The sequence below is a fragment of the Cricetulus griseus genome, chromosome 3 (genome assembly GCF_003668045.3).
Source record: "Cricetulus griseus strain 17A/GY chromosome 3, alternate assembly CriGri-PICRH-1.0, whole genome shotgun sequence".
In the NCBI taxonomy this organism is placed as follows: domain Eukaryota; kingdom Metazoa; phylum Chordata; class Mammalia; order Rodentia; family Cricetidae; genus Cricetulus; species Cricetulus griseus.
Window position 1 is genome coordinate 70,192,854 of NC_048596.1, and position 254,678 is coordinate 70,447,531.

At 41.1% G+C, this 254,678-nt stretch overlaps 3 protein-coding genes and 1 pseudogene across 13 annotated transcripts in view; 2 read left to right on the forward strand and 2 right to left on the reverse strand.

Annotated features, from left to right (window-relative positions):
* The window catches only part of LOC100754572 (transforming acidic coiled-coil-containing protein 2), a 139,800-nt gene extending 131,921 nt beyond the window's left edge, over positions 1-7,879 (reverse strand). Inside the window, exon 1 of the mRNA XM_035441612.1 lies at positions 3,060-7,879. Within this exon, the coding sequence (XP_035297503.1) occupies positions 3,060-7,879 (4,820 nt within the window). The remainder of the gene's footprint in view (positions 1-3,059) is intronic.
* Positions 7,880-87,396: 79,517 nt separating this feature from the next.
* On the forward strand, positions 87,397-103,741 carry Nsmce4a (NSE4 homolog A, SMC5-SMC6 complex component). 2 transcript variants are annotated; one of them, XM_027404416.2, is made up of 11 exons: positions 87,397-87,763; positions 88,719-88,796; positions 91,724-91,854; positions 94,218-94,369; positions 95,975-96,074; positions 96,976-97,066; positions 98,638-98,732; positions 100,309-100,357; positions 101,351-101,442; positions 101,531-101,617; positions 103,592-103,741. In XM_027404416.2, exons 1-10 carry the CDS (start codon positions 87,481-87,483, stop codon positions 101,603-101,605), a joined length of 1,146 nt encoding a protein of 381 aa, XP_027260217.1. In that variant the 5' UTR covers positions 87,397-87,480; the 3' UTR covers positions 101,606-101,617; positions 103,592-103,741. The 2 variants fall into 2 exon arrangements, with proteins under 2 accessions (XP_027260217.1, XP_027260216.1); XM_027404415.2 differs by lacking the exon at positions 103,592-103,741 and adding an exon at positions 102,482-102,649.
* A 19,397-nt stretch (positions 103,742-123,138) lies between these two features.
* Positions 123,139-240,571, forward strand: Ate1 (arginyltransferase 1). Of its 10 annotated transcripts, none has more exons than XM_027404418.2 (13): positions 123,139-123,292; positions 127,168-127,231; positions 129,771-129,833; positions 135,131-135,234; positions 136,948-137,199; positions 140,218-140,444; positions 142,717-142,845; positions 143,661-143,789; positions 156,870-156,902; positions 174,621-174,802; positions 178,188-178,287; positions 217,871-217,991; positions 239,549-240,571. In XM_027404418.2, the coding sequence occupies exons 1-13, from the start codon at positions 123,208-123,210 to the stop codon at positions 239,728-239,730; spliced, it is 1,671 nt and encodes a 556-aa protein (XP_027260219.1). In that variant the 5' UTR covers positions 123,139-123,207; the 3' UTR covers positions 239,731-240,571. The 10 variants fall into 10 exon arrangements, with proteins under 10 accessions (XP_027260219.1, XP_027260224.1, XP_027260223.1 ...); XM_027404417.2 differs by lacking the exon at positions 123,139-123,292 and adding an exon at positions 123,621-123,801; XM_027404423.2 differs by lacking the exon at positions 143,661-143,789.
* On the reverse strand, positions 132,013-132,367 carry LOC100774631 (annotated as a pseudogene).
* Positions 240,572-254,678: the final 14,107 nt, after the last annotated feature.

The window sequence follows — 254,678 nt, forward strand, 5'->3', positions numbered from 1 at the left end:
TGTGATTATAATCTTTTTTTCTTTTTTTAAAAAATGTATTCATTCTGAAAAAATAAAATAAAAAAATTAAAGATGGAAAAAAATTTATTCATTATGTTTACAGTGTTCTGCCTGCACACCAGAAAAGGGCATCAGATCTCATTATAGATGGTTGTGAGCCACCACCATGTGATTGTTGGAAATTGGACTGAGGACCTGTGGAAGAGGAGCCAGTGATCTTAACCCCTGAGCCATCACTCCAGCTCTCAGTCTCTCTCTCTCTGTCTCTGTCTCTGTCTCTGTCTCTCTCTCTCTGGCTTATTGAAACAGGACCTCCCTGTGTAGCCTTGGCTGTTCTGGAACTCACTCTGTAGATCAGGCTGGCCTCAAACTCACAGAGCTTTGCCTGCCTCTGCCTCCTGAGTGCTGGGATTCAAGTCATGAGCTACCACTGCCCATCAATTGTATTTTTTTTAAGATTTATTGTTACTTTCAAGTGTGTGTGTGTGTGTGTGTGTGTGTGTGTGTGGTATGAATGTTGGTGTGGGTATGTGGGTGTGTGTATGTGAGTGCAGGTACCCTTAGAGGCCAGAAGGAGTCAGAGCTCTTAGAGCTGGAGTTACAGGTAGTTGTGAGCCATCCCTCCCCTACCTCCAGGTGGTGTTCTGGGAACAGAACTCAGGTCCTATGTATGGGCTCCTAACTAGGGAGCCACTTCTCCAGCTCTTTCTTTTCTTTTTAGATTTCCTATACTTCACAAATGTTGCAGTAAAAAGCAAAACCCCTTCATTTGTAATGTTTACTTAGAAAATATAATTTTAAATTCTTAAGTGATTAAAACAATGAGCCATGAACTATTTATGGGACTACTCTGTGTCTGGTCCCGAGCTTCCCCAGGAAGATGATCCCATTCCTGTGAATGCTGAGAAGGAAGATGTTGATACAGTCTTTCATGGAACAGAAGAGATTTCCTGGCTACACAGATATTTTTCCTATACCTAAAGTTGGAATGCAAGTGATACATGCCAGTTAGTGCTGCAGGCATATGTTCACATAAGATCTGTTTGGACAGCCTGGGCCACATGTGCTGGCCCAGTCATGGGAGCTGTCCTTGTGGGGCAGCAGAGGCAGCTGGGAGCTGGGGGAAGTGTTGAGACTCGAAAAACAGGTGACCATGCATTCTTTCAGCATGTGAAAATATGAATCAAATAATTTGCAAAACACCCACAGCTGTTGGTAGGAGGAATGGCACAGGTACTAATTTAGACTCTTAAGGCACATTCTCTCTCTCTCTCTCTCTCTCTCTCTCTCTCTCTCTCTCTCTCTCTCTGTGTGTGTGTGTGTGTGTGTATGTGTGTGAGACACACACACACATACACACACAGCACTTCAATAACCAAAGGTCTAGTTTATTCAGCAATGTTTTTGCACCAAGTCATGTCCACAATGCCTCCCTACCCACTAAGGATGAATTTAAACAGTAGTTTCTGTAAGACCACAGGCAACATTCACTTGGTGTAGAGCAAGGGGTAAGGACTGAGTGACAGGGTTCAATTTGCTGTCCACCTTCCTTATCTGAAGATCTCAGCTTCTGCTGTGATGAGCTACTCTTGCAGTGTTGACCAGTGTTGTCATCCAAAGGCATCAAACTAGATTAGTGGGTGCCTATGCTAAGGACAGAGGGGACTAAGGTGTGATACCTAGGGGCTATAGGGCTTATTTGGAGTGTGTGTGTGTGTGTGTGTGTGTGTGTGTGTGTGTGTGTGTGTGTGTGTGTGTGACAGAGCTCTGAAATTGATTATAGCCTTCACCATAGAACTCTAAACATACTAAGACTTGTGTGTGTGTGTGTGTGTGTGTGTGTGTGTGTGTGTGTATCTTGTGTCTGTGTATGGGCATGTGCATCTAGACTTAAAATGAGTGAATTATATGCTGTGCGAATTGTAGCTTAGTGGAGTTGTTTTGTTTTTCAAGGTAAAAAGCTCAGACATGAAAGCAAACATCCCTTTGGCAGCAATGCTACTTTGAGTCATTGCAGGCACTACTGAAGTGCACATGGTACCTCCCCCCACACACTTGAGACAAGATCTCAAATGAAGCTCAGACCCAACTCATGATTCTCCTGCCTCAGCTTCCTATATGTTGGCACCACCAGTGTGTCTCACCATTCCCAGCTGCCTCTCCTATACAACAGCTCATACAGGAAACTGCTCTCAGCCTAAGTGTGGTGGTGTATGTCTAACAACCCCAGCGTTTGGGAAGCAGGGAGAGAGGGTTAGGAATTCAAAGTCATCCTCAACTTCTTACTGAATTTAAGGCTAGCATGGATTCCTTGAGACACTCTCAAATAGACAAGCACTGCTATCCTTCGTGAACTCAACAATGTATCTAAGGAAGGTGCCACAGGCTCCCAAAGCCTCTGTGTCACTGACCTTTCTGGTCCTCCTGACTCTTTGGCCTCTGGTGGAAAGACTTGAGGAGCATATGTCTCAGGAACTGAAGATAAGGTGGCTGAGCCAGGCCCTGGGCTCTTTCTGAGATGAGGAAAGAAATAGATTGCTAGGATCAGATAGTTGGAAAGTGCTACCTCTTCCCTAAACCCTATTTTCAAAAGCACATTTCCCAGTAAAGATTAAGTGGCCACTATACCAGCATCCCCAGGAAGAAGAGATCTTTAGGCAGCAACGGGCTTGGAGCTGTTTTGAATCACATAGGGTCCCTTCCCCTAAACAATTCCACATTTGAAAGCAGCTGTGACTGCACCCCAGAGAACATGACCTCCTGAAGCCTATCACCCAATCACACACAGCCAGCCAAGGTTTCCCCCCTTTCCAGCGCTTTTAGATAAGCTTAAGCACACAAGGAAAGGAACAAGACATGTCAACTAAATAGTTCCCATACCTCCAGTCAACCCTCTCACACTTTTCAGAATCCTAGCATATCCAGACAGAGTAAGTGGGACCACTTAACCCTTTAGATACAGGAAATCTAGCCTCCTGAGCATCACACACTGATTCACTAACGTTAGGGTAGGGATCATATTAGATCTGAAGCTATGGGCATTGCACCTAACTAAGTACCTGTCAGTGTGGAGTTCTTCTGGAGCCAAGAGGTGCAGCTTCATGACTTTGCTTCCATCAGGCTCTGGAGCTGAAGAGACACTCGTCTTCCCACACCCTGCTGGAGCAGGGAGCTGAGGCCCCAACTGTTCCTTGGCCTGATGGTATCCGGCCTGGCTGTCCCCTTGAAGGGTGGCTGTGTCTTCCATTGTCTCAGCCCTGTTGGAGCATCCTGGGTCCTGATAGCTCCCAGGCAGTGCTGAGTCACCTGCCACAGCAGGAAGCATCCTTGTAGTACCTGTTTCAAGGAGGTCACCAGACACACATGCACACATCTCAGCTGTGCTTGGTGTGATGTCACCTGCTGCTGCCTCAGTAGCTCTCACCATTTTGCTGGGCCCCAGAGGAGTAGCCAACACTTCTCCAGCCAGCGGTTCGGGGGTATCCTGGTAGCCCAGCACATTTTGCATTTCTGCAGGACTGACAGCAACTTCCGGCCTTCTTCCACCGCCAAGTGTGGCAGAGATCTGTGGATCACTGTTAGATTCAGGCACAGTCAAAAGACTTTCGTGAGAAGAGCCCTCCGGGGCACAGGTGGGTCCTGGTAGATTACTTGAGCCCTTGGTGTGAGCGAGGTCCCAGGTACCATCTCCTCTGTGTTGACTGTTGCTGGCCAGTGTTTCTAGGTGCTCTTTTCTAGAAGGTTCTTCTGTGTGGCTGTGGGGAACCACAGGAAACCTGGGAGCTCTTTCTGCTGGTACCATCTCAACAGCTAGAGAGGAGGGAAGACCCAATGCTGATTCCTGCCTGCTTTTTCCCTGCTGTGAACGAGCCTGAGCTCCCTGGTCAGGCTCCCCAGTCCCCTCTAGCCTCTCACTTGCCACCATCAATGGGTCACAGGTCACCTCAGCCACAATACTGGCACCTGGAAGGTTCTCCTCCAAGGCTGTCTTGGCCAGACCCACCAGCTTCTCTGGTGCTGGATCCTGGGGAACCAGATGAGAAATCTCAGCCTCAACAATCAACTCTTGCTTCTTCTCTACCTGGAGTCCAGCAGGAAGTACAGGGAGATAGGCAGCAGCCACTCCTTGAGCCCCATCTAGAAGCTTCTCTGGGTTTAGTGATATCCCTGGGCCCTCAACCAGAAAATTCCTTGAAGCTCCTGCCTTTTCACCAGATATACTCTGGGGCCGATTGGCAACCAGGGCTCCAAGCACAGACTGCTCAAAGATCTTGGTGATGTGCTCTCTGAAGTCAGGAAGCCCCGTAATTATGCTGGTCTGCTTGGAACTTGCACCCTCACTACCTGACACACCAGCCTTCAGATCTGGGGTGAGTTCTACTGTCCTCTTCCTGCTGCCCCCTGTCTCTCCTGCTGCATCCCCACTGACAGGGGATGCTGCAACCTCAGAGGGCCTGGCATTTGTTTCTGGAGCTGCAACTCCATGCATCTCTCTTGTCATCTGCTCATTTTTGTCCAGGTAAGTCATCCTGTCCAGGTAGGGCATGAGATTCACAGGTCCCTCAGTGGTTCCAGCTTGAGGTCTACCACTACCAGCCCCGGCTGCAGAGATTTTCCCACCTGAAGTTCCCGGTTGCAAGAGTGTGGTGAAGGAGACATCTGATACCTTTCCAGGAGTGTCATTTTCCAAAACAGGTGGGAGCTCCTTTATGGGGCAGGGACTTTCATGAGGTGCTCTGGGGCCCTCAGAGGAAACGGTGCTCATGCTACCATCTCCTGCGACCTCCCTGGCAGTGCTGTTGATATGTAGGTAAGGGGCATCAGGCAGAGTCTCTTTAGGTGGTCCAGCCGGCAGCAGCCTCGGTGGGTCTGAAACAGTGCCGGGTGCCAGAATGTCCTTTGTACTTCCAGGAATCCTATCTGATTCTCCAGCTGGCAGCAAGGCATCCCGGCAGCTGGGCTCAAGCTGTTCAAGCTGGCACAGCTCAGTCAGGGTGGAGGTGTAAGCTTCTTTCCCAGACATGAGGCACTGCTCCGCCTGAAAGAAGCCACCATGTAGAGCAGCTTGTGGTCCCTCTGAAGCCTGCTGCATCCCAGGGTCTCCTTGGCTGGTGTCAACATTCACCTCCGCAGATCCACCATCTTGCTCCTCTGCACTCGGAAAACTTCCAAGAGGTCCCTGTGCTTCTGCACCTAAGGTGGCCGGCTGCTCCATTTCCAGCTGTGGGCACGACTCTTCCTGGCTTTCATCACAGGCCTCACTCTCTAGTGCACCCCGGGTGGGTGTGACTCTGGGGCTGGTAGGCACTGGGGCTGGAGAACAGTGTGCTGTATCCAGGAGAGCTACTGAGTCAGGTGGACAAGGCGGAGCCTCCACTATGTCTCTACTTGCCCCCTCTGTCTTACCCAAGCCTTGAGGCAGGGGCGGTATATCACCTGCTTCAGAAACGCCTGAGTCCCCACAACATGCTTCTTCACGCTGGCTGCCTGCTTTCAAAGCATCAGCCAGTTCCTGTTGGGACTTGCTCAGCCCCTGCCGGATGCAGCAACTGTCCTTTCCATCCAAGTTTCCTGTAAGAGAGGTGTTTTCTGCAGGATGCAGGATCTCTGATGGCTGACTGCCACCGCCTGTGCCTTCTTGTTCATTTACCCCTAGTGCAGGCAACGTCTGTCCCAGTGAGGTTGATGGGTCTGACTCCTCTGATGGTGCCTTTCCGAGATCTGTATCCCTGGGTGATGAATTTGGAGTACTGCACGGGCTGCCTTGGGGTGGAAGTTCTGAAGCCTGTTCCTTTCCTCTAGGAGTGGGCAAGCTCACACCTACCCAAGGCTCCCCTTCCATGGGCACTAGAATTGGGGAAGGATTTGCACCCTGCTTCTTCAGACCTGGGCCACTTGGACAAGGCCCTTGCCCATTTGTAGATGATTGGGCCTTCTCATGGAGAATAGCAAAGGTGGATGCTCCCGGGTCCAGTTGGGATGGCTGGAGCGGGTTCTCAGAAGGTGGTGAGAGGCTGTTCTCTGGGCAGGACAGCTTTTCCTGACAATCTTGTTCTAGACTGAGCATCACAAGGCCGTGGCCCATTGTTGAGCTCCTCCCACTGCTGAAAGGTAACACATCAGTATGGACTTCTTGTCCAGGTTCAACCTTCTCCAGCCCACAAGGTTGGCCTGGGCACACCAGCAAGCCTTCCCCATCACAGCTGTAGGGCCTCTGCAAGGGCGAGTGGCTCTTCTTTATTTCCAATATATTCTCCACCTCCCCAGCTCTGGACACCTCCTCCACTGCTGGAGCAGACAGGAAATCTGATTTCTCAGAGTCTAAAGCAGGAAGTGACTCTGTTGTTCCCAATTCTCCCCTGTCCTGAAGCATGCTGGGGCTTTTGGTCTGAGATTCTGAACTTTCCCAGATGGCTTCTTGGAGAGGAAAGTGCTCACCGGTTCCGTCTGATACTGAGGACAGGATGGGGCCCTCCTCAGAGAGTTTGTGCAGTGAGGTGCATGCGTCAGATATGTGGGATTCAGCAACCACCCGCCCCACCGCCTCTGCTGACCCAGTGTGGAGCCCATCCTCGTGGTCAGCAACTGCCTGTCTAGGTGGCTGTGCTGAGTCTGATTTGGGAGAGCCACTATGTGGCTTTGAGTCATCTTTGTCAGACTCCAGATGGAACTTGCTGTGAAAGGCCTGGGACCTCTCTTCCTCACCGTTCACAGACTGGGTTTCATCAAGGGCTCTGGTGGCTTCTTGCTGCCTCTGAGGGTTGTTTCCAGGTGATCTGCTTTTCTTGACAACCACAACTCTATTTTCAGTATTCTTGGGGGCCTTACGACCATCAGTTGGTCCTACTGACTGTCTAGAACTTTCATTTGAAACCCCATGAGACAAAGTTGGCGGCAACAGCCCTTCTAGGACTGTATCATTTTGCCCCTGCAAGAAAGGGGCAGGGACCCCTTGGAGACTACCTTCTGGTTGTTGTTGTGTTCTTCCCAGATCTGATGCAGGCTTCAGCCCCACCACCCCCATATCTACCTGTCCTGTGGCCAGATCTGCAGAAACTGGCATCTTAGCCTCACAACCTGACTCGTTGGCCAAGCTGGCTTCTTCTGAGGTGACAGAATTCCAAGCCGCCGGGTGTACAGTGGGACTCGAAGCTGTATGTGTTTCCTTTGTTCTAGCGAATGGAGGGGCCTCAGCGCTCCCAAGCAAGCTCCTGTCTGGTTGGCTGCCTGATGCCACACAGACAACTTGCTGGGGCTCAGTTCCTGATGGCCCTGTCTGTGGTTGACTCTGAAAATTGCTGGTGTCTTGTTGAGTCTCCTTCCAGGAATCACTGTCTCCTGGTGCTGTGACAAAACCTAGTGGGGCTAAGGGCAGTTCTGCCTGTGGCAGATGCATTTCTACTTTCTGCTGGCAGTGTTCCTGGGAGCCAGTGTTTGTCCCAGCTCCAGGCTTAGTCCCCGAGTTGCTTTTAGAAGGATGGCCACCTCCAAGAAATTCCAGGTTCTTGGCTGAATATGTAGGTAGCACCTCCACTCTACTTCCTTCTTTGTCAGATGATTTTAGGCCTGGATCTTGTGGGACCATGGCCTCAAGTTTTGGGGGCGACTCTTCTAGGACATCTGAGCTTTCCATTGCCAGTTGGGTGGCAGCAGGGGCCTTAGTGGCAGACTCTGGGGGCAAGTAGTCATTTACATCCTCTTTCTCTTGGGACTCAAAACCACCAGGCCAGTCACCTTCACCACATAGCTGCTCTGTCCTTGACTCCCGGGGAGGCACTAGGGAAATTTCTGGCAATTGGCCAGTGCAACTGGAAGATGAGTTCTGTCCTTCTTTCTTCAGTTCTTCATTTTCTTCACCACTAGGGGCTGTGGCAACCATTGTGTGCTTTGTGAAGCCATCCCCTTCAAGAGTAGATGTTGCTAAGGCATCCCCTTGGATACTGGGGGAGGCTTCCCTTCTAGGGTGATGAGTAAGGGTACCATCTTCAGGTGTTGCTTCTGAGCTTGCCAAGCAGCCTTCTGGGGGACACTCAGTGAAGGGCATGGAGGCTGAGGAGCACGCCTGTTCCCAGGGCAGTGATGAGCTGGGCAGTGGAGAACCTTCTGGCACCCTGGATCCCTGAGGGTGCTTCCCTGGCTCAGTCACCTCTGGGGACACAGTACATGGATCCAGACTGGCAGTACTCTCAGAAGCAGAGCAGGAGCCTCCTAGGCCAGTGCTGCCAACAATGAAAACATGGATTGCTTCATTGCTTCTCACAGATGCCAAAGACAGAGCCACATACAGGCAGAATGACCCCAACCTGACCCCTACAAAAGGCTACTGGGAGCCTCCACCAAAAACAAATTGACCCCAATGGGAGCCCCCAGCTCCCTCCTCCCATAATAATTATACATGCCCTTGTTTCTTAAAAAAAAAAAAAAAAAAAAAAAAAACAATGCAGGAAGTCTTAACACTCAGGTGTGGGGCTCTCCATGCAGGTCAGTAGTGAGCAGGGAAATATGGAAACTCATTGAAAATAATAAAAAAGGCAGGAAACCCAGGAAAGCATGCGCGCTCACACACACACATGTAGGTACACATGCACACCAGAGGACAACCTTCAGTGTTGGTCCAGAATCTTTTAGCTGTTTTTCTCCTGTGTACTCCAGGGGGAGTCTCCTGTCTTTGCTTTCCATCTTCCCTTTTATTTGCATGGACTTACAGATGATTGTACTACGTTTCTGGCTTTTGTGGGGGTTGCTGGGGTTTGAACTCAGGTCCTCATGCTTGCCCAGCAGGTACTTTTATCTGTTGAACCATCTCTCCAGCCCCAGTGCCTCATTTTTCTGAGACAGAATTTCACAGGCCTGGAGCTTGCTGAGCAAGCAGGCTAGGCTGGCCGGCCATTGAGCCCCAGGGATGGGTCTCTCTCTCTGGGTCCCCATTACTTGTATTATAAGCATACCTCATAATCCTGCGTTTTTTAAAATGTGGATTCTGGGGATTTAACTCAGGCCCTCATTCTTGACAGGCAAACACTTGTCTCAGTTTTACAGGAAGGCTTTAATACATTAAACAAACAAATAAGTATGTAGAGTGGGTCGGGGTGAACAAGTTCTGGATAATTACAAGATGTCCCAAGCATTTCTGGGATCATTCTGTATTTGGGGAAAAGGCATAAGTTAGAAAAACTGTGATTTTTTAGAAACTCACAACTACCTGCAACTCCAGCTTCAAAATATCCAACACAGTTTAGAAAACTGTGAGGGTCATTCTTTTGTTTGTTTGATTTTTAAGACAGCTCTGGCTGTCCTGGAACTCACTATGTAGACCAAGCTGGCCCTGAACTTGCAGAGACCAGACTCCCTTTGCCTCCCCAGTGTTGTGACTAAAGGCATGTGTCACCATACCCTTGAAAATCTTCTTGAATATAGTTGATTCTTCAATTTTTAGTACAATGAGAGGAATTTCTCCACTGATCAGCATATATCACCTGAGAGCTGAAATACCTTCATACCCATGTTTGTCCTAACTTGAATATGCTTACCTAGGCAATGTGTGAGGGAAAAAAGTTATTATGACACACACTCAGAGAACTGGGAGGAACTTGGCTCAGAATTAGGACACTGCCATCACTTATCAACCCTCCAGTTATTGTAACACAGGTCACTGCATGCTATATTTGCATATGTTGCTCAGTTCTCTATTGTTTTAAGTGAATATTGTTTTATTTTATTTTTATGGTTTGAGACAGGGTCTCATGTAGTCTAGCTAGGTTGGAACTCGTATCTTAAGGCTGACCTTACATTTTTGATTCTCTTGCCTCCACCTCGCAAATACTGGGATTACAGGTGTGTACCACCATACCAAGCTGCATTTTAATCTTATAAACAATGTATGACTGACGCAAAATTGTGAAAACATGCTTGTGTGCTTACTGCTTGCAATGGTCTAGTCACCTCCCTTTCTGGTTTCCTATACTGTTTCTTGGGATGCGGTTTTGTCATTTATATCACTGTGATTCTATGTATTTTCTATGATTATATATTTTCTGGTAGCAAGAGAAGTTACTTAAGTCAAAGTTAACAGTTTTTCTAAAGCTATAAATTTTTATTTTAAATATTTTATTTTTAATTATGTGTATGTGTGGGTGGGTGGGTAGGTATGTGTATGTACACAGTGCCCATGGAGGCCAGAAGAGGTTGTGAGCCATCTGTCATGGGTGTAGGGAATGGAAGTCAGGTCTTCTATAAGAGCTGTATCCACATTTAATTGCTGAGCTATCTTCCCAGCTCCATCTAGGATTTTAAAAAGTCATTTTCTTTAAAGTTATTTTAAGGAAAATATAGCAAAGAAAGCTTATAGAACCTTCGATGACTATTACATGCTCACACCTATAGACCCTCTGTATTCAGAGGGAGGTTTCTATTCTCCACACCCAATAAAACATTTCCCACACTGGGCAACACACATGCTCTCATACATGCAGGATGCATAGGATGGAAAAGTGGCATGCATTCCTATTACAAATTACAAGGTCAGAGCTGGGGCAATGGCTCAGTGGAGAGCTTGTTTGCTAAGCAAGCAAGAGTTTGGATCCCCAGCACCCACGTGGAGCCAGGCATTGTAATGCAACCCAGCACTGGAAGGAGTGAGAATCTTGTAGATCTCAGGGGCTCACTGGCCAACCAGTCTAACCGAAACAGCAGTTCCAAGTCCAGTGAGAGACCCCCAAAATAAGGTGGAAAATTGTCTGGAAGAAAGCTAGGAATGCAAGGGTTTGTTTGTTTGTTTGTTTGTTTGTTTTGGCTTTGGTTTTGTTTTGGTTTTTGGTTTTTTGAGACAGGATTTCTCTGTGTAACTTTGGATCCTGTCCTGGAACTCACTCTGTAGACCAGGCTGGCCTCAAACTCACAGAAATCTGCTTGCCTCTGCCTCCTGAATGCTGGAATTAAAGGCTTGCTTGCACCACCACTGCTTTTGTAATGATTTAGAGTGTTGGTTTTGTTTTTATTGTGTCTGATAAGATAGGTACAGATATCTAATTTTTCTTCAATTATTTTAATAAAATAAAATAAATTAAAAAAATAAAGTGGAAAGCAATAGAAGACTATCAATGCCAAACTTACCCTCCAAACTCACACATCCATGTGCACACACACATGTTAAATACACATGTACACACACATCCGTGTGTTCACACATGGCATACACAATCCATGTGCACACACATAACATGCACCCTACCCACCAACTCCACCAATTTATAAATATGTGCTCTAGACTGATCCGTATGTCGCCCCCTCCCCCAAATCTGTGTTGATGCCCTAGGCTCCAATATAACTATTTGAAGATTAGGAGGAAAAGTTAAATGAGATCATGGGGTGGATGCCTAATCCAACAGGACTGGTGTCCTTATGTAGAGAGACAGAGACAGCAGGGGTGTACACACACAAAGGAGAGCCACATGAGGACAGAGTGAGAAGATTAATTCTGCAAGCCAGGAAGAGAAACTTCACCAGAAACCAGCCCTACAGCACCTTGCCCTGGACTTTCAGCAGCCAGCACTGTGAGAAAAATAGTCCGTTGTTTAAGCTGGCAGTCTGTGGTAGCCTCCCATGGCAGCCCAAGTAGACGAATAAAACAAGCATATGAGCACTATTGTATGGGAATCTATTGTCTTTTCTTTTCAGTGTTTTTGAGGTTTCAGTCTTTCCCACATAACAAGTTGAGAAACAGGAATGGATGGAATGGTGTCAGTGCTTGGCATAGACTATCTCATTAAACCCAGTAAGCAGTAGACACAATGGGTGTTACCACCGCTATTTGCAGATGAGAACACAGAACAGGGAGGCTGAGCTTGAATCTTGGTTGGACATCTTCCTACTCTTTTGGCACACTGCCTGAAAGAACAAAACCTTCCAGGGAGAGAGGAGACTCTGTACCTCACCCATTGCAGCCTCTCTGCCAAGCCAGTCACCTTGGCGTGGGACATTATCTATAGCCTTCCTGGAGGTATGTACATCCCATTACCATGGCAGCCATCCTTGCCTAAATGCCAATTCCTGCATATAAGACGAGGGATGGGTACCTAAGGACCCACGAGGGAGCAGGCTACAGTTTTAAGTGACTCACCATTTTCTCACACAAAAGCAATGCCGGCAAAGAGTAGAGAAAAAGGAGGGTAAGAGACATACATCACTCCAGTGTATATGTGGTCACCCTGATGGCCATGGAGACAGCTGGACCAGCCCTGGGAAGATGTGCAAAACTGCCTAGAGTTTGAGTAAATCATGTGGACTTGGCCTTCTAGAGAGTACTCATCAGGGAGTCAAAACTTATCAGCTAGATGGACTGTTCCCATCACTGCTGTGGCCCCACCTGGAGGCTCCTCCTTTTAGCAGGGATTTTACATTTCAGTATGATCTATCCATGAATGGGGCCAAACAGTTTAGCAGAGGATGAGACTAATAGAATGTTCCTGTATATGTTGGCTATAAGCTTGAGAACTGCAGGAGCAGGCCCTTCAAACTCCCTCTATCCCACTGGAAATGACACAAAGCCATTTCCATGGCTGGCTGCCTTCCAGCAGGAACTGCCAGTGAAGGGGAGCCCATGGCTTCCCTTCAGGCTGATTGAAGTCATTACCATTTGAGAAAGGCTGATAAAAGCACCATTTTGGCATTCTATAAACATACTCGTTCTTATCAGAGAGCAACCAGGAATGAATCTCCCACTAACACACAGCAACTCCCTCTGAATAAGAGACCAGAGGTGGTCTGTTTAGCAGAAGGCTAGGACCAGGGATCTCTTTGATTACCCATCAGAAGCAATTCTTAATGTCAGATTAAAGCCGCTCACCAGAAGCAGATTTGCCTAAGGGCAGGAGAAATTCTAAGAACTGCTGAGGGCTCTACATTAATTAAGCTGATGCAAGTCCTGTTATGCTTCAAGATTGAGTAGAAATGTGTGGGACAAGGCTGTGCTCACAATCAGTTGGGGCAGCAAGTGTCTTTAGTGGAAGCCTTTCAGCTCTGGGGGTGAGGTCTGCAAGGACAAAGGACCACAGCTTCTTTTGGGGCAAACTCTACCTACAGCACCCTAAAAGAGCAACCTAAGGGTGTTGGCCCGAGTAGCAGCAATTTGCTAAGCAAGTATTGGGGGGCACAGAAAAGGTGCACCCCACTACCTTGATACAAACAAACATATCTGAGTAGGCTCCTAAATACACAGGTCTGAAGACACACAGAGATGCGTATCTAGAAGGAGGCTAAGCAGAGAATATGGATGCTGCATCCCTGGCTAGGCAGGCAGTGGTGGCGCACACCTTTAATCCCAGCACTTGGGAGGCAGAGGCAGATGGATCTCTGTGAGTTCGAAGCCAGCCTGGTCTACAAAGCGAGTTTCAGTACAGAGAGGGCTGTTACACAGAGAAACCCTGTCTTGGGGGGCAGGGGGCAACAAGCTGCAAAGCAAAATAGCCATGGGGGGAAAGCTGCCATGTACTGAGAATTTACTTTGGCCAAGCCTATGCTAAGCACTCCGAGTTACAATTTCATTTAACCCTCACAGCAGCTTGGCAGAAGGGATGGCTCCCATGGTAGACATGAACAATTGTTCCCAGAAAGGGTCTATCCCAGAAGGAGGGGAAGTACTGCGGATGCAAAGCAAGATCAGGGCCTGGCCTTGCCTGGCCCCAGAGCTATTTTCTTTGTGTGCCATCCACACCAGCCTCTCACCTGGACAGGTGCAGCTCCTCCATGCACCCTAACCCCCTTCTTTTTGAACTCCAGGAGGCAGGCAGAGCAGTGGCTTAGGAATGTCATCTGTGTGGGTTTTTCTGACATCTGTGGCCTGACCTTTGTCTCCTGCCCCATCCTATCCAGGGCTACTTGGAACCTGGAGCCTTTCTGCCCCTCCCCAGAAATCTCAGTGAAGTCGTTCTGGCCTTGGCTCCCAAATTACAGCTTTTTTCACAGAGTCACCTAGTACTAGGCACAGTGACCATGGGATTGAGCACAATTTCCCTCCCTGGAAGCTAGCCCCTTGCACTTTCAACACTGAACTCATAAGGCCTGGCATATGGCAATACTCCAAAGATAATACTGTGAAATAGATGAGTGGATGGATGGATATAGATAATGGGTAGATGGACAGATGGATATACATATAGATGGATAAATGGGTAGATAGATGGATAAGTGGATAAATGGTAAGATGGATGGATACGAGTGAACTTGAACCAAGGACAGTAAATATTTAGTAATGTTCTCAAATCAGATTAGGGAAGTGCTTTTCTCCCCTAGATCGGTAGCATTTCCATAACCTACAAGAGGCTATAGTCTGAGCCTCTTGTTTCACAGATGGGGAAGGCACAAAGGCAAACTATTTTTAAAATGCTTCTTGGAAAAGTCCTGGTAAGGCAGTATACCGGAGCCCCAGCCCCTGTGTCTGCTGGCAGGCTCCATCAGTTAACGGTATATAGTGAGTAACTTATTACCAACTATAAGCACAGATGTCTATGAATGGCTTCTATTCATAGACAAATCTAATTGGGAAGATTAAAAGATTTCCTCATATAACATCATTACCATTACTCATGGCATTCCAATGCTCTTTCTGGAAAAGAAAAGCCAGGGGCAGAGTAGAAGCAAGTGAGTTAGAACAGACATGAGAGTTACCAACCCTGATTTTTTTTCCCCAGAGACTGGGCACCATAGCAAGGTAGGGATAAGGAGTGTTGCTCAGGTCCCCACATTCCTGCATTGGTTATCAAACTAGAGACCATCCCTTATCAGTTCTTTCTTACAAAGTCTCACTGTGTAGCTCAGGTTGGCCTCGAACTTTCAATCCTTCTGCTTAGTCTTCCTAGTTCTTGGATCATGGGTGAGTATGACCATTTATATCAAAGTGAACTTTTATATCATTTCAAGAACAAGGTGTCATTCAACTCATCCATTATCTATCAAAGTGCCATTTAACTCACCATCATCTAGCTTAATCTCTCACATATTGTCCTTCACATGTATCTAGATTCAGACTTTTTTTCTTTTTTTTATTAGTTCAAATTAGGAACAAGCTTATTTCACATGTCGATCCCTTCTTCCTCTCCCTCCCCTCACCCCATCCTTCTTCCCCCACCCTGACCAACCCCCACCCCTAGATCCAGACTTTTAATAATCGAATTAAGAAATAAACCACCCCCTTAGAGAAGCTGTCTGTTTTGGGTTACAAGCCTTGGCCTTCTGCAGCCCACAGTATCCATTTTTATTCATGTCAAAGAAAAGCCTTGAAGGTCTGATAACCCAAATCAAGGAATGTGGCAGAATGTTCATCCAAATATGAACATGTCATTCATTCAAAGTTAAACCCAGTCATTCCTATAAGAGTGTGTTTTGCTTATAGAACTGGATTTCTTTTATCTTGTTACCACAAACGTAGAAACTGTGGTAAGTGTGCTATTGCTCTATGCCTTGTGATAGGACTTTCAGGGTGTGTTGAAATAACTTTATGCTGCAGGAAATGCAGTACAAAATAGGGAACATAACAGAAGCATCTCTCAATGACTGGAAATCTTAAGTGTGTGCATATGTGTGCTTATGTGTGTATGGTTACAAATGAGGACATCCATGTGTGTACAGGTTTGTGTGGAGCCCAGAGGTAACCACGGGTATTTTCTTCAGGTGCCTAACCATGTTGTTTTGGCTTGGGGTTTGGTTTGGTTTCCTTGAATAGAGTTGTTTGTTTGTTACAGTTGTTGTTTTGAAATAGGTTCTCTCACCGGCCTGGAACTCACCAAGCAGGCTGGGCTGGCTTGCCGGTGACTCCCAGAGATGCTCTTGTCTCCAAACTGGAATTAAAAGCATGTACCACCCCACCCAGCTTTTTCCAATGTGTGTTCTGGGTTAGAACTTAGTTTTTCATGCTTGCATGTTAAATTATTTGCCAAGTGTGCTCTCTCTCCGGCCCTGAAATTCTTTTTGTTTGTTTGCTTTTATAGTGCTTGGGATCAAACCCAGGTGAGTGCTCTTCTGAGGACTGGTCAGAGAATTTGATGCATTCTCTGAATGAGATGCCATTTGTGTACTTGTTTACCGAGCTCAAAATGTGACTAAGGGATTCCTTTTAGACTAGACCTCAGTCCCCATGTATTTTATTTGTCTCCTTGTAAGACATTGACCTATAACCTTTGTGGTGGGAGAATGAGAGGCCATGGTCCACATTACTGGGAACCAAACTTCTTTGATATCAAAGTCATAAAGACATCCCAGCCTCCTTCCGTGCTGCCACAGCTGTGGGCCTGATCTTGGAAAGATTAACTGCTGTCAGAGTTGGCATCCGAGACCATAAACAGACCCAGGGGACTGCATCTGCCTGTGATACAAGGAGCTTTTAGAGAGAAGAGAGAGACAACTTTTGCCCACCAAATCCACCCATATTCTATTTTTTTCCCTAGAAGGACCTCCTCACTCTTTCCAGAGTAAGTGCCAGTGTTTTACTGCATCTCTAGTTAAAAACCAAGTTTCTTTCTTTCTTAGAAACTGGATAGGCTGTTTCAATGTTTTCAGAGTGCCTGGGCTGCAAAATGGCATAGCAAGAATTACTAATTAGAAAAGAGTTCTCAGTTACTTAAATGACTGCTAAAGGTGAGAGGGGGAGAGAGATGGCAACCCCTGCAGATAAGGAAAAACTGCCCTGATGTCCCCAGCCTAGGGCTGGAGAAGGTGACATGGAGGCTAGGGGGGGATGAAGACTGACAGTCCCCTTACCTTGAGAAGATAGAGGTAGGTGTCTAGGGAGACCAAGACAGCTATAATTCCCAGGCCAAAGTGAGTATTAGAGAGGAGAAGGCCGAACAGAGAGAAAGTTCTAGAAATAGGAGAGGTTACAAGTGGCATGTGCCCATCCATACAGAGGTCATCTGAGACTAGATACACGCCAGCTGAATAACTGAGGAACAAACCTAGAGTCACACAGAGATGGGAATGGTTCTGGTTCCCACCAGCCAGAGTAGAAAATGTTCATAGTTCACAGGGCATCTGTCAGGGGACCAAGAAGGGCTTGGTCTCCATGGTGGGAAATGAACCCTCACATAAACATGGCAGCGGCGCCTCCTTCCAAAGCAAAATTCAAAAAGATCGAACTGTTCCAAATAACTGTCCCACAGGCAAGTTCAAGAATATTTATAGAAATATAAAAATATCTACTCCCCAAAAGCTTAAAGCTCACAATGCCTGGCATGCAAAGAAGCAGGGATAGATGAGCCATGATGAAAAGAAAACGCAACTCGTCAAAACCGACCCAGGGTTCACAAAAGGTGTCACAGTGCTAGGGGCACAGCCCAGTAGAAGAGTGCTTGCTCAGCATGCACAGGACCTGGGATTAATTCTCAGCTGCACAAAAATAAGATAACTATATTTGATATGTCCATTGTGTTAGAGGAAAGTCTGAGCCTTTCAAACACAGAAATATATATCCAGATCTGATTTTGATTTTCAGGGGCGAAAGCAGCCATGTGAAGTGAAGAACACACTGGTTGAGAACAGTAGATTCGACCCTGCAGAGAGAAAGGCCAGTGAACATGAAGGTGCTGCAACTGAGGACAGACACTAACGGAGAAGCACAGAATTTCTAGTGAGGTGTGAGGCAGCTGCCAGTGAGTGAACACTTGTGTAACTGGAGTCCTCAGAAGAAGACAGTAAATAAAAGACATTTTTTAGGAAATAAAGGCCGAAAGGTTGCAGAATTCACTTTAAACTGTAAACCTATGTCATAGACAAGAGTATCTGTTAGACATGCAAGAAACAGCAAAAAAAACTGCCCCAAGGTAAATGGCCATCAAATTGCTTAATGCTAGTGAGAAATAAAATAGTAAACGGCTAGAGAAAAAAAGGAATAAAGTTAAGGATGCTAGAAAATTTGTTATCAGAAATAATGGAAGCTGAAATATAGTGAGGGTAATATTTGATAGAGAAACAACAATAAAACCTGTCCACTGAGAATTCTTTGCTCAGAGACATATCTTTCTGAAATACAAGAGAGATAAAGATACTTTTTAGACAAGTTAAAGCTAAAAGAATTAACCAGTCAGGTGTGGTGGCACAATGTTTTTAATTCCACCGCTCAGGAGACAGAAGCAGGTAGATCTCTGTGAATTCCAGGCTAGCCAGGGCTACATAGTGAGATCCTGTCTCAAAAAGAAAGAAAGAAAGAAAGAAAGAAAGAAAGAAAGAAAAAGAAAGAAAGGAAGGAAGGAAGGAAGGAAGGAAGAGAAAAGAAAAAGAACCAGCCTAGTCTACAAGAGCTAGTTCCAGGACAGCCTCCCAAACCATAGTGAAACCCTGTCTCAAAAAAACAGAACAAAACAAAACAAAAAAAGAAAGAAAGAAAGAAAGAAAGAAAGGAAAAAGAATTAAAGAAAAGAAAAACATGAAGCACCAATACATTTACTGTTGTTTTTTGTTGTTGTTCTTTGAGATAGGGTCTGACTGTGTAGCCCTGACTGAACTGGAGCTCAGAGATCCGCCTGCCTCTGCCTCCTGAGTGCTGGGGTTAAAGGTGTGCACCACCACCCCATGCCAGATTTATCTTTCAAGAAACATTAAAGAAGCCCATCAGTGGTGGTGCACACCTTTAATCCCAGCACTCGGGAGGCAGAGGTAGGTGAATCTCTGTGAGTTTGAGGCCAGACTGGTCTACATAGTGAGTTCCAGAAAAGGCTCCAAAGCTACATAGAGAAACCTTGTCTTAAAAAAACAAACAAACAAAATGTTAAAGGAAGCCCTTCACTAGGAGGGAAAGAATGCCAGATGATGATGAGATCCCACAGCAAAGAACAACAGGCACTGTGCACATAGCTTACCCCCACCCCCACCCCTTATATACTAAATCTCATTCAAAAGATAACTAGTTGCCTGAAGCAAAGGAATCTATTGTCATATTTGTAATTTACAGAGAAATGAAATGTGCAACAGCAATAGAAGAAAGACCAAAAGGGATGAAATGGGAGTTAGCTCTTTTCTCTTTTATAAGACTTATTTTCATGTTGGGTGTGAGTATTCCTGCACCTTTGTCTGTGTGCCATGTGCATGCAGTGCCCATGGAGGCCAGAAGAGGGCATCAGATTGCCCTGAAACTGGAGCTACAGGCAGTTGTGAGTTGCTGTGTGGGTGCTGGGAACCAATCCTGGGTCCTCTGTGAGAGCTAAGTTCTCTTAAGCACTGAGCTGTGTCTCCAAGCCCTGGAAGCTTACTCTTGCAAGATGCCCTTAATGTACATGAAATGCTATCTCATCACTTCAAAGCAGATTATGATATATTAACAATACATGTGACAGTTCCTAAAGCAGCCACAAAAATCAAATATTTGTAGTCACTCAGTCAAAAGGAAATACAAAGAATCATAAAGATAATAAAACAAAAGAGATTCGTTAATAGAAAGCAATTCTAGATTATTTATTGTAGACTATGGAATCAAGCCAACCATTTAATAATCGTGTTAAATACTATTAAGCCTCTAATTAAAAGGCTTAGAATTTTAAATTAAAGTGGATTAATGACCTAAGACCCAGCTATATCTTGCCTACATACAATAGTGACACTTAACAACTTATTTTTTAAGTACCAATAAGTTAAAAGAAAGGATGGGGAGGCTGGATGTGGTGGTACATGCCTTTAGTCCCAGTACTTAGAAGACAGAGGCAAGCAGGTCTCTGTGAGCTTGATGCCAGCCTGTTCTATATAGTGAGCTCCAGACCAGCAAGGGCTACATAACGAGACTCTGTCTCAAAAAGGAGGAAGAAGTGGAGAAGGTGTATGAGATACAAACACTAAAAAAGAAAGAAATCTTTGTTTATCTTATATCAGACAAAGTCGATCTTTGTGTAAAGAATATCATAAGCATAAAGGTCACTTCATAATAAAAATGGTTCAATTCATCAAGAAGATATTAAATTTTTATAAAACTCTATGTACCCAATAACAGTAGAGTTTCAAAATAAAAAAATCAAAATTTGACAGAATAGAAAGGAGAATGGAGTACCAGAGCAATGGCTTAGTGGTTAAGAGCCCTTACTGCTCCTGCAGAAGACCCGAGTTTGGTTCCCAACACCCACTTCAAGCAGCTTACCAACACCTGTAACTCCAGATCCAGGGTATCTGGCCTCTTCTTCTGGTCTCTGTGGGTACCCACATACCCAAACACTCATACACACATGCATACACACACACACACACACACACACACACACACACACACACATAAGATAAATGGAGAGAGAGAGAGAGAGAGAGAGAGAGAGAGAGAGAGAGAGAGAGAGAGAGAGAGCGCTGCTGTGGCAGTTGAGTCACCTAGAATGCCAGCACTTGGGAGGTGAAGTAGGAAGATCTGGAGTTCATGTTCATTCTTGGCTGCGCATTGAACTCAAAACCAGCCTAGGCTACTTGAGACCCTGTCTCAAAAACAAAAAAACAAGTGGGCATACAAAAAACAGAGTAGGATGATGGAGAAATAGACAAAGCTGCATTGTAGCCAGATATTTCTTCTATGCTCACTTTCTCAATAATCGAGTGACTCGGTAGGCAGAAAATAATTCTGCATATTTAAGCCCTGACAACAGCATCATCATGCCTGACCCAATCAGCACTGATTAAATACAGCACCTGCTTTTTTTTTTTTTTATTTGTGTGTGGGTGTGTTTGCCAGAGGACAATTCGAAGGAGTCAGTTCCCTCCAGCATGTGGGTTCTGAGGATTCAACTCAGATTATCAAGCTTGGCAGTAAGAGACTTTACCATCCAAGGCATTGTTCTGGCCCAGAGGTAACCCAGGCATTGAATTTGTGATCCTCTTGTCTCTGTCTCTTCAGCATATCCTAGGGCATGTGATACTACAATGGCTTAAAAAGTATCTTGTTGCTGGAGTTTTCTTGACCCGCCAGGTCCCACTGCCCTTCTCAGCCCCAAATAAGCATTTATATTAATTATTAAACTGTTGGCTGATGACTAAGGCTTCTTACTGGCTATCTCTCTCTTAATTATTAACCCATTTCTACTCATCTATGTACTTCCACATGGTCTTGACTTACCGGAGAATGCCCATACCCGTTACTCCTCTGCCGGCTACATGGCGTCCCATTCTGGCACTTCCCTGCCTACCTTTCCCAGAATTCTCCTCGTCTCCTATTCCCACCCATCTTCCTGCCTCTATTGGCCAAACAGCGTTTTATTCATCAACCAATAAGAGAAACACATATACAGAAGGATATCCCCCAACCATAAGACTGACACACCTGGGTTTTAGAATATTTCAATTTAATCATCTCAGCTTCTATCTTAAAACAGAAACAGGATTGGCTGCACTAGAAAGTGCTCCTAACATCACAGCAGAAGACTAGAAATGACTGAGGTGGACCAGGATGAGATGGCTCAGTAGTTAAAGGCGCCTCTACCAGCCCAGACAACTGAAGTTCATTTTCCAGAGCCTACAGTGTGAGAAGGTGATAACTGACTCCCAAAAGTTATCCTCTGACACACACACTCTCTCTTTCCCTCTCTCTCTCTCATACACACACTCTCTCTCTCTCTCTCTCTCTCTCTCTCTCTCTCTCTCTCTCACACACACACACACACACACACACACACATTTTTGAAAATAGAAATTATTGGGATGGTAAATTTTATGCCCTGTATTTTTACTATGATGAAATAATATTTGAAAAATAATTAACAAATAGCAGAGTATAAAAATCAAGTACCAACCCCAAAAGCACACCATTTAATCCTTAAATAGTTAAGAATTAGCAAAACCATAGCTAGGCATTGGTGGCACATGTCCTTAATTCTAGCACTTCGGAGGCAGAGGCAGGTGGATCTCTGTGAGTTCGAGGCCAGCTTGTTAACAAAGTGAGTTCCACAACAACCAGAGCTACACAGAAAAACCATGTCTCAGAAAAAAAAGAAGAAAGAAAAAAGAAAAGAATTAGCAAAACCAATGAGTAATGACAGAAGTCAAGAGAGCTGTCACTCTTGAGCAGGAAATTAACTGGGGATGAGAGAGAGAACATTCGGGTGAGGAGAAGATCTCAATCTAGGTTTGGATGTGATTATATAGGTATGGAGAGGTGTACATGTTCACCAAATTCTCTGGGTTAGATATCTGCCAGTATGCATTTTATAACAACAACAAAAAAAATTGAGACAGGGTTTCACTGTTCAGTCCTAGCTTGCTGGCCTGGATCTCACTATGTAGACCCAAGCTGGTCTTGAACTCACAGAGAACCACCAATCTCTAAGTCCTGGAATTAAAGGTGTGCCCAACCACACCTGGCTACCGATTTTAAAAATAATACAGAAGAAACTATAGGGATTCCTGGAAGAGGATCTGTAATTGCCAGGGTCTGGAATGGGGGCGGGGCAGTAAAGAGAGGAAGAGAGAGATGACTAGGTGTAGCCCAGGGGATTTTCAAGGTAGGAAACTACTCTGTATGATATCACATGACACAACAGGTCTGACAAACCCATAGCAAGTGCATCACAGTGAGCCTTAGTGTATATGCTGGACTGTAGGGAATAATAATGCCCCAGCACTGGCTCAATGATGGGAACTGTGAAAGTTGAAACCTGCCTTTTTAATTACACAAAAAGAGGGAAATGCTGTGGGATAGCCCCTCTGTACACTGTGAATATGTTTTACACTCATTGGTTAATAATAAAAAAAAAGCTGTTTGGCCTATAGCAAGGCAGAATAAAGTTAGGTGGGACCATCAAACTGAGGACTGGGATGAAGAAGGGTGGAGTGGAAAGAGATGCCAGCCAGCCGATAGGGAGCAAGATGCCACAGGACAAGTAAAGCCACCAGTCATGTAGTAATGCACAGATTAATAGAAATGGGTTAATTTAAATGTAAGAGCTAGTTAATAATAATAAGCCTGAGCTGTTGGCCCAGCATTTGTAATTAATATAAGCCTCTGAGTGGTTACTTGGGAACTGGAGGGCAGAAGAAAAATGTCTGTTTACAACGAACAATCATATCATTTAATCCAAGATATTCACAAAAGCAGAAACCATATAGGGGAGGGAGAGAAAGGCTCCTGGGGACTTTCTATACTGTCTTCTCCTCTTCTTCCTCCTCCTCTTCTTCTTCATGTTTTAAAAGCCAGACACTGTGGCCCATGCCTTTGATTATTTTTTAAAATTATGTGTGTGTATATGTATGTGTGTGTGTGTGTATGTGTGTGTGTGGGGGGGTATATGTGAATGCAGTGTACCAAACTCAAGTCCGTTGCTCTTAACTACTGATTCATCTCTCCAGCCCTTATGTTATCTTCAATATATTTCTGTACATCTAAAACTATTTTTTAAATAGCTTATTATTTTAAATATATATATATGTGTGTGTGTGTGTGTGAAATGTTTATATCTACATATATACACACAAATAGATATGCAAAAAAATGTAGCTTTCTCACAGTTGAGAAAAGAACTAGACAGCAAACCCAGAAAAGCACGAGAGAAACTAGCATTTTGAGTGTAGTTATCCATATAGGAAAAGGAGGAGAGGTTTTCTTCTTTCTACTCTCCTCTATGTTCCCAGCTGTCCCAATGAATGGGTATTGTCTCAATACGGAAAAATACTCCCTTTCCTCTTTTTAAAGCTTAAAATGGTCTGTGTCCCAGATGGGCAGAGGGCAGACCCAAAGCTCCTTTCCAGCCAGCAGTTAAGACCCACTTAGGTTGGGTCACTTCCAGCCAGCAGTTAAGGTACCTGCGGGTTACAAGCCTCCCTTCCATTCCCCGCCCAGGGTTCCTTCTGGCCAGAGGTAAACAATGAGTCAGAAAAAGGGCAAAGGCAAGCTTATTCTTCCCAGTAGGCAGAAGCCAGGAGAGCTGGGAGGTTGCAAAAGGAGGTTGGCAAGACAGCTCAGCCGGGCGGGTGCTGGGACCTAAAGAACTGATCCCACAGAGGCTCACAGCTCAGTTCAAATCTCTTGGTCTCTTTCTAAGACCTGACTGTTCGTTCACAGGAAAATTAGACACGGAGGACTGACTGGGTCTTTTGTTGTAATTATGAGACCATAACACACTTTCAGGCCCCTCTGAGAGCAAGTCTGTGGTTACAGGTCTGGGTTTGGGGTGGCATCGACCATGTAGTGTCCCATCCTGTCTGTGTGAGGCTGGGTAGGTTGTCTAGTTTCTGTGCGCCTCGTTTTACTCCCAGGGTTCCCTCAGTTGTCTACACGCACGTATACAGAACTGCTTTGCTCAGGGATGTGTTCAGCCTTGGACCCCGTGTCTAGCACACAGCCGTCAAGAAGGACACACCATTGCCTTCCAGCGGAGCCCTTTAATTTTTTTTTTTTTTTTTAACCCCCCTGGCTACCTATTCCCTACACTGCTTTTAGTCAAACAGGAAGGATTTTTGCTCTTAGCAGGAGGCTGTCTTAGGAAAAGCGGCTAGGAAAGGGATGGTTTATCCAGTGTCCATGTGATTCTGCCCTGCTCAGAGGAAGAGCCCATGTGCTGATGCTGCAGGACTGGCAGGGGCATGGGCGTTGCAACATTTATTCAGCACACAGGTAAATCTTGTATTCAGGAAGCCTGGGAACTACTGCGGCTCCCCACCCCCGGTGTTAACATTCAGGCACCTGCACTGGCCTGTCCCTGAGGACCTGGTAGGATATGCGCATGCCAGTGCTTGGGGCCCTGCCTATTTGGTCTCTGTGAGCTATGACCCCCTTTAAGAGACAAGCTCCGCCCTTCTCTCTCTGTCTCTTCCTCCCTTCCTCTCCCCTCCTCTCCCCTCCCCTCCCCTCCCTCCCTCCCTCCTGCTCTCCTCTCTCTCTCCTCTCTCTCTCTCTCTCTCTCTCTCTCTCTCTCTCTCTCTCTCTCTCTCTCTCTCTCTCTCTCTCTCTCTCTCTCTCTCTCCCCTCTCCCCTCTCCCATTTCCCCAATAAAGAAACTGTCCACGTGACCCCTGAGCCCTGTTGTGATTCTTCCTGACATTTTTTAAACCGTAACACCGTGAGTGCATTTACCAGGGTCCATCCCAGCCCTGCTCCGTTCCTCTGCTCTACAATATGATTTAAAGTCACTGAAATAAGAATGCTGGGATGAACTGGCCTATCTGGGAATAGCTATATAAATTATAGAAACCACGGCAAGGACCTCCTAGGATTTGGGGCGATAATCACCCCATTAAATTGTCACTCTTCCCTACTGCCAGGGGCCTGCTTAAATGAAGGTCAGACTGGGAGCCTTTCCAGCGAGTGTCTCCTTTCGTTTTCCCTTCGCCATGTCTATGCTGGTCGGTTTCTGCGCACTTGCTTGAAAGCGGACTGCCAGGATTCATTGGGGGTTCTTGGTCCCAAACCTTAGCATCTTCCAGTTACCATTTTCCCCCACCCCCAGGGAACACTATGAGATCATAGGGTTGTTTCTCAGATACATTGGACAGGATTAGACTGGCCTAGAACTTATATCACAGACCAGGCTGGCTTCAGACCCACAGAGGTCCAGAGTCTCTCCTGATGGCATTAAAGGCAAGTGCCACCATACCCAGCAATAATCTTTTTTGTTTTTAAACAGAGATTTCAAATGAGAATGTAAAACTAGCAATCAGCCATGCTTGAGGCCTAAGCACAGGTGACTTTTGAGAGTCATGGTACTCTTGCCAGCTGTAAACAGTAATTTGTTAAGATTATGAACCTTGTTTACAGTCAAAACAAATGCCTTAACTTCCTCATGACCTTCTTTCAGTAAGGAGTCCTTTGACCTTTTGACTTAATATTTTTTTTAACCAGACCATAATCCTGTCCATTGTATCTGAGAAACTACCCTATGATCTCATTCCCATTAAAGTAGAAAATAAAAGTTCCTTATGAATGCTATGAATAGAGCCAGCAAGGTGATATAGTAGGTAAAGGCACTTGCCACCAAGCCCGATGAGAATAGTGAGTTTGATCCCTGAGAACCATATGGTCAGAGAGAAGCAGTTCCCACAAGTTGTTCTTTGACCTTCCTAAGTGTACCATGGCACATCTACACCCCTATAAATAAGGAAATTATAAAAGACACTCCATGAACAATGAGTTCAGAAGCCACCAATATCTACCGATGTAACTAGTGTTAAGATGGTCACATATGCACCTGTCCCTCCAGAGAATCCTGTCTCTGTGTCTTGAATGTGCACTGTTTCTCTCATGAGCATCTTTCTTCTCTATAACACACATGCTTAAATCTAGTTTATTTAATCTTTAAAAAGATTTATTTTTACTTATGTGTGTGTGTATGTGTGTATATGTATGTGGATGCTTGTATCAGCAGAAGACAGACCTGAGTGCTGGCTACCTTGGAGCTGGAGTTACAGGCAGTTGTGAGCCTCCTGATATTGGTGCTGGAACCTGAGCTCTGGTCCTCTGCAAAAGCAGTAAACACACTTAACTGCTGAGCCATCTCTTCAGACCCTTGAATCTATTTTAAAATCTTTTTCTCACTAAACTCTAACTTTGCTTCATATTGAATCCTGAACTCTGTTCTGTGGCATAGTCAAAGATCCTGGCTTCACCTGAGTGGAAGTTTCTCCAAAGAAGTCCTGGGACTTCTGCCCTTCCTCCTCCACTGCAGCTGCATTGTTCTGCTGTTCTATGAAGGTTATGTGGCAAGATCAGCTGCATTTTGTAGGGTTAGCATTCTTAGTTGTTGGTACCTAAGGAGAGAAAGGCCCCAGGAAGTGATGGGCCTGGAACCAGTCCAGATGCAGACATCTAGGCCAGCTGTGTTGGATAGACATGTGGAGCAGGCAGGGGTGTCACCTGGATTAAGCTAGCTCAAGCTAGCTCACTCTTGGGGAGGCAGGGGGCACAGGACTGACTTCCCTCAGGAACCCAAGTCCAGGCAGGGATGGATACATACTGAGTTTGGACTATGCAAGGTCAAGTTCTAACAGTGACACCATGTGGCAATCAGGAAGCAAGGCAGTTGGACAAATGTCTAAGTAAGGAACCTACCCCTGGGGGGCCATATAAGGCCCTGGTTCTACTTCCATTCAAAGAGGGGGATGGTTCTTAAGGCAAACAGTGGACTCTCTACCGCTAATGAAGATCAGGCAGTGCTCGAAGTCTGTGTCCTTGTTTGTGGTGTGCAGATAAGGCCTGGGCTGAGAACCTCTTTGGTGATATTAATTTGTGGCTTTTCTTCTATATGTTCTCTCTCCATATCTGCTGAGAACTGGCTCTAGGGCTCCCCCAAATCAAAGATTACTCAAAGCCCCACTACTCAGATCCACAGTGTATTCTCCCAAATACTTTAAATCATATCGATTCCTTTTTAAATCTGTCTGGTTTTTGCTTTTGGACAGTGTCTGGCTGTACACTCTATTGTGGCCCATACGTCCTCAACCTCAACATGATGCTTCTGCCTTTGCTCCAAGTGCTGGGTTCCAAGTGGGCACCTCTCCACTATGATTCAATAGACTGCTTTTCTCTAACAGAATGAAAATAGATGTCCCACTATACTGTTTAGGGAATAGTTTTTTTTTTTAATCTGTGTATAAAACTGTTTTCTTCCCACACCTCAGCTGCTGCAGACATTCCTGCATTTCTCATCTCTGGAGCCTTTGCAACTAGAAAACAACAACAGTCTGAAGTCCATGGCTATTCCTAGCTTCCGAAAAAGCCTGTATCCTTTCAGAGTGGATAGTCATTGTACAATTAGGCCACCAGAGAAGGCAAATGAATTTAAAGATGAGAGAGCAGAAAAAAGTCCTGGATGGGGGTAAGGGTGGAGGTGGGGGTGGGGTGGGATAGGTGGGCAGGTATGTGTGTGGGGGGGGGACATGGGGAGAATGCCCCCTTGGCTTTCTGACTATGTTATGGAGCTCAGAAGTGTGTTGTGGTACGTCATCTGCACCACGACTAAGCCTAATGGAACCTCCACTCATGGTGTCCGAGCCACAGCCAAGTCCAAGTATCAGGCAAAAGCCTGGAGATTTAATTAAAACCTGAGCAGTCCGGTAGCTTGTGCTAAGAGAATGTGTGTCCATCTGTGTTTTTGTTGTTGTTGGTGGTGGTGGTTTTTTTTTTTTTTTTTTTTTTTGCAGGAAGGAGGCAGCCTTATATAAGACTTCTGGCACAGTGGAAAAACCCCAGGTGTAAGAGCTTGTGTTTTGATGCCAGTGGGGTACAGCAAGGATGCACCTATGATTATTGTCTGACAAGCAACTCACAGAGACCCCTTGGGGGCTGGAGCCCAACATCTCTCCCAACATTGTGGGATATTTGTACACTGTGTGGAGATGTTTTGCTGTGATTGATGTAATAAAGAGCTGAATGGCCAATAGCTAAGCAGAAGAGGATAGGCAGGAGCTCTGGGGAGAGAGAGGAAGAGGAGGAGGCATCTAGGCACGAAGATTTCATCAGCAGACTCTGAACAAGTTGGACACGCCATATTGAGGAGAGGTAACTGAGCCATGTGGCAGAAAGTAGATTCAAAATATGGGTTAATTCGTTATAAGAGCTAGTTGAAAACATGCCTAAGCTTTCATAATTAATAATAAGTCTCCGTGTCATTATTTGGGAGCTGGTGATTCAAAGATAGTCCGACAAGAGGTGGATGAGCATTGAGGAAGCAGCCCCAAAGGAATGGTCATGTGTCAAAGGTTACAGGGAGACAGTATAGTCATGTGGTCAGTGGATAATGTGGCTGGACCAATGGGTATCTTAGTGGTGGTATGGGGGAGTAGAGGTCAGATGACAACCTCACCACACCAGATTTTAGAGACAGAACATCAGGCAGGGTGTGGTGGTAGCACACACCTTTAATCCCAACACTCAGGAGGCTAGGCAAATCTCTGTGAATTCGAGGCCAGCCTAGTCGAGGACAACCAGGTCTATGTAGAGAGAGGCCTTAGCTCAAAAAAAAAAATTGAAAATTAAAAAGTGCCCCAAGGACAGTGGTTGTGGGAATTCCTGCCAGCTGGCAGAGTTAAGGATTCAGAATCAGAGCTGAATTGGTTCAAAGAAAGCAAATTTTCCTTTTCTAGCCATAGCTCATTTGGCATGTTGTCTGGCACCCATATTCAAGTAAGTATTATACTGTTATCCTTCTGAGTGATGCCAAGGCTGTTGTGACTTACACAGGAGCCTTGCCCCATCTTGCCTCCTACAAACATTCTGAGTGCATGAAGGATACAGGTGGCAGGGTAGCTGTGGGATGAGTTCTGGCTCTGCATGGGGACAAGCACTCATTTACCAACGACTGCCCTGTTTGCAGTTGTGACTAGGAAAGAGACACCCACTGTCTCTTTCATCGTCACCTCACATGCCCATGAGAGACAGTTCTTCTAGAGAAAAATATAATTGACTAACACTGAGGAAAAAGCAACAAAAGAGCTTTGAGTTCAGTGTTCATCTGTGACACAGCTGGGAATGTGTCCCCAGTCTCCTTAGAGACTCCAGGACTCCCTGAGGATGGGGCAGGAAGAGCTGGGCCTTGAATTTCAGCCAACAGTGGATTCCCACTGTGGGATCCCAGAAAAAAAATAACTCTATTAGTCTCATGTTATCAGAACCAACCTAGAAGATTGGTTAGGTCCAATACTAAAAGCTTTGTCCTGTTACTTGTTTGTGAACCAGGGGATAGAGATCTGGGGAGACAAGGCAGCTCCCATGCTGGATGACAAAAGTCATAGGTGCAATGCAAAGTATCACTCCTGTGACCAGCCTGGGGGTGCGGGGGCAGGGGGGGGGCGTGACTTTAATCCCAACTCCCCAGAAGCAGAGGCAGGTGGATTCTGCCTGGTCGACATATAGAGTTCCAGTCAGCCAAGGCTACAAAAAAATCACTCTTGTGACCCAACAAAATACTATGCCTCATCTGACTATTTCCCTAAAGAAATGCAATGTTCATGCCAAGAAGAAGCAAGAATTTCCTCTGGACACACTACCCACGCTACCCAGAAAACATTCACCCTCTCCACATGGCAATTCCTGCCACCAGGGGCCACTTTTACATGTGCAAAGTAAAACATGGTCACTTTTTACATAGAGGCTTGAAGATGCTATGATGAAACATGCCATGACCCGGTTTCATTGTGACTGGGGCTGAACACTTGATTTTGAAGGTTTGGTCCATGGAGCTCCTGTTTGTTCCTTTAAGGCCTGCAATTACAGACTCCTGGGAGCTGTTCAAGAGAGTTACACTAACCAGATCTAAGGCCTATTCATGACTTGAACCCACAAGTGGTCCCTAATTGACTCCACTATGCTTGGCCCGAGTCCCTGCTGGGGACCAAATATTCACATCTACTGGCTTTCAGCTTGTGAATGCCTCTAGAATTGAGAGTGCAGAACACTGGATAGAGAAAGGTTTAGCAGGAAGCCATGGAAGCCAGACTTGGCCGTGGTCATGATGAGGGGCTACACTTGGACTGGCCACATGCCATGGCCACAATGTGGCTGTGTTGGCTTCTGGAATCTACCCACCAGCCTCCCTGGGTGGCTTGAGGAGGTGCCTCTTGAATCCTTTGTTCTGTGGCCTAGTGGCACACCTCTACTGCCCCCCCCCCGAATTACAGACTGCACATAACCACATATTAAGTCCCTTGGAAGCCTCACTCTCATTTTTATTTTTGTTTTTTGTTTTTGTTTTTGTTTTTTTTTTTAGTTCTGATCATGAAACTAAACTACTTGAAACATTGCTGGAATAGAAATAGTATGGTTTCATCTTTGGACAGAAAAACTATGAATTTTCCAATCCCTGCAGGCTTAAGACAACCACAGAGTGTTCCATGAATCATTGGTCTGAAAGAGAACCCCTTAGGACTTCTCACATGTCTGGATTTCCCAACACAAATGCATTAAAGCAAGGGCTGGAACAAGCAGTGAGTGGATCATGCTGCAGGCTGCATCTGCCCGTGCTCCACAGCCGGCTCCCTACCTGCCAGGGCCAGTTCCAACCGAGTCTCCTTGCTTCTTCTGTAGAGAGTGACTATCCCCAGGTGGTTGCAATGATCTTGTATTCTGAACTGATGAAGTCCTCTGAACCAGAAGAAACAGATATTGGAAAGGAAGTCAGGAATCTATAAAGCCACAATATTTTTCAGTAAGCCAGTGACCAAAGACTGAACACGATACAGCCTATTGTCTACAGGAGCCCCGCCATCAGCCAGGCAAATGAGCGAGCCTTAGAAGATATAGAGGACATGTGGAAAGCTGAGGTGGCACGGCTCTCTTCAAACACATAGTTTTAGTCAAGCAGCATGGCCGCTTCAGAACCAAACCAAGAGTGGGAGCTGGAGAGATTGCTCAGTGGTTAAGAGCACTAGCTGCTCTCCAGGAGATTAGGGTTTGATCCCAGCACCACACAGCAGCTCGCAACCATCTATAACTCCAATGTATTCTGCTGGCCATGCACACCATGTATGTAGATACATGTAGACATGAAAAAAGAAAAGGCCCTTTTTTTCATTTATTTATTTATTTATTTATTTATTTATTTATTTATTTTGAGAGAGGGTTTATCTCTATAACAGCCCTGGCTGTCCTGGACCTTTCTCTGTAGACCAGGCTGGCCTGGAACTCAGAGATCCACCTGCCTCTGCCTCCCTAGGGCTAGGACTAAAGGTGTACCACCACTTAATTTATTTTTATCTATTTATCTCTTTTTTTTTTTTAAACCTGTGGTAAGGGTTGAGCTCACATCTCCGTTCCCAGCCACTATAAGTTTTAAAAATCAAAACATACGAATCAGACTCAGAATTTAAGTCACAGGACAAAAAAAAATGAGATGTTGTTTATTCCAGCACTCAGCTTGCTGAGGCACAGTTCAGAAGTCAGGAGAGGGGAACAGGTTCCTGTAAACTGCAAGCCATATTTCCAAAGGCAGTTATTATGTTTTGTCTTCCCAGGAATGGCCTTGCATCCCCATCTCCCCACTAAACAGCACACCCTTTGGTGAATGGTCTGCCTCTGTTTAAATGTCCATCTGTGCTTTCTGTCTCTCAGGGTCTCTTAGAAAATGTACAGCACAACAATGACATTTTGAAATTTGCAGGCAAATGGACAGAACTAGAAAAGGCCATCCTGAGTTAGGTAACCCAGATACAGAGAAATAAATATAACATGTACTGTCTCATAAGTGGATATTAGACATAAAGCAAAGGACAACCAGACTACAAGCTACAACCCCGGAGAAACAAAGAGGACCGTAGGAGAGACATACATGGATCCACCTAGAAAGGGGAAAAAGACAAGACCTCCTGAGTAAATTGGGAGCATGGAGGGCAGGGGGTGTGGAAGGGGGGAGGGGAAGAGAAAAGGGGAGTGGAGAAAATGTATAACTCAATAAGAAAAGAAAGAAAATATACTGCACAATGACCCTTGCCCGCCCACAGGAGTACGAACAGACACAGGTGTGGCCAGGTCCTTCCACAGAACTCCTTGAAGGAACAGAGATGTTAGGATCTAGTGATGGGTGGGTTTCTGAGCCCCTTGATCTTATTTCACTTTAGCTGACAGATGGGAAGATGAAGAGGGAATTCCTGCCTATAACCCTAGCCCTCAAGAGGCTGAGACAGGCGGATGGTGAGCCTGAAGCTACAGAACAAGGTACTTTTTCAAAAGCAAACAATTACAGACAAGAGGAGCAACAATGGCTCCTGTTCATGAAACACTCACTCACACAGGCACTGGTCTGGCATCTTCTCATGAACTCTCAGCAAAACCTCACCACTTACAGGAAGCTGCTGTCTACATCCTTGCTTTAGAGCCAGGGCTTTCAAAGATTCAATAACTTGGACTACAGAGCAGGGGCCTGTTGTGGGATATTTGTACACTGCTGTGATTGGTTTAATAAAAAGTTAAACACCCAATAGCTAGACAGGAGAGAATAGGTGGGACTTCTGGGGAGAGAGGAGCATGGGAGATGAGAAGTGGAGCAAGTCTGGCATGCAGAATGAAAGAGAGGTGATGCCACATGATAGAATGAGGATGAAGAGAATCAGGTTAATTTAAGTTATAAGATCTGGTGGGACAAGCCTAGGTTAAAGGCCAAAATTTTGTAATTGATAATAAGTCTCCACGTCATTATTGGGGATCTGGCGGCCCAAAGAAAGTCCAAATACAGAGACCCAAGTGGACCTGCTTCTCTCTGATTCCAGCGCTGGGACAGGACATTTCTTTTCCTGGCTACCTCAACAAGGAAGTGAAGAAGGAGGCAGGGAAAGCTGCACTGTGGTCCTCACCTTAGGAGAAGTCCTTGCTGCAGGGCTGGGCATTAACAGAGTCCCCTACCCTGCCTGCAGGGCTCAGCCTCCCAGTTGAGCACTCAGGGAGCAGCCATCCCTGGGGCAGTAGAAAGATACTGCATCCTTGGATCACTTGAATTTCAAACTCTATAATCTTTAGAGGAAGGCTTCTCATCCATTCAGTATCTCCAGGCCTGCATGAATGTTTTCCTATGATAACTCAAGAATCACAGTTCAAAAGGAGTGACATTTTTGTATCAGGGTCTTGAACTTTTAAAGATTTCTTTTATTACTTTTAATTGTGTGTGCGTGGTGGGTCTGTATCTGTCTGTGTGCATATGTATATAGGTGCCCACGGTGGTATCTGATTCCCCTAGAGCTGGAGTTACAGGCAGTTGTGAGCCACCCAATATGGTTGCTAAGGACTAATCTCAGGTCCTCTGGAAGAGCACTCTTAACTTCTGAACCATCTATCCAGCTCCAGAGTCTTGAATTTTTAAAATCACTACCTAGTTCTTGCTTGTCTGTCATGCAAGTGTCAACCTTTAACACCTGCCGCCAGCTCCCTTCTCGTTACTACGGTGTCAGTGCCGAACACTCTACAAATAATTGGCAGATAAATCCCCTACCTCGTGTTCCTTGATCAAGGTTTCTTTCAAGTAACTCTGGAAATACATCAGTTCATCTAATGGCTCAGGCAGACACAACTGACAAAGGGAAAAGGAGGCTGACCGCAGATCTCTGTTCTAGCTAAAGGCAAAGTGGATGAACAAGGCCATCTCTGGAGGAAACAAAGGGTCAGGCCTTTCTTCTTTCATCAGCCCAGCTTTTCTGCTGGCACAGCAAGGTTCTCATAGCAGAAACCGGTCTGGTCAGAATTCAAAGAAAAGCATCAGGGCAGGATCATAGCTCAGTGATGGTGCACAGGCTGGCGTGGGTTTAACCCTCGCCTCTATCAAAATAAGAGTAATTGTTGTTATTGTCATCATCATAAAATAAAAGCAACAGAACAATCCATATAAATGGTATACAAGCTTTTCAAAGACACCCCTGTGACTCTTGCAGAATCCCTATTTACTAAACAGACAGTAAAAAATGTTTTCTAGGGTTGGAGAGCTGACTCAGAGGTTAAGAGCACTATCTGTTCTTCCAGAGGTCCTGAGTTCATTTCCCAGCAACTACATGGTGGCTCACAACCATCTGTAATGAGATCTGGTGCCTTCTGGCCAACAGAACACTGTATACATAATAAATAAATCTTAAAAAAAAGTTTTCTAGAGAAGAAATGGGGACTGAAGGCCTTGTCCAGGTCTTCTGATTGGAAGTTTGCCCTCCCCCCTATAGTAATAACACCTGCCACTTAGAGAACATCCTGCTATGATGGAAAATAGCAAATGCATTATTAGATATGTCTTCTTAACTGTTCTACACATTTAATTTAATCCTGGTAGATAAATACCCAGATAAATAGAGAGGTTAAGCCACTTGCCAGAGGTCTCAAAACTCTGTGGATGTGGTGAATTTGAACCTGGATGCTCTTTTTTATTTTAGAGACAGGGCCTCTCTGTGTTGCTCTGACTGGCCTGGAACTCCCAGAGATCCATCTGCCTCTGCCCCCTGAGTGTTGGGATTAAAGGCATGTATGACCGTGCTCAACTCAGTTTTGCCACACAGTGGGGAAAGTTGCCTTATGATCTCTGCCATATTGCCATGCTCCATCATGCTCTAGAACAACTGAGCCTAGATCTGATGCCTAGATTTGCACCTAACATGGAAGAGGCAGTCTAGATTGCTTGCTAATATATGAAACACAGCTTATATCTATTCAGTCTGGTAGCCACTTCCACAAAAACTCTTGCCTTTGTTGCATTTCCTACATGCCTTGGAATGCCCCTTTCCAGTTTCCCCTTCGGCCTTAAGACCTACTGTGTGCGGGATTCCTGCAGTGTTAAAAGACATCACTATAAAACCTCATGTGCTTCTAATGTTTCCCTCCTTCCACTTCCCTACAGCAGGCTGGAGAGATCAGAAGCAGTGCTCATGTGACAACCCAGCTGCCCAGTTGCTTCTTCACATCTCCTCTGGACTGTCTCTGCTTGAGTAAACAGACAGCCTTTCTTGGCCCAGAAATACTGCATACTCCAGAGCCCTCGGGCTATCTTAAAGCAATCTTTAGACAAACACAGCAACTTTCCAGTCCTAAAAGTATCCTCTGTCAAGAGTAAAGCATTGACCATTAAAAATTTTTTTTTCACAGCTCTTACCTTTTGTAAGACCATGCCAATAAAAATTAATTAAAGGATGCTTAATCAGCATACTGCATACTCCAGAATAAGCCCTCGGGCTATCTTAAAGCAATCTTTAGACAAACACAGCAACTTTCCAGTCCTAAAAGTATCCTCTGTCAAGAGTAAAGCATTGACCATTAAAAATTTTTTTTTCACAGCTCTTACCTTTTGTAAGACCATGCCAATAAAAATTAATTAAAGGATGCTTAATCAGCATGGCCCAACCAAGCCCAGAGTGTCTACCTATGCCATCCACTCCTTGAATAAGCTTCTGGGGGAAGAATAAGTGCAGGTGAATGCTAGGAAGTAGATCAAAGGTCATCCCCTTGGTACTAAGAGTCAGATTTCAGAAATAACTGCCAAACTGGACAAATACAGGAGATGAGCACATATCCACGCTCCAGCCAGGAGGCTGATCGTCTGCCTGTGAAACAAAGGCAACAGCTCACACCAGTTCTGATCACCCCAGGGGGAGCATAGGAAAGAAGACTCCCGGCAAAACAAGCTGAGGGGACATCCCAGAATCAGGCAGGGGTACACCTCAGTTAGGTCAACAAGGGAGAAGCCCTCTGGTGGGGTCTCAGCCCATCCATCAGTACTGAGTGTTTTCTAGTGTGGATCAGCATGATGTCCCAGGAGGGATTAACAAACTCTGGTGACTTGGAACAGGTCTGAATCCTTGCTATTCCCTGAATGGATGGTGAACATGAGGCTGGGAAGTTTATAGCATGTAGGGGGGGGCGGGGTGCCGCTGCTGAGCTGCAAGAGCCCCGACTCTCAGCAGACATAGATGAAAAGTATCAGGTGAGGTGGCAGCTGTTATAAAAGCTGGTGGAGCGTCCACACAAGAGAGTGCTCTGTGCATTGTCTGAAACTTTTTTATACTTTTGGTTGTGAGCCTAGCCTTTTTTTTAATGGCTGAGCCATCTCTCCAGTCCAGAAACTTTTTTAATAAGTCTGAAATACCCTAAAAACGTAATTCAAAAAAGACATTCAAAAAAGGGTGTGGTGGTACATGCCTTTAATCTCAGGACTTAGAAGACAGAGGCAAGGGCTGGAGAGGTGGCTCAGAGGTTAAGGGCGCTGACTGCTCTTCCAGAGGTCTTGAGTTCAATTCCCAGCAACCACATGGGAGCTCACAACCATCTGTTATGAGATCTGGTGCCCTCTTCTGGTGTGCAGATAGATATACATGGAAGCAGAATGTTATATACATAATAAATAAATACTTAAAAAAGAAGAAGAAGAAGAAGAAGAAGAAGAAGAAGAAGAAGAAGAAGAAGAAGAAGAAGAAGAAGAAGAAGAAGAAGAAAGAAGACAGAGGCAAACAGGTCTTTGTGAATTCAAAGACGGCTTGGCATACCAAGTGAGTTCCAGGCCAGCCAAGGCTATTTAGTGAGACCCTGTCTCAAAATAGATAGATAAATAAATAAATAGACACAGATTTGGGCTATAAACATTCCACCACGGAGCAGGAAGAAGAGAGAAACATTTTCTTGAGTGCTATAAGGTGTAAGTTTAAGGTATAAGGATAAGGTACTCAAGCACCTGTAATTTATACCTCATCTGCATTCCTATAAGTAACTCTAAACAAACATAGAGGCTCACAAAGAGAAAAAAGACATGGAAACAGAAGGGGACTAGCTGAGGAGAGAAAGGGAATCAGTAGAAGTAGGAGGGGTGAATGATAAATGTAAAAATACAATATATATATGAAAATATAATCAAAGCCACTATTATATATAATTAATAGATTAATAAAAATTTTTAAACATTTCTTTTTGAAAAAGGATTTCTTTTTTAACTTTTATTTATGTGTATGTGTGTCTATCTGTGTGTATGTCACACACACTCAGGTGTATGAGGAGACCAGAAGAGGGTGTTGGGTCCCCTGAAGCTAGAGTTACAGGCCATTGGGGAGCTGCCTGCTGTGTGTGCTGGGTTATTGGACTCTGATCTTCTACAAGAGCAGTGTGTGCTCCTAACCTCTGAGCACCTCTCCAATCCTAGGAAAAAAAAAAAAAAAAAAAAAAACCTTCAAGAGTCCTTCTTTTTGGCTTGTCACCAGTACAGTTCATAATTGTTACCTACAGTCACTGAGCTTCTCATTCGGACTCGCTGGAAGCTAGTACTCACCCTAGTCCCTCTGCTCCCACAGCCTCCTCCTCAGTCTCTGGAAGCCACCCCCCCTCCCCCGCCCACCCCATAGGCTCTGGATTTCTCAACTTTGCTGAGCCCATGTGAGTAAGATCACATGCATTGTCTTTGTGTGCCTGGCTCACATCATCATAAGCTATCCAGTTCTGTTCATTCATTCACTTGCTAACTTACTGTCTATTCACTTGTCTGGTTTGCTTGTATATTCCATGAGGTAAGGGTTCACCTGCCTCTCCTTTGGGTTGGGTGGTGTAGGGGCAGCCTACACAAATAGCCATTGTATAGCAATCTGTGCCTAAGTCTTGGGCTCTGCTATGGACGGTTGTAAAGTGTCCTAAGCCAGAAGACCATACTGCTCCTAGCCTGGCAGAGGTACCCTTAGGAGACTAGACCTGGTGCTTCCTGGACAGACTGCTGTCTTAAATCTGTCACAGATTTATGGAAGTGGACAAATGCCTTGACCTTCTGATCAAATACATAAAGCTGAAAAATAATTTCAATGAAAATGTGAAGTGGTGGCTTCCTTCCAACTTTGACTCCGAGCTTAGATACTGCCATATTAGGCAAGCTGTGCTGGTTTGTGACCTAGATTCTCCTCATCAACTTCCTCCTTGACCTTGGGCCAGTCCTGAAGGGTAGAAGAACTCAGCTTCTGGAAGAACTCAGCTTCTGTAAATTGTGAGCGATCCACCCGGGCTGCTCACTCATGGGACTGTGAAGGAGCCAGAGGACAGTGCATGTGCAAACAACCTTCACCATGTACAAGCAACTGTGATACCACACAACTTCTTTACTGCCAGGTTATGGGAGACAAATGCCCCAAGCACACCCACCTGGCAGCCACCACCTACAGGGTGGAGTAGCCTTTTAAAGCAAAGCATAACATCACCTGATGACGGACACACCTGTATGGGCAGGGTCAGGATTGTAGAGTAGGCCTCCCCTGGCCACACACACCCAGAGGCACTCACTTCCACAGCCTCTCCAGAAAGCTACCCTTCTTTTTGACTGGGAACACCCAGAGCTGAGACTATGAGCTCAGCAATCTGCATTACTGTGCAATGACACCCACAGCTGACTCTGAATTCAATCTTCCTAATGACAAATCATTTTGCCCACTGGCTTGGAAGGTAGGGCCACCACGCCACTTCCCACCATCCCTTTAGAACAAAAGACATCAAAGTCAAAGCCTTTGGAAGGATTAGTGCTGGCTCCCAGCATCTGCATCCTCTTCTGTTGACAGCACAAACCTTATTCAGCATCTCACAGCCCATCCAGCAAGTCAGTTCTCAGACAGCCACATTCAACAGGTTATTTCTAAAATTCTAAAACTGTGTTGCTGATTTCTAATGTGCTTCGCAACCTAATAGGGATGGACAGGACTAGGCATTAGAGGGTAAGGGGAAAGCTAAACATTCCTATGCCCATGCTATGCCCATTTGTCAGCAGCCACCTAGATGTTAGACAACTGAAAGGTCAGCGGTGTAAAGTACACACATCTGTACCTGTGGGTGGCCAGGGTTTGGAGGCCACAGGATGGTGTTGTGTGAGCCAGTGTCCTCCTGTTGAAAGGAAAGGGGCTTCCTGTTAGGACATGGGGTGAAGAAGGATCTTCCAGGACCTTTAGTTTCAACTCCTTCCCAGCTTGTGACTATTGTCTCCAGTTGGGTTATTGATGCCATGACAAACCATTGACCAAAAGAAACTTGGGGGAGGAAAGGGTTTTATTTCATCTTACAGCTTGTAGTCTATCATTAGAGAAGTAAGGACAGAAACTCAAGACAGGAACTGATATAGAGACCATGAAGGAGTATTGACTACTGGCTTGCTCCTCATGACTTTCTCAGCCTGCTTTCTACTGGTACCCAAGACCACCAGCTCAGGATGGCACGACCTACTGTGGCCTGGGCCCTCCCTCATCAATAATAAATAAATAAGTAAATATTGCCCCACAGGCTTGTGTTATGGTGGAAGCTTCACTTCAGTCCCTGGCATCCATATATTCAAAGAGTCTGGAAGGTTATTGTGGAGGTTCCACCCAAGCCCCCCTCCCCTATCACCTTCCAAACCCTACTGCATGTCTGAAAGTCCGTCAAATGATGGCCCCTCCCCCAGAGATTCTCAAGACCACCCCCACAGGGTATTTAAACTGCCCCCCCAAACAGACATGTGGTTTTCCAGCCTTTCCTTCTTTCCCATCTCCTTTCTGGGGGGTGGGGCTGGAAAGCCATCCAGGATCGTTATATCTATTAAACTTGGGCCTTTTAAATTCGGTTTGATTTGGTCTGATTTAGATTGCTGCATCTGCGGAGAGGCTTATTGGGGTGCAGAAACATTTCAGGCCAGTCTGGTGGGGGCATTTTCTCAGTTGAGGTACCCTCTTTCAAAATGATTCTAGCTTGTCTCAAACAGACATAAAACCAGGCAGCATGGATACCCCAGGGAAAACAGACACCAGTAGGAGAGGAATCTACAACATGAAGATGTGGGAGGCAACAGGGGCCAGAAAGCCGAGGGATTTCCCATCATCTTTGCCCTGATGACAAAGCTGATCCCTAATCTAGGGACAGGAGGATCACAAAAGCTCACATCTTTTCTTCTAAGAACTCACTTTTCAGCAGAATATTGAGGGACCTGTTGCTAAGTGTTTCCTCATAGATGAAGAGTCTAAGAAATGGAAATGTGGGCAGGACAGTGTGGGAGGCATAGAAGCCAGTTAGAAGTGTTACCAATGCTGCAGGTATGAAATAAAAAGGTCATGGAATGTCAAAGGGGAAAGTGGTCGGACAAGAAATTGTTCTTCAAGAAATTGCTCCAAGTTGGCCGAGCGGTGCACACCTTTAATCTCAGCACTCAGGAGGCAGAGGCAGGTGGATCTCTGTGAGTTTGAGGCCAGCCTGGTCTAAAAGAGCTATTTCCAGGACAGCCTCCAAAGCCACAGAGAAACCCTGTCTTGAACCCCCCCCAAAAAAAAGAAAGAAATTGCTCCAAGTAATGCTGATAGGCTGTCATTGTGCCCTACAGAGTGGATATAAGACTTGGGGTGGACTATTTCATATGTGGACACAGTATCTCATCCCAGAGTGGGAACAGGATACACTCAGACTGGATCTGATTCTTTACAAAGGGCAGGTCTTGCAAAGCCTTGAAGCATTAAAATAGACATTGCTGGTGGGAATACAGTGAGATGATCAAAGAGCAACACAACATCACTTTTTTGGAAAGCATTTTGCAATATGTGTATATAGCAAGAGCCTCATAAAAGTCCTTGCCCTATGACCCAGAAGTTTCATCTCTATGGAATCCATGCTTGGTAAATTAGAAGTATCTCATTCCAGACAGCATGGTTTATGAGAATAATGGGGAGAAAATGTAAGCCATCCTAAACTGCCGATATTCATGCTGAATTTCATCTTGAGTAAGGCAGGTATGGTGGTTTCAATGAGAAAGGCCTCCACAGGTGCATGTTTGAATCCTTGGTCTGTGGTTTGTGGAACCCTTTGGGAATGATTAGGAGCTGTGACTTGTTAGAAAAGGTGTGTCATTGGGGGTGGGCTTTTAAGGTTTCAAATGTACCATTCTCTCTCCTCCTCCTCCTCCTCCTCCTCCTCCTCCCTCTCCCTCTGTGTGTGTGTGTGTGTGTGTGTGTGTGTGTATGTGTGTGTGTGTTGTACATGCACACCTTGTGGTTGTGTCTCAAGATGTGATCTCTCAGCTACAGTTCCAGTGCTATGCCTGCCTACCTGATGCCATGATCCCAACCATGACGGTCATGGACTCTAACAGTCTGAAACCATGGATCTCAAATAAATCCTTTCTTCAATAAGTTTTCATGGTGTTTTGTCCCAGCAGATTTGCTCATCATCCCTAGGGTTGTGTTAAAGTAGCTAAAGCAAGTATTCCTCTAGTCTAGGGACATCCCTCATGGTTGATGGCTTGTGTTAGATAATTCTTTTGGAGAGTGTAGAATATTTGCAGAATTCTGACTTCTTCCAACTACAGACTGATAACACCTTTTATCACTGTGGTGACAACCAAAACTATTGCTAGATATTGCCCTTTCCCATGGAAGACAACATGACCCCTGGGTAAGAACTATACTACTCTCATCCTGTTTGTAGCTAACAGCAGGACCTATGGGGAGCTTGGAGTTTATACAGAGCTGTAAAACCCCAGGGAAGGGAAGCTATCTGGTATATGAGGAGGAATTGGGGCCAAAGTATGTCTAGTACTCTTCAAGGGTTCTCAGCTGATGGCCATGCCCTCCTCCACTCAAGCTCATGATGGAATGTTCCCATAAGGGGCAAGTTCAAGAAGGCTGACCTGGGTCAACCCCAGCCAGCAGGCACCTTTATTGACCCATAGAGTATTTTTTAAATTTTATTTATTTATTATGTATACATCATTCTGCTTCCATGTATATCTTCACACCAGAAGAGGGCACCAGACCTCATAACGGATGGTTGTGAGCCACCATGTTGCTGGGAATTGACCTCTGGAAGAGCAGTCAGTGCTCTTAACCTCTGAGCCATCTCTCCAGCCCAACCCACAGAGTATTTTAAAATAATTGAAATTAGCTGCTAACATGTTTTTATTGTTTTGAGGATGTTTTGTTTGTTATTTTGTTTTGTTTTTGAGATGGAGTCTTCTGCTTCATAGACCAGGCTAGCCTAGAACTCTGAGGAGATCCACTTGCCTCTGCTTCCTATTAAAGGTGTGTGCCATCATGTCCAGCTGTGAACGTGTTTTTAAATGTAAGACTTCTTTCTACAATTTTTGAGAAACACAGGAGTAACCATTTCCCCACTCATTTTGTGTGGTTAATAATACTCAGATAGTAAAACCAGACCCCCAGTTATCTTCCTTATTAACTTGGACACAAAAGTCCAAACAATATATTAGCAAACAAAACAAAACACTGTGACATGCTGTCAAAATATTTATACACCATGGCCACATGAGATTGATTCCAGGTAGTCAAGGAAGGAAATACTGTGATTATGCCAATTGATGCCGAGAAATCACTAGTAAAATCTAATTGAATGACTTTAAAACATAATAAGTAAACTATATGTCTAAACTTGATAAATGGTGTTTGTTTAAAAAACCAACCTAACTGGGCAGTGGTGGTGCATGTCTTTAATCCCAGCATTTGGAAGGCAGAAGCAGGAATATCTCTATGCGTTCAAGGTCAGCCTAGTCTACAGAGAAAGTTCCAGGACAGTAAAGGCTTCATAGAGAAACCCTGTCTTGAAAAACCAACCAACCACCCAACCAACAAACAAACAAAACAATCCTTATAGCTAATAGCTTCCTTAACAGTAGAAAACTCAATGATCTCCCCTTGAGATTAGGAATGGAATAAGGGCAAAATATTCATTCTTTCTACCCTTAATTAACAAAGCAACGGGACTCCTTGTCATTATAAAAAAGAAAGAGAAAGAAAGGATAAAGAAGAAATTAAAACTGTTCAGAAGGGTGTAGGGGGAGTAAAACTGTCATTATTTACAAATTACATGATTTTGTAAAAAAAAAAAACAAACTCAAAGAAACAATGTAAACAGCAACAACAGAATATCATTGGAACTAATAACTGAGTGAACCATAGCATACAACAGCACACAAAATCCAACTCCCTAAATATAAATTTGTGAACAGTGAAGTGATTCTCTACTGTTTATAGTCACTCTAAAGAAAGACTATAGTATATAGATAAAAACTTGATAACACAGAGACAGGATCTGTTTGCTAAGGATTATCAAATGATTTTTAAAAAAGAAAAAACAATGTCCGAATAAATGGAAACACACCATGGTTCATGAGCTAGAAAGCTCAACATGGCAAGGAAGTCAATTCTTCTCTACCTGATCTACTCTTTAATGTAATCCTTACCAAAATCCCAAAAACTCTTTCATAGACAAAGGTTTACCCTAGCATTTATATGGAACAACCACAGATCATAGGACACCGGAGACAATATTCTTTGAAAAGAGTGATGTGTGAAGACTCACTCTATTTGACTTAACACACAAGAACCCTAATAAAAGAGCAACCACGGCTTCCATTCTGAATGCCTATTCTAATAGTATAGAAGTTCACCGAGGTGTCTAGATCTAATTAAGGCTGATGTTAAAGCAAGTTTTTTTTAAATTTATACTTTATTTGCATTGGTGTTTTGCCTGCATATATGTCTGTATGACAGTGTCAGATCTTGGGAGTTACAGACAGTTGTGAGCTGTCATGTGGGTGCTGGGAATCGAACCCGGGTCCTCTGGAAAGAGCAGTCAGTGCTCCCAACTGCTGTGCCATCTCTCCAGCCCCAATGCAAGATTTTTTTTAAAAAAGAAAGTTTATATATTTTTTAAAAATCTAATTAAAAAGGGAGTCAATGTTGCAGAACAGAGAACCTAGGCTAGACCTACACAAATATAGCTGATTTGTAAAAAAAAAAAAAAAAAAAAAAAAAAAAAAAAAAAAAAACCAAAACAAAAAACAAAGATGCAAAATCCATTCAATGAAATAAAAACAGTCTCTTTTTAACAAATAAAACTGGGACTTGAACATTCATAGCCAAACAATAAATGTCAAAATAACAAACAAACCAACCCTTATCTTCAAGAGGATGAGACCCTAAACTAGAAATTAGAAGAAAGTATTCACAAAAGAAACATCTAAAAGAAGACTGCTATTCAAAATACATTTAAAATGAGCCCTTAACATTCAATAGTAAGATTTGGACCATGGTGGGCCATCTCTTTAATCCCAGTTTGACACCAGCCTGATCTACATAGCAAGTCCCTGATCAACCAAAGCTACATAGTGAGACCCTGTCTCAAAAAAACAAAACAAAAAGCCACCAAGCTTATTAAAAATGGGCCCAAGACTTTGAAATCTCACCAAGGGAGACATACAAAGGCAAATGGCACAGGACAGGATACTCATCACCATATAGCATCAGGTAAGTGCAAGCTAAAGCAACAGTGAGACACCACTACAAACCTGTGAGGATGACCAAGCTCTAGACCACTGCCAATACCCAGCACCGGGGAAGATGGGAACCAAGAGGAAGTCTCATTTGTTAGCAGAAGGACTGTGTGATGGGGTAACCATCTGAGTAGGTATCGGATGGGTTCTCATAAACCTAAACTTTCCCTTATCACTTTACAGAGCAATCACACTCCTTCATATCTACCCAAAGGAGTTACAGCTTATGTCCACAGACAACATAAACATGGATGTTCACTGCAAGTTTGTGCAACACTTGGGAGCATCCAGGATGGTGCTGGGTAGATAAGTAAACTGTATCTTAAAAATGGGATGTTATTCAGTACAAAGGAGAAGGAGAAGGAGAAGAAGAAGAAGAAGAAGAAGAAGAAGAAGAAGAAGAAGAAGAAGAAGAAGAAGAAGAAGAAGTTGATCAGAAAAGACTGCACACTATACTATTCTAGTTAAATGATACAGTGGGAAAGAACCCCCGTTGAAACAGTACAGAGATCTGTGGTTGGACCAGCAAGATGGCTCCTGGAATAAAGACACCTGCCATGCATGCCTGCTAACCTGGATTCTATCCCAAGAATCTATATAATGGTGGAAGGTGTGAATTGACTCCAATAAGATCTCCTGTGGCATATGCACCAACACACACATTGATGATCATAAAATAAGGTTTGTTTTGTTTTGTTTTTTGAGATATGTGGTTGCCAGGGCCTGAAGGATGGGGAGATATCAAGCATAGAGAATTTTAGGAATATGATACTATTGTGCAAATTGCATGTGGTTACATATGTCAAAGTCCACTGATTGCATACCACCAAGAATGAATCTTCACATAATGTATGGACAGTGAGTGATAAGATGTGTCAATATTAACTTGACAGTTCTAGTAAATGTACCATTCTGGTGCAGGAAGCCTATAATGAGGATGACTAACCTAAGAGAAGAAAGAAAAAAGTCAGGTGTAAGCCAGGTGGTGGTGGCACACACCTTTAATCCCAGCACTCTGGAGGCAGAGGCAGGTGGATCTCTGTGAGTTTGAGGCCAGCCTGGTCTCCAGAGCAAGTGTCAGGATAGGCTCCAAAGCTACACAGAGAAACCCTGTCTCAAAAAACAAAAACAAAAACAAAAACAAACAAAAAAGGAACTCCCAAAATCCAACACTAACATAATAAGAACATTTATAAAATGAGCAAAAGAGGGGGCTGGAGAGATAGCTCAGAGATTAAGAGCACTGACTGCTCTTCCAGAGGTCCTGAGTTCAATTCCTGCAACCACATGATGGCTCACAACCATCTGTTATGAGCTCTGGTGCCCTCTTCTGGCCTGCAGGGACACATGCAGACAGAACACTGTATACATAATAAATAAATCTTAAAGAGAGAGAGAGACAGAGACAGAGACAGAAGAAAAAGGAAATAGTTTTTTTTTTTTAATGAGCAAAAGATATTTTGCCAAAGAGATTAGTTGTCCCTTATCCTCATACACTCCTAGACCCTGGAGGCTGCAAGGTGGGTAGAAACAGTGTGTAGCACTGAACCTTCATTGATTCTGCTCTTTGCTGAACATACAGACCTCTGATGAAGTTTACTTACAAAGTAGTCAACTAGGAGAATAGCAACAGTAATTAATAAAAAATAATTAAGACAATATACTATAGTAAATATTATGCCTGGTGTCTTTTTCTCCTTCAAACATCTTTTTAAAAAATTCACGTGTGTGTGTGTGTGTGTGTGTGTGTGTGTGTGTGTGTGTGTGTGTGTGTTTGTAAATGTAAGTGCAGATGTCCAAAGAAGCCAGAATTCTGAGGGCACTGGGATACCCTCGAGATGGAATTATAAGGTATTTGTAAGCTGCCTGACATGGTGCTGGGAACTAAACTCTTGTCCTCTGTATGAGCAGCAAGCGCTCTTGGCCTCTCTCCAAGCCTCAAACATCATTTGTACCATTTGTACCCTTCATATGATGGTGTAAGATGATAGTGTCTAGGGTATGATTGGAGAGTGGTGCATGCTGGGCACTGTGATGTAGATTTGGGCTGCTATGAAAGGGTAGCTTAAAGACAGCACTATAGTATGATTGGTCTGTACCCGAGACTGCTACTAAGTGGCTAATGGATAGTGGCCTGTACAGCATGCCTGGCTTCTTCAGTGACTGATTCCCACTCACACAGGACAGAGCAAGGCAGTCTAAGGGAGTTCTACTGATGCTTTTCAGATGCAGGGAAACTAATCTTAGTGTATTGTGGGAAGGTAAGAAAGCATAGTGACTAGGAAACATAGTGACTAGGAAACATGATGGCTGGGAAACATAGTGACAGGGGAACATAGTAACTGGAAAACATAGTGACTGGGAACCATAGTAACTGGAAAACATAGAGACTGGGGAACATAGTGACTGGGAAACAGTTTGACAATGAAACTATGCATGCAATGAACGCTTGGGTGATTATCTCAGAAAAATGAAAATGAATACACACACACACACACACACACACACACACACACGTGTGTGCATGTGTGCCTATACATAAATACACATGACAACTTCATTTGGAATAGCCAACTAGAAACAAAACAGATATGGTTCAATGGAAGAATGACCTGAAAACTGTATTGCACCTCCATAGCATGGACAATTCCAAAATGATGGAGAACAGACTCTATTACACAAGCATTCTGCCCACTGGGGGGAAAAAAGCCAGTTCTAAAAGATAACATGCTGTCTGATTCTGTCTTAGCTATGGTTTCTATTACTGTGAAGAGACCATGACAACAGCAACTCTTATAAGGGAAAACACAGTTCAGAAATTTAGTCCATTAGCATCATGGTGGCATGCAGGCAGGCATGGTACTGGAAAAGGAGCTGCTACATGTTGACTTGAAGCCTACAGGAAATTCTTCAACACTGGGTGGTACACTTAAGCATAGGAAACCTCACAGCCCACCCCCATAATGATCCCCCAACAAGGCCACACCTACTCCAATTGAACGGACCAGCTCTCCATTTTTGGCAGCCATAACAGCCGAACACGTGCTTGCCTGACCTTGCCTTGGTCACTAGGAGGTCAGATGCCTGCCTCGTGGCAATGAACCAATCAGAAGTTAGCTGGTGGTGCTATGCTTTATGGCTCTGGGTATGCTTTACGGACAAGTGCACAGCAATGACACACAGAGCATAACCACCACCCTATGGGCCATAACCTCCAGTTGACCAATCAACACAGGGCAGGCCCTCCAAGCCTGGAGGCACACCAATCCTGAGCCTGTGCGTACCCTTAGACACTCCCCGTACCCTTAGACATTCCCCTTACGCTGCCCTATAAGATCTCTATGCAGTGCCTTCTTGCCTAGCCATCCGCCATGGTGGGTAGATGAAAGACCCGAGCTAACATGGGGTTAGCTCGTTAAACAACTGCAATAAAGCCTCTTGCTGTTTGCATCAAGCTTTCGCCTCCGCATGGTGATTGGGGTGGCTGAGTTCCTGGACCGAGATCCTGGGGGCCTGAGCCTCCGGGGGTCTTTCACAATCAAGCCACACCTTCTAATAGTGCCACTCCCTATGAGCTTATGGGGGGGCAATTACTTTCAAACCACCACAGACCCTACTTCTATAATATTCTTGAAATGATAAAACTGTAAATAGTCAGTTGCCAGAGTTATGGGTGATAGACAGGAGAGAAGTGGGGGTGGCTATAAAGGGCAGAACGAAGAACCTGGCTATGGAAAGGCTCTCAACCTTGGCCATCTCAATGTCTACTGTGAAACTGTAGAATAATTTTGTAAGATGTCACCCTTGAAGCTCTCTCTTTGTATTTTTTAAACTATATACAAGTTCACCATTATCTTAAATTAAAAAGCTAAAAAGAAATTTGTGAGCCAACAAGATGGCTCAGTGAGCAAGGGCACTTGTTACGTTTGAAGACCTGAGTGTGGTCTCCAGGACCCACATGGTAGAAGGAGAGAACTGACTTATTTCAGTTGTCTTTTCTATGTATGTGCTGTGGTGTGTGCATGCCTCCACACAGACACAGATACAGACACACACTAAGTAAATAAAATGCATTAAAAAACCATTAAAGACTTCATAGAAAACTATAGGCTTCTAACTTCTTTTGAACAAATAAAATCCTGCTGCACTGGGCCCACTTTTGCCCATGTCCATGAAGGGACCGGCTTCCCATTTCGGCAGCCATAACAGCTTGTCTGACCTTGTCTTAGTCACTAAGGTCAGATGCCTGCCACTGTTGGCAGCCATAACAGCTGAACACATGCTTGTTTGACCTTGTCCTAGTCATTAGAAAGTCAGATCCCTGCCTCGTGGCAAGGAACCAATCAGAAATTAGCTGGTGGCACTATGCTTTACAGACAAGTGCACAGCAATGACGTACAAAGCATAGCAACCACCATGGGAGGGCCTATGGGCCATAACAACCAGTTGGCCAATCAACACAGGGCAAGCCCTCCAAGCCTGGAGGCACACCAATCCTGAGCCTGTGTGTACCCCTAGACACTCCCCTTACGCTGCCCTACAAGATCTCTCGGCAGCCCCTAGGAGCTGTCTTTGCTAGCCATCCACCATGGCGGGTGGGTGAAAGACCCAAGCTAACACGGGGTTAGCTCGTTAAAAAACAATAAAGCCTCATGCAGTTTGCAGCAAGCTCTCGAATCTGCCTGGTGATTGGGGTGACCGCCGTCGTGGCCTGGGACCTCGGATACCTGAGTTTTCCAGGGGTCTAACAACCACAATCAGCTGGAGTCGGTGGCAGCTGCCTCCATTAGGCCAGCCCCACCTGTTTGCCACAGTTCTTACTCCTCCCTATTGTCTCATACCCACAGCTATTGCTTCTTGCCTGTCCCCTAAAATTCCTAGAGTTTGCCACTTGTTTTCTTTTCACACTGATACTTCCCTGCCTGAGAGAAGATCATTTGGGAGAACGAATTGAGAAAACAATTGGCAATTGACTGCCTTGTGTTTATTTTTAAATTGTGTGTGTGTATGTGTGTGTGTGTGTGTGTGTGTGTGCATGCGCGCGCGCGCGCACGCTCTTGTGTGTACAGGGTACTTAATCCTGAATGTCATTCCTTAGGGACTGTTCACTTTGTTATTTGAGACAAGGTCTCTCACTGAAACGGAAATTTTCCCATTCTACCAGGCTGGCTGGCCAATGAGCTCCAGGGGATGGGTCCTCCTATCTCCACCTCCCCAGTGCTGGGACTAAACATGCATGCCACTGAACCTGGCTTTATATATAGGTTCTGTAGGATCAAATTCAGGTCCACATACTTGAGTAGCATGCACTTCATCAACAAAAATATTCCCCAGCCCGAGGCTGCTTTTTAAATCCAGTTTCTTCAATCAAAGAGGTCCATACCACTAATCTAAAATGTTCACTCTGAGTCAGAGTCAATGGGAAAGTGTCTCTGACTTTATTCACCAGGGCATTAAGCTGATACCCTTAAACTTAAAATGGATAATGGCAAAATTTGGATATGTATTATCCCAGACTTACAAAATAAAACAGTTAAAAGTCCATTCTTCAACTGTGAAACCTTTTCTGACTGTAAAACAACTATCTGCATTAAATCAGCTCTGCATTCATACATTTGCAAATCATTTTAATCTCTGTTGACTCCATGGAAGTTGCTGAGTAGATACAACCGGGAGAAAATGTGCTCATCTCATTACATCAGTTTTAAAAGCACAGGATAAAAATTAGTGTTCATGACTTGTAAAATGGGACTAGCTGTAGTGCTAAAGGGATTCTGGAAATGTAATGACGAAATGGCCTCACAGGTACAAATACACCACATGGATCCAGGAGGAGGCTGTGTCTTCCCTTGCCTTTTGATGGACAGAGATGTTGGGGGCGAGGAGGGGCAGGTTGGGCAATGTAGTCAAGAGAGCTGTGCAGTGGGAGGCGGAGAAGCCTCCTGAACCCACCTGGTGGTCCAAGGTGCTGTTCTCGTTGCCCATGGTGACTCAAGGGTGCCCAGCGTCCCTCAGAATGTTGTCAGAGTGACTGGAAAAAATGAAAGGGCATAAACATCTGGAAAGTGGAAGGAGAGCTGAGGTTTTCTCTTTTGCTCATCTCCCCAGACTCAGAGACAGACGATGGTAAATGTTTTTCTCTTCAGCCACATAATGGAAAATCACTTTGGGTTTTCTTTTGCAACATGCCACCCAGACTTCTTTCCCAATACGGGCTGCTGTTTGCACTCCCCGCCCAGGGTTGGCAGCAGCTTCTGAATGGCAAGTTTGTTTCTGAGTCTGAGTTATTGCCAGCGTGCACACATATGTGCATACACAAACGAGTGACAAAAGGCTCCCCCAAAAGCCAAGAAGCCTGGGGAACACCACTCCCAGGAGGATTTTCTGTTTCCAATTGTATTCAGTTTGGAAACTCAGTGAAACTGCTTTCTCGGTGTTGGTGACAGTACAGCCTGCTGTCAAACATTAGGAGGCGTGAAATCTACTCTCCAACAACATGGTTTTTGTCGTTCTTTCCTCTGAACACTTGTCTCATCAACTCAGCTTCACTTCTGTGTATGTTTTTATGAAAGCAGAGCGGGCTCCTTGCTGAGGAAACTGCGGGTAGGGATGGTCAAGCTAGGAATAAATACTGATATGAAGCTGCCAAGACAAACAGAACCATGCTGAGGGCAATCGGTGATAATATTAACAATCCTCATAATTAAAATGTGCCCTACACAATTATCAGAGAGACCCTGCCCTTTGCCTGACATCATTCACTAGAATACAGGGACCAGGCTGGCACGTTCACTTTTTTTTTTTTTTTTTCTTCATGGAGAAAGCAAACCACTTTTTAAAGCTGGTGCCTCAGAGAACACCAGTCTCAGGCAGTGGGGAAGACCAGAGTTCAAGCCCCAGGTCCCAAGTAGAAAACCAGATGGGGTTGAGCGTATCTGTAATCCCAGCATTCCTACAGCTAGATGGGAGGTAGAGGCAGGAGGATGGCAGGAAGCTTGCAGGCCAGATAACCTGGAGTGTGTAGCCCAGAAACAAGAAAGACATTGTTAGCCTTGACCAGCAGGTGGTGTGGATTCCTGAAAGCTGTCCTATGACCTCTGTGAGCTATAGCAGGAGTATGACTCCTGCCTGCATGGGTGCATGCATGCACACATGTAAAAAATAAAAACAAATTAATTTTAAAAACAAAACTTAAAATGAACAAATATTGATGGAATAACCAGTACATGATTTTTGAACTAAACAATCAATAAAATATAAATATGGCCGGTCGGTGGTGGCACACGCCTTTAATCCCAGCACTCAGGAGGCTTAGGTAGTCGGATCTCTGTGAGTTCAAGACCAGCCTGGTCTACAACAGCTAGTTCCAGGACAGCCTCCAAAGCCACAGAGAAACCCTTTCTTGAAAAACCCAAAAAATTAAAAAAATATATAAATATTATGAGCAGGTCTAATTAAAATGTGTCTGGGGGCTGGGAGTGCTGCTCAGTGAGAGAGCCCTTGCCTGAAATATACAAGGCCTTGGTTCAAACCTCAGTACTAATAAAATAAAAAACCTCAAAACAGATGAAATGGAAGTAATGTCACCCTTATGTTCAAGACTCTTGTTCCTAACTTTTAAATTAAGATAATACAGATCATCAATAATTTCAGACAATTTGCTTTGAACATTCACACTACATATGTATCATACTAAGTTGTAGAATGAAAAAGTGTCATTTATTTAAAATTGATCTGTACCATTTATTTTTATTTTGTTCACTTTGAAAACTCATAAATAAATACTGTTGCTAGAACCATTATTCCTTAATCAGTTATTAAATTCCTTGTTTTAGCCTGGTAAAACACATGACCCTAAATTTTATATGGTCCATTGCAATATTAAGTTTTTCCTCTTTAGCTTTTTTGAGACAGGGTCGCCCTACATATCCCTAGCTGTTCTGGAACTCACTATATAGACCAGGCTGTCTTTGAACTTGCAGAGATCTGCTTGTCTCTGGAATTAAAGGTATGTACCATCATGCCCAGGTGTAATACATTTTTAATATTCATTCATTAGATAAATAATTTTATTAAAAACCATAAAAGATAATTTTTTTCAAAGTGGTCTCAAACTCACTGTGTTGCTAAGGATGGCCTCCTGCCTCCGCCTTCCAAGTGCTAAACTGGCTTTTTGAACAGACAAAAGCAAATGGCAAAACTCCTCTGACACAGCACAACTCTGAGATTGCAAAGAGAAGACCATAGAGTCACATCGGAAACCTCTTCTGGAGACTCCAGGACAGTCATCCTTCTGCTGCCCCAGGTCAGAAAGGCAGGTGCTCTACCTCTGTTTCCACTTACCTTCAAGGATAGTCTGCACTTTGGAGGCTTCAGCCCACGGAAAGTTTGCTTTTCAACAGCTGGACTTTCTCCTTCTCCATTCAAAAACCAGTAAGGTCTAAGCCGAGCCCTGTGCCAGTTGGACAAACAACTGTTCCCCACCCAGGTGCTGTCACAAACCAGCTGGCTTTATACCTGGGCTGTGGCTGAGCTTATCCAAGCCTTCCTGCCTGGGAATCTGCACCACCCAACTGCTGTGTCCCAGGGCCTCTATGCTGAGCATTTTCCCTGTGGTGACATCAGCAGAGGCTCCTTTCAGAGCAGGCTTATTCTAACCAAAGCTGCCCCTGCCCTCTGATTGGTCACACCTAGCCTTGCTTGCTTTTGTGCACGAGATCAGGGAACAGATCTCTTTCTAGAAAGAAGTCACGTGCTCACAGAGCTTCTTGTGTACACCTGGGGAAATTCCATTGCAGATGCTATGGGAAGACAAAAGAAAACTCGTGGAAACCAGATGACGTGACAGTCTGGCACCGTTGGTGTGTGCAGAATGAACTTACCCAGGCGTGGCTTGAGTTTCAACCAGTAAAGTCACAAAAAGCACTGCATGACTGAATTTGCTGATAGGCAGGCTGCCTGCCCTCTGGGGTGAAGGAGACCTGCAGACCTGATAGAGCCGCAAGCACCCAGACAAATATTCTCCTGCCCACTGTCTTCCACTCCCATGATTCTTTCACTTTTTTACTCCTCAGTAAAAGAAAGCACCTGCAGAAGGCTCTGTGACCAGACAGAACCACCCAGGAAAACAGATCAGCATTTTGTCCAAGGATGCCTGGATACTGGGAGGATACAGCACACTCCCTGGAGGTGTTTAAGGCCCCTCCAGGGGAAAGCTGCAGGCAAAAGAGCTCAATACCCCACTTTGCATTTGAACAGAGCAGAGTTGTGTATGTGTCGGCAGAGGACCAGATAACCAGCTTTCTAGCTGTACAATGGAATATTATTCAGTCATAAAAAGAAAGCCCTGGTTCATGATAGAGCTCTGCTAAGTGTCAAAGTGTTGAGAAGTGAAAGAAGACAGACACAACAGGCCACACATTGGGTGACTCCACTTATATTGATAGAATTGATAAATCCATAGGGACAGAAAGCAAAATTGTGGTTCCCAGGAGCTAGGGGAAGAACATAATAGCTGAATGGGTGGGTGTAGGGATTTATTTTGGTGTGATAAAAGTGATCTAGAGGGATTGGAGAGATGACTCAGTGGTTAAGGGCACTGGGTGCTCTTCCAAAGGACCCCACTTTAATTCCCAGCAACCATATGGCAGCTCACAACTGTCTGTAACTCCAGGATCCAACATCCTCACATAGACATACAAACAGGCAAAACACAAATAAAATAAAAGTGTTCTAGAATTAGAGGCAACAGATTCACCAGTGACACCCAGGAACAGTATGTGCACAGAAGGCCAAGCCACTTGTTTAAAATTAAATACTTAAATTTACATTATCTGAATTTCATCACAATTGTTTTCTCAAGTTTTTGAGGTCTGTAGTCCAGGGCAGCTATGTAGCTCAGGCTGGTCTTGAACTCCTGATTCTTCTGCCCCCACCTCCCAAGCACCGGGATCAAAGGTGTACCCTGCCATGCATACCTATAGTTCTTGTAGAGTTGTGTTTCATATCTTAGGGTTCTGTGTAGCATATAGTTTGGTGGGTGGGGAAGAATTCTGGCATTGAGGGGGAAAGGTTTGGAGAATTTCCATAGTGTTTCAGAGGTCAAGTTTCAGAGGAAGGGGAAAAACAATTCTTGTCTCTGCACTCTCAAATCACGGGGGAAATTTTCAAAAACTCATGAAGCAAACAAAGGTCTTGGATGAGCAGTAGTGGATGAAGAAGGGAATCTTCAACAGGCATAAAGCACAGTGAAATCTGGGCAGTGGGAAGGGGAAGGAGTGGGGAGCTGCTCCTGATGGAAGGCGAGAAGCACGAAATTAGCCAACTCTGAGGTACGCACGGCTCTGGAGGTGGGGCATGAGCAGTACCCAGTTTTCAGTTCCATGTATTTTGGAGACATGGTTTCCTGTCACTGACCACCAGCTCTACAACTCATACTCAGAAGGTGTGACTGTTCAACATTTCTCCAAGAGTGTGATGGATTCAAGGCCCAGAGCCATACCAGTCAGTTCTGAGCAGAGAACCTCAGCTCAGTGACAGAGGCTAACACAGGGAATGCCATGGATGGAGGTGTACATAACAGTGAGTCACTTTCTCATAGTACTGGTGCCTTGGGACATCTCTCTCTGCCTTGCAGACATCTGTCCTCTTTCAATGCCTTTCCATGGTCTCTCAGTTGCAGCTTATGAGGACAGCAGTCAAGTTGTAGATTAACTCCCACCAGTATGACCTCATTTTACTATAAGCGCCTCCTTCGGGGCTATGTCTCCAAATATGGCCATATCTCCAGCACTGGACCTTGTGAGCTCAATACATGAATTCTGGGAGTGGAGGAGGGCAGATACAAACAAAATTTGGAATCTATCAGAAGAAAATTTGAAGATACTTGGAAAAACCAAAGCCAAGGAATTATAAACAGCCTTAGGGAAGGCAAAGACACCAGCAGAACTCAGAGTGGGGCAGATTAGGCATCTGATCTCATTAGCTTCAGCAGTCTAGAGACCTCACTCAGGATACACTGCTAACTGCTTACTGGGGCTGCTGGGTGTAAAGTAGCAGATGTTTAAGGGCAAGGACACAGAGGGCCTGGCCTGGGACAGAGAAGCTATGAGAAAGAAGGAGGAAGGATTGCAGGGGAGAGTAGAGTTGGGTAATTGTCTGGGCCAGCTTGATCCTGATTCAAGGGAAGGAGAAGAGGCTGGGGAGGACAAGGTAGACATGCAGAACCCCCAAGGCACCTTTCCCAGAGCCATGTTGCATGCAATTGCTCTCAAGAAATGAGCACCGTGCCAAATCTGGACCCAGAGCCTTGACAGTCTTCTAGTTTCATTTCTGTTGCTATGATAAACAACCCTGACTAAAAGCTGCTAACAAGAATTTATTTGGTTTTACAATTCCAGGCTACACTCCTTAGTGAAGGGTCAAAGCGGCACATCTGGTCAAGAGCAGATGGAGAATAAATGCGTGGATCCTTGCTGTTCCCTTCTCAGTTCCTCCTGGCCCACATTGTTCAGGAATGGCACTGCCCATAGGGTGGGTCTTCCCATCTCAAACATGAAACAATCCCGCACAGACATGCTAACAGGCCAACCTGGTGTAGCTAATCCCTCATTTCCAGGTGATTCTAGGTTGTGTCAAGCAGCTGAAACTAATTAATCAGCACACACAAGAATGTGCTGCCTATGTGAAGACTCAGGTCTAAGAACAACTATCCTAGCTGGACACAAAGTGGGCCTCCTCTTCCTTTAGTTCCCCTGGAAGCTAAAACTCCCAGGCACCTCTGGACCAGAAGCTTTTTATCATTATGACTGTCACTGAAGTGAGGTGGCTCCTCTTGAGTAGTTATTATTTGCTGAGGGCTCACTGTGGCCCTGGAACCATGGTTGGCTCATATGCTATCTTTGCAGCACCCCTATATGGTCAGCCCTATTGTCACTCTTCAGCAGGTGAGGAACCAGAGACTCACCGAGGTCAGAATGTGGCCAGAGAGCAGGTGTCCTACCTGAAGGTAGGACTAGAATTCCAGGAAGGACTTTCTGATCCTCTACTGGGTCCCTTTCTCCACCAGGCGTGAGTGTGGGAGGTATTTTCTCGGCCTGTCTCAATCACACATAAGGTGGTTGCCCACTAGGGGTATATGCCTCTATGGATTCATCCCAAGACATAATTTACTGACATGCTGTATCTCAGGGAAAGACAAATCATACAAACACTCACATTCTGGGCCCCATAGGCTGGCCCACACAGGGTTGTTTCCAGAAAGTCAAGTGCCCATTGACATGGAGTAAGGAAGCTTGTTGTCCAGCAGATCATAGCATTCAAGTTGGTTAGAGATGCAGTTGTGCCCCTTGGACATGAGATATGTGGCTACTCTATCTGAGGAGGGCTGTGAGTGGGACACCAGGTATCGGGCATCAGCTCCTGAAAACTGCACCTGGCTCCTGGGTAAGTCACCTGTGTTCTGTCCCACTCACTCTAGCGATGGAGACATCTGGCACTCAGACAAGGGAATCTTGAGGAACAAAATGGGCCATACTCAACGACACTGAGGGCACAAACCTGAGCCACTGTCCATTACTAAGGTCATACCAAGAATAGGCCTGATTAGACATTTACTTGTGTTACCTAAGTGTTGGCTGCTGTAACCATTGTTGGTACCACCATTTCCCTTGGACATGGCCAACAATCATTATAACTGTGGCTGCTAGATGGCAGCTCTGACTCCTGCCCCAGGTACCCAAAGCTGCCCCTGCCAGTGTGAAAGAAAGCAAGTGAATGCATAGACCTCGATGGTTCCATTTCTTATTGTGATAAAGTACAGAGCAGGGACAATGTATGTGGAAGGTGGATTTCTTTGCTGTGGCTTGAAGTTTCACAGCAGGCAATGCATGGCTGTCATTCTCAGGTTGGCTCCACCCTAAATTCTGTGACAGCAAGAGCTTGAGGCAGCTTGCTCATGCCTTGGTAGACCAGGAAGCAGAGACTGGACCTGTAGGTGGAAGGCCCATCCACAGACAACCCACTTCCTTTAGTAAGGGCCAATCTCCTAAATGTTCCCTACCTCCCAATACATGAACCTATGGGGGGCATTTCACATTTAAACTATAACATGGACTTTTCAGCTTCTACCCTCGGAGCTGGAACTGTGTCTCTTATGACTGATGAGGGATGGGGCATTGAAACAGGCTCAGCACTGGAGCATCCAGTGTGTCATGCCCCTCCCTCCAATGGCAGTATTTGAATGGGATTCATCATCAGTTTCTGTCACTTAGCACTGGGTCCATGAACCATGGTAGATAAGTTTCTTCCTCTAACCCAGACATGGTGCAGACTGACCAACACTCCACCCTAACAGATAACTAAATGCATGTGTATGAGAGCTTGTCCATCTATGTTTCAGGACAGCTTCACTTTGAAGATAGTAGAAGGGCCAGAATCCCTCAGTATGGATGGATACCACCAATTCCACAACTTACCTGGTATGTAAACTCTGGTAAGTCAACTTCTCCCTACTCAATTTTGTCATTTCTAAATGGGCACCACAATAATACCTATCTCACTGGGCTATAAAACTCTCAAAAAAAATCAGACTTTTTGTTTGTTTTGTTTTGCTATTAATTTTTGAGACTGGGTTTCTCTATGTAGCCCTGGCTATCTTGGAACTTGCTCTGTAGAGCAGGCCAGACTCTAAGTGAGAGATTTGCCTGCCTCTGCCTCCCAAGAGCTGGGACCAAAGGTGTGCATCACCACTGCCCAGTGAAATAAGACATTAAGTGAACTGTGGACTAATTATTAACAGTGGGTCTCTGGAACCTCCAGGAAAATCCCTCTATAAAATGAGTAAATTCTACAACAGAAAAATTGTGAATTGTGGACACTGCTATTACCACACTAGAAGAAGCTCACATCTGAAAAAAAAAAAAAAGGCAGAACTAACTAACTTGTACACTGGCAGAGAAAAATGTTACTATGGAAAGGAATAGTTTGGGCCTGATGAGAAGAAGGCAAATGCTTTCAGAAACTTTTCACCACGGTATTTATATTGGAATAGTTGTAGGGCCAGTGACTCATGCCAATTTCTCAGTGTGGCTACTCATGGATGTTGGATGGTCACACAGCTATAGATCCATCTCGCCTTTTTGTTGTTGTTGTTGCTGTTTTTGTTTTTTAAGATAGGTTTCTCAATAGACCAGGCTGGCCTTGAACTCACAGAGATCCACCTGCCTCTGCCTCCTGAGTGCTGGGATTAAAGGCATGCGCCCCCACTGCCTGGCTCATCTTGCTGTTTTCTAACCCACCTTGATGTGAACAAGCCATGCACATGCTTCCACTGCTATGCCTTACCATTATGGTGGACCAATATCCCTGATGCCAAGCCAAAATAAATCCTCTCAGCTGCTTCTGTCAGGTATTCTGTCTCAGTGATGAGAATAGAATTTACACAGGAGCCAAGGGTATAAATGAGGACATGAAGTGTGGAAGAGAGCAACTGTGTGGGGCTTCACATGGGTAGCTCAGGTGGAGAACACAGCTGCAGCCCTAGACTGTGAGTCAGGGCTGTGCAGATGTGGGAAGAGGGGAACTGGAGAACCAGAGATGAAGCTACATAGAAGCACTCCAACCATGATGGGACAGAGGCACAGGAGGTTTTCCAGCCCCACCTGCCCTGGGAGAGCACTGTGTGTAATGTGCTGGGCTTTGTGAATATGTCCATGAATCAATTACGATTTTCTATACAACAAGAAATTCTCTTTTTCCTTGGTATGCTAGAAATGTGCATTTCAAACATTCAATAAATTCTGGAGTTTCTCTAAATACAGATGGAAATGCTGGGAAAATATGAAGGTCACCTTCTTCACTACTTCCTTTCATCTGTGAAGAGCTGGGACCTGGAAGGCATCAATGGTCTCCCCAGCATCTCTCAGCATGAAGGAGCTGGGCCAGGGGCCAGCCTCACACAGGCTTGTTCTACGTGGTCTCATCTGATTCAACCCTCATGCCTGCAAGGCGCTTCTCTTGGGCAAGAGCAGAGAAGCTAATACAGATGAGAGGTTCATGTCCTGCCTTCTCTGGCCTGTGGCCATTCGGCCCCCAGCAGTTGGGTATGCACCAGCAGAAAGTGGAGCCTAGGTCACATTACTCACCTTGGGAAGGAAGATCAGAGTATTCTCCAGCAGCTTAGTCAGTCCAGTTGCCCACATCAGCTTTGTCCATCCAGTTGCCCACACTAGCTTAGTCCTCCAGACCAGCCAGCCCTCTTCCTAGGGAGCCAGGAGCCCCAGCTTCTCCCTCCTGGGATCCAGTTCAGTTGCTCTGACACCCTACCTTGCACAGCTAAACCCAGAGCTACTTATAGCCCTGTTATCATGTTGCCACTTCAATACAAACAAACAGCTGTCGCCCAGGAAAAAGATTTATGAAGAGACATCGCCTGGTGCTCACTCTGGCAAGGGACTGTCATAAGCACCAAGGACTTGCTTGCTCCCTGAGGTTCTAGTGAAATGACGGCTCTTTCTTCACACCCTGCCTTGGGGGTCTTGTATTTTTCCCTTCCTCCATTTCTCAGGCCACTGAGAAATTTGGATATCCAGAATTCATTCCCCCAGAGCATTAGAGCTTAGGGAATGTAGGAGCCCTACTCTGGGACCCTGTGATCAGAGACAAGATTGACATATTAACTTCTGTTGGGGAAAGTAGACAGCCTGGACTGGCTGCTCACAGGCTTCTGCTACACAGGCTGGGCCATTTTTACCAGCTAGCCCACACAAGAAGTACAGAGGATAGTTCCAGCTACATAGGCCAGTCATGGAGGTCTGCACCAGTGGGGAGAGGCTTCCCAATGTTACCCCCCCACACACACACATTCACTTTGTCTTGGTAGTGGTTATGGGGGATGAACTGGAAGAAGCAGCTAACCTTTACTCACCACCATCTTAACTAGTCATAGGCCCAGCTTCAATTTGCCTCATTCTGGTATTACACTGATCTAGCATGTTCCTCTGTCTCTATGACTGATTAGTGGTAGCTGAAAGCTAGCCAGCCCATAGCTGACCACAGACATAGGAGGGATCCCAACAGAAACCATGAGAACCACCCAGAAAAGCAGCTGGCCCACCACCAAGTGTTAACACAGAGAATAGAAGCTAGAGAGGTCTCTCTTGTTTTAGACCATCAGTTAGACCATAAGTTAACCAATCAGATTTCGCCACGGGTCCCATTAAATCTCTTTCACAGCAGCCCACGTCCAGCCCTGGTTGGCACTGAGACCTGTGCATCTGATCACAAGGGATGGTGAGCAAGGGAGGTCTGAGCAGTAGGGCCCTCAGTCCACCTGGTAATTGACAAGCATGGCCCTTGCCTGATGGCCACTGGTGTCAGTCTATGCCAGACTTAGAGCTCTGGGGATGAGGATCTGAGGAGCCTGTTCTGGAATAACAAATGTGATATTAGCAATGCAGAGCCCCTGGGCAATGAATGAAAGCATGAGCTTGCATCTGAATTAGCCATAGAGGGTCTCTGTTCCTGCTGCACAGATATGTGATGACATGCTCAAGGATGTGGTTCTCTTATTCACAATTTCCACATGTCCCTCTCTGCAGATGAGATTAGCAGAAACCACATTGCTTATGAAAACAAGCTGTAGTAACCCACAAAAAATTCAGACATCAATCTGAATCCAAAAGCCGAACTGCGCTGTCACATTTGGGAATCGAATACAGTGTCAATATAATTGGGAACTGTGGGCTAAGGGAAGGGTTGAGGTGGGACAGAGACTGTTCCAGGGCAAACCACATGACAGAGATCTTAAGTGGAGGAGGCATGGCATGAGTGCCAATTACAGCAGAGCCAAAGGTATCAGTAATAACAAGACATCTGTTAGGGTCCAACTGAGAAACTGAAGACATCTGCCCTCCATGTGACATTGTAGGACTTTGTAAATACTGTTATTAGACTTTACAGTTATTGTTTAAATAGAAAGTAGCTTCTTATTTTTAAAGGATTTGGTTTTTTTTAATTAATGTATGTCTGCATGTGGGTGTGTGCACAAGTGTGGGTGTTCTTAGAGGCCAGAGGTGTCAGGTCCCCCAGAAACTGGAGTTGTGAGCTGCCCCATGTGGGTGCTAGGATCAGCAGGTAAGAGTGCTTGCTGCTCCTGGGCAGTGGTGACAACATCTTTAATCCCAGCACTTGGAAGGTAGAGGCAAACAGATCTCTGTGAGTTGAAGGCCAGCCTGGTCTACAGAGTGAGTTTTAGGACAGCCTGAGCTACACAGACAAACGCTGTTTTGAGAGAGAGGGGAAAACAAAGGAGTGCTTGCCGCTCTTCCAAAGGACTTAAATTCAATTCCCAGCACCCACACAGACACTCACAACCATCAATAACCCCACCTCCAGGAGATCTGACACCTTTGTCTGGCTTCTGCAGGCAACAGGCACACAAGTAGCACATAGACATGCATGCAGACAAAATATGCAGACACATAATTTTCTTTTAAAAAAATCAACTAGATTTATGTATTATATATAATCTGAAGGGTTAATGACCTAAAACCTCAGATAGTCTGAGAAGCTCTGGAAGGAAAGTTGCCTTGACTAACAACACCCATGGAAGCTTCTGGTCAGGGGAACCACACACTAAACCCGTTGGTATCTGCCACCCCCTGACTATAGGGGAGCTGACAAGCAAATGGGACTCTTCTATCCCTAAGACTCCCATATCATGTGAACACAGTCTCCATCTGCAGGGGGACCGTGTCCCTTCTGTTATTATGATTAAAGAACACGTCTGCCTCTGTAGACAGCTGCCTGCTTTCTTTTATTCCCACATCATTCCATCAATCCCACTCTAACATAATCTTAAAATCTGAAGTAACAGAAAGTTCGGTAGTATTGTTCGGGGCTATTCACACACATTGGGGGGGGGGGCTCAGAGCATTCAGCTCTTTATATTAGCTTTCCAGATAGATGGAAATCATAGAAGCACCCTAGCTCCCTGACTCCAAAACCTCCTTCCCTGTGGGATGAAAAGCAATGACGAGATTGCACACACAAAACAAGCCTCTCCACCTTCAGGGAATGAAAAGAAAAGTATAAGCATTCTTCGAAACAACTGTGAATAAAGATTGTAGTCACAAAACCTTAGCACGATGTGTCAAGTTTTGGCTTCCATCCTCCTACAAATGTTTATAGGCACCAGACTGACTTACCTCCCAAGAAAAATGTAAGAAAGCAGAAGCAGGAAATAATGGAGCCTAGGTGGAACTAGAATTCATGTCAGATTCTTTAAAATGTCCAGAGAAAGATCAAGAGAGGGTAGATTTCAAAACATAGGGTATAAGGGTAAAAAGGGCCTATGAAAGAACACCCTGGCCCTGAGACCAGAGCCAAGGAAAAACACCTTGCCCTCAACCAAGCTCTGGCCACGAAATCCCACCAATCCCTAAGCATGAAATCCAATAAATCCCTGAGCTTGGCCCAGAGTCTGGTCACAGAATCCCACCAAACTCAGGGATTGAAATCCTATCAATTTCTGATTTGTCCCAAACTTACAACTTGAGAGCCCACCTGATGGGGAATGTCCTTCTGTCTATGTTTAGTCTATTGGTTGCTGAATAAAGTACTGTTGGCCAATGAAGAAGCAAGTTAGGCAGAACTAGGAGTCAAGGAGGATTCTGGGTAATGTAGTAAGAAGGTGATCCAAGCAGGAAGTGACATAGCAGGAAGATTCATATATAAGCAGGGACAAACAGGAAGTTGTACCTTTTCTGTTGCTCTTCTTCCTCCCTTCTGTGGAGTCGCCATGTAACCGCCAGGAAGACAGGACACAAGGCCTGCATCCTCCATAAGATAAGTTTTTATGGTTGATAATTAAGACTGAGCTAGCAAGTAAGAAATCCTAGGGATTGGACAGCAGCATTGTAACCTAATATAAGTCTCTCTGTGTTACTTGGGACCATAACTTGGTGGTGGGCAGAACTGGGGCGGCCTGGCGGAAGAGCCCACGTGGTGGCAGGGCTCGGGCGGCTTTGGCAGATTTATCATTACATTCACCAGTCCCCACCCTGGAAAGGGCCACCCTAGAAAGCTCCACCCCCAAGAAACCCTATATAAGTCCTGTATTCTGTTCAGTTTCCTAGTGTTTCTCATCTGAGCAGAGGCAGCCATTCTCCTAGTTTTCCCCTCCCAATAAATCTCTTGTGTGAGGTTTGTTGTGTCGTGTGACTTTGTGGTATTCCTCGACTCCCAACTGCCAGGACACCTTTCCATACAAGGGGACTTAAAGGGACAGCTGAAAGTAAAGGCAGTCTTCAAAATGCATGGACTCTGGCAGGGGGGGTGATGAGCAGAAACAACAGAAGCACCCTATGTGTTGAAAGAAGGGAAAACAGAGTTCTCCAAGAAGGGAATAGAAATGCAGAATCAGGGCCTGGGAAACTTTCCTGGCACCTGACCACAGAAAACATGGCCTCCTGGTGGAGTCAGAGCTAGGACTGACAACTGGGAATCCTGAGATAGGCCAGCCTGGCAAAGATGCACAAAACTGCCAACAGATACATAAAGAGCCACTGAAAAGAAAAGCCAGGAGAAAACTCTTCACACACATCGCTCAAGAAAATATTTTATATACACTAATTAAAACTAGCCATGAAGCGGGAAGACACTGTAAGTCAGGATTCTAAACAAAATGAAATATTCTCAGACATTTGAATGTATGTAAAGTATGTTGGATGAGAAACTTAACAGTGCACATAGAAATGAACAAAACTAAACTAGAGGATTGTTTATTTTTTATTTGAAATCAAAGGTGGAAAACTTACAATGAACTGTAACAGAGACCACAAAGGAACACTGCTTACTGGTTTGCTAGGTCACAAAGTGGGCCCAGAACAGCAGTTCTGAAGGTGATGGTTTAGGGCAATGGCTTCATCCCTATCTGAGCTGGGTTTTGCCAAGAAACAGAAACCTAAAATGTTTCCCTGAAGCCCTTAAAAGCTGGCTGGCTGCTCCTAGCTGCAGCTGTCAGCACCACATCTGTCTGAAAGAGTGCCCACACCATTTTCTAGCAGCCTCCCTCTACCATACAACCATATAAAACCCAATCATCTTTCGCAACTGGATGCTGTCCAAGGCAGCCTGGTAGGCTTTTCTTTTGTTTGTTTGTTTTTAAAATAAAGTGCTTTGTATCCCAGGAATGATTTTGATAAGTGGTTTCTCGTGAAACCTACTTGCATTTGGTGCCAAAACCTGGAAGGAAGGGACATCTGGGTCCCCCTTTGGGAACATGGCCCCTTCTTTAACCAAAACTTCGAACTTGGCCCTCCTGTAGTATGGATCATTGATTTGCCTCTGCAGGCCTCTGTCATCCACCATATCTGACTCCAAGTTTTAGAGTCCATCTCCAGCTGTTTCTCTCTGACACCTACCTACCCACTCGTCTTACCTCACTTATTATCCTCTCAGAGCTGCCTGCTCTGTCCCTCTCATCAGTGGAGCCTGCTACAAAAGCTGTGCTGGTAAGCTAGGCAGCCTCCTTATGCCCTTTGGGATGCCATCACATGGAGAAGGGACACCCCTCTGCTGTTCCTGGGCATCTCTCTGATAAGCCTTGATCCTTTGGGGATGCTCTCAGATTGTGGCTCTCTGTCTTACAGTGCTTACCATTTCCCTCCCTGTGTCTCCATCCTATACTATTGGAGTCCTCCCTCTGGCAAGATTCCTACTTACAGCCCCCTTTCTAAGTCTCTGTCACTTCCACCTCTTGAAAATTCTTTACTTCCACCCTTTTTTAGGAAGTTTCCTTTTCTGCCTGCTATGTCTCTCACTGGCTCCTGTCTCTCTTGCTGGCTTGCTGGAGCCTGATCTAACCGTTGGGCTCTTACTATACACAACAGCTCCTTGCCTACCTTTCTCTGATCTCTTTCCCTTCTTGGACTCATACTCCAGTAAGTTGCATTGTCTTACTACAAATGGCTTGGCCTTAATACAGACTAGACAAATCAGTCTCAATGGCCAGAAAATTCCCACAGATTCTGACAACTTCTGTGGCCACACAATAAATGATCTCCCAAATCCCTTATCGCTAAGCTTTCTTTAGTCTCTGTCCTCAAAAATCTCTTCTCTCTAAGTCTTCTTTCCTCTGTTCTTGTTCCTCCCTTGATCACTAGGTTCAGTCTTTCAGAAGTTCAAATGTCTTTTAGGTATGGATAAAATAGAAATATTGTCACATGCTGTTCTAATCTATAAAAGGCTGGCTCTGGAGAGGGGATTTGGCATGCCTGTTCCAGACCCAAGTGTGCTGATTTAACAGTTTCCTCCAAACTCTTTGTCCTGGGTCAGGATGACCAACTTTGTGACAGGGAGAAGGAGAACAAAGCAGAACATCCCAGGGAAAGACACTATGTGCTTGAGAACAGCTAAGAGGTAAACTATTTTCAATAGAGGTTACAAATGACAAAGTATAATTTCAGAAGTTTAGCTCTCTGAACCTTTTCCTTGGTTTTGTTTACTATCTTTGAAGCGTTTGTTGAAATGTAAACTTGCTTTATCTCAGGGTCTACGAGAATATTGGGAGTGTGGTTTTAGAAACAATCTCTGAAGTCTGTAACAGAAAAAGTTATCTTAAAACTTGTTAACAAATGGGTTAATAGTTTAAAATCTATGCATAGGTAATCTTAATTTTCTACACCATACTAAAATAGATTTGCTATAGTATACTATGTGTATAACATGGATTCAACTCTTGCTTATGAAACATAGAATCTGGTGTACCTTTTATCCCAGTACTCAGAAGGCAGAGACAGCCAGGTCTACAGAGTGAGTTCCAGGATAGCCAGAGCTATTACATAGAGAAACCCTGTCTAACAAAACAAAACAAGCAAACAAAAATAATCTATCTGTATCTATCAGATTGCTAACAATACATGTTGGATAATTAATGTTTATGAATTCCTAAGGTCAAGCTAACAGAAACTTAAACATGAACATCTAAATGCTTTATCTTTGCTAAATTTGTTAAGCTTTAGCTATTTGGAAAAACTGAGTAATAAAAGAAACTGTGATATTTTATGAAGGTACACTATAAAAGGATCAGGAAAATGAGGTTCCTAGTCTCTCCATGGACTGTATTTATGGTTTAAAGCTTCTTCTGGTACTAAAAAAAAAACAAAACAAACAAAAAAACAAACAAAAAACCTTCAATTCAAAAGTATGTATTTTAGGGCTGGAGAGATGGCACAGAGGTTAAGAGCACTGACTGCTCTTCCAGAGGTCCTGAGTTCAATTCCCAGCAACCACACGGTGGTTCACAACCATCTGTAATGAGATCTGGTACCCTCTTCTTGTGTCCAGGCATGTATGCAGATAATTGTATACATAATAAATAAATAAAATCTAAAAAAATAAAATAAAAACAGAACTTTACTTTTAGAAAAGTATGTATTTTAAGTCTCAAACTTAACAGGCATAAAATTATGAAATCCTAATCTTATAAAAGCTACTAATTTGTAATAAACTGTTAAATGATAATTAAGGCTTGCAAGTTATTGGTAAGTCACCTCACAAATGTTCAAACTCTTTAATGTGCTCAGAATTATGTTTGTAGTCATGCCAAGTACAAATGTAATTGTCTACCAGGACAAGCTTTAGCCTTCTGTATATCTTGTCAAAGCTAAACCTAAAGCAAGAATCGGAAAACAAGTAAAGTTTATTTAATATAAAATAATACCTCAAAATCAAGTATATTTTTAAAAAAAGAAGAAGAAGAAGAACTTAAGAGGCCAGATGATGGGTCTCAAACCCCTTTGGAGAGATCTGCTGAATATGGCATTTGAGGTGTTAGTGAAAAGGGGGGGCAAGAAAAGGCCCATAGGTCTCCTGTGATAGAAATGCAGCTCTGGAAGCCGCCTGGAGGTTACCTGCAAGGAGATGGAGCACCAATGGACTCCACTCCAAACCTGTTCAGATTTGGTCACACTGGTCACTGGACAAATAACTGCTTCTCACCTCACCTGCTGCCAGAACCCTGCCAGAGCTGTGGGCAGGCAGGATACTAGAGGGTTGGCTTCCCCTCTTTGCCACAGCAAGGTAGGTCAGCCCCTCAGGGAAGCCTTTTGCTGCCGTGGGACCTGAGTCCCAGCAATGCCATCTTGAATACCATGGAGGATCCAAGGGTAACTCTCAGATACTAAGTCTCTGTCATTTTCACAGATTCGGGAGCTACTTGATCTATACTTCCTGCTTACTCCAGTAAAAACTTACCCTTCTCAGATTTCTGTGATGGGTGTTGATGGCAAGCCCCATCAGCACAGGGCTACAGGTCCTCTTTTTGTTTCCTTTGGGGCCACCTGATGGTTCTTTCACACCCTCCCTGTTATGCCTAGTTGCCTAACCTGGTTATTAGGGAGGGAACTTTCTGTCTTCTCTTAGCCTCTGAGGAGAAACCCCCTCTGGTTTAGCTTTCTTTTAAATACAAATAGAGTATGTTTTCTTATGTAATATCAAGTAAATAAATGATGCCAGTCGTGTGAAAAAACCTTCGAGATGTCTTGATAGATACAGTCTTTTGATGCTTCATCTGGTCAAAGTTTAAAAGCCTGCTTGAAAAGCCTTGAAGAGCCTTGAAAACATTCTGGCTTTACAATAACCGTGGATACAAGACATTTTGCTTACAGATGAGAGAAATCTGGGAGCTTTAGAGGAAAGTTTAAACAAAGCAGCTTCAACGATGAGGGGCAGTTCCCTGTCAGGCTAAGTGGGTTTCAAGTGAAAAGTCAGGCCGTGCTTTTCCTAGAACTAGCAGGCTTCCTATGCAAATTGGCAATCTTACATACAGGTTTTGTGAAAACACAAAGCCAAAACAAACAAAACAAACCTAAAACTAGCATGCTGTTGTTACTGCCTTAAAAAAAAAAGTGTTTTTTATTATTCCTCTGTGCTAATGATTTAAAAAGTACTTGCTTTTTTTTCAATGACTACTCTCAATAATCAAGCACTGATGTCTCATAGTTAAAAAAAAAAAAGTCCATGTTAAACCTCTAGTTAAATCAATAGAGTTTTCATAAGTAAATAAGCTACTGTTGGTGACAGTTATAAGTACTGGCTACTAAAACTTTTTTAAAAAATTAAAATGATCATAGTCACAGACTCAAAAGTTTGAATTTCCTTTGGTCATTTAAAACTTGTTCATGTGAGCTAGAGAGATGGCTCGATGGTTAAGATGACTGCTCTTCCAGAGAACCTGGGTTCAATTCCTAGCACCCACATGGCAGCTCACAAACTCTAGTTCTAGGGAATCTGATACCTTCATACCAATGCACATAAAGTAAAGTTAAATATTTTTTAAAAGACCAACAAAGTTTAATATTTAAAATAAACATTTATTTTAAAAAATTGTTCATGTCGCTTTCAGACTTTATTTTTGCTATGGATCAAAAACATGAGTCTGCTCAGTGATTAAGAGACCTGACCTCTCGCCTGGCGGTTGGTGGTGCACGCCTTTAATCCCAACACTCAGGAGACAGAGGCAGGCGGATCTTTGTGAGTTCTAGGTCAGCCTGGTCTCCAGAGCAAGTACCAGGATAGGTTCCAAAGCTACACAGAGAAACCCTGTCTGGAAAAAACAACAACAAAAAAAACACCTATATGCATAAATAATAAAATAAAAGCAATTTATGAATCCTGTCATGGATCATGATTTGTTTTTTTTGTTTGTTTGTTTGTTTGTTTGTTTTTCGAGACAGGGTTTCTCTGTGTAGCTTTGGAGCCTATCCTGGCACTCGCTCTGTAGACAATGGCTGGCCTCGAACTCACAGAGATCCGCCTGCCTCTGCCTCCCAAGTGCTGGGATTAAAGGCGTGCGCCACCAACTCCCTATGATTTGTTTTTTTTAGAATTTATTTTTATCTTATATGTATGAATATTTGTTTGTATGTCTGGTACCTCTGGAAGTCAGAAAAGGGCATTAAATCCCTTGAAACTGGACTTTCAGATAGTTGTGAGCAATCATGAGGGTGCTGGGAACTGAATTCAGGTCCTTTTATAAGAGCAACAAAATTAGAAAGTGAGACAGAGATATTTGAACAAAAATTGTATTTTGAATATTAAGAAATTGTGTGAGTAAGTACACTGTGACTATGCACATACAAAGATAGTCCTCATCTTTTAAGAAAGGTTTAGGGGCTGGAGAAATGGCTCAGAGGTTAAGAGTGCCGACTGCTCTTCCAGAGGTCCTGAGTTCAATTCCCAGCAACCACATGGTTGCTCACAACCATCTCATTATGAGACTTCTGGTGTGCAGATATACATGGAAGCAGAATGTTGTATACATAATAAATAAAATCTTCAAAAAAAAGGAAGGTTTACATTTTGATTTATTATTGAGCATGCATGTGTGTGGGCGGGTGTGCATGTATGAGAGCACATGTGGGGGTTAGAGAACAATTTTTGAATGTTAGTTCTCTATGATCACCATGTGGGTCCCGGGGGTTGGACTCAGGTTGTCAATCTTGGTGACAGGAACCTTTATTCACAGAACCATTGTTGTGGCCTGGGCCCTCATCTTATAAACAAATATGACTGAGCTAATGGTGGGCTTATTTGCTTTGTCAGTGAGGAGAGGGCGGCAGGTGTTAGTGGAAAGTGGGTTAGTAAACTAAATAAGATTGGTTGGGTGTAGACAGTTGTTGAAATTAGCGATGGGCACATCAGGAGGTTTCCTCCACTGTCTTTATTCCGGTATGTGCTTTAAACATCCATCATAAAATACAGAGGGTAAGGAATCTTTCCTCTCTCATTCCAGTTTCTGAGCTAATCCTGGCTGGGCCAAGTTACATTTGTCATTGGAAGACTCCAGGTTTGGCTTGCTCTCCTCTGACATCAGGCAAGCCAGTAATGCAAACCACTAAGGAAAGCTAGTTTTTGATTTCCTTCTTTCCTTCCTACTGTTTCTTTTTCCATTTTAATTTTATTTTTGAGATAAGGTCATACTAGGTAGCATTGGCTGTCCTGGAACTCTCTATGTAGACCAAGCTGGCCTCAGACTCAAAGAGAGCCACCTGCCTCTGCCTCCTGAGTGCTGGGATTAAAATTTACCACACTCACTTTCTTTCTTTCACTTTTTTTTTTTTTTAAGATTTATTTATTTTTGCTGGGAGGTTGTGGTACATGCCTTTAATCCCAGCACCTGGGAGGCAGAGGCAGGGACTACACAGAGAAACCTTGTCTCAAAACAAATGAATGAACAAACAAAAAACAAAACCACAAAAGATTTATTTGTTTTATTCTATGTGTATGGATATTTTGCTGCAGTATGTCTGCATACCACATATGTACCTGGTGCGCTTGGAGGCCAGAAGAGGGCATTATACTCCCTGGAACTTTTATTACACACAGTTACGGGCTGCCTTGTGGGTATTGGGAATCAAGCCCAGTCCTCTGGAAGAGCAGCCGATGTTCTTGACAGTTGAGCCATCTCTCCAGTCCCCTACCCTCCTTTAAGACAAGGTCTCACTGTGTAGCTTTAGCTGGCTTGGAATTCACTGAGGTAGATCCAATTGGCCTTGAATATTAATGATGCTCCTGCCTCTGTTTCCTGAGTGCTTTGGTTACCAGTGTGCGCCACTAAGCCTGACTTAATTCTCATTTTCCAAACTGAATTTCTCTGTTGTTCTTGAGACAAGGGAACCAGGGCCTCCATTGAACTCTACGCCCAAGTGTTGCTTGCTAGGCTTTATTAGCTCAGCCCTCCTCCCATCAATGTGGGTTTGGGACAGTGTGTCAGATCACGACCCACTGTTAGAACTTGAACCCAAGGACTGTTCTTACCATTTACAAATACATTTCCTAAAGATAACTTTTTGATTTCCCTCATGCTGATATCTATCAAGCTATGCTGCCAATCGCTGATCACCCGTGGGCACACATCATTCCTTCTCCAACTGCTTCTCTACAGTTAGTATCTGGAGACCAAGCTACATCAACCTGAATCTCTTTATGCTAAATGAAGAGAAGATGCATGCAAACATTAGAAAATCCTGGAGCAGTAGAGCAAACAGGAGCTGGGAAAGGAGAGGTGCTCCAAGAGCAATGCCAACACATCACCACCAGGCACTCTTCAGAGAACTGGAACATGACACCCTGATCTAATGACAGATCAAAATTCAAGCCATGGTTGTTTCTTCTGTTTGCTATGAAATGTGACACAGGAAATCACTGTCAATCCTACCTCACACCCTGTTACCCACCTCAGCAGAAGCATATCCCTGGGAATAGTTTTCTGAATGACCAAAAGCTAATATGGAACCATGTGGATTTTATTTTTGTCCCTGTTTTGTTTGTTTGTTTGTTTGTTTGGTTTTGAATTGGGTTTTATTATGGAGAGCATCTGTTCTCCAACTAACAATTCTCTTGTCTCTCTGTCCTGAGTGCTGGCACTAACTGCATGTGCCACCATGCTTAGCTAGAGCCACATTTTTTCCCAAGTTCATAGGCTCATTCATAAAATTATGTCCCCTCAAAATGAAAATTTTGGTTCTACTTATAAATGGCCAGTCTGATTTCACACACATCTATCCGTTTAAAAATGCCTTTCACGGTTGAGTCAGGTGTAGATTAGAAGATAGGACATATGATAGGTAGGATTTTAGTTGGGAAGGGGTAGTAGGGGAGGAAGGGAGGGAGAAGGGAACTGGGATTGTCATGTAATTCAATCTTGTTTGTAATTCAAATATATAAAAAAAATTAAAAAAAACGCCTTTCACTCCATCTGCTTCCTCATCTACAGCCAGTTTCCAACTCTTGTCTCCTCAAATTCCTTCCAGTGCCTCCATTTTTCCCCCCTCTCCTTCCCTTGGGCCAGATCCCTATCAGAGCCACCACAGAAGCAAGCTACTTCTGTCCAGCAAGTAAAGTTCTCGGGAGACAATGGCAGCGGGGATCTTTTTGAACTGCCCAAGTCCCTTCTGCTATACCTACAGAGAAACGAGATGCAAAACCAGAAACTCGGAGCCATGTTTAAAGTAGAACTAGCTAGTTTTCCTCTACACAGAGCTATACATGAAGAAGGTGAGGGAAGTCAACAGAGCTCTTGCCAGACCTGAGAACAGAACCCCACATACAAAGGCCAGTGGGCTGATCTGAAGAGCAGCAAGCAAACCTAGGAATGCTGTGTTGTTTGATTTTTGGTTTTTGTTGTTGTTTTTTTTTTTTTTTTTTTTTTGAGAGACCAGAATGCATGTTCTAAGTCTTTTACAGCTTGATTCTGGGAAGTATAAAGGGGGCTACTCTGGGAAACGCCAATCCTTGGGAGAGCCAGGATATTTCATTGAAGCTGTGAACACTTAAACATGGGTCTTCTCAGTTTGGAATTTTGTACAGATGCAGGAGCTTGACTACCAAACACAGATCTCTGTGTTGAACATCAGCTCTTGTTGCTGGGTTTAATCTCTTCATGATTCTTTGGTACCAATTCTGGCACAGAGCTCCGCCAACACTGTTCCCTGACTTGAGTGCAGAGAAAATTTCCCCTTTTTAGGTCACAGACTCAGAGCTTTCACTCATCACAGCCTCTCTCCACTGTGTCAATTTTAAACGCCCACATTAATAACATTCACGAAACACTGGCAAGTACAATGATCTTAACTTTCTCCTGCTATATACAGGCATCTCGCTGGATTAAAATACAGGGACAGATTTGCCTATTCAGGCTAGGAATATAAAAATACCTCTTCTAAACACTGATTAATTAAAAACTCAGGGATACGCATCTCAACAGGCTGTCAGTGACCCACAAAAGATGCCAATGACAATCTTGTACCAGCTTTTAACTCTATTGCCATGACCACACACTTGAACAGCCATGTTTGGAGGCTTGTTTTTGTATTTTACTCTGAAATCTCTCATCTATCACACCTTCCATCTGCTACTTCCCTACTCCTTTTCTCGTCTTCCTACTGATTGAGTAGCCTTGGGCCACCACGTGTACCCACATCTGGGTACTACTATTGGGGCCACTACACATACCCACATCTGGATACTACTATTGATACCAGAACTAAATTCTGACTCAAAAATGGGTCAATCAGGTATTCTCTCTATGTATATTTGATAGGGGCCCTGAAAGCCAACCAAAAGAGCCCTCTAGTAATAAGGGGTAGAGACCATCAACAAAGAACCTTACTCTATACTTACTGAAATTAAGGAGGAGCAGGACAAGGGACTCACAGAGACTAGTCTTCCCCCAAGAGCTCAAGAAAGTCACTGCTTTGGAAGCTGGTATGGAAGTTGCTGCAGGCCCATATGCACACAACAAATGCTCCCTCTCCTCTTCAGAGTAAGTTTCTGCTTCTTGCATCCCAACAGTACTGATTGAAACTACACTCGGAACTCAGAAGTTGCTCATGACCCCAAACTCACACCTCATCTTAGATCCCCTCTCAGTAGCGGTGCAACACTGGTCACCAGCAGCTCTCCCTCCCTCCTTGAGCCTCTTCCCCTTAAGCCTTTACAAACAAGGAGCTGCTTAGCCCTGCTCTTCTTCTCCTGTTCTTCCCACCCTCCCAAGAAAGCCATTTCCTGAAGACTGGACCTGATCGTCTAGCTTGGTCTTCTTGGAGAGTTCACTGGCTCCCATGGACTTCTCACTTTTAACTTTTAACTTTTCCCTCCCTACTGGGCATCCCTACTTACTGAGGCAGTAGACTCAGCTATTTAAATGTGAACTCCCCCATTTTCCCCCTAAGCTGATCCCTCTTTCCTGCCTTTCCATTTCTATTTAGAAGACCCATTCTTCCAGTCACATGGCCTGACACCATCAAGGTAACTCTCTGCCTCATGGTGATGGTCTGCTTGGTATCCACCTCATTTGCTAGAAGAGGAGCTCTGTGTGGGCAGAGATTGTGTCAGTGTGGAACACAACCACAGCTTGTCTAGTTGAGGGCATCAGAGGAGGGGAGCCCTCCAATGCTGTAAGTGGAATGAAGTGATGGATGTCTGGCTACTGCTTGCCCTCTGCTTCATTTCCCTTACTTTTTCATGTACACCCAGTCTCCAAACTCTCTGGATGCTTGCCTCCCCAATTCCTTCCATTGCCTCCTTTCTTTTACTCTCCTTCACTCGGGCAAGATCCCTACCAGAGCCACCACCAGAGCCACAAAATCAAGGTCCTTCGCCTGTCCAGCAAGTAGTGTTCTCAGGAGGCAAAGACAACAGGGATCTTTTTGAACTGCCCAAGTCCCTTTTGATACAGCTGCAGAGCAGCAAGATGCAAAACCGGAAACCCAGAGCCATATCGGCAGCAGAACTAGCTAAGAAGTTTCCCTCTACACCCAGCTATATATGAAGAAGGTGAGGGAACCACCAGGCTCCTGCCATACCCGAGAACAGAACCCCATATAGAAAGGACAGTGGGCTGATCTGAAAGCAGCAACTAAAACTTGGACTGGCGTGTTTTTGAGACCGGGTCTTCAGTAACCTAGGCTGGCCTTGAACTCTGTATATATGGAAAGAAGGATGACCTTGACCTTCTGATCCTCCTGTCTCCAGTGCTAGGATTATCTGTGCAAAGCACCCACTCCAGGTTTATGCAGTGTTGGGGGAGGGATGCTAGGGATTGAAGCAAGGGCTCTGTGTGTGCTAGGAAACTCTCTTCCAACTGAGCCCTGCCTGAGTTCTGCCCTCTGTGCAAATGTAGATGCTCATATTGGATGATAGCTCATAGGTGATATAATCTGGATAAGGAATTTCAGTTTTGTTGCCCTTCTGGTTTGGGGGACATGGTGAAAAACAGTACACACACACAAACACAAGCACACACACACACACACACACACACACACACACACACACACACACCTTTGAGTAACTCCAGCTTTGACATGATGAGTCAATTATAACTGATATCAACTTAAACTCAGAAATGCAGCCTTGTCCAGATCAGAGGGCAGCTCATGGAGTTGGCAGCCACAACACCAACAAAAGGCCTGAAAGGCTACTAATGAGGGTTGACAGAATATATTCTCAGATACCCCAAGGCCTACAGCAACACGAGTGTGAAAATAACTCTTCTCTTTATGTATATTATCCAGGGCCTTAGGGGCTCTCAAATGAGTATTATACACAGTCACCAACACTTGGGAATACAATGTGCAAAGGACAGAACCACATAGCCCAGCATAAATTACTGTAGTTATCGACAGCTCCAATCATTCATTTTATAACAAAAGGGACTAAGGTCCAGGTTAATGGGGTTATATCCTCCTACCCAAAGCAACCAGTAATACATTAGAAAGAAATAAGACAGCACATTTAGTTTAGGAGGCAATGGGGGGAGGGGGTGGGGAAAAGCGGAGTCTGCTTTGATTTCACTTCATGAGGAGAAAATTGTGAAACTGTCTAACCCTTCGCAATCAAACCAGGTTAAAAGGCATGCATCAAAGGAATCAAGTCAGTATTCTGAGACTCACTTACCCAGTATCCTCTTAGTGTGGAGAGAAGCAAGGGGCTACGAGGCCCCTCTCCGAGGTCACATCTAAGCACTGTCCTCTGGCCGTGGTCTGCCTTCCTCGGGATCACATGGAATTGTTCTATAAATGTGCACTGGCTTAAGGTTGGGAACACTGGCTTGTGAGGCAGCGGTGTGTAAGCAATCTGACCCGGGCCAGGTGGCAGCTTTCCAGAAGGCTCTCGAAGCCCAGCGGGGAGGATAGCAAGGAGCAAGAAGCTTGCAGGTGCCGCCTACCAGCCGTTTCCCTCCAAGTTCTTCTGAAATAGTTAATGTCTCCCGCCATGGGCTGCATTTGAATCCATATGGGACAACGCTACACTTGGGCTGGGGCAGCTGCTCCGCAAAACAAAGCAACCTTAAAAAAACAAACTGAGGGGGCTGGAGAGATGGCTCAGTGGTTAAGAGCACCGACTGCTCTTCCAAAGGTCCTGAGTTCAATTCCCAGCAACCACATGGTGGCTCACAACCACCTGTAAGGATGAGATCTGGTGCCCTCTTCTGGTGTGCAAGCATGCATGCAGATAAGTGTATACATAATAAATAAAATCTTAAAAAAAAAAAAACTGAAATGAGAAGCTTCTAGCAAATGGGACAGTCCTGGTCAACTTTACGTGACGTTTTAAATATCACATTGTCTGTCCTTTCTGAAATGCCACTAAGCTTCCTTGAGAAAAGAAGGATAAACAATTACTAGTGCACCAATTCTGAACCAGATGCCCACGATTCCATCACTCCTCAATGGAGTAAAGAAGTGGCCACGTAATGGCAAACTTGAAAAGGGTATGGTGGGATCAGTGGGTCAACACTGAAAATGCATAAGTGACAAGTATAAGGGGCAGAGAAGTGTCTAGAACATGCCGTCATTGGCACAAAGGAAAGAAAAGCAGGGCTAGCCTTGATTTCCTGATGATTTTTTTTTTTTTTTTGCCTCAGCCCTCTTCACCCAAATGCTAAGAAAAAAATGTTTTTAAAGAGTTTGTTAAAAACTGGAGAGGCCATCTGTTTATGTGCGGCTTCTACATGTGTGTAGACATGGAAAGTGGGTGGCAGTCTGGTAACAGAGGCAAGCAGGGCAAAAGTGACTCAGCTTAGAGTTAGGGTGGCATGGAGGTAGAAGGGACCGGACCAAACAAGATCCAGTTTCTGCCTTGACTTCCTCACAATAATAGAGTGTAACCTTGACTTGAAAGCAAGTAAACCCTGCCTCCCCTAAGCTGCTTTTTGTCTGCACGTTTTAGCACAAGGGAAATGTAACTAGAACACTACTGATTCATAAAGCTACTTTCCCTGAGAGGCAGATCAGGGAAGGACACAGAATAATACTGGAATGGTTGACATTCTGGTTAGGGTGATGACAACTCTGCTTGTCTTGTTTTAAAAGAGAGACTATTACATGCTACAAAACTGGCCTGCTTGGAAATTTGACTGTTAATCTCTTGACAGCCTGCTTTCTCAGGTCAGATAAACACCTTGATTCCATCTGGATGATGTGAGGCTTTAGCATGAGTGACTCCATTTTGTTCTGATCTCTTGAGCCTAGTGTAGGAGCTCAGTGCAAACCACTGTTTTATATATTAACACAAGAGAAACACAGGGTTGGGCTGGAGGTTCATAGTGGCTTGCTAATATAGTTGGTGGGTGACACAGTCTATGGCTGGGAATGCATCTGTGGCCTACATGTGACCTGTCCATGTATCTTGGGCTTTTTATACAACATGGCAGGCAGGCTCCACGAGTCAGAATTTCAACAGACAATGGAGAAGTCAAATACTCAACCCAGCACCAGACTCATTTTTTTTTTGTGAATTTTCTTTTTTTTAAAGATTTTATTTTATTTATTATGTATACAACATTCTGCTTCCATGTATATCTGCACACCAGAAGAGGGCACCAGATCTCATAATGGATGGTTGTGAGCCACCATGTAGTTGCTGGGAATTGAACTCAGGACTCGGAAGAGCAGTCAGTGCTCTTAACCTCTGAGCCATCTCTCCAGCCCAGCACCAGACTCATTTTAATGTCAAGGAGTTTCCTTTGCTATGGCTTTCAAGTAGATTATGATTTCTCTGTATCTTTGCACAACTGTTGCAAATCAAATCTCATTTCAAATGTCACCTTTGAGGAACAGGTGTTGCTGCCCATCACTTCAGCATTATTTTAGTTCTCCATAGCACTCAGAGTTTGCAAATCATATTTCGTGCTTAACTTTTTTTAAATTTATTTTTGGAAGACAGTCTTATACAGAATGTCACACTAGCCTGAAACTTACTGTGCACCCCAGGCTGGCCTTCAGGTGATCCTCCTGCCTCAGCCTCTTCAGTGCTGGGTTTACAGGTGTAAGCATGCTTAGCTTTCTCTTGCTAATTACCTGTCTTATTCTCTAGAGCTTAAAGTATACCTGGAATGTGTGTCAAGGGAATATTGTTTGAAAAACTATTTCAAGAAGACAATGAAATAGCTCCTTTAAATTCTTTTGGTTTTATTATTCTTGTTATTGTATGTTTCTGTGTGAGAAAGATACTGTAATCCAGGCAAACCTGGCCCCACCTCTCACCTGCCTGCTCATGGCTGGCATATGTATCTTGGCTCTTTAAAAGATAAAGACCCCTGCCCACTTCACTCTCTTTCCTGCTATTCCCCTGGGGCAAACAGGACTTTTCCTGTCTCCCTCTTTAATTCTGCACTGTCTCTGTGTCTCTTTACTTCTTTTCTCTTTCCTTCCCTTTCTAATAAAACTTCTCACTAAGCTCTGTCTGCCTGGCCTGTTTGCCCCCCCCCCCTTGGTCACCCTCGCCCACCATGGAATCTGCCAAGGTTCCCCACGTGCTTTATCATAACACAAGAATATGAAGTAAAATAAGGTAGAAAAGACTAATTATAAGTACAAATCAAAAAGAAAAAGAAGTACTAATTTATTGGTCTATTTAGTGAAATCACTGTTTGTACTGCTTTTGTCAAACATAACTTCACCCTGCAAAATAACCTGGACAGGGCCCAAAAGGAACTGAAAATCCTCAGTCCCAAGATGCCCACTGCCCTTAGCACCTTGACCACAAGAGTTTACACCTATCACCTGTAACATAAGTCTTGGAAAAACAAAAGACCCCAAGCTAACAGCCACATGTGCTTCTGGAGAAAGTCCTGCTTGCTTGCTTGCTCGCTCACCTTGCCTTGTGGTTTTAGAGTATAAAGTGAGAATGAAATTGGTATTATAATTTAAAAATGGGGCTGGAGAGATGGCTCAGAGGTTAATAGCACTGGCTGCTCTTCTAAAGGTTCTAAGTTCAATTCTCAGCAACCACATGATGGCTCACAACCATCTATAATGAGATTTGGTGCCCTCTTCTGGCCTACAGGCATACATGTAGGCAGAACACTGTATACAGAATAAAAAAAAAAGGTTGGAAGGAGTCACGCCATACAACAGAGCTCATATAGGAGGTTTATTGGGAAAGGAGAAAGGGCAGAGAAGGGGGCAAGAGGGGAACAGGGGGGTATAGGTGGGTCCCTGGGGAGGAGTAGCAGAAGACAGAGACACCAGAGTTGGGCAAGGCCTGCATTTCAAGGGAATGTAGCCAATGTGCACAGAGGGTGCTCTTAGTGCCTGCGGCTGAGGACTGATCCTGTCAGGACCCTAAGAGCAGGCCGGTACAGATGCCTGAATACTAACAACTGGACTCGGGACCGAAGACTTTCAGGAGCTCGCCTGACTTCAGCCCACTTGTGAATAAATACATCTCTCTTTCACTGTCATTGGTGCTGGAAGTGCATATTCCAGAGAGATTCCCACAACATAAGTGATGTGCGATTGCTCATGTTGCAACAAGCATGTGGAAATCAGAGGACGAGTCTGCAGAGTTGATTCTCATTTACATGGGCTCCAGAGATTGGACTCCGGTCACTAATCTTGTGTATCAAGCCCCTATATTGACTGAGCCATATTGCTGGTCCTTCCTTTACATTTTTTTTTTCATTGAACTAGCCTAAATCCTTAAACCTTAAACAAGCTCTATGTTTATTTTGCTTTCTGATTCTGCTTGTGCTTTCTGCACTTTCACAATGACTTTCTGGTGATATGACTTTATGGAGATAAGGAAAGTACTAGTATTTCTGTCAAGGACTGCCTTTAACATACGAGGCACCACTGTAGTCATGGCTGACGTGCCTTTTATTTTAGACAATCTCATAAAGACTTTTAGGTCTTACAGCACAAACCTCTGGAGGTCAGCTTGGGAACATACCATATGCAGATTTTTGGTGCTTTCCCAGCCTTCTTGCTATAAAGGTAAACAATCCTATTTCCAGGGGGTTACTAGTTTTGCTAGAGGCTGTGTTGTAGGAAAGCCCATGAAGGCATGTCAAACATCGACTATTCTGGATATCTTAAGCACTGTCCTAGGAAGAGGTTACCTTTAAGTTCTTCATAAAAATTCATTTTCTTTCTTTTTTTTTTTGAGGGGGGGCGTTCGAGGCAGGGCTTCTCTGTGGCTTTGGAGGCTGTCCTGGAACTAGGTCTTGTAGACCAGGCTGGTCTGGAACTCACAGAGATCTGCCTGCCTCTGCCTCTGCCTCTGCCTCCCCGAGTGCTGGGATTAAAGGTGTGCACTACCACACCGCATGCAAAAAGGCATTTTTTTTTTTTGACTCTTAAAACTTTGTCTCCAGGGGCTGGAGAGATGGCTCAGCAGTTAAGAGCACCAACTGCTCTTCCAGAGGTCCTGAGTTCAATTCCCAGCAACCACATGGTGGCTCACTACCATCCGTTATGAGATCTGGTGCCCTCTTCTGGTGTGCAGATATACATGGAAGCAGAATGTTGCATACAAATAAACAAATAAAACAACAACAACAACAACAAAAAAAAAAACTTTGCCTCCAAAGGAGTGGTGACACAAATCTGTAATTCCAGCCCTTGGGAAGCTGAGGCAGGAGAACTGCTGAGTTCAAGATGAACCCAGATCTAAACCTTGTCTCAGTCCTACTCCAAACATACATGTATACATATGAAGGGACCAGCTTCCCTTTTGGCAGCCATAACGGCCGAACACATGCTCTTTGACCTTGTCTTAGTCACTAGAAAGTCAGATGCCTGCCTCGTGACAAGGAACCAATCAGAAGTTAGCTGGTGGCGCTATGCTTTATGACCCTGGGTGTGCTTTATGGACAAGCCCACAGCAATGACGCACAAAGCATAGCAACCACCTTGGGAGGGCCTATGGGCCATAACAACCAGTTGACCAATCAACACAGGGCAAGCCTTCCAAGGCTGGAGGCACACCAATAGTGAGCCTGTGTGTACCCCTAGACACGCCCCTTACGCTGTCCTATAAGATCTCTCGGGAGCCCCCTAGGAGCTGTCTTTTGCTAGCTATCCGCCATGGTGGGTGGGTGAAATACCCGAGCTAACATGGTGTTAGCTCTTTAAATTACAATAAAGCCTCGTGCAGTTTGCAGCAAGCTCTTGAATCCGCCTGGTGATTGGGGTGACCGAGAACGTGGCCTGGGACCCCGGATACCTGAGTTTTCTGGGGGTCTAACACATACACACACCATCACCACTTTTACCATCACCAACTTGGCCTTCTTTGTAGCTCTTCTAAAAGAAAAAAAAGTACCTCAAAAAAGCCAGGGAATTAACCAAACACACAACCTGAATCTGGTAACCTCCACAGAGGACATTCATTGTTAAATGGAGGCCCAATGGTGACAGCTGTGCAACAAGACTGGAGTGACATCCAAGCTGAGGTGAGCAGGCTGGGAGCCCCTCGGATGCAGAGCTCCAAACACAAATAAGGGTTTCAGGAGAAGAGGAAAATTGGTGGAGAAAACGTGACACTATGTTGAACCCTGTCTCGGAAAAAAAACAAAAAACAAAAAACGCACACACAAAAATACAGGGCAAAAAGCAATCAGCAACTGTAGAAGAAAGCAAAATCACAAGAAAATATGATCATTGAGTAGACTGACCACTTTCTCCACATAAAAACAAAAACAAAACAAACAACAGAAAACAAACACTGGCTGGGCGGTGGTGGCAAATGCCTTTAATCCCAGTACTGGGGAGGCAGAAGCAGGCAGATCTCTGTGAGTTCGAGACCAGCCTGGTCTACAAGACCTAGTTCCAGGACAGCCTCCAAAGCTACAGAGAAACCCTGCCTTGAAAAACAAAAACAAACACAGCAACCCAACAAGAAAAACATTCTTCAGTGAAATCTGAGAAGCCACCTGCAGAAGAAGGGCAGGTGACTCTCTAGTGGTTACAGAACAGCCTTAGGGTGCCATGGGGAAGCCTGTGGCACGTCCAGGTCTGAAAGAATTTATACCCTTAGGAGTTGAAAGAGCTCTCAGCTGGTGGTCCCTCTGGGAGCTGCGGAAAGATTGGTGTTGTTAAACTCAGCTGCTTTCTCTGTCTGGTCCTGCTCCTTTCCCTCCTGTGCAAGCACCGCCTGACAAACCTGTTTTCTGGTCTGTGTTATGGTCTGCTTCTGGCAGCACCTGCCTCTTGTGCTTGAGTTTTTAGTGGGCTCCTCAACACAGACGTAGGTGGGCTTTTGGAACTAGACTACTAGCCATGTGGACACTATCTGAATTGTCCTTGGTGCCTGCTAACAGTGCAATGTTAAATGCTTTCACAGCGGTAGCTTAAGTGGTACTTTGGGAAGGAATTGTGACCACAAGACTATTGCCAAGCTTGATTAGCACTTTGAGAAAAGGTAACAAAAGCTAAGTGATTCATCAGCAACTGCAGATAAATATGAAAAGCCAAGATTCCCTGCTCAGCAGAGATTACTACAAACAGGAGGATTAGGTAAATAAGGAACTACATAGATGATAATAGAAACCAGACTTCTCACTGTTGAGAAGGAATTTATAAATATAAAAAGATGTATCAGAACTCTCTAGAGACCCAGAGCCAAGACATTTGCATAGGTATGAATGAGGAGATTTACTATATGCCTTGCCTCATGCAGTCAGGGAAGCCAAGAAACCCCTCAACATGTGGTCTGGAGAATAAATTTAGTCTGTGTCTACAAGCAGATGAACCAGGGAAGATGATGATCCAAGGTCAAAAGGCATGAGAGAGAAACGGGTGATAAGGAGGTCAGGACAGTGTAGGTCTATGACCTAGAACCAGGAGTCCAATGTCTGAGGGCAGAAATAGATGTCCCTGCTCAATGAAAGAGAGAGGAAGTTCTCCTTGTCTCTGCCTCTTTGTTCCATTTGATCAGGCCCTCATGAATTAGATAGTCCCCCCCCCAAATGTTTCTGAGGACAGGCCTTCTTTACTAATCTGGAAACTACCCTAGACTTACCTACAAATAATGTTTCTGCCGGCATTCTGGGCATCTCTTATCCAAGTTGTCATGTAAAAAAAATGACATAAAATTCATCATCATAGAATAGAGAATAGCCAGTTTTGCCTGAAGTGCTGGATTGGAACCAGAGACATTGCTACAAGCTTGAGATTTATTTCTTAAAAACTATTTGTTATGTGTATGCATGTATATCACATATGTGCAAGAGCCCAAAGAGGGTGTTGAATTTTCTAGAATTGGAGCTATAGGCAACTGTGAGCCTTGATATGGAGTTGCAGAATTGAACCCAGGTCTTCTGTAAGAGCAGTAAGTGCTCTTAATTGCTGAGTCATCTTTCCAGCTCCACGTTTTACTTCTTCTCACTAGTCTATATTTGTTAGACCCCCGAAAACTCAAGTATCTGGGGTCCCAGGCCACGTTCGCGGTCACCCCAATCACCAGGCGGATTCAAGAGCTTGCTGCAAACTGCACGAGGCTTTATTGTAATTTAACGAGCTAACTCCATGTTAGCTCGGGTCTTTCACGACCCGGCATGGCGGATGGCTAGCAAAAGACGGCTCCTAGGGGCTCCCAAAAGATCTTATAGGGCAGCGTAAGGGGAGCGTCTAGGGGTACGCACAGGCTTACAATTGGTGTGGCTCCAGGCTTGGAGGGCTTGCCCTGTGTTGATTGGTCAACTGGTTGTTATGGCCCATAGGCCCTCCAAGGGTGGTTGCTCTCTACATCATTGCTGTGGGCTTGTCCGTAAAGCACACCCAGGGTCATAAAGCATAGCGCCACCAGCTAACTTCTGATTGGTTCCTTGTCACAAGACAGGAATCTGACTTTCTAGTGTCTAGGGCAAGGTCATAGAAGCACATGTTCGACCGTTATGGCTGCTGAAAGGGAAGCTGGTTCCTTCATATTAACATAGAGAATAATGGATTTCATCAATCACATTCACCCCCTCCTCCAATCCTCCTTATTCCAATGCAGATTTGTGTGTTAAATTAACCTACCAATATAAAATATAAACACGTGTATTTATATATGTGTAAGTGAAGGGACCAGCTCCCCTTTTGGCAGCCATAACGGCCGAACACATGCTCTATGACCTTGTCTTAGTCACTAGAAAGTCAGATGCCTGCCTCGTGACAAGGAACCAATCAGAAGTTAGCTGGTGGCGCTATGCTTTACTACCCTGGGTGTGCTTTACGGACAAGCGCACAGCAATGACGCACAAAGCATAGCAACCACCTTGGGAGGGCCTATGGGCCATAACAACCAGTTGACCAATCAACACAGGGCAAGCCCTCCAAGCCTGGAGCCACACCAATTGTAAGCCTGTGCGTACCCCTAGACGCTCCCCTTACGCTGCCCTATAAGATCTCTTGGGAGACCCTAGGAGCTGTCTTTTGCTAGCCATCCGCCAAGGCGGGTGGGTGAAACTAACATGGGGTTAAATTACAATAAAGCTTCGTGCAGTTTGCAGCAAGCTCTTGAATACGTCTGGTGATTGGGGTGACCGAGAACGTGGCCTGGGACCCCGGATACCTGAGTTTTCTGGGGGTCTAACATAAGGATGTTTATGCATAATTTCCTAGCTCTTTTTCTTTGGAGGCTCTAGAAGCAATTATAGTTCAGTATCAAGGAGTATTGGGGTCCTCAAGAAGTCCCCAGAAGGGCTGGAGAGATGGCTCAGTGGTTAAGAGCACTGACTGTTCTTCCAAATCCTGAGTTCAATTCCTGGCAACCACATGGTAGCTCACAACCACCTTGAATGAGATCTGGTGTCCTCTGCTAGCATGCAGGCACAAGACTGTATAGACTGTATACATAATAAATAGATAAAATCTTTTTTTCAAAAAAAAAAGAAGTCCCCAGAAGACCACCAGTCACCATGCAATCAGCAAGAGCGTTTATTATGCCACATGCATTTGCACATCTGGACAAAATGGCGGCGACCATGTAAGCTCCATTTAAGCACAGCTACAGGAATTTTAAAAGCAGGGTGACCATTCTATTTAGGATTGGCTTATGTAATTGGCAATCATATTAGGACATTTCTAATTGGTTAGGGCTAGCAGGGGTGGGCTAAGGCTATAGCTTTTCCATTCTTGGGCAAATCTGGACAAGTCCCAGGCTTTGTCCTTATTTGGTTATCACCTGTGGGGGTGGGCGTAGGGGCTGGTCCAAGCCTAGTAAGTGCAGGAACTGAGGCCTAGTTCTTAACTGAGTTATTAGAGGCCTGTCAGGATATTTGCCTGGCCTTCTCAATGAGTATACTTGGTTTAGGATCTTGGTTTCAGAGTCCACTCAGCACTTGGGAGGTAGTTAAGAGTCAGGAGGATCAGGAGCCCAACATGATCCTTAGCTTGAGGCTTGCCTGAGCTGCTGGAAACCCTTTGTTGAGAGGGAAGGAGAGGGAGAGAAAGAAAGGACATGGCCTCAGGATCCCTAAGGAGGCATACAAATTGGTACTTGGTAGTGTGGACCTATAATCCCAGTGCAGTCAAGGATGGAGACAGGAAAATTCATTTTGCTCTTTGGGTGCCCACCCATCCATCTCCCAAATAAATCACACACACACACACACACACACACACACACACACACACACACCAGAGAGAGAGAGAGAGAAGAGAGAGAGAGAGAGAGAGAGAGAGAGAGAGGCCAGAGGCCAGGCTGGCCTTGAACTCACAGAGATCTGCCTGTCTCTGTCTCCCCAGTGCTGGAATAAAAGTCAAGCACACCACCACCCAGCCTGCACAGAGACTCCTTTCTTATAATTGCCCGGCCTTAGCTTGGCTTTTTTTTAAGCCAGCTTTTCTTAAATTATTCTGTCTACTTTTGCCTCTGGGCTTTTTCCTCTTCTTCTGTAATCTTATTCCCACTCTATGGCCGGCTATGTAGGTTGGTGGTTGGCCTCTTCTTTTCTAGCTCCTTTATCTCTCGATTCCCTATCCCTGTTTTTCTATTTATTCTCTCTGCCTGTCAACCCCTCCTATCCTTTCTCCTGCCTCACTATTGACCAGTCAACTCTTTATCAGACCAATCAGGTGTTTTAGACAGGCAAAGTAACAGAGCTTCCCAGAGTTAAATAAATGCAACAGAAAAGAATGCAACACATCTTTGCATTGTTAGACAAATGTTCCACAGCCTAAACAAATGTAACACAACTTGAAATAATATTCTACAACAAGGACTTGCTGGCTAGCTAAGTCTTGTCAGAATGATGACAAGCTAGAGATACCTATAGTAAACTCTATGGAGAGTGGGGCTGGAGAGACGGTTCAGAGGTTAAGAGCACTTGTTGCTCTTGCAGAGGACTAGGGTTCCATTGCCATTATCCACAGGACAGCTAACAACCTCCTTAACTCCAGGGGAGGTCTGGATGTCATATTCTGATATCTGAGAACCCTGAATGCATTTGGTACACGACATGTATGTAAATAAAGCACTTACACACATAAATCAAATCTAAAATTATGTGGAGAGTGAAGCCAACCTTTGGTCTGTACTTGCAGATTGCACACACAATTACGTGGAGTGATTTGTATACCTATATCTTTGAAACCACATTGGATATAATTATCTTTCTTAGACCTGTTAAAGGGTATTTGTAGTTGGAGAAACAGCTGTGAACATGTTGCTGTGATGCAGATATTTAGAAGGCTGGTTAACAGTTTACTTTGAGACAGATAGTCAACACTGTTGTGTCTTCCCCAAGGTCAGAAGAATCAAAGAAACTCTGGGAAATGCCTGGCTAAGTGGGGTGGGCACTGGGATCAGGGAGCTAAGGTTTCTTGCTTGCACAGTGAGTAGCGACAGCAACATCAAGGCATCTTAAAGACAGCCGCTGACAGGCACATACACAGCCAGCCCCGCCGCCGACCTCCCGCCACAGGCGTCGCTGTGAGCTCGAGCGCAAGCCGGGGACTGCGTTGCGCCAGGGGCCGGCGCTCGAGCCCAGCCGGGGGTTTCAGTTTCTGGCGCGAACTTCCGCCGCTCCGAAGTTGCAAGGCGAATTGTCGCTATGTCTGGTGATAGTAGCGGCCGCCGGCCCGAGGGCCGGGGTCGGGGTCACGACCCGCACCGGGATCGCACCCGCTCTCGCTCCCGCTCGCGGTCCCCACTGGCCCGCCGCGGCGCCGCGCCGGAACGCAGGGAGGCAGCGGAGCGCCCGAGCTTGGAGGACTCCGAGCCGTCTGATTCCGGGGATGAGCTGATGGACCCGGCCTGCTTGGAGGCCGAATACGACCAGGGCCTGTGCCGCCAGATCCGCCATCAGTACCGCGCTCTCATCAACTCCGTCCAACGTAAGGTGGCGCTTTGGGGCTGCGCGGGCCAGCGGCGTTCCGTGTCTGAGGAGGGTGGCGGGAGGTGTGGGCGCAGGCCGGTCGGCGCGGGCTCGTGGCAGCGCGCCTTCGTTTGTTTACTCAGTGCACCCTACGCGACCTTGGCGGCAGGCGCGCAGGTGCTCTGTTGCTGACTGGAAAAGCGGGAGGTCGGGTCTGGTGGTGACTTGCTTGAGCTCAGCCAGCCGATAGGGAAGACAAGCAAAATAACCACCAGGTGCTTTTTGTTGAATCCAGCTTGGGCTCCTGAGCTGCAGAGTCCCTCGGGATTGTTAAAATACACGACTCTTCCTCATTTCGGATGCCCTGTTTTAGAAATGCTGGATAGGCCAATGCGTTTTTTGCGTGGCTCTCCATGTGACCCTGTTGCTTGCAAAGTTTGACAACCGCTTCTTAATCCAACCCTAATATGGGGGCTCAGTAGAGTCCCGTTGGATTAAGGACACAAAGAGCAAGTCTTTCTGTTAAAAAGTTCAAGTTGGGGGTATGGCTGAGTCTCAAGTGCTTCTCTTGCAAGGGTGATAACCCCCAGAACCCGCCTAAAAATGCCGAGCTAGTGGTACAAACTTGTATCTTCGGCCTCGGTTAAACAGCGTCCCTGGGTTCCGCTAGTCAGCCTGCCTAGTTTACTTGGCTAGTTCCAGGTTAGTGAGACCCTTTTGGAAAAGGCAAAGGTGGTGGTGAGCTGGGGAAAGACACTTAAGGCTGTCCTCTGGCCCTGTGAACACACAAAAGTTTCAAGTTGCTTGAAAGAGTAGCATTGCCTCTTTCTGTACAACTTGGTTAAAAAGATAAGTCATTTTAAATAATTACCCAGGAAGTAGGAGTGGGACTTGGCTTCACTGCTGTGACAAGTGTCAGCAACTTATTAGTGAAAGATGAACACAATACCCTAAGTTTTTATTCTTTTAAACAGAAAATCGGGAGGACATACTGAATGCCGGTGACAAATTAACAGAGGTCCTTGAAGAGGCCAACACTCTGTTTAATGAAGGTAATTGATTTTTTAAATATGTTGTCATTGAATTACTTTTATAGAAGCAAATTATTATCATTCCAGAATTCCCCTTTACTAGTGCACTTAATGGGCTCAGAACTGTTTCCATTTTAGCAACAATATTATTTTCACTGTGCACTTGCCATTGGGCTTAACATATTTTTAAGGGTTCTTCATGAATTTCTGGGAGTGGGTGGGGGAGTCATACAATCTATTTTCAGCCAGGCAGTGGTGGCACATGTCTTTAATCCAAGCACTCTGGAGGCAGAGGCAGGCAGATCTCTGAGTTCGAGACCAGCCTGGTCTACAAGAGCTAGTTCCAGGACAGCCTCCAAAGCCACAGAAGAAGCAGCGTTTTTTCATGAGATGGGTCCCCCACTCAGGAGGCAGAGGCAGCTGGATCTCTTGAGTTAAAGACCAGCCTGGTCTGCAGTGCCAGTTCCAGGACAGCCACGGCTACACAAAGAACCCCTGTCTCTTCCCCCCACTCCCCCAAAAACCAAAAACAAAGAAGTCTCTTGCCATGATTCTTTTGCTGATCCAAATCTGAGAGCTTTACATGTGTGTTCCATTAGATGAATTAGGGAAGAATGCAGCTAGCCTCAGACATCCTGTTTCTTTTACTGCCTTTTCATCTCTGCTCTCTTAGCTGTTGATCTACCTATAACCTAGTGGAGGTGGCCATGTCTACAAGTACACTCATTGTATGTGGTGCGATGCAGTGGGGGAGAAACATGCACTTTAGGGGGTTGCAGTCTTGGGTTTTGTTTGTTTCGAATTACATGTGTATATGGTTTTGTGCACATGAATGCAGTTACCTGTGGTAGCCATAGAGGGCATCAGATTCCCCCTGGAGCTGGAGTTTCAAGGGGGTTGTGGGGTTGTGAGTTGCCTGACACCAGTGTTGGGAACCAAGCTCGGGGCTGTGGAAGAGAAGTACTCTGTGTTAGCTGCTGAGTCTCCTCTCCAGCTCTGAGGTCATGGTTTTTAAATCACAATCTTGGTTTGAATTAGAAGTAGCAGCAGTGGTTGTACTAGTAACCACTTTGGCCATTTTCCAAGGAATGATGGGTGTGGTGGTACTCCCTGATGTGAGCACCAGGACAGCTACACAGACCATGTCCTCATCTTCAGGCCTCTGTCACTGCTTTGGGAACAGAAAGGGGCCACTGCAGTGATAAACAGGATTGTCTTGTTCCCTGCTAACAATGACTCTTCATGTTCTTGAGGACTATTTACTTCTAGCTGGCTAGTATGCCTGTTTCAGTGTTGTCTCAGTGTTTGGTGCCTCCCTTGTTGTTCTGGCTATGGCCTCCTTACAGTTCCCCTCCTTGGTCTGCCATATACACTAAATCACCTCCAGAAGTTGAGGAACTCCCCTGCTGTCTACTGTATATCTTACTGATTTCATCCTCATGTTACCTCTCTCTGCTACTGTCCATGTTTAAATCAGAAGACAAAATTATTCACTCAACTGGGCCTCAAGGGTTTCTTTGCTTGGCATCCATGGGTGGTGTTATAACTGTTTTAATTCTTTAGAGAACTTGCTGTCATCTAGACAGGATATTTGCACTTCTCTTGTGGTGGCCCATGGGGTTGTTGGGCAAGGGGGGTATAGACCAGAGCCCAGCAACCAGCATCTGCCTCCCCTTTCTCTCACTGTCATTTCTGCATGACTATTTATTTTTGGGTTTTCAAGACAAACGTTTCACTGTGTAGCCTTGGCTATCCTGGAACTTGCTCTTTAGAACTAGACTGTGCTCGAACGCAAAGAGATCCACCTGCCTCTGTCTCCTGAGCTCGGGGATTAAAGACTACCACTGCCCAGCCTTGTAGTGACTCTTGACATGATTAAAATCTTTCCTTCTGTGAAAAAAGGTGATGGATAAGAACAGAAGCCAGAGTCGGCAAGTCCCCTGGCTGTATGTTTGCTATTTTTGTGAGGATTATTCAGGATCTCTATGCCTCAATGAGGGCATGCTGGGCACAGGCATTTCTGTTTGAATCTGTCAGGCTTGGTTTGTCTTGGCTTATATGAGAGTTTTCCCAGACTACTATTTCAAATTCTCTGGGACCTGTAGGATGGGGGCTGTTAAACCCAGCACCCTTAGCTCTGCTATGTTCTCCAGTTGAATGATTTTTTTTTTTTTTAACCTCTGTAGACTTTGTATCATTTCTCCCTACCTGTAGTGAACATTCCATTTGAGTTACATCAGTTCAGGTGAGGATGGTGATTAAAATGTTAGTCGCCAGGTGGTGGTGGTGGTGGGGCACATCTTTAATCCCAGCAAAGGCAGGTGGATCTCTGAGTCTGAGGCCAGCCTGGTAGACAGAACCAGTTCCAGGATAGCCAGGGCTATACAGAGAAACCCTGTCTCAAAAAACAAAACAGTGTTAGTCAAAGAGATAGGTGTTATACAGGACAGAAGTTTTTGTTATGCTGGAGTTACTATGAGATTGTGGTTCAGTGGGGGCTGGAGAAATGGCTCATCAGTTAAAAGCACTTGCTGCTCTTGTAGAAGACCTGGGTTTGATTTCCAGCATCCATGTATTGGCTTATAACTATCTGTAACTTCAGTTCCAGGGGATATATTGACCCCTTCTGATCTCCATGGAATTGGGGTCACACATGCTTCAAGTACATACAGGCAAAACACTCATACACATAAATAAATCTAAAAGAAAAAAATTAAGTCTGGTTCAGGAATATGAAAACCTGAGAGTAAGCATTAAGGAAGACTGGTTAGCTATGGTTGAGATTTTAGAGAGTGGGGAGGGAACCAGTTTTTAGATGTCCACGGATCCATTTCTAGCCTATTGAGGCTTATTTTGCCCTAGTGGAAAGATACTAATATGTACTTTGAAATTTGGAGAAATATCTGTGGTTTTTGTGTGTTTCTTAACATGTATTTCTTGTTCTACAGTATCAAGAGCAAGAGAAGCAGTTCTAGATGCCCAGTTTCTTGTTCTGGCTTCAGACTTGGGCAAAGAGAAAGCCAAGCAGCTGCGTTCTGACCTAAGCTCATTTGATATGTTAAGATATGTTGAAACTCTAGTAAGTTCAAAGTTACCAAATTTTAATTAAATGCTTCATAAAAATGTCTTATTATGCAATTATCTACTTGCTTATATCAGTTGCAGATTGGGTTTCTACTTTGTTTTCCTTTATTCTTTTTTTTTTTTTTTATATCTCAGAGTCCTCCAAGGAGATTTTAGGAAATTAACAGATTAAGAACATTGAGCATCTTGAAACCTCTTAGCTATCTCTTCTAAGACTCTGGCTGTTACTTTGTGAGTGTTCTAGGTCATTTGAGGTCATCTGTCCTTCCTAGGCTGGACCAGAGCTCACATTGCAGAGATGGGGGTGGGGAAGCTCAGGGTAGATGTAGGCTGGAGATGAGTTCAGCCTTGCTCTGTGGACATAATCTGTCTTGGAAAAGATTTTAGAACCATATAAATATGATGATGGTTTTGTATTTAATTTAGTTTGTAATTCACCCACCTTTGCCTCTTAATACGCTTGACTAGTTGGTAACTGCAATTTTAAAACTTTTCTGATGAATGTGTCCAAAGGGAAAAAAAGGAATGGAGTCACTGTTTTGTTTTTGTTTTTGTTGAGGGATCTCTATGTGTCCTGGCTGTCCTGGAACTCACTATGTAGACCAGACAGACCTGGAACTCACAGAGATCTCTCACCTTCTGAGTGCTGGAATTAAAGGCATGTGTTACCATACCCAGCTAAACACTGGATTTTGGCCAGTGCTTTTATGCTTAAATGTTTATTAGAATGGCTTAAGCTGTGTGTGCTAGGATATACCTGTATAATACCAGCTACTTGGGAACCTGAGGCAGGAGTATTGCAAGCCTGAGTTATAAAAGAGAGGCCCTCTCTTAAAATAAAAATTGCAGAAAAAGGAGAATGGAGGTGTAGCTCAATAGTAGAGCACTTGCCTAGTGTGCATAAGGCTCTTGGTTTAATACCCAATAAGTCTTTGTTTTCTTTTTAAGATTTATTTATTATTATGTATACAGTGTTCTGCCTGCATGTATGACTACATGCCAGAAGAGAGGTCACCAAATCTCATTACAGATGGTTTTGAGCCACCATGTGGTTGCTGGGAATTGAACTCGACTTCTGGAAGAGCAGAGTAGTCAGTGCTCTTAATTGCTGAGCCAGCTCTCCAGCCTTCCAATAAGTCTTAATGTTTTCTTAAAATAAATATTGTGAAATACAATGTATTTTAGAAATGCTGTTAAGTATGCACATGGTAAGTATTTTTAAAATAAGAATTAGGTTATGCTTTAATCTTTAAATAACATCACAATAAGTTAAAGCTGTCTGGAAAAGGATGGGTGTGATGGCCCATGCCTTTAATCCCAGCACTCCTTTGGCAGAGGCAGGCTGGTCTCTGAGTTCTACCAGCCTCTCACATCTGGTTCCAGGACAGCCAGGGCTACATAGTAAGACCCTTTGGACTGGCAAAAGAATGGAGGAGAACCAGTTGTCCCCTCTGATCAGGGCTTTGCTGCGTTTGTTCCCTTTAAAGTCTGGTTGCTTTGAGGGTTTTCTAATTATTGTTTATATATACTGCTATTACTTTAGCTTAAAAACTTTTAGGCATATTACAGTCTGATATAGTAAACATGTTCTTTCCTAAGAAACAAATGTGATATAATACCCACTTACACCTGGCTGTAATAATACACTTCTGTAAAACAGAGACAAGAGAATTGTTTGACTCATTGCCAAGTCTCCTCAGGAAGAGAGACTTATTAGAAGTCTCTTTTTATGCTCTCTGGATATACTAAGATCCTTTGTAGGAAGCTGGCCAGTCACCGGGATCTGAGAGCCAGCTAAACTTCTGGTTCCATACTGGAGTGCTTCTTTTGAGATCTTCAGTTTCCCTGCCTAGTATGGTTTTGCTCCTGATGGAGCTGCTTCTGCTCCAGTAGGCCCTGTGAGCTTAATGCCTACCATTCTCAAGCCCCTTAGACTGGGGCGGAAAGGACAGGGTTTCTCCTCCTCAGCATAAGTGACATTTGGGCTGGACACATCTCTATATTGAATGCTCTGTGCACTGTAGGACAGTTTTTCTGGTGTCTGCCTACAATCTGCCAGAGCATGTCAGTGGTTGACTGTCAAAAATGTTTTGTTTTGCCAAAAGACCCCTTAGGGGCAAATCATCCTGGTTGAGAACTGCTAAGCTAAATCACCTCACTGTCTTCACCAAATGTTCTAAGTATATTGAGGAGTATTTTCTCATAACAAAAGGTACTTCTGAATAGGAATTTATATGTAAAATTATCTTTCAGCTAGTATGAAGAGGCTCTCCCTCTGGTCTCTTAAATATTGAATTTGGTGAATGGTTGCCTGCACTTTAACTGATTTTTTTTTTCTTCCTTCATTTTTTTCTGTAGCTGACACATATGGGTGTAAATCCACTAGAAGCTGAAGAATTCATCCGTGATGAAGACAGAAATGATATTGAATTAATTGTCTATGACTCCTGGAAAATATCAGGCAAAACAGCAGAAAACACCTTTAATAAAACCCATACATTCCACTTTCTGTAAGATTATTTTCAAAATCCAACAGACCAGCCATTTATAAACCATGAGTTGTTTTTTGTTTTTTTTTTATTGTAGGGGCAAAGATTGTTAAGTAGTAAAGATGGTCAGTCGTGAAGCCATTGTTCAGAGACTGCCCAAATTTGAACAGATGTCAGTAAATGTAAACATAACTGGCGTCGATGGGTCTCTGTCCTCCCTTAGCAGGGAGGCTGTGGGGCAGGACCCTACCAAGGGGCTCTGCTTGTTTGCTTCATAGCTCAGGCATTTGGGGTCTGTAGCGTGTTTCCGATTCTGTTTATTACCCCTGAACTTTATCATACATGAGAGTATCTTAAGAAATGAAGTTGCCTAGTCTAGTCCCTGTTCTATGACAAAACCAGGGATGGCTCTTGCTGCTTCTTTTGAGACAGCCTTGAAATGTCCAGCCCTTTTTCCCCAGTAAGTGCTTTCCCTGGGGCAGCTGTCCAGTGTGTTCTAGTCCTTTCTTCCTATAGCTCCAGGCTACTGGTCTTGATTCCTTTTAAGCCTGAGATTGGTAGAGTCAATGTTAGAATGCCTTGGAGCTTGGGTTGTAGCAGGGCTATGTCCTGGCCCAGGCATCTATAATATATATGCCTTCTGGCAGCTCAGATGCCCAAACTATAGTCTGAACTATAAAGACCGAACTTTTCTTAATTATGTGATAAAATCCAAGTCTGTTTTTTTTTTTTTTTTTTCAGTACTAATCTTTGTCTTAAGTCTTGGCATCTAAAAAAAAAAAAAAAAAAGCCCAGCTCAATTTCTAACCACACAAAGTGATCACAGCTCTGTCCCTGTGTTCCCTCCCCCTCTGATGTCCTTTCCCTCATCTTTCTGGTGAACTTTACTCACCTACTGCTCCCAGCCTGGATGCCTCCAGCAACTTTTCTAGAGGGAAGATCAATAAATGGTCAGTCTTCCCAACCAGATCTCTTCTGTGTTTAGGTAGCTGTTTCTGCCTAAAGGCTCTCATGACAGTATACTGAAGGAGCTATCACACTGAGATGTTGTACAAATTAATCTCCTTCCAGCTATACTATGATACTTTTATCTCAAGTATAATGAGCAAATGCAGCTAGATTCTAGGGACCTTGAACTCTGCTTGAACAGTAACTTGTATTAACTGCAGCTTAAGGCTGTATGTATTGGTTGGTTGGGTTTTTTTTTTTTTTTTTTTTTTTTTTTTTTTTTTTTGCAAATAGAGCCTTAAAAAAAAGAACCCTATCATCATGATGGTGTGTTCAGTAGTTCTTAGCTGTGACCTGCTACCCTGACATGCCTAGACCCATGTGCTCATCATTCTAATCTTAAAAGTTGCCTTTGTGTGACAGGCTAGTTGGGAAGAGTCCACAGGTACATTCAGTGACTTACTGTAGTCCAGAGCACCAGGAAAGTGTGTGAGAGGGTTATCTGATTGACAGAGCTCAAGGAGTCTTTGTAGAAATACAAATGGAGTTGAAAAGATGTCACAACCTGAATCTCACCACTAATGCCTGGTCTGAATTTGACTATATACTACACCAACTGCTTTTAGTTGTGAAATGGGTTTGTTTATAAAGGAAACATAAAAGCGTATTTTTTATTAGGTTGGGTTCAATACATGGAGAATTTCCTGTGCCAAAGCCACGAACTGATCGCCCAAGACAACCTCGCATGATAGAAGAGCAGAGGGCAATGCCTGCTCAGGTTTGTTTTTCAAATACTGCTTTTTAGACTAACCTATACTTAATATATAGGCACTTGGGTGTGGTGGTGCAGAGTTTTAAGGCAGGTGGGGCTCTGGGAGTTGGAGGCCAACTTACATAGCAAGTTCTAGGCCAGGCCAGCCAGAGCTACATAGTAACACCCTAATTCCATTAAAAACAACCAAAAAATCCAAAAAAACTCGAAGTTATGTAAGTGTTCTAGTCATTTAAATATTCTATTTAAATGTCTCAACATTTTATTGGATTGGCCACGTTAACCCATTTTCTGTGGTTTTAGTCAGTTCTCCTAAACCAGAGTTTCTCACCCTTACTACCCTTAGCATTTAGGGCAGGGTAATTTTTATCATGGGGGAATTGTCCTGGACATTGCAAGTTGTTTAGAATTCTTGCCTTCTTCTGCCTAGCTGCTAATAGCACCGCCCACCCCAGCCACAACCAAAAATGTCTCCGATATTGGCAAGTGATCCCTGTGTCCCCTTGTGGGGCAAGATCTAGTCCAGTTCTAAACTATATGTTGTGATTTTTTTTTTTTTAGACAGGATTTCTCTGTTTAGCTTTGGACCAGGCTGGCCTTGAACTCACAGAGATCCACCTGCCTCTGCCTCCCAAGTGCTGGGATTACAGGCAGTGTGTCACCACTGCCCAGCATATGACTGTGTTTAATCTAAAGACAGCTGAGCTAGCAGTTTGGTAACATTACCCTTCTACTAATAAGAATATTACCGAGGTGGAAAAACTTTCTTTAAACTAAATTTTAAGACTTGTAAACTTAAAAGCTAACTAGGCCAATCGAAACTCTGAAGTTTGGATGTGCGACAGAGTAGGAAAAGTTAGTGACTGACATGGGAGGGTGAGTCATCGTTGATGGTTTTCTTTCCCAGTTGAAATGCATGGAAGAATCTCATCAAGAAGCAACTGAAAAAGAAGTAGAAAGGATCTTGGGATTGTTGCAGACATACTTTAGAGAAGACCGTAAGTATGGCACCAAAGGTGCAGCCATTTGTGTTTATCGGGTGTGCCACTTTCTGCAAGGTTATTTTATTTAAAAGGCATTTCAGTTGCATATATATATAATATATATAATTGTGATTTTTCCCTCTCCCCTTTTAAAGTAGTCTATTGCTCAGGCTGGCCTGGAGCTCAGTATAGTCTAGGCTGGCCTCAAAATAATGGCAGTCTCCCTGTCTTAGCCTCCTGAGTGCTGGAATTACAGACATAAGGACACACCACCTGTCTCATTGATTATTTTTTGTCATATGTATTTAATGAGTCTTCCCACACATACACTTAATACCTCACATGAGGATAAAGTAACTTTTTTTAAACCGCTCTTTTTTTTTTTTAAGATTTTATTATGTATGCAACATTCTGCTTCCATGTATATCTGCACACCAGAAGAGGGCACCAGATGGTTGTGAGCCACCATGTGGTTGCTGGGAATTGAACTCAGGACCTCTGGAAGAGCAGTCAGTGCTCTTAACCTCTGAGCCATCTCTCCAGCCCCTAAACTGCTCTTTTAAAGAAAGATTATTTTATGTATATTGGTGTTTTGTCTGCCTATGTGTCTGTATACAGCATACATGCCTGGTTTCTATGGAAGCCAGAGAGGATACTGGATCTTCTGGAATTGGAGCTACAGGCAGTTGTGAGCAGCCATGTGTGTGTTGGGAATCCAACCCTGGTCCTCTGGAAGAGCAACAATGATTCTTATCTGCTAAGCCATCTTTCTAGCCCCTAAATATTTTTTAGACAGATTTATGTATATGAGTGTTTGCTGGCATGTATGTTAAGTGTACCACCAGGTGCGTGCAGTACCCGCAGAGGCCAGAAGAGGGTGTCAGATCCTCTGGACCTGCAGACTGCATCTTAGGGGTGCTGGAACCAAACCTAGGTCCTCTGCAAGAGCCGCGTCAGTGTTCTTAACCTTTGAGCCATGTCTCCAGCCCCAATAAAGTAAAAGTGTCATTTACCTCCCTCCTATTTTCCATAAGGGTCACTTGTCAAACACGAGATTCCTGTTTTCATAGTGTTTTCCATTTCTATCATGTAAATATGTTGTTATTTTGGGGGGGGTTGGGCGTTACTTTCACTTTCCTTTTCTTTTTCCCAAGCTAATCATGATATACACTTTGTGCTCTGTGATTTGTCCCTGTAGACTTTCTTGTACATCATACAGCTTTTCCTTATTTTCAGGGATTCCCATGGTATGGCTCCATCATAAATAGAGTTAATAATCCTTACTATTGGAAAGTCTCTTTGTTGCATTTTCCTGTTGTACAAACTACTGAGGTGAAAATCTTTGTGTAACTTGATATGTTTGGGCTATTATTCCTGAGGATGGCTCTTTGGAAGGCAGCCAGGTCAGTGGGCATCTCTATTTTAATAGAAAAGTCAAACTGACCTTCATAAGTGTTTACACCCCACAGCAGGAGGCTTGTGTGTTCCTTCTTTTGTCTCTGGTGAATGTTAGGGCATAGACCTTGTTGTGTAACAAAAATGATTTTTTGTTTTTTGAAGATTTTTTTCTTTCTTTTTTTCTATAGCTGATACGCCAATGTCCTTCTTTGATTTTGTGGTTGATCCACATTCTTTCCCCCGTACAGTGGAAAACATCTTTCATGTTTCCTTCATTATACGGGTAAGGTTTTTGAGTTCTCTAACATTTTTTATATGTTTTAAAAGTGATGCACAGCTGTTAAAGAATATAGCAGAATATTAGTATGTTACATAAACTAAAATTTATGGTCTGACTTTAATTTTTAAAATCATAAGGTGAGCATTACCAATCTGCAATGCTCTAAAACTTGAAACATGATCATAACTGGAAAGTTTCATAACTACTGCATTTGATTGGTCACAACTGAAAAGTAGGCCCCTTAAAAATAGTTACCCGCACTGTATTAAATATGTAAGGTCTTAAAAAAAAGGGGGGGGATTTTGAGAGCCCATCCCATATTAAGGGATGCTCTCTTGACCTGGACACATGGGGAAGGGCCTAGGCCTGGCCCAGGATGATGTGGTGGACTTTGGGGAGCCCCTTTTGAGGGCCTTACCCTGCCTGGGGAGTGGAGGGGGGATGGCTAGGGGCAGGTGGGATGTTGGGGGGGAGGGGAGGGAGAGGGAGAAGGGATTGACATCTGAAGCAAGCTTGTTCCTAATTTGAACTAATAAAAAAAAATAGAGTTACCTTCAGGCAGTATAAGGCACATATGGGGCATAAATGAATTTCATGTTTAGACTAGGTCCCATCTCCAAGATACTGCATTGTATCTATGCAAATAGTCTCAAATTCTCCCAAATTTGAACCACTTCTAGTTCCAAGTATAATGGTAAAGCTATATGAACCATCTATTATAATATGGCACATTTGTTGAAGTTTTCATGCTATATAAGAATAGGCTTATGCTCAAGACACTGACAGTGAAGAAACGAGCAGGGGACAGTTCTGTCACCCTCACCTTTCATATAATTAGAAAGACAGTGATCAAGTAAATGTAGCAAAACAGCTGGTGAATGTGAAGAAAGGGTCTATGGGAGGGCTTTGTAGTAGTTTTGTAGCTCATTAAATGTGAAAAATTTCAAAATCCTATCAGTGTACCATAGATAATTGAATTAAGACTGGAGTCTTACATCATGTTGCATTCCTAAACATGTAAGATGAATTTGGCTTCTTAAATTTAGACAGAAACTTATATTTACCCAAGTACTTTCTCAAACAACAACAAAGGCATGTTTGTGCCATTGGTCCCAATGATAGAATTATGTGTAATAAAATGTGGAAGGTATATGACAGAATATGCATACATTGGTTAAATAATAAGATGGTTGTTCTCAGGATTGAGGGCTGATGAGTTGGCATAATAGGTAAAAGCTCTTGCCAAATCTGACCTGAGTTTGATCCCTAGGACCCACATGGTGGAAGGAGACAAAACAACTTTCACAAGTTGTCCTCTGACATCCTTAGGTGCACTATAGTGCCACTCCATTCCCCAAAAGAATAAATGTAGTAATAATAGTAACAGGAATAAAGTCAGTATGGAATCTGTGTCCAGGAAAAGTTGAGATTGGAAACCCGAGAGATACTCTTGTGAAGAAAGATGTGAGAAAAATCTGGTCTCTAAGTTAGGGTACATTTTGGCTTTCTGAAGTACAGTTTTCTAACTTTTTTCATGCAGTAGATTTTGCATTAGTTTCAAACCATGTTTTTGTTTTAGGATGGTTTTGCAAGAATAAGACTTGACCAAGACCGACTACCGGTAATAGGTAAGTTACACTATGTTCATAGAAGTTAATTTTAAAAAATATTGAGTTTATGAAATGTATTTTATTGACTAAATGTAAGGGTTTTTTTTTTTTTGTTGCTTTATTTGAGATGGTCTTGCTCCATGGCCCATACTAGCCTGGAATTTGCCATGTAGTCCAGGCTGACCTTAAACTCTCAATCTTCCTGCCTCAGTCTTCTTAGTGCTGGAATACACACTTTTGTTTTGTTTGTTGTTTGTTTGAGACAGGCTCTCTCAATATAGCTCAATTTAGGAATTCCATTTGTAAGCCAAGCTGACCTTGAACTCACCAGATCCACCTGCGTCTGCCTCTCGAGTTTGGGGATTAAAGGCTTGTGCCACAATGCCTGCTTTTATTGTTACTATTATAAATCATAGAAGTTCTATGACTGGGACAGTCTCTCCATGTATCCCTGGCTAGCCTGGAATGCGCAATGTAGAACACGCTGGCTTTGAACTTAAAGAGAGCCACCTGTCTGTCTCCTAGGTATTGGGATTAAAAGCATGTGCCACCATGCCTAGTAAGTTACCATTTTTAATATAATTTATATAAACAAAAATTCAAATAATGTATCTTTCCTGATGGATTGATCTTTGTCATTAGTTCACTATCTGATGTAAAGATTAACAAGATGATAAAATTCCCCTAAATTCTAATGGTGTTTGTAATTGCAGTCATTTTTGTGGTTTCCTTTTTTTCTGGCCTGTGCTATTTCATTCTTATCTGTGCATGACCTCTCTCTTATTCATGGCCTTCTAAAGTCTGTGTGGACTTTGATTGCACTTACTTGTTACATGTTCTCAGTTTCATATTGGGCTTACTAGGGTTTAGCTGAGTGGCTACTGCACAGATATGCATAGAATTCTAGGAAGTACATACAAGTTTCTTCTCGGTACAAACTTCACTTCTATTACCAGTTGCTGTTCAGGTTACCTGTTCTGATTGATGATGTTTGAAATCTCTTTCAAACAGAGCCAGTGATTAATGAAGAAAGTGACGGAATTGAACAAAACACACAAATTAGGAGTCAAGGAATTATAGCCCTGAGTTACCGTGACTGGGAGGTAAGGCCCTGCAGGCTGCCCAGTGCAGTTCTGACCGTAACTTCATTTCCTATAAACCTATTGCCTCAATGTTCCTGTTTCTGACCAGGAGATTGTGAAGACCTTTGAGATTTCTGAGCCTGTGATCTCGATGAGTCAGAGCCAGCAGCGATTAAGTGCCTGATGCCTGCTGAAGGTAATATTTCCTACATGATAGCCACACAGTTGTTAAAATGTTATCAGTCAACCCAAGCCATAGTATTTAATCATTCCCATGAAATTTGGGGTTTGCCTCCCTCTAGTGTTCCATCCCTAGAACTGTGTACCTGAGAAGGAAGGCAGGAGGAATCCCTCAGGATTCCTGACTTTGGTGTTAAGATCTGAAGATGAAAGAGCAGTGCAGGAGAACTCTTTATTGGTTTGTTTACACCCAACAATGGATGAGTGCTATGGAATCCTCCCCAGTGTTGTTCACTGTTGTTTGATTTCTTTTTAATAGACACGAAGCAGAAAAGATGAGGCTAGACTTACCTTAGAGTGATGCTAGTAAATGGACATTTCTGAAATGAATTATGCTATGAAAACTTCATTCTTTTACAAAGGGGAAGATTTCTAGAAAGATATTGTAGTAACTATGATGTGGTATTCTGTACTGAAGGCAGCAGTGGGTGGAAATGACCTTGAATCTTTTGGCCCAGCCCCTCAATTTTAAAAACTTGTGGAGTCACTTCATTTTACACATTTATTTTCTTTATGTGTAAGTGTCTATAAAGTAACTTTAAATAGTTTTTTAGCTTCATTTTTTTTCTCATTTTGAGAACTACAATGAGTTTCTAAAGTACTTTATATAAACTCAGTATGTATTTCAATTAATGGAACTTCTTTTGTTTCCAGATAGCTTACCTCTATCAGACTATCTTGTGGGAAAGGAACTATATGAGGAGTATAGTAGCTTAACCTGGTCCTACTCTATGATAAGGGGCTAGTCACTAGATTGCATGTATATGTCTAAAATGTCCACTATTAACCAGATATCTTCCTTTTATTTTATGTCTTTTAGAACTGAAGGCAATAGTGAAATCCTGAAAGGGAAGCAGCATATATTGTATATATGTATGATTAAATGTTTTTAAAGATGAAGATTGTTTAGTAAAATGTAGCTTTTGATAGTTAATGGACTTGTCATGGTTGTCTTTGATTAAAGGAAATTCACTGCCATATTCACAAATAATTGTCTTTTTTGTCTCTTATCGGGAGGGGGATATGGCCCTCCCTTTTCTAGTCCTGTCCCAATAAAAGTTTATTTCTGCTGGGTAGTGGTGGCGCATGCCTTTAATCCCAGCACTCGGGAGTCAGAGGCAGGCGGATCTCTGTGAGTTCGAGGCCAGCCTGGTCTCCAGACTGAGTGCCAGGATAGGCCCCAATGATACACGAGAAACCCTGTCTCGAAAACCAAAAAAAAAAAAAAAAAAAAAACAACTTTTTTTTTCCTTTTTCTTTTTTTTTTTCATTAATTACATGGAGTTTATTAAAAGGGAAGGGGGAGAGAGAGAAGGAAGTGGAGAAGAGGGGCAAAGAAGAGAGAGAGGAGAGAGGAGGCCCAATAAAAGTTTTAATTAGATTGTCAGTGGCTGATTTTTATAAGTTTTTTTGTTTTGTTTTGTCTCTTTAGTTGTAAAATTAGCTGGCCAAGCCAACAGATAGGTTGTGCCAAATAAGTTTTTTTTTTCTTTAAGATTTTATTTATTTATTATGTATACAACATTCTGCTTCCATATATGTCTGCACACCAGAAGAGGGCACCAGATCTCATAACGGATGGTTGTGAGCCACCATGTGGTTGCTGGGAATTGAACTCAGGACCTCTGGAAGAGCAGCCAGTGCTCTTAACCTCTGAGCCATCTCTCTAGCCCATAAGGTTTTTTTTGTAGGTTAAAAATGGTCAAATATTTTTTGATGTGACTTGACCTATGCTTTACACCTAAGAAACTGTTATTTCTTCTGGCAAGTTAGATTGGACTATGCCTCTGGGAGCAGCAAGGAGGGGTTCATACTGCAGCAGTCCCTCCCTCTGCCCTGCTCATTCATGTTCGGCTTTCTAGTTGGCCCTTGATATTTTCTAGGTTTCTTCTCCCAAACGTTCTATTTTTAACCTTTCCCTCTACTGCAGGTACTTTTTCAGCAGAAGGCTCTGGACGCAAGCTCTTCCTATGACCCAGAAGACTGCTCTATCAGTCATCCTTCTGCTTTGTCTGGTGTTTATCCTTCACCATGCTTCTTTCTTTAAAAAATAATAAAAAGGTCCTGTGATTTTCATCAATCTAAGTCTTATCTTTTTAAAATAAGAATCACTTGGGGTGGTGGTGGCTGGTAGCCTTTATTCCCACCACTCTGGAGGCAGAGGCAGGTGGATCTCTGTGAGTTCCAGGACAGCCAGGGCTGTTAAACCTTATTTTGAAAAAAACAAACAAATCACTTGGTGGCTAGTGAGATGGCTCAGGGAATGAACCTTTCATAACCATGTCAAGAAGGAGAGAATCAACTCTACAACTCTGACCTCCACATGTATGCTGTGTAACATGCTCCCTTCCCATGATATGCACATAGTCTTATGTAAGAATCCTGTAAGAATCATTTGGAAATCTGTTTCAAAACCATGGCAGAGTAGCTCCTTTCCCCTTGGATCTTCTGAGTCTGTGTTATGCCACTCTTACCAGTTCTTTTCCATATTAACTCCAATGGATCATACTGTGTATTTGATGTGAACTTTAACACCCTAATCTACATTCTTGGTGTTGTCTCTCCCTGGCTCCCTCCCACTGTTTTATTCTTTTGCTTCATACTATAATGCACTTATATTGGGAATAGTCTCAAAACTTTGTGTTTAAACTTAAAGAGGCTAGATATGTTAATATTGGCAATTTAAAAACAATTTCTCAAATCTTAAAATCTCTGTACTAATATTTTTACCATACTTCACAGGAAATTTCATTCTGTAAGCTCCTCCCTTTCCCCCATCCTTAATCAGTCACTACTTCCCTTATAGTCTTTTTGTCCATCTTGCTCAGGCTACTGCCCAGACATGTATGTACTATCCATTATTTTGTCTGTCTATACCACTTGCCAATTCCTAGTGATTATTTCTGCCTTCAAGATTTTATTTTTGTGTATGTGTGTATATGATTTGAGAGTGTACACGTGCATGTTTGTGTTAAGGGCATATGTGTGCCATGGTGCCCATCTGGTGATTAGAGGGTAGCCTTGGGTTCCAGTCCTCTCCTGCTACCTTGTTTGAGGCAGGGTTTCTGTTGTTTGCTGCTGCATTGTATACTACTTACTGTCCTTGGGTTTCTGGGGACTTTGTTTCCACTTTCTATCTTGCTATAAGAGTATGGGGTTTACAGAATGGCATTTACATGCGTTCTGGGGGTCTGAACTTTCTAATGATGTTTAGAACCTTGCGGGATGATTGGTTCTTTGTCTACCTTTTCAGGATTACTTCCTCTTCTCTAAACACTAGTAATCCTTTCTGTCAAAACAGCTTTGTTGAGCGTTCACCCCAAATCCAACTTATCCAATTAGGGTATGATTCAGTATCTTAAAATCAATGGGGCATTCAATCATCACCAAAAAATACTACAGAACACTCCCTCCCCCAATACTGTGCCATTAGGGGCCATTCTGCCCTCAGTTAACATTTTTACTCCTTAGCCCTAACCTTAACACCATGATTTTTCAAGTATGCATGTCTAGAGCTGCCATTTTCCCCTTTCATGTCTAATTTCTATGATTTCATTGTACTAATTACTATAAAATATGCTAATCTAAGAAAGAAATACAATAATCAAGGAAGTAACTTAGGCTTTTTTTGTTTTTCTAGTTGACTTTTCAAAAAAGGTGGCTTATTCAAGAGCTCTTTTTGGAGTGGTTTTTGCACTTTATCCACTTTCGATTTTTCCTTCCGAATAGTCACCTGTATAAGTTTTTCCTGGCAAGGCTGGAAGATAGGATAAGCTGTGACCTCTTCAAACTCTTTCTCTTCCTCCTCACTCACTTTTGGTTTTAGGGTTTTAGGGGAGGTTCGTCCTCCCCTAAAGAGAGGACAAACATGGCTGGTGAAGGTTTGATCATTTTTCTGCTCTGTGAGTTCTCTCGCTCGAATCATTCGGTCTTTATGTCTCTTCATCTGTTCCTTTGCCCATGCTACTTTGGGCTTTTTGGGTACAGTTTTATGTACATTTACAATTTTCTGGATATTTTTATTCTTTTCATCTGGTACTAATTGTTTTGGGGGAGGCATTTCACTTGGAATTCTCTGAGGGAGTAGTCTATATTTGTGGTCTCTGAGGCCTCGAGCCCGTTCAGCTCTGTGGATGTGTTTTTCTATGTGATTCATTTCCCTCTCAGATACTAGATAGTCCCATATTTCAGCATTGTCTTCTATTTTGCTTTTTGATTTCTTCACTTCCTCTGGGGCAGTGTCCCATTCTGTATCTGGTATATAATTCCATGCTTCTTTGATCATTTCTTGATGTTGTTGATTGTAGTAGGAATCTGCTTTAGCAAATTGGAAGTCAAAAGACATGGCCTTAAGTTTATCAACTGTTTCACTCTCCTGTTGGAACTCCTGGACTAACAGTTTTCTCACTCGTGAAGAATGGGTGCCACCTAAACTCTTGTCAGAGGGAGTAATCAGAACTTTTTAAGTTGGATATCCTTTATTCTAGTTCCATAGTACAGCTCTCAATGGGCTATTATCCCTGTCTGACACTCCTATACCACACCCAGTTTGGGTCTAACTTTCTCCCCTTTTAAGCCACCTATACCCCTCCCCCGACCATGTTTATCCTAGGTGAGGACTCTGACTCAAGATTTCCTTGAGAAAATGGAAGCACCCAGCAGATCCACCTTCCCACCATCAGAGCCACCACCCATCTATCCCAGACTCTACCTTCCTGCTTTTCTATTGGAAATATTCTTATCTATCAAAAGCTGTGCTTGTTGAGTTTCAAGGATTTCACTTCTGTATCATCAAAACTGCCTACTGGATCATGTGAATTGGCATAAAGTACACCTTGGCACAAATGATCTTCAACCAAAAGAGACCCTTACTTAATATTGTTGGCTTTTCACCCCTCTGCTGTCTCATTTGCTGATTATACCTGTTCCCCTCCCCCTGACCTTATGACTACCCTTACATCTGCCTTACTAGTCTATCCTTAAGATAGAGCACGATCACACTGAGCCTTTCTTATATGGACGCTCATTCAACAGGGGGTTGGTCAAGCACTGATTCAGAGTAGAAGTAGGGCTGAACAGAATTTATAAACAACATTGACAAGGTACTTCCCTGTTCTTGCCTTTCAACTTCAGACCTAGTTTATTTTTTATTTAATTTTTAAAAGACAGGGCTTCTGTGTAGCCCTGGCTGTTCTTGAACTCATTTTGTAGACCAGCTGGCCTTGACTCAAGTATCCAGGTGCCTCTGCCTCCCAAGTGCCAGGATTAAAAGCATGCACCACTGCCTGAGGCACTTGGTTTATCTGACATCTCTGCTTGTTGCTTCCTCTAGTTTCTACCTGTTCAATCCTATCACTTCCAGCTTCATTCATGTTTTCCTTTAGTTCTCCTGCCTCTATCCACCACAGGGTGTTAGACCAATTGTTATCTTAATCCTCAACTTTGTCCTGTCTTCCCAAGCCCATCAAACTAATCACTATAGCCAGAGTTACCTTCTCATTACATTAATCTGAGCATGTCACTTTCCTACATAAACCTTGGGCACTACATTTAGGAGTGAACTTCAAATTCCAGTATAGTGTGTGCAGCCTCTCATTAATCTTCAAACCATGTTTTCAGCTAATGCTTTAGCAACACTGAATTCTGTTCCCTAAGACAGTATTCTCTTTCCCATGTGAATACACTTCCTAAATACTTATCAATAACTCTATGATAAATATTTTTACAACATTAAAAATCTTGGCTGGCATACCACTTTCTCAAACCTTCCACATACTCTTTCTGAGAAAACCCAATCCTTTAGTGACATCACTGTTTGTGGAAACTATTTCTTTAGTATTGTTTCTTACTAGAACAAGTCCTTGGAGAGTACTAGTAGTATTTGTTCTATTCAATGCTGTCCAGCCAGCACTGCTCAGAGAACCAAATGTAGAACTAAGCATGAGTCAGGATGGTCTCCCCTAAAATGTTGCCCCCCCCTTTTTTTTTTACCTCCAATAAACTATGATTTTATTAAAGAATCCAAAGTTCATGGCAAATGCATTTCCTCACCTTAATTTTCTTTTCTAGTGGGGAATAGGAACCTACTGCAATCCGAGGGTCTTGAGAACTCTTAGCCCAGGACAATCTAAGAGAAAAGAGAAATTATACTGGGATTGGAGAAAGATGTCAGGAAACAAGCACTGGAATGAACTGCAGAAGGGAGTTGATTTGGGATCTGCTTTTCATAGGTAGCAGAACGCCCTTCTTTCTGCCGACAGGTGGAACTCTGTATATATTTAACTTCTGTCTTCACCAAAATGAAGGCATGTTTATACTTTTGATTAAAGTCTACAGAAGGAGCCATGTTTTTTGGGGGGGTTGTAACTGTCAGAAACAACTTTAACACTGGAAAGACTGAGTTGCTGTTAATATTTCAATTACCACAAGCCACTATGTATATTGTAAGAAGAAAAAATAAGTTTGATATGAAAAATTTCAAATAACTATTTTAATTGAAGTTATATTTAAATATATAATAGATTTCTCACAATAGTTATCTAAAATATTTCATGATTCTTATCACTTAAAATTGATTATTTTGGTTGTGAATCTTGCCTTTAATGGATGAGCCATCTCTGTAGACTTCCTTCCTTCCTTCCTTCCTTCCTTCCTTCCTTCCTTCCTTCCTTCCTTCCTTCGTTCCTTCGTGCTAGCAGCAAACACTGGCACACTGACATGTCTCTTATAAAAGGCCTTGCTACTGAACAATTAAATGGGGTTTACGAGCAGTGGGCAGTATGCTACTTGGTAGCAGCTTGGACCCAACAACAACTTATGATAGCTGGGCAATAAACATGGCTCCTGCCAGTACTTCCACCATGAGGCTAAGCCCTCAGGGAACCAAGGCGGGTAGGAGCCAGGTACCAACCACCATGTGCTACTACCATACACTGAGCAGTGCCAGCGACTAACATAGCAGTTTAACATTAATCTCATAAGATCAAACAACAACACAGATGTTCAGTAAAGATAGATTTAGATTTGGGGAAAAAACAAAAACAAAACAAAACAAAAAACCTCTAAATAGGTTACAGTGTATTTAAAAACGTACATAGGCTTAGGAGAGAAAAGAGAAATGGTATAGACAGTCATAGAAAAAGATAGTTTAAAAATAGTAAAGAATGAGCTAAGTAAGCCGGGTGTTGGTGGCGCACGCCTTTAATCCCAGCACTCGGGAGGCAGAGGCAGGTGGATCTCTGTGAGTTTGAGACCAGCCTGGTGTACAAGAGCTAATTCCAGGACAGCCTCCAAAGCTACAGAGAAAGCCTGTCCCAAAAAACAAAAAAAAAAAAAAAAAAAAAAGAATGAGTTAAGTAATTTAAAGGAAAAAAAAAAAAACATGCAAAGATGGAAAATACGCCAGGCATTGGTGGCGCATGCCTTTAATCCCAGCACTCGGGAGGCAGAGGCAGGCGGATCTCTGTGAGTTGAAGACCAGCCTGGTCTAAAAGAGCTAGTTCCAGGACAGCCTCCAAAGCCACAGAGAAACCCTGTCTTGAAAAACAAACAAACAAACAAACAAACAAACAAAAAGATGGAAAATACACAGGGAATCTGGATCCTGTATGCTCTTATGTTGTCTTTCAATTTTCTGGTTGCTAATAAGGAACAAGACCTGCTAAAACAAAATGGATTATGAAAACTGGGTTAAACCAACCTATATATTTTTAAAGTATCTTGACTTCAAAATGGAAGTCAAATGTGTGTTGCATTGGGGGAGAGGTTATGCTTTTATTTCCACAGAAAATGAAAGGCTATGAATTTGTTTAAGGTTAAAGATGATCATGTTTGATCAAGGAAGACTCCCTGAAAATCCTGACTACAGACATAAATAAATAGAACTATAAGACACATGATGTAGGGCTGGAGAGATGGCTCAGAGGTTAAGAGCACTGACTGCTCTCCCAGAGATCCTGAGTTCAATTCCCAGCAATCACATGGTGGCTCACAACCATCCATTATGAAATCTGGTGCCCTCTTCTGGTGTGGAGATATACATGGAAGCAGAATGTTGTATACATAATAAATAAAATCTTTAAAAAAAAAAAAAAGGACACATGATGTATAGTTTACCTGCTCAAACATAAAACAAATAGTCATCTTTGGCTAACTTGAATACAACTCATTGTCTATACTTGTATTAATACAGACATGTATGTTACCTTTAAAGATTTATGTATTTTCAGAACAAGGGGACCAGACACCAATGAAAATGGATGGCCCAGGTGATCCAGCATCACAAAGTCCCACTGTTACAATTTCCTCAGAATTCTGTATCCAAAACAGCTTCAAGGCCGCTGGCTGAGATGATCCAGACTCACAGACTACTCCAGCCACGACTTAATCATTATCCTGATTTTTCTCAAGGTTCCCCCAAAGATGTTAGTGCCCCCCAAACAAAGGAAGCAATCTAGAAAAACCAATACCCACAAGTTTGTTATCATTTAAGGGGGTTTGGTTATAAGTTGTTATTGGTCACAGTCAGAAAAGAACTAGATAAAGAAGTTAAATTCAAAGATCTCTCCCTAAAGGAAAAAGGGGGATAAAATATAAGAAAAATAGGAAAAAATGGTAGGTTATTCCATCTACTTTAATCCAAAAAGCAACTACTAATCTCAAAATATTTTACATTGGTATGGATTTTGGTTTATTGACACAAACTTAAAGTTAACTTTGTTATACTGTATGTATGTCTCTACTCTTATTTGGGGTATTGTGTTTATGCAGCTAAGTTAAAAACATATAATTAAGGAATACAGATTAGTAGTCATTTATAATAGTCAAATTTATAGTCATGTTAGGTATGTTTTCAAGTTCATACACAGATATATTTAGATAGATGGTCTTCAAACACTTCAAAAACTTACAGAATATGGCATTTAGTATGTTTAATAACCTAAGGCTTTTCATGACATACATGTCTGCTCCTGATAGCACCAATCTACTGCAAAAAATGATGATGGGCATTGAAGAACCTCTGTATGGAGTTTATTTTCTTTATGGCAAAAGCTAGCCATCTGGGCAAAGAAATTTCCCTTGCCTCAATTGCTGACAGTTTACTGTCCAAACTGGACCAGCAGGATGCAAAAAAGAGTGACTGCCGAACTTTGCCAGGATAAGATAGGACAGTCTTTCAAAATTCCCTGCTTCTGGAAATGTCTGTCAGCTATACTAGGCCTATGGGCCAAAGTTGGATGGCCCAAGATTATAGAAGCATGTTGGATGACTGACTCTCCAGGTAGCTGTTCCTGTCATTAGGTAATATTACACCCTTTCGGAGTCTTTTTTTTTTTTTTTTTTTTTTGACACAGGGTTTCTCTGTGTAGCTTTGGAGCCTATCGTGGCACTCGCTCTGGAGACCAGGCTGGCCTCAAACTCACAGAGATCCGCCTGGCTCTGTCTTTGCCTTGCAAGTGCTGGGATTAAAGGCATGCACCACCAACACCCAGCTTCTTCTGGTGTCTTTTAAGGGAGTTAAAGACTAAATAATTAAATTTAAAGTTTTCCTTAGCTATGATAAAATTAGGTATAAAACATTAGACTCACAAACATAAGATAAATAATTTTTTTTTTACAATTTTGTCAAATACAAATGGACTGGATATTGTAACTAATTATTACTTGTTAACTGTTTTTGCTAAATATAATTTTACTATGTTAAACTAAAACCTTCCTTTTTATTTAGACAAAAAGGGGGAAATGCTATGGAATAATCCTTATGTATACTGTAAAAATGTGTTACTCTCATTGTTAATAAAAAACTGATTGATAGCTAGACAGGGACAGAGAGAATCCTGGAAAGAAGGGCAGAGTCTGAAGAGTCCAAAGCCAGATGCAGAAGAAGCACCATGGGAAGTTCATAGATGAGGTAAAGAGCCCTGGGGACAGCACATAGGTTAATAGAAATGGGTTAATTTAAGTTGTAAGAGCTGAATGGAGACAAGCCTAAGCTATTGGCCAATCAGCTTTTTATTAACAATGAGAACAACACATGGGGCTGGAGAGATGGCTCAGAGGTTAAGAGCACTGACTGCTCTCCCAGAGGTCCTGAGTTCAATCCCAGCAACCACATGGTGGCTCACAACCATCCATTATGAGATCTGGTGCCCTCTTCTGGTGTGCAGATATACATGGAAGCAGAATGTTGTATACATAATAAATAAATAAAAATCTAAAAAAAAATGAGAACAACACATTTTCACAGTGTACAAAAGGATTATTCTGGGCTGGAGAGATGGCTCAGCGGTTAAGAGCACTGACTGTTCTTCCAGAGGTCCTGAGTTCAATTCCCAGCAACCACATGGTGGCTCACAACCACCTTGAATGAGATCTGGTGCCCTCTGCTGGCACGCAGGCAGAAGACTGTAATAAATAAAATCTAAAAAAAAAAAAAAAAAAGGATTATTCCATACCACAGGTTCTCACTATGTAGTCCTGTACTCATAGAGATCCATCTACATCTGCCTACACATGCCTGGCTACAAAATTTACATTTTAAATAAATTATAAAACAATGAAGACAAATTTTAAAACTTAATGAAGAAAAATATGGCAGGGAAATTGTTCTTTAGAATGGAGTAAAGTCACATTAACCTGATTACTAAGTGAGTGCTGTTTATCAATTTAAGCATAAAAACTGGTTTATCAGCAACAGAATATTTTAAAAACCGAAATGTACAAAACCCTTGTTGTATCTGTCTTTAATTTCATTTCTGCTACTTTAAGAGTTTGTTTCCATAGCAACATTTCTTGAATTTACACTAGGTATTGTTATAGAAGCATATATGGCATTACTTAATCTTCTAAACAATCTTATGAGGTTAGTAATTCATTATTACCTATATGTGGCAAAGAGAATGGAAGCCAGAAACTTAATGGCTCCTTAGTGGTCCTAGTGTTAGTGTTTCAGGCCAGTAAGTCCTATGGGACTCCATTTGTTCCCATATATGCACATATATTGTTTTGCCTGTATCCCAAATGGAGGAACACTTACTGTTCCTCTGCACTCAAACCAAACCACTCTGAGTCTGTCACCATGGGTGGCTGTGAGGTGACAGCCCTCAGTGTTCCATTCTGCTGTGGTAGTCTTGCACTGCATGTTCTCCTCGAAGCCTCTGTGTTCATTTCTGCCAGCTCTGCCATCTGGTGCTCTTTCTCTGCAGCCTCCCTGGCTTCAGCCATTGCCCTGCTATTTGCCAGCTTCATGAACAGCATTTTTGCTCTTCACTCTTCCACTCAGCCTCTTCTCCCCTGAGCTCTAATTTCTCATTCCCTGTTCTGCAAATTCTGCCCTCAATTCAGATTTTCAACTACCTACTGTTGATCCTTGAGGATGCCTTGGTTTGATTTCTAAGGCAACACAAAGTCACTGCTTTCTGTGTGTCATCACTACCCCAGAAGGAGCCTACTATGAGGTGGTATATGACAATATAGTCTGTTGGCAGGAAATGGACTTCCCTTTGCGTGAGCTGGTCAGCAACTAGAAGGAACCATTTCTTAAGACATAGGAATTCAACTACAGTATATATAGTCAAAAACAGTTTCTAATAGTACTGAGGGCATCTTTTCAATTTTTTTTGCTTTAGAACATAAACTATACACACTCCATGTGAATGGAACCAGTAGAAATTCTTGGTGGTCATACATATCTGTGCTGTTGGAGGCTAGGTATATGTGCTGATGGTCTAGTCATATGATCTCATTTATTAGCTGGTATATCACTCAACTAAATACTACTTTGATAGAGGTTTTAATATGTCTTTTGTCATCGTGTTTAATTTATGTTCATAACTGACCAGCACTTAAAGACAAGGAAGCAGAAAATATCTCAGTGTTAAAATTCAAATTAAAGAAAATCATACTCAATTCATGACATTTTATGTGTGGAAAATTTTTCACCCCAACAAAATTATTCTGTAGCCCATTGAGATATCTCTAGCTCTTAGAAATACAACATGAAAAAAAAAGGGGGGGGGAATTGTAATCAATTACAATCTTGCTTCTTAGTAGAAATAAAATCTGTTCCTCTCAAGATGTGCTGTTTACAAAGTAGTACTTGGAACTGCAGGCTCTGAATAAAACATCCAGAAGCAAGGCTATAAAAGTAGATACATGTATTTTTGTTGTTGTTGTTGTTTGTTTTTTGAGACAGGGTTTCTCTGTGGCTTTGGAGGCTGTCCTGGAACTAGCTCTTGTAGCCTGGGCTGGCCTCGAACTTTTGATCCTCCTGCCTCTGCCTCCTTCAGCAAATCCTACTGGTTTGCGCCACCATAACTGGCAGATATATGTATTTTAAGTTTTAAAAAACTCATGCTGGGCAGTGGTATGTCATGCCTTTAATCCCAGCACCCTGGAGGCAGAGGCAGGTGGAACGCTGTGAGTTCAAGGCCAGCCTGGTCTACAGAGTGAGTTCCAGAATTGCCAGAGAAACATTGTCTGGAAATTGCCCCCCCCAAAAAAATGCACTTCAAAATATTGGGTCATAAAAATTGTTTTTTAAATTTCAAACTATATTTTGATATCCACTTGTTCTCTAAACCTAACATGATGTAATTTTAAACTTTATAGAAAACCATGTCACTCAGATCAGTCATGAGCTACTAGCCAGAACTTTACATACCCAGAACCTGATCACACTGCATTAACACACCTGGAAGCTTATTAGCCAGATGCTGTACGAACTGCTGGAAGGCATCATCTTGTGAAAATAGAAAAGCCTCTTTTGATGAAGAGAAATGTGTAGTTCTGAATGTAAGCTTCCCTTTAAGGAAGCAATGAGTTTAAATTCAAACTGACAAAAGTTAAATGGAGGATAGAGTGTTTACAAGCTAGGAAGTCAATCAGGCTGAAACAAACTATGAGGAAGACTAGACTTCGTTGGCACACAGGGAAGGGAAGCTTGTTGGATTTGATTGCTAATATTGTGTTGATTTTTGCATGAATGTTCATTAGAAATATTGGTCTATAGTTTTCCTGGTGTGAAGCTGTTCTTTTGAAATATGTTAGAGCATATTTCATCTGCTTTTCTTTAAGAACCTGCAGGAAATTGGGATAATTTTTTTCCTTAAATATTTGGTAGAATGCACTGGTGAACACATTTAGGCCTTGTGTTAGCTTTTCATAGTTGTGAGACACCTGAAATAAACATGAAACAATGGGGACTGGGAGTATTTCATATTTAAACCATGACAGGCACAGAGATCCCCTTCCCCCAAGGGAAGAGAATTCCTATTTTGTCTTTTATGATTTTTGGTCAATTACTTCTGTCTTAGGTTTCTAGTACTGAGATAAATACTATGACCAAAAGCAACTTGGAGAGGAAAAGTTTATTTTATTATATGGTTCTCAGGTCAAACTTTATCAACGAAGGTAGTCAGGACAGGAATTCGAGGCAGAAACTGATGCAGAGGCCACAGAGAAGTGCTGCTTACTGGCCTGCTCAGCCTGCTTTCTTATATGCCTCAGGGATCCACAGTAGGCTGGGATTTCCCACATCAATCACTAATTAAGAAAATACACTACAGACTTGCCTACAGGCAAATGTTATGGAGGCATTTCCTCAATTGGGAGTCCCTCTTCCCAGATGATTCTAGCATGTGTCAAGTTGACATAAACCTAGCTAGGGCAGTATTTTTTTTTTAATTAATCTGTTTCCTCTAAACTGTCATATTTAGGCACAAAGGTATTAGTAATCTTTTATTACCCCACTAATGTCCATGGGATCAGTAGGAATTTTTTATTTTCCTATTCTGGGGATCAACCCTGAGTTCTTGCATTCCTTGTCCTTCCTTACCTATGATACTGCTATTTTGTCTTTTTAACTTACTGACCTTTATTCACTTTTTGGTTTCACTGACTTTTCTCTTTTGATTTCCTTAATTTTACTGATATGGTGTAATTTTTAATCTGTCCCAGATTTGATTTAATTTTCTCTTTAATTTCCTAAGGAAGAAATGTAAATTATTGATTTAAAATTTTCTTTTGTATTTGTTTAATGCTTTAAATTTCTAAATATGGCTTTGATTTCATCTCACAAATTCTAAGTTGTAGTTTAATATTTTAAAATTTTACTCAAGCTTACTAGCTTGCTTTCTTTGAGACAAGGTAGCCTTAACTCACTTGGAACTTGCTGTTTGACATAACAGCCTAGGGTCAAATGCAGACATCTTCCTGCTTCAGTCTCCTGAGTTCTGGGACTGCAGGTGTGCACTATCACACTTTTTTTTTTTTTTTTTTTTTTTTGGTTTTTCTCGACAGGGTGTCTCTGTGTAGCTTTGGAGCCTATCCTGGCACTCACTCTGGAGACCAGGCTGGCCTTGAACTCACAGAGATCCGCCTGCCTCTGCCTCCAGAGTGCTGGAATTAAAGGCATGAGCTACCAACGCCCGGCTACCACACTCCTTTTTAAGTGTTATTTAGAAGTATTAATTAGTTTGGCATTTTCTAGAGATCTGTTATTGATGTCCTAGTTTAATTTCACTGCACATATTGTATGTAATTTTTGCTCTTTCAAATGTATTTTTTCCATAACCCAGAATGTGCTGTGTGACCTTGAGAAGAATGTATTCATTCTAGTCATTGGATGAGTAACTTGCAGGTGTCAATTAAATCCAGTTGATAGATTATACTGCTCAATCCAACTACATCTTACTTATCTTCTTCCTATTCTATTCTGGATCTGTCAGGAACCGAGAGGGAAATACTCATGTCTTCAACAATAAAAGTGGATTCACATATTTCTCCTTGCAGTTCTCTCAGTGTATACTTCATATACATTGCCATTCTGTTATGTGCACACACATTTAAGATTGTTTTACCTTCCCGAAGAACTGGTTATTTTATCATTTTGTAATATTCCTCTTTATCCCTAATTTGTATAGCTATTGAGCCTTGTCTATGAAACTGATTGAGTGGTTTAAAGTTTCTCAAGGCATGATGTTTTTACTCATCATTTTCATCCATCTATTTTTGTTTAAAGTGAGTTTCTAGTGGATAACATTTATCATTATTATTTTGACAAGGTCTCACTATGTAGATGAGACAGGCCTCTCAACTTGTTTTCCTCCTGTTTCTACTTTTGGGATTCCTTGTATGACCACACACAGTTCTGGGTTCATTTTTGGCGGAGGTGGATACTATTTCCAGGATTGAATTTAGAGCCTCTTGTATCCTAGGTAAGGGAGCTCTGCCTGCCCAGGGACAGTTTGCTTTTTCAATTGGTGTACTGAAGTCATTGACATCTAAAGTAATTATTGATTGGGTTGTTATCATATTTATTAGTTTCTATAAGCTTGTTTTTTTTTGTTTTTGTTTTGTTTTTTTTTGAGACAGGGTTTCTCTGTGTAGCTTTGGAGCCTATCCTGGCACTTGCTCTGTAGACCAGGCTGGCCTCGAACTCACAGAGATCTGCCTGCCTCTGCCTCCCAAGTGCTGAGATTAAAGGCATGTGCCACCAACGCCTGGCCTCTATAAGCTTTTTCATTTTATTGTTTTAAAGCTAGTCTTTCCCTATGTAGCACTGACTGGCTTTGAATTCTCAATATAGGTCATGAAGGCCTTGAACTCACAAAGAATTATCTGCGTTGGCCTCCTGAGTAGTGGGATTAAAGGCACAAACCACCATTCGAATATATAAATTTATCTTATCATCTTTCTTTTCCAGCATTTTTAAGTTTTAGTTAATTAATGATTCTATAAACTACACTTTTTAAAAATGGTTGCCCCTGAGTTACTAGTCTATGTTTACAATTAATACAAGTTCTCTTTCAAATACAATATACTACTTTATGGGTTATACAGTACCTTGTGATAGAGCATCTACAGTTCCTGTCATCCTTATAACCCTACTGCCATTTATTTCCAAAGCTGTAATTATCACATTACTTATCCATAAACTATAATTACTGAATACAAGTTGCTATTATTTTAAACCAATCACTGTGTTTGAGCAATTAAGATTTAAAAACAAATTACATCCATTTTCTTTGTCTAAGGCTCTTCCTTTCTTTACTGAATTACCAGACTTGCATTGTTTTCCTTTTCCTGAAGAATTTACATTTTGTACAAACAGGCAGACTAGAAACAGATTTCATGGGAAAGTCTGGATTTTTCTTTTAGTTTTGAAGGGTATGTTCTCTGGATACAGAATTCTAGGTTTTGTTTTTCTTAGAATGCTTAGAATATTTCATTCTTGTTTCCATGGCTTCTCAAGAGATTTTAGATATATAGAATATAGGTTTTTTTCCCACTTCTTTCTGTATTATTTCATCATTTTCTCTGATTTTCTGCAGTTTGAGTATGATAAACCTCTGGGTTGCTTTGAAATTATTTCATTTCATGTACTTGTGTATACATGGGGTATATTTTTTCCGCTGTGCAAGTGTGGAGATAAGGGAACAACTACTGGGAGTCAGTTCTCTCCTTCCACCATGTGGGCCCAGGGATGAAATCTGTGGAAGATCAGAACTGGCAGTATGCCCATACCTGTTGAGCCATCTCAGCAACCCATGTGTAGGTTTTTGGAGGCATTTTCTTGCTTGGTATTTGGTAACTCTGTTTGGAAAACTCAGATTTAAATAAAATTAAAATTTTGTTCTCCAGTACTATAAGCTATATTTTAGTTGCTCAGTAGCCACATGTAGCTTGAATGTATCAGATTGAAGAGCCTTTGACAAGATGGGAGTCCAGTCTAGGTCTCCTGTAGGTGAGTGGTCCACAGAGGAAAGCATCTTCCAGGAGTCTCCTGCTCCTAGCCCTCTTCTCTACTTTCCCACTTTTGTTCTTACCACCCCTGCCTTGGAGAATGCTCCCCTTCTCTGCCCCTCAAGTTATCTGTCTCTCTGTCTCTACCTCCTTTTTCTCTGGCTTAATTTAGGTTGCATCTAATCACAGAATTCTTTGGAGGGAAGGGAGAATGTTTCACTTACTTCCCTTTAATTGCACTGTGGGCCTGATATTACCACACAAAAATCCTTCACAGTATCAGTGCTTAGTGCTTCATAGACCAGATGCCACAGCTGTGTACTGGAGCTACAGCAACTGAGCAGTGCTATTGATCTGCTTCATTCTGTCAAGAAAGAAAGTTAAAAGCAAAGACAACTCTGCACTGCTCCTTTAATAGAGGGGAACACACAAATTGAAGCTTTGCTTTTCCCTCCCCTCATTTGGGCCTAGAATAGAAAAAAACTGTCTGACTTTTAGCAAAATATACTCATCTAGAAACTACTGCTTCACATAGGTCTACACCTATTGCTTCTTCCTCCCTCCCTCCCCCCCTCCCTCCCTCTCCCTCCCTCTCTCCCTCTTTTTAACAGGTTCTCATTGTGTAACCCTGGCTGGCTGGAACTCAGTATGTAGACCAGGCCTCAAATTCAGAGCCATCCAACCTGCCTCTGCCTCCTCACTGCTAAGATTAAAGGCATTCACTACACATGGGCCATGCTGGTTTCTTTTTAATTCCTGTTTATCCCTCCTGTATGTCGTTTACTAGATGTATACATTCAGCAAGTTTTTCAACCTCTCTGGCTATGTCTTCCATCTGGTGATGTTACTGTAATGCAAGGTGAATTAACATACATGCCCAGGATTTTGTACATTCTCATTATTTGTTTAAGATTGAATATTCTAGAGCACACTGGCTAAGGATGAGGCAGAGTGAGAGAAGAGTATAGTAGTTTCCTCTTATCTGCTTTTATTTTATTTTATTTATTATGCATACAGTCTTCTGCCTGCATGTATGCTGCATGCCAGCACAGGGCACCAGATCTCATTCAAGATGGTTGTGAGCCACCATGTGGTTGCCGGGGATTGAACTCAGGACCTCTGGAAGAGCAGTCAGTGATCTTAACTGCTGAGCCATCTCTCCAGCCCTCTTATCTGTTTTTACATATTATATTTTAATTATTTCAAGACCCCCAGTAGATATTTGGAGCTGTATTTGGATAGTATTTGAAGGGACTCTAGCTAGTTTGAGCTTAGCAAACATGGCTCTGGCAGGCCTTGCCCTTCTCCCTGATTCCCTCTGCCTGCTAAAAACCATTAGATTATGTTCCCTAAAGCTAGTCCCCAAGGTCTATCCCCTTATTTGGTTGCTCCCTCCTCCTGAGGCTGACTGCTAAGGTTCAGCTATCAAAATATTGAAGTCCATCAATCAAAAGCCCCCCTTGGCTCACCTAATTAACATGCCCAATTAAAATTAAACACCTCATTCTAACATGGGGTTTCCCCTTTTACCATTATAAATTGCCATTTTCCTATAGGTCATGTCTGTCTCCTCTCTCGCTAGAGGCAGTCCTTTGTCCCCCTATTCTGGCACAAATACCTGTCTCTTGTCTTTGTCTCTTATTCCCTGCCTTCCATCCCTCTGGGGCAAATAAATTACCTCTGTGCTGAGAACTTGTTGTTCTTGGGGATCCAGAGCTGAAGCTATTCCTTTCAGTACTAAAGCCTATACATACTGTTTTTCTCCCATACTTATGTATCTATGACCAAGTTTAATTTGTAAATTAGGCACAGTAAAAGATTAAAAATAGTAGTACCATTATGACAGTGTACAATAATAACAAAAGTATGTGAATCCAGCTTTGAAAAACTAAATTTGTTTTGAGTCAAGGTCTTGCTCTGTAGCCCAGGCTGGATCCCACTTTGTGATTCCCCTGCTTCAGTTCTTCGAAAATATCTTATTGCACTGTATATTGGCAACCTCAGCAAAGATTTTTTTCTTATTAAGTGAAGAATTTTCACCTTTTCACTTAAGAGAAACAACTTATGGCTTATCTTTGGCATGCCCCAATGCCAGCAAGTATTCTTATGCTTTGATGTCTCTAGGTAAATAAGGGCTGCTTGAACATAGGGATTGCAATACATTGACAGTCAATGCAATAATGGAGACAGCTACTAAAGTGATGGTAGGTGACATATACAGCATGGAATCTGGACAGATAATTCATATGCCAGGCAGGGCAGGCTGGGACAAGAAGTGACTTCATCACCTGACTCAGAATGACACCCATCTTAAAACTTCTGAGTTGTTTATTTTAGAATATTATACATTTTTAGACATACTGGACTATTATGTAATTTTGGACAGTGCTTGAGTGGATAATTGAAATAAAAAAAAGCGCACGCCTTTAATCCCAGCACTCGGGAGGCAGAGGCAGGCGGATCTCTGTGAGTTCAAGGCCAGCCTGGTCTCCAGAGCGAGTGCCAGGATAGGCTCCAAAGCTACACAGAGAAACCCTGTCTCGCAAAACAAAAACAAACAAAAAAACAAAACAAAACAAACAAAAAAACGTGAAGCCAGTACTGGGCATGGTGGTGTGTGCACACCTTTGATTGTAGCACTTTAGAAGTAGAGGTGGGCAGAGTTCTCTGAGTTTGAGGCTAGTCTGGTCTACACAGTGAGTTCCAGGAGAGCCTGGACTACATAGTAAGACCCCATCTCAAAAGGAAAAAAAAAAAAAGTGAAACCAAGGTCTGGAGAGATGGCTCTGCAGTTAAGAACACTTGGATGAATTTACAGCATCTATAAGGTGGAGCACAATGCTCTGTAAGTTCAGTTCCAGGGTGTCTGATGCCCTTTTGTGGATTCTTTTGGAAACAGACATGAACTAGTGTGTGTGTGTGTGTGTGAGCGCGCGCACACACACACACACACACACACACACACACACACACACACATGCAAGCAAAGCACTCATCCACATAAATAAAATCTTTTTTTTTTTTTTTAAGTGAAATCATTTCTGGGGTGTGGGATGGAGGTGTTACTGTTCATGAAAAGATCAAAAAGCCTTTCTTCCTACCTTCTGTGCAGAACACGGCATTCTGCCCTTTTAGAGTCAATCCACACATCCTTGCTTATATTCAAATCAGAGGTTCTCTGGGAACAGCCTGGCAAGAGTCAGGCCTGCCATCAAAAACAAAACAGATGAAGCTTTTCATAAAAACATGAGCACTGAGCTGCAACAAGGTATCTCTAATTTCATCCTTATATACTGCAAGGTCACCTCTTAGATTCTTAACTGTATGAGAAACAAATGATGCTCAGCCATGTTAAGTCACCAGGCCATGAACTATCAAACTTAACTAGACACATCTCCAGCACAGACAACCTTAGACCCTAAGGCTTAGGTAAAAACACTGAAATTTACTTAAGTTTATATATTTAATATTAATATACATTTAATATATATTTAACTGCAGGGTGCAGTTGATCCTAGGGCAGTGGTGTTCAGAGATCGAGGCTATCCTGAGCTCCATTAACAGTCGAAAAATAGTTTATTCAGACAGGAGAGATGGCTCAGTGGCAGAATACAAAGGGTTTGGTTGCCAGCACCACATGTGGTAGCTCACAACTGTCTGCAGGTCGGGTTTCAGAGGGTACAATGCCTTCTGGCCTCCTCTGGCATTGGATGAAGTGGTACCCGTATCTGACACTTGCAGGCAAGACAGGTGCAAACATAATTTTTAAAAGTTTTTTTTTTTTTTTTTATGCTGGGCAGTGGTGGCATATGCTTTTAATCCCAGGATTTGAGAGGCAAAGGCAGGCGGATTTCCGTGAGTTCGAGGCCAGCCTGGTCTATAGATCGAGGAGGGCCAGGAGAGGCTCTAAAGCTACTCAAAGAAACCAGATCTCAAAACCATGTCCCCCCCCCACCCCCCCCCCGCCCGCCCAAAAAAAGTTTCATCATTTTACTTTCTCAACACTGCAAAAAGGAGTTAATATTATTGTCAACTATGGAAATTATGATGCCAGACTTAAACTGTTGTATCTAGAAGAGAAGGCGAAGGACCATTACCTTGGCAGAAGAATGAATTCATTTTTATACTTTGCTCACACCCTTATTCCCTAAAACATGCCCTTTAAAACTGGTTGCAAATTGGATCCCATGGGATGAATTCAGCCTATATGTTTGGCCTATAGAGCTAGAAATTCTCTTTCAGTGATATTTAAAATGTTTGTGCATAAACCGCTGCATAAACCTTAGAAACCTCAGCACTTCATCATTAGCCAATTAGTTCCTGCTAAGAGTTATTTCAATTCTAGTACCCTCGCTGTCATGGAGTGTTTATGCTCTTATACCTGCAGCATTTAAGCCAGCTGGGTTGGAAAAAAATTCCAGCTTTATACCTTACAGGTGGTCAGGCGCAGTCGTTGTTAAGGAGCGTAATTTTCAGCCAGAGACATGTGGAAAGCGGCTGGGTGAATCAAAACCTGGAGCCTCAGTTTCCCTATCTGTAAAACCGGCTGATAACTCCCTTGTAAGTGATAAGGCTTGCGGATTGAGCAAGTAAACGGCTAGTCACAAACACCGGTCTCAGAGGTGCAGCCCTGCAACCTAGGCAGGCGTCCAGAGGCCCGCCCTAGGATCCGGCGGAGAGGCGCGAACCCTGTACCTGCCGCGCTCTCGGCCCTCCCGCCTCCGGGGGCCCCGCGCCCAACCGAGGTCGGTCCCTGCCTGGCGCTAAGAGGCGTGGCCGGCTCTCAAGCCTACAGCGGCGGCCATGGCCTCGGTGGTGGAATACAAGGGCCTGAAGGCCGGCTACTACTGTGGCTACTGCGAGTCAAGGGAGGGCAAGGCGTCCTGTGGTGAGTGTCCCGCCGTCCGGGTGATCGTAACCGCCTCCCGCCTGGCTCTTGCTGCGTCCCGACAGGTCCCTGGCGCGGGGTTAAGGCCGTTGGTCACCCGACTCCAGCTTTCCGGTCCCATTCGTCTCTCCGCAGCCTGCCTCCTTCCCCTCTCGGTCGTCCCACCTCACCCTCACAGATAGCCGCCCCTCACAGAGGACGAACGGAAATAGCGGAAGGCTGCCCTCAGTCAATATGGCGCGGGCGGCGTCAGCCAAGCAGGTTGCCAGGTCTTTCCGGCCCGCAAGCGCCCGAGTGGCTTCGCGCGATCTTCGGAGGCGCGCGCACTGCATTGTGGGGTGGTGGAGGCGACGGCGGCTGCTGCGTCGGACTGGGTGGCGCTGCGCCGGCGGGGCCCGAGGCGATGGCTTCCTGGAGCGCGCCTTCTCCCAGCCTCGTGGAGTATTTTGAGGGCCAGTCCCTGTTCCAGTGTGGCTATTGCAAGAATGAGTCGTGCAGCCTCTCGAACGGTGAGCGAGCCTGGCTGGCGGGCGTGGGAAACCGGCAGCCGCGGCTTGAGGGACTTGGGCGGCCACAGACTGTGGAGCATCGGGAAGAACCCCGGGAATGCTCCGCCCTCATTCCTGTCCGCGCACAGCGGCTGGTCGGTGCGAGACGGAAAGGGAGGAAAGGAGATTGGGAGGCTCCTTAGAGTTGACGGATGCCCTGCATCCCCGCGCTCGCCTTGGGTGCGGGACAGCCAGGGGCCTCCTGCTGCCTATGTGGAGGGGCGTGTGCGTGTGCACCTGCGCACTGTCATCTTTGGATAAGTGTCTGGGAGAACATACTAGAAAACAGGGTCTCTAGACTGATGGTTCCAATCTGCTTTATGGATTTTTAAATCAGGATTCATATCATGCTATTCTGTCAACCCACCTCGAAGACCACAACACAATCAACACATGGTGTTCTGCCAGGATTCAGCTTTCTTTTCTTTCTCTTTCTCTCTCTCTCTCTCTCTCTCTCTTTTTTTTTTTTTTTTTTTTTTTTTTTTTTTTTTTTTTGAGACAGGTTTTCTCTGTGTAGCCCTGGCTGGTCTGGAACTCTGTAGACCAGGCTGGCCTCGAACTCACTGCCTGCCACTGCCTCCCAAGTGCTGGCATCAAAGGCATGGACCACCATGGCCTGGCTAGGATTTAGGTTCCTTAAAGATTTGTTTGTAAATCGAACATCGTACTTATTGTCTGATGTGTCATGATTGGCAAATATGGAATGTGGGATGGACGATTGAGATAATCCAACAGGTGGAAAATGAGATAACTGTGAAAATATAAATTTAGCTTAGACGTTTATGCATTTTGAAAGACTGTTAGTGATTTGGTCGAGTATTGTGGGCAGAAGCAGGCGTATCTATGTAAGTTTGAGGCCAGCCTGATCTACAAAGCAAGTTCCAGGATAGCCAGAGCTACACAGAGAAACACTTTTTGGAAAACAAACAAAAAAAGTGTTTATTAGGAACAATGGATTATTAGTGGAGCTGTGGTTTTGGGTAGACAGCTACACCTTCATTAAAAGTACCATTATGGGCCGGGGGTTGGTGGCGCACGCCTTTAATCCCAGTACTTGGGTGGCAGAGGCATGTGGATCTCTGTGAGTTTGGGGCCAGCCTGGTCTCCAGAGCCAGTGCCAGGATAGGCTCCAAAGCCACACAGAGAAACCCTATCTCAAAAAAAACAAAAAAAAAAAAAAAAAAAAAAAGTACGGTTATGAAGACCAGTTAAGTGGAAACATACTTACAGCCTAGGGTTAAATAAAATAAACAGGATGCAGATGGTTTACGTGACAGCTGAGAGGAATAAGGCCAAAGGGAAACATAGTGGCTGTCATTGAGTGATAGAGAGTTGTATAACAGAAAATTAGCCAATAGAAATGGTTTGTTTTTCAACATTTGTGGAAGAAAAGTCTTTTTCATCTAGAGAAATAGCTATAAATTTCTAACATTTCAGTTTTAATACTGTAGGTCACCCTTCTGTTGGGTGACTGGTATTCCTGTTATAGGTCAGACTGGCCTCAAACTACAGAGGAGTAATTTGAGGTTCAGATGAGTAACTTGTTGGCGTTAGCGAGTGACTAACATGTGAAAGTTGCTATTAGTTTGTTTTCTGTTGTGATAAACACCATGGCCAAATGCATTTTGTTGAGGAAAGGGTTTATTTCATCTTACAGTTTACAATCCATCGTGAAGGGATGGCCAGGCAGGAAGTGGAGGCAGGTACCCTGATGCAGGAACTAAAGCGTAGAATTGACTCACTGACATTTCTCTTGAACTCTAACACCATTTTCTCCCCTTCTGCATGCCATTCTATAAAGTGTGTTCCTATACTTATCTCTGATATAATTTCCTTAATTTACAAAAGGAAGAAAAAAATCCTTTTTAAACTTTAGGGGTGCCCTTTACATGTTAATCCTCCTCATCTTTGTTTTCTGCCCCATAGTTTCGTAGTTATTCCACTGTATTGCTAATGACAGATTCCCTATCATCATCTTTCTGTACCTTTGGGATTTGAGTTACTGTCACTTTACTTACTTAGAATGAGTATTCTATGTATATTTTTCCTATTTTTATTCATCAAGCCTGTGCTGTATATATTATGCATATCAGTTATTAGAACTAACATACCTTTGTTCTGGTTAGGTGGTTTTTTTTTTTTTTTTTTGTCATCTTGACATAAGCTAGAGTTATCTGGGAAGAAACGCCAACTGAGAAAAATGCCTCGGTCAGATTGACCTGTAGGCAAGTCTGATGTGTGGCATTTTCTTGATTAGTGATTGATGTAGGAGGACCAAACTCACTGTGGCTGATGCCACCTCTGGGCACATGGTACTGGGTACATGGTACACAAAAGCAGTCTAAGCGAACCATGGAGAACAAGCCAGTAAGCAGACAGAGTTCTTCTGTGACCTCTGCTTCAGTTCCTGCCTCCAGATTCCTCCCTCCACTTCCTGCCCTGCCTTCCCTTCATGATGGATTGTAAATTGTGAGACGAAATAAACCCTTTCCACCCCAGACTACATTTGGTCATGGTATTTATCTCAGTAATAGAAAGCAAACAAATGACAACTTTCAAATAGGTGAGACCAGTGCGTTAACTCATTGGAAATATTAATGAAAGTTTGTGTGATGAAGTCCAGTTCCAGTGAGAATCTAGATTTATGTCATAGACTTTTTATTGATCTTCAATTAAATTAAATTTGAATCACTTTTGATGTATTTGATTCTTTAGTTAGAATAGATTTTTTTGTTTGTTTTGAGATAGGGTCTCTCTTATGTATCCCTGTCTAGCTTGAGTTTATCACTATGTAAGCAAAGTCTGGCCTTGAACTCATAGAGATCTAATTGCCTCTGCTGGGATCAAAGGCATGTTCCACTACAACCTGACTAGGTTTTTTTTTTTTTTTTTTTTTTGACACATAGTTGAGGCTGGTCTTAAACTCTCTCTTGGTCCATCTGCCTCCAACTGCCTTTACTTCCTAAGTTCTGGGATTACAGGTTTTTATCACCACTCTTATTTTAGAATAATGTATCTTATTTTCACTTGTGTTGTATTCATTATGTTCAGTGTGAAGTATATATAAACTTTTTATTACTCCAATTTGAATGTTCTAGAATTTTAGTCTAAATTTGCCATTTTTATTAACTTTTTTTTTTACTAGGTAGCTCTGGTAGGCCTGAGATCCACAGAGATGTGCCTGTCCCTGCCTTTGGAGTACTGGAATTAAACGTTTGCATAAGCACACCTGGCCTAATTTATCTTTTTTTTTTTTGAGAGCACTTAGAATTTTTAAAAGAAGACAATTCAGTGTTCTGGAATTAACATGGTACTTAACTTTTTCAGGCATGTGGGCACATTCTTTGACAGTGCAGGATTATCAGGATCTTATAGACCGAGGATGGAGAAGGTAAAGCTCTTTAACAGATCCTTTCTGCTATTGCTCTGTTGCATCTTATAACTGCACAGTGAGAGTTGCCTTCAGAATACCTTAAGTTGTAAGGAAGTTTAAGAAAATGTTTATTCTTTTGTATAGTTGATTTGTCCTTAGAAATTTATTTTTTGAAGATTTATTTATTATTTATGTATAGTGTTCTGAATGTGTATATGCCTGCAGGCCAAACGAGGGCACCAGATCTCATTACAGATGGTTGTGAGCCACCATGTGGTTGCTGGGAATTAAACTCAGAACCTCTGGAAGAGTAGCCAGTGCTCTTACCCACTGAGCCAGCTCTTCAGCCCTGTTCTCAGAAATTTATTTGCAAAATTAAAAAATTACACATAAACCAAAATACATCATAATGAGCTTTGCATGTTTATTACTAATGTTTGGCAGTTACTGGACTTATTTTAGTCTTTCACTAATTCTCTATGCTGTTTCTCCTCTGTAAAACATTTGCCAGCAGGTTATATATCAATTATTATTATAGAAAGCATATTGGTACAGATATATGTAAGAAATAATGGTTTTCCTTTTAACCTATCTACTGTAACTTTATCATCTTATACAATTAATACTAATTTTTGTGCTGAGTGTGGTGTCTCATGCCTGTAATTCCAGCACTGGGAAGCAGAGGTAGGTGGATATCTGTGAGTTTGAAACTAGCCTGGTCTACATAGTGAGCTCCAGGCCAGCCAGGGCTACATGCCCTGTTTAAAAAAAAAAAAAGAAAATATACTTTTTTGATGGTACTTGGCACTCATTGAATGCATGCTTGGCAGCAAGTGCCTTTCCCTGATGACCTGTTTTGCTGGCTTCTGAGTTTTGTTTTCTAGATTCACTTCTTTCTGTTTTTGTATGTTGTTTGGGTGTACACGTATGTATAGGCTGAATGATATTGCTTATCACCTTATATATTGTATCAGGGTCTCTCATTATATCTAGAGTTAGTGCCATTTTGGCTAGTTGGACTAGCCAGCCTTGTTCCAGGGAGTCCCTATCTGTGCCTCCTGCAAGCCAACATTACAAATGGCTGCCAGGCTTTTGGGGATCTGAACTCCAACCTTGTGCTTACACAGCAAAGGCTTTTATTACTGAGACATCTTCCCAGTTCCTAGATTGTCTTTAAAAAAATTCATTTTTTTTGATGTTTGCTTATTTGTGTTTGGATATTGGCTTCTGTGTGCTACAATGTATAGGAGATCAGAGGACAACCTATGGGAGCTTGTTCTTTCCTTTTACCATGTAGATTCTGGGGATGATATCAGGTCATTAGTACAGGCAGCAAATGCCTTCATCCACTGAGCTAACCCACTGACCCAAGATTGTCTTAAACACACACATGCACGTGCACACAGACACATAGACTCACATATACATATACCCAGTTGATTAATTGATTCTGTAATTGTTCAATTGTTCATATTGTGTTTTCTTGGTAGTTGGGTTTTCTTTTTTTTTTTGAGACAATGTTTACTAAGTACCCCTGACTGGTCTAGAACTCTTTATGTAGACCTGGGTCTGCTTCCTGAGTACTGGGATTAAAGTTGTACACCACTAAGCCTGGCTGGTTAGTTATTTTTAAGTAACTTTTAGGAAAGTTTCTTATATAAATATAAACAATATGAAGCATTAAGTACTGAATGCCAGTATTCTCTAAAACTGAGCTTGAGCATGCCAAAGAAAATGTTAACATCCATTAAATTTAATGTGAGTCTAAAAATGTTTATGGAGGTCAGATGTTGTAGGATTTTGGGTGATACAATAAGCATTCTTGTTAAGATAAGAAGGAGCCATCCAGGGATTTTATATGAGAGCAATATGAGGAAATTTGTTTTAGAAAGATTCATTTATAAGTCAGAGAGGTATTTGAGAGGAAGCAGGACAAGAGTTCCAGAGAAGAAACAAGGGTTTCTATGTTACCTTAGTGGCAATGAGAAGAGGACAAATTTAGGATATGTTTTGCAAGTAGAAATCTTTCTGATAGGATATGGAGGTGAGTTAGAGATAAGCTGTCCTTAATATATAATAAGGTAACAATAGTCTAAAACGACTCTCAGGTTCCTGACTTGAGAAGTGATTTGTGTGTGGTATGTGTCTGTATGGTGCCATGTACGTGTGAATGAGGGTACCTGCAGAGGCCAGTGGTGTTGGAGCCTCTGGAGCTGAAGTAATGGGGTTTTGAGTTCTGGGAACTGAACTCTGGTCCCCTGGATGCTCATAGCCACTGAGCCAATGCTTCAGCCTCATCTATCACACACAGATTTATTACTGCCTCTGTGGTACTGATACAGTACAGATGAAGGCACTGAATCAGTTGCAGGTGCTGGTGAGAATATAATGGAAATGGTTGACCTTGTAGTGCTTTTGTTGACGTTTAGGAAAGAAAAAGGTGGTTTTTTTAATGCTATTGATTAGATTTTTTTACCCTTATCTTGAGTTTTTCTAATCTGTTTTGGTACATGTGAAGCATATATAAGAAATTAACAAGTTATTTTTATGATTTTAGAAGTGGGAAATATGTGTACAAGCCTGTCATGAATCGAACATGCTGTCCTCAGTATACTATAAGGTAAGGATCTACAATACAAAGATTGTGTATGTTTAAAGTGAAATCTTAGACTTTTAAAATACTGTTTCTACTTTAGTAAGACAGTATAAGGAAAAAGAAAGTATATGAATTATCTTTTCTACATACTGATTTGAAATCCACATATTGAAAAGTAGATTCCAATATTGTTGAGTTAGTCCTGCTATGAAGATGATATGAATAAAATACTTTCCTTGTTAGCTAGTGGATACTATGAAATATTGGTAAATATTCAAATTACTTTTTTTTTTTTTCCCTCAAGACAGGGTTTTTCTGTGTAGCCTACCTGTCCTGGAATTAGCTCTGTAGACTAGGAATGCCTCAGAATTTGTCTGCCTCTGCTTCCTGAGTATTGGAATTAAAGATATGGGCTACCACTGGCTGGCAGAGTCTAGGTTGTTTTATTTATTTACTTATTTTTTGTTTTTCGAGACAGGGTTTCTCCCTGTAGCTTTGGAGCCTATCCTGTCACTCGCTCTGTAGACCAGGTTGGCCTCGAACTCAGAGATCCACCTTCCTCTGCCTCCTGAGTGCTTCGGTTAAAGGGGTGCACCACCAAAATGCTCGGCTTTTTTTTTTTTTTTTTTTTTAAATGGAAGAAGTAAACTGATTTTTGCTTTGAAAATTGCAGATAGCTTCTTGATTAAGGGTGGGAGCTCATGTCCACTTTTCCTTCTCAGTGCTGGGACCCTGTTTTAGTCAGGGTTTTTGTTGCTGCAATGAAACACAGGGTTTATTTGGTTTATACTTCCAGATTATAGTCTATCATTGGAGGAAGTCAATGAAGGAAATGAAGCAGTGCTGGAACCTGGAGGCAGGAGCTGATGCAGAGGCCATGGAGGGGCGCTGCTCACTGGCTTGCTCCTTGTGGCTTGCTCGCTTATAGAAACCAGGACCACCAGCCCAGGGATGGCACCACCTACAATAGGTTGGGCCCTTCCCCATCAATCACTAATTAAGAAGATGCCCTACGGCTGGATCTTATGGAAGCATTTTCTCACTTGAGGTTTCCTCATTTCAGATAACTCTAATTTGTGTCAAGTTGACATAAAACTATCCAGCACAATTGACCTCTTGTCAGCTTGACACATAAACATTACTGTTGAGCCACAACCTTTCCTTTCTTACTCATCCCCAAGATCACACATTAATAAAGACATCACAATATAAAATACTTGAGTAACTTATACCCCATAGCATTCCAAGTTTAAGCAGTTTAAAAGTTGTGTCTTTAAAACTATCCAGTTTCTTTTAAAATCCAAATTCTCTGTAAAAACCCAAAATCTCGATTTTTTTTTCTTTTTTTAACAAAAAGTTTAGTCTCTCAACTGTGGGGTCTTGTAAAATAAAAAAATAATAAGTCCATTCTTAAAAAGAGAAGAACCAGGGCACAGTCACAATCTGAACAAAGCATAACCAAACTCCAAAAGTGTAAATGACTCAAGTGTTCAATGTCTGTAATTCACTCATGGTCCTCTAGACTCTTCTAAAGTACTTGGATCACTTCTCCATCTCTGTCTACTACAGTGTACACAGTTTGTCTCCTAGGATCTGGCAGGCTCCACTCCACCACTGTTGCTGCTCTTGGTGGTCATCCCATAGAACTGGCATCTCCGAAGTGCTGGGGTCTTCTGTTGCAGCTAGTCTTTACTTTCTTTAATATCTTCTGGGCTGTCTTCATGATGCCAAGGCTCAACATCTTTGCATGACCCTTCAGTCCTGGGTTCTACTGCAACTGAGGCTGCACCTTCACCCTTCCTGGCCTTTCACAGTGCCAAGCCTCAGTTGTTTTCCATGACCCCTTTGTGCCTTCAAAACCAGTACTACCTGGATGACTCTTAACACTACCAAGTTTGACTGCCAGTGTAAGGTACAACCTTTGCTGCCTCTGGAACACAGCTTTATTTTTCAGACACCACATACATACATAATCATAATCATAAAAACATATATTTTCTGGATAAGTCAACTCCAATACTTTTTTTTTTTTTTTTTTTTTTTGGTTTTTGCAAGACAGGGTTTCTCTGTGTAGCTTTGGAGCCTATCCTGGCACTCGCTCTGGAGACCAGGCTGGCCTCGAACTCAGAGATCCGCCTGCCTCTGCCTCCCGAGTGCTGGGATTAAAGGGGTGAGCTACCAACGCCTGGCCCAAATACATTTCTTTTTTTTATGTAAATTAATCCATTTATTTCTAGCGGCTAGGCAGGTCTCAGGCAGTCACACTTCTACTGGTCTTTCAGTTCCTTCAGTCTGCTGATGGCAGACTTCACTGTGACAGCAGATGTAGTGTTGTAGGTCCAGGCCCCACCAGCCACTGTTTTCATGCAGGAACCACAGTGCCAGTTGCCAACAGCTCATCTCTTCATCTTGGTCTTGCCACAGAAGGAGCAGGTATACTTGGCGTGCTGGCTGATTTCAATTTTCTTCACCATTTTCTGGAGGGAGGCACCATAGTGAGTCCCGTATTTCCCTACTATCCCAACCTTCTTGGTGCGTTTAGCCATGTTGCCGGAACCTAAGCCCAAGCCTGGAGAGCCAAATACATTTCTTAACCACATCTTTATGCATTTTCTGAGAAACTCACACTCGGTTAAACATTCTTCTATTAGACTTCTCACAGATTGGGAGCCTTTCAGCCATAACCATTTACATGGGCAGTAGCTTTTATAATTGCCAGAAAATCAGGCTACTTGTTTCATTTTTTTATTTTAGAGTTCTGCCAATTATCTTAACTAATCATCTAATTCTTTGTTTTCTATACATGAAGTCAATTGTTTAGAGCTTTGTTTCAGCTATGATGTACCCTGAAACCCATGAACATATTTCCCAACATCGAAAAGAACTTGCGCTAGCTTAACTTTTGGCACTCAGTTGTTTTCCTTAATCATTAACCTAAATCGCAGTCTATACAACTCAAGTGAAATTCATAAGTTGTCGCTGTGTGACACTTCCTTGTTCTTATTTCTGTCCTTTGCAGCCCCTGCTTTATCAGGGATGGGGGGAACACTGTATCCTACCTTTACTTATATTAATTTTCCCACTAAACTAATCTCTATCATAATCTCTTGCTGTATTTGTTAGAAATCCTTAATCATCAAAATTCTATTTAAACTAACACTATTATGTAAAATCATTTATTCAGTTAAACAGCACAGCTTAAGAGGAAATCATCTTAAAAATAATCTGCAGGTAAAAATGCCCAGTAGAATGGGCTATTTCCATGAGATAAACATACTACTTTAAAGGCACTGGGAATCTTCCCATACCCATTCACACCATGATGGATAACAGAGAAAAATAGCAGTGGCAAATATGTAAAGCCACAACAGTAGCCAGAGACATTCTGTAGCTGAAGCCCTTGGGGCCTTGCCTATCCGAGATTCACCCATCAGAGCCTTGCTTCCTGGTAGGCTGAACTCCTGAAGCTCAAGTGCCATCTGCTGCTCCTCTGACATGGCCACTGGCAGGGTCTCTGTGTTAGTTATCATATTGCAAGAGGAAGCTTCTCTGATGATGGGTGAATGAGACATTGATTTATAGTGTATAGGGTACAGCAGAATGTTGTTAGGAGTCAGTTTATTGTTATGTTCTTTTAGCAGAACAAAATTATTTGATTTTCCCTTAGCTCATGACCTATCCAGTCTGATTCATGGTCACATGAGCAGTGGGCAGGCATTCCATCTCATGGAGTGGGTCTTCTATCTAATCAGAGAGTGGGTGGTTACTCCCACATTGTTTGTGCCACAATTTTACCAGCATAGTTTGCAGGCAGGTCACAAAGTTTGTAGCAGGGTTGATGGTCACCTTTTTCCTCTGGTAGCATACAGGGTACCTTCTGGAACCATGAACACTAGTTAGTAGGTGTGAAGGCTCTAGTCGGACACCAGCTCAACTTCTCCGTGTTAAGTGAGATGTGTTGTCTTCAGCGGTAAGGCCTTAGCAATTAGTTTGTGGAGAATGACCAGTAGCCTTGGCAATAGCCTGGGATGTTTAGGGGCTTCCATGGTTGGGGCTTTGTCTCCCATTATTTTATTTGGTGACTCCTCCCGCCCCCCCCTACACACACACACACACACACACACACACACACAGAGAGAGAGACTTCAGTGAATCAGCCCAACTTTATTCCAGAGTGTAAGGAATATTGCCTAGAGTTGCTGGTTGTAAGAGGTCATGGGAAAATACAAAAGTGGCAACTAGTATTTAACAAGTCGATCCATCAGATGTATAATTTCCTGATGGGAAACCCTACTTGGCAAAGCCATAGGGTTACTGACTATAAATGACCGATGTTTCTGTTCTTAACTTTCTCAAGTGTCACTACTATACTTCCCTAATAAGAACAGCTGTGGGGTTCTTTCCACAGCCCTTTGGTGGTGTGTTTTACACTTATTGGGCACACATATCGCTGTGGCTATCCAGGAAGATGATATCTGCTTAAGCTGTATAATTTTAATAAATGGAAGTAATACTAGGATATTTTACATTATTCAGACTGACATGGGATTCTCAGTCACAAAGACAGGTTTTTACACAGCTAATTTTAGACTTCAAAAAAATGAAATAGTCATTTACAGTCAGTTCCTCATGTTGTGGGGACTCCCAACCACGAAATTATTTTCATTGCCACTTCATAACTGTTATTTATTTATTTATTTATTTTTCATTTCCAAAACAGGGTTTCTCTGTGTAACAGTCCTAGCTGTCCTGATACTAGCTTTGTGAACCAGGCTAGCCTTGAACTTGCAGAAATCCACCTGCCTCCCCTTTCCAAGTGCTGGAATTAAAGGCATGCTCCACCACCTCCTGGCTAATTTTGTTACTTTTATGAATCATAATGTAAATATCTGTGTTTTCTGATGGTCTTAGGTGACACCTCTGAAAAGGTCATTTGACTCCCAAAGGGGTTATGACCCACAGGTTGAGAACCACTGATATAGAGGATATTGAATATCTTACTGGTCTTTTCATTGTTTGGTTAGGGTTCAATTTTAGTTACCTAAGTCCATTCCCATCTTCCAGTATTTCTTGCCTTTTCCTCTGGTTTATGTTTTTTTCTCCCCTTCCTTGTCGTCTTTCTTCCTTCTTCAAAAATCTCTTAACTGTAGTTACAGTGAGTTTTGGCGTTTTAGAGTAAGATTAAATGCTGCTTTAAATTACATCTTTTATAAAAAAAAAAACAAAAAAACAAACTCCAGGCATGAAATTTGTTGCAATCTATACTATACTGTTAAACTGACATTACTGAAAACTTTTAAAATATTTGTTTGCTTTTCTAGGTGTCATCCTTTACAGTTTCAGCCATCAAAATCTCACAAGAAAGTTTTGAAAAAAATGCTGAAATTTCTGGCTAAAGGGGAGATTTCGAAAGGCAATTGTGAGGGTAAGAACAGATCTGGTCTGGAAACTATTTAAACTAATGTATCTCTCCAAGGTTCCCACTTCCACATGTCTAACTCAAGTCAGGTAGGGGAAGGAAACTGTTATAACACAATCCTATACTATTATTATAAAGTTAATGACACTAGTGATGCTACCATTTGTCTCACTAGACCCTCCAAATGTAGGAAATACATATTAGGAATTGAGGGTCATTGTAAAGATGGGATTTTTTGAATTAATATATTTGTTATTCAAATGCTTTGACAACCCATGTGGCTAGCTTCTAATGATGTCCTTGTGATGTAAATAGAGGACCAAAATTGGACAGTTACTTTGCTAAATAAAGACCTAAGTAGGAGAGAGAACTCAGCAGGTAAAAGTACTAGTTGTGCAAGCCTGACTGCCTGATTTGGATCCCTGGAATCCAGTTAAAAGGCTAGAGGAAGTGTTGTACCCCTGTAATCCCAGCACTCCTAGTAGAGATGGAAGCTGGAGATGAGAGAATTGCCTCAAGCTTGCAGTCCAGGACACAGGACTGGGGTACACAAGCACAGTAGAAGAAAAATAAGAGACCCACCTTTATAAACAAAGTAGAAGGCAATGACTGACTTCTAAAAGTTGTCCTCTGTCCTCCACACAGAGCCTGCATATCACACACACACACACACACACTCTCTCTCTCTCTCTCTCTCTCTCTCTGTCTCTCTCACACACTCATGCATGCAATGCATGCACACTTTTTTCACTATTTTATGAAATTGTCTCTTAGTTATCTGATCAATTTTAAATTATAAATGACTTCCCTATATGTAAAAGATTATTAGTACCATTTAATTCATTTTACGTTTCAGTGTTTTAACTTGTAAACCTTGTAAGTTTTCCTATAAGTGATACCTAATATGGGGAGTGTAAGACTTGATAGTGTAATTCTCTGAGCTCTTTTTCACTGCTGCTGTAGGAAGCACCTCATCCTGGGGATCCCCTCCCCTAGTCTTAGTTTATTCATTCATTCCACAAGTAGGTTTTGGATGCCTGTGGGTGTCATGGTCACTGTCTTAAGCACTGGAGAAACAATGGTTGCCCTAGCAGGTAAGTTCTTTGACTTCTTGCATTGTTTTGAATAGATAACTTAGTGTAGGATCGGCTTAGCTGGGGTCAGCAAAGAGGCCAGAAAGCTTGATATTAGAGGTTAAGTGCTAATTAGAGCCTTGGAAATAGTTTTGGTATAGTTCTGATGGAATATTATATGTAAATCATTTTAAGAAATGTCTTGAAATTTTTTTGGTGTCTAAAAATCATGGTCCATATGTAAATTGTTGATTGCCTATGTTTTCATGTGGCCTGTACATTTGGCTCTTTGTTTAACTTGTTGTGGACTTCTCATTTGTGTCTAAAACTGTTTCATAGGAGGTGACATAGTCACCAGGCCAAGGGGAGAGGGTTGAAATCTTAGGTCACAATATTCTTTAAGACAGAATTAGCTAGTTCGGGTATCCATCATTGGGACCACAGCTGGCACAGTTATGGAGGTACATTTTCCTGCTAGAGTGCCATGTCTCAGGTCTAGTAGCTTCCTAGCTTTGAAAGGCAGGAGACTGGATTTGGTAGATGCACTGCAGTAACAGGGTTACTTACAGTTACATTAATCTTAGATGTGTCAGATAATATAGCTGATGATGGGCTTTCATTTTTTTTTTTTTTTTCTCATTTGTAGATGAGCCTATGGATTCTACAATGGAGGATGCTGTTGCTGGTGACTTTGCATTAATAAACAAGTTGGATATAAAGTGTGATCTTAAGACACTCAGCAGTGACCTCAAAGGAAGCATAGAGAGTGAAGAGAAGATGAAAGAAAAAAGCTTAAAGAAAGAAGAATCTAAAGAATTAATTCATCCACAAGCTATAGAGAAGTTGGGCTCTGGTGAACCATCACATTCAGTCAAAGTTCATAGTGGTCCTAAGCCAGGTAGTGTATGTTTTTATCGGTTGGTAGTTGTACCTAGAAACTGATTAGATTTTCTTGTGTTGCTTGGAGGGGGTTGGGCAGGAATTTTGTTTGTTTTCATTTTTTTTTTCTTTTTTCTTCTTCTTTTTTTTTTTTTTTTTGGTTTTTCAAGACAGGGCTTCTCTGTGAAATAGTCCTAGCTGTCCTAGAACTCACTCTGTAGACCTTGCCAAACTCACCAAGATCCGCCTGCCTCTGCCTCTGCCTCCCAAGTCCTGGGATTAAAAGTGTGCTCCACCACTGCCTGGTTTGTTGTCATTTTTCAAGATAGGGTTTCTCTCTGTAGCTGCTGTCCTGGAACTTGCTCTATAGATCAGTCTGGCCTTGAACTCAGACTCAGCCTCTCTCTGCCTCTTAAGTGCTGGGATTAAAGGCATATTCCACCATGCCTGCCTTGGGGAAAATTTTTAATCAGATTAGTTAATTATTTGAGGGCATGTAAGGTTACTTCAGAGGTGGTTGAATGTTCTTTCAGGAAATATATAATATCAGGGATCCTCAGTTTTTATTAGTGGTAATAGGGTACATGGTACCTAAATGAATTTAATAATTGATATTTAAATGGTTCATTGCTTGTTTCCTGGTTGGGATTTTCCATGAAGAAACTCTCATCTGTTTATTTCAAAGGCAGTATAAATTCTTTTTTTTTTTTTTAAAGATTTTATTTATTTATTAGGTATACAACATTCTGCTTCCATGTATATCTGCACACCAGAAGAGGGCACCAGACCAATGGTTGTGAGCCACCATGTGGTTGCTGGGAATTGAACTCAGGACCTCTGGAAGAGCAGTCGGTGTTCTTAACCGCTGATCCATCTCTCCAGCCCCAGGCAGTATATATTCTTGATTCTTATTTACCATTTTTCATAGTAACATGTAGCAATGACCAGTTGGGCTTCTTTGATATCAGAACTCATGAATTGAAACATATTTTCTTTGTTGCTTTCTGCTGCTGTTGCATCAGCTCTTAATGATTGGCATCTGCATCCTTTGACACAATCCTTGGAGTCTGACAGCTTCCTTACTCTCTGATACAATGCTCGTATTGTACCTACCCTTCATCAGGTTGCACAATAGATGAAGATCATAAACGAGACTAGAAGTCTATATTATTACACCTAGCTTAGTCATTGCCTTCTAGGTCTTTTCAGTGAGTAGAGCTAGGGATCATAAGTTCATAGTGACATGTCTTGTAAATTTGTGACCGGAATGTTCTGCGTTTTACTACTTATTTTCATTTGGTTTTACAGCTGTTTCTTCCACACTCAGAAACCTGGGTTCCTCACATGACTACTCATTTGTTTATCCCATAGTATGGCAGTTTTAGAGTAATAATAACTACCTCAGGGATGGGGAAGAGGCTCCATTGGTAGAGTTTTTGGATACCTAGGGCCTATGTAAAAAGCCAGGCATGGCAGATTATGCCTGTAATACTCCAGGAGGCAGAGCACACAGATTGCTAGGGCTTGCTGGTCAGCAAGTTTTGTTGACTTTGAGCAGGTTCAGTGAGAGGCACTGTATTAAAAATATCATGAAAAGCTGGTTGAGGTGGTGTTTACCTTTAATCACCTTACTTGGGAGGTAGAGGCAGGTAGGTCTCTGAGTTCAAGGCCAGTCTTCTGATTTACATAGAGAGTTCCAGGTTACTTAGGGCTAAATGGTAAGACCCTGTCTCAAAATTAGCCAAAGGAGAAATGTGATGGTGAGCAACTGAAGAAAACACTTAACATTGACTCCGGACTTCTGTGTGTGTCCGGACACACATGGACACACAAACATAGGCACACAGAGCTTACTTCCAGGAATAAGACTATTACAACATTAAAACTATTTTCTTGCTGTTTTCCCACCTCCCTCAGTATAGTTCTCATTAAAAATGTGAATTAAGAATCTTAAAGGCTAGGAATCTGTGGAGCCTGAATTTTGTTGGTTGGTTTGTTTTTGGCTTTTTTTGTTTGTTTTATGCTTGTTTTTGTTTTTTAGCAATGGCTACAGGTATATTCTCTTGGAATGAATTAGACTTTATGCAGGTTTGTTGTGCTTTTCCGATCATTTGAAGTAATATGTAATATGAATTCTGTGGGCATGTGGTTGGTGTGGCATACTGATTTTACATTGGTTTGTTTTTATCCTTTAGGGCTCAGCATTCCACTATCTCTTATTCTCATACCTTGAGAGTTGTGGGTTCTCCTTCTCCTCTTTTTCGGACATGGTCTGACTATGTAGTCCTGGTTAGAACAACTATGCAAATGGGGCTGGCCTGGAACTAACATACCCACCTCCTCAGCCTCCCAAGTGCTGGACTTCAGGGGTAGACCACCACACCCAGATAGTTTTAAAGAGCTACCAGTTAATACATGATCTTTTAATTAGAATAAAATTCATTAACCTGAACTGTGAGCACTAATTGGAGACATAACTATGTGCAAATGAGCAAGGATTCTTCTTTTTCTTGTTATTCTAGTATGTTTTATTTTTTTTATTTTTATTGAGCTATACATTTTTTTTCCCCATTCCTGTTCCCTCCTCCCCTCTCCCATTCCACCTTCTCCCCTACCCCCATGCCTCCAGTTTACTCAGGAGATCTTGCTTTTTTCTCAAGAGTTTTTCTTAGTTAAAAGAAAAACCACAACCACCATCCACCAGAGTTTGTTCTAGATTCAAAAATATCCCTAGAAATGTGGGCCAGAGAGGCAGAATTCTGACCCTTAATGTGATGATTTCTACTTGCAGAAGCAGAAAAATGGGCAGATATTTAAAATGAGAGGTTGAATGAGTGAACAAATGAATGCCTTTTCACAATAGAACTGCCTTGAGTAGTTTGAATGACTGACTTCTTTGACTGCTCCTATCTCTGGGGTAGAATTTTAATGATCCTTCAATGTGAACTCTTTGGACTTAACTGTATAATCTATAAGACTTGACAAAACATTTCTAGGTCAAATGTCATTGGTCTAATATTTTGACATTCTTTTTTAGGTAAAGGGGCTGATTTGAGTAAGCCTCCATGTCGAAAAGCAAAGGAAATGCGCAAAGAAAGGAAAAGATTAAAACTTATGCAGCAAAACTCAGCTGGAGCCTTTGAAGGCTTCCAGGCTCAAGGTCAGCCAGCGTCTTTGTTACCAAAGGCTAAATCCAATCAGCCCAAGTCACTTGAAGATTTAATTTTTGAATCTTTACCAGAGAATGCATCTCACAAGTTAGAGGTACTTGGAAGGTTTTTGTGGCTGTTTGTGTTTTGTTTTGTGTTGTCTATTTTCTCTGAACTAATACTTAGCTGTTGATGTTTTACTGTTTAGCATGTATGTTACAGTGAGTCAACTGCTATTTGAGAAAATTCTTCAAGAGATTTTGAAAATACTTTAGGCAACTATTATTATAATTGTTTAAAAAGTTTCAGTTGTATGTTATTAAGCAGGGCACTCTGACTTTTTGTGGTACTTGATTGCAATTAAGCAGTTTACAAAACAAAAATATTTTAAAATTAACTTTGTTAATTTTATTTTAGAAAGTAAAGTGGCAAAAGTTTAGATCATAATAAGTAAATCAGTTTTATTATAATGTTCCAACGTAGGTAGCACCAATGTCACATATACAACCCTGAACTATACTACTGTTTTAGTTAGGGTTACTATTGCTGTGAGAAAACATCATGACCGAAAGGCAAGGTAGGGAGGGAAGGACTTAACTTGGCTTACATTTTCATATTTCTGTTCATAATCAAAGGAAGTCAAGAACTCAAACAGTGCAAGAGCTGATACAGAGGCAGTGGAGGGGTGCTCCTGTTGGCTTGCTCCCCATGGCGTGCTCAGCCTGCTTGCTTATAGAACTTCAAGGATGGCACCACCTGCAATGGGCTGGACCCTCCCTCATCAAACATTAATTAAGAAAATGCCCTAGACACAGAGGGAGGCACTTAGGAGGCAGAGGCAGAGGCAGGTGGATCTCTTTGAGTTCATGGCCAGCCCGGTCTATAGAGTGAGTTCCAGGACAGCTAGGACTGTTTCACAGAGAAACCCTGTCTCAAAAAACCAAAACCAAAACAAAGAAAAAAAAAAAGTCCTAACCAATTTAGCTAAATTTTTTTGTGCTAATTTCCCATTTTTCCCAAGCTGTTTTATATTTCAACAAAAATTGGAATTTTCAATATTAATTACAGATAATAGAGTTATTTTCTAAACATTAACCATAATAGTTTAAAATATTCTCATGCTTGATTGAATTTGTAGCTTAATATTATTCAAGGATACTAATGCTAATATTGATGGGGCTGAAGAGATGGCTCAGTGGGGAAGAGTGAAGACCTAAGTTTGAATCCCTAGCACCCATGTAAAAAGCATGGCCAGCTATGCCTGTAACCACAGTTTTGTGGGGTTTAGGCTGTCAGATCCCCAGAACTTGGTGATCTGACAAAATGGTGAGATTCTGGGTCAGTGACAGGCATTAAGAGGTAGAGTAGTGGAGTTACATTCAACCTGCCAAACACAGGCATGTGTACCCACCCACACACTCATGTGCATGTACTGCACCCACACAGACACACAAATCAAAAAGGGTCACTATAGGTGTACTTTAGACAAATTTTAATAACTTTGACTATTGCACTTGCTTGTTACTTTGATATACATAATGACTTTCCTGCTTCCAGAATTATAGAGAATTGACCATACTGCTTAAAATACTTAGGAAGAAGTTTTTATCCTTTGGTCATAAGTAGTTTATTCAGGGAGTCAACTACACCTCAAATAATAACAGTTCTGTAGGTATCATCGTTTACATTTTTAATATGGTAATAGCCAGGGTATGAGGAATTTGTTATCTGCTAGGTATCACTCTTCCCTTTGCCAGCATGAAGTGCCCAGTTATGCCCTTATTGTAGTGCATTTAATTTCCATTTGCTACTATCTTATTAATGCATCTTAACTGTTAGTATAGTCCTGTGCACAGAGAGCTTTGCTTACTTGTCCAAGATGTTGACATTGTACAGCATAAAGGAAACATAAGAGTCTGCATTTAACTGTACAGTGAAGTGCACACACTTTGTGAAAGTTGCTTTTCACAGTTATGGTGTTAGTTGTAGGTTTAGAGTTAATAATGAAGACTAAAGGTGCCCAAAGGTATAGTTAGTTTTTAGTGTTTCTGACTGACTGATTTTTAGTAATTTGTGGACAACTAAAACTAAAGAGTGTTTGTGTTATCAGTGCTAAGTTCACAGTAGAGATAGATGTATTCAATTTTTCAGAATGAGGCTTAAATAAACAGGCTCTCCTCTTTTGCTCTTTAAGTTAACTGTATATTCCAGCATTAACTTTTTCTTCATTTACTTAACTTAGTTGATTTTTAGTGTTAAAATATATGTTTATGCTTTAATATTTGTTGAAACATGTGTTTTTGATTGGGAGTTTCTGTTACTGCATATTCTGCAGAAGTGAATCAATGAATGAATTAATGAACATTGTTTTTTAACTCCTTCTGAAGGTGAGGGTGGTGAGATCTACTCCACCAAGTCCTCAGTTCAAAGCCACATTTCAGGAGTCTTACCAGGTCTATAAGCGTTACCAGATGATTATTCACAAGGATCCACCTGATAAACCAACTGTGAGCCAGGTCAGCAGGCCAAGTATGAGATCTTGGTTTAATTACACTATATTTTTGTTTATAATATCCAGTTTGTAGCATATGTGCACAAAGATAAGATTGAGTGAGTGAACATTCTGTAAATGTTAAGTCACTATTGTTGTGTTAAGTGCCAGTTATACAGAATTTCAAAGTGGAAAGTCACATGTGAAGTTGTCTTTATTCAAAGCTGCTGTGTATGGACACATTTATCTATAAATGAGTGGTGGAGCTTCAAGTTAAATATCCGTGAGAAGAAGGTGTACTTGACCTGATGTGTTACTCTGCTTCATCCATGTTAGAAAGTTGTAGAAAGAGTTCATAGCAGCTCAGTAATTCCTTATTGATGGAATACCCATATATAACAGAGATGTGAAGGAAAAGGAAGACTGTAGAGGTCTTTAATAGACATCCTTCTCTACTTATAATTTTATATAGCATTTGATTAAAAAAATGTGGGGGTAAAAAAAGCCTAAAACACTTCATTCAGTAGAGGGGTAGAAGTACTGGCTAAGACCAATTAGTAACAGTAGTGGCTAGTGTATGTAACAACACAGATGGTTGTTAGAGAAAAACCAAAGCAGAAACAAATTGGCTCTTGTGAGTTTAAGGTTTTCATGATTGTTGGTAGAAAGTTGGCACTCAGGCCTCGTGCCACTTAGCTCCACTCCTGCTATTTTAAGACAAATCCTGGGCTGAACTTTGGAAATGGTTTGTGGAGATCTTCCTCTAGCCTCATCTTCAGAAGCGTGTCAACAGGTAGAGTTGGTTCAATAGCATTGGCTTATATTTTCCTTGCTCTGAAGGTGAGGCTAGTACCTGCCTCCTTTGAGGATCCAGAGTTCAAGTCATCCTTCAACCAGTCCCTTTCTTTATATACCAAGTATCAAGTGGCCATACACCAGGATTCACCTATTGAATGTGGAAAGACTGAGGTACTGTTTCTTAAACATTTTTCCCTGTATTGAAATGATTGTAAAAAACACAATATATCTTAGCTGTTAAGTAGAGCTGATGACTCTGAGAGTCATGTTACTGAGCTTTTGTGGAAAGGATTCAGACCTAGCCTTTTTAAATCCTTTAAAATAATTGTAAATTCAAGAGGTTTTCTTACGAAGTTTTCTTACCAGAATCCTGAATACAGCATTATTAGGGGTTTGTTCTCCAGCATTATCAGCAGGCATTTACTGCCTATCCCATGAAGTGAAAGAACCAAACCTGTTGAGATTATTGTATAGAGCATCATCTAAAAAGCACTTGTTGAGAGTCTCCATTTCTCAGGCTATGGATATTAAATGAGTGAGAGATTCTACAGTTGTAACGGTGGGATAGTGATGTGTTGGAATAAAGGCACCAACAGCTGCAGAGGTGACACTGGGCCACGCATGGGCAGATGAGTAGGAGTATATCTGGACTGAAAGAGAAGGGTGATCCGCAACAGTTCGAGCATGATCAACTCTGTGGAGACTGAACTACGTGGTGTGCCTGAGGAACCACTACATAGCTTAGTGTGGTCAGAGCATTGGCTGTGTGTCAGGTGATACGAGAACAAATGAGCTGTGCAGATTTAGTTAGGAGCCAAATTTCTTTTAAAAGTTATTTTGGAATTACTAAACTCCTAGATGCCATTATTCATTTTCAGCAGTTCTCGACATGTTGCCATCTTTATTTTTGTCTCCCTCTTTATGCTCTTTGCTATTTTGTTGGATTATTTGTTCCAGATCTAAGCCATTGTGCCATTTTGTCTGTTAGTACTTTAGTATATGTCTTGACTTACTAAAAAAGTTTGGTAACGAGCTAAGACAATCTAGGAAGAATTAAAACATGTATAGAATAGTTTAGTTGCTAAGAAAAATCAACTTGGTAGACAACAGAAATCAAAATTGCACTGACTTATTTTTCTTGTGGTGCTGGGTATTGAACTGTGTACATGATAGGCAAGCATTGTACCACTGAGTTACAACTTAGCCCTTGAAGTGATAATTTTCTTTTGCCTGCATTTTTCACTTCTGTACATCTCTATCATTTTGTTCCTCTGATTTTTTTTTACTGTTTTTTTTTGTAATACATAATTAGTTTCTTGTATAACATTTAAAATCCTCTTAAGATTTTTAAATTACGCCGGGTGTTGGTGGCGCACGCCTTGAATCCCAGCACTCAGGAGGCAGAAGCAGGTGGATCTCTGTGAGTTTGAGGCCAGACTGGTCTCCAGAGCGAGTGCCAGGATAGGCTCCAAAGCTACACAGAGAAACCCTGTCTCAAAAAACCAAAAAAAAAAAAAAAAAAAGATTTTTAAATTACATTTCTGATTCATAAAAATATCTTGAAAATCCTATGGATTTTACTTTACAGGTTCTAATTCAGATTTATACTAACTTTATTCCTTATAGATACAAAAAAAGTATTACTTCTGTGTAGTTCTAGTTTTTCTTGTCTCTTCCGTAATTTTGTGCTGTTATATTACTATTAACACATTTTATGTATGTTATAAATCAGTTAGCTCAGTGGTTACAAGTAAGTGGTCTTCTAGAGGACCTGAGTTCAGTTCCTACCACCCATGTAGGGCAGTTCACAAGGGACTGTAACTTCAGCTACAGAAGATCCAACACCCTCTTCTAACCTCCTCAGGCATGCACACCCGGCAAACTTTCATGTATATAATTAAAAATAAGAGTAATAAAGATTGAAAAATGTTTGTCTTTTATAAGCTGATAAAAGGGATAAGGATAAGTAAATATTGGGGCTGGAGAAATGGTTTAACAGTTAAAAACACTGGCTTCTTTTCCAGAGGACCTAGGTTTGATTCCCTTCACCCACATGGCAGTTCACAAACATCTTTAACTCTAGTCCTAGGGTAATTTGATGCCCTCTTCTGGTCTCTGTAGGCTCTACATGCCTGTGGTACACATACATTCAGGCAAAACACCCATAGACATAAATAATAAATAAATAATAAATGTTTAAAAAGAATAGCTATTTATAATTTGTCTTACTAAACTTATTTGCTTCTTCTGGTTTTTATTTGTTGCTGTTGATTTAAGACTACTTAGACTGGTGTCACTTCCTAACTCTAGTACAGGTTAGCCCTGTCCCGCTTCTTACTGTCACTGCACTTATTTTCTGTATGTTACTGCCCCAACAAAATAAGTGTGCACATGTTATTTTTACAGTTGCTTCTTTAAAATCTGTGAGGCAAAGAGGCGAGTATGTCGTAGTGTTTGAGAAGCCTCTGTGTTATCTCATTAGAGGCTCAGCTTTGGGGAATATGTGTAGCCTCCTCGGTGACAGTGGCTACAGCAGTCTTCTCTGTCTCTTCCCTTCATCTTTCTAAATGTTTGCTTCTGTTGGCTTTACATGCAGTGTTTATGCTCTGCTGGTTGTTTTGTTTTCAGCATCACTTGGGTGTATGTTTCTGTGTAGTCAGGTGTAATTAAATCTGGATTTCTCGACTGGGCAGTTCTTGAGATTGCTCTGATCTGAGAGGGTTCTTTCAGTTGTCTCCCTTTCTGTTTGTCTCTGGTAGGCCCCTGGCCCACAGTTTAGTTTTTGCTTAGAAGCAACTTCTGGCTTCCTCTCAATTGCTTACCACCGTAATCTCCACTGTTCTCAAGGGTATTTATCCTTGAACCCCTCCATAATTTGTTCCAAATATAGCCCGTTCCTTTGGTCGAGTAAAGCATCTGCCTTCTCTAGTCTTTTGCTCAAGACTCATTTGGCCTGTGCAGAATTGTTCTGGGGTTTTGTGGGGTTTTTTTTTTTGTTGTTGTTGTTTTTGTTTTTTTTTGTAACATTCCTGCATAATTTATCTTCAGGGCACTATACACAGTTCAAACCTTTGATCTTCTTCTCTTAAGTTAAATGAATTGGGAAGTCCTGACTCCCACCCAGGACCTCCCACTTACTCCGTGGTAGTTTTTTGTAAGGAGGTGGTTTCTGCAGTGCATGTGACCTTCACCTGCCTCATTCCCATCCTAGGAGTCCTAACTGCACATGCCGTCTTGTGTCCTGTCTGTGGGGCTGTCTGCTGAGAGAAAGGGACTTGGGCTTGCTGCTTTGTTCCTCTTCAGTTGTGAAGTATGTTTTGTATGGGGTGGGGGGAATGGGCTCCAAGAGAAATTCCTTCTGTATATAATTTCTATTCTCTCCATGAGCAAATAGCTAGTGTTCCTGTGCTTCATGAGACGAAAAGTCAGAAGTGTTAGTTTTGAAAACTTATCTTCTCCTGACTTGTTTTAAGAGACTCTATAGTACCACATTAAAGTGGGTTGTTTTGTTAATGTAATGGGAGAACTAGTTTTCTTTTTTTTTTGCTTTTTTGTTGTAAGAAATTTAAACTAACAATCTGCCATCAATGTACAAAATTCATTTGGCTATGTTGTTAATCATAAATAATCCTTTAAATTCCTTAATTTTTTTCTTTTTTTTTTTTTTTTTGTTTGTTTGTTTTATTTTTGGTTTTTCGAGACAGGGTTTCTCTGTGGCTTTGGAGGCTGTCCTGGAACTAGCTCTTGTAGACCAGGCTGGTCTCGAACTCATAGAGATCCACCTGCCTCTGGCTCCCGAGTGCTGGGATTAAAGGCGTGCGCCACCAACGCCCGGCTTTTTTTCTTAAGAATTTTGAAAGAAGGATAAATATCCCTGATAGCAAATCAGTTTTTCTTTTTTCAGTAGCATTTTTAGGAAAGTATCATGTAGTTGCACATAGAAAGATTATATAGGATTTATACATTATTTCAGTTTATATTTCCAGTATGATTTTCTTTCAGAAATGTGTCAGATTTTTCAGAAAATAATATGTCAAATATGTGATTTGTGAGCTACCTTGTGTTTAATACAGTATAAAGGCAATATTTAACAATATTTGCTTTAAAAATAGTTTTATGTAAATATAAGTGTGATTTTTTTGTTAAATTTGATGTTGAATTTTAGAAAAATGCTATTTAATAAAAATTATTAAGCATCAGTTGTTTTGTAAAATAATTGACAATGATTCTTCTAGCTTTTAGTTATCTAAAAACACTATAGTCATAGCCCTGGTGGCCTCAGATTTTGTACTCACCAATTGTTTTCAGATTTTATTATGAGCATTATCCAACACAGAAGAGCTGGGAGAATGGTGTTGTCAGACCTGTGTATCCATCCTCTAAGTTGAACCATGTTAGTTTTTCCTTTGCTTTATCTTTCAAAGGGTGAAACATTTTAACTTATATATCTAACATTTTACTCCTAAATTCTTCAGCATGGATTTTCAAAAGGGGAGACATGTTCTGTATAACACCGTATTATTATAAATCTAAGAAAATTTACTTTCATTGTTAGGTGTAATGGTGTGTGCCTGTAATTCCAGTACTTGGGAGGCAGAGGCAGGAGGATTGATTGCCTCAAGCTTGAGGCTAGTCTGGTCTAGTGCTCTTAACTGCTGAGCTTCTTCACTATCCTCTAATATGTTACTTTTTAAAAATTGTGATTTGATTAGACAAAGTGTCTAAGCCAGTTGGTCTTTTGAGAGTCCTGTATTTAGGATTTATTTACAAGAAATTATAGTCTTAATATTAAATGTTCTTATGAGTTACACTGTCTTTATGTGAAGTTTATGTATTTAAATGAGACAGGATCTTATGTATCATTAACTTGCAGTATAGCTAAGGCTAATCTTCAACTTGTCATTGTCCTGCTGCTGTCTCCTGATTATAAGATTATAGGTGTTTGCCCCTAATCCCCATTTATGTGGTTTTGGAACTTGGACCCAAAGAGAGCTTTGTGCATTCTAGGCAAGCACTCTACTATCTGAGTTGCATCTCTAGCCCCTGTAGGTGACTTAAAAAATATTGAAGCATAATGTATATACAGAAAAGTACACATATGCACATTTGATCTCTTTAAGAAATTGATTACTAGGGCTGGTGTGGTGGTGCCTGCTTTTAATCCTAGCACTTAGAGGCAGAGGCAGATGGATCTCTGTGACTTCAAGGCCAGCCTGGTCTACATAATGAGTTCCAGGACAGCCATTGCTACATAGAGAATCCCTTTCTCAAAAACAAAACTAAACAAAAAAACCAAAATACTAGCTAGCCAATCAACCAAACAAGAAAACCAAACAGACATGGATTACTTCTGGCTCATTAGCATGCTTTCTCCTTTCCTGTCATTACAGTACTTTCTGTTTGTTTTCAGAGATTTATTTTGTACTTTGTGTGCGTAAGGGGGAGGGAGTATGTACTGTAATTTCAGGTACTTGCAGAGGACAGAGGTGTTGGATCTGCCTGGAGCTGGAGTTAAAGGAAGTAATCAGCTGCTTGAGGTTCATGTTGGGAACTGAACTCAGATCCTTTGCAAGAGCAGCAAGTACTCTTAACTGCTGAGTCATCTCTCCAGCCCTTTGCTTTTTCTCACATTGCATGATAAGCTTGTTTTTGTGTGAACATAAGTGTGGTTTTATTTTATGTGCATAGATGTTTACAATGCCTGAAGAGGTCAGAAGAGAGGGTATTGGATTCTCTGGAACTGGAGTTCAAACAGTATGAGCCTCCATTTGGGTCCTGGGAATCCAACTTGGGTCCTCTGGAAGACCCAGTGCTCTTAACTGCTGTGTCATCTCTCCAGCCTTCAGGAAAGTTTTCTTCATTTAACTGCAGATGCATAATTATAATAACTCACATAGTTTTTTCCCCTTATTTAAAAACTTTGAGACAGAGTCTCATTATATAGCCCTGGCTGACCTGGAACTAGCTTTGTAGACCAGGCCTCAAACTTAGAGATCCCACTGCCTCTGTTGGGATTAAAGGTGTGTGCCACCACCACCTGGCAATTAAAGGCTTTTTTTCTTTTTTTTTTCTGTTAAAAATTTATGTGGTTTGAAGAGAAACCAGAGCATGGGAGTTCAATTATTAATTTGAAATTATATCTCTGCCTTTTAAAAGTAAATCTGAATTATGGACTTTTGCTTTAGTTAAGGTAGCATTAAAGTTGCATCTGTGAAGTCTTTATAGGTGTAGAGCTGGTACTCTGGTGAATTGTTCACCTAGGGCTCTGCTTCAGCACTGTCAGTCCTTGGAGTCTCATTTCTCTTGCCACCATTTAAAAACTGGAGTACCTGAAAAGAATCTCTAGCATCATGACCCTTGTAAATGTGCTTTTGCTGTTGATTCCTCAAGTCATCTTGTATGAATGTGAAATTTGTAGTGATGGGGGTTGTAGGGGGTTATATAGCTCATTTTGAAAATTAACTTGTAACCCTCTCTATGACAGGCTGAAATAGAAGGACCTCCACTTCTGGGAATACTTACTTAAGGGAAAGTTGTTTATATTTAAGTACATGTGGCTGGACAGCCAGTGTTCAAAAGGGGAGAGGTCCCTCTGGTTCCTTTCTGACCATTAAGATAGAAAAGGAACTGGTGGACTGTTGATTTGCTGCCTGATGCCAGCCACCAGGTGGTGGTCTAGGCCTGAAATACCTTTGTGCTTCCCTGTTAGTTCAGTGCTCTTCCTGTGTGATGTGCAGCTTGATGCTGGCAGCCCACGGAGTATGGAAAATGCTGTTCCTGTTTGTTAGACATATTTGCTTTGATTAAAGTGCAAGCACAAGTGATTCATTACCTGGGAATGATTTAAATGTCTTCATATTTAACCCAGAGAAACTTTCAGCTTCCTTTTCTTTTGGTAGTTCTAATCTATTTAGAAAATTATTCAGTGCATCAAAGTTATGTTGAGACCAATGTCAGTTATGCAGAGACCAGTCACATGTAGTCACATACTACATTATAGATACTGTACTCTACCTTCTAATTAGCTGAGTTTGTATGATGGCAGGATCTGAGAGTTTTGAATTTGTGAGAGGTACTGGGGATTGAACCTAGGGTCTGATGCTAGGCATGTACTCTACCATGGCCTCTAAATAAAAATTTAAAATGCAAGTTAAAAGTACAAGTCTTAGGTAATTAATTAAAAAGTTGCTTTTTATGAGCAATTTCAGAGTTAGAACTCAGTGATATATTGTATTCAGTCATAAACTCTGTAAGAATATGGAATTTGCTTCTGATATAAGTTAAATTGCCAAAGGGCTTAATTCATTTACTTAATTCTTTGGTGTAAAGGTACTGTTGAATTTCCAGCATAATGTTATTAATATTTTCTGGGGAGAAGCAGGAACGGGGAGTTCAAGGGAGTTCAAGCTAGCTCAGAAAAAATTTTCTTACATTTTTCTGTTGCTTAAAATTTCCTAAACAGTGTCAGCACCATATATAATATTATCGATAAAAGGATCTTATATCTTATATTTAGCTTAACACACCCCCCCCCCCCGTGTGTGTGTGTGTGTTGTGTGTGTGTGTGTGTGTGTGTTGTGTGTGTGTGTATGTTGAGACAAGAATTTCTCTGTGAAGCAGTCCTGGCTGGCCTGGAACTCACAGAGATCCGCCTGCCTCTGCCTCTCAAGTGCTGGAATTAAAGTATGCACCACCACCACCCAGCTGAACTTTTCTTATATATAATAATTTGTTCAAAGAAATACAAGTGGTTAGTGCAGGGCAACATGTAGGAAAGTTAGTACTTTTTACATGAGACCATGGGGCTACCATATTGGAGGGTTGAAGTTGGCCTAAATAATATAGATTAACTAACATCAGTGAAGGAAGTATTGAAATAAATTTTCCAAAGAACTGAAACATTCTACGTTCTCAGAAAATCTAAAATAACAACCTTCCCACGGTGTATTTTGTTCTTGTCTGTTCTCAAACATAGTATGCCCTCCAGAATATTATTTTGCTCTTGCTGTATTTCAGCATCTCTGTGTCCCCATAATTGTCTTCCCCACAGAGTTATTGGTCTATGTCACCTCTTATTCTCTTTCTTGCTTCTAGTACTTATATTAGTTTGTGTAGTATTCAAATTTGTTCCCTTTTTAAGTTTGTGATATATTTGTTAAAACACATAAGGTACTGTTTCAGAGGCAACAATTAGCAACCCAGTGAATAAATCAGGTAAAGACCATATGCTTTTGTGGAGCATCCACTGGAGTAATACTAGAAATGGTCAGAGATTGTCATTAAAGAGCAAGCATAATGGAGTAGTAGTTTGCAGGTTAGCAGGTGTTATTATAGAAAAGGTAGACATAACAGGTTTAGAAATACTGGTCATTAGCCCTTGCCTTGGTCACTAGGAGGTCAGATGCCTGCCTCATGGCAAGGAACCAATCAGAAGTTAGCTGGTGGTGCTATGGCTCTGGGTGTGCTTTACAGACAAGCGTACAGCAATGACGTGCAGAGCATAGCAACCACCCTGGGAGGGCCTATGGGCCACAACAACCAGTTTACCAATCAACACAGGGCAAGTCCTCCAAGCCTGGAGGCACACCAATCCTGACCTGTGCATACCCCCTAGACACTCCCCTTATGTTATCCTATAAGATCTCTGTTGCATGGGTTCTCAGGGTATTTTCCCAGCCACCCGCCATGGTGGGTGGATGAAAGGCCCGGGCTAATGGGGTTAGCTCGGTAAACAACTGCAATAAAGCCTCTTGCTGTTTGCATCCCCCCCCCCCCAAAAAAAAAAAAAAAAGAAATACTGGTCATTAACTGGAAAACCAGGTTACCAAATTTATTGTTAGTAATTTAGGAAATGGAAAATGACGCTTTAGAGATGCTTTGGTAAAATAATTTAAGATATTTATTCTTTTTAAAATTATGTGTATGTGCCTTTGTGTGGGTATGTGAGCACAGTGCTAGCTGAAGCCAGAGTTTCAGATCCCCTGGAGCTGGAGTTAGTTGTGAGCCATTTAAGGTGGGCTTTGAGAATTTGACCTCGGGTCTTCTGCAAGTACAGTACATGCTCTTAAGCAACCAGTTATTTCTGTAGCCCCCAGGCACATTTTGTTTCTTCATGTTAACCATCATTGTTTTCTTCAGGGACTTTGTCTTTGATTGAATACCTGAAGTTCTGCAATAGCTTTGTATCTCAATTCTAGTTAAGTATAACTTACCTAAGTACAGTAAGTATTGTAAGTAATTGTGAATATTTCTGTTGATTTTGAAAGTTGAGGAATGAAATGAAATGAAAGCTGTGAATTGGTTTGTTTGGTATGAAACAGATGGTAATTCTGTTTTTTGAAATTTACTACATTTATTCATTTATTAGAGGGGGGATAGATTGTAGGGCATATACTGTGATGATTAAGTGGAATTCAGAGGACAGCTTATAGGAGCCAGCTGTGTTTTCTTTTACATTTGTTCATCTTATTTTATGTGTTTTGCATGCCTGTTTGTATGTATGTATGTGCACCTTTGGTGCTTATGGAGATCGGGAGAACATATCAGATCTCCTCAAATTGGAGTTATGCATGGTTGTGAACCACCATGTGGGTACTGGGAATTGAACCAGGGTCTCTGCAAGAATCTCTCTAGCCTCTGTTGGTAATTCTTATAAACCATGTTATTTCAGAGTAAATGTGTCCAGTGAAAGATTGTTTGGATTGATGGTATGAGGTGAAAACAGTTGTAATCCATCTGATGGTATGAGGTATAAACTGATCAGTTTCCTGCCTTAAACCTTAGCTCTCAGCTGGGCATTGGTGGCACATGCCTTTAATCCCAGCCCTTGGGAGGCAGAGGCAGGTGGATCTCTGTGAGTTCAAGGCCATCCTGGTCTACAGAGCCAGTTTGCACCTAGAATACTGTTTATGAAAATTTAGTATAAGCATTAGTTGCCTTTCTGGAACTGTTAGAAGGTGTTGTGAGACAGGCTACCAGTGATGGATAACACAGTGGGTACCAGGATCAGAAATCAGAATGCCTCCTTGTAAACAAGGTGAGTCAGTTGCTAGGAAACACAGATGTTGACCTAAATGTTTCCTTTGTTTACTTTTTGAAGCTTAAAGGGTTTAAAAATTGGCAGTCAAACATTGTATGTTGAATTCCAAATATAGACCATAATCCTTGTGCTTATGATCTTTTAAAATTCAAGATAAGAGATGGGAACAATGATTTAGTGGTTAGAAGAGTATACTACTCTTCTGGAGACCCTGAGTTTGGTTCCCAGTACCCATTTGGGTTGCTCTCAGCCTTTTGTAACTCCAGCTCCAGAGGAGACACATGCACACACATGTGCACACAACTAATTACAAAATACAATAAATTAAGAAAATTTCTGGGTGTGGTGGTGCACTCCTTTAATCCCAGCAGTTGGGAGGCACAGGCAGGAAGATCTCAGTGAGTTCAAGGCTAGCCTGGTCTACAAAGAGAGTTCCAGGACAGCCAGGACTGTTACATAGAGAAACCCTGTCTTGAAAAACAAAACAAAAAAATAAACAAAAATTACACACATCTTATTAAGTGAATCAAATTATAACATTATTATTAACTTAAAATCTACCTGTTTTCAATTAGATTGAGATTTTTTTCAGAAGGATTCTTTAAAATGGACAGATAGATAAGGAATATAGATAAATAAGGAAAGCGACTATATATTTTTGCATCATGTTGTTTCTGGAGTGATCAAGTATATTCTTATCCATATGTCAGTAAGGAAATTTGTAAAACATGGTTTAAAAATGTTTTTCTCAATAGGCCTGAATATCTTGAGTAAGATCTTATTAGCTACACAAATTGTTTCTTATTTAATAGCATGAATGTATCCATGTTAGGAATGGCATTGAGGTATTAATATGGGTTACTTACCTTGGCCATGGTAATTTTTTTTAACTGGACTTAAATTTTAGTGGCTTAGTTTCACAACAAAATTGAACATAGGCATTTTCTTACCTTGACTTGTCATCATAATGCTGTTTGTTGAAAGGAACCCATTTTTGCTGTCAGTCTTAGTGTATATACAAAGTACCTTTTACCAATCATTTTTCATGATCTTAGCATTTGTACTGAGAGCATGACCTGTATAATTTTTGTTAGGGCTTTTCTAAGTAACTGCCTGAAGTAGAACAAAGAAACCGGCTTCACCATCACATTAATGGAGAGGAAGCATTTTGAAGTCTTGTTCATGTCCTAGGAATAGTATGTATGCGTCTTATGATTTGTTATTCTGCTTTTACTGCTTTTAGGGTTGCATATTTCATACTTTGGCAGTTCAAACATGATGAGCATTTCAAATTTATTTTGGAAACTTGGCATCACGAATGTTAACTTTACTTAATTACAAATACGAATGCGTGTGTGTGTTTGTGTGTGTGTGTGTGTGTGTGTGTGTGTGTGTGTAAATCTTGGGCCTCAAGAAGACATTAGCTTCCTTAGGCAGCATTTATGCAGTTCTTGTTTGTTATTTAAAGTAACTGCTGTTTTTGATGATGCATCGATTGCTACTACACCCGGGCTGGGCTGCTTACAAATCCGAAGTGTACATGTAGCATAGCTGACATGTCCATATAGGAGTAAGCATAGAAACTTATAATACCAAAGTTCTGACTTAAAAATTTGCTCTTCCCTGTTGCCCTCCCTTGTTAAAATGATCTAGTATCTCAACTGTCACTTTCTGCTTTGGGAAAGAGGACTTTAATTGTCTTAGTTTGAGTTATTGCAAAAGACCTCAAGTAGTACAATTTATAGCACTACTATAAATTTAGTTGTGTGATGTCAGCATTATGAAAACAGCATTTTGGTATACCTTGTACTTTCAGAAAAGTTCTAACAATAGGATTGGGTTTGACATTAAAGAAAAAAATTATAAGCTATATTTCAATGCATATTGCAGTGTAAAGCCTAGATGATGCTAGTAGCTTTGACATGCCATGTATTATTTTAGGAATATATTTTATAGTTTGGTGAGGGTGTAGCTGATACTTTTCAAAAACTGTATTAAAGGAAGCTGCTTACAGAAAACTGAACATTGAGTGGCCATCATCATATATGAAGTAATCCTGTCTTCATCTCTTACACTCATTAGTTTAATATGAATAGTCTTGTTTTTATTCAATTTTCATTTCTTATCTCTACACCTTTCCCCAGTGGTGTAGAAGGAAACCCCAGATGTTATGTAGTTTTATTGATGTTTCAGTCCCTTCCTCTCCCAGTTTTGGGGTACAGACCCAAGACCTCCTACAGGATGGGCAAGCATTCTTATGAACGAGCTATATCCTTAGCTCCTCAATGTGTATCTCAGAGAGAACAGAAATTATTTATATTCCCTGTGAGTGAAAATTAGCTTTTTTATAGAGAAGTTCAAGAGTGCCTGGAAACACACTTGCTGCTGCAGCTTATTGTTGTTAATATGTGTTTAGAAAGATGAATTTGTATCATTTGGACGTTTGATAATCACAGCAATTCTCAAGGGGGGTGTTGATTTTATAAATATATCTACTTACACATGGATTTCCTTTTGTGTATGTGAGACATCATACAGTTTGCATTGTCAGTAGTACCTGCCCCTCCCTCCAGAATTGTTTGTTTAAATACTGAGAGACAAGCAACATGTAATAGTAATATTTAGTGTTCTGTTATCCTATGTATGGGTCCTTAATCAAAGAGAGGTGAAGGAAAATAATAGGGAGGTGGGAGAAAGAACAAAAGTGAAAGATGGGATATGGGATGAAGAGCGATGATAAGAGTAAACATGGCAGCAGAGGTGCCCAGATGTGGGGATGCCACACAGTCTCACTCTCTGATGGGTCTACCCATTCTTGGTATTAACTAAGCCTAGTTTTACATTTAGGATCAGAGTGATTGTTGATTTCTTTTTCACTGGGTGTTTTGTTTGTTTGTTATTTTTTTATGTTCAGAGGTTGTGAAATAAAAATTAAAAATGAAACTATTTTAGGACTAATTGTGCTGTATTTGCTTTTACACAAATATTTAGGGTTGTTTATGTAAACTAATTCAAAAAGTTGAATATTTTTTATGGGCTGAGTTGAATTGTTTGCTCTGAATGGATTATACATTATAGAAAACCTTAACTTTGTACAGACTTTGGCTTCAGATGCTTTTACTGGAAAATTGTAAAATGTTTTTTCTTTGTGTGTTCTTTCTTATTGCCCCTTTCATGGATGAAATTGATCCTATTCAAATTGGACTCTGCAGTTCACAAGATTCCTTTGCAGCTCACCATTGGAGGTAAGAGATTGCTCTCAGATTTTCATGTTAGCGTCACCAGTAGAGTAGCATTTATCTGATAATTTAGGAGTGATTATTCTAAAGCAATACATTTTTCAGTAATAATAATGGTATGAACACAGCCTTTTTTTTTTTTTTTTTTTTTTTTTTTGGTAACAGCTATTCACCTTTGTAACTAGTCACTGCCCCTTTAAGTACACTTTCTCAGTGAGTAGATAGGAGTCAGCCCTAGGCTGTGTTTCTCTGACCCCTGTGTTGCTTCATCCCTGCTTAAATCACTGTCATGCTTCAGCAGAGCTGGATAGGCAAAAGCTGTCATCAAGGAGGGTTCACCTGGATAAAAGACCTCAGGAGCAGAGGACCTGCCTGGCATTGAGCATTCGTTTTGATACAAGCATTGTTCTTGGTGCCTCCTTTACTTCTCATTTAGTCTCCATCCTGGTTCTCATTTGGACCTCAGACAGGGATAAATTTTGGGGTTAAAAAAGTTACTAGATGTTCAGAGAACCAGAATCATGTGAGCTGTGGTTGCAGAAGAGCATGTAGATGATTGTGGAGACTTAGAAAAGGCAGAGCAGAAAGAACTGAGCACTGTGAATAGAGGCTGGACTTGTTCCCCATGTTCCTTTTTTTTTTTTTTTTTTTTTAAGATTTTTATTATGTATACAACATTCTGCTTCCATGTATATCTGCACACCAGAAGAGGGCACCAGATCTCATAATGGATGGCTGTGAGCTACCATGTGGTTGCTGGGAATTGAACTCAGGACCTCTGGAAGAGCAGCCAGTGCTTTTAACCTCTGAGCCATCTCTCCAGCCCCCCCATGTTCCTATTTTTAACATAGTAAAATGTACATAGTAGGTACAGCTTTAATAAATATTTGTTGGGTGGATGGGTTAGTAGATGGATGGATGGAGAGATTACTGAATAAGCTTGGTGGTGCTGAGGCTAGGTGTAGTGGTCTTTTATTCATAATTTGATAGGACTCAACCGATAGCAAATAAACTTTACTGTTTGTATTTTAAAGTGCTTAACCGTCTTCCTAGCTGTTAACGATAAATTTTTCCGCCAAACCCGCCTGAGCCCCACTGCCACGTGTAAGCTTTACGCCAGCTGCCTGCCCGAGTTAGGGCCCAAATGAATACACAGAAACTTGTATTAGGTTCAAAGCTGCTTGGCCAATGACTAGGATTCCTCATCTGTTAGCTCAGTCTTAACTATCATAAATCTATATATGTTATAAGACTTATCTTATTGGACACCATTGGACACATATTGGCGTCCCTCCTTGCTGGTGGATCACATCCTGCCGCTGGAGGAGGAAGGGGAGAAAGGGCCCTTCCTGTTTCTCCTTCGCTTATATATGAGTCTCCTTGCTATGTCACTTCCTGCCTGGATCAGCACTTCTCTACTACATTTCCCAGAATCCTCTTTGACTCCTAGTCCAGTCTAACTTCCTGTCTCATTGGCCAAACAGTATTTTATTTAACAATCAATAAGATAAACATACACAGTACATTCCCCATCATCTCCTCTTTTCTGTCTAAATAAAAAGAAAGATAACTTATCTAATAACTGAAGAAAACTATAACCAACTCTATCTTCAATTCTATCAAAGACCACAGAAGGATAATATATAAACTCTAGAATTGACAGAGACATCACGCTACCTGGACAGTCATCTAAAGTTTCTCTGTAATGTTGGGGCATCCATCTTCAGCCCATAGGCCACAGTGTATCTGGCACACTTTTCCATTTTTAACAGGAACCCTCCAGTACTGTCTTATTTTGTAAGTTTAGCAGTCATTTTCTTGTGGGTCCTGTATGTCCAGTTTATATAGCAACAAACAGTCCAGGCAAGAGTAGTTTCTTGCCCAAATGGCTAATCTTGCCATGTTGAAAGCAAACTCCATAACGAATTTCTTTGGTGCCCATCCTCCTTTGATGTAATTGGTGTGCCAGGAGCAGTTGTGTCTCACTGCCAAGAAAAACCCCTAAACTATTTAAATGCCATATATCTGTCGGTCTTTGAAAAGTTTGAAGAATACCTATCCATCTCAAATACATCTCTATATCTAGAAAACCTAACTTAATTATAAGTTCTGACTATTATAGGTAACTATATAACCTATATTTAATTATGTATATCATTTTAAAAGATCTGTATAAACACAATACCTAAACAAGAGTAGACATATACATATTACAAAATTGACTTTAAAGTTGTATCAATAAATGAAAATCTATACCAATGTAAAGTATTCATTCCTATATCCTATTCCCCTTTTTCTTTCTTTAAAAAATTGAGTATGTTCATTATCATTTATAACTAACCTCATTTAAATGAAAACAAACATTTATAAACAATATTTGGGAATATGGGCGTCATTTTTTCTAAACTGCATTCAGTTGACTTTAGGGTTTAGTTAAAATAGATAGTTAGGATGTGACATAAGCAAATTGTTGTATCTTCTTATATTTCACCTTTATGATTGTTAATTTTGGATACTTTACACTGTTAAGTTTTAATCCTCTTTTAGACTAAAAGGGGAATTGTAAGGGAAGCTGTAGCCAAGCTTGTGAGGGCGTGGTCAGGGTGGCATAGAGTGAGATTTTTCTCTTTCGGTTTCACTTTTGTACAGACTGCTGCCACACCGATTGGCTAGGTTGCTCTGTAAGTAAGGCTTTTCTCTATTAAATACCCTTATATTTCTACCTGACTCTGTATTGGTAATTTCCCACTATACCTAGCTTTATTGAACTTACTTAAGATTGAAAGCTTTGTTTTTTCACCTTTGAATGCTATCAGTTGTAGAAATGACTTGGAGTTTACTAACTTTTATGGTTAAGTGAGGTGCTAAGTGTATGGGATCTGTAGTTTTTGATGAAAAGTATTAAAGAAGAATATCACCATCAGAATTGAGTGATTGTCATTTTCTGTTGTTTTTTTTCACTCAGTGATTTGAAATTGTGTTGCATCTTGGTCAAGTTGATTTTTTTTGTTTGTTTGTTTTTTGGGTTTTTTTGTTTGTTTGTTTTTGTTTTTCGACACAGGGTTTCTCTGTGGCTTTGGAGGCTGTCCTGGAACTAGCTTTTGTAGACTAGGCTGGTCTGGAACTCACAAAGATCCACCTGCCCCTGCCTCCCAAGTACTGGGATTAAAGGAGTGTACCACCACCGCCTGGCAGTCAAGTTGATTTTTAAAACAATTTTTGATAAATAGGAAGAAGATAAAATAATTAAAGATGATTACCTCACCCCACCCCCTTCTCTGGTAGGAAATACTGTGAGGGTTTCTGTTGATATTCCTTTAGCTTGGAATTCCACAAGTGCTGTCTGATGGTTTGCTGAATGGCTGCCATCCCCAAATCTCCTTCAGTAGCTTAGAGCTCAGTCAGTTCCATTTCACTACACATTGCCTTAGAGGCAAAGCCAAGCCAGGGCAAGAGAATGCTGGAAGCCTCTACAAGTTTAATTTTGCTATGATAGGTATGTCACCTTCCAAATTTTAAGAATAGACTAATAACTTCAGTAGAGACAGTAAAATGTAGGAGACTTGCAGTTGACAAAGCTGACTTTAAGATTCACTTTTTCCATAATAAGTCCCATGAATGAACCAGGTCCCTTTGTTGTGTAAGTTCTAGCCATTTAACTGCCACATGACTCTAATGAAATTGTCAGGTTAATAGTAATTACGTCAGTAATCTGATACGTTGTCACTCGAATGGACCATGTGTGGAGAGTCGGTTACTTCTCTCTGTGGGGCTGACCCTTTTTCATTCTTGAAGACTAATAGCACTCATTAAGCTTTATGGGAAAAGAGCGTTTATCACTTGTCAAACCAGGCAGCATATTTCTCTTATATTTCTAAGTTTGTGTGGCTCTGTATAGCTGCTGATGTACACTTCCCTGCTAGGTTTAGTGTAACGTTTGCCTTATAGACATTTTTATTGACATTTCTGAGTCTGAGTTACATTTTGTGTGGCACCACTTACAGATGTCTTCAATTAAATGGAGGTAAATAAACGGGATTATGTATCAGAGGTCAAAAGATTCCTGACATTCTCTTTAGAGTCAAGTTTTTCCAGCCAGCCCAGTAGGCTGTGGTTTCCTTGTCATGTTTGGAGAACAGAGAGGCAGCTGCAGCACAAGTTAGCACACTTCTCTTCAGGTGTGTTCTTCTGTTCCTTTATTTCAGAAGGACTTTATTCAAGTCCCCTCTCTTAGGTGTTATAATAATTAGTGAATTTTAGCATCTGTAATATCCATGATTGTGCTTATCACATTCTTTATGTTAATTCTCACATAATATCTACCTCTTATGGTGAAAACTGAACCCAGAGAGATAGATCCGATCAGACTAGTTAGGTGCTGAGAACCACAGCTAACAGTATGGGACAAGGAAAGCAATGTAGGAAGGAGGAGATAGGATGACACTGCTGTGAGATGCTCACATTCAAGACTCTCACTTGAAGGAAGCTAGAAATCAGAGATGGATTTAGTGAACTTCAGAACAGGATTTATGGACCTTTGCATTATGGGCATCTCTGGCTTTGCTGTGAGGAGAGTCACTGATCAGGGTTGTTAGATCAACTGCATCTCTGGCTTCTGCCCACTAGATGCCAGTAGCAACCTCTTCACCACTGTGACAAGCATAGAGCTGTAGATAATGGACTTTGCCAAATATCCCCAAGAGCAAAATTGTTCCCTCTTGAAAATCATTATGGAATGTGTGTAGGAAGAGAGAGTTAATGAGCCAGTAGTGAAGATAAGATACAGTGATAAAATGTTTTCCGTTCAATAAAAGATAAGAAAAAGTAGGAAAAGTGAAATAAAAATGTAAACAGGATAAATATGAAAAACTGTAAGACCAATGGCAAAATGGCCCTCTTAAATCCAGTTAATTATTGATTTAAATATAAAAGCCTAAATCAAACTTGACTGCATAGGAGATTTTATCTCTGCGTTTTTCCACATTGTCTTGTGACTATACAATGGCTACTGTATTACATTTGAATTTTTCAGATTTTTTTTTTTTTTTTAGTTAAATACCAACAGCTACACTTGGCCAGTGGTTATACTGTGGAGCCACATACTCCTATTAAAAATTAGAGATTGTCAGACTAGATAAAAGCATACAAGCAAGCTCTACCCTTAAATGTAAAGATGTGGATGACTTGGAGGAAAAGGTTACAGTAAGATGTTCCCATGAATATTCACTGTAAGAACATTTGATGGGCAGTCTTTAAATCAGACAAAATAGTCTTCAGGATGGAAACAGAAGGATGCTTCATAATGAAAAAAAAAAAGTCAAGTATATTCTAAAGAGTGATCCATTCAAAATAAAAGCCTCAAAATAAAGATAAAATCTAATAGAAGTGAAGGGAGAAATAGTCAAATTCAGTGACAGTTAAAGATTTTAGGTAAATTTCTTGATACTTTGAGAGAACAATTTAACAAAATTAAAAGTAGTCTGGAAGACTTGTACACTGTGGTCACAGTTTTACTTAAGCTGTCTATCAATACTATACCCTTCAGTCACAAAAAGGCATGTTTGAAGTCCAGCAAGTCATAAACTATAGATAGCATGGTTCATTTGTTAAAGCAATCCCTGCTTTAACTTTCTTCACATCTGTTCCTATTGTTTTTGTTTTTCCCAGTAGTAGAGATGAGACCCAGGGCATGGAATAGCCTAGGCAAGTAGTTCACTACTGAGCTACATCTCCTTCATTGCCCAGCTTTAAAATTTTAACTGAGCATACAAAGTTTCATTGTGACATTTAAAATAGGTGTATTTTCCAAGTTACATACAGATATTCACCAAGCCAGAGCATATTGTGGACTATTTTATAAAGTTCACTAAACTGAAAAGGATTGAAACTGTAATTAAATTGGTATCAAGAACAGCAGTATGCTTAGAGCACTTTAATAACAGGAGAGCCTAGTTAAAAGTGGGTAAGAGACTTGCTGTTGTGCTTCTCCAGAGGAGATATTTCTAGAAAACATAAGAGAATCCGTCCATTGATAATCACTTGGGAAGTTAAAAGCACAGTAAGAAATCACCATGAACTCACTTAATGACTAGCATCAAAAGATAGACAGAGATTGGCACAATATGAAGAAATGAGAACTCTATTACTTTGCTGGTTGGAAGGTGAAACGTAGAACCATGGTTTGGCTGTTTTTCAAAACATTACAGTTACTATATGATCCAGAACTCACTCCTTACGAATGTGCCCAAGTGAAATAAAAATATTTATCCTCATAAAGAATCATGCACAAATGCTTACAGCAGCATTATTCATCATAGCCAGAAGCTAGAAAAACTTGAAACATCTGTCAGCTGGTGAGTGAATATAATGGAATAGTAGTCAGCAATAAAGAGGAACATGGATGAATCTTAAGGAGATTATAATAGATGACGTAAGTCGGACACAGACTGTATTGTGTTTCCTTTATGTGGCTTATCCAGCAAAGGGAAATTTATAGTCAGAAAGCACGCCGGTGGTTGTCTGATATTGGTAACAAATGTGGAAGGCTGACTGCAGCGGGGCTTGGGAATTTTTGAAGGTTATAAAAAAAAGTACTAGGATGCTGGACAGATGGCCCAATGAGAAAGAGGACTAGCTGTTTAGTTTACAACACTCAAACAATCTGTTGCTCTAGCTTCAAGGGATACAATACCCTCTTCTGGCTTTCATGGACAACTGCCTTCATGTTCACATATCCACGGAGACATTTAGACACAGACAGACAGACAGACAGACAGACAGACAGACACACACACACACACACACACACACACTTTGAAAAATAAGTCCTAAAAAAGTTATAAAGTCAGATTGTAAATGCAGTTTTTGATTGGTCTGATCATAAAAAGCCGTAATCAAATATAGAGGGAAATGCTGAGAGATCAGAGAGAAGGAACAAGCCACAGCACACCTTACCTCCTTAGTGTCTCAGCAGACAAGAGAGAGATTTCCTGTTTCTCTCTGCTTATATCCTGTTTCTGCCAGCTACCTCACTTCCTGTCTGTAGAGACCTCTAGACCTCTATGGTTAGCTAGTGGCAATCTCTATTCTCTGACCTTTAGGCAGGCTTTATTTGTACAAGCAAGGTAGCACTACATCAGATGTGGTTATAGTTTCAGTTTCATAAAGCTGAAAATTTATAGAATTTTGTGCTTAAAGTGGCTAATATTATGATATACAAAAGGTTTTTAAAAGTGTTGTCATCGAACATGGCTGGGCATAGTGACACACACCTGTCATCCTAGCAATTGCAAGTGAAGGTAGGAGGGTCAGAAGTTCAGAGACATCCCCAGGTAAGTAGTGAATTCAAGGCCAGCCTGGGCTACATGAAAACATAGAGAAAAGAGAAGAGTGGATATCACTCAGTTTGATATCCTCCCCATTAACTGTATCCTTCAATGTGGAATGTTATCTATAGCTTTAATGTTCATCAAGGTAGTAGTATATATTGAAATTGATATGCCTTAATTTTTAGCAGTATTTTATTAATGCTTATAGTACTAGATAACAAGCCATGAATACTCTTAAAAGCTTTCAAACAAAATTTCAAGATTTCATTTTTGAATGAGGAACTGCTTGGCTTTCTGCAAAAGACTTAAAGTACTTTGAGTAGACACAAAGACCTCACAGTCTCTCTGGTCAACATAGTATTGTGAGGTGGCTTCCTATATTGGGATATCAGCAATGGTCAGAATTTGGAAAATGGAATGGTGGTTACAGAGATCTGGCTCCTGTAGAGAAGGAGAGAACTCAAAGAAGTTCTGGAGAGATGAGGGGGATAGAGGCCAAGTTGTTAAGCTGGAGGGGTTCAGATAATTTTCCGAAGGGTGGAGGATTCTGAAAGTTGGATACACTGAGAGCTGGCATGAGCTGTAGTGCTGTGGGGATGAAGCTAGGAAGAGGGTTGAGTCGTGAGTTGGTGGGAGCTTTTACCTGTTTTGTTAAGTACTTGGGCCCAGGTTTCTTTAAAGAAGTAAAGCCAGGGGCTGGAGAGATGGCTCAGAGATTAAGAGCACCGACTGCTCTTCCAGAGGTCCTGAGTTCAATTCCCAGCAACCACATGGTGGCTCACAACCATCTGTTATGAGATGTGGTGCCCTCTACTGGTGTGCAGATATATATGGAAGCAGAATGTTGTATACATAATAGATAAATAAAATCTTTAAAAAAAAAAAAAGTAAAGCCAGGTAGAGGGAGGTACCTCTTGAAGACATAGTCATTTGTAGGTGATGGTAAGTAGTCTGCAGGTACTGAAAAATCAGAAGAGGAAGACTAGGCTGTGGCTTGAACCACTGGGCCAAAATAGAGAGGAACAAGATTTTGTTGCTTGAAGCTGTATGCATTAGGAATGAGTCCTGTAGTTTCCAGACTGGTTTCCATACCACTTGTATTGGAAATTGAGTGTTATTGCTCAAAGGCACCGATTAGAAACCTAGAACAAAATCATCAGGATTGTCGTTTGACTACTGTCCCCTTCTCTTGGATCTGGACTGTTGGGCAGTTCTGGCTTGGGCAGGGCTGCTAGTAAGGCCCTAAGGCTGAACTGAAGACAACTTTTCTTGTTTTGAGTTCATTTTGCTGAGTACAATGTAGCAACTTGCATGTGTGGTCAGATAGTATTCCCAAAGCCTATTGGTCAGAAGGGAAATGTACTTCAATTAGGTTTTGGATATCACATGATTATTGAGACAGTATAAATTGAAAATGTGTATTGCTTTGTGTAATGACAATTACTGAAGTCTTTCCCTGGAAAGAATCTCAGGAGACTAAAATATAAAAGTTGAATTTGAGAATAAATGAAGCATGGCTAAAGTAGAAATTCGACACCAAGAGGAAAATGCCACAAATTTGTTTTGTTCAAGTTTCTTTTTTTTTTTCTGCACAAACTTGATTTAGTTTAGGATTTTAAAAATTCAAGGTATTTTCTTGCTAGCCAGCTAGCTTTCCTTCAGCAAGTAGAAGTATTCATCGTTACTCCCAAGACCTTTTTAAACTGTGTTCAAAATTAGGGTCATCTTCCCTGACAGTTTTCATTGCCCATTAGTTGTGCGTGAATGCTTCAGAAAAGGCTTGAATAGTAAATCCTGGGGTGGATTAGTTTCCATGGGGACATCAGTCTTGTTTGATCTTGGCATTCATTGAGTTCTCAGTCTGGGATGTCACCATGGAATATGTTTTCCTGTAAGAAGGACTGGGGAAGCAGGAATTGCCAATGAACAGCATTAACAGCATTGCTCACTGTGCAATCTAAGGTGTGCGTTATAGTGCTTGGTAAATACTGTAGTCAGGGTTTGGGATTCTGTTACATTTTGTAAGCCATTTGGAAGGTGCCTTTGTAAAATCTTTTTGTTGGGAGAGTTAGAACTTAAAATTCACAAAAAGCAGATTAAGGAAAAGCATTTAGCATTAACAATTTAATTTTTAAAAACTATAAATTCTTTAGTAGAAATGCTTTTTTCTTTCTCACTTCTGTACATTTATTAAAACCATTTATGATAAGTCCATCATTTACCTAAGCTTTGTAACGTTGAGTTAATGTATGTCTATTTGTGATACTACATTGCTTTTGGGTTTAAGTTGTAGAGGGGTAAACCTTTTTTTGCTTTTTTTTGGAACATTTAAATTCCCAAGAAATACATTTGTTTGCTCATCTTTGGTTTTGCAAATTGCTAAAATGTCTTAGTTCTTTGTATTAAATAGCACATATGAGTCCGTTGTTACTGTTAACATAGTGACAGAGAGAAATATTGACCTGAGATGGAAGTTCAGGTTTTGTTTCTTCCCAGCTTGGCTTAGTACCTTGGGCAAATCTTTCAGCACTTTGTTTTCTTTAGCAGCAAAAGAGTGTCCAGAGGAAGAGCTCTCAAGACTGAGCAGGTTAAGCAGTATTTTAGCAGATCTTATTCCTTCTTTTCATACTTATGCATTATAAGCATATATGTAAAGTTTACTCCCTATACTTACTGCTTACTGTTCTCCATGCTTGGCTCCATGCTCTGTCTTTTTCACTATTCTTTTGTGATCTGGAACAATTTGCTGTTTTAGAATAAGACCACTACTTAGGTTTTTCTACAAAACAAATGTCATCTGATCTCCTTTCATATTCATACACACACACACACACACACACACACACACACACACACACACACATATCTTATTTTGAAATATATTCTATTATCCTTACTAATAAAACTAACTTTTTTGTGTGTAAGTAATTTCTCTTTCATAAAGAGAACTGGGCAGCCAGAAATCTTGAGAACTGTTTGATATATACAGGCACTGTGGCCAGTGGGAGAGTGCATAGATATAGATGCTATCACTTCCTTGAATATACTTTTGCACTTGTTAAAGTTGCAAAAAGCATGCTGACGTGATCAGTGATGCAGTAGCTATGTAGAGTAATTCAGTAAGAAGGAAGGGGATGTGAACCTTACATGTGCTCATTATTTATTTTTTGCTATTACTTAGAGACTATGGGTATTCAGTGAGAGTTCATTTTATTTCTTTATTTGTATTTAAAATTTTAATTTATTTAAGGGTTTTAGAGTTTGATTAAGCTAAAACAAAATATAATACATAAAATGTCAGTTGTTTAACACCAGTAATCATTAGGGAATTGCAAATCAAAACCATGAAAGTACTACTTGGTACCCAGTAGGTTAACTTAACAAAAACTAAGAAATAGTGTTAGTGTGGGTGTGGAGAAATTGCAGCCTTTGTGTAATATTGGCAGGAATATAAAATGGTATAGTTACAATGGAGGAAAGTTCCATTTTAAACCAAATTGAGCCCAGTGGGTTTTGTACATTTTTGGTTTCAGCACTCTGGAGGCGAGGTCAGGTGTATCTCTGTGAATTTGAGGCTAGCCAGGTTTTCAAAACAGCTAGGACCACATAGTGAAAGGCTATTTTTAAAAATAAACAACAAACCCAAAACAAAACAAAGAAAAAAAAAACAACAACAAAAAACAGACAAACAAAACTAGAGAATTACCTAGGATCTAGCAGTTACACAGAAAAGAAGGGAAAGTGAACAGTGTAGCAGTGATTGTAGCAGTATGTTCACAGCAGCCAACAGATAGATCAACCCAGCTTTCCATTGATAGACAGATAACCGGTAAAATGTTATACTGACACACAGAATACTGTTCACCTTTCCAAAAGGGAAATTCTCACATTGGATGGAACGTGAAGACACGCAAATCACAAAAGGTCAAATACTATATTATTCTCTCTAATGAGGCACATATCATCAAGACATATCACTTTACTCAGTTTTCTACTTAAAAACATTTCAAATGGCTGGGCGTTGGTGGCGCACGCCTTTAATCCCAGCACTCGGGAGGCAGAGGCAGGCGGATCTCTGAGTTTTAGGTCAGCCTGGTGGTCTACAGAACAAGTTCCAGGACAGCCAGAGCTGTTATACAAAGAAACACTGTTTCAAAAAACAAAAAACAAAACAACAACAAAAAATTAAAATGCTACATCTTATTTATGTTTTTATCATAATTAAGACAATACTTCAAAATATTTAAAATGCCAGAATTATAGTTCAGTTTAGTTGAATAGAAATTTTAAAAAACTTTAAGCATTCTGTGTGACTAATGTTAACGTGTGAGTGTGCATGCACATGTGTGTATGGATGTGCAGAGCTCAGAGGACAACCTTTCAAGTGTGGGTCCTCAGCAGCCATTCACCTTACCTTTTGAGACAGTCTCTCAGGTCAGGCTAGCCTGCCTAGCCAGTGAGCCCCAGGGCCATCTCCCAAAGTCTGGGATTATAAACCTGTGCCACCAAGTCTGGCTTTTCTGTGTGGGCCCTGGACACGTATCGCACTCAGGTCTTCATGCTTGTACAGCAAACACTCTCTGTAACTGCAATTGCTCCAGTCCAATGCTAACTACTTTGATACATCCATTACTAAGTTTAATTACTAAGGTTTAGTTTTAGAAGTTCCGTTTAGCTGTTCCAATTAGAAATAAATTCATATATTATTTAAAATCCAATGATATTGCTTACAAATTTGAGAAGATTTTTCCTTAAACTAAGAATTTTATGCCAGTTGATTTATTCAAAGAGTCACCTTAGTTATATATGTTTGGGTTCTTAAAATTTGTTTCTAAGCTGTAAGGAACTTGTTTGCTGTGAATTTAAGACTTTGATTTATGTACCTGCTTATCTCAATAAATCAGTTTCACAGAGCTCATACTTGAGTGTAATTTAATACCACCTGTAAGTGGGAAACTACTTAACATAGAAATAGAAGTAAAAGTTTTTCTGATTATAGACAGACATGTAGGAAATTTTAGTTCTGTATCTATCTACTTGTTGTTTGATACAAAACCAGTAAACATTAAAACTGTTTCAAAGAGTATTTGCAGATACAATTTAATGAAATAAAAGTTTGAGATTAAATTGCTAGATAGGTTAAAACAACTACTAATCATCATATAGGGTATTGACTAACATTTGGGATTATTCATTCCCTTCTAAGAACTCTACAGGTTAACCTCTTGTAAAATAAGATACTCACAAGAAAACCAACTGTAGATTTTTGTGTCCTACAGGGACCATTTGGGAGAGGTGGCTTGGGGCTGCTTTGGAAGGGAGGGGAGCTCAGGTTCTGTTCTCTGAAGTCTTTTTTTCCTTCCCCATCCTTACCTTCTTTTGAAAGTCTTCTCAAATGACTTCCTCTTTGTTAGTTACTTTGAGCCTAGCAGAGTTTGTGTGGGCCATCACTGAGGCACAAGAAGGCAGATGGCTGAGGAGACAGGTGTACTTTGTTAGAATAAATAAGCACCCATTTGGGGAACAGTTTGGCTGAAAGTGAGAATTGGCCTATTAATATTCATGTCATCTCTACATGGCGATTTGGAAATGGATACATACTGCTCATTAATCACCAAAGTTAGGCCATCTTTCCCCTAATGTCAAGGTGAATTTTCTTTTGTATAGCAGAGGGGAGGTTTATTATTTTTTCCTGTTATCAGCTAAATCCTTGAAATGGAGGAACTTGTGAAAATTTTCTGATTAATTCCTTTACACATCCTAAACTGCAAACTGCAGACTTGGAAAGAAACATTAAGTATTGTTGATCACATCACTGATTAATTTGTAAGGAAATTAAAGTAGCTACTGTAGTTACATGACTTTGCTTTTAAGTGACCTAACTATGTAATTCTGTGAACACTGGCTTTGGGAATGTGCCATTTGGAGTGAGCAAAAACTAGCCTGAGCTTATTCATTGGTTTCCTTTTATTTGTGTCTTACCTTTGTTTCTCAAAACTTAAATAGAGGGAAAGCACTAATATGAATCCTATAAAAGGCTCCTCATATTTTGAAGATACAGGATTGTGGTCCATGCATTGATGCATGTGTCAGAGGGTCCTCAAGACCCGTGCTGTTTTCATAGTAAGGTGATTCCATTAGCTCTCCTGACTCTCACTCTCATGAGTGTACAGTCTGTTTTTCAGCGGTTCCATGATGGCAGCAGATAAAATACAGAGACTGACATGAGAATCAGGTGATCTTCTAATACAGAAATCTGTTAAAAAAAAAAAAAAGAAACAGAACTATGCAACTTTATGTATTTTTTTTTATTTTGTAAAGTGCAGTGTTTTTTTTTGTGTGTGTGTTTATCACAGATGAATCAAATAAATTAAATTTATTATTTTTAAGTGAATTATTAGATCTATTTTAAAATTTCACTTTGTTTTCTAATTGGTAAATTCTGTATATGTATTCTATTACATGAATTCTCTTCACTTTTCTAAGTATAAAGGGGTTTTGAGGCCATCAAGTTTGAGACCTTTCGATTTACATGTTTTTGGCTTTAAGGCAAATAGCCCTTTGCTTTCTTTTTTTCTAAATAGTGTGCTTTCCTATGTAATATGTAATTTTACCCTCCCACTGTGCTTGTGATAATTGAGCAAGTTGATAAAGGGCCATCACTAGTGAGGTACAAGACATGTGATCGCCACATCTTAATGAAGTGGATTCTCAAGTCAGTAAGCAGTGGTGACTTGGGGATGCTTCTCTAGCAAGGGCTCCCTAGCTTCCTGGGGGGTGGGGGTGAGGAGCTATTCTAAGACTTAGCTCTTTCTGACCTGGTTGAAATGAAAAGGAGAGACATGTCTAACCTTTTGATGTTGTGACTTACATGATGATGTCACAGCCTACAGAGTTATCACTAGAGAACCACATAATTGAATTACAAAAAAGAAACAAAAGAAAACAACTCCAGGCCTGCCTTATGCCTATCTATGTTCTCTCGATTTCAGGGAAGAGTATCTATGTAAATTTGATATTTTTCTGCATGGGAGATTTTTCCTCTGTTCTTTTATTGTTTTTCAATGGTACATAGTAGTATGGGTGCATAGATTTTTATATTTTTCGTTGTGAGCTTAGCCTTTAATGGCTGAGCCATCCCTCCAGCCCATGGATACATAGATTTTATACTTGGGGTTATAGATTGCTTTTATTTTGTTGCTTAAAATACTTCAGTAATGAATTAGTTAGTTCTTTCAGTTCCTCCTGTGCTTCTTTGAGTGTGGGTTGGTTGTTTGAGTACTACCTCTCTGACACTGAGAATCCAGTAAGCTCATTTTGTATATTTCCTATGCGTTTCTAAAGTCAACCACTTCTCCTAGCACTGGTTCCTTTGATTGCAGAAAATGTACCAAGATCTTGGCAGTAGGGTGTGCTCATTTCTCTTGGGGTGTTTCTTTTAGGCCCTTTCAGCTGACAAAAAAAGAGATGTGTGTGTACAGTTACTCTTGAGCATGCACATACTTACAGTATGCACATTTCTGTGTGAAACCATCTGTGTTTACATCAAGACAGGCATGAGTTTTCACATTTTCAACTATAATCCATCATCACTTGGATCACTCTAATCACAGCACTGAGAACCCTACCGTATGCTCTCTGTTTACTTAATTGTTTGTTACATATATAGCAGTGTCAGAATTGTTAACCTGTACCCCCATGGGAAGCAGTTTTATCAGAGTACAGTATTTATATGCACTTTTTATTTTCATCCATACAGACCCCTTTCATTTCAAGACTTGCTTACTTCACCTTTTTTCTCTGTCCAACTCTTACTAAGACTATCTCATGCTGGGTAGTAGTTGTGCATGCCTTTTTTATCCTAGAACTTGGGAGGCAGAAACAGGTGGATCTCTCTGATTTTGAGGCCAGCCTGGTTTACAGAGTGAGTTCCAGGACAGTCAAGGCTATACAGAGAAATCCTGTCTTGAAAAACCAAAATAAATAATAAAGTGCTAAGTTTTGATTAAAAGCATACTATGGTGTCTTTGCTATTATGTTATACAGAACAGTCTCATCACCTAAAGGATCTGTGTCTCATCTATTAATCCCTCACCTAGACCTCTCAAACTCCTGATAAATGGAGTAAACTGTGCCTACTTTTGCCTTTTATACACTGCAATTTTAACTATACAGGATGTAGACTGGCATTTTTCACTTAGCAATATGCATTGAAAGCTCTCTCTCTCTCTCTCTCTCTCTCTCTCTCTTTCCTTCCTCCTCTTTCGTGTGTGTGTGTGTGTGTGTGTGTGTGTGTGTGTATTTTGTTAATAATCATGCATTATAGGGATGAACCAGAGTTTATCCATCTATGTATTGAAGGATGTATGGGTTGCTCTGGGTTTAGCCAGTTAGGAATAGATGCTATGAACAACTTGTGAGGCTTTGTCTTTAGGTAAGTTTTCAGACCAAATGGATAAGTAAGTACAGAGTATGATTGCTGTTTCTTTATGCTCAGAGTGCGTTTAGTTTTGTGAGATGTTCGTGAAGTGCCTGTAACTGCTTTACCTTCCCAACACCAGAGCACGACTTCTGTTGGTCTGCATCTCTCTTGGCATTTGATGTCCAGACCGTGGGGATTGGTTTTCTGATATGTAGGACTGCTTGATATTCTGTGTGCAAATCTGTGTGGTGATGGTGAGCATTGTTCCTTATGATTAAGTGCTGTCTTTCTGAGATAAAGCATGTGTTCAGATCTTTTGTCCATTTTTAGTTTGGTGGTTTAGTTTCTTATGGTTGAATCTTAAAGCTTTCGTGTTGTATTATGTCCTGTCATATATATTCTGTGGCTTGACTTTGTTTTCTTAACATTTCTTGCAGAGCAGAAGTTTTAAATGAATTTAATAAAGCTCAAACAACTATCTTTTTTCATGGATTTTGTTTTTGATGCTGTATCTGAAAACTCATTAACAAAGCCATGATCAGCCAGATTTTCTCTTCATGCCTTTGTCTAGAAGTTTCCTAGGACTGAATTTGACATTTGGGTCTGTGATTCATTTTAAGCTCCCTGTCATTGAAGGTATAAAGTTTATCTTGATGCCTGGCTTACATGTGGATGTCCAGCTGTTAAACACTGTTGTTTGTGGAGACTTACTTTCCCTGTTGAATTGCTTTTACTATTTGTCAGAGGTTACTATGTTTTTGTGGACTTGTTTAGGCTGATTTGTCTATTGTTCTGTCAAGACAACCACACTGTCTTCATTCCTCAGTGGAGTTGGGTGCCCTGAGCCTTTTGTCTCTCATGTCCAACTGAATGAATTTGTTGATACTCATAAAACAGCTTGTTGCAGTGTTGATTGGGATTATATTGTTTTGCAGCAAGTTGAGAAGAACTGGGATTGTAACAGTTTTAGTCAAGAAATACGTGTTGTTTCATTTATTTGGGTCTTCTTTGATTCCCCTCATAGATGTTTGCTACTTTCCTGTGTATAGATTCTGTACATGTAAACTTTAAACTTAGCTTTTTTCATTCTGTTTCACATTTTATATTCTAGTTATTATTATAAAAGAAAAGAATTTTACATCTTAACCTTTCATTTTAGTCTTTGCTGTAGTTATAGTTTTTTTCTTTGTTCTTTGGACTTTGTTGCCATCATGTCATCTATAAAGACAGTTGATATTTCTGTTCTTCACTCTGAATTAATCCTCCTTCTACTTTTTTTCTCTTCTCCCCCCTTCCTCCTCTTCTTATTTTCTTCCTTCCCTTCCCCACCCCCTCTCCCTCAGGCACATGCTAGCTAGGCAAGCACCCGGCCACTGATCTACTTCCACAGCTTCCTTTATTCCCTTCCCCTGTTGTACTATATTAGCTGGGATTTCAAATCATACTGAATAGAATTGTCTGTTCATAATATCAAGTGGGGAGCGAGGGGGAAGCATCTAGTTTCTTAATGTTAACTGTGCTCTTAACAGTGGTTTTTGTATTTGTTATTAAACAACTCAAGAAGTCTCTTTGCTGTCACTTGTTACAAGTTTTGGTCAGATGTTGGAATGTGTCATATATTTCCTGCACTGATTAATGTATCACATTGTTTTCCTTTTGTAGTCCTGTGAATGAGGTGGATCACATTACTTGCCTTTGTGCCTTTCTTTTTCCCCCCTCCTTTCATTTTTTTCTTCTCCTTCCTTTTCTCTTCATTCCTCTTAACTTCCTCTTTCCTTTCCATCCATCCATCCTTTTTTTTTTTTTTTAATGAATTTTTCATGCTAAAGCACTCATTATCTGGAAAGAGGTCACAATGAAGTAAAATTTTATTACTTATTAACCTGAACAAAGTAAAAGATTACTTAGATTTAGATCTTTTTAATATAAAGAAAATGACTCCCTGTTGATGTTTCTGTGCCTGCTTTTTCATAGGCAGAGCACCCTGCTAATGGACCAGAGTGTGGATATGGCTCCTTTCACCAGCAGTACTGGCTTGATGGGAAGATCATTGCTGTGGGTGTGATAGACATCCTCCCATACTGTGTGTCTTCTGTGTATCTGTACTACGATCCCGATTATTCATTTCTGTCTTTGGGTGTCTATTCAGCATTAAGGTAAGACTGCTTTGTACAGTTGTAATGAGTTTCATGGAGGTTCAGATAATTACTCCATTTGTTTATATTTCAGTAAGTAATGGTAGGAATCTGTTTTTATAGTATATTATAATAATTGGCTGCTACAGTAGTCCCTTAGCTGTATATTAATATTTAAAAGTCACAGTTTTAGGAGGCTGGAGAGATGGCTCAGCAGTTAAAAGCACTTCCTACTCTTTCAGAGAACAGGATTTCAGTTGCCAGCACCCACATCTAGCTGCTGACAGCCACCAGCTCCAGGGAATCCTGCTGGCCTTCTTCTGGCCTCTATAGGAAGTGTGTGTGTGTGTGTGTGTGTATGCACATGCGCACATACACACACACACACACACACACACACACACACACACACACACAGAGTGGGGAGGGAGATGGTTGTAGGGAGAGAATAAAATAAATAACCCTTTCTAAAAAAAAAAGTAACAGCTTTACAAATGATGCCATTTTTGATGTTAATCCTCTCGCTTTTCTTAAAAAAAAAAAGATTTATTTATTTATTTATTTGTTTGTTTATTATATAGTGTTCTGCCTTGGGCACCAGATCTCATTACAGATGGTTGTGAGCCACTATGTGGTTGCTGGGAATTGAACTCAGGACCTCTGGAAGAGCAGCCAGTGTTCTTAAACTGAGCTATCTCTCCGGTCACAATCCTTTAGCTTCTATATACTCTATAGAATATAAGAAGTCACTGTGGACTCCTGTGAGATGGCTTAGCAAGTAAAATGCTTTCTGGGTAAGCCTGATATCCTGAGTTTCATCTTCAGAACTCATATAAAGGTCCTAGGATAGAACTGACTCTAAAGAGGCCATGTCATGTCTATTCCCTCCACCCCTATCGTATACCAAAATAATAATATAGTTTTCAAAAGGAAACCACATGTTTGAAGATTTTTGTCTCATGTATATATTTCCTAAGCTCCCCTGCCAGAGCTTATTTATCTCTATAAATATAACATTATCTGTATTGTTATCACTAGCATGTATATTCTCTCAGTGTTGGTTCAAGATGCAACTAATGTGCTGTGAATGAATTAAAGGCATGTGCGCCTGCTGAAAGATGTGTTATGAAGTGTCTAAGGAAAGGGTCACAGTCTGACAAGCATATCATTAGGCACCTAGTGGTTTCATGAACACATATATCTGCATATATCCACAGACTAAGAAGGTATGGTGTCATTAGCAATCTTTTGAGACCACTTACATGGTTGGTCTGCTCCCAACTGCAACAGTGTCATGAAGCATTTGGTTGTCTAGGTATACAAATTAGCAGTGTGGAGTTCCCAACTATCTGCTGGTATCTGTGACCCTCCTCAGAAAACAGTTTCCCAATTATGGCCATAGCTGCAGATACATGTCACACAGCACAAATGTCTTTAATGGTGGGAAGGTTTGATGGGAGTATCTTCTCTGGAATATTTGTTTCTGTTCTTATTCCTACTTACCTATGCATGTGTCCAGTACAATTAGGAGGAGGTTTGGAAACTGGTTTGTTTTAGTTTTTCAGGTAGCTTGAGTCTCTTTCCCTCTGCTTTTCTCACTGTGTTCCCTAGTATTTGTGTCTATAGTCACATTTTTCACCATTATGAAGTATACTGCCAGATTATCTTAGTTTTTGTGTATGTATTATTTTCCTGAATTATCAAAGTAGAAGCCTTGATGCTTTTCTTTAACTTATCAATTTGAGTTTTACAAATTGGGCTGATAGTCATCTTTTACCTATGTCTCAGTGCCCATCCTGACAGTCTCTTAATATTAATGTGTCAATAACAGATATTCAATTATACAGTGTTTTAAACTGCTTTTTGACAATCCTTTTTTCCTATGTATTTAATTGTGCTTTATAGAAAATAATTTAAAGACTAGAGTATCTTAGATAGAGGTAATGAAAGGTGGTCAAATTCAGGCTGTATTAGAGATAGCCCAGGAGCTTATTGAGCATTGGAAGACTGGTTTTGAGAATAGCTCATGGATTTGAGTAAGTAGTGATACAGTGATTCAAAATATGAAGGTCCAAGAAACCAAGTGCCATCTATACTAGCTAGGGTATGGTCAAGAGTTATTGTGTATAGGTGGGTGTGGGGTTTTTGCATTTGCTGATTCTTTCCTCAGTTTGAATCTTGAAAATAGATTAGTTCTTGGAATAGTAACATTTATTCTGTTACAGAAACATTTTAAATAGTTTTTGGATAACCTTTCAACAATTTAAATTTGTACTAGAGAAATGAATAGAGTAGTCCTTTAAACATAGAATTTCTCTATTGGACAAGTGGCATATGCCTGTATTCTCAGGCTGAGATAGGAGGATGAGAGTTTTGAGGCCAGCCTGGGCTATTATAGCAAGTTATGGGATAGGCTATACTACATAAAGAAAGCCTCTCTAACAGAACAAAACCTTGAATTTTATATATCCATTGCTGCTATTAAAAAAAAAAAGGAAGGAAGAAAACTCTCAAAAGATAAAACCACCATTCTTCCTGCTTTAGAAATTTAAATTTATTAAAACTCTCACATACAGCCTGTTTATTCAGCTGGACAAGTAGGGGAAATTTTGTGCCAAGATTTATCTTAATACAGATTATAACCACTTCACACATAAGCATTTCAGTGAAGATTTAGTTTCTTTGTTTCAGCAGCCCTCATTCCTGCTAACAAACGGAAAAGGCATGGAGGGAGAATGTGGTATTGTTCCTCTCATTTTAAGAAAACTGTGTATATAAACTGTGGTCCTAGCTAACAGTGAGTTGTGAATCAGATACAGTTAAAAGGGTTGAATGTAAATGCATATATAATTTTTCCTGACTTGTATCAGCTATTAAGTTTTAAAAATTTTGTTGTGCTGTTAAAGTAGCCCAGATTTCTTGCACATTCTAGAGCATACTGCATATTATATTATCTTTATTTTCATGTTATGTTGGTTGTAGATCAGCACTTTTGCCCAATAAAGTATAAAATCTGAACTTAGAGGTATTTATTCAAAATAATTTAGAGGTTTAAAAATAATTTAGAAGTTTTGGGGTTCTTCTTTCATAATTGTCTAGTGTTTTAAAAATCTTTTTTTTTTTTTTTTTTTTTTTTTTTTGCTGGGAATGGTGGTGCATAACTTTAGTCCCAGCACTCAGGAGGCAGATTTCTGAGTTTGAAGCCAGTTTGGGCTACAGAGTGAGTTCCAGGACAGTTAGAGATACACAGAAAAACCCTGCCTCAAAAACAAACACACAAATAGTTTGGTATTTTGATACTTTTCCATTACATTTTATTGAATTACATAGATTTTTGAAAATTGAAATCAGAATTAACATTATGGTTTTTTGTTGTTGTTTTTTTTTTTGTTTTTTGTTTTGGCAGAGAAATTGCTTTTACTAGACAACTGCATGAGAAAACACCGCAACTCAGCTATTACTATATGGGTTTCTACATTCATTCCTGTCCCAAGATGAGATACAAGGTAATGTCAGTTTCACACCTGTGCCTGTCTTCATTATAGAAGTTAAATTTTCAGCAAAATGTGTATCTCGGCGCATAGGATTTGGAGTGTGTAGAGATGGGGATGGGTTATTAAGGAGACTTTTTGCTCCTTCATAAAGAGTTCTTTCTGAAGTGAGAATCACAGCCTCTCTGTGCTAACAGGATCTCTTGGCATTACTGTGAGATTTAAGTACAGTTTGCAATTTCCTTCTAAAAAATAGTTGTGAGAGTCTCTTTAGTGAAGGTCATTGATATTTCCTAAGTGCTGGTACAGAACTGCAGAGGAGCAGACTTTTTTGCCACTGTGACCACCATTTCCGTCTGCTTCACTGTGTGGTGCTTAGCTCTGAGATGTGCGGAGATGGGGGGTGGGCGGAATCTCCCTCTTAAGATATGTAATGCAGGTGATGCTGGGGGAATCTTCGCATAAAACTGGGTCATGGAGTGGGTTGATAGATGGCCTACAAGGATGTGGGGTTTTCTTCCAGAGTGGAGGAGCAAGGAAGGAGGGGCTCAGATGAAGAGTAGGTGTAATGGAGACACACAGAATTCAGGGAGAGATGCTTGTAAGTAAGGGGTCAGAAAGAACAATTAGACACCTAAAAGACCTGTCCTGGCTATAAATAGGATCTATTTATTTATTTTAACAATGTAACAGTTTAAAAACATGCAAAAATAAAAGTTGTTCACTGGGATCCCTGTGTGCCCACAACTCTGCAGTCATTTTCTTCTCTTAACTATTCTCTCACTCCACTCCCACCTTCATCTCCTTTTGAATTATTTTGGAGCATAATAAGGATATCCCTTTTTTGAAAGACAGGGTCTAATACAGCCATAGGTGGCGTGGAATTTGATATCTAGAACATGCTGGCCTAAAACTCTAATCTGCCTGCCTCTGCCTCCCAAGTGCTGGGATTAAAGATTTGAGTTACTATGCCAGCTGTGGTATCTTTTTTTAACTGAAGAATCCAGGACGCTCCCCCCCCCCTTGTATTTTGAGGTGCTAGGAATCAAACCCAAGACCTTGCAAGTAGCACTTCTTAGTTTTTATTGCATTTAAGAATATTGCCCAGGGACATTTTTTATTTTTTGAAAATTATCCTAGGAGCTGTATAGCTGAGTAGTTAAGAGCACTGTCTGCTTTTCCAGAGGACCCAGGTTTGGTTCTCAGCACCCACATGCAGGCTCACAATCATCTATAATTCCAGTTCCAGAGGATTGAACATTCTGTCTAGCCTTTCCAGGGACCAGGTATGCACATGGTCTATGTGTATATGTGTAGGCAGAACATTTGTACACATGAAATAAAAGTAAATAAATCTTAAAAAAAACCCTCAATTGTCTGTTTTTTGTTTCCTTTTTTAATTGAGCAAAGGTAACATGAAGACTAGTATTTATAAATGGGTATTCCTGGCAATTTTTTTTAAAAGAAATATTTATTATGTACTCAGTGTTCTGTCTGAATGTATGCCTACAGGCCACAAGAGGTCACCAGATCTCATTATAGAAAGTTGTGAGCCACCATGTGGTTGCTGGGAATTGAACTCAGGACCTTTGGAAGAGCAGTCAGTGCTCTTAACCTCTGAGCCATCTCTCCAGCCCTCTTCCTGGCATTTTTGATATGTTTTTGAAATCATGAAGCCTGAGGGAGGTCATTTGAAAAAGTCAGGAAATTGGGAAAAAGTATGTAATTCTTCCATAAAGTTAACGGTGAAAAGTCAACATTAAAATGTTACTGGTTTGAGAGCCAGGCATGGTGTGGTATGCCTTTAATCCCAGCACTCGTGATCTCTGTGAGTTAGATTTCTGTGATCTATAGAGTATGTTCCAAGCCATCTAGGACTACAAAGCAAGACAGTGCCTCAAAAGACGAAATAAAAGGAAAAAAGAGAATGAGTGGGAGAGAGTTCAGCAGATAAAGATACTAACTCTTTCATGCTGTCTTAGAGTTCAGTCCTTAGGTCCCACATAACAGAAGGAAAGAACTGGCTCCTGCCAGTTGTACTCTGACCTCCACATGCACACTGTGGCACATGTGTACACACACACACACACACACACACACACACACACACACACACACACACACACTGGATTAAAGTATTTTTAAAAAAAGAAAAGTGTATATACTAACTATATCAGTAATGTTCCAAGAAGTAATAAATTTTGGAAGCAATTAACTTTGTAAGTTGTCAACTTGAATTCAGGATTCTGTGTAGTACTGCTGACCTACTACATTCCAAATGTTAGGTTTCTCTTATTTCAATACTTGTAAATAGTATTAAGCTTAGTATTTCTTACTTGTTAAATGCCTTTAAAGGTACCTGTAATGGTGAGTGAAAATATAACTTGGAGTTCCAGGAATTTTCCATCTCCAGAGCCTCCAAATCATTATTTTTAGAATTTGGAAACATTATCAAAACTGTAAAATAAGATAAATGACAAGAGGATGAATTGCAAGTCAAAAAACCCTTTGACTTTTTGTCCTCTTAGTTTGTGTCCTCATTTTATCTTCTAGGGAGAGATGTTTTGACATGAAGTTGTATTATTAGTGACTTTGTGGTAATCTAGTTTGTAAAGCCAGCATTTACCTGGAATCGCTGTTTTTGAGCACTTGGGTTTCCAAGAACATAGTGATGATATTGTTAGTTTATTTTGTTTCTTAGGGTGGGGTGATCCTCTCTGTGGATAAAACTTTTGCTGTATGAGCATGAGGACCTGACTTTGGCACCCCAGAACCTATGTGAAGAGCTCAGTGTAGTGGTACAAGTCTGTAACCCAGTGCTGGAGCACAGGGATAGATGTGATAGGGCTTGCTGGCTAGCCTGTCTAGCCAAACCATTGAGCTCTGGGTCCAGAGAGAGACTATATCTCAAAAAATAAGGTAGAGATAGAGGAAAACACCTACATTCAACCTCTGTCCTCCACACAGCCATACACTAAGGAAATTTAGTGCTTGTATCTAATTTATAAGGCAGTGCATAAAGCAGTTCCAAGGGCCCTTTACTATGCATGAAGATATAGTAATGTTTCATTTGGATTTTCTTATACAGATTTGTTCAAATTAACAGTCCTTGCTATATGTATTTGTTATATAAAATATAGTTCGAGTACAAAAGCAGGTTTGATATTGATAAGACAGCTTATTTTCCTGTGCTGTGTTACTGAGTTAGAAGCTATCATAAAGTCATGCTTAAATGGTGATTCTGTCTTTTCCATGGAGAGATGACTGGAGGTTTTCGTGATCACTGCCTTTTTCCTGTCCATCAGAACTAGTGACCACTTGCCTTCCCTAGATGGGACTGGCTTAGTGACTGACTTTCATTGGCTAATGGACACCATGTAGATAATTGTTTAGGATTTCTGGGCTACAGTCTTAGAGGACTGTCATTTTTTCACTTTTATCTTTAGAGCCAGGTATCATATAAAAGAGCCAACTGCCTGAAACCACTTTGGATATTTTAGTGCAGCTGCATGATAGAACCCAGGAGACCAGCAGCAAAACGATTGAGCACTAGTCTGCTCAAAGACCTGAGTTATGAATTATTGTTAGGCTGCTGAGTGTGGAGGTGGTTTGCTACTCAGCAGTGGATGATGGAAGCCTGGTGTGGATATGGAAGTCATACTTCATCCTGTGTTGATTGTGCAGGCTCATGTCCTAGAATAAGCTGATCTGGGCAGTTGTTATGGTGGCTCAAAGTGAGAGGTTTTGCAGAGCTACTGAATTTCTCTGTGGTTATACCAGAAATGCTGTGTGGTTTATGAGAGTTCATCTTATAAGGTTTTTAGTGAATGCTCTTATTGAGCCTACAAGTTGTCTTCACATGTCAACAGATTTTGTTTTTGCTTGAGTTGCTAATGATGACCACAAGATAAAAATCACCATGTGGTTATTTTCATAGTTATATAAACAGCACATGTTATAGTAAGTTCTCCTCTCTGCTTATGGTTCCTTAGTTTATAGATGGTTTTGGTTAAAGATTTGTTTTTATGTGTGTGGGTGTTTTACCTGCCTGTATGTCTGTGCACCATTTGTGTACCTAATGCATGAGGAGGCCAGAAGAGGCCATTGGATCTCTGGAACTGGAGTTAGAGACAGTTGTGAGTTGCCATGTAGGTGCTGAGAATTGAACCTGGGTCTTCTGGAAAACAAGATGGTGCTCTTAACCACTGACCCATCTCTGTAGCCCCCTATATTTTATTTCTGGTGGTATCATTGGTATAAATGTGTTTCTGTATTCTAGTGTTATGGAGTAAGCCTTTACTAAAAACAAATGCTTTCAGATTTGTTCAGATTTTTACAGTATGCATAGTGAACCTAATGCTTCCCTTCCTCCCTCCCTCCATCCCTCCCTCTCTCCCTCCCTCCCTCCCTCTCTCCCTTCCTCTCTTTCCTCCCTCCCTCCTTCCCTCCCTCCCTCTCTCCCTTCCTCTCTCTTTCCTCCCTCCCTCTCTCTTCTCTCATCCCTCCCTCCCTCCCTCCGTCCCTCCTTTCTTTCTTTCTTTCTTTCTTTCTTTCTTTTCGTCATTCCATTTTTGCTGTGTTATTCTGTCAAATTTCTATATTAATTCACATCTCAATATTTAATCCTTATTTATCTATACAGTTTTCTATATGTGCTAGATAGGATTTTTTTACTTAAAAATTTTTTTACTTACTTTGCTAAAGCTTAAAAAAGCATTTCCAATGCTTTCCAAATGCTCACTATATACATATAAAGCTTACTTTATATTCTCCTTTTTACCTGCTTCAATACATTTCAAAACTACTTGATTACTTTTGAAAGTGAAAATTGTAGTATACTGAAGTGTTGTTAGACGTAATTTAAAATACTTTGCTCTCTGTGTAATCTCCCAAAGCTCTGAGAGGCTGTTGTGTATTCTGAAAGGGGTGTTTTGATGAAGTCCTTTAAGCAGACCTGTATGCAGGCCAGAGTAAACAGTGATTTCGAGCAGTCTGCTTTGGTGTCATGACATGGCCAGACATCAGTGGAAACATCAGAAAGGGTTCTGAAATAGCAGAAAAGAAACAAAGGGCTAATTCATCTTGGAGCAATCCTTACACTGAATGCCTCAGCTGGACTGTGGGCAGACAGAACCCCTGGAATTCTGTAGGACTTTGCCCACAGAAGACTTTTGGCATTGCAGGTACAAAAGCACCTATAAAAATGTTAATTGGCATTGGCAGAGCTGTTTTAGCAAAATCGTGTGCTACTGAAACCCCTGAGCTTCAAAGTTTCTTGACCAAACAGACCAGCAAATGTTATTTTACTAAGTGTAGCAGCCCAGGGTCTCTCATGTGGGTACATGTGGTAGTGACTTTCCTCTTGCTGGGCTGAATGGAATACAAATGATCTCATCAGTTACCCACAGCACAGAACAAAATGCTGGATTCTTTTGATTCAGCATCTGCTTTTTTGATGTCAACTGTCCAATGGATTAGACATAGTCAGTAAAACAAACCACCACAGAATAATTTTAGTAAGGGATTTTGATGCCTCCTAGAGGCAGAGGGAGGTTAAAAAAAAATCTGCTATTCATCACAAAATCATGTTTCTAAAATTGTCTCAAGCAAAGACATGTGGCACATTGCAACCAAAAGTAGTTCCTTGAGGGTCATCTGTTTTAAGCCTCTCATTACACATGAGAAAATTAAAGTCAAGGTGGTTGACTTTCCCAGTGTTTGCATTAACTCACATTCAAGTTTAGTGACATAAAGGAACATCTAAACTAAAGAATTAGATTCGGGGGCTGGAGAAATAACCAGTTAAAAACATTTGTTGCTCTTGTGGAGGACCCTAGTATGGTTCCCAGCATCCACATGTAACCACTTGCAACTCAGCTCAAAGGGATGAGTGCTCTTTCTGGCCTCCTCAGGGCAGACACACATATACAAAAATAAAGATAGATCTTTAAAAAAAAAAAGAATTGGAGTCCATATAAATAGTATTATTTATCACATTTTTGATAAGTTCTATGTATATGTTTTTCATTTTGAAGTATCCTAGCTAGGTGGTGGTGGTGAATGCCTTTAATCCTAGTACTTCGGAGGCAGAGGCAGATGGATTTCTGAGTTCAAAGCCAGCCTGGTCTATAGAGAGAGTTCCAGGACAGGGTCCTAAGCTACATAGAAAAACCCTATCTCGAAAAACCAAGAAAAAAAATTCCTAAAATTCTTAAGTTGTTTATTTAGTTTTAAAATTCTTGCATTTGTTTGTGTGAGTGTGCATGCATGTCATAGCACACAAGAGATCAGAGAACAACTTTTCGAAGTTTGTTCTCTCTTTCTTTCACAGGGGTTTTGAGGCTAGAATCCAGGTTGTTAAGCATCGTAACATGCCTTTTCCCACTGAGCTGTCTTGTTGGCCCTTGATTACTTATTAAATATGAACAGGGGGAAAAATCAGTCCTTTTAACCACAGGCCATATTATATATGTTCATCTTTTTATCACCTATTTGCAATGAAATAGAATGCATAATTCATAATCTTTTGAAAAAAATATCAGTAATATGCAGCCTTGGAAAAATACTAGTATCTGAACTTTATCCTGACCTATTAAAGAAGAGTGTTTGCTTCCCTCTGTGTGATGAAGTTCCTGGCAACCAGCAACTCTTTTCTTTGCCCACAAACTTCTTGCCTCTGAGCTTCTCAAACCCCCCCCCCCCTTGCATTAGAAATGTCTTTCTCTCCTTGTGCCAGGATAGTGCTTTCTTTCTAAACTAAACTCATGCCACCAGAAAGCCATTCTCTGTTTCTCCCCTGCTCCATTCCTATCTATTCCATTCTTTCTCAGAAAACCTAGAAGTACAATATCTCTGCTTCTAAGAATTCTTTTCGAGTTTAAGTTCTTTCCCTGGAACTCCTTTGAGCCCTGTCTTATAGATTTATCTGCTTTGTCCAGGTTTATGGAGGACCTGCTCTGTGCAAAGCACCAGGACAGGTGTCAGGGCAAAGGGAGATGATCAGACAGGTTCCTGCTTGTTCATCCCTAGATATCATCTTGTTTGTCATGGTCACTAGTGTTGAGCAAATTTATTGGCAGATTGAAAGTAGTCTGAAGTTTTTTTTTTTTTTTTTTTGACATGCATTATGTAGGAAATGCAGGTGAGTGTCCATGAAGATAAAACTAGGGAGTAAAAAGAAGTGTTGAGTACTGCATACAAAATTGGGGGTTCTAATGAAACTTAGGAAAATTTAGGAGTCTCAACTCTAGAATAGCTTATATTTTCTGTGGCTAATTTCTACTCCTACTTATAATTTATACATTTTTTTATTTATGGTCCTCCGTCCCCCCGCCCCAGACAGAATCTCACTAAGTAGCCCTGGCTGGCCTGTAGCTTGCTATTTAGACAAACAGACTGGTTTTCAATTAAAAAATCTGCCTGCCTCTGCCTCTTCAGTGCTAGGATTAAGAGAGTATACATCACTGTGCCCTGCCTATAGTTAATTTTGTTAAAAACAGACTTATTATTGTAGTATACACACACATATATGTACAGAAAATGTACCTGTCTTAAGTGTCTAACAATACATTTTGACAAGGCAAACATCTAGGTGTAACCTAAAATAAGAAACAGAGCATGACTAGCACATAAGGCTCCCACTGATTACTATGCAACTTCCAAAGATTACCACTGCTTTCTGACCTTGTTCTAGTTTAGCCTCTTTTTGTACTTTATGTAAATGGAAGAATATGTAATATTTTTAATGGCTTTTATCCAAACGTGTCTGTGAGAGTTATCCATCTGGTTGTGTGTCATGGTAGGTTGTCTTCAATAGGTGACTCTAGTATTGTATTTAATGCGTATCTTGTATTTCACATTCCCATTCTATGATGGATAGACTGCTTTTCTTTTTTGACTAATGCAAGTGCAGCTGTGAACATTGACTTGCATGTCTTTAGTGACCATCTCTATGTATTCTGGTGAGTATAGAGCTAGATCACCAGATCATAAGATTTATGTATACTTGTTTATTTCATGCTGCCTATGTTTTTTTTAAGAGGGTATACAAATTTATAACTCTTTGAATATATTGACAAATGTATAAAGAATGGTGGTGTGTTATAGTTTCATCTTGCATTTTGCTGTGTATGGTCAATGTTGAACATCTTGTCATATGATTGCTGGCTTTTTGTCATATAATCTTCTTTGCCCACTTATCAATAGGATGACTTGTCTTTATTCTTTTTTTTTAAATTTTTCTCTTATACAATACATTCCAACCTCAGTCTCCCCTCCCTCCACTGCTTCTCCATTTCCCTTCAAAAAAAGCAGGCTTCTTGGTGATATCAACCAAACTGATAACTTAAAGTACAAGATGCTATATGACCAGGCATACACCTTCATATCAAGACTGGACAAGGAAACCTAGTAGGAGGAAAAGGGCCCTAAGAGCTGGCAAAAGTGTTAAGAGACACCCTCCTCTCTACTGTTGGGAGTCTCACAAATACCCCAAGTTAAACAACCCACAGCATGTATGCAGAGGACCTAGTGCAGACCCATGCAGGCTCTGTGGTTGCCACTTCAGTCTCTGTGAGCCCCTCTGTGAGTACTGTTTAGTTGATTCTGTGGGATGTGTTCTCGTATCCTCAACTCCTCTGGCTCCTACAATCCTTCCTCCTGCTCTTCCATGAGTTTCCCCTGAGCTCCACCTAATGTTTGGCTGTGGGTTTCTGCATCTGTTCCCATCCTCCCATCGTCTTCTAGAGGAAGCCTCTTTTGATGATGATCGGGCTAGGCACTCATCTATGAGTATTGAAGAATATCATTAGGAACCATGTCATTGATTTTTTTTTCTTTCTTTCTTTCTTTCTTTCTTTCTTTCTTTCTTTCTTTCTTTCTTTCTCTCTCTTTTTTTTTTTTTTTTTTTTTTTTTTGGTCATTTGTGTTTGGTTCTACCCTAAGTCTCTGAGCCATCCAGCTTCTGATTCCTGGCATCCAGGCAATGTCAGACATGGGCTCATGGCTTGTGCCTGAAGTTAGACCAGTCATTGGTTGGCCCTTCCCACAAGCTCTGAGCCACCATTGCCCTAGCACACCTTGCAGGCAGGACAGGTGTGAGTCAAAGGTTTTGTGGCTGCTTTGCTGTTCCAATTCCACTACTGGGAGCCTTGCCAGATTATCAGAGATGGCCAGTTCAGGCTCTGTATCCTCATTAGTAGGAGTCCTAGCTAGGGTCACATTCATAGGTTCCAGGAAGTTTCCACTGCGCTAGGTTTCCATTTTACTTCCTAAATGCTCCTTAGTCCTTCTAATTGTTTCTCCCTGTACTCTCACCTCCGTTTTTCCCTCCCCTACCTGATTTCTCCTGTTCCCATGCCTACCTGCCTCCAGTCCTCCTACAAAATGTATTCTATTTCCCCTTCCTAGGGAGGTGAGATTCATGTGTGTCGCCCCCCTCCACCCCCAGCCCTCCTGGTTATTTAGCCTCTCTGGGTCTATGGATTGTAGTGTGATTATCCTTTACCTAACAGCTAATAGCCATCTACTTATAAGTGAGTACAGGTCATGTTTGTCTGAGTCTGGGTTGCCTCACTCAGGATGATTTTTTTCTAGTTCCATCCATTTGCCTGCAAATTTCAGGCACTGCAGAAAGTTTCACAGTACCACTGACCTCTACCTCATTAGAAGCCAGTAGGACACACCCTTCTCCAACCATCTCAGCTGTGGCCATCAATAATATGCCATTTTTTTTCTAACAGCTGAGTAATACTTCATTGTGTAAATATACCACATTTTCTTTATCCATTCTTTAGTTGAGGGATATCTGGGTTGTTCCAGTTTCTAGTGTAGGTATTCTTTATACATCATGGATATGAATCATTTGTTTCATAAATGCTTTTTTCATTTATTCATTGTTTGCTTTTCCATTCTCTTCTATCTTTTAAGGAGCAGAATATCTATCTATCTATCTATCTATCTATCTATCTATCTATCTATCTATCTATCATGTGTACAGTCTTCTGCCTGCATGTTAGAAGAGGGCACCAGATCTCATTCAAGGTGGTTGTGAGGCACCACGTGGTTGCTGGGAATTGAACTCTGGACCTCTGGAAGAACAGTCAGTGCTCTTAAAGTGCTGAGCAAAGGAGCAGAATTTCTTTTCTTTTTTTTTTTATTTAGAGAATACTTTATTAGTTTTTGTAATCAAACCCATGTAGATAAAACCTTACATATTTAATACAGTGCGTTACCCCTGTACAAATGGAAAAAAATTAAGTTCAACATTTCTAGACCAATATGGCTGTTAATTTCTGTACAATGCCAACTCAATACGGTAAACTGGGATAATTTTTTTCCAAAGTTGACAGCAAAGCCGAAGTTTCCAAAAATTCAAATTATATATGTATATATTTATATTTATATAAAAAGACCAATAATAGCAGTATGTTATGCATCAATAGCAGCAACAGCTTTTCCAGGTTGGAGCAGAATTTCTTAATCCTAAGGTTTACCAGTTTTGCTCCATCATGAAAGTTGCTACTTTTGTGTCTGTGTTAAGATGTTTTTGCCTTCCCTATTGCCATGGGATTACCTTATGCAGTAAGAGCCTGGTTTTTCCCTCTATGGTTTCTTGCTTCTGAACCATGCTTTTAAAAGGCCATCTGTGGCCTACATATTAAAAAATGGTGGTATCAAAATATTAATGATTTAGAAGTGTCCATTATATTGATAGGTGACCAACTACCAACATCATCATTGTGTGATGCCATGTATAATAAGCATGGTATGCTTGTTCCATTTTCCACTTTAAAAATTGAAAACAAAATCCAAAACAAAACAAAAACTTAAAAGAACAAGTGAGTTATTTCTTACATTTCTGGAGTCTGGAAAGTCTGACATTCAGGTACTGGTAGTTTCTGTGTCTGGTAGAGAGCTGTTCTCTGCTTTCGAGATGGCACCCTGAACCCTGTCTGGTATAGACAGGACAGAAGGGCACCAATGTTGTGCCTAAGGGAAGTACTAAAGGGACCCAAGCTACTTTCCTTCCTTAAAAAAAACCACAGTCCATTCACCAGTCCTGACTCAATCATTTCCTGAAGCTCACTCTTGATACCACCACCTGAGGAATGAGTTTTGGAGAGAGATTTGGACCTCAGCAGCATCTAATTACTTATGATCCACTATAAGTAAAACCTTTGGAATATAGCATAAAGTAACTTTCTAGGGAGTATGACAGTAAACTTTGTATATTTGTATAATATAACCTTACAGTGTAATTATTTTAGCAAAGTAACATTAACTTGTTTAGTGTTCTAACTTATTAGAGAATGGCTGTGAAGTGAACTGAACAGGAACCTACTCTGCATCCCTCTTTCTATTTGTAATAGTGCTTTTCTTTTGAGATTGCCTCTGGTGTCTACAGCTACTTCTGATGGCCACAGTTGAGATGGTTGGAGAAGGGTGTGTACTACTGGCTTCCAGTGAGGTAGAGGTCAGTGGTCTGTGAAACTTTCTGCAGTACACAGGATAACCCACCAGGGTGGAAGGACCTTGTTTGAAATGTTACTGGCTTGCGATTCAAATGCATAGGCTGACCTCTTAATTTGTGATCCTTCTGTTTTAGTCACGTGTAAATTTCATACAACCAGATGCCTTATTAGCAAACTTTGGCTATGCAGCAGAAAGCTAGAAGTGCTAGTGCTGAGAAGCAAGGTTCCCACTGCTAGGAGGACCTTCACAAGTTTCCTCCAGTCTCCCGAATGCCATCATTTGTGTATGGTCTGAATTATGATGTTTTAAAATGACTCTTAAATTCAAGTTCCTTTGCTTGGTCTTTTCTTCCTGATTCTTCCCTGTTTGCCTAGAGGCATGTCATTGTCACTCAGGTGTGCTTCTTTCTATTCTTTCTGCCCACAGTGCATTGCAATTAATTTACAGTTAATCTGTGACCCATTTAGTTTACTGTACTCTTTCAGTTTTTAACCCCTTCTGCTATGTTCTCTCTTTTATTCAGATGTTTGCTATATCCATATGTCTTTTCTGAGGAAATTTGCTGTTCCATAGACTTGGCTGAAGAAAATGCTGCCTTTGACTCTATATCACCATTCTTAGTACTGTGTGACCCTGCCACCTTAACTGCTGTTGGCTCGCCTGGAGGTGGGGTGCCTGACCCAAAGGTAGCCAGCTGTTTTAGGATAGATTAGTATCATGCAAGGTTTGACATTAAAACTTTGGCTCCTGAAGAGTGAATGAGCAAACCTATCAGATCCTTTTCTTTAAGGGTAAGGCTAGGATTGGACTGTGCATCGGTGCCATAGTTAAAGTGAGAACATTCATTATGAGAAACAGCAAGCAAAAGATAGATTGGGCTTTCTAACTGTGGCAAAGTTGGACAGTATAGAAAATTTTTGTTATAAGATACATTATCTAGATAGTAGAGACAGCTTGAGTTTCTTTTATCTGGTTTCAAAGGAGTCAGTAAATCAAAAGATATCAAGCTGAGAGAAACTGAAATGGCAGGGAAAGCAAAAGCTGAGAGTGAGTAACAGATGAAAACACAGATTGGAGCCTCCTGCTGTAGAGGAGACATTAAGTAACTGCTTGCCAGTTCTTGACTATGATCTTGGATCCATGAAGCTTTTGTCTAGCCTGCTTTCCTCTTGCTAGATAGCCTGTAGCTCCCTAGGGGCCTGACTCTTTGTCTCTGTAAGCACATGTCTATAATATTGTGGATCATTTCCATATTAGTATGAGCTTCTTATGAGGATCATGATGAATTTATGTCCTCAAGCAAAAGGCTACTGTAACAACCTTGTCTACCAGCAGCATGTGTGCATTAAAGAGAATAGTGGCTAAGGCAGGTTTCCCAGGATGCTACCCATTTATGACCAGTACCACTTAATCTAAGGTTGAGCTGAATAGTGGGAAGGAAAGAGGTTAGTGAAGCATTAAAAATCCTAATTCCCCTCCCAAGTATTATGACACAAAATGGGTAGCACATATCAAACACTTCTATCATGTCCCAGAGGACAAAAATCTAGCCCAGGAAAGATATTCTTGGAGTTACAGGGTATGCCAAATGAGCTACTCTTTAATTTGGATGCTTTATTTATTTGTTTATTATCAGAAATGGACTTTTTTTGGCTATTCAGACTTGGCTATATGACAGATATTTCTCAGCGTGAATAAGAAGAGCTTGTGACTCCAAAAACAAAAAAGCAATTGCTTCTATTATAACGGAGTAGAACGTGTCCCCATAGCTATGACTGTAGAATGGACTTTGTAAATAAACTTTAAATAAATGACTTGTGAAACAATTAGTAGAATGTAGGGTATTATCAGTGAAGAATAATCACGGTTATGAAAGGCTGTTATAATGCCTCTTTGCAATTGTCAGTGTTAGTTAGATTTTCTTTCCATACTTCAACCAAAGTGACATATTTTAACAGTCTTGAATATTATTGCCTAGGTTAGGATATCTGGTTTTTGTTTTTGTTTTTGTTTGTTTTTTACAGTTAAGCTATGTTTTTACAAGCAGTACTATCCTATCGAAGAGTTCTTAGGATATTCTGTCAGGACTTAATGGTACTTAGATGGCATTCTGACCATGTGTAAAGCATACATAACAATCCAGGGATCTTACACTAAACCAAAGATTAAAATAGAAAACATGCTAATTCAGTTATATAAAAGTTGTTTTAACTTGGTACTTTGAGGGCTGCAGAGTTGTATCTTCCAGAGGACCTGGGTTCAGTTCACTCATGTGGAGGCTTGTAAACATCTGTAATTCCATTTCCAGGAGATCTGATGCCCTCTTCTGGCCTATGTGGGCAACAGGTGTGCTTGTGATACACAGACATACATGTAGGCAAAACACTCATAGGCAGAATATAAAATTAATTTTTAAAAATAACTCATTTGGAGTAATTTTTATATATAAAGGCAGAACAGAGACTTTTTGTTTTTATTAATTAAAAAGTCTTTTATGTGCATGGGTATTTTACCTGTATGTATGTTTACGAACCACATGCATGCATTACCCATGGAGATCAGAAAAAGGCATCTGATCCCCTAGAAATGAAGTTGTAAGCCCCTGTGTGGGTGCTGGAAATCAAACCTGGATCCTCTGGAAGAGCAGCCAGTGCTCTTAACTACTGAGCCATCTCTTCATTCCTGTTTTTATTTTTTTTTTGAAACAGCCCATAATCACCCACCCAGTTTGTTTCCCAAATACATTTGTTAAAATCAGAGAAATCATTGTTGGGACCTGAGTGTTAACTGAAGTCCATACCCTATTTAGATTTTACCACTTTCTACACCAATAGCCCTTCTCCATCCTAGATCAATTCACTAGCTGTTTTTACTTCTCTGTCCAGTGTCTTTTAGTCTTTGATAGTTTTTTAGTCTTTCTTGATTTGTTTTTGACATTGAAAATTGAGTAGTACTGGCAGATAATCAGGAGAAGGTCTCCTTGAGTTGTGGGTCTTCTGGTTAAACTGGGTTGTGGGCTTTTATGAAATTATGCCACAGAGATACAGTTCCCTTCTTCTTTTTTTTTTCCCAACTTTTTTTATTTGAATTAGAAACGGGATTGTTTTACATGACAATCCCAGTTCCCTTCTCCAACCCATCCTCCCCTACCTCGCCCCGCCCCAACTAAAACCTTATCTGTCACATATCCTTTCTGCTCCCCCTGGATGGTGAGGCCTTCCATAGGGTGGCATCAATGTCTATTGTATCCTTTGGGATGGGGCTTAGGCCCACCCCCGTGTGTCTTGGCTCATGGAGTATTCCTCTATGTGGAATGGGCTCCCAAAATCCACACCTATGCTAGGGATAAATACTGGACTTCTACAGGAGGTCCCATAGATTTCTGAGGTTTCCTCACAGAAACCCATGTTCCTGGGGTCTGGATCAGTCCCATGCTGGTATTCCAGCTATCAAACTGGGGAGCAAGAGTTCCCCAATGTTCAGGTCAGCTGTTTCTGAGGGTTTCACCAGCCTGGTCTGAACCTCTGTGCTCTTCACTGGTCCTTCTCTGCATCTGGGTTCCAGTTCAGTTCTGTGAATAGTTATGGGTTCTGCTTCTGCTTCCACCAGCTGCTGGATGAAGGCTGTAGGATGGCATATAAGTCATTCATCAGTCTCATAATCAGGGGAGGGCATTTAAGATAGCCTCTCCTCTATTGCTGAGATAGTTAGCTGGTGTCATCTTTGTAGATCTCCATACATTTCCCTAGTGCCTGATTTCTCTGTAAACCAAAAATATCTCCCTCTATTATGATATCTCCATTCTTGTTATCATGTATTCTTCCCCTGACTCAAACTTTCTGCTCCCTCATATCCTCTGCATCCCTCTTCTTCTCTCCTCATTCTCCTAGCCCCCCCCCCCTTTCCATGCTCCCAATTTGCTCAGTAGATCTTGAACCTCTTCCCTTTTCCAGGGGATCCATGTATGTTTCTCTTAGGGACCTCCTTGTTTATTAGCTTCTTTGGCAGTGTGGATTGTAGGCTGGTAATCCTTTACTCTATGTCTAAAATCTACATATGAGTGAGTACATACCATGTTTGTCTTTTTGCGATTGGATTACCTCGCTCAGAATGGTTTCTTCTAGATCCATCCATTTTCCTGCAAATTTCAAGATTCCATTGTTTTTTCCCACTGAGTAGTACTCCATTGTGTAAATGTACCACATTTTCTCTATCCATTCTTCAGTTGAGGGGCATCTAGGCTGCTTCTAGTTTCTGTCTATTACAAATAATGCTGCTATGAACATGGTTGAACTATGTCCTTGTTATATGAATGTACTTCTTTTGAGTATATGCCTAGGAGTGGAATTGCTGGATCTTGTGGTAGACTCATTCCCATTTTCTTGAGGAGTCGCCATACTGATTTCCACAGTGGCTGTACAAGTTGGCACTCCCACCAGCAGTGGAGAAGTGTTCCTCTTTCTCCGCATCCTCTCCAGCATAAACTGTCATTGGTATTTTTGATTTTAGCCATTCTGACAGGAGTAAGATGGTGTCTCAAGGTTGTTTTGATTTGCATTTCCCTGATGACTAAGGATGTTGAACTTTTTCTCATGTGTCTTTCAGCCATTTTAGACTCCTCTATTGAGAATTGTCTATTTAGTTCTGTACCCCACTTTTTAATTGGGTTGTTTGGTGTTTGGGGGACTAGCTTCTTGAGTTCTTTGTATATTTTGGAGATCAGCCCTCTGTCAGATGTGGGGACATCTAATGTTTATTAAAGGGGACCTGTATAAGGTTTGATTATGTCTTCTGTTTCTTTATTCACAGTATGGATTCACAGATGTTAATCATAAAATTTGTGTTATCATCCAATATTAAAATATTCATTTTGTTGCTCAAGTTATTTTGTTTTTGCCATTATCACCAGTGTTTTGAATGTTAGCCCACTTGGTAGATGTGTGATAGTATTTCATTGATTGTTGTTTCTAAGACAACTTCTTGGCTGAGTAGCCCAGCCTAGCCTGGAAACAGTTCTCCTGTCTCTGCCTGAGAACTATGATTACAGGTGTGTGCCACCATTGCTGGCTACATTCTACATTTAATTTTCGTGTCACCATCTTTCCCTGTCTATTTTTATTTTTACATCTGTTTATTGTTGTGAGTGCCAGTTCAGATCAGATACTTGTCCATTTTTAATTTGAGTTGCTTTTCCTTTTTTGGATTACTGGATCTCAGGGATGGAGGGAGGGGCTATTTGTTGCTTCTTGATCTGTGTTACTGTTTGAAAAACAGACATGCTATACTTTCACAAGCAAGCTATGCAGATGTTTCTGAAGGGGTATGTGAGACCTCTTTTCCTATTTGACTTTTCTTTGTTTTTGAGGTTGTGAGAATTCTAAAGTTGGTGAGTGAAGTAACTTGTAAAAGAATAGAGTCCTTGAAGTTATTGTACCCTTCTCTGTGCCCTTCCCAAAGTGTGTGTGTGTGTGTGTGTGTGTGTGTGTGTGTGTGTGTGTGTGTGTCAGTGTGTGTGGTGGTCCAAGGATGACAGCTTGTGGGAGTCTCTCCTTCCACCTTATGGGTTCTAGAAATGAACTCAGGTCATCAGGCTTGGTGGCAAGTGCCTTAATCTGCTGAGCCATTTCACTGGCCATAAATTTTATTTTAAGAACTAATTCTTTTTGTGAAAAGGGAAGTATAAAGAATTAATGTTGCTTACAGTATTACAGAGCTAGCTAGTCACTATTGACTTCTTGGTGTATTTCCTTAGGCTTTGTGGGTGTACATGCTGCTGTTTTTTCCCCTTCACAGTTAAGAGATAATATACAGGTTTTTCTCCCTGCCTACCTTCATCATGAGTATTTTTAAAAATTAATTAATTAATTAATTATATTAATTATATTGTTTTTTGAGACAGGGCTTCTCTGTAACAGCCCTAGCTGTCCTGGAACTCTTTAGACCAGGCTGCCCTTAAACTCACAGATATTGCCTACACATCATATCCAAACCATGGCAGAAACTTAGTGGTCTGAGAACACAGATGCACGCTGGAGATGAGTAGAAAGAAGTGTGTGTCTGCATTTGCCCCTGCCAGTTGTGAAACCTTCCCAGCTACAGGGAAGATGAAAGAACAGTAGTATACTGAATGCATGGCATGTGTGTTTTATGAAAGTGAGTTTGAAGAGATTGTGTTTTACTCCAAGTACTTGAGCATGGATCACATAAACATACTTTTCTATTAACTGCAGCACTGTTACCACCTTGAAGAAATGTAATATGTTTAGAGTAATGCAACAGGGCTGATATCCCACAGTCAAACTTCCTAATTGTCATAGTGTCTTTTAGTTTTTTCAGTCCTGGATACAGTGAGTATTTGCAGATTTCTTTTCATTTTATACTCTTCTCTACCCCCCTCCCTCAAGTGCTCAGGATTAAACGTAGAGTGTACATTCTAGGCAACTGCTCTAACACTGAGCTACATTCCCAGATCCCTAGCCCATGTTTTATAGGTTTTTTTTTTTTTTTTTTTTTTTTTCCCAAGATAGGGTTTCTCTGTAGCTTTGGAGCCTGTCCTGGAACTTGCTTTGTATACCAGGCTGGCCTCGAAGTCACAGAGATCTACCTGCCTCTGCCTCTCAAACGTTAGGATTAAATGTGTGTTCCACCACCACCTAGCATTTTATAGGTTTTTAACAGGGTGTTTATATGGAATTATAACTTTGCTTTTGTTTGACAGCATTGACATTTTTGAAATCTGTATCCTGTAGTACTTGAATTAGTCTCACTTTTTCTGCTTAATCTTACTCTGTAGTAGTAGAGAACAGCATTTGCATGTAATTATCAACAAAATTTTCTATTAAAAAATGCTTCAGCTTTTTGTATGCGTGTGTGTGTGTGTGTGTGTGTGTGTGTGTGTGAGAGAGAGAGAGAGAGAGAGAGAGAGAGAGAGAGAGAGAGAGAGAGAGAGAGAGAAAGAGAGAGAAAGAGAGAGAGAGAGAGAATTGGGCCTGGTGTGTTCTGGCAAGCATTTAACACTGAATTATATTCCCAGTCCAATAATCTTACTGAGATTAACCACCTTTGACAATAATTTACTCAAGTGATGCTTTGTCAGACCCAGGACCTCATGTCAGGAGTCCTTTCTTGTCTGTTTATTCCAGGGTCAGTTATGTTGAATTAGCTCACTTGGTTAAAGTGGCACCTACCAGATTCTCCACTGGAATACTGCCTTTCTCCAAAGCAGTTGTTCATTTGTGGGCTCATACTTTGAGACCAAATATTTTTTTTTAAAATGTACACTATTTTTTTTATTAATTTAATTTTTACATTCCAATCCTAGTTCCTCCACCCTCCTCCCACTCCTCCTACTCTCCCCCATCTCCCATCTTCTCCTCAGAGAGGGTAAGGCTCCCCTCGGAAGTCTACTAAGTCTGTCCCATCTTCTCGTTGAGGCAGGTCCAAGGCACCTCCCCACCCCCACACCCCTGTGTCTAGGATGAGCAAGGTATCTGTCTATATAGAATGGGCTTCACTAAGTCAGTTTGTGCATTAGAGTTAGATCTTGGATCCACTGCCAGTGGCCTCATATATTGTCCCAGTTGCACCATTGTCATCTATATTAAGGGATTCTAGTTCAGTCTTATGCAGGTTCCCCATTTGTCAGACCAGAGTCAGTGATCTCTCACTAGCTCCGGTCACCTGATTCTGTGGGTTTCTCCATCATGGTCTTGACTCCTTTATTCATATTATCGCTCCTCCCTCACTTTGATTGTACTCCAGGGGTTTGGCCCATTGGTTACTTGTAAATTTCTGCATCTGCTTCCATCTGTTTCTGGAAAGGGTTCTAGCTTCTCTGTGGTTGTGGATTGTAGGCTAGGTACCGTTTGCTTTATGTCTGGTATCTACTTATGAGTGAGTACATACTGCATTTGTCTTTATGGTTTTGGGTTACCTCACTCAGAATGTTTTTTTCTAGCTCTGTCCATTTGTCTGTGAATTTTATTATGTCATTGTTTCTTACTGCTGAGTAGTACTCCATTGTGTAAATAAATCACATTTTCTTTATCCATTCTCCAATTGAAAGGCATCTAGGTTGTTTCCAAGATCTGGCTATTATGAATAATGTTGCTATGAACATAGTTGAGCAGATGTCCTTGTGGTGTGAATGTGCCTCCTTTGGGTATATGCCCACCAGTGGTATTGCAGAGTCTTGAGGTAGGTTGATTCCTAATTTTTCTGAGAAATTGCCATATTGATTTCTATAGTGGCTGTACAAGTTTGTACTCCCACAAGCAATGGAGGAGTGTTTCCCTTTCTCCACATCCTCTCCAGCATAAGCTGTCTTTGGTGTTTTTGATCTTAACCATTCTGACCGGTGTAAGATGGTATCTCAGAGTGGTTTTTATTTGCATTTCCCTGATTCCTAAGGATATTGAGCATTTCCTTAAGTGTTTTTCTGACATTTGAGATAGTTGTGTTGAGAATTCTGTTTAGATCTGTACCCCATGTTTTAATTGGATTATTTGGTCGTTTGATGTCTAATTTATTGAGTCTGTATATTTTGGAGATCAACCCATGTCAGATATGGTGTTGATGAAGATCTTTTCCCATTCTTTAGGGAGCTGTTTTGTCTTGTTGACCATGTTCTTTGCTTTACAGAAGCCTCTCAGTTTCAGGAGGTCCCATTTATTAATTGTGGCTCTCAGAGTCTGTGCTGCTGGTGTTTTATTTAGGAATCGGTCTTCTGTGCCTATCCATTCAAAGGTATTTCCCACTTTTTCTTCTGTGAGGGTCAGTGTGGAGGGATTTACATTGAGGTCTTTGATCCATTTGGACTTGAGTTTTGTGCATGATGATAAATATGGATCTATTTGCATTCTTCTACATGTTGACAGCCAGTTATACCACAACCATTTGTTGAGTATGTTTTCTTTTTTCCATTTTATATTTTTAGCTTCTTTGTCAAAAATTAGGTGTTCATAGGTGTATGGGTTGATATCAGGGTCTTCGATTTGATTCCATTGGATCATCTGTCTGTTTTTATGCCAATACCAAGCTGTTTTCATTACTATAGCTCTATAGTAGAGCTTGAAGTCAGGGATGGTGATGCCCCTCCCCCCCCAGATGATCCCTTATTGTACAGGATTGTTTTGACTATCCTGGGTTTTTTGTTTTTCCATATGAAGTTGAGTATTGTTGAGACCAAATATTTCTTTATAACCTTTTACCCAGTGGTAAATCTTTTTCAATTCTGAACACGGTGTATAATAACCGTAGTTTGTGAATATGTAACATGTATTTCTTCGTTTTTTAATCAAATGCCATTGAAGCTCTAATATGCATCCTTACAAAATTTAACTTTTGGGGTTTTTTGTTTTTGTTTTTGTTTTGAGAGACAGGGTTTCTCTGTGTAACTTTGTAGACCAGGTTGGCCTCGAACTCACAGAGATCCACCTGCCTCTGCCTCCCGAGTGCTGGTATTATAAAGGCATGTGCTACCACTGCCTGTCGAATTTAAGCATTTTAATTTACCATTTTACCAGAGGTATACAGAGTAAAGGTGTGGTTCCCAAAAGACAGAGAGCTCAAATCTTAATTTCATGTCTTATTATATGTACAGCCTTTCTGTGCCTCTATCTGTAAATGAAGACAACAACCACACCTCTGTAGAGAATCATTGGGAAGATTAATGTAGCAGCATGTGGATAGCAGACTGTATGGTGGTTGGTTCATAGTAGCTGGTGCTTTTACGTTTTACTAATATAAAATTATTTAATTGTATATGCTTACCAAAATTGTGTAACTGTTATAGAAAGGAAAATTAAACACTCCTTTATTTAGTGCTTTTGTATTCCATATGGGTACTCCATTGACTCATTCTAGAGTTTTAGATTTTGTTTTTATTTGTCGTCTTTTAAGGCTGGATCTTCAGTAGAAGTGCTTTGGAAAACTCACACTTGATTCTGTCCTGTGTGATTCTTTGTAGCTGTGGTGTAAGTGCTTCCTGCTGTTTCTGCAGAAAGGAGCGACTCCAGTGCTCATAGATCACTGTTCTCCAAGATTAAGTAGCTGGATGCAAGTGTAGCTTATTTGGTGATAGATCTTCAGATCCATAGCTCACAAACACACAGTCAGATCTGAGGATTGTTAAGATGCTTTAAATAAATAGTCTCTGAAGATAAAAAGAAGTCAGCAAGCATGGAAGCTATCATAAAAACTACTAGGGCTAAGTTGGAAACACAAGACAGCTTAAATTGGTCCCATTGGCCAGAATGTGTACAGATTGAGTATCAAAAAGGGGTAACTGCATTGGATTCCAATACAATGAATATCTTCAGATCTGTGAATTTATGATGATATAAAAAGCATTGCTGGAGTGTGCTTGGTACTACTTTGAGTTACTTAGATGCTGCATAACCAAAAGCAGTAGATTAACAGCTGATAGGTCTTTGACCTGTATATCAGCAGCTTCCAAACACATTCAACATCCCAAACTTCTAAGTTCAAAACTGTAATAATCTTTCTAAAAAATAGCAGGGTTTCAGGCCCTGTGTAATAGTAACCTGTCAGGATTACACTTTTTCACATCTGGAAGTTGTAGATTTCAGATTCAATTGTATCCATGCTTTCCCCACAAATTTCTGATGTGATAAAATGATAATTTGCTGTTTTGATTTCTGCAAACAGTTATGGGATGGAAAGGTGATGATTGACTCTTTAAATTTTAAGAAAATGTATTTTGGTGTGTGAAGTTCAAGGTGGGTATCCTTATAGAAAGAGGAATCATTGAAATTTTACCTTTATATACATATATTTGAGAACTAAGTCCTAAATGATACTTAGAAACCACATATGAAAGTATTTAAAGTAAAATTTAAAGACGTTTTTGTGTTTAATGTGTGTGTGTGCGCTTTTGTAATGGATTAATATAATAAATATAATTCTAACATTTATGGAGACAGAGATTACTCACTCTGCTCTAGAGCGTTTTGAACACTGAATTCTATCTGTGCTGTCAGGGTTGCTAATTTAGCTTGGATGTATGCATCCTAAGTTGTATAATTATACACAGTGTTTACTGAAACTTACTAAAATGTAAGACTCCTTGAAGTTTGTATCATAGTTCCTGCTTTCACATTATTTAACTAAAATTCAGGAAAAATGACTTGTTTTGCTTATCTTATGAATAAAAGTGACTATGTAATTAATAGTTAATTGATCATTAGAGAGGAATGCCATCATCCATGAGGTGTCTTTTGAATGTGCTAAATACAGACACTCTACAAAAGCTGTTGCTGTCCCAAGCTCACAGAATACTGGTGTCATCCAAGGGGATAGGATGTCAGTTCTTCCAGGATCCCTCCTGCAGCACAGTTGAGGGAAAGAAGGTTATTCTAAAACCTGAATTAGTTAAGTCATTTGTGATGAATTTTCCATCAGGCAGAGGAAAAACAAGTGATTAGCAAAAATTACACCCCTGGGATGAATACAAGTTTAGACAGCCTGCTTCTTGTTCTGCTAAGTTATGCAGTAAACAGACCTTTATAACTTAAGCTTTGGGGTACTGGGAAATGTTCAGTGTTTTTATATTCTGGAAAAAAACAACAGTTAACAGTTAGAGATAGTTTACTGGCTTTATTAAAGCTATATAGTTTTTGGAACTTAATTTTTTTTTTTTTACTTGACTTGGGACTTAGAGATTTTTAAAAGAATATGTTAAAGTAAAACCAAGAATCTGTTCCTACAGAACTTCTGACTCTCAGAAGTATCAATAGCTGGCCAGCCTCCATAAGCACAGGCTGAGGGCACTGCCCACACGTATAGGTGTTTATACTTCTCTTGATGTTTTCTGGGGAATCTGAGCAGAAAAAGAATATTCTGACTAGTTTCTAATTTTGGTTTCACTAATAATTAGCCTTTTCTGGCTCACTTAATTTTTCTCTTCCCACCTCTTCTTTTTCAAAATATTAACATCAAACAGAATACTAACTAGGAAGATGTGAGACCCATCTGTTTTGAAATATAATTGGACACAATTCATCTTAATTTAATAAGTATTTCAGTATTTATTGAAAACTTGATCCATAAAAGCCTTTTTAGGCACAAGAGATGCAAAAACTGATATATTTAGGAAATAGTACCTTGGGGTTTGGGGGAGAAAGGGATGATTATGTAGGCAAAACAGCATATAGACAGAGAACCCCAACAGACTGTTGTTGTACAGTGTACTTTGTAGAAATTCAAATGATGTTCCCAGAACAGTGCCCCCCCCCCCCATTTAGGCATTCTTATTCTGTTGTGGCCTTTCTGGGTAGCAATAGTCATACTTCAATTACAAAGCATAAGTTTATGTTTCTCTGTGGTAATTACCATTACATTTTGTCTTCCTCCTTAGATCACAAGGTCATTGACACCCCAAACTGGCAGAGTTCACCATGGCATGCCCAAGACCTTAGTGTGAAGTCTAGTAGCTGGTAGGCATTTAACAATGACCCGTTAAGTGCAAGAATGACATGGTTCAGCCTGGGGTTTTGGGCAGTTGGTATTTGTACAGAACTGTCTGTAGAAGCAAACAGCTGCCATCTTGAGGAGTTCGGCTGTTGCTATTCACAAAAGATAATCCCAACTGGGCTTGATGGGTGTTTGCATCCCCTCATTGAGGGGCAGGGAGGGTCATGAGACCCTTATCTGAGTGTCTTGCCAATGGTTGTGTACAACTCAGCCCTAATTGCTTGTGGCCTTAAAAAGGGTATGCCTGGTTTTGTGTCAACTTTGACACAAGCTAGAATCATCTGAAAGGAGTGAACCTCAATTGAGAAAATATTCCAAAGATCTGGCTATAGGGTGTTGTCTTTCTTTTTCTTCAATAAATTCATTTATTTATTTTACATTCTGCCATAGTTTCCCCTCCCTCCTTTCCTCCCAGTCACCCCTTCCCCACAGCCCCTCTGCCCACTCCTCCTCTGTTCCTGTTTAGGAAAGGGCAGGTCTAGCATGAATATCAACAAAGCATAGTGTATCAAGTTGCAGTAAGAACTAAGCATCTCCCATGTATTAATAATGGGCAAAGTGTGAAGAGTAGGGTTCAAAAAGCCAATGAAAGAATCTGAGACAGCCCCTGTTCCTGCTGTTAGGAGTCCCACAAAAGGACCAAGCTACAAAACTGTAACATATGTAGAGTACCTAGGTCAGTCCCATTCAGACTCCCTGGGTGTTGGCTTAGTCTCTGTGAGCTCCTATGAGCCCAGATTAGTTGATTCTGTGTTTTCTTGTGTTGTCATTGACCACTCTGGCTTCTACAATCCTTACACCATCCTCACCCTACCCCTGCAGGATTCCCTGATTGTTTAGCTGTGGATCTGCATCTATTTCCATCAGTTGCTGGATGATGCCACTCTGACAACAATTGGTCTAGGCACCAATCTGGGTCACAGGAAATGGCCAGTTAAGACTATGTATCCACTATTGCTAAGAATCTTAGCTAGGGTCATCCTTGTAGATTCCTGGGAGAGTCCCTTGTTACAGGTTTTTACCTGACCCTATAATGCTCCCCTTTTGCTGTATTCTGTATTCTCCCCCTGTCCCTCCCTGCCCCCCACCCTAACCTGGTTGGGTGTTTTCTTAATTAGTAATCAATGAGGAGATCCTAGAATATGGTATAAGTTGCTATCTGGACTGGTGGCCCTAGGTTCCATATGAAAGCAGACTGATCAAGCCATGATGACTAAATCAGTATGCAGCACCCCTTCATGGCCTTTGCGTCAGCTCCTGCCTCCTGGTTCTTGCCTTGTTTGAGTTCTTGCCCCGACTTCCTTCATTGCTGGACTGTAATATGGCAGTGTAAACCAGATAAACTCTTTCTTCTCATAATTTGCTTTTGGTCATGGTGTTTCATTGCAGCAATAAAAACCCTTAACTAGGGCAGAGTGGTTAGGGTAAATAAATAGGCAGGGAAAGCTTAGAGAAGAATGGTGAGAGAGTCCGTCTGTATGGTTATGGGAAAGTCATCATCTTTACTGAGTAAGAACTTCTGGTGCTGCCTTTGTGAGGTGGTGGGCTGTATGCTGGAGTATAGATCCTCCTCACCAGACTTTGAAAGTCCTGTAGCAAGCTTTCTTATTGGACTTTCTTGAACCACCAGCCCCCAAATAATGACACGGAGACCTTTTATTATAAAAGCTTGGCCTTTAACTTAGATTTGTTCCCAACTAACTATTAAAACTTAAATTAACCCATATCTATTTTCTGCCATGTAGATTTTTACCTTTCCTTCATTCTGTATGTCTGACTTCCTCAGTGTCTTGTTGGTGTCTCCCATGTGCCTAGATTCTTTTCCAGTTCCTCCTCCTCCCTGGAAGTCCTGCCTATTTTCTCCTGCCTTGCTATTGGTCATTCACGTTTTTGTTTGTTTGTTTGGTTTTGGTTTTTTGAGACAGGGTTTCTCTGTAGCTTTGGATCCTGTCCTGGAACTTGCTCTGTAGACAAGGCCAGCTTCAAATGCAGAGGTCTTTCTGCTTCTGCCTCCTGAATGCTGGGAATAAAGGCATGTGCCAATACTGCCCAGTAGCCATTCACCTTTTTATTAAACCAGTCACAGCAATACATCTTCACACAATGAACAAATATCCTGCAACATTTCCTCCATTTTGTCAAAATAAAAAGGAAAGGATTTGACTCTAACACATTAAAACTGTATCTTAACAAGAACAGTTGTCAAGTAAGAATTATATTCACAATGTCCAGTCCATTAGTATTTTGCAAATTTGGAGAAAATAATCTATTATCTATTCTGTTTTGATGAATCCAATGTTTTATACCTAAACCGCTTTCCATTATAACTTAGTATTACCATCCTAAAAATTCTCTTTTAGACCTTAAAATATTTTCTTAAACAACTTAAGCTTTTTATGTTTCTCAACTTTATAAACTTATATCTCTTATGTAAGTTTCTTTTCTGAATTTGGTAACAAACAAGACTGTAAAACTATATCTATTCTCAACCCCATCTGACACTGGAGAAGGATAAAATATAACCTGAGTAAACAGGAAATGTAGAGCAAGCAAATTTCAAAACTATAAAAATGACAGAAACAGCTGGCTGCTGAGACAGTCCCCCAAAGTTCTTCTGTAATGTTGGGGTATATATCTTCAGCCTATAAGCTGAGAATATCTGATGGACTTTTCTGTGAAGCAGGAATTTTGAAGGACTATCCTATCTTGCCTTGGTAAAGTTCATCAGTTGCCTTCTTTTGTGTCCTGCTCATTCAATTTGGGTAGCGTATTGTCAGCAGTCAAGGCAAGGACAGTTTATTGTCTAATGGCTAACTTTGCCATAATGAAAGCAAACTTCATATGGAGGTTCTTTGATGCCCATTATCCTTTTCTGAAGTAAATTGGTGCTGGCAGAAGCAAAATGTGTCTCACTGTCATGAAAAGCCTTATGTTATTAAAACATCCTATATGCCATATTCTGTAGTCTCTGAAATGTCTGAAGACATTATCTATTTAAAATATATCTCTGACCTTGAAAACATACTTAACATGGCCACAAATTTCTTATAGATGACAAACTACTAATCTGCATTTCTTAATTATCCTAAACAATTTGTAATAATAGCAGTCAAGGACTAGAACTTTATATTATATTTTTAAATGAGCTGCATAAGCACAATACCTTAAATGAGTAGAGACATATATATGGTATAACAAAAATAACCTTATTTTATCAATATACAAGAATCTATACCTTTGTAAAATATTTGAGATTAATGCTTGCTTTTTAGCTTAAAAGTAGATTCAGTGATCTACCCTTTTATCCTATCATCCCTATATACCCTCTTTTTATATTTTTAGGAAAAGATCCCTGAATCTAACCTTTGCTTAGTTTCCTCCCTGATCATGGCCAATAGCAACTTGCAACCAACCTCTTAAACAACGACAAACATCCATAACCCACGAAATGACCAAAACTCATCTACCCCACCTTTTGAGAATGTGGGTGTTGTGTTCTCTAGACTGCTTCCTGTTTGGGGGCGATGGCATATTTAGGGAATCTTGAGAAAACTGGGATAAGGGTCAAGTCCTGGGAGAACTAGCTTTATCATTTGTTGTCCAGTCTCTGTGTAATGGGAAAGTGCAGGGATTATGTGAAGTCCTTGCTGGAGTAGTCTGTGAGGCTGGACCATCTCAAGTAGCCAATTTGTTGTTCTGGATACAGATTGTTGTGGAAACTGAAACGGGCATTCTGAGAAGCTGGATCACCTTGGCTGCTTGTCTTCATTTATGTGTGGTCTCTTTTTCCTGAAAACACACAAACTTTTAAAGGTAACTTACATATCTGCAGTAGCACAAGTATGGAATATGTGGTGTGCACAAACCAGCTAAAGATGATTCTCTGTTCGGTGTTTGAGCAGGTCAAAAGGCATCTAACAAAACTGTAATATAAATAGGATGGCATGTAGTAATCAGTCATGAGGACTCTGTAGCTAACAAGATTTATCATGTCTCATCCAGTCTCAAGAGCTGTTCCCATGTAGAAGGATCTGCATATACATCATCTGTCTTATAGTTTTTCTTGGTTTCTTCCTTCTAGTCTGTAGCCAAGATTTTTAGGAGGTCTTCCTCAGCCAAATCTGCTCTTTATTAATTTTGCAGGAATTCATAGTTTTTTTGTTTCCCATCAAAACAAAAGCATAACCTTTCTCCCAACACAACACATTTTCTGACTTCCATTCTAAAGTTAAGATGTAAATAAAATATATAGGCTGGTTTAATTCATAGTTTTTTCCACAATCTAATCTCAGCAGTGTTTGTCCTTCACTCATCAGCATTCAAAAAATTCAAAGTCAGCAAAGTGCCAAACAGGATTCAGATGCCCTGTGCTTTCCCCATTTTTATGTGGTGTATTTCTTTTATATTACTTTACTCTTTCTTTAAAGATTTTATTCTTTTTAAACTTTTTTTCTATGACTGTCTATATCCATTTTTCTTTTCTTTTTTAGCATCTAAGCATATTTTCAAGTATATTAATTATACCTGTCAGAGGTTCTCTTGGTCTGGACCTGGCTTTCTGCGCATCTGCAGTGTTTCTTTGACCACATGAGCCGCTATGTCTTAGCACATAGCGCTGGCGGCTGGCTCCGACCCCTTCAGGTCGGAGTAGGAGTAGGAGCCATGTCTAATTGTCCCAGGCTTTCCTAACAATCCCTGCTTTGGGAAGCTACAGTGTTTGTGGGACTGCTGCTGCAGGCCTTTGTTTATACCCAGTGCTAAAGCAAACCAGCTATTCAGGTGATCAGTTGCACAGCAAGGCCTGTTAAAGGAGCCGTACCTCAGTACTGCACCATCACTGGGCTCTGTGTTCAGAACTTTTTTCAGCTTTCTTTGGCCCTATGCGGATTTATGTGCCGTGCATTGAGCACCACTTGCAATAAGCTTTCTTGTCAGACTTTCTTAGACCGATGCCCCCAGATAACGACATGGAGACTTACTATTAATTATGAAAGCTTAGCTTTTAGCTTAGGCTTGTTCCCAACTAGTTCTTATAACTTAAATTAGACCATTTATATCAATCTATGTTCTGCCATGTGGCATTTCACCTTTTCTTCATTCTGTATGTCTGACTCCTCAGTATTTCACTGGCATCTCCCATGTGCCTAAATTCTGCTCCAGTTCTTCTCGCTCCGCATAAATCCCACCTATCCTCTCCTGGTTAGTTATTGGCCATTCAGCTCTTTATTAAAGCAATCACAGCAATACTTCACACAGTGTACAAATATCCTGCAATAGTTCCCCAGCGTGAAATATGGTAGAATTGAACCTTGGTTTGTTATTGGGATCTTAGAAGGAGGAATAGACATTGTTTATGTCTTCCCCCATGGAAAGGATTTTAGTAACAGTATCGAAGTGGGATAATCCAAAGAAGTCTTAGTAAAGAAAAAGTAAGTAGTAGTTGCATTTAGTTTCAGAAGTGGAATAGGCATTCATACTAAATGGGAGGGTGCCAGATAGCAGCTAGCTAATACCCAACTGTGAGCACCCTTGGGCTGGTGTGTGCAGGTGAGAGGCTAGTTGGAAACCTTATCTCATGCCATGCGTTCAGACGCATCTCTGATTTATATGAGGAACTCTGAGTGGAGGTTTGTATCCATATGTACCCTGTGGATGGATGTAGACAGTTCTTTAGGGAATATGTGGGATTTGCCTTAGAGAACATTGTAGACAGAGTTTTTTGTTCTGCCTGGTCCCATAGCTATTTAGCCCCAAACAAACACACATAGACTTATATTAATTAGAAACTATTTGGCTGATGGCTCAGCCTTCTTATTGGCTAGCTCTCTCTTAATTATTAACCCATTTTTATTAATCTAAGTATTTCCATGTGTTCTTATCTTATCGGAGAAGGGTCTGGACCTGTTACTTGTTCCTCAGCTACATGGCATCTCTCTCCTACTTCTCTCTGCATCCTCTCCCCAGAATTCTCCTTATCTCGTAGTCCTGACTATACTTCCCACCGGGCTACTGGCCAATCAGTATCTTATTCATCAACCAATAAGAGAAACATATATACAGAAGGATACCCCCCATCAGAACATATAAACAGTACAAATTGCTTTACAGACATCTAGGCAGATTGTATTATGGTGAATAAAATTCAGGCTCTTCAGTTTGTGATGTGTCTTCATTTTGTATAATTTCTTACCCTCTTTAACTAAAATCACAATTCTCACATAAACACCATTACACACTTTAAAAAGAAATTGTTCCACTTTGCTATGGATACTGGGAAGCCAATAAAGAGCTATAGTCAGGCATTCACACGACTTGGTCCTATTGGTTACAGTGGGAGAATGGACTTGATGAGAACTTGAAAGGCTGTCTCCTCACTGGTGACCAGTGGCTGCTTTGAGCTGATGGAGACCAAGGTTCGATGAGTGCTATTTCTGAAGCCCAAAAAAGCTTCATTCCACCAGAATGAACTCTGTTCCCCAGCATGGTGAATAATCCCCCTGCCCCACCCCTGTCTCATGCATCTTTAACAGAAATTAAAGCTTTAAATTTTACTTTTTTCTCTGAATATTATTTTCTTTGTCCTCATTCATTCATTTTTTCCTTATCCTTTTCAACTTGTGACCCTTCAGTTGAAATTAAATTTACACTGTAAGTTGACTCTCTGAATCTTTTTCTTCACAAGCTTTCTTTGTATTTTCCAGAAGAAAAAGGATTAACTCAGGGTTTCCAAAGTAAAAGCAAAGATTGTGATTAAAACTGAACTAGAATCTTTATTCTCTATTATTTGCCAATAGCAAAATAAACAGCCCAGTCTTAAAGAAGCTTTAAAGTAAGTCCTGAAGCCTTTGAGACCCCTTGGATTTTAATTAAAGAAACACAGAATACCATTACTTTCTGTTTGTCAGTGGAAAAAAATATGTATTTTTAAATTTTCAAAGCTTAGCCTAGCAGCACATGGAGTCCATCTGTTGGTGTTCAGAATTGGGGTGCACAAATGGATTCAGATGTTTAGGTCTTTTGTCTTTACTAGCCCCTGTGCACTCACCAGCTGAGTGTGCCACAGCCACAGTTCTTGAAAACAGAGCAGCTCAAGTTACCTCTAAAGCACTCTCTTGGGGACTGATAAAGTCAATCTCTGTTTATGTAACGAAGTAAGGAGCAAGGGTCTGCATGCAGTGCTCTGTGGATGGGATTCCACTGGTGTTGTCTTTCAGGGAAGGGACTGGGTTTAATAAGCCTGAATTCTGACCCGAGGGGTGGGCCGTGCAGTGCAGCCCACTCTAGTGGGTCACTTTGGAATATTTTTGCTTAGGTAGTGTTAGAACGGTTGGTTTTAGTAAAATCAATAGGTTTATTGTAACAATTAGGACAAGGAATGCCATTTTTACCTGATAAAAGACTAAAATGTCTGAGACTTCTATTTGGTACATTGCTACTGGGTAGGGAGGAGGGTGAGTGGTCTGTGTGTGTTTCAGTGATTTCACCTTTTTTTATATATACTTAAATTTCAATTTAACTTGAACTTTCAAAACATACTCTGCTAGTTTAGCCTGTTCTCAAATGCTCATGAAATCCTTCCCATTATACAAAATATTTACAAAGTATTCTTGAAAGTAAAATCTCATAAAGGTCTTTGGTTTGGGACCAGAGTTCAAAGGAAAGTCCGTTTGGTTTTGATTTGAAAACTGTAAAAACAAAATAGCCTCAAAATGGCAGGGTGTGAATTGGTAACTTCAATTTTATTACAATCTGCCAAGCCCATCCCCAGATGTTTCCAATTAAAAGCCAAGAATGTAGCTTGGGTGAATATCATATGAAAGCATTTTGTTACTTTTCTCTGATTTTTCTTTTCTGAGAAAAAATTCAAAGTCTCAAATCCTTTAACTTTAATTAAAGAAATAACTTCTCATTTAAATGTTTAAACTTTCATAAAGAAAAATGCAATATTCAAAGAGGATTTTTACCCCTCAGCTTTGCAAACACTTCTGGCCCCCAAATATGTAAGGGTTCACATACTTCATTTTCCAAAGGCCAAAAAGAAAAATTTGAAAAGATGTTGATGCCATTAGAAATAAAAATCCTGTATTTCTGGGTTTAATACAATTAGAAAAATAGTTCTTTTAACACAGTAAGTTGTTTAAAGAAAGGTGTTTACTTATTTTATTGCTTTCTTTTGGCTTGTTTAGGGCATTTTCCCTTATAATGTATAGACTACAACTTTTATTTTTGATCAATTGTATATTCAGTTGTAAGAAGTGCTTTGATGGGAATCTGGGAAGACAGAGATGAAACAAGATGAAAGAAAGCATAATGTCATTTTAAAGCCCCGATTTTCCTATTTCCCCAGATAATACCAGATTATATATGGATCCATTCATGAGCTTGAAGCTTGCTTCAAATAAGAGGAAAGGTAGTGGCAAAGAATTTGAGTGTATGGAAATGTTTTATGTTTTTCAGAGAGAAGATGGAGCCACTCTTTATAGCTAACTCAATGTTAACATTTTAAATGCAAAGCTAATGATAAATTTGTTTTTGAAACTTGCTCAAACCATGAAGACCCAGGACCATATAACTAGCTGTAAAGATGAAACAGTTGTTTCACTTTTCATCTCCTATTGGGTGGAATTTTGATGTACATAGATTTGGCATGCCAGAGGAAGACAGTGATATAGGTCTTCAATCTGTATTTGCTGTTGGTGAGGGCTTGTTAATGAGCTCCCCCCACCCACCCATGTTGCTTAGCCTTTAAGTCATAATGCTTAGCGACCTTTGCTGCTGCTCCAAGAAAGCTGATTCTTTGACCTTTGAATTTCACCTTATTCTTTTCAGTACAAGGACACAGCTGCCTCTTCTCTTATAGGTAGTGAACGTATGGGAAGGCTCAACTCGTCTTTTGTTGGATGCCAAGTGTATTTATTGAACTGGCTTTGAGTTTTAAGACTTAGAGGTTATTTTGTAAATATGAGGGAAAATTGTGAATAATTTTAGATTAAGTGATGGAATGACAGAGGAAATGTAGAGTAATTCATAGCACATCATTGACTTTGCATGATCTTGCTGTTTTTTTTCTCTGCAATAGAAATGTCTGAGATCTGGAAATGTCACTCAGGGGTAGAGGGCCTGTCTTAGCAGTGCACAGTTCCTGGATTTAGTTCCTTATATCCTGCCTCCACTACCAAAAACAGAGAATGACATTTTCACTACTTTTAAATTATCACAAGGTTTGATTCAGATAACATGAGGAGTATGCTCTTTAAATTTTATTATTTTATGGATGTAGGTGTTTGCCTGCATGTATGTCTGTGCACCATGTGAACACCTGGGGCCTGTGGAGGTCAGAAGAGTGTGTTGGATCCTCTGGAAGTGGAATTATAGACCGTTGTGAGCGTCCATGTAGGTGCTGGGAATTGAACCCAGGTCCTCTGGAATTGCAGCAAGTGCTCTTAACCATTAAGCTGTCTCTTCAACTTTGAGGACTGTGCTCATAACCAATACAGAGAGAAAACATTATTATCTTTATCAACAAAAGTGAAGATGCTTTTTCTCAAGTTGCATTTTATTCCCTCGCTCTGTTGTCTTCATTTAAGTGAAACTTAATAGGAAAAGCCATGCTCTTCTTTGAAAAGGAAATGCAAGGTTTTTAAAAATAAATGCTTTGAGAAAAAAAAAAGTGAAATTGACATGAGCTGGTAGTTTCTAACTTTGTTGAGTTAACTTTAATTTCAGTGACATATAGGTATAGACCCTGTCATGATAATGAACTTGGCCTTTCAGCATTTGAGCTTTCCCAAGGGGAAGAAGCTAGTTTTAAACAATAAAGGAATGATAGAGCTATATCCAGAGTATGAATTTAACAAATGTTAATTGTTTCCTGCATGTCATAGTAATACAAAAAGCAGGACACCACTGTATTTATAAAAATAAATAAAAGTGGAATGTGGTGCTAGATTCATTTTTTTGATTCATCTACCATTTGTTTACTGAAAATAAAAGCTCTGACCCTGCATTATAACAAGAAGTTTTAGATAGGTACAAATTGACAAAAACAAACAAGAATGTTGATATGGCCTACAGGTGAAAAATAGTAAGGAGGATTGGTATGTTTCATTGAGAGTGTGACATCGAGACTAACTTACAAAGTAGGTAATAAGACTGGGCTTGGTGGTGAAGTCCTATAATTCCAGCTACTCAAGAGCATGAGATAGGAGGGTTCCAAGTTGACAGCTTCTCAAGACAACTTAGTTGAGGCCCTGTTGCATAGTTTAAAAAGTTCTTTTTAAAAATAAAGGAAAAAGGTGGCCAGGGATTTAATGTAGTTCCATGGTATAGGGTTTCTGTGACATGCGTAAAAGGTCCCTTATACTATATGCACACAAACAAACGTAGGCATAAGAATGACTCAGTCCAGAGAGGGACATATTGAGAAGCCCTGAGGTGTATGCAGGCCTGGTATGTTCCAGGGGCTACAAAGAAACCACTGTAGCCAAATTGACACGAAGGAAGAGGGGACAGATGCTGAAAACCGGGATGAAAGGGTAATGACTGCATTATCTAGGACCTTGTAGGCTGTGCTCTGCTGCAAATCAAGCATGCGTGGAAATCAAATATGCCTAGTAGTATGAGGAAATACTACACTATTTATTTTTAACTGCTTTTTTTTTTTTTCCATTGTGGGCAGGGGTTGAAGGGTGGGGCGGGAATCATATAAACTATAGTATGTGTGTAGAAGTCAGAGAACAATAAGGTTGGTTGTCTTCTTCCACCATGTAGATTCTAGGGATGCACACTGGCCACCAGACTTGGCAGTGAGCTTCATTACCCACTTCTGGACCTAAGGTTTCTTTAGGATGTGATAGGAAACGCAGGGATGAAGGCTGTACAGCTTTGAAAAGGGAAAGAAACAGTGGACCCTGTGGTCATGGGGGAGATTTTGATAGTTTATGGATCCCATCAGAATGAATATGACAAAACTGATGCTTAGAGCTTGCTAGAACCATATCTTGCTGCTGCTTCATATCATCAGACTCTTTGCCTCTGGAGATCCAGATTTCTAAGACTAGATGTGTCTTAACTAGAGGAAAATGCCTACATGTTGTTTGCTGTGTTTCACTTTGGAAGTAATAAAATAATCAGTCTATTTTAAAGTCTATTATTATTATTAAGTCTATGTTGCCTTGGTGGTATAGTGGTGAGCATAGCTGCCTTCATAAAGTCTATTACTACTGACAGATTATTGCTGTACTTTTCATACTCTACATGAAAATTGAGTAGGATGTGATAGTGAGATAGTTTTTTTTTGCAGATTTTTTTTATTTGAATTAGAAACAAGATTGTTTTACATGACAATCCCAGTTCTCTTCTCCCTCCTGTCCTCCCCTACCATCCCCCCCTCCCAACTAAAACCCTACCTATCGCATACCCTTTCTGCTCCTCCTGGATGGTCAGGCCTTCCATAGGGGGTCATCAGAGTTTATCGTGTCCTTTGGGATAAGGCCTAGGCCCACCGTGTGTCTTGGCTCAGGGAGTATTCCTCTATATGGAATGGGCTCCCAAAGTCCACACCTATGCTAGGAGGTCCCATAGATTTCTGAGGTTTCCTCACTGAAACCCATGTTCCTGGGGTCTAGATCAGTCCCATGCTGGTATTCCAGCTGTCAGTCTGGGGAGCAAGAGTTCCCCAATGTTCAGGTCAGCTGTTTCTGTGGATTTCACTAGCCTTGTCTGGACCCCTTTGCTCTTCACTCGTCCTTCTCTGCATCTGGATTCCAGTTCAGTTCAGTGATTAGTTGTGGGTGTCTGCTTCTGCTTCCACCAGCTGCTGGATGAGGGCTATCAGGTGGCATATAAATCAGTCATCAGTCTCATTATCAGGGGAGGGCATTTAAAGTAGCCTCTCCTCTGTTGCTTAGATTGTTAGCTGGGATCATCTTTGTAGATCTCCATATATTTCCCTAGTGCCTGATTTCTGTGTAAACCTAAAATGTCACCCTCTATTATGGTATCTCCATTCTTGTTATTTTCTATTCTTCCCCTGACACAACCTTTCTGCTCCCTCATGTCCTCTGCTTCCCTCCTCTTCTCCCCTTCTCATTCTCCTAGCTCCCTCCCCCCTCTTCCCGTGCTCTCAATTTGCTCAGGGGCTCTTGACCCTTTCCCTTTCTCCAGGTGACCATGTATGTCACTCTTAGGGTCCTCCTTGTTTACTAGCTTCTCTCGCAGTATAAATTGTAGGCTGGTAATCCTTTACTCTATGTCTAAAATCCGCATATGAGTGAGTACATATCATGTTTGTCTTTTTGTGATTGGGTTACCTCGCTCAGAATTTTTTTTTCTAGTTCCATCCATTTTCCTGCAAATTTCAAGATTCCATTGTTTTTTTCCGCTGAGTAGTACTCCATTGTGTAAATGTACCACATTTTCTCTATCCATTCTTCAGTTGAGGGGCATCTAGGCTACTTCCAGTTTCTGGCTATTACAAATAGTGCTACTATGAACATTGTTGAACAGATGTCCTTGTTTTCTGAATGTGCTTCTTTTGGGAATATCCCTAAGAGTGGAATTGCTGGATCTTGTGGTAGACTGATTCCCATTTTCCCGAGGATTCGTCATACTGATTTCCAAAGTGGCTGTACAAGTTGACACTCCCACCAGCAGTGCAGAAGTGTTCCCCTTTCTCCACATCCTCTCCAGCATAAACTGTCATTGGTGTTTTTGATTTTGGCCATTCTGACAGGAGTGAGATGGTAGTGAGATAGTTTTTAAAAAGTACTATTTTATCTTTTTCAGTGTTTTGCCTGTATATACGTCTGTGCCTTGGAGGCCTGAGAGGGTGTTGGATCCCCTGGTGCTAGAGTTGCAGATGATTGTGAGCCGCCACATTGGTGGTGGAAATTGAACTCAGGTCCTCTAGAGGAGCAGCAGCCAGTGCTGTTAACCATTGAGCCCACTCTCCTGTCATGATGATGAGATTTTTTAACCATTGGTTATCAAAAATGAATATAGTTTTTAGGCTGAATTCTGCTTATTTTGCTAATATATATTTTTTTACATAATTTATTTGGTGGCTCTTTCATAGGGTGGAAAATCAGGTCAATATGGTAATGATCTTCAAATTATAGCCTAAAGCACACAAGGGAGAAGAATGCCTTTGTTCATAGCATTGCCCAAAACCAAAGCAAACAGTCCCTCTTCCGGAAGACAGTCTTTCTAATAGACATTGAGCAGGAAGTATGTTTAGCCAGGGTTTGGAAGCCTTTTCTTGAAAAATGTTTTAGATTTAACGGTAACATTTTCTAAACTCTTATTTTATGGTAACCTAGTAAAACTGACCGAAATATTATATGGACATATTGTAATCTCTCTCTTTTCCTTGGTGGCTTTGGGTTTCATTTTACAGTAGCCTTAAGCAGTTTTCATAAAACAAAAAACCAAACCAAAACAAAAAAAAAAAAAACCCAATTACTGAGTATTACAGCTATATTTGGAGTAAAATAGTAAATGTTTTTAAGTCACTTCCATTCTGAACTGTTCATCACTTTGAAAGAACTCAGAAGGCTGTGGAGTAAGCTGTCAAATGTTACATTTTCAAAATTCTGAGTACTTCAGAAATCTGTGGTAATTCACATTTCTCATTTACCCAAATTCAGCACCCTAGGAAAGAATTAATCTGCTTTTACTTCATTGTTCAATCTGAATGAGTGTACTTAGAGGTTGATTAAATATTTTTTCTTTTGACCCAGGAAAGTATGTCCAAATCCTTAAGTAATTACATTCTTAATACAAACATCTCTCATTTTCTTACAATAGGGGACAGGCAGGGTTGCTTTCACATCCTTGTAGGTTTCGCTTGTGTGATGGTAACTCTGAATTGAGCGCTAAAAACTTCAGTCACATAACTTAACCAGTTTAGTTTAGAAACCACAATACTTCACAAGTTTATTCCATAAAACTGTTCTTTGATGGCGAGAGAATATTTGAAGTATTGAAAGAAGTCCATACTTTGGAGAATAGTGTTTAATGTAATTAAACAATTTGATTTCAAATGATACAAAGAAATCAAAATGTATTTCTGATTTCTTAGGTAAATGTTGAAAGCATTAAAAGTCAGTGCAGAACTCTCATATAAGAACACAGATGCTTTGAGGACTTGTGCCTGTCACACATAATTTATGTGTACCTAAACTTGGTGCAACTTGGTCACTCCAGTGTATTCATTGCCAGTTATCTAAAAGCATGACTTTGTCCATCTTTTTGTTCCAGTCTGCTGTTTCACTAAGTCTTTTTTTCAGTATTGTTGTTAGATTCAGACCCTCGTTCCAGGTATCAGTTCATGAATCTATGTGTACTTATGGACGGCTATGCTTAAAGGAAACTTCCATTATTTCAACCTTCAGGGCTCAGAGATGAAGTCTGATTACCTTCACCCCCAATGTTTGCCTTGATTTCAACTGCAAGTTAGAAAATAGGATATTTTGGACAGTTGTAATTTTAGTTATTATTTAACACACTTTTATCTCTAGATATTCTTGTGGGTTCTCAAATGTTCTGTCACTAAATGAAAACATGCTCTTCAATTTTTGCACCAAATTGAGAATTCTTGGATAATAAAGCAAAATGGAGAAGATTATGCAAATGGAGTGATGAGAGATTAGATTTACTAAAGAGTAAAATATAATATAAAACTTTAATATTGAAAATTGTGGCCCTGGCACATGACAAGCTGAGACCTCAGTCTATTTAGGAATTTAGCAAGGGACACTTTTAGTCAGGGGAAGTGAAGAGTGTTTAAATAATCATGTTGAGGCCATTGAGTAAATACAAGAGAAATTAGGTTGGGTTGTTTCTCATATTGAAATAATTTCTTACACTGAATTGTAAAAAATTTAAAAATGGCTGCACTAGATTTTATCCTGCATACCAAATTTAAATTTTAATATTCAGAGGTAAGACAGTTGGAATTTTGAATAAGTTCAAAGAGCATAAAAACTTTGGTTTTTCTGAAAAAATTCACTAATGCTTTTTACAGTTTGAATAATTCTTTCTTAACTGTGTATTATCCATAAATGATTTATTTCTTTCAGCAAATATTATATAGTGTTATACACTTGAAGTATGTAACTTACCTACATAATTTTGTAAAATAGAATTTTTGAAGTTATATTATTCCAGAAGTTTTGTTAGAATTTCTATCTTTAAGCTTGTTATTGTACATGCACTAGATTGTTCATAGATGACTATTGCTAGCACTCTACTATTTAAAACATTAATGTGACCTGAATATTATCAGCCTGGATATATAAACTAAAAAGTTAATGATTGAGAACAGTAAAATTCTTCTTTTGAAAACAAGTTTGCTTTATATGGCTTTGTATGGTTCTCTAATATATGCAAAGAAGCTTCACTCTGTTTCTCACCAGCTTTTCAAAGACAACTTGATTTCTTCCAAAAGAGTGAAAACTCAACTTCTGAGTCAATATTGCCTGCTAAATGTTGATATGTCACTTTTAGAGGGCCTTGCATTACATTTGCATTCTCTAAATATGGCAAAGCCTGTCACCAAACCTTTCCCCATGGAGCCTCAGAACTCAGGAGTTAGTGTTTGTAATGCCTGTGTCTTGTCTTTGCTTCTCTTTAGGGTCAGTATAGACCTTCTGATTTGCTGTGTCCTGAGACATATGTCTGGGTGCCCATTGAGCAGTGCCTGCCTTCTCTTGACATCTCCAAGTATTGTCGTTTCAACCAGGACCCACAAGCAGGTATGTCTAGAGCAGAGCCCAGCTGGACATCTTTATCCTTTTTTGTGGCTCTTTGCAGTTTTTAATAAGTTGTACATGGTGTGCAAGTAGCACATGCATGTATGTATGATAGGGAAGACAAGACAAATAGTTAAGAAATGACATGTTCTGCTGCTGCTTGCTGCCTGTGTTTTTCCTGTTGGGTTAGTTTTCATATGCTTTGAGGGCTGACATCTTTACCTTTTATTCTTTAACAGTTATCACAATATAAAAATTGTCTACTAGTTTGCTTATTTGACCAATATAAAGACAGAAATATTGAGCAATTGAATTGAGGTTGTAGACAGTGTTATGGAGATAATTTTTGTGTGAAGTTTATGTCCTGGCTCTTTCTTCTATCTCTGGTATGTCTCCTTTTCTATGCCCTCTCCCACTCCCTTCCTACAATAGCCTCGGCCATGTTTTGTTTACTATTATTCTCTGTATTAATATATCTAGACACTAAAAGAATAGCCCCAAGTTAAGACCCTGACTTAATGACAAATAGACATACTGTGTGCTTTTAGGCAATTGAGAAGTTTCCCTGCTTTCAGATTCCTTACTTACTATTAAGATAAAAGTGAGTGTCAAGTATGATGGCATATGCCCAGAACCCTAGCAATTGTAAGTTAAAGGCCTGAGAATCACCCATTCAGGGTTAGCCTCAGCTGTCTTGTAAGTTTGTGGTGAGCCTGAGCAACATGAGAATCTGCCTGAAACAAAACAAAAGATTACTATAGTAGGACCTTGCTTGATCCAAATATCGTATGTATGTACAAAAAAAATGCCATAATGAAACTATTGTGTACAATTGATATATGTTAACAAAATAAGACCTACCTTATTGAATTATAATGAGAAGAAAATCAGACCCAAATATTAAGAATTGCCCCATGTTTTGGTTTTGTTACCCAAATTAGGATGTTGCATCACATCAGATAGATGCCAGAGGCTTTTGTCGGCATTTATTTCCATTTGCTCTGCCCCTTCTCTATGAGGAAAAAGAAAAAGAAAAAGAAAAAAAAACAAAAACATTGTACATCCTATTTACCTTCCTGGAATCAGAGCGCCACTCAAAGTGTAAAACACCTTTTGGTCTACAGGGCATCAGAGTGTGGCTTTGTTAAGTTGGCACAAGTTTGATGCTCTCGGGATGGCTTACATTATGCTGCTGTGTGTGGATTCCCCAGACTGAAGTTTACCCAGTTGTGCTTACTTGCTTTGAGTCTTCACATCTACCACTGAGGTGATGCTTGATGCATGCATACTTCATTGGAATCCAGAAGGAAGGACATGCAAAGCTGGCAGAGGGGACACGAGTCAGATGAACATGAGGGGAGTGAACTCTTGTTCACTGATTTCTCAGCTCTGAGATGACCTTTTTTTTCTCACCAGTTTTTCTTTTAATTGTATGAGATTGGTTGATGTAATACATTTTGTTACCTTAAAAAAGGTGATATGAAATCATGAGTGAAAAATCCACGCTAGTAGCTTAGAATCTGAAGAGTAGCCACAAGGGCCCAGCTGTCTCATTTGCCAGGCACTCTGACATTGCCCCAGGTTTCCTTGCCAGGAGTTAAATCCCACACCTTAAATTGTTAATCAGAATGGGATTATTTCATTCTAAGTTATACTTTACTGATCAAACAGATAATCTTGCTTTAAAACAAACATTGAATTTGTCAGTCGGCTTTTGTGTCAGGGCCATAGCCAAAGGCAATTGTATTCAAGAGAAAAGCCCGTTATTTCCCACTGTCCATACCTCAGAAAACATTCTCCTCTTTGCCTTCCTCCAGGTCAGTAGTTTATCATGGAAGCTGCTGACCATCTTGTTGAATTAATTCATATTCACTAATAGCAATTTCCTTCCAACTAAATAATAGTACCGTGATCTTAAGACCCAACTTTACTTCATCTCTATCGTAAATCTAGTTTAAAGGTGACTTGGAGATGCAAGCGACCGTTAAGTTCTCTGTGTTTTGTGAAGCTGAAAAGGTGACGAGTCATTTCCATGCATGGAATGAGCATGCAAGTAAATACTCATTCAGTTTATAGATTTGAAAATTCCTTTCCAAAACAAGTGCTAATAAGCATTTCATAGCAAAAACAGTTTAGTCTTGGATTGCTTACTGTTACCAAGAAGACACAGTATTCTGGGCAAAACACATAACATGTTATTTCCTGTATTCTACTAGGTTCTGTTCCTCAGGGCAGACACTCTGGCTGTTAACTATTCATTGTTTAGAATTCATTTACTGTCAGAGTAAATGTCTTTGAGAATAGTGCTTTCAAGCAAATGAAGATCATTTTCCATGTGTTGTGACTTTGGAACTTTGGAGAGAATATTGTGTAGTTTTATCAATATTGAATATCACAGTCCAGACACTATTTGAAATCACACTTATATCCTGTGGTTTTAGGAAATTAAGATGCAGTTACATGCTGGAATGTGTTGAGCCTGCTGTGAAACATGGTCATTGGAGGTTTAAATGGCAAACTGTGAGAAACTCTCCTCCTCTCTGGGGCCAGTTTTATTTTTACATGACCTAAACTGTGATTCAGGGGAAAAAAAACACACACACACACACACAAAGCCTGATATGAGTAATATTGCTAGCTGGCCTGTTTCTTTCTTTCTTTTTTCTTTTTTCTTTTTTTAAATTACTAAGTCTTTTTCATCCAGATGTTCTGTGGTTCATGTGCCTACAGAAGAAGGTACCTCAGCTGATTTCATTATGCTCTGTGAAAGTGGTTTCAAGATGTATCAATGGGGGGCTGGAGAGATGGCTCAGAGGTTAAGAGCACTGACTGTTCTTCCAGAGGTCCTGAGTTCAATTCCCAGCAACCACATGGTGGCTCACAACCGTCCATTATGAGTTCTGGTATGCAGATATATATGGAAGCAGAATGTTGTATACATAATAAATAAAATCTTAAAAAAAAAAAGATGTATCAGTGGTCCCTTGTCAGAAAAATCTTAAGTTCTCCCCACCCTAAATTATTGTAAGACTCTGAAATACCCACCCCCAGTACCCTTGGCAGTCTCTGCTCCCCACCCCCTTCCTCCTCATCTTGGGTTTTACAATTGTTTGTTAAAGTATGTAGCCTGTGTAGCAAACCCTCTGTGTTTACTGTGTTGTGGTCCTATATGCAAGAGTTGACTGTTGAACTTCTAACAACGCTGAAGAAATTCTCTTGTTGTAAATAGGTATCTTATTTTCTGTTTAGAACATCTGCTTATTCATGTAAAATGAGTTTAGATGCTTCTCAGATAACTTTAAGGAAAATAATGTCACATTGTTTTTAAAATTAGAAATTGGCCATATATAGTCTTAAAATAATCTAGTACCACATTTACACTGTAGGGGGGGGAGAAGAAGAGGAAGAGGAACAAGGAGGAGGAGGAGGAAAACAACGATGATGACCAATATTACAGGGGGTGAGAAAAAAGAAAACAAATACTGTTCTTATACAGCAGGCACTATCTTAACATAGACAGTTTTTTTTTTTTGTTTTTGTTTTTTTTGTTTGTTTGTTTGTTTTCCTTTGATTTTTGAGACAGGGTTTTTCTGTATTGCTTTGGAGGTTGTCCTGGAACTGACTCTGTAGACCAGGCTGGCCTTGAATTCACAGAGATCTGCCTGCCTCTGCCTCCCAAGTGCTGGGATTAAAGGCGTGTGCCACTAACGCTTAGCTACATAGACAGTTGTTATACACACTTGGTTGAAACGGTCAGTAAACAGTATTTAGAGTTGATTTTTAAGCCTTGATAAACTGTGATTTGACTCACAGTGTTGAGCAAACAATTTGGTGTTACTCAAGGGTATTACAATTCTTGATACAATGTTTTCCAGAATGAAACTTTATTGAGTATTTATTATTTCTCAAGCACCATCCTGTTTTTTTTCCCATGTTACTCGTTTTATCCTCAAACAGAACATTTTATACTGACTGCCCAATGTTTGTTGCAAAAGAACCCCTAAAATTCTTTTTTGTTAAAGCATGAAATATTTTTATTCCAGTTTTGCTCTATACTTTTTAAAGTACTTTTTTATTTTTATATAATTTCTATTGCTGTTTGCATTTATAATTACAGTAATGTATACCTTTTACCGTATAACAGCCTAATGTTGGTTTGGTTTTGTGCAGACTTCAAAATGTTGGCAAGACATGTTCTAATTTGTCTCTAATGTGACCAAGACATACACTATTGCTTTTAAACTTAAATTTGCTATGAAAACAATGATACTTAATTTGGACAAAGTGTTTTGTGCATTTTCCTAGGGTAGACTGTTTCTAGAACATCTTCACTCTTAGAGTGGCTGGAAAATCTAAACTAATAGGAAGAAGCTTTGTACTTGTGTGGCCCCGTGAAGCTCCAATTTGTGTTGTTTTCTGTTATTTCAAGGGGTGGGGGCTCTTTTCTTTTTTTACTTCATTCTTTTTTCTTCTTGGCATGGTTCCCTGACATTTTTCCTAGTCTTCTGTAGTTCTCTAGCAGATGTCCATAGCAGATGTCCATAGAAAACCCAGCCTGTCTCAGATCTTGAGTGTCTGTGGAGGAGCCAGCCCAGAAAGGTTTCTGTCCTGTATTCACTGATTTGTATCTGTAGGCCTGGCTCCTTCAGAAGGGTATATGAGCCAACATGTCCTCTTAATCTCTTGAAAACAATGCCCAGCAAGAAAGCAAACTTACCAAAAACTTCCTTAAGGCTCCCAGAATCCTCTGCAGTGGTAATTCATGACAAAGGGAGGACTGTCCTAGCAGGTGCAGGGTCAAGTTGCTGTTCTTTTAGCACTTCTGAAGATAAAATTTTTTTTTTGTTGTTGTTGTTTGTTTGTTTTAAGAATAGTAACTTTCTTTAAATACAATATGTGTGTCTAGCTCACCTATCTTGTGTGTTTCAGAGATTGAATATAGGTTGTCAGTCTTGGCAACATGTACCTTTCTTTATACAATAAGCTATGTCAGTGACTCCCAGATAGTTTTAAATTTTTTTTTTGATATAAGCCTAACTACTCAAAGTTATAAAATGAGTGGTATTGCTGGAAGGATAGTTAATAAACAAATATCTCTTATTGTCAGTAACAATAGTTATGATTAGATACAGCCAGCTAGAGGTAGAACCAGTTGTACCAAGCTACATGTTATAAAGGAAGTAGGCATCAAAGCAAGAAAGTAACCTGGACATTTGTTTCAAATAGTAAGTCTGGGGAATTTGTGTTAGTATGGAAAAAAATACACTGTTGTAGTAATTGTGAACAAGCTTTATTAGAAACGTAGGTGAACACATTTTGACAAAAATTCCACAATGTCAGAATTTATGAGTGACAGTTAATTCACAAGATTTCAGTGGCAGCATTGTGCCAGATTCTCCCACTTTCCTTGATGACCATGGCCAAGCAAACACAAGCTCTTTAGTACAATCTTAATTACTAATATTATCTCTGCCCATATATTACATATAACACATATTTATCCATCCATCCATCCATCCATCCATCCATTCATCCCTGAAAAATGTTTAGAGACTACAACAGAGTTCAAAGTGTTTCAGAAGTCCTGAGATGCAGAATCTGAGGAGTGAAATAACCAAAAGAAGGTCTTTGGAGAGACCATTGTGGCTGCTGCTGTAGAGTCCAGTGGTAAGGCTGGAGTTGACCTAGAGCATTGAGTACACCTAGCGAGGCCAAGGGATAAGGCCAGGTGAGATGAGTGAATGGACAGATGAGGATAACAAGTCTGTATGTGGAAAAAGGAAGATGCACAGATAGCAATTCAAGTAAATTGCATCAGCAGCTGGGGTTGAGCCTCTGGGACAGTCTGAAGTTGTCTGTCCCATCTTTAATGAACTTACCAGTGTTGAGATGACAGGTTGGTGGTTGCTGTCACCATCACAGTGTTATATATGCACCTCTTTATGGAATCTAGGTGAGAAAGTTATAGCATGCTTTCCTTAGTCTGGTGTGTCCCATAGGTTCTTGGACCCAATTTTCTTGATAAAATTTTAATATAGCTCTGTGCCGCCCATAGTCCCAGTTTGTCCCCAAATGAATTTATAGAGTAGCACTGTTTCTACACCCAGAAATAACTCATTCCACAGACTTCCATGTGGGTGGTGACAGACAGGTAATGCTGTTCATCTGTCTATCCTGCCCCTTAGAAAGGAGCTGCTGTAAAATGGAGTCTGTCAGAGCAAGGCGTAATCTGCAGAGCCACTGCTTCATATTGATTTTATAAGGTTGTGAACGTCCCTGGATTTGGGAATTTGTATGGAATTTGTCTTGGAACCAAGTTCTGTGTGTTGAAGATGAAAAGTGGGACTCCGGATCTTAAGAGACCAAATCTCTCTAGTTTGCTTTGTCCTTTAGTGAGGACTCCAAGAAACAATAGCAAAGGTCTTCCTATAATATTTGTATGATGTGACAAAAAGTAAGATTTTACCGCTTATATTAAGGTAAACTTTGACAGTTGCCAGTGACCTAATTGTTGAAGATTGTTTTGAAGCTAGTTTTGTCAGATTATTGCATAAATGTTTGTCAGCTCATTTTGATTGAGTAAACTTGCATGTGCAGTACATGATCTGGGTTTGAGTCAGAGGTGAGTTCAAGAAGATGAGCAACAATGCCTAGGAGGGTCTGACACAGAAAAAATGCAAACGGATGCAAGATGTTCCTTGATGTCAGAAGGGGACTCTGTGTGACTTTTTTCATCCACATGACCAGATACTGAAGAAAATAAGTGAAGAGAGTAAAGTTTATTTTAGTCATGTGCTGCATCCATCACAGCTCTAGGGACAGACCTGAGTGGGGCAGTGAGAAATGAAGAAAAGACAGGTGGCACATTAAGAGAAAAACTAGAATCAGATGGACTGGGCTCTCTGCTGGAGAAAGTATGGCATTCCAGAAGCTCAGAATGTTTATTATATAGAGTTGGACAGAAAGGCTGGTGGGGTTATCACACACAGCTGAACAAGGAAGTGAGTTACTACATGCAGATGAACAAGGAGGCAGGGTTTATGGTGTGCATGACTCGGACTTTGCTCACTCAGGGCTTCCTCTGCTCCCTACATTCATGGAATCAGAGTACATTAAGGTGTCTGAGAAGTGATGAACCATGAAAAAAATATGGAGGACAGGTGGGAAGATTAGCCTCAGATAAGAACAAACTACTTTTTTCTGTGTCTTTGTCTTACCAGTGCAGTGGATGTTGGGAAGAAGAGGAGATAGCAGGACAGGAACTTTGAGTAGTTGTGTTGGTAGCTGCTGAAAAGCATGGGAGGCAGAGCTGACTGCCAGGTCTTGCTGAGACTGTGTTGTTGGGATTCTGTAGGTGTAGGGCTACTTTCCCAGCTTGTCTGCTGTGACTTGTGACTGCAGGGTGGAGACTTGTCTGTTACAGAGAAAAGGCAGGAACTCAGAGGGCCCTGGAGTGAAGAAATGGTATCTGAGTAAGACGGGGTAAGTAGAGCAAAATGCCGAGGAATAAAGAGGGTGAAGAATTGGAGGCCTCTTTGAGAACTATGTCCATGTTTTAACTGAACAAGCTGTACAGGCAGTGCTTACTTTTCTGATTCAGAGACATGATAAATTTGGCATTGGGATTAGAAATACTCTGAAATAGACACATTGGGGAAAAATTAGAATGTCTGAGGTTTTCATTCTGGGTACCATTTACCTGTAAGAGTTGTAAAACAAAACAAAAACCCAAATGAAGCTCCTTTTCATTTACCAAATAGCTATGATGCTCACAAGTCCCAGGGAAAGTAAATGTAGTAAAAAGTGCCTCCCTTTTAACTAATGTATTAGTAGAAAAACACCAGTGCAAGCTTTCAGAAAAAGAATTTGAATTGATGATGATCATCAGGGCATCTGTCTTGGTGGTTTTAAAAGTTCTGTCTCTAGTCCACATATTTGTGCACGTGTTGCTGGAGAACTGACGAGTAAGTTGAGCCTTCAACCTGAGGTTAGATGTGCTTCTTAAACTTTTGAGTGCTAACCCTATGTGGGGTCGTATAACTGAATGTGGTTATGAAAATTCTGGTAAAAATGAAAGGTTTCCTAAATACAAGGCCCAAAAATTAATTCAAAATCAGACAAGTGGAGGTGTTTTGGCAGTGCTCATCCATGTGTTGTATGACTTCATCACAGCCTTAGCTCTGAACATGGTATGCTGGGCTCTGATTTGAGCCTATTATAGTTTATGAATTGCATTTTTATATGCAAAGTTTTATGTTCTTATAAAAATTCATTTCTTTAAGGAAAATAAAAGACTTCATATTTTCCTATCAACATTCCTCAGCCTGTATTGAATTAATATATCTTAGTATTATATTGTTAGAATGTTTGGTTTTTAAAATTACTGTTTAAATTGCTGATTTGAATTTAATAAATTATTAAGTGAATTTTTGTTTAGAAATGAGTCATAATTTTCAACACTTTCTGAACTGGCCCTAAACATACTTCTGCATTTTGTACTATATATTTTTGTGAAGCTGCTTGTTAAGCATTAATAATTATAAAATCAAATTATCTATCAGCTGTGGAAAACATTAAAGATGCTTCATCACATATTTAGCCATTTCTTTATGTGAAAATAAGCAAGCACATCTGATTAGTATAAAATTTTGCTTTTGCCTTTAATAAATGATAAAATTACATGTTTAACAAAGAATGGTTTTAAAATAAATTTCCTAGTGATTTATTATTTAAAATGTCTGGCTTGTGTACCTATTTTATATGTCCATATACCTGGGACTGTGTAAACATTCTTAGGTGAAGCATGATTGTGAGTGGATGCTCAGGATGGCATGAGCCTTGGTTTGTAAACTGCATTCAACTTCCTCAGACCAAGTAAGGAAACAATAACTTGGCACGGTCATTACTGTTGCTTAAGCTTTGTAGTCAGTAAGTAAATGACTATCATGTGTAGTCTTGGACCCAGAATGAGAGTTTCAGATAGTAGATGGCTTACCACAAACTTCTAGCTTGTCAGATTTGGGCAAGGAAGGCAAAGCTTATTGTATTTATTCCTTATTTGGGGTGTTCATTTCTTCTGAAATAGTAGCATTTGAAAGTTTGAGCTGCCTCCTTGAAAATCCTTCTTATCCAATTCTGTGACTCCTTGCCTATCCCAACACATATATGCAAGTATGTAGAAAGATTTGAAATTGAAACAAGTTCTCATTAGATACAATGCTCAGTTTTCTTTGTTGTTGTTGATCCACTAAATTGATTTCACAGTACACTAAAAATCACAGGCAATAGAAACACCTCAGTCTTTTAAAGCCAAAGTTTGCATTTTCAAGTTGGTGTTTGTACAGGTATTAAGTCTTAACTCATATTTTTAAGAATGACTTTAATTTATAAGAAAATGGATTCAAAGATTTCCTCTAGTTTAAAAATGAGTATTCAGTTCATTAAGGTAACAGTATGTTAAAGAAACATTTGTCTTGTCAAATCTGAATGGAGATTACAAATCTTATTTTCAATGTATAAGGCTTTCAAATTTTAGCAATTGTTTAAATAAAAAGGACTTGAATAACATTTGATTACATTTACAAGACACTAATTCAATTTTTAACATTTAAAATTTTTATAAATGTATTCAATTTCCCACTTAATTCAATTGTCTAAGTATTCTTATAATCGTAATTAGATTTGTAGACACAATGAACTAAATATTTACTTAGTTTGAAATCACAGTATAAATCAATTAGTTAATTAAGCATTTCCTGTTGAAGTAATAAATCATTGTTTACACAAAAAAATCTTCAGGAGTCCACTAATAACTGAATTAAACAAGATTGTAGCTTATAAAATTAATATACTGAAGTCAATTGTATTTTACATATTAACAGCAAACAAAAATGAATTGTAAAAGAATCCTCTTAGAATAACAAAAGAATTACATGTATCAAAAGACACTCAAGACCACTACATCGAGAATTACAAAGTACTACTCAGAGAATTAAGCCATGTTCTGAGTCTTGAAGACTCAGTGTTGTTAACAAGACAAATGAAGTCTTGAGTAGGTCCTATTGTTGCTCTAATGGCCCAGTTCTGTCTAATAGTATTAATGTATAATAGTCTTGCATTCATTGACAACATCATGTGTTTATTCTCATCAACATTTTCATAATGCTTTTACCAGGTTAAAGCCTATCTACAGTGACTTTCCAGGGGTCTCCATATCCCAAAGGAGACGGTTGTATTGTTCATGACCAGGTGCTTCCCTTTCTCATTTGGTCAGCCCAGGGAAGCCTGCATCTGTTAAGCCCATGAGGTTATGTCTTGACCAGTGTTTGTTTCTTTAGCTCTTAAGATTATGTTCATTCTTACCTAACTTTAAAGAGCATTGAACATGATAGAATCCTACATTGTATCATACTCATAAAATTACTCAAATTTTAGTGATATTCAAATTCTGTTTGAATTTCAGGTTCCTCTCATTGCATTTTCTGTTGATAATTTCCAAACTCATTCTATTCACATTCACATTGATTATACCTAACAGTTGCTCTGAAATAGCAAGTAACTACTAGCTCATGGAGTCACATTAATTTAGTTCTTCGGTAGAAACCCAAGGACGGATTCTTTAGATTTCACTAGATGTGTGACTTTCCACAGGTCACTGGCTCTCAAGTGAAATAAGAAAGAAGTTAAGGTCCTACTATGTTGTGTGACCTCTGAATAGTTAAGAACTTGATGAGGCTCGAGCTGCTTTCAAACTTGAGCATATTAAACAAATGCAAAATGGGTGATTCTGAATTCATCTCAACTGAACATGGACCTGATTGTAACGCTTTCCACAGTTACACAGAATCCAGTTCACTGAACCTTAACTCCATCTCTTTTCCTTCTTGGAAGCAAACTGAAATGGCAATTTTAGTGAAGCCATGACTGTTTGGAGAGTACTTTCCAAACACTTGATCATGAGCACCTATAAGAAATTGTTTTGCAGACTTTGGGATCACATATCACATAGAGGGATACTCCCTCAGCCTAGACACACGGGGGAGGGCCTAGGCCCTATCCCAAAGGATATGACAGACTTTGAAGATTCCCCCCCCCACAAGTCCTCACTCTCCCCGGGGAGCAGAAATGGTATTGGGTAGGTAGGGTGTTAGTGGGGAGCAGGGGAGGAGAGGAGGGGGAGGGATGGGGATTGACATGTAAAGCAATCTTGTTTCTAATTTAAATAAAAAAAGAAAATTAAAAAAGAAAAAAGAAATCAATTTGCAGTGATATAATAGTGATTAGTTTGGTTAATATTTATTGGTTCAAGAAGTTTTACTAATGCTTCTGTCTTAGGGTTTTATTGTTGTGAAGAGACACCATGAAAATGGCAACTCTTATAAATGAAAGTATTTAATTGAGGGGGCTCGCTTACAGTTTCAGAGGTTCAGTCCATTATCATGGCAGGGAGCATGACGGCATGCAGGCAAATGTAGGGCTGGAGCTGAGACTGCTGCATTTCACTAGGCAGGCAACAGCAGGAAGTCGACTGACTGTCACACTGAGGGACGCTTGAGCAAAAGAGACCTCAAAGCCCACCCCCACAGGAGGCCACACCTCCTAATAGTGCCACTCCCTTTGTGGACCCTTTTCTTTGAAACTGCCACAGCATGCACACACATATACAGATATATGTGTGTATGTATATATCTCACCTCATTCGACCCCTTACAGTGGCTCCATTGGTCTTCCCTCTAAATCCATATTCAGGAGGCAAAAGCTGTTCAGAAACTGAACTGGGTTGGGGTGCGGTATGAATATTAAAAAGTATTCCTGTCACTTCCAGAATCTGTATAAATTACTAACTTAGACATCTCATAATTTTGGCTAGTAAAAGTCCTTGCCAAATGATGGATACTGTCTGTGTGTTATGCTTACTTATACCTAACTTTGGACCTGAAACTTGATTGTAAGACTGATGAAGTTGCTGTGACCATTTGATTGACAGCTTGTAGACAGCTTCAGACTGGATATTAGAGTCTATGTGGTAAAATTCAAGTGTTTGAAATAAAGGGCCCATTCGCCAAAAGCTCAGATTGTGACTATAGACAAGAAAAAGGTCTAAAAGGTCTCTCTGTATTTAATAGTAAAATCTAACTTTACTGAGATTTTATTTTATTTACTAGTAGGCCTGTTTTTCTATATTTTAATTAGTCTTACATTTTTATTGCATATATTTACTCTCTGTGTGTGCTCTCGTGCTTAATTAGACACTCAAATGCCCTGCAGTTCGTGTGTGGGAATCAAAGGACAACTTACAAGAGGGTCTGTTGGGCTTGGTGGCAAGTGCTTTTATCTACTTATTGAGTCTCACCAGCTAAGGATGTGGTTTTTAAAGGGGTCCACTGTCAATCTTAGTTAAAGATGTTAATATTTTGTATATATACTAAGGTCTAATTTTATAGTTTTATTGGTTAAATATGCTTAAAGGTAATGTTCTCAATTAAATATTTAACTGAAAACTGTCCAAAATTAAATGCTGTTCTGTAGATTCACCCAATATTGCTTACCTGTGTTTAGCTGTTTTCAAACAGCTTTCTGTTTTCTTTGCAATGTAGTTATTTTTGTCTGCCAAGTGTCTGGTTTCTCCATGTCAACCTTTTGAGAAGGGTATGACTTTGTAAGCTTGTAGTTAACCAGACTCTAGATAGAAATACCATATCTGTTTATATTATGTGCTCAAAGATACACTTGGGTGTGTGTGTGGGGGGGGGTACATATGTTTGTATACCAAAGGGTTTTTTCCAGTCACTGTCCATTTTAGTTTTTGAGACAAGAGCTCTATCTGAACCTGGAGTTCACCAATTCAGTTAGACAGGGCTGTCCTGTAGCAGCTTTCCCAGTACTGTGATTTCAGACAGACACTCTATCTATACTTTGCCTTTTATATGAGTACTGGGGATCTGAACTCATGTCCTGGTAAGCATTTTACCAACTGAACTATCTCCCAGCACTGCATTTAAAAAGCATATAGAGTATCTGTTATGGCTTCCAGTTTAGTGTTTTTATGGGATTCCTGAGTGGGTCTGTTTCTTGTGCCTTCTTTTTTAAAATTTATATTATGTATATGAGTGCTCTATCTGCTTGCACAACTTTATGCCAGAAGAGGGCATCGGATTCCACTATAGATAGTTTTGAGCCACCAGGTGGTTGCTGGGAATTAAACTCAGGACCTCTGGAAGAGCAGCCAGTGCACTTCTGAACCATCTCTCCAGCCCCTTCTTGTGCCTTCTATTGGGCTGGGCTGTCCTATTCTGATGTGTTGGTGTTTGTTTTATTTCATTTTATTATTTAATGCAATAAAAATTGTATTCTAATGAACATTTGAATATTTTAGGGAAATTTTAAGTAAATTTTATGGGGAAATTGGTTCTCTTTTGGTTCACTTCATTCAGTAGTCTGAGCATTGGTGTGAGAACTCCTGAGTTGTGGATTTTTTTCTTAGTGACGAAGGCAGATTCTGTTTCCTCCAAAGTGTAAGTTGAGGTGTGCTAGCTATGAAAACTGATGCATGTGCCATCTCCCCAGGCTGCCTCAGCAGCGTTTTCCTCATCTGCTGTGTACCAACCTTTACAGCACAGTAAATTGTTGCATATATGAGAGCTCTGGTTTGCATTTTAAATTTATGCCATCTAATTCCCCAAACCTGAATTAAACCTTTGTTTTTTTCCAGGTTTTTGACAGCTCAGTTATTTGACCTTGACCTGTGCAGCTTGGAAGTTAGGGAAAGTTAGAAAGGTGAAGATATTAGTAACTATCATGGGTGGACTAAATATAGATATGTTTATTATTTGAACAAGTTCCTTTGCCATTTAAAATGTGTGTTTTAAAAGTTTCCCTATGAACTGTAGTTTTAGCATCTCCTTCTTGAAATACTTTGTTAAACCCATTGTTGTGAATTCTTTGATAAAAACAAAGGTTCTTGTACAGCACACTTCATTTTTTAAATTAGGGGTTTCAAGCATATTTTCTTAAAGCATTCCAACTGCACTCAGGAAGGCAAGCAAAAGAAGGAACCTTTTAGTTCATTTGTACTTTTTGGATGTGCCAGTGGCACTAGAGTTTGATTTTGGACATAGTTCTGGCTTTAAACTGCAAACTACAGACATTTCTTTTATATAACCACACTTTCAAAGTATGTCTGAAAACAAATAGTGCTTTTGGCAAAATGTTTTTCAAGGAGGAAGGGGCACACAGGAGAAAGCCATTGCTTTGTAGCTTTGCTGTTTCACCGTTACTCACTCTGCTTCCTTTTGCTTTCCGAAGTCCACTAAAGAAAACTGCTTTTCTGTTTCCAAGAGTTTAACAGAAGCATCTGTGTGAAGGTGAACAGCCTGCTGTCTGGAAGGGAAAGCCCTCTGCTTTTAAACTCCTGTTGCTATCGGGACTTGGAAGGCTTTGATAAGGGAAGAGTTCTGAAAGATCAAACCATGAGAAACTGGAACTTAGAAGTCTTGACTTTGAGGACTTGTGTAGAAGCTGAGTTTTGTGGGCACATAGCTGCTTTTACCACTCATGTTGTGCACCCCGACTGACATGGCTGCTGATTCCCTGTGTGTTTAAGACAGGAAGCTTGTAAGGCCTGTTGTACCTTCTCATTGTGAAAACTGTTTGCTTCAAAGCAGGTATTGAAAAGTGCAAAGAAAAAATGAAAGCCAAGAGCACTGGGTCATTTGGGGAAATGCCAGTTGGAAGATGGCAAGTGAATTTCAGCATAAGCAAAAGTAATTGCTGAAAGCAGATACAACCCTGAAGTACACAGACCATACCCTTGGACTGCTACTCACAAGAGAGAGTGGAAGGGCATTATAAAAATTAAAGGCCAAACATCAGCCCTGCACAGCTAGAGAAGTTTTTGAGAAACCATTTCTTCTCTGAACAGGAAGGTATTTCACCAGGATTTAGCAAAATTTAATCTCTGCAGAGTACTTTGTTTATCCCTCTGTGAATAGAAGTTGCTTTGTTGAGGCAGATTTCGAGTACCCTCCTAGTCTCCAAACAACAGAATTATGACTCTTAGTTATGTGCATTGAGAATGAGGTGATTACCAGAAATTCTGGAGAAGTCCCACAGTTGCCACATATACTGGGGAAATAAGGTCCTCTCTTAGATTCTTAGTCTTGTTAGTAAAATAATTTAAGAACAGACTCAAAAGAAAGCTCAAGGATAATTTTATTAGCATTTAAAAGAAGAGTGGATGAGCAGCAAGCTGTCAATCTTAGCACTGCCTGGAGGAGGAAGATGTGGCAGAGAAAGAGAAAAGGCCAGCCTTTTGAGTCAACTGGTGTTGAGTGTCTTACCTTGTGTCCTTTTGTCTGGCTTGATCTAGTGTAGGCAGCTATAGCTGCTGTGAGTCCTTCAGTGCAATAGCCATTTTGTGTACAGAAGAGAGTACTTCACAGCACTCCATCCCATCCTCTGCCCCTCTACACAGTGTCCCTGTGTTGTGATGAGGGTGGTGGTATTGCTGATAAAGATGGCCTTGACATTTTATTAAGGATACGATCCAGTTACTTTGTAGACTATTTCTTACTTTGTGTTCATCATATGTTTCTCTGTAATTAGTCAAGTTACATAGTTTGGTAAGAATATTAGAAATAATGGATTCATATCAGGGGGCATGTATTGTCATTCATCTGACAGCTGGTGATCTGATAAAATGGTGTGTGTCACAAATCTGCCATACAGTCAAAGTTATTGTTTTGTATGGGCCAAGTGGTTAATAAATATTCTGTACAGAGATATCTTCAGATGATAGAAGTATCCTGCCAGTCAAACTTAAGTCCATTAGTTTTTACCTTCTTTGATAGAATGCTTAGGGTCAGAATACATAGAGGGAAACTTGAGAGCTTGATGATTGCATGCTGCGGCTCAGCTTCTGTTCTCCATGTACACAGTTGAGGATCTCTGCCAGGGAATGGTACCACTCACCTCAGTTAATAAGGTCAGGATAATCCCCCACAGGTATATCCAGATATCCTTCTCCCAGTTGGTTCTAGATTCGGTTAGGGTGACCCTGAACACTAATATCACATCCCCTGTTGCACATTTGCTCAGCATTTCACTTCTTGTATCAATTTATTTGCTGTATATACACCCCTATTCTTTAAAAAACTATAAAGTACTTGTTTTCTTTTTTTACATTTTTATTAATTTATTTTTTACATTCCAATCACAGTTCCGCTACCCTCCTCTCCTCCTGCTCCCCTTCTACCCCCTCATCCCACCTTCCATCTTCTCCTCAGAGAGGGTAAGGCCTCCCCTAGGAAGTCTTACTAAGTCTGTCCCATTATCTCATTGAGGCAGGACCACGGCACCTCTCCACCCCACCCCCACCCCTGTGTCTAGGATGAGCAAGGTATTTCTCCATATAGAATGGACTCCACTAAGTCATTCTATACATTAGTGTTAGGTCTTGGACCCACTGCCAGTGGCCTCATAGATTGCTCAAGCCGCACCGTTGTTACCTGTATTCAGGGAGTCTAGTTCGGTCTTAATGCAGGTTCTACAGTTGTCAGACCAGTGTCAGTGATCTCTCACTAACTTGGGTCAGCTGATTCTGTGGATTTCCTCATCGTGGTTGTGACTCATTTGTTTATATTATCGCTTCTCCCTCATCTTGATTGTATTCCAGGAGCTTGGCCCATTGGTTAGGTGTAAATTTCTGTATCTGCTTCCATCTGTTTCTGCAAGAGGGTTCTAGCTTCTCTGGGGTTGTAGATTTTAGGTTGGGTTTTCATTTTTATGTAATATTGCTGTAACAATAAATTTTAAAGATATGCAAATAGACTCTTGAATCATTTTTAGAAAAACCTAGGGGGAAAAAAAAGAAAGAAAGCCAGGTGTTGGTGGCATTGCACACCTTTAATCTCAGCACTCAGGAGGCAGAGGCAGGTGGATCTCTGTGAGTTCGAGGCCAGCCTGGTCTACAGAGAGAATTCCAGGACTGCCAGAGCAACACAGAGAAACCCTGTCTCAAAAAACAAAAAAAGAAAAAAGAAAAGCCTAGAAAATTCTTAAGTCTCTGAGAACAACAAATAAGTTAAAACCTCCTGAGAGGTACAGCTTTGATCTCTAGCTTCTCTTGCTTTGAAAACACCTGTTAAACAGTTCAGCTCCTGTGAGTGAAAAGTTGTGGGGAGTCAGTGAGCAAGCAACCCCCCTGCAGAATTTTCCTTGATTAAAATATCATGGAGCTGGCAGCACATTTGAGTCATTAGTGATCAAATGCTCATCCCCAAGAACTTGCAAGACTCCTTGTGTTTTTATTTTATGAAATTAAGCTGTGATACAGCTTTGGGAACGGAGAAGTTCTTGTATCTTAGTAAGCTGGCAGCTTTCCTTTGCTGCCATGACAACCATCTTCTCAAAATAGCTTGTTCCTGGGTCTCTTCAAGTCCTATCAAGGGAAGGTTTTTATGCCTGTTGGTTTAGCATTGTAGATTTGTCTGTGAGCACTGATGTCATGTTTGTATTTATAAGATGATTCTAAAGGCGTTTGTAAGAATTTGAGCTACATTTCCTCCCTAACTAAATCATAATTTTGTATGTTTTTAAGTATCTTATAGGATTTTTTTTGTTTATGTTTAAATTACTTTTCATCTTAACTGTGTGGGATGTACTAAGAGTAAATGTCACTTCTTTGAGAATATTACTAGATGATTGTAAGCCACAGGCCATGCAGTCCAGGAACAGAATGACTGTCCACATCTGTGATGATGGACAGGGTTTTCCGAGGTTCGTTCACTATGTCCACTTCTGGGGTGATTTGATTGCATTTTCTGCCTTAAAGCATGGTGGGAATATGATACAAAGCTCCATCTTTGATTATTTAAGTGCACTTGATGGCTCAGACACTGGAAACTGGTGTTGGAGTTTGAGAAGGAGAGGGAGAAAATACAGGCACAAGGATTATATATGTGGACTGGTATTTCCATTTTGTTTCTGAGTTTTACAACAAAGGTTACTTTTACTGTTTTAAAAACATGTGACAACCATGGGGTATCCATTAATTCATCAAAATGAATTGCTGAGTAGCTTGATAATTCTGGTTTTTAAATCGTGAGTTTTTAAAAAGAATGTATAATTCCATCTTTGTGTTTGTTGTTATATATCTTAATTGATCTGTGTTCTTTCTTTCTAAATGCTGGGGGTTTTATATTAATCTTAGCTTCTTTGGTTGGGCAGAATTTTAAGTGTGAATTGTAATTAAGATTTTAAACGATTTGTTTATGTGTATGTATATGCATGCACACAGTGTGTATGCTTGTGAAGAGAACTGGAGCTACAGATGGTTTGAACTCCTGTGCAGGTTCTGGGAACCAAGCCCTGGTCTTCTGCAAGAGCAGCAAGTACTTTTAACAGCTGAGCCCAACTTAATAATTTTTAAAGGAAAAAATAGGGTACTTTGAAAATAGAAAGCTAAAATTTATCATTGGTTTAGTTATTAGTAGCTTAATAATATGCCTTCTTAGTTAAGTAAATAAAATTACTTTCAAGAGAATTACCAGTTAAGTTTAAATGGATCTGACTGTTGAATTGTGTTATCTTAGCTGGGACTTGAGGGTTGGGAGAAGTGTGAGAAGCCAGTCTATTAGGTGTGGTGAGCAGTAACCTAGTGAAGTCAGAAGGTGTGAAGAGAGGTAGGCAGACGTCTGAAAACATGTGCACCACTTGTTACAGTGCCTTTTTAAATAGTCAGAGTGTAAGAGTGGGGCTATTAAGGAACTAATTTTTAAGTAAATTAACATATTGATAAATATTCGTATTATGCCTCAGCCTAATCTGGTGAGCCAGTGATAGAATCGGTACCATGTTATTTGTAATGTTAAATAATAACAGGTTGGTACAGCACTTGCTTACCATGTACAAGACCCTGGGTTCAGTCCTCAGCACCAAAACAGAAAATAAAACTAAACCCCCACAAGCTTCTGGATTCCAGGTGACTGGTTGTATTACTATTGAAGAGGAGATGACGCCAGTATCTATTAGTACCTACTCTTGTGATAAATGACTCTTCTAAGTTGTTTCTAATCAGAAGAATAAGGTCTTCTCTGACGGGACAGAATCCCTCTTTGCAAGTACTACCTGACAATGAAGTTCTTGCTGGGACGTATTTCTACAACATCTGATAAGCTGGCAGCTGTCCTTAAATGCAGTGACAACCATCTTTCATATTAAATGGCTTGTTCCTTGGTCCCTTCGGGTGCATTATGGAAAAGCCTTGATACTGGTGAATTTAGGGCTAAAGATTTTTGTCTGAAAGCACCAATGTCATGTCTGTCCAGCAGCTGTGACAAGGTGATTATAAAAGGATTTTTTTTAAAAAAAGAATTTAAGATACATTCTTCCCCTTTTGGAAATAAGTTATGTTTAGTGTTTCAAGTATCTTAAATAGGATTTTGTTATTGTTTAGATTTAAATAGGTTTTAGTGTTAACTATATGGATGTACTAAGAATAAGTCTGGGGCTGGAGAGATGAGTCAGTGGTTAAAAGTACTTGTTGCTCTTGCAAAGGACTCCAGTTTGATTCTCAGCACTCACATGATGGCTTACAGCTATCCGTAACTCCAGATCCTCGGGATTTGACACTCTCTTCTAGCTTCTGCAGGCACCAGGTACACAGGTGGTACGCATACATAGATTCAGGCAAAACATAAATAAATCTTAAAAACAACAAATCCACAGGCCATGCAGCCCAAGAGACAGTGAATACTCTACTCTAGACCTATAGGCAGGCTATAGGAGTTGAGATTGGATGGGTCCCTGTCTCTCATGTGATTGGGAGGATAAATTGAATACAGTAATACATTGGCGCTCTGTCTTTTTCTGGCATCCGAGGAATACTGTTCTTTTCTCTCCTGCAATTGATCTGCAGTGAATTCTCCTGAGTTTGATGCTGCTTTAAGAGCAACAACTTTTGAGGAAGAAGATATTTTAGATGTTTGTGTCTTAGTTACAAACTCCATCCCTGGCCTTGTGTGGTAGATCACTGCCATGTGTACATTGTATGAGATGTTCTGGGTCTGTTTTTGATGCGTAGAAAGCATAGTGAGTTTCATACTTTGGCTTGAGTTCCTTTCCCAGGTCTCTTTACAAAAATGCAGATATTCCAGAATTTACTATCTGAAGCCCTTGTGTTCATTTTCTTTGGTTGGGTTGTGTTTTTAGAACTCTTATGTAGCCAGGGTGGCCTCGAGCTTTATAATCTTCCTGCCTCTAATTCCCAAGTGCCAGGATCACAGGTGTACCCACCCACACTCAGCTGGTGCCAAGTGTTTTGAGTCAGGGGCTCACTACCTGCATCAGGGTCTCAGCTGAAAGGATGATACTGTTCTTTGCCTTCTTTCTCCCCTGTACCTGCTGCAGCTTTGTGTCTCAAGGGTAGATGATTGGGGTGTGCTATTTCCAGACACTACTGTGAGCACACATGCATAAACACATTTCTGTGGTTGTTGCCCTGCTTATAGGACTTAAATGCTTAAAAAATAAAATTCTGGTGCTAAAGGTTTTCACTTAGGATTTCTGTAGAAGGATTCCAAGATGTTTGGGGACTTCTAAAAGTCTACTCTGGTGATTCCAGTATGCATGGTTCAGTGGTTTAAATGTATGTACATGTTAATGGGTATAACACTTCTCTCTAGATTAGAATTAGCAATGATTCCAGTAATAGGGATCTAGAGTAGTGTCAGCTCAAACATTAATTTTTGTAAATATCTAGACATAGACAGCCCGGGGCTGTCATGACAGTTTGTTCCATGAAGTCCGAAGCTGTCCACCTCAAGTCTTTTGTTTTCACTAAACCAAAGTCAAGCTCCTACCATCTAGCTCCAAGGCAGAAATTAGACTCTTGTTCTCATGTTGGTCCATGCACAGGCTATGTATAACTTGAAGATGGGTTTGTTCCCTCTGAAAGGCCCTTGTAGTCCCATAAAGCACTACTTATGCTGACCAGAACTGAGTCATGAGGCCACACCCAGCTTCAGGGAAGATGTAGACACAGGTGTTCTTCTGGGTGGTTGCATGCCTTGCTACAAGCCATGAGCTCTTGTATATGGAAGCCAAGAAAGCCCAATAGCAGCAGGCACAGCACCCTGTGCTGTATCTTCTATGGAAGCTGTGGGAATCTGCCCCTCTGTCCTCCATAAAGAACAGGAGTGTGCAAAGTCAGGTCTCCTTATGCTGCTCTGTTGGCCATAAGTTTCCAGGCAGAGCCAAAGCCTCAGGCATCATGTTAGCTGGAGAGGCACTGGAGATTTAATAAGGACTCTTAAAAGATTCTGGAACATTGTAGGTGGCCACTGCCACTTCAAAAAATCAGAAAGGTATAGTGTGGCCAGTGGTATTCAGGTGAATGTGATTCTTTGACTCTACTTTGTTTTGGCTAGCACACTAGGAATTGTTTACTTCCTTTCACTAAGGAACTTCCTGTTTAGTGCACAAAGAGGACCTGCTAGGCTATCATATTTCAAATTACACACTTTGGTTGTACATGTCTTTGATCCGTATTTGTTTCTTTGCAGTGGATGAAGGCCGCAGTAAGGACCCTGACCGAGTACGGGTACTTTACAGGCGATGTGCCCTGCCTTACGGTGTTTATAAGAAGAACCACCAAGAAGACCCAAGGGAGGAGGTCGCTGTGCTGGAGTATGCAGACCTTGTAGGGCAGAAGTGCTCCGAGAGGATGCTGCTGTTCAGAAACTGAATGCCTGCACCACAGCCCAGCACCAGCCTGGGCACGCCTGTCACAGTCCTGCCGTACCGGCTCCTGCAGCCACTCATTAAGTACATTCTTAGAGCTTTTAAAACATATTTTGTGGAATTGTCTTTATGAGAATCTTGTGGTTAATATAAAGATTTTAAAATATACTATGATCTAGCCCCTTAATTGGGACTTGTCCTTTTAGATTTTGCTTCTGGAACAAGGTGTGCTAAATGTCTCCAGTGAATATTTTGGGCAGGAAAGTAAAGAAGTGAATATAAGTAATTTCCTCACATTACTATTTTTGTCTTGGAGAAATTGTAACACAGAGATGGTTTGCTTAGACCAGTGGTTCTCAATCAGTGGGTTGCGACTCCTACAAGGACTGTATGTCAGATATTTACATTATGATTCGTAACAGTAGCAAAATTACATTATGAAGTAGCAACAAAATAATTTTATGGTTGAGTGTCACCACATCATGAAGAACTGTATTAAAGGGTAGCAGAATTAGGAAGGTTGAGAACCATGGACTTAGAGACCCATGCAAGATGTTAGCTCATGCTGGGAAATGTAGGAGTGGTCAAAGGTGAAGAAGAGCACGTTCTAGCACCGGGAAATATGTCTTCCCCACAAACCAAAACTCTGTTTGATATTAAAGTTGCCAGTGTTAACAGTGTGTCATTAATAAACAACCTGAAAAGGAAGTGCAAAGATCAGGTGTTCACATTGGATGTATGTCCAGGATGGTCCTGCTTATGTCTGTTGTCTTGGCATAATTGTTTTCCCTGTTGCTAGTGTTCCTTTGTGCCCCCAGAGGATGATAAAATATGCTGTGACCTTAGTGGTGTTTGTACTATTTCTACAATCTAAGAATCAACATTTTAAAGAAACATAGTAACTCCTGCTTGATCTGAGGTTTATCCAAAGAAAATAGGTACCTACTTTCCATTTCCTGGAACTCAGGACACTTTTCTGTGGTTAGTGATAGAAGTGGTTAGTACTTAACTAGTCCTGTAGCTGTGCACAAGCCATAGTGGAGCTAATGGGGCCTATAGTCTCTGCATTCCTTTTCTGATTCTCTGTGTGTCAGAGAATAGGCGCTGCCATTGGTTCTTCAACCTGGAGGCTAGCCACTCTTTCACGCTTGTGCTGCTGCTGGGCCTTCTTCCTGTTCAACAAATCCCTGCTGTCAAGGTGACAGGCAGCCAGCTGCTTAAAGAGGCACATCAGACATGGCAAGGCGAGGCTCCCCTCAAGTGTGTTGGAAGCTGGATGAACATATTAGCTTTGTTTGTACTTATTCTCAGCTGGTCCCTTCTGCTGCTACCTTTTTGACTACCTAATCTTTCAGCCCCATTTTTCTTTCTTCTATTGATTGATACTCTTTTTGTTTTTTGTTGTTGTTGGTGGTGGTGGTGGTTATTTTTTTTTTTTTTTTTTTTTTTTTTTTTTTTTTGAGACAGGGTTTCTCTGTATAGCTTTGGAGCCTATCTTGGCACTCACTCTAGAGACCAGGCTGGCCTCAAACTCACAGAGATCCGCCTGCCTCTGCCTCCCGAGTGCTGGGATTAAAGGCGTGCGCCACCAACGCCCAGCATTGATTGATATTCTTAAAGCCATATTATAATACTTTGCAGTTTGAATCCCAATACTCATTTTAAACTTTTACCCCAAATACACTGAACTTCAATAAAACATTGAATAGTAATTTTCAGCCAGTTAGAATAAAAGGACATTAAAAGATTTAAAAAGTTACAACATCCATGTAAACTCACTATAGCCTGTGAGTGGTGGTGGGGGCAGGGTGATCTGCTGCTGAAGACATGTTCTTTGCTACCATGTACAGAGTCGGAAGAAAGCCATTTTCTGATTGCCAAGACCCTACATTCTTCTGGGATTGTGACCTATGAAATAGTCTCCTGAGGACGTTTAAGAGTGCCCGCTTGGAGCTGCCATACAGTGAGGATAGTGTTACTTTATTTCTTTTTTATGAAAAGTATTCCCATGATAAGCAACTAAAATGCTAAAAATTAAAAGTCATCTGAAATCCTCCCAAGCTAGAGAAGGAGCAGTATGTAAACCCTTATAGCGCTAGTCTGCCCTAAATAAAATCACACACTCCTTGCTGTTCAGTTGCCTCAGTGGCAACTTGGAATATATCTGAGATTGAAGATTGTAGAAAATGTGATTGGTTATCTTAGTATTAAGTAGAGTGGGGTCAGTATACATGCCCTTGGCAGTGGGTAGCCAGGCACACCATATCCCATTTTTCTTTGTGGGTGGTATATCCATGGTACTGAAAGGTGGTAATAAAATTTCAGCCCAGTATCTTACCCAGCTCTGAGTTCCTCTTGCAGAGTTTAGTGGGAAATGACCCTGTTTTTGCACTGATGAGCCTACCCTAGGGTGACTTCAGTGAAGCTTCAGAGCAACTTGGACATGAAAATTCTTCTGCTCAGTTGCTATGTTCACATCTCTCTGTCTCTCTGTCTGTCTCTCTCTGTCTGTCTGTCTCTGTCTCTCTGTCTCTCTGTCTCTCTGTCTCTCTCTCTCTCTCTCTCTCTCTCTTCCCTTATTCCCCTCCACACACTTTTTTTTTAATAGTATGAAATCTTAGGGGTCTGTATATTGTCAACAATGTATCCTTGGGTGGGACTGAGGAGATAGTTCAGTTCAGTGTTTACCTGGCAAAGTTGGAAGATCTGAGGGCAATTCTCTAGCACCCATGTAAAAATGCTGGGTCTGGTTTTGTGTGTTTGTGTGTGCGTGCGTGCGTGCGTGCGTGCGTTTTGAAATCCCAGCACTGGGGAGTCAGAAGAGCATCCCTGGGGGCCACTGGCCAGCAGCCTAGCCACTGAGAGACCCCATTTAAAAGGAGGTTGGCTGCACTCCTGAGGATAACATCCAGTGTTGTCCTCAGGCCTCCATTCGTGAGGTTTTAAAAGGTTCATGCTTATGTGTTGAACTCTTGAGTGTACACCGTAGCTATCACAGGGCAGTCAAGGCAAGTATTCCAACTTTGCATTTTGCAAGTCTATCTGAGATACCTGATTCCTTGTCAGTGGCTTTTATCCAAATAAAGACACATGGAGCTTTTCAGAGACTGTTTCTACCCTCTCCAGGCAGAAAGCTATGCATGTCCCATGGCCTTGCTTTAGTCCCCTTCAGAGTTCAGGTAGATTCACATCTCCCTCCATGTCTGACAGCACAGCCATCGTTTTGATTTTTAGTGTACCTTCTTTTTTATTTATTTTCATTTCTTATTGTTTTTGTTTTTGGAGACAGCGTTTCTCTGTATTGTTTTGGAGGCTGTCCTGGAACTCTGTAGACCAGGCTGGCCTTGAACTCAAAGAGATCCACCTGCCTCTGCCTCCTGAGTGCTGGGATTAAAGACGTGCGCCACCAATGCCCGGCCAAGTGAACCTTCTTTATTTAAATTATTTTCAGTTCTCTTCAGACTTTCGTTATTTTCATTACAGATAATCTGAGCACTTTTTATATTCTAAGATAGAGGCTATATTATCAGATGAATATATTTGCTCAATTGAATTATTTAGATAAAAGAAATTTATTGTTTATGTTTTCTTTCAAGCAGTCTATCCTATATTTATCCATTTGCAAATGCCAGTTTTGTGTGGATTCTTAGCATATCAAAATTATTATGTAAAAGAACCTTTCCAGCTTTCTGAACAGCAAATAGTTTGGTTTATAAATATTGTATTGTTTCAGTATGAATAAAGGTGAGAGAATATGAACACTTATACCCAAAATGATTCTATTGTGGCTGACTTAAAAGAAAAGGAAATGAAGTGGGAACTTGATGTGTTTGAATTACAAGTTATTCAAATATGTGTTCCTTTCCTAAGGAAACCAGTGATATAGGACAAAATAAGTATGATTGCATTCGATATTTTTGCTCTTCTAAAAAAGTCCAAAATGAAAAATAAAGCTGTTTTTATCTGCAGTGGTTCTTGTCATTCATTTCTTAAAAATATATAGGCCCAGCACCATCTATGCCTGTAATACTAGCACTCAGGAGGAGATGGAGGCAGGAAGATCATTCGTGGTCATCTACAACTATATAGCAAGTTTGAGGTCATCCTGAGATAAATGAGACCCTGTCTCAAAATACCTACCCACTCACCCCACAAACATGTATATTCTTGAATACATTATACCTGTAATAAATATGTAGAAAATGTTGGCTATATGAATTATAATATGTAATCGTCAATAACCAACTGCAGACCATTTGATTATGTCAAAGTATGGGGTCACTTCTCTGGAGAATGAAATAAATCTCAATTTAAGCAAAATGTGTAGAATTTCACATAGTAAATTAGGATAGGATGAACTTTTGTTTTCCGAGACAGGGTTTCTGTGTGGAGCCCTGGCTGTCCTAGAACTCTCTCTATAGACCAGGTTGGCCTCAAAGCTCACAGAGATCCACCTGCTTCTGCCTTTTGACGGCTGAGATTAAAGGCATGTGTCACCACCGACAAGCTTCTGTGAATATTTTAAAAGAGAATGGTCTTAATGATTGCATAGTATTCCAGTGTGTACCTATGTTTGGAGAAGAGAGTTTTGTTTTTAAAATGTAAAATAACTAGCATTTCATATGCATTATTCAAACAAGATTTACAATTACAGAAGGAACATTCTTTATCTGTGTAGTCCTGGGGTTTGCCCCTATACATGCCAGGCAAGCATTCTATCCTTGAGCTCCACAAAGAGGAAGGCCACCCCTAGCCCTTTTATGAGGTTATCAACATGTAATTAGTGTCAGCATTGTAGTCCCTTCTCATTGTACCAAATCACCTAAGTGAAACAAAAGGTATCTTACCTTGCTTCTGATGAAACACCATGACCAAAAAAACAAGTTGGGGAGGAAAGAGGAAAGGTTTTTTTTTTTTTTTCTGTTTTTTGAGAGGGTTTCTCTGTGGCTTTGGAGGCTGTCCTGGAACTAGCTCTTGTAGACCAGGCTGGTCTCGAACTTACAGAGATCCGCCTGCCTCTGCCTCCGCCTCCTGAGTGCTGGGATTAAAGGCGTGCGCCACCAATACCCGGCGAAAGGGTTTTTTTGGCTTATACTTTAGCATTGTTGTTCATCGCTGAAGAAGGTCAGGACAGGAGCTCAAACAGGGCAGGATACCAGAGTCAGGAGCTGATGAAGAGGCCATGAAGGAGTGCTTACTGGCTTGCTTCCCATGGCTTGTTCACCCCACTTTTCTTTTTATAGAGTCCAGGACCAGTAGCCCAGGGATGGCACCACCCACCATGGGCTGGGCCCTCCCCCATTGATTACTTAAATGAGAAAAATGCCTTACAGCTGGATCTCATGGCGGCATTTCCTCAACTGAGGCTCCTTCCTCTGATGACTCTAGCTTGTGTCAAGTAGACACACAAAACTAGTCAGTATAACTGACCCCTTGTCAGCTTGACACACAATCACATCCCTATTTAGCCATAACCCCTAACTTTCGTTTGTTTGTTTTTGTTTTTTTTGTTTTTGTTTTTGTTTTTTGAGACAAGGTTTCTGTACTGGAACTAGCTCTTGTAGACCAGGCTGGCCTCAAACTCAGATATCCACCTGACTCTGCCTCCTGAGTGTTGTAATTAAATGTATGCGCCACCACTGCCCAGCTAGCCCTTCCTTTCTTATTCATCCCCAAGATCAACAGTCTTTACAAATTCAAACACATTAAAATTTCAGTCTCTTTAAAGTATCCAATCTCTTTTTAAAAGTTTGTCTTTCATCTGTGGGCTCCTTTAAAAATCAAATACCTTCTTCAAGAGGGAAGAACCAGGGTACTGTCATAATCTGAACCAAGCAAAACCAAACTCCAACAGTATTAAAAAAAAACTCAATGTGCAGTTATCTTCGATCCACTTGTGATCTTCTGGATGCCTCAAAGGGCTTGGGTCACTTCTTTATCGCTGCTCTTTGCAGCACACACAGCTTGTCTTCTAGGCTCCAGCTGGCTCCACTCCACTGCTGCTGCTGTTTTGGTGGCCTTCCTATGGCACTGGCATTTCCAAAATGCTGGGGTTCCTTGCTGCAACTGGGCTGCACTTTCAGCCTCTCCTAGGCCCTTTTCATGGTGGCAAACCTCAACTTCTTTGCATGCCCCTTCAGTCCTGGGCCTTTAACAGTCACTGAGACTGCGCCTTTACCAATGACCTTTCCTGGCCTCTCTCATAGTGCCAAGTCTCAGCCGCTCTCCATGACCACTTCATGCCTTCAAACCTAGTACCACCTGGGTGACACACATTACCAAGTCCGGCTGCTAGCACAGGGTACAAGCTTCTCTGTGCTCTTAGGAAACACTTCCTAGATTTCACCTCGGTGATGCTGGTCTCTTGTTAATCACTGCTAATTTCTGAGCTCCAACCAACCATCATTAAGTATCCCAGCAAAGCAAAATTTTGCACTTGTAGTTCTAATATTTTGTTAATCACAACGGATTCTTCAACCCCAGATAACCAGAACCATAGGATCTTAATTCAAAATAGCAGCATCCCCGGTAGAGTCTTTAATCTTCCCTCTAAATTTCACAAGCCAGGCCTCCATCTTCTGAAGTGCTCTTAATATTCTTATCTTCCAAGTTCCACAGAACATTCCATAGACCTTTTAACACTCAGTGGTTCTTCTAGCCCAAAGTTCCAAAGTCCTTCCACAGTCCTCCTCAGAACATGGTTGTAGCACGAATAATAAAAACCCAGAGACCGATATTGGGGTTCAAGCTGAAGATCAGAAAAGCAAAGCAGCCAGCCAGTAGTAGCTCTTACCTCTGCTAAGGCTGAAATAAAGATCCTGACTTTCCTGTGACTGGAAACTGAATCTTACATGAGACCCTTTGCTTCTTTCTTATAAACCTTTCTAGTGCTGGGATTTACGGTGTGAGCTCTGTTACTCTTTTAGACTGATTCGTTCTTGTGTAGCCCTGGGTGTCCTTGAACTCACTGCCTGCTGGGTCCTGGAATTAAAGGTATGTGCCACCACTGCCCAGCTTCTATGACCAACTAGTGTGGCTAGCTTTGCATTGTGATCCCCAGGCAAGCTTTATTAAATCATAAGCAATATATCACCACACATGGTCAGATCTGTCACAGCACTACCCCACAATGCTGATACCAGTTTCTATCTTACAGTTTTTTTATTGCTGGGATGAAATACCATGACCAAAAGGCAAGTTAGGGAGGAAAGATTGTTCATCATCAATGGAAGTCAGGATAGGAACTCAAACAGGGCAGGGTCCCTGAGGCAGGAACTGATGCAGAGGCCATGGAAGGGTGCTGTTTACTGGCTTGCTTCCCATGGCTTGCTCAACCCACCTTCTTACAGAACCCAGGACCAGTAGCCCAGGGATGGCACTACCCACCATGGGCTTGGCCCTCCCCCATTGATCACTAATTGAGAAAATAAATACCTTACAGCTGGATCTCATGGAGGCATTTCCTCAGCTGAGGTTCCTTCCTTTGATGACTCTAGCTTGTGTCAGCTTGACACACAAATATTTATCCATTGATGATTGCATATAAGTCTATGTATTGTGAGTATATTTACTTCATTACCTTCTTTTATTCACCCTTTTTGGTATTTGGGGGTTAGACTGTTCATGTCCCTCAGAGCATTCTATACAGTACTGAAACCCTTAGCTTTCACTGTGCTGGCTTAGAAGGTGAGGCCCATGGCAGGCCATCAGATCACGAGGGCAGAGTTCTTGTAAGTTTGTCTAGTCCCCCTGGAAAGCCATATCCCCTCCATCACAGGATAATACAGCAAGCCAGTGTCTGACTAGACACCAAGTCTCCTAGCACTTTGATATTGAACTTCCCAAGAAGTTCCTGCAGAAATCAGGAATGAATTCCTGTTGTCTTAAGCTCCACAGACACCTGTTAGCATTGTTTTCACCCATTCCTCAGCTCTCTTCTCATTGTTCTTTCTACTAGATGTTTTTACTACTGTTTTTAAGTTTGCACACCTCTAAAATTCCAACAAGATGCTTTAACTTAAAGGTTCATGTTTATTTAAACATTAAGGTTCTGAATTACTGATTCCTGCAAAATTAAATGTCTTTAAATGGAGTTTACAGAAATGAGTGCGTAACCATGTCACTATTATTGAGCTGAACTTTGTCTTTAGTATGCTGCCTCTTTTTAGTTTTTTTTTTTTTTTTTTTTTTTTTTTTTTTTTTTTTTTTTTGTGTGTGTGTGTGTGTGTGTGTGTGTGTGTGTGTGTGTGTGTGTGTGTGTTTGGTTCTTATGAGACAAGGTTTTTCTGTGTAGCCCTGGCTGTCCTGGAACTCACTCTATAGACCAGGCTTGGTCTCGAACTCACAAAGATCCACCTGCATCTGCCTCCCCAGTGCTGGGATTAAAGGAGTGTGCCACCACATCAAGCTCGACTGTGTTGGAATTTAACCTGAGTGATTTTGTACTTCTCTATCCAGTCGGTTGCTAGAATGTCTTCTCTCCTTTTCAGAAACTTTTGTCTGTTAACTATTTCAACCAAAAGCTAATTACTAGTTTTTAAAAAGCATTTATTATGGCGAGGGAGGGAGAGGGTCCCATGTGAGAGTAAGCACACAAGAGAGTGCACACATCCATGAATTTGGGTGCATGCACCTTGGTGCTGTGGTTAGAAGACAACTTTCAGAAAGCTATATCTTTGTGAGGTAGCATCTTTGGGTTTTTTCTGCCCCGCTGAGTATTTGAGGCTAGCTAGTCCTCAGGCTTTTGAGAGCGCCAGCTAGCTCTACCTTCCATCTCTCCATAGGAGTACTGGAATTACAGATGTGTACCTCCACATCTGCCCCTTTTACATAACTTCGGGGTTGAATTCGGGTCCTCAAGCTTGCACAGCAAACATGTCTACCCACTGAGCCTTCATGCTGCCCCAAGACTATTAGTTTTTTAGAGCTTCCAAACAGCTTGGTTTTCTCAGCACATCTCTTCATTTGCAATATGAAGAATCAATGTCAAATAAAAGTTTCCAGCACGGGTCTAGCTAACCCCACTATGACAAGGCGTTTGTGGTGACACTCGGGAGAGAGTATCATATCCTTCACAGAGACAGAGGCATCCTTCACTTGTCTGGCATGCATAAAGCAGACTCTTGGTGACGAGCACAAATGTTTTCTTCTTTAAAGATCAAAGGACTGTTAAAAGTTTGATTAAGTGCAGTATGAAAAAAATAGCCTTAAAGTTTTATTTTAATGTTGCAGGCTTGAGGCATTCACTGCAAGAACATGAATAAATGTACTCTTGTATAATTTGACTGTGTGGTTTGGGATTGAATTTTCTCTAAACTTTAATCTTTGTGCTCGCCAGTCTGAGCCAGGGTCTTAAAATCATTTAATGTAGGCTCTTTAAAAAAATTAGCATTAAGTGAGAACTCATGAATTCTTCATGAGGTCCAATTCATCACACTTTAATTCACTGCTCAGTGAGCCTGAATAGCACCTCTCTCAACTAAAGAACTTTTTAACCATGAAACAAGAAAAACATTTCAAGTTTGTGGATTCAGTTATACATACAAGATTCCACGTGCCTGTCCACCATCTTTCCAGATACGGAGAGATGACCAGACTAAGGAGTTATTTTACTAACTCTGTGTGGGGGCTCGGGGTGGGGTGTGCATGTTCAGAGGCCAGAAGAGGGTATTGGATGTCTTGCTTTATTGTCATTCTCTTTTCTCCTTTGGAGTCAGGATCTCTTGCTGAACCAGGAGCTAGGCAGTGTCAGAGCTACACTGTGTGAACTTGTAGTTTCTGGCCACCATGGGATTGTCTCCATTTTCTGGTGTCACAGCTGTATCAGGATTTACAATGAAGCAATGCACAGGGATGGCTTCTTTAAAGAAAGGCTTGGATGGTTGAAAGATTGAGTTGGAATGTTTACACGTTCCTCCTACTGCATTTCCATTTTAAAATATTTTATCGTTTTCAGTTTCCTGTACTTGTTTCAGGTGACTCACCACTTTTGGGACTCCAGCTCCAGGGGTTCCAGCACCCTTTCTGGATTCTGAAGGTACCTGCACACGTGCACGTACCCAAACAGAGACAACACAAATTTACATAAAACTTTTTAATTAATTAAATGAATATTTTGTCTTATATTTCCTTCCAGAGTTTTAGAGGTTCTAACTATGTGTTTATTTTAATCAAATAGGAAAGGCTTTGTAAACTTATTCATAGCTCTGAGATAATATATAGCAATACAAATATTTTCATGAATCTCCCTAAAAATGTTTATACCAAATATAGAGGCCTGACTTTTGTAGAAGTGAGAGAAATCCTCACTACACTCCTCTTTCCTATGAGCTGTTTAATTTGCAACTGCTAGGTTGCTCATCAGTCAGCCTGCCCAGAAGGCAGAGTGGTAGGGGTGCAGCTCTGTCCTTAAAAAAAAAAAATTGTATTTATTGTATTTTTAATAATTCTTCAGAGGGTTGTCTCCCCTGCTCAATTGCTCTGCTCCTCATTCCCTTGAGACACGGTGTTTCACTGAGCTGGAACTGCTGTTAGCCAGCAAGTCCCAGGCAGCCTCTAGTCTTTACCCCCACAACATTGGTATTACAGGAGCAAACAACCACACCGTACTTTTTACATGTGAGCTGAGGATTTAAACTCAGGTCCTTTATGCTTGCATATCAAACACAGCATACTGGTCTATCTTCCCAGCCTCCTTTTACTGATGACTAGTTTATTCCCCTATCACAGCCTGCTTCTAACCAAAACTGCATTGATGTTCTCCACACAGAGATCTTAGGGGATTTCAGTGGGAACATGCTATTCAGATAGAAGGGTTGGATTGACTTCACCAGAGTTGTTTGTAGTTTCCTTGATCAGTGTTGTTGGTGGTGGGAAGTTACTAGGATCAACCAGAGGTATGTGGTGGCCATGCCAGTATGAGAGATGCCATCTCCAGAAAGAGAAGAGTGACTTAGTTAGGGTTTCTATTGCTGTGAAGAGACACCATGATCACAGCAGCTCCTATAGAGAAAAGCATTTAATTGGGATGCCTCACTTACACTTCAGAGGTTTAGTCCATTATCATCATGGCGGGAAGCAAAGCAGCATGCAAGCAAACATGGTGCTGGAGAAGGAGCTAGGAGATCTTACATCTTGACTGGAAGACAACAATAAGTGCTCTGAGACACTGGGTGTGGCTTGAGCATATATGAGGCCTCAAAGCCTGCCTCCACAGTGATACACTTCCTCCAGCAATGCCACATCCACTCCAACAAAGCCACACCTCCTAATAGAGACACTCACTTTGGGGGGGCATTTTCTTTTAAACCACCACATTCCACTCCCTGGCCCCCAAAGGCTTGTAGCCATATCATAATGCAAAAATGCCTTCAGTCCAACTTCAAAAGTCACCATAGTCTATCACTGTCTCAACAATGTTTAGAAGTTCAAAGTCTCTTCATGCAATCTCTTAACTATAATCTCCTATAAAATCAAAATCAGAAAACAGATCACATATTTCCAACATGTAATGACACAGGAGATACATTACTGTTCCAAAACTTAGGGAAGGGAGCATACTGAGAAAATACTGGACCAAAGCAAGACTGAAAACCAGCTGGGCAAACTCTAAACTCTGCATCTCCATGCCTTATTTCAAAGCACTCTTCAGATCTCCAACTCCTTTCAACTTTGTTGACTGCAACACACTTCTTTCTCTTGGGTTGGTTCCACTCCCTGTTACCAGCTCTTCTCAGCAAGTATCCTACGACTCTAGTATTTCTTACATCTTGGGGTCTCCAAGGCAATCCAGGCTTCTTCACAGCTTCACATAATGGCCTCTCTGGGCCTCCATTCAGGGACACCCCTGACACTTGCTGGCCTCAGAGATTGTCTTTAGTCTCAAGGAATATTCCATATCCCTTTTCTTCTACCCTTCACTCTAAAGCCAGAACCACATGGCTGAAGCTGCCAAGTTCTGCTGCTTGCTGGGGCTGGAACATGGCCCTCTTGTTCAGTTATACTTTCACTAGCTTTCTGTTTTCCATGGTTTCCTTCATTGCTTAAGTTTGGCTGTCCTGAAACTTGCTCTGTAGACCAGGCTGGCCTCCAACTCAGAGATACGCCAGCCTCTGCCTTCCAAGTGCTGGGACTAAAGGTGTGTGCCACCACACCCAGCTCTAAGCTTTTCTTTAATTCCTTTTCATCGGTTGGGAATTTAGTTGGGTGGGATCTTGCCCTGAGGTCACCACTCCCTTTATTCCATTTCAAGGAGATAACCCATTTATCTCCTTGAACACAGGATTTAGCTCTATTCTACTTCCTGGTGCTCCTTTTCTCCTCAAATTTTACATTTTGTAATTTTCCCTGCTTAGCTTTCCCCTTTTCATTATAAATCTTCATCAGAGTTACCACTGAAAAACACACAACAGAGTCTATACTAAGCTGTTTTGAGAGTTCCTCTGCCAATGGAATTAATCCAAAGCTCTTCACTTTAACCTCAGGCAGACTCTTCAGACAAGGGCAAAAAGCAGCCACATTCTTCACCAAAATAATACAAGAAGAATCTCTAGGCCACATATTAATATTCTCTGAAACCTCTTGAGCCAGCCCCACAGAGTTCAAATAACTCTTAGCATCACTGTTTTCCATGCTTCTACTAATGGCCCATTAAGCAGCACTTAAAGCATTCCACTGATTTCCTAACCCAAACTACTATTATTATTCCATATTCTTCCAAACAAAAACATGGTCAGGCCTATCACAGCAACACTCCAGTCCCTTGTACCATTCTTTATCTGAAGTCCTCTCTTCCACTATGTGTCTCCATTGCTGGATGTGCCTGTTGTCTTGGGCCCTACTCAAACAGGCCTGACTTTCTTATTCCTTTTCTCTATTCCCCTCTTCCTTCAGCTTGCTTATGCTATTGTTTTTCTTTCAGACTCTGATAAAATGTCTTTAGTAGGACATGGTTGTGTTACTGGGGCATTCAGGATTCCCTTTGGTGGGCTCTTAATCTCATTAATAAAAGTACTTACAAACAGACTCAGAAGAGGACAACTTGCAGTAGGGAGTTCTCTCCTACTCTGTGAGTCCTGGGGATCATACTCCGATCATCTGGCTTAGTGCTAAGTACCTTTTATTGAGCAATCACAACCCCTCCTAAAAAAGATTTATTTTATGTATATGGCTGTTTGGGGGAGTGTGTGTGTGTGTGTGCCACATAAGTGCCTGGTGCCCCCTGAGGTCAAAAGTGGGCATCAGATTCCCCAAGACTGGAGTTACAGGGTTGTAATTTGCCATGTAGGTGCTGGGTCTTCTGGAGCAGTAAGTGCTCTTCACTGATGAACCTTTACTCTAGTCCCTCCACTTTAAAATTTTATTTTGAGGCTGTGTCTCTTGTAATCCAGGCTGGCCTTGAACTTGATATGTAGCCAAGAAGGATAGCCTTGAACTTTTGATTCTTCTACTTTCCCAGTGTTGGGGCTAAAGTTGTGTACATCTCATCTGGTTTATGCTATGCTGATGATAAAATCCAGGGCTTTTATGTGCAAGCTAAGCACTCTACTAACTGGACTATTTTCCCTTGGTCCCTAAACAAAGTATTTTTTAAATTTGGGGTTATTGTATGAGTATTTGTGTGTGCCTTAGTGTGTATTTTCACCATGTGCTTGCAGTGCCCATGGATTCCAGGAGAGGTATTGGATCTCCTGAACTGGAGTTAAGGGGTGACTAGCTGTGAGCCATCAGATGTGAGTCCTGGGAACTGAACCAGGTCCTGTGCAAAAGCATCGTGTGCTCTTAACCACTGGCCCATTTCTCCAACTGTTTTACTAAAAACAAAGAAAAGAAAACGTGTAAACCCTGTGATTATTTCAACAGCCCCTGAACACTGGGTCCTTTCAAGCTAATCAGATAGTTAAAGGAAATGGTTAAAATGCATTCACTCTAACCTAAGAAACACCCAATGCCATTTAAATATTGCCATTCAAAGCCATTTAAGAAATAAGAAGCTTCTGTTACTGGATAATTACAGTTATCTATAAGTTCACAAGACTGAAACAGGTCTTGGAGACCATGTAATTAGGATCCATTTCAAATGGCCCTTCACAAAGAGCAGACCAGTGTTAGAATGGTAAGGACTTACTGATGGCTGCCTTTCCCTAATAGAACATGCATAAACAATTATTCATAGGAGGCCAGGCAGAGCCTTCCTCCAGGGGCACCCTGTTCTGGATCCCTGTGGCATAATGGGGCTGGGGGGGAAAATGAACTCAAGGCCTCATACAGTTATGCATATTTTTTGTTTTGTGGGAAACAAAACCAGCCAACAGGCTGTCTGGAAAATCAGCCCCATTTCATGGGCTGTGGGATTGCCTTGCTCAGCAGGTTGCTGTATTTGAACTGAAAATGCCTGTGACTGTTTCCAGCTTGACCCTACGCCCACCCCCACTCCTCCTCTTGCTTGCTTTCTCCTTCTTGTCTGCATGCAGGCATATTCTGGAGGAACCATTGCAGCTTAAAATTAACGTTTCACTGAGCCACCCAGGTTAGCTGAGAGCTATATTAAATAGGTCAGGAAATCAGACCCACTTTTTGGAATGGAGACAGAGTGTCATTGTGTAGTGCCATAGAACGCTGTGTAAATGGGTGGCAGAGCGAGGGTGAGGATGATCCTGGAAAAAAAAATGGGTTTGTAACTGGTGTCCCAAGAGGCTATTTCTGTATTGAAAAGCAGTTTACTGTAGCCTCATTCCATGTGAAGTCAGCTACGTGCTGAGCTGGGCATCCAGCCTCTGGGGCATCAGACCATTGGCATCGCCACCAATGCTCCGCTCACAGGGCACATTCTGGCCACCACTCCAACTCCCCATGGGAGCTGAGCTACAGCCTCAGCAGCTGTCACTGTCCAGATGAAAGGAGCAGTGTCTCCAGCCTCAACCCAATGAGCTGCTGTGGGGAGGAGCTTTTCCA

What these genes read in the sequence shown, in the direction of transcription:
- Nsmce4a (XM_027404416.2), top strand. Translation starts at nt 87,481, where the DNA reads ATGTCTGGTGATAGTAGCGGCCGCCGGCCCGAGGGCCGGGGTCGGGGT. An exon ending in CAACACTCTGTTTAATGAAG is followed by an intron (nt 88,797 to 91,723) that starts GTAATTGATTTT and finishes CTTGTTCTACAG; the next exon opens with TATCAAGAGCAAGAGAAGCA. An exon ending in TGAGTTACCGTGACTGGGAG is followed by an intron (nt 101,443 to 101,530) that starts GTAAGGCCCTGC and finishes GTTTCTGACCAG; the next exon opens with GAGATTGTGAAGACCTTTGA.
- Ate1 (XM_027404417.2), top strand. Translation starts at nt 123,696, where the DNA reads ATGGCTTCCTGGAGCGCGCCTTCTCCCAGCCTCGTGGAGTATTTTGAG. An exon ending in ATGCATCTCACAAGTTAGAG is followed by an intron (nt 140,445 to 142,716) that starts GTACTTGGAAGG and finishes CTCCTTCTGAAG; the next exon opens with GTGAGGGTGGTGAGATCTAC. An exon ending in TTGAATGTGGAAAGACTGAG is followed by an intron (nt 143,790 to 156,869) that starts GTACTGTTTCTT and finishes TGGACTCTGCAG; the next exon opens with TTCACAAGATTCCTTTGCAG.